General features: G+C 37.7%; 2 protein-coding genes across 2 annotated transcripts; both read right to left on the bottom strand.

The window, feature by feature from the left end:
• Positions 1-193940: 193940 nt before the first annotated feature.
• Positions 193941-196636, bottom strand: LOC131822132 (heterogeneous nuclear ribonucleoprotein A1-like; the record flags this gene model as incomplete). The annotated part of the gene is made up of 2 exons (XM_059158521.1): positions 196628-196636; positions 193941-194888 (listed from the first exon to the last, which is right to left on the bottom strand). Coding segments are annotated over exons 1-2 (957 nt in total), but the record flags the coding sequence as incomplete, so codon positions are not given.
• Positions 196637-199333: 2697 nt separating this feature from the next.
• Positions 199334-201625, bottom strand: DDX53 (DEAD-box helicase 53). The gene has a single exon (XM_059157929.1). It carries the CDS (start codon positions 201489-201491, stop codon positions 199443-199445), a length of 2049 nt encoding a protein of 682 aa, XP_059013912.1. The 5' UTR covers positions 201492-201625; the 3' UTR covers positions 199334-199442.
• Between the last annotated feature and the right edge of the window lie 86733 nt (positions 201626-288358).

The raw sequence follows: 288358 nt of genomic DNA, 5'->3' as shown, positions 1-288358 counted from the left end.
GTCTTGCTGTCTGTGTATAGAAATGCAACTGATTTCTGTGTATTGATTTTATATCCTGACACTTTTACTGAATTCCTGTATGAGTTCTAGCACTTTTGGAGTGGAGTCTTTTGGGTTTTCCACATAAAGTATCATATCATCTGCAAGGAATGAGAGTTTGACTTCTTCTTTGCTGATTCGGATGCCTTTTATTTCTTTTTGTTGTCTGATTGCTGAGGCTAGGACTTCTAGTACGATGTTGAACAGCAGTGGAGATAGTGGACATCCCTGCTGTTTTCCTGACCTTAGAGGAAAAGCTCTGTTTTTCTCCATTGAGAATGATGTTCACTGTGGGTTTTTCATAGATGGCTTTGATGATACTGAGGTATGTACCCTCCCTCTAATCCTACACTGTGAAGAGTTTTGATTAAGAAAGGATGCTGTACTTTATCAAATGATTTTTCAGCATCTATTGGAAGTATCATATGTTTCTTGTTCTTTCTTTTATTAATGTATTGTATCACATTGATTGATTTGCAGATGTTAAACTAACCTTGCAGCCCAGGAATAAATCCCACTTGGTCGTGATGAATAATCCTTTTAAGGTATTGTTGGATCCTGTTGGATAGTATCTTGGTGCAAATATTGGGATCCATGTTCATCAGGGATATTGGTCTGTAATTCTTTTTGATGGGGTCTTTCATTTTGAGATCAAGGTAGTGCTGGCCTCATAGAATGAGTTTGGAAGTTTGCCTTCTATTTCTAGTTTTTATGAACAGCTTCAGAAGAATAGGTATTAGTATTTCTTCCAGATTGTCAAATTTGGTGGTATATATTTGCTCATATGTTCTTATAATTGTTTGTATTTCTTTGGTGTTGATTGTGATCTCTCCTCTTTCATTCATGATTTTATTAATTTGGATCCTTTCTCTTTTCTTTTTGATAAGTCTGGCCAAGGGTTTATCAATCTTATTAATTCTTTAAAAGAACCAGCTCCTAGTTTTGTTTATTTGTTATACTGTTCCTTTGGTTTCTATTTCATTGATTTTTGCTCTGATCCTTATTATTCCTCTTCTCCTGCTGGGTTTAGGCTTTCTTTGCTGTTCTTTCTCCATTCTCCATTTCCTTTAGGTGTAGGGTCAGGTTATGTGCTTGAGACCTTTCTTGTTTCTTGAGAAAGTCTTGTATTGCTACTTTCCTCTCAGGACTGCCTTTGCTGTGTCCCAAAGATTTTGAACAGTTGTATTTTCATTTCCATTTGTTTCCATGAATTTTTAAAAATCTTCTTTAATTTCCAGGTTGACCTATTCATTCTTTAGTAGGATGCACTTTAGCCTCCATGTATTTGAGTTATTTCCAACTTTTCCTCCTGTGGTTGAAGTCTAGTTTCAAAGCATTGTGGTCTGAAAATATGCAGGGAATGATCCCAATCTTTCAGTACTGGTTGAGACCTGATTTGTGACCCAGGATTTGATCTGTTCTGCAGAATGTTCCCTGTGCACTAGAGAAGATGTGTATTCTGTTGCTGTGGGGTGGAATGTTCTGAATATATCTGTGATGTCCATCTGGACCAGAGTGTCATTTAAGGCCTTTATTTCCTTGTTGATCTTTTGCTTAGATGATCTGTGCATTTCAGTAAGGGAGGTGTTAAAGTCCCCTACTATTATTGTATTGTTGTTGATATGTTTCTTTGATTTTGTTATTAATTAGTTTATATAATTGGCTGCTCCCATGTTAGGGGCATAGATATTTAAAATTCTTAGATCTTCTTGTTGGACAGACCCGTTAAGTATGATATAGTGTGACCAGGTATTTACCCCAAAGATACAGATGTAGTGAAAGAAGGGCCATCTATACCCCAATGTTTATAGCAGCAATAGCCACGGTCGCCAAGCTGTGGAAAGAACCAAGATGCCCTTCAGCAGATGAATGGATAAGGAAGATGTGGTCCATATACACTATGGAGTATTATGCCTCCATCAGAAAAAATGAATACCCAACTTTTGTAGCAACATGGACGGGACTGGAAGAGATTATGCTGAGTGAAATAAGTCAAGCAGAGAGAGCCAATTATCATATGGTTTCACTTATTTGTGGAGCATAACAAATAATATGGAGGACATAGGGAGAAGGAGAGGAGAAGGGAGTTGATGGAAATTGGAAGGGGAGATGAACCATGAGAGACTATGGACTCTGAAAAACAACCTGAGGGTTTTGAAGGGGTGGGAGGTGGGAGGTTGGGGGAGCCAGGTGGTGAGTATTATGGAGGGCACGTATTGCATGGAGCACTGGGTGTGGTGCATAAACAATGAATTCTGTTACGCTGAAAAGAAATTTAAAAAAATAGTGAAGTGTAAAAAAAAAGTATGATATAGTGTCCTTCCTTGTCTTTTATTATAGTCTTTGGATTAAAATCTAATTTATCTGATATAAGGATTGCTACCCCAGCTTTTCCTTTGATGTCCATTAGCATGGTAAATTGTTTTCCACCCCATCATTTTAAATGTGGATGTGTCTTTGGGTCTAAAGTGAGTGTCTTGAAGATAGCATATTGATGGGTCTTGGTTTTTTTCATCCATTATGACACCCTGTGTCTTTTGATTGGGACATTTACCCCATTTACATTCAGGATAACTTTTGAAAGACATAAATTTAGTGGCATTATATTGCCTATAAGTTGACTGTTACTGTATGTGGTCTCTGTTCCTGTCTGGTCTGTTACTTTTAGGCTCTCTCTTTGCTTAGAGGACCCCTTTCAGTATTTCCCGTAGGGCTGGTTTGGTGTTTGCAAATTCTTTTTGTTTCTGTTTGTCCTGGAAGCTTTTTATCTCTTCTTCTATTTTTCAATGACAACCTAGCTGGATATAGTGTTGTTGGCTGCATATTTTTCTCATTTAGTGCTCTGAATATATCATGCCAGTCCTTACTCGCCTGCTAGGTCTCTGCCAATCTAATATTTCTACTGTTGCATGTTACAGATTTCATGTCTCAAGCTGCTTTCAGGATTTTCTCTTTACCACTAAGACTTGTAAGTTTTAGTATTAGATGATGGGGTGTGGACCTATTTTTATTGATTTTGAAGGGGATTCACTGTGCCTCCTAGATTTTGATGCTTGTTCCCTTTGCCATGTTAGGGGAATTCTCTGCTATAACTTGTTTCAATATACCTTCTACCGTTCTCTGTCTTTCTTCTCCTTCTGGGATCCCAATTATTCTAATGTTTCATCTTACGGCATCACTTATCTCTCGAATTCTCCCCTCTGGGTCCAGTAGTTGTTTGTCCCTCTTTTTCTCAGCTTCTTTATTCACCATCTTTTAGTCATCTATATCACTAATTTTCTCTTCTGCCTTATTTATCCTAGCAGTAAGAGTCTCCATTTTTTATTGCACTTCATTAATAGCTTTTTTTATTTCAACTTGGTTAGATTTTTGTTCTTTTATTTCTCCAGAAAAGGTTATATTTCCCCAGAAAGGGATTTTCTAATATCTTACATGCTTTTTTTTGAGCCCACCTAGGACCTTGATAATTTTCATTCTGAACTCTAGTTCTGGCACAGTACTAATTTCAGTGTTGATTAGATCCCTAGCTGTCAGTGCTGCCTCTTGTTCTTTTTTTTTGTGGTAAGTTTTTCTGCCTTGTTGTTTTATCCAGATAAGAATAGATGAATGAGAGAACAAAATACTAAAATGGAAGCAACAACCCCAGAAAAATATACACTAATGAAATCAGAAGAGACCCAAAACCAGTGGGAGAAGAAAGAGGAAAATAGAAAAAATATATATTTGACTGGTGTATAGAACAGAGTCACACATTTGATTTTGGGAGTATTTTGGTTTGTTCTTCCAAAATGTTAATGAAAAACTCATACATATACAAAAATAAGGGTAAATATGATGAACAGATGGAATATGACTATAAAAATGAAAATTAAAAAAAGATTTTAACTAAGAAATTGATAATAAGTTGGTTGAAAATAAAAGAGGAAGAATGTGATCAGGTTGGAGACTAGAACAAAGCCATGTGCTAGATCTAGGGTATATTTTGACCTATTAGAATAAATTGTATCCCCAAATTAAAAAACAAAACCTATATGTTTACAAAAAATAAGGTTAAATACAATAAGTGATAAAATATGACTATAACAATGAAAATTTAAAAAAAATTTCAAAAGGTCTTAATAAGATAAAATAGTTAAAAACGTTAAAATCGGAAAGAAGAAAAATTTAAAGAAATAGAATAAGAAAAAAGTAAAATTAAAAAAAAAATTAACTTTTCCAAAACTAAAGGATCATGGGGAAAAAAGCCATGAATTCCATGAGTTGCTTTCCACTAGCTCTGGAGTTCCGCTGTTCTCCTTGGTCAGTAAACTTGGTCTTGGCTTGATGTTCTTGCTGATCTTCTCAGGGAGGGTCCTGTTGCTGTGATTCTCAAATGTCTTTGCCAGAGGTGGAACTGTACCACCCTTGCCAGGGGCCAGGCTAAGCAATCTGCTCGGGTTCCCTCTCGGTAGCTTTTGTTCCGTGAACACTTTCCGTACAGGTTTGGAGGATGGGAATGAAGACGGCAGCCTCCCAATCTCCAGCCCCATAGGAGCTGAGAGCTCAGAGTCCCACTCCTCAGTGTGACCTCAGAAAAAAGCAGTCAGTCCCTCCCATCTTCCTGGTCTCTGGCTATACTCCGTGCTCACCTGGCCTGTGACTGAGCATTTCTATCTCTGGCGCACGGCCCCATTTGGAGTCTCCAAACCCAGCAGATTACTGCTGCATGATCCTGCACCACTGCTCCTGGAGGAGGAAGGATGGTGTCTCCTCCAATCTGCCACTTGTAGGGTCCTTGCTCAAAGAATCGTGGCCCAACTGTGCCTTGGATCATGGTTTAAAGTAATCCTGAGCTGAGATCTCACTCCTTGGCTCAGTTCACCTCTCTGATACCTGGCAGCTCTGCCTCACTCAGGCACCCCCAGTCTTTCTGTGACCCCAGGGGTCCTGAGACTATACTGTCCTCCTGAGGGCTCCACCTCCCGCTTAGCGTCTGGAGCAACATCCCTCAGTGGAGCAGACTTCTAAAAGCTCAAATTTTGTTCTCCTCTGCTCTCTCACTTGCTGGGAAATGGATTCATCTCTCCGCATGTCCTACCTTCTAGAATGTGGTTGATTTTCTGTTCCTAGAATTGCCGCTCTTCTTTTCTTCTATCGCCTGTTGATTTTGTAGGTGTTCAGAATGGTTTGATAACTATCTAGCTTAATTTCTGGGACCTGATGATATTTCAACCTCCTACTCCTCTGCCATCTTGCTCCTCCCCCCAGGATAAGCAAAATATTAAAACCAATCATGAATATAAGCTTGAGTCTCTGTCATTAGTACTCAATAAGCTGGGACCTGGTGGTACTCGGACTGAGCTTGTGTGTGCAGACAATTTTGCAATATTGGTATTTGTAGTAAGCAGATAGGTTCTGTATTTTTTTCTAACATACTCATAGAAGCTAACAGTAGAAAGACAGATTTCATGGAGGGAATGAAGATGGATTCTGATGAGTCTTGGGAGAAACTACCTCTTTAAAAAACATTTTAGTTGATAACTATTAAAAGCATGGTGTTTCATCCTCCTGTTTTGGTTATTTTGTTCTGTTGGGAGAGAGATTGTTAGACAATTTATCATTTTAAAGCTCTTACTCCTAAAAAGAACTGTTGTAAACTGTATCCTTTCTTTCCAGGAGGGGACTTACTGTATCTGCTGGGTATGTTTTTTTGCTGCCTTTTGGCATTCTTTTGGGCAATCAAAAGTCATCTGGTTTAGGTTAGGAAACAATTTTGTTGATTAATTTCTTTTTCCTCTTCCCTCCATGGCCCATCCATCTTGATGAGTACAGCCTTTCACTCAGATGCAGGCTTTCAATGGGGAGGGTTACATCATTTCAGATGATGTCAGTGTTTGCATGTGGCTGCTTTGGTTGAACTCACATTATGAACACATTAGAGATCTGCTTGAGCAAATTGAAGTAAATTTCCATATTGTCTTCTTACTCATTCTTAATTCCTTGGGGGGATTATAAGCAAGCCTGAGATCTGTACTTAGTAGCTACAGTTGTTGCAAGGGCCTTCATGATTCCCTCAGTATGTCACACTTCATGAGAGTTGGAGAAAATATGGAAAAGACTATTGACAAGTGAAAATGTGATGACAGTGATAGATTGGGGTCTGCTGGCTGATGACATCATTGTATACCTGTGGTATTTGCCTAGAGGCTGTCCTGTTGTGATGGCCTATCCTGACATGCTACCCTGTGAATGAAGATTTTCTACTCTTAATTGAGTACTGTGGTAGGATAAGAGAAAATGGCTATAACAGAGAATAAAATACAGTGCCAGGACATTCCTTTTCTACCTCATACAGGGACCTTTCATGACGTTGCTCCTCTGTTTCCCAAAACATGGTCCTCACAGGGTGCCTGGGTGGCTCTGTTGGTTAACCATCCAATTCTTGTTTTCTGCTGAGGTCAGGATCTCGCGGGTCATGAGATTGAACCCATCAGGCCCTGTGCTCAGTACAGAGTCTGCATGAGATTCTATGTCTCTGCCCCTCCCCACATTTGAATGCTCTTCTCTCATTCTTTCTTTCTTTCTCTCTCTCTCTCTCTCTCTCTCAAATAATTAGAAAAAATGGTCCTCACATATATGGTTGAAGCTCAGTTCTGGAATATCTATGTTACTGCTTGTAGGAGGGAGGAAAGAAGAAACAAAACAGTGAGAAATTGTGACATAACTACATTTACTACAAGGGAGACTGGGAAATGTGGACTTCTTTGTGGAATTGTGTGCGTGTACACGTGTGTGTGTGTGTGTGTGTGTGTGCGTTTGTGCGCATAGTATAGAACATGACCCCATTTTAGGCCCCTTGAAAGTCAAGAGAACTACAGGTATTCATACACTGAGTCCTGACAAATTGCTATTTGAGGACTGTTCCTGGTGGGGTGGTAATTCCTTGGTACTTAGGCCTTACCTCTTGTATGTGCAGAGTGGACTTCGGAGGCCAGAAAAAGCCCTCAAGCAAAGAAAGGTAGATGTCTGCAGATAGAAGTCTGCTTTCAGGAACTAATATGGATGGGATTCTGACAACATCTGATGTAAACTTATTCATAAATTGTTGGCATACCTTTATATCTTATTTTATAGCTTTATCAACTTCCAGCCATTCATGCACCAAACCTTGAACACCAAAGAAACATATGTATTCTACTCTAAAACAACTTAGACCCATGAAAATTCACGGTTTTAAAATAAAGGAGACCAATTTTATAACCAAAATTATAATTTTTAAAATCTGGGTATGTTTGCACATGTGTTATGTAACTTAGGAAGCATGCAAAATAATTGGGGTTGAGTGGTTGAGTGCTGACAGATGTAATTGTGTTATTTAGTAGGAATTTTCAAAGGATTGGACGGTAAAAACTAATATTTGTTTTTAACATTTGTTGGTTATTTTGTAAACTTTATTAAGAAACTAATTGCTGACTCATTATCTTCAAATAATAATGTAGTTTGGTAAAGCTAAAATGTCATTTAAAATTTTATTTATTTTAGCGAGTGCATGAGCATGCACCCACATGATGGGGGATTAAAGAGGGTTAGAGGGAGAGGGAGATAGAATCTCTAGTAGACGTCCCACTGAGCAAGGGGCTCCAAGGCAGAGCTTGATCCCACAACCCTGAGATCATGACCTGAGCTGAAATCAAGAGTCAGATGCTTAGCTGACTGAGCCACCCAGGCTACCTGTAAAACAGTTTTAAGCTTAGATATCTATATTAAAAATTTTTGGTGTGACCAGTTAATCCTTAAATTCTAAGAATCATAGATAATAACAGTATTTGCTCAATACCATGAATTGTATGGCCTAGTTTAAAAACTAAAATTTGCCTTGATAAATTCACCCAAGCAATGCTGTTATTAATAGCTGCTGTGTGAATGTGGCCATAAACAGTCATTGCATGGAGGCAGGAAAAAAAAGATTAAAATGTAAGGTGTTTCTATTTGAGATCATATTCTGAAAAAAGAGAAACATAAATCCATTATTAAATTCTGAGGTCAAGATGGGGAATTTTTTTTCTTGTTGTAGGATTGGAGGAAATGAACATCCTACCATCATTCCTTATCCATAAATAGCTAAAAGAAGTTAGAAAGTTTATGCACTTTCCCCACTTCAGTTCAAATTAAGAGTTCCGCCAACAGTCTAGTTGGGGGAAAAAAGCTGTTTGAAAAGTGAATTTAATTCTAGTTTCAAATAGATTGACATGCAAACCTAGCTTATTCATAGATTCCTGAAATGTACTCAACAGAACCTTTAAATAGAGCTCTTATAATACGAAGGAATTTCACCAGCGTGATACAAGGCATCTTTTAGACTAAGGCGACCTCAATACTCCCCAAGTTATGGTGTGGTCTCTTGAAATTTGAAAGACATTTATAGAAGGAGGCACTGGAATCTGACCTGGGACTGTCACCTAATCTCTAAGCAGAGATGATGCTGCTAATACTTTGCAGTTCTAATTTCCACTTCACTCTTCCTCCCCTTTTCCAATCAGCCATTCAGAGAGGAAGCAGTCATGGTAGAAGGTTTGGAAATGGGTCATTTCCAGTTTACAAAGAATTGATATCCTATACTTTAGGCGTCTGTGAAGTTGAAATGCTAGGATTCTGAATTTCCTCTGAGTCAATCTAATTTCTAGCCAAAGACTCTGACCCCTTAGGGAATTTGGTGGGTCCCAAATAACCATTTAGGAACAGAGACAACCAAGATTAGCCTATTGGCTTTATAAAAATTGTATAAAATACACATAACTTAAAAATTAACATCTTGATTATATTGAAGTATACAATTCAGTGGTATTTAGTATTTTAACAAAATTGTACAACCATCCTCTCTGTGTGGTACTTGTGCATTTTTATTACCCCAAAAGGTGACCCTGTATCTATTAAGCAGTCACTCCCCAACTCTCCCCCCGCCAACCCTTAGCAAACACCAAAGTGCTTTCTGTCTCTAAGGATTTGCGTATTCTAGACACTCCATACAAATGGAACTATGCAGTCTGTGACATTTCGTGCCTGTCTCTGTCACTTGAGCATAATGTTTTTGAGATTCATTCATTTTATAGCATGCATCAATACTTCATCCCTTTTTATGGCTGAATAATACCCCACTGGGCGTATATATCACATATTGTTGATTCATTCATCCAGTGATGGATGTTCAGGTTGTTTGCACCTTTTATTTGTTGTGAATAGTGCTGCTACTTGTACATTCATGTACAAATGTTTATTTAAGTACCTGTTTACAATTTGGGGGGTCATATAGCTTGGAGTGCAATTGTTGGCTTGTATGGTACTCTGTGTTTACATTTTTTAGGAATCATGTCTGTTGCTTTTAACTCACAGCAATGATGCAACACCTTTATTAATGGTGCCTTGCCTGGCAGTACCTTACAGTGTTTATAATTACTGTTTGTTTGTGGTAGTGGGAGTATTAAATGAAGGCGGCCTGAGTCCCACCATGCAAACATTTTGTTTAATATTCATTCTAGGTTTTACATGTGACAACATCACAGTGAGAAAGATAAAAAAAATCTTCATTTTTGAGAATTGTTCCATTGTGTACCAGGGACTAAATTTGACTGTTAACAACATAGGCTTGAAAGAACAGGTTTTTATCCTTAGAAGCAAACTTTCCTAACCCCAGAATTAATGATACTTTGAGCCTGATGATTCTCTGTTTGGGGCACTAAAGAATGTTTAACCTTGTCCTTGACAGTTACTTGCTAGATGCCAGTAAAACCACCCCCCTCAGTGTGGCTGCCAAAACATTGGTAAGTGTTAATAAATATCGTTAAATGTCTCCAGGGGTCAGGGGGTGGGTGGTGATGTAAGTGAAGTCCAAGGATGCTTTGGAGGCTCTACAATGTCATCAATATCTAGTTACCTTCTGTTTTCTTACTTTGTCATCTTTAATGCGCCGCTCTCATTAAGGTCACCTTACAGTGGAAACATGGCTGCTACAGCTCTGGCTGTATATTCCAAGCAAGAAAAGGGAACTGAGTCAGGCCTTCACTGGGAAATTTTACAACAGTCCTGCTAAAAGATTTCTGTCTCCATCTTAGTTGCCACCTTTATCTGCAGTGGAAGCTTAGGCAAACATTTTCTTGCTAGGCCTATTTCCATACCCCCAGAATAGTTGTTTTTTTTTTTTTTACCAAAGAAAAGGGGAAGAATGTATATTGAATTTCCAACTCACAATGTCAATCACAGAATGGCAGACTGATTTCTGATTGTTGAGATCTTGGGAGAAGATTGCATCCTGGTGAGGAGTGGTGGTTTCTCCTGATTGTCATAGTATCATCCTGGAAGGAGGTATATCCTAGCATAGGAAAGAAGGTAGGTTATTGTTCTTGTATATAAAGGGCTTTAAATTGGCTTAGACTCCATGACATGAAAAGGGAAGGTACAATTTTAGTGCTGTAATCCAGTTCCGTTGGACATAGGAGTGAGACCCAGGTTGGCCAATCTTCTCCCTCCATTTGTAATTGAGGATAATGGTCCCATCATTAATATCCCTGAACCTGAGGTTCAGGGGAGTTGATAGCAATCGGCAACATTTGTAGCTGTATGAGACAGAGTGGTATTGTCAAAAAGATCATCAGAACCCAATATAGCCTAACGGCCACGGGATGGGAAGGCCAGAAGCAAAGGGAGGGCTATATCTGAGTATCCTGTTCCACAGTACACAAACGGCAGGGACACTTGAGGCAAAGTCAGAAGAAGTAGGTCTGTGGCAAGTAGGGATTACCCTATTTGGAATATAAAAAGAGAAATAAAATGTTGTCACTGGTCAGTCAGTCTTGCATTATGAATTGAGTTGTGTCTGCTGAGAAGAATTTTGCAGTTGCAAACTGTGGTATCTGTGAATGTGAGGTTATTTAAAAATAGGGTCTTTGCAGAGTTAATCAAGTGAAAATGAGGCCATACTTGATTAAAGTGGGCCTTAATCCATCCAGTAGGATATGGCTCCTAAAAAGTAGAGCAAACAAAGACCCCAAGACACAGGAGAGAATGGCCTGTGAAGCAAGTGGGGCATGTGAAGCAAGTGGCAAAGACTGGAATGGTTACTCTCTAAAGCAAGGAATGCTAAGGATTATGGGCAACTATCGGAAGCTAAGACAGAGGCATGTAATTGACTAACCCTCAGAGCCTCCGAAGGGAACGTACAGTGCCAACACCTTGTTTTCAGACTTCCAGACTCTGGAACTGCGAGAATAAATTTATTGTTTTAAGCCACCCCGTTTGTGGTACTTTGTTACAGCAGCTCTAGGAAACTAACATAGCTGGGACATATGTTGGACATAGAGAAAATAACAACTTGCATTTACTTGGAATCTGTCTACTCACATTTGTCTTTTATATACCGTTTAATGTGAATCATTGTGATGGCTAGTGCAGATCCCAGCTCACTGGTTTCTCCCTAAAATAACCTAAATTACTTCAGTTGTGGGGGCTCCTACCTAATGCTTTTAAATAACAGTGTTTAATAAGCTCCTACCTCTGGGATTTTCCATGAGGTGATGAACATGAGAGCACTTTATCAATGGTAAAATACCATACTATTAGTCACAGTTGTGTTGTCAGTATTGTTCTATAATTGTGCACCTGAAAAATAAGTGGTCAGAGGAATGTCAACAAATGTAATTAGATTTTTAGCCTGTGTTATTCCAGGGACAAAGCAAATAATGGTAAGAGATGAACATCTAAACATACCTCTCAAGAAAGAGTCAGCCCTTAAAATTGCATCTTGTTATAAAATTCACCAGTTAAATAAAATGATCAGAAAAGCATCTGGAACATGAAAATACCAAACAGAGCACGCTGTAGCTTTGCTTTTCTGTGATGTTGAAAGAGTCAAAGCCTGGCATTCTTCGTGCTTGATGAAACATTTCAGAGCCACCTTAGACTACCAGCAATGCATGACCTGCCCTTTTCTGTATTGGAGAAGCCCCAAGAAGATGGGGCTTCCATCTCTCTCAGAAATAGTCTCATAAGCAAAAGCATGTTAAAGGCAAAAGACTCATAATCTAAGCCTTGGGAGAATGTTCCTATTAACTGTGTTACAAAATTTAAAAAAAAAAAAAAAAAGGAAATGAAGGATAAGCTCTAAGTTCCCAAACTTAGGCTCAGACATATTTATGCCCTGAGCTATAAAGGCTCTAGTGGCAACAGCTCTAATGATACGGTCTAATGAGTTGGAAAAAATGATGGCTTGGTGGTTGTATTGCTGAACCCTACGGCTGACAGCCCAGGCAGAGCCCTAGCCAGTGGAGTATTCCAGAAAGATCTATAAAACAGGCAGAACAGAGTCATGATGGAAGAGCTTCTTTAATGACAAAAAAAAAAAAAAAGTTTTATTTTCCATGGTTCAGTTACTTCTTAGGGGATGCCTAAATTTATCTTAACCTTTCTGGAGTCCTGTTAAAAAGGGGGGAGGGCTGGCTTGCAAATTAATTGGAAAATTCTCCTAAGAGGGTAGAGCACACATGTCAGAGACTATGCAAAGAGCTTTACATACATGATTTCAATTAACTCATAAACATCACATGATAGATTTTTTTGGCTTTATTGTGAAATACTTGACCAAAAGAATTACAGATTTGTATATGCTGTGAAATCATGACCACAACCAAGCTTATTAACACATCTATAACTTCACATAGTTACTGTTTTATTTTGTGTGTGTGTGTGTGTGTGTGTGTGTGTGTGTGTGTGTGTAGTGAGAACACTAAAGCTCTATTTAGCAAAATCAGAATATACCATACAGTGTTATTAACTACAGTCACCGTGCTGTGCATTAGATCCCCAGAACTTACTCATCTTCTAGCTAGAAGCTTGTGCCCTTTAACCAGCATCTCCCCATTTCCCCCATCCTGTTTCTCTTTTACTGATGAGAAAATAAAGGCATAAATCTTTTGAGTAAAACAAATCTATCTTCTGCTTGATTAGTTTCAGAGAGTTCACCACCTCACTTAGCAGCCTCTATACACAGACCCATAGAAATTTGAGGAGTTTTCCTTAGGTCATTTAGATGTAAGATACCCCACAACCAATGGTTTTCTACTATCCCTTTCATATCCCTTGAAGAATATAATCATTCTTCAAGTGTTGAGAGACTTTACTCATGTCTATCCTAAATACTCTGTTTTCTATGTTAAGTGTCATGTTACACTTCAACTATTCTTCAAGTGAAAAGATTTTACCATCTCACCATCCTCGCCCTACTCAACTCTGTATGACTTCTTAACTGATCAGATCCCCCCCCCACCCTTAAAATGTAGTTCTTTTAATATTGTGTAAGTCTCTGTATTGGGATGATTCTCTCCCTTGTTCTGAATGTGAGGTATTTGTCAGGGTAATTTTGAACGTTAGCTATTCAGGAAGTGAAGTCACTCTTTTGAGGGATACAGAGTTTAAATGACAGTCAACTGAGATCTTTGTGTATTTTGTATATAAGTTTCTATATTAGGTCTGCTGAAATTTTGACTTTTTCCCCCTTAAGTTTTACAATGTTAGTTTCAGCCCTGTATCCTGGTTAATTGACATCTTTATTTTTCTGTTGTCAAAAATAAAATATTCTCAGCTATATTTAATCTTCAGTATTGTCTTTAACTTTATAATAGATACTGAAGAGAATTAAATAGAATATGACTAAGAGAGTGATGTGGTCTAGATCTCGGAATGTCCCTACAGCATGTCAAGTCGTTAATCTAGAATCTTCCTATAAAACAGAGGTTCAGTCCCATCTAATAGATTATTATATAGTATACAATTTTCCATTTACTCAAAAGAATTTAATTCCAATCAAGAAAATATTTATGGGTTAGAACAGAGATTGGCAAATAACCGCCAATTTGAGCTAGTGTCCTGTTTTTGAAAATAAAGTAGGGTTGGAATATAGCCATGGTCGTTTGTTTGCATACTGTCTGTGGTTGCTTCTGTGAGTTACAAAGACAGAGTTGAGAAGTATGGCCCATAAAGACTAATATACTTATTATTTGGCCCTTTACAGGAAATGTTTGACCTCAGAAATAGAAGGACTTCATACCTGCAGTTCCGTTCTTTCTGTATAATCAGTTTTCCTAGTATTATCGATAGCATGGTCTAGTATCTTCCATCTTCAAAGAAACCTACTCCAAGCCATCTCAATTGTTCCCCATTTTTTAAAAAGATTTTATTTATTTATTTGACAGAGAGAAATTACAAGTACACTGAGAGGCAGGCAGAGAGAGAGAGAGAAGGAAGCAGGCTCCCTGCTGAGCAGAGAGCCCGATGTGGGACTCGATCCCAGGACCCTGAGATCATGACCTGAGCCGAAGGCAGCGGCTTAACCCACTGAGCCACCCAGGCGCCCCAATTGTTCCCCATTTTTAAAATTCTCCTTTATCAACTCCCTCCAAACCCAGAAAACAAAACAAAACTTGGGTTATCTCTACTTTCTCTTTTTCCTTTCCCACCTCATTCTCACTTGAACACATTCATGTATTCAGCCCCAAGTACTCTTCTGCAGTAACTTGGTTCAAATTCCCTGAGGGATGGTCACATGGCCAGCCCTGGAATGAAACATTCTCATTTCTCATCTTACTTTACCTGTCATTTATGTTCGGATGCAGTGGAGTTTCTCTTTCTTAAATCACTTTCTCTCCTTGGCCTGCAGGACATGGCTTGCCTTTGTGTTCTTTTCATCTTCCTACTTTTAAACATTGGCGTGCCCTAGGGCTCCATCCTTAGATCTCTTCTTTTCTTCATCTTCACGCACTCCCTGGGCGCTCTGACTGCGGTTCACATTTCTAAAGACTAACTCTTGAGGTGATGACTCCCACATTATGTCTTTAGACTGCATCTAGACTGAACTCCATTGCCAACCAGTCATCTGCACCTGGATGAGTAATAAGCATCTCAGACTTAACAGGTAGTAAAACAAATTTCTGATATCCCTTACCCAGTCCAACTCCTCTTATAATCCTCCTTATTGTAAATGTCATCCCCATGTGTTCATTGTTTATATCAAGTTTATGAGATTGATTGCTCTGGCTCTGAAACTCCCTATCAGTTCATGAGCAAGTCTAGTCAGTTCTAAATTTTCCAAATAAACCCTCTGATCACACTATTTCTGATCTTCTCTACTGCTGTTGCACTGATCTAAACTACCATGATCTGACATTTGAATTATTTCAATTCAACTAGTTTATTTGCTTCTACCCTTGGTCTGTCTTGTATCCCAGCCCCGTAATCTTTCCTAAACATGGAAGTTGCATTGATAATACCAAAACATAAGTCAGGTCTTGTTTGTTCTTTGCTCAGAACCCTCTAATAGCTTTCTCTTTGATTCAGAGTAAGGTCACAAATCCTTCTGAAGCCTGCAAGTCCATACCTGATGTAAGCCCCTTTCCCTTCGGTGCTCATCTCTCAGCACTCTGCTTTGGTCTTTGCTCTGTATCCATGCTGCCCTCCTTGCCAGTTTATGGACACCAAGCATGTTCCAGCAGTTACCTGTGCTGTTCTCTCTGCCTGAAACCCTTTATTCCTGGATAGTCATATGGCTTCTGTCCTCCCCTTACTCAGATTTTTGCAACATGAAGGCTTCCCATAGCACCTGTCCAGGACTCTTTATTCTCAGAGCCCGTTTTATTTTCATAGCAGTTTTTTCTACCTGACGTATTATTGGACATAAATAAGCCAAAATATTGTAAACAATGTAAATATCAAATAGTTTGAAATAAAAAGCCTTCAGTGAAGAATGTCCTCACATAAAGATAAAATGTGCAGTTCACTAGGATTATATAACAAGTCTAAATATTGTGAAATTAACAACATGGCCTCAATATAGCAAACGTGGGATGAAATTCAATGAAAATTTCACAAATGGACAAATACGAGTCTGAGTAAATGGTAAATCAAAGAGACAAAAATTGCTTACAATGGAGAATTTTTAACATCACACTAGAAGGTCTTGCTCTAATGGCCATATGTAAAAAATCTTGCACTGAACAATTATAGAATATAACCCTGCAGAATACAACTAAAATATGATCACCCACTGAGCCATAAAGCAAGCCTGACCACAATGCCCTTAAGTGGAGGATTAATAAAAGGATAGTAATTTTTAAAAACCTTTCTTATATTTCAAAAACATAAATACTCTTCTAAGTCATGAATGCATTAAAAATAGATACAAAATTTATAAATACTTCAAAATTATAAATAATAAAAGTTGAATACATTAAAATATATGGAATGTAGCTGAACAGATACTAAGAAGGAAATTTATAAACTTAAATCCTTATATTAGAAAAAGAAGAAAGGCTGAGAATCAATGAGCTTAGCATCTAAGGACAATAGAAGATTTTGAAAAGAATAATCTTACAGGGGACGCCTGGGTGGCTCAGTTGGTTAAGCAGCTGCCTTCGGCTCAGGTCATGATCCCAGCGTCCTGGGATCGAGTCCCACATCGGGCTCCTTGCTCAGTGGGGAGCCTGCTTCTCCCTCTGCCTCTGCCTGCCATTCTGTCTGCCTGTGCTCACTCTCTCCCCTTCTCTCTCTCTCTGATAAATAAATAAAAAAAAAATTTAAAAAAAAAAAAAAAAAAAAAAAAAAAAAAAAAGAATAATCTTACAGGAAGTAGAATGAAGGAATTAACACATGGATAATTGCACAATACAATGAAAGAGAAAAAACACATTAGGGATGAACAAAAAGTTCTTAGAACAGACTACTAGATACGAAACTTGAACAAAAATTGACAAAAAAGAGAAAAATCTAGAAGTCATATTGGAAATAAAAAAATTAATTGTAATACTGATTAAGTTTATTTGAACTACTTTATGCCAATAAGCTTGTTCATTTTCTGTAATACACAACTTAAATTTTACCAAACTAAGGGAGAAATTAAAAACCAGAATAGATTTGTCACTATTAAAGAGTAGATAGAAGTAGATATGAATAGGGTGGTTTTGCAAGTCTAAATACTTTCTTAATGACAGTTCTAATGGCTCTTCCTGAATTCCATTTGCATAGAGGTGATAGCAACAAAAAGTGGCTTTCTTGGGGTGTACAAAATATCCAGTTTTGAAATGAAGCTGGAGTTGGGAATCTAGGCTTTTTTCCTTTCCATGGTGGCCTCGATTATTCCATGCAGTTTTTGTCACATTTCCTTACATCATATAATCCTTGAGTTTTTTGGAGAGTGAAACCAAAATATGTAACGTTTGGTTTTTGTACTGTTCATTAATATACATTCCAAAAGAACTCTATGGGTGTGTGTGTGTGTGCATGCACGCACGTGTGCACATGTGTGCGTGTGCTTCTCTGTGAAGCAAACACTTTTAACGTGCTAAATTGAGTTCTATCCATTACCTAGATTTATTTTACTTTTTTTTTTTAAAGATTTTGTAAAGATTTTTAAAGATTTTGTAATTTCTCCTCTTAACATATAAAAGAACCAAAAGCGTGTGATTGGAAGTTGATGTGTGGTTTTTATGTAAATAGTTTATAGAAAAATTAAACATAAAAGAATTATGGTTACATTCTAATAATAATCCCATGAAAGTTAGAATGAAAGACAGTGGAATTATCATACAGAAAATCTAGGAGAAAAATTCCATTTCATTGCTCATTCAAAGTTTTCAGTTCGGTATTCACAGTTACTGGATGTTGTTGAGGAGAAAGCACTAAGACCCGTCCCTTCTCCTCCTGAGGTTCTACTGGTGAGAACAGACATATTGGCATCCAGTTGCTGATGTGTGTTGGCAAATGCAGTGTGAGCCTGAGGTTTAATGGTCACTCCTACTTGACTGAGAAGAGATCCAGATCTGTAGAGCAGTTTCACAGGCCACTGGGAAAGACCTATAGGCCTGTTTCATGCACCATAACCAACAGGACAGTGAATGCCAGTGGTGGCCCCCTTCTTACCCATGAACAATTTAGTGTCTTTTGTAAAGAATTAGGGAGCAGGGGGCACCGGGGTGACTCAGTTGGTTAAGCATCTGACTCATGATTTCAGCTCAGGTCATGATCTCAGGGTCATGAGATGGAGCCCCAAATGGAGCTTTATGATCAGTGGGGAGTCTCCTTGAGATTCTCTCCTTCCCTCTCCCTCTGCCCCTCCCCTCCACTTATAGTCACCTGCACACATTGTCTCTTTAAAATAAATAAATCTTTAAAAAAAAAAGTTAGAGAACAGAATCAAGACTGCTTGTTTTACTTGAGAGGAAGTTGGTGAGAGCAAGAGCACAGACCAACCACCTTTAATCTTCTTATTCCTGTTGCCAGAAAATGTGCAACAAATGTGAAGCTTTTACCAATTAAGCTAGCTATGTCTGTTCTCTTGGGAAGAAATGAATAAGGGATAAAAAGAGGGGTGGAATTTGGCTCTGTTGAGGCTTACAAATCTGGGAAATTCTTGGCAGAAGCTCTTTTCTGAACAGGAATATGGGATTTCTCCTATGCCACTCTCTCTCTCTCATGCATTAATTAGCTTTTGCTGTCATACCACCCAAAAATTTAGGAGCTTAAAACAATAATCTTTTTTTTTTTTTAAGAGAGAGGGGGAGAGAGGGAGGGAAGGGAGAGACAGAGGAGGAAGAGAGGAGAGGGAGAGAGAGAATTTTCAGCCTCAAGATGGGACTCAATCTCACAACCATGAGACCATGACCTGAGGAGAAATCATGAGTCAAACACTGAGCCACCCAGGAGCCCCAATAACCATCTTTTAATTCATAATTTTGTGGGTCAGCAATTTGGGCTAATCTCAACTGAGTTTGTTCATGCATTGGGGATTAACCTGTGGGTCAGCTGGGAGCTCGTTAGCTCGCTGGCTGATCTGGGGTGACCTCAGCTGGTACAGCTTGTCTCTGCTCCGTTAGGTCTCTCATCCGCCATCAGGAGAGTCCAACCTTGCTCAGATGGTGGCTGCTTTTTTTTTTTTTAAGATTTTATTTATTTATTTGACAGAGATCACAAGTAGGCAGAGAGAGAGAGAGAGGGAAGCAGGCTCCCCACTGAGCAGAGAGCCTGATGTGGGGCTCGATCCTAGGACCCTGAGATCATGACCTGAGCCAAAGGCAAAGGCTTTAACCCACTGAGCCACCCAGGTACCTCTCTTAAAAGAGGCACCCTCTCTTTTAAGAAAAGGAGCAAGGCCCAGCCTCAAAACTGGCAGTGTCATTTCTGCTACGTTCTTTTAATTTATTTTTAGTTTTTATTAACATATAATGTATTATTTGCTCCAGGGGTACAGGTCTGTGAATCATCAGTCTTACACAATTAATGGCACTCACCACAGTACATAGCTTCCCCAATGTCCATAACCCTGCCACATTCTATTAGCTAAATCCAGTCAGAGCAACAGCCTGTATTCAAAGGATAGGGAAAGAGACAACACCTTTGGTTCGTATGAGCTTCCAAACCACATTGCAAAGAGTGTGCATAAGAGGTGGAGAGGTGGTGCCATTTCTATAGGCATTCTACCCCGCCCGAACAGCTCCACTCAAACCCGGTGGAATATGCTACTACCCTAAACTCTGTCTATATTATTTTTAATTAAGGCAAGTAAATATTTATTGAGTGGTCATTATATGCTTAGGACTATGTTAGGGCCTACTAATAATCCTAAAAGACATGTATAAAATGGATTTTGCCCTTGTAGATGACATTTTTAACGCCAGTGTAAAATGGAAACATTTTATTTCTCATAGTTGACAGTAAACAAATCCGACAATGGCAGTCAATCTTCTGGAGGTTGTAAAGGTGTATCATTTCAATCACCTTTTCTGTCCTTCACCCAGGCTCACATCCTGCCAGGTAAAGCACAAGGGATTTTAAATAAACCTTATGCTATGATGAAAACATACCACTTTAAAAAGCCTGTAGAAGATTCGGTAGCCTTTCGAGATTGCCAAATGTGCCACAGAGAGAGCGAGTAAGTCATTCCCTGGGGTGAGCAAGGAATGGTATAATGACAAGAAGAAAAAACATGCCTTGGTGGTGAAATATTATTTTCCCAGTGTATGTGGCATTTGTTGGCTATAAACAATAGAAGAAACAAAATTCATTCCTTCTCATTGTGTTGGAATGCCTTGGAACGGAAGAAAAAACAGCAGCCCAGTGATTTCAAACATTTTGAATTCAGTCTGCCTTTGAAATCGGGCAACCCCTTTCATTGTGTAATTGAGGCTACTTTATCTAACCACTTGTTTTTAATGACAGCAGTAAAATATTGTGTGAGATCATAAATCTCTCTTGAGAGCATTACAGACAATATATCAGGCTTTCATAAAGGGCATAACCTTGTTCCTTCAGGGGCAAGTAAACACAATTTAATACAAGAATTAGAAAAGGAACCCACTACCATGGTGTTTATGAAAAATGAGAAAATGTAACATTTTAAAAGGCCAATACGAAGCCGAGTGCATCAATATGGCAGAAGGTGTTTGGTGAGCAGCACTGGATGTGGATTTGGGAAACCTCAGTTCGTAGCCTCGTGTCCTCACTAACTTCGAGAATGGGCTTTAGGTAAACCATAGCATCTCTCTAGGTACCATTAGAATCCATCTGTTAGTGGAGGTTGTAGCTGCAGCATTGTCCCCTCACTGGAGAGCTGTGAGGCTCAAAAAAGCGATCGTGGAAGTACTTGTACCGTGCACTGTGCATCTGTATGGCCTGATGACAGGTAGATTTTTCCAGGCAAATTTTTCTCCCGAATATAAACTTAAAATGGACCTAAAGCATCAGTTTGATTAAAAAGAAGTCAGGCTAAACTTTTAAGGAATATGAACGTTAATATAGAATACTGGGGCACCTGGTGGCTCAGTGGGTTAAAGCCTCTGCCTTCGGCTCAGGTCATGATCCCAGGGTCCTGGGATCGAGCCGCACATCGGGCTCTCTGCTCCTTGGAGAGCCTGCTTCATCCTCTCTCTCTGCCTGCCTCTCTGCCTACTTGTGATCTCTGTTCTGTCAAATAAATAAATAAAATGTTTTTTTAAAAAAGAAAACTTATAGAATACTTTATTTTTAACTTTCGTAGTAAAGTTGAAAAAGAATGACCACTGTACTGCAAAACTGTGCTCCTTTAAAGCATCATTTTTTTGAGGGGGAGAAATTTACAACTTCTTATTTTATTCTACCCTGTGGATTGTTATGCCATCCCCTTCTTGGAACTGAAATTTGGGATGATTTCTAAGTAGGTCATGATTTTTTTTTTCTGTTCCAGCAATATGCCTTCTTGAAGAGGAGAGGAAAAAAGGGTTCCTTTGTTCTTCATTTTCAGTATCATGGCCACTAGCTCAAAAAGGATGAATCCATTACCCTCTCCCCCAAATGAACTCTTTTCCAAGCTAACTTTTTTTTGAAGATTCTATTAATTTGTCAGAGCATGCTCACAGGTGCACAAGTGGGGGTGAAGAGGGGGCAGAGAGAGAGAAGCAGACTCCCCGCTGAGCAAGGAGCCCAATGTGGAGCTCCATCCCAGGACCCCAGGCTCATGACCTGAGCGAAGGCAGAGGCTTAATCGACTGAGCCACCTAGGTGTCCCCCAAATTAACTATTTTTGAAAATGCTGCCAACATTCTAGAACTCCAGGCACAAAACCTTTGGCTCACTTTGGATTCCTCCTTTCCCTCAAGTTTCCCCAAGTCTTGCTATGCCATCTCTCTTCTTTGTCTCATTCACATCAGGTCCTCTTTATTTTGGGGGAATACTGTCAGATCTATTTTTCCACATCTCAAAAACCAGCTTGCCTCTAGGGGGATTTGTACTACTCAGCACATGATAGTGCCTTCGTGTTAGCCCATGTCACACCCTGGTAACTGTTCATGAAGGTTATTTCTAAATGATACTGATTTGGAACTTGAGAATCTTTCTCAATCTCATGGAACAGTAGCCCTCTCTAGCAATTAGCATTTACATGAGAAATAATACCTATTTGTCATACTTGTTCTGCATGACAAAGTTCAAAACCCTTGGGCTGACATGGAGGATTCTCTGTAATTAACTTCTAACTTACATTTCAGAATTAACGCAACTGCTTCTTAATAAAAATATTCTCCAAGGAGACTCCTCTATTTAATGTTTACTTTCCTGATTCTATACTTTACTCTCACACTTCCTCCACATGCCACGAAACTTAACCAGTTCCATCCCATCCTCTTTACAAAACACTTGTGGGGTTTTCTTCCTAATCTGATTGCTATAGTCCTAAATCTCAAGAGTGCTGTACTGCTTTGATCGCTTAAGTTTTCACACGCATATCTTATTTTCTTACATAGTATGTAAGTAGTCACTGTAGGCCAACTGTCATAACAACTCCGGAACCTCTGAAGCTAAACTCAGTAAAGGTGGATTTCTTGTTCAAATCATAGTCTAACAAAGAAAGAGGAGGTTCTTATCAAATGTTTTGTGCATTTAGTGATTTGAAAAGTATATTTAGTTTATACAGTTGGTTAATATTAAAGAAATATTTAGATTTACAGGATTTGCATTAAAGTGCAAAAGACATATGCTTACTATAAATTTTAAAAATTATGTAAGTATAAAGAGGTGCAAAAAGAAGATTCTACTCCATCCCAAATCCTGATCCTTAGATATAATCACAAACAGTTTGACATGTACGTCTTCAGAATTTTTTCAATATTTATACAGATAGATAATGTTATAGCTAGAGACTTATTTTGAAAAGGTCATATCATTGGTTTTTTCTTACTGTCACTGTTCATTCTATATATTGTTGGCATTATTACACATGGAGCAAATTTGGTTTTAAAAACTACACAGTCCAACATAAAATTATATTTTTATTGATTCACAGTATATTTTATTGATGGAATTTGGAACAAACTTCAAATTAATGGCATTAGGACAATATACTACAGGTTTGGAAATGGGCTCATGCCATGGCCGCTATACACTCCAGATCAACTGAAGATTTAAATATTATTTAAAAAGTAAAATTACTAGAAAATAACTCAAGGGACTATTTCCAGTAATTTAGGGAAGGGGAAGGGTTTTACAAGAGTTACCTAATATACCATAGTCGAAAGAAAAAGAAGAGATCAACAGATTTAATTTCCTAAAAGTTAGAATGTTACAACTTGGAGAATCACTATACGTTAAATGAAAGGCTACATAACAGCGAAGAGTAGACTTAGAGTTTTGGATGGTATTGAGTTTATGGAACATCTAGAGGAAACATATATAAGTGATCTCTGGCATTCTCCACACATAGTGCTTTTTTAAAAAATTTATTTTTTATTTATTTTCAGCATAACAGTATTCATTGTTTTTGTACCACACCCAGTGCTCCATGCAATCCATGCCCTCTCCAATACCCACCACCTGGTTCCCCCAACTTCCCACTCCCCCACCACTTCAAACCCCTCAGATTTCCAGAGTCCGTAGTCTCTCATGGTTCACCTCCTCTTCCAATTTCCCCCAACTCCCTTCTCCTATCTCCCCATGTCCTCCATGCTATTTGTTATGCTCCACAAATAAGTGAAACCATATGATAATTGACTCTCTGCTTGACTTATTTCACTCAGCATAATCTCTTCCAGTCCCATCCATGTTGCTACAAAAGTTGGGTATTCATCCTTTCTGATGGAGGCTAATACTCCATAGTGTATATGGATCACATCTTCCTTATCCATTCATCCATTGAAGGGCATCTTGGTTCTTTCCACAGTTTGGCGACCGTGGTCATTGCTGCTATAAACATTGGGGTACATATGGCCCTTCTTTTCACGACATCTGTATCTTTGGGGTAAATACCCAGTAGTACAATTGCAGGGTCATAGGGAAGCTCTATTTTTAATTTCTTGAGGAATCTCCACACTGTTCTCCAAAGAGGCTGCACCAACTTGCATTCCCACCAACAGTGGAAGAGGGTTCCCCTTTCTCCACATCCCCTCCAACACATGTTGTTTCCTGTCTTGCTAATTTTGGCCATTCTAACTGGTGTAAGGTGATATCTCAATGTGGTTTTAATTTGAATCTCCCTTATGGCTAGTGATGATGAACATTTTTCATGTGTCTGATAGCCATTTGTATGTCTTCATTGGAGAAGTGCACACATAGTGCTTTTGAATGCTTGCAACAACTCATGGGCGGTAGCTCCCATACACCGGGCTGGCCCATTACCTCATGACCAACTGCGGACATAAGCTAGTTGCTCATGTATCATGATTTTTGAGGTTCCCATAGACCATTATACCACATCCTAAACTCTGCTCATTTTCTAGCTTAATGGTTGAAATGTAGTTATATTAGTACCAAAGATCGCTTTCATTAAATCATTCTCTGTTGTTAATACTTGGGTTGGTTGTTGTGAGTGGCTGGTGAAGACTGAGATTCTGAGTGAAGAGTACACAGGAGGAGTGAGCTCTGAAGGGAGACTAAGGCAAGTGAACAAGTAGAGGTTGATTTCAGAGAAAGTAGGCTTGCATAGTACCTGAAAGTAGGCTTGCATAGACTGGGAGAAGCTTTACAGGACATGTTGAGTGGAAGTAAGCTAAAATATTGAGGTAAGCACTAGGAGGAGATCCCCAATCTAACCTGACTGGCTTCACAGTTGTTCCTGATGGGTATTGTGTTCCTTCATCAAAGGACAGTTGTTATTTTTTTAAAGAGATAGTAGAATAAAATTCAAGTTCTCTTGAATATAAAATGAAAAGGCTTATTGGAACAAAACTTGAGAAAGGGTACCTCATTTCCTCAGCTGTGTGGTGGAATATCAATTCTGGGTGTTCGAAAGCACTGTTCATCTGAAGTGCCTGCACGCTTACAAGCCTAGTTATCAGATTCGTCCCTTTCAGGCATTTGGTCATGTATGTGATAGAGACTATTTTCAATGTTTGTTTCACAGATTTATCCCAAGCATGATTAATGTCTTGGAATTATCTGTAACTAATTATGCTACTTAGCAGTTTGAATGTCCCATCGATGTGAAATCACCGCAACTGTAATAGCATGGCACACGTCAGAATGCCTTGATTTATTATCTGTCAGCGATAAGTTTGGATTCACACCATCTGGGATGATTAGTGATTATTTACTAGCCCAGGAGGAAGCTGGTGAGAATGTCCTTTGTGTGGAAATAGATTACATTGGAGATTCACAGGACTTGCTTCGTGGCTACCCCTATGGATATGAGTATATTTTCCTCCCAGCTTGACAGACCTTTTATTTATAAAGGTGTAAGCAAACATTCTTTCTTTTGCCTCAGGGAGGAATCTTTTTTAGCCTCAGGGCGATTTGCATGTTTGCCTTTCGACTTGGACTTGACCGAACAGTGATTTATAACTCCTCCCTTGCTTCTTTCTCCATAGCCTAAATTCAGCTAAGACTTGAGGTGGTGGAAAGGACTTCCGCTTTACAGTGTGTGGAAAATAGGCGTGTGGTATGAGATCCAATGTTTTGACAGGTTTTGGTACCACTGGATTGCTTTAAAAAATAAAACACCTGGACAGTTAAGTATCTGGGAATTTGTTTGTATTGTAAAGGTGGCAGGTGTCCAGCATTTGTCTTTAAAACATGCCTCCTCCCAACCCCGTAGTTGTATTTAAATGGAAATAAGGCTTTTTTTTTTTTTTAACAATTCCCAGCATTTTTCACCAGATAATTCCTTCTAAACCTTATTTGCCAGAGAATATAATTTGATTTGCCTCACAACTCTGAAAATATTTTCTTTAGGGTTTCTGCATTAATGCTAGTCAGTTATGACAAGTTAGAGATTTTACTGGAAAGGCAAATGTTCTTTGTTCAGCAAATTATCTAAGTCTTTTTGACACCCCCCATTACTTCTTAAAGGGTAGGCACCATTTGCTTTGCAAATTCCTGTGATCTGATCTTAGAGTGCTTACAGTGTCCCGTCCAATACAACTAGCATTCTCTCGAACATGGTGGTGGTTCATTTGCTTGATGTGATGAGCAGTGTCTCAGGATCCTGCTTGAGCCCCATTTCTTTACTATTTCTTATATTAGCAGTTGACTCAAGTCTCCCAGAATGGATGATTTCATTTCTTTATAAAACTCTCCTTTTGAAAGAGCTCTCATGTTTAAAATTGTATCAGTGCAGCAGGTCTTCTTCAGTACCCAAGTTCCAACCCCTCTTCAATTAATTCAACCCCCTTCAATTAATTTAATTGAATTAAATTAATTCAATTACCTTAATCAAAAATTCCTTTTAGTCATTTTGATGGCAGTGGTTAGCAAAGAGAGGAACGACCAGCACCCCAGCAGTTAACGTTTTGTATCTCTGGAGGCTAAACACTTACATGGTGAAATGTTAAATTTTAAATAACAGAGATTTTCTTCCTTAAATGTTAGGCTTAAACACTGAAATCATCTGGAATGGGCCCCTGTCTGTGGACACTAACTTGGGGCTTTCAGATACGGAAATAAACCAAATCCCAAGGTTTGTATTGTAATTTTATCAGTCACCTTTCCTTCCCTAGCTCACTCTCATTGTTGAGTCAGTGGGTCTCTGAGCGCCTCTGCAACATGATGCAATTTGTGAGTGAAAGCTGAATGCAAACAGGAGGGTTACTGATTCTTTGTCCCTTTTTCTGTTAAACGTTGCTTAAGACCAATATGGCCTTGTTATTGCTCTAAAGATGGCACTGGTTTCTGGTGATGCGTATCTTCTACTTGTTTTGAGTTCTTGCATTATAAAGATAGGACCTGTCTGGGGATGTCCTTATGAGTTTACACTTTTCGGTTAACCTCTGGGAGCACCAGTATCTTAATGTGATGGAAGAGAATGTCCCCACTTGCAACAGGCAACCATACAAATGTAGCCTGCCATGACAGGTTGAGAGAAATCGTTATTGGGGGCCAGGTGGCAGATGGGGTCACCAGAACCTTAACACAGACTCTCATGGGCAATGTAAAGAGCTGACTACAGGGGTAGAAACTGTAACAGCACAAGGAATTTCCTCTGAAAGCTCTAAATGAAGAGGTTTCAAATGTAGGCTCCCATCTATAGGTGCTGGGAGTGAGTTGTAAAATTTTAATAGCAAGCATTTATATAAAGTTAAACTTTATGAATTACAGATCTATGAAGAGGCATAGAAAAAAGACAAGCGTCTTTTCCCAAATAGTTCACTCTGACTGGAGAGTGTCATCTACTTGGAAATCCTCTCTTGTAATCAGTTTAAATACTTTAATAATTAAAGTCCACTAGATGTGGCCCAAGATGGAATCCTATGTATTTATTATACTATATACTATATTTTGGCTTCAAAATATTTAATCCAACCATTATAAATGTGCTTTTACTATAAAAAAATATATATACATGTATAACAGAGTGAAAAGGTATAGGGTAGAGATTGCCAAAATGCAGTTGTGTGAAGGTTGTCCCATTCACTGGTTCTTTAGGAAGGAGTCAATGTATAGCAGTGTAGGCAAAGACAACTTAAAAATCTATTTTTTTTTCTGATAGGACATTAGCAATATTAGGTAAGTAAAAATATTAGATATCAGGAACACAGTATTTAATTCTACATTCCTATTTGGAACAACTTTCAAGTTCATTTTTGTTTTATTAAGATCTTGAAGGCACAAGAGCCAAATTGGGCGAGTAGGCTGTCAGATCTGATTGGAGAGACACCTTCATAAGAATCATGCTAGAAAGCATTAATTATGATCCAGCCAATTCACATTATGGGTTCTAAGAATGAAAGCACTTGATACACTCAATAATTAATTTTCTAAAATGGATTGTTTTTCTTAGATGGATGAATAATTATGTATTGAAATTATGGCAAACTGAAGGTGACATTTTTGTAGAACATTTACCCAGTTTATAGATGATCTTAATGGTGAAAAAAAAGGCATTCCAGGGGAAGGAAAGTGTCAGGAGAGGAGAGACAAGAATATTTCAACCTAGATTTTGTTGGCTACACAGCAATGCCTTGGACACTCACATGTCTTTTCTTTGTCTAGCTTTTACTTATAACAAGTGACAGATGGTGTAGATGCCTGTGATTTTTTTAAAGATGCCTGCTCAGAGCACAGTGGCTGTGGGACCCACACAACACAACATTTTATCTTTTGCTCCCTATCATTTGGGCTATGTGAGTGACAAGCCACAAAAAATTTCACTCCGCCAGGTGTATACAGCGTAAAAATGTAGTTTCTAGCACATGGAGAAAAGCAACTGTGAAGTGGGCTTCTGGGATGCTTTGTCTATTGGCTTTGGCTTCATTTCCCTGTGATGCTCTTCCCTCGGCTTCCTTCTGACTATTGATTTCTTGTGACTGAACATCACATTTGTGTATGACAAAGCAAAGGTAAAGAGGGACAAGCTTCTCTGAAAGCTCTCCCAGAAAAACGAAGAATGATTTACCTGGAGACACCCCCCCCTCCCCCCGCCAAACACAAGTCCTCTCATTAGAAATCCTATTGGCTCTCAGTGAGTCATCTAACTTGGGGGGAGGAAGGCTACATTACTTGTAGTCCTGTTAGGACTATCTCAGGACCTGGGCTGGGACAGCTCCCCCTGAGGCACATGGGCTATATATAGGGGAAAGAAGACAAATTAGGGTACCATTTGGAAGGTAGAATAAGGAATTGATGCTGAGTGGGAAAGCGACACTCTATATCACAAATTTTAATGGCACCTTTTTGCGGTCCTCTTAATGTGAAACACCCATAATATATCAACTCTTATTGGTATTAGTATTATTTATCATACTATTATGTCTTTATATATAATATATTATTTCATATTATATATATCATGATATAATATTTATTATTATTATAATGTTCTTCCTACATTCTGGACCTAATTCACTCATCTCCCAAATTTCAAAGGTACCGCTGTGTCCCATCTTCATAGGACATCACTTTTAGTTAGCAGAAAAAAAAATCATGTGACTTGAAGAGAAGATAGGATAAAAATGATAATAGCTTCAAGAATTATTGCTATTTTTTATGTATGTGGTAGTTGGACACTTAAATCTTTGTTTGCCCCAGGCTAACAGTCTTAGCTCTTCAAAGCTACACTGTACAGACAGGTGAATACGTAGGGTCAAAGTTGTAGAATATTAACATTGGAAGACAGATTCCTAGATGTGTGCCCTAAGGACTGTTTAGACATGGTAATTCCATCCCATTTGCCCCAATGATTAATAAGCTTGATGGGTTTATGCTTCAGAAGTTACATGTGTGTATGATCCATAAACGTATCTATGGATCTCTATCTAAAGCAATAGCAGTGGGGTGCCTGGGTGGCTCAGTGGGTTAAGCCGCTGCCTTCAGCTCAGGTCATGATCTCAGGGTCCTGGGATCGAGTCCCACATCGGGCTCTCTGCTCAGCAGGGAGCCTGTTTCCCTCTCTCTCTCTCTGCCTGCCTCTCCATCTACTTGTGATTTCTCTCTGTCAAATAAATAAATAAAATCTTTAAAAAAAAAATAAATAAAGCAATAGCAGTGTATGCTATTCTAAATATGTGAGGTTCCTTCTTTGATTAAGAAAACATACACATAAAACCATAACTATGTTTGAATGTCTTGAAGTCATGCAAACTCCCAAGCTTCCTAGCTAATTTGCAAAGTTATAAAAATGGATTCGGTAACACATTTATTACATTAGATGAGTTACTTTCTTTGTCATGCTACCAGTAAATTGTAAAATTTCTGAGGCTGCTTCTAGAATAACAGCATTGCTGGAGGAAGTAACTTGATTGTAGAGGATAAAAGCCTCTAAAAAGAACTCACTGAAAATATTAAGAATAATGATTACCCCTTTCCCGAAATTAAGTTTTATTTCATTTTATCTTCACTCCAACACTGTAAATAAAAACTTCCATTCTTCAGATGAGGAAATGGAAGGTCAGAGTCATTTGATTTTGTTTATCCTTGCCCGCATGGCTTGTATGTGGTGGAGCTGAACCTTATTTTCCTCTTTGTACTTCACCACAGCTGGCATCCCAAATTGATGAGAATGCTGTACAGAATCAGCTTCATTAAGTAGAATAAATGGTCCTGCAGTTGTATGATTGGAAGGCCCCCCCAATATTTCTTTTCCTTTGTTTTTAGCAGGTCTAGAAATTCCACCACTTGTTCATGTCATTGTTTTTAAGAATGCTCTCTCTTAGCATTACCAGTGCAGAGGCAAACTTATGGGACATAGTCCGTATCTGGCTACCACATTAGTGTGAATGAATTTTAGTCCCTCAGAGAGGGAGAAGTTGCACTGAGAGTATAGGAATTCTGTATAGGAGGGGAGCAAAGAAGAAAGTGAAAGCCAGATCTTAAATACCAATTTTGCTGGATACTAGCTTTCTTCCCTAATCACTTTAGTGTTGCTGGTGAGAGGAAGCAAGACTTACCGGTGGCCTGCAGTCAAATTCCTTGAATTTAAGTTTGGACTCTGCCACTTGGTAGGTGAGTGGCAGCTGGTAGGCTCAGTTCTTCCTGTCGTGTAGTATGTCCTCAAAGAGTTTATGAAGTGGTCACATGGGATAAAATGAATGAATATGTTTGGAATGCTATAAATTCCTATAAAATTTAGTTATCACTATAATTATAAAGCACAAGTTTTGTGGTGTTAGTCTAGGATTTTAAAGGCTTTCTGAAAATAAAATATCAAGTGTGGAGAAGAACACAGTTCTACTGATTTACCACAACTACAGCTGTATGCATTCTATTATATTAAGTATATGTAGACTATAAAAAGTAAAATTTTGTGTGCATCTTCCCATTTTTTTTGGGTGGGGGGTCTTTCCACAAGAACCTAGATTCTGCATTTTCAGTGCTGTCAGTCTCGTATTCATCAATTGAAAGTGTTTCCTATGAGTGGGCTTTTCGTTTTCCCTAGCCACTCTTGATAGTTAAAGCCAATAAAATCTGGGTCTCTGATTATAAACTGTAACTAACACCTCAGCCATTTTGGTAACGGAGGTAGAAATCCTCCACTGCATCTATCCACACATTACATGTGAGCACCAAGACGACAGTTCACTCTATAATGTTATTAGTCTCTGAATTAGGATAATTCATGGTTGTCCTCTAGTCTTAGCATTTTCCACAAATGCTGAGCTGACATTTATTTGGTCTTGGAATGTTGAGGATCACTCTCCCTTTTTAATGAACATAAAGTTTAGAAGGAAATAAAATGGCAGAATTGCTTCCCTGGGCAATAATAAAATACTGTCTATGATACATAAAGACACTGCCTCTGATACCCCATCAGTTTGGCATGCTTTACTTACTTTTATTCAGATAAAGTTAACAGTATTATAACATTTCAGAAAATAGAGGATTATCACCCACACTTTCCCCCCTCCCTAACACTATAACTTATTTTTATATTTGTACATGCCTTTTAAGTTTTTATCTGAATATATAAATAATTGACAAGTAACTAATCATAATATATGTTCTGTTTTTGTGACTGTGACTTCACATGGTACAATAAGCATTTTTCTATCTTGGGTCTATACTTATCATTTCTATTGCTGACATAAAATGACCACCTTAAGTATAGATAGACCAGTTTTCAATTTATTTCATTCTCTCTTACATTAATAGTACCATATTGAGAAAGTATGTACCTTGGAACATTTTCCCAGTCCAGCAAGAATGACTTAGATAATTTGAAAAGTCCTATCCAGGCTCATATGATCAAAGATACGTAATTTCAAAATGGCTCACTCAATGCAGATTGCAATTTTGAAACAGAGTGAAATTTATCTTCCTCTCAGTGGATTAATTCCATGGCATTGGACACAATACCATCTGTTCTAACTAATTAATCAGCCTTAGATTTTTTTTTAAGATTTTATTCATTCCAGAGAACATGCATGAGAGTGTATGGGGGCAGGGAGGAAGGGGCAGAGGGAGAGCGTGAATCTCAAGTGGACTCCCCACTGAGGATGGAGCACAATGCAGGGTTCAGTGTCACAACCCTGAAATCATCAGCTGAGCTGAAAGCAAGAGTCCGACGCTTAACAGACGGAGCCACCCAGGCTCCAGTCTACATCTCACCTAGAAAGGGCTACATTTTGACCTTCAAATTTGTCACTCTCCCCTTCCTCAAATGACCTATGTTTATAGTTTATTGTCACTGCCATTTCTTCAGTTGTTTGCATAACTAAATTGGAAGGAGGAATTCCTGTCTATAAGCAAGTTCTGTATGTTCAGCTCTGTAGTAGTTTCATTTCCAAACACCTTCAAAGAGATGTCAAAATCACTGAAAGACAAATGTTGCTAAAATTTCTAAAAGCCAATGTGATGACATACAGAGATTGGAGACTTATTGTACTTGAATAATACTGTCTTTGTTGCATTTCAAATACCTTATTTATTAGACAGTTTAGGGGTTTTCAAGCAATGAAGAGATAATAACCTTTTCCAATCTTTCAAAATAGATTTACATTCGCTTTTGTCCGTAGTTGGTATGCTGAGGTAGAATCCTCTAAAGTGAGTGCACATTCCAATAGTTGATGCCAGGAAGTAGAGCACATAGTGTGTCCGTGGCCAATATATTGAGTGAAGAGTGTAGGGATAGGTGTGTTGTATTAGTCAACACTGATAAGACTGGTTTAACTAGGAGATAAGAAACGTGGTAGCCCCTATGAGGTTAAAGTTGACAGGTCATTGAATGGTTACACAGGAAATCTTAGGCTATTGGAGTTATATGGAAGTGTATGTAGTTTATGTTTATGTCCATTGAGGAAATAATTCAGAATACTTAGAAGAGGGACAGATGCATGTATGCTTATGTGTGCACGCATGCACACACGCACACACACACTGAAGGAGAGATTGAGAAAAGGATGAGTCAGTGAAGTCTTGCAAACAGGAAAAAAAAAGCCACCTAGAGATAAGTAATGGTAGGCATTGTAGGTGTTCTGCTGGAACCAACAAACTTTCATAGCAATCAGAGTGGACTTTAAGCAATTAAAAAATAGTAAGATTAAATAACCTGGTAAAATACTATGCTATACCTGGTCAGAACAGCATGAGCCAAAAACTTAGGGAGAAAAAATAAGGCAAGGCAGATATCTGGAATATATATGCCAAAAAAAGTAAATTATTGAGCATGTTATAGAGTAATTTTTTACCATCTCCCAGTGCGGAAAAAAATGAAGTCTATAGCACACCCTTTTTTTGTGTCTTATTCTGATACAGTGCATACAGCATAATGTGGGTAGAAAATACCTTTCTTGTGTATAGCTTTATATGCCACAGAACTTATAGAGCATTTGGTTCAAACTGGTTTTTGAATGAGTGAATATATGAAACAGGATCTTGAGAGAAGACTGGGCGTTATGCAAGCAGAACAAGAGGATAAAAGATACTTCAGGAAGAAGTACTGGTGTGATCAAGATACAGAAGCATGAGCCAGCAAGGCTGTTAAATGGACTGCCTGGAGATTGATGTGGTTGTAGGAAAAAAAATCACGTGGTGTGGAATGGATCCTGGAGATTTTGAGAGAGCATAGAAGAAAATGAAGCCAGGTGATAAGAGGTCTTGAACCCCACCTATAGAGCTTGCTTTTTATCTTGTGGATCAGAGGGAAGGTAACATCATAAACCTATGCTTTAGAAAGATTACCGTGGTAATGCATGGAGGAAGTATTGAAGGTATCTGTTGCCTCTTGGAATTTTTCCTTTTAAGAACAAGTTTGGTAATTGAATTGGGCTGGTATGTGGTGAAGGGAATTCTGAGAGTGGATCTCTTCTTCTTTGCCCACAATGCCTTCATCAAGTAGACATTGTTGGCAGCAGTGGTTACATCTGGGACTCCTCTGAGCAAAATGACGCCTAGGAGAAAATCTTTCTCCAGCCCAGATCATTCTTCTAAGCTTTAGATCCTTTTATCCACTGTTTACTATGTATCTGCACTAGGTTGTTTAATAAGCATTTCAAGTATAAGACGTTTGAAACTAAATTCACACCTCCTTTTCCCAAACCGCCTCCTCCTTTCGATTCTCTTAGTAAATGCCACTCACACCACCATGTTGCTTAATCTCCAAATCTGGATGTCTTTGATGAATTCTTCCTATCACCTCCTCCTACTGGTCCAGGACTAATAAATATCAAATATTCCCAAATATCTCCTGATGGTATATCCTTTTTTACTATAGCCTTTTGCACAGCTTACTTGCTTGAATATTAGTGATTATTTAATATGTCTTTCCAAGTATTTGTTAGACTCCATAAAGAAAAGAACCACTTCTGTTGTGTCAGCTCTATGATTTCTAACGCCTAGTATTATAAATGGCAAATGAAAAATGCTGTGAAAACATTTATCAACTAGTGATAGACCTGCCTTTTCCAAGATTCACGTGTGTTTCTTGGGTTTAATGGTTCAGGAAAAATAGCTAAGAAACTCCAAAGCTATCCTGGGTCTTACAGGCTCTGATTTAGGGATGCCTCAGATTACTTACTTGTAGAGGTAGCAGGTCTTGGGATGCCTTCTGATTTCTTCTCTCCTGGACCGACCCTGAACTTGTCCCTTTCAGGATGGGATGTTTTGTATGTAGTTCCTACAGCAAAGCTGGTAAGTAGGAGCTCCATAGGAACATCAAACATATTTAGTGGCTGACTGATGAGCAGTTTGGCTGCTTATGGCACCACATGCAGACCTTGCCTATTCTTTAACCCTATCCAGGCTTCTCTTTTTTCCCAATCTGTCAGTCTTTTCTTTTTTAAAGATTTTATATATTTTCTTGTTTGTTTATTTGTTTAGGTAGAGTGTGTGCAAGCAGGCAGAAGGGCAGGGGGAGAAGGCACAAGAGCAGAGTTGGGGGGTCGGACAGGGAGCGAGCGAGAGAGAGGGGAAGAATTCCAAGCAAACTCCCTGCTCAGCACAGAGCCCACTCCAGGCTTGATCTCATGATCTTGAGATCATGACCTGAGCCGAAATCAAGAGTTGAAGGCTCAACCAACTGAGCCACCCAGGCACTCCCATCAGTCTTTTTTCCACCACGTTCAAATTGGACTTCATGGCACATCATTTCTTTAACTCGATTCCATTACTATATGGAACTCACTTGCCCTCCTGTTGTTTGCTGCTCCTATCTGGATAAAAAAAATCCATACTTGGATAAACTTGGTTCTTGTTTCTCTGTAAATTAATGGTAGGTTTTCTTAAAAGGAACCTCCACATTGCTTGGAAGTTTTACTCAGTTTCTCCAATCAGTTTACTCCCTCACTTTCCATAACAACCACACCAGAAGTTTGCTGCTATCCCCAAACTTTTGCCTGCCACATGTCCATTTCACCTATTGTTTACCCATACCTTGCCTTCTACTTCAGAGAAAAAGTACGTTACCAGAGTGGAACTGAATTATCTTTTCAGTTCAAAATAGAGCTACTGGTATTTGCTTTTAGCCATTTTCCCCTGTTGGATTCATGGAGAAGATATTGTCCTTATTTAAGGCTAAGACCTCCACTTGTTCTTAGGATCTTACTAAGATCCCCAATTTTCGGGAGCTTTATTTATTTTTTCAGGAGCTCTCTTGTATTTATCCCTATGTTGCATATTTGACTTTTTTCCTTCTGTAAGTTGAACACATTCCATTGACTTTTAAACTAACTCAGTTCTATCCTCTGTAATATCAGTAAACTCTTCAAAAGGTCAACAATGTATTATTTATGATATTTCTTAGTTATCATCTGAGCATACCTCTAAGAGCTTGTTTGGTAAAACTGAGTATTTTCTCCCCATTGAAACAGCCATACTTTGATTTTCAGGTTTTCATGTTAACTTCTCCTTTTAGTTACATTCCTATCTGTCTGGTTATTTTTTGTCTCATTTGCCAGCTCATCTTCACTTGCCAGTAAACGTTGAAGCTTTTCAAGATTCAGTCTTAGCCCTCCTATTCTCATTTTGTATAATATATATAAGTTCTCAACACTGGATGATTACGAAAATCATGTAGAGGGCTTTTTTTTTTTTTTTTAGTGTTGAGGTATAACTGACATACAGCATTGTGTGAGTTTAAGGTGTACAATGTGATGATTTGAAATATGCAGACATCATGGAATAACCACAATAAACTTATTAACATCTCTCAACTCACATTGTTGCAAACTATTTTTTCCTTTTGATCTGATATTTGAGATTTACTCAGAGCAACTTTAAAAATAAAAACAGTATTTTTTAGCTATAGTTGTCATGTTGTACATCATACCCCCAGAACTTATTTATCTAGTAACTGGAAGTTTGTACCTTTTGATTCCCTTTACACAATTCCTCCACCCCTACCTTGCTCCTGCCTCCTCTGGCAACCAGAAATCTGACCCCTGTTTCAACAATTTTAGTTTCTTTAGATTGCACATATAAGTGAGATCACATAGTATTTGTCTTGGTCTGACCTGTTCCACTTAGTTACAATACCCATAATGTCCATGCGTGTTGTCACAACTGGCAGGATTTCCTTCTTTTTTATGGCTGAACTGTGTTTGTGTGTGTGTGTGTGTGAGAGAGAGAGAGAGAGAGAGAGATACACCATACATATACCATATACACCACATTTTTTAATCCATTCTCCTGCCAATGGAAGCCCAGGTTGTTTATGTTTTGGCTTTGTCAATAATGCTGCACTGAACATGGGGTGAAAATAACTCTCCAGGGTAGTGGTTTCATTTCCTTTGGATATATACCCTGTAGTGGAATTGCTGGATCATAATGTAGTGTTATTTTTAAGTTTTTTTTGAGGATCCTCCGTACTGTTTTCCATATGGTTGTACCAATTTACATTCCCACCAACAGTGCACAAGGGTTCCCTGTTCTCCACATGCTCACCAGTAATTGTTTTCTCTTGTCTTTTTGATGATAGCTATTCTCACAGGTATGAGGTGATATCTCACTGTGGTTGTGATTTTTACTTCCCTAACAAGTAGTGATGTTGAGCACCACTTCGTGTACCTGTTGGCCATTTGAATGAATATATATATCTATATATATATTTTTTTTTCTTTTACTGTGTTATGTTAGTCACCACACAATACATCATTCGTTTTTGATGTTAACCATCAGGGAAATTCAGTTCAAAACCACATGAATATTTTCTTTAGAAAAATGTCTCCTCAGCTTCTTTGTCACTTTTCAAATTTGGGGTTATTTGGGGATTTTTGGTTATTGAATCATTATTAGTTCACTGTATACTTTCGATATTAACCCTTAACAGATGGATGGTTTGAAAATGATTTTTTCCTATTCCATAGGTTATCTTTTCCCTTTGTTGATGGTTTCCTTCTGCTATGCAGAAGCTTTTTAGTTTGATATGGTCCCACTTAGTATTTTGATTTAGTTGCTTATGTTTTAGGTGTCATATCCAAAAAATTATTGCCAAGACCCATGTCAGGAAGCTTTTCACCTCTGTTTTCTCTGAGGATATTTATGGCTTCAGGTTTTACATTTAAGCCTTTAATTCATTTGGAGGTAATATTTATGAGTGGTGTAAGTTGAGAGTCTAGTTGTATTCTTTTACATGTGAAAATCCAATTTTCCCAACGCTGTTTATTGAGGAGACTTATTTTTATCCATTGACTATTCTCAGCTTCCTTGTTGAATATTACCCGACAGTGTATGCATGGGTTTATTTTTCAGTTTTCAATTCTGTTCAATTGTTCTGTGTCAGTTTTTAAGCCAGTACTATATTGTTTTGATTGATGATAGCTTTGTAATATAGTTTGAAATGAGAAAGTGTGATACCTCCAGCTTTGTCCTTGTTTCTTAGGATGACTTTGGCTCTTTATAGTCTCTTGAGGCTCTACATAAACTTGAGGATTGTTTTTCCTATTTCTTTAAAAAAAATGTCATTGGGATCCTCATAGGGATTGCACTGAGTCTCTAGATAGCTTTGGGTAGTATGAACATTTTGACAATATTATTCTGATCTGTGGATATGGGATATCTTTACATTTATTTGTGTTATCTTCACTTTCTTTGCTCAGTGTATTTGAGTTTTTACTGTAGATCTTTGACCTCCTTAAGTATTATTTCTTTTTTTTTTTAAGATTTTATTTATTCATTTGATAGGCAGAGATCACAAGTAGGCAGAGAGGCAGGCAGAGAGAGAGGAGGAAGCAGGCTCCCTGCTGAGCAGAGAGCCTGATGCGGGCCTTGATCCCAGGACCCTGGGATCATGACCTGAGCCAAAGGCAGAGGCTTTAACCCACTGAGCCACCCAGGTGCCCTTTAATTATTATTTCTGATGCTGTTGTAAATCAGATTGTTTTCTGTTTTTCTTTTTCAGATAATTCACTGTTAATATAGAGACATTTATTTTTACTTTTTTTTTTTTTTTAAGATTTTAGGTAATCTCTACACCCAACTTAGGGCTCAAACTCACAACCCCCAGATCAAGAGTCGCATGCTCCACCTACTGAGCCAGCGAGGCGCCCTGAGAAATGTTTTATTTTTTATGTTGGTTTTGTATCTTGAAACTTTACCGAGTTTGCTGATTAGATTTAACCATTTTTTAGTGGAGTATTTAAGTTTTTCTATATGTAAAATCAGGTCCTCTGCAAACAGAGACTGTTTGACTTCTTTCCAGTTCCTTTTATTTCTTTTTCTTACCTGATTATCATGGCTAGGATTTCTTGTACTCTTTTGAATAGGACTGGTAAAAGTGGGCACTCTTGAACTGCTCTTGATCTTAGAGGAGAAATTCTCAACCTTCCATCTTTGTCTGTGGTGTTAGCTGTGGCTTATCATATATGACCTTTATTATACTGAGGTACATTTATTCCATACCTAATTTGTTGAGACTTTTTATTCTGAAAAGATGTGGACTTTAGTTAAATGCTTTTACTGCATCTGTTGTAATGATCATATGATGTCTTACAAAATTTGATTTGCTGGTACTGGAAATTTTTGTATTTATGTTCATCAGGAATATTGGCCTGCAATTTTCTTCTAATGTCATTACTTGGCTTTTTGTTATCAGGGAAATGTGGACATCATAGAACAAGTTTGGGAGTGTTCCCTTCTCTCAGGTTTTTTTTTGAATACTCTGAGAAGGACTGATGGTTTTTTGGTTTGTTTTATTGTGTGTATTTTTTTGTAATGTTTGATAGAATTCACTCAGTGAAGCTTTCTAGTGCTAGCCTTTTCTTTGTTGAGAGATTTTTGATTACTTACTCAGTCTCCTTACTCTTTATTGGTGTGTTCAGATTTTTTTTTTCCATGATTCAGTCTGAACATAGAGGCATACCTTGAAGATATCGTGGGTTTGGTTCCAGATACTTGAATAAAAGTGAAAATCACAACAAAGCAAGTCAAATGAATTTTTCAGTTTCCCAGTGCATATAAAAGTTAGGTTTATACTACACTGTATTCTATTAAGTGTGAAGTAGCATTATGTCCTTAAAAAAATGTGCCTACCTTAATTTAAAGACCTTTTTGCTGGGGTGCCTGTGTGGTTCAATCAGTTAAGTGTCTGACTTCAGCTAAGGTCATGATCTCAGGATCCTGGGATGGAGCTGCGCATTGGGCTCCCTGCTCAGTAGAGAGTCTGCTTGTCCCTCTCCCCCCACCATCATGCTCTCTCTCTCAAATAAATAAAATCTTTAAAAGAGTAAAGACTTTATTGCTAAAAATTCTGTCATTATCTGAGTTTGCAGTGAGTCATTATCACTGTTCACAGATTACTAAGAATTACTGAAAAGTGGGGCGCCTGGGTGGCTCAGTGGGTTAAAGCCTCTGCTTTCAGCTAGGGTCATGATCTCAAGGTTCTGGGATCGAGCCCCTCATCGGGCTCTCTGTGAAACAGGGAGCCAATCCCCGCCCCCCCCAACCCAACTGCCTCTCTGCCTACTTGTGATCTCTGTCAAATAAATAAGTAAAATCTTAAAAAAAAAAATTACCAAAAAATGTCACAGAGACACAAAGTGAGCAAATGCTGTTGGAAAAATAGTACCAATAGAGTTGTTTGATGCAGGATTGCCACAAACTTTTAATATATTAAAAATAGCTTGTCTGCAAAGCACAATAGAACAAGATATGCCTAAATATTTCTTGTAGGTTTTCCAGTTTATTGGTGTGTTGTTGTTTATAGCTGTCTCTTAGGATCACTGGTAATGTCTCCTCTTTATAATTTCACTGGTTTTGGTCTTCTCTCTTTTTTTCATGGTTTGTGTTGCTAACGTTTCGACAATTTTATTAATCTTTTCGAAAAACCAACTCTTAGTTTTGTTCATTTTTTTTTCTGTTGTTTTTCTGTCCTCTATTTCATTTTTTATGCTCCAACCTTGACTCGTGCGGAGCTGTTTAAATGCAGTAGTCCCACTACAATCAATTAATCAGAATCTCTGGGCCCAGACAGCAGCTTTTGTAAAAAAAAAAAAAAAAAAAAAAAACCACCTTCTCAGGTGATTCCAACGTACAGCCAGGATTAGGCGCTGATTTAGGTGATCTTGTCCCATCCATGGCTTTTTGGCGACCACCTGTAGGAGGATACCATGCAAACATCTCTCTAATTGAGGCCACTTCTCAGTGCTTCCCCTTATGTATTCAACTGGCTACTCGATTTCCTTTCTAGAATGTCTCAAAGAAATCTCGTACTCACCTATCTCATTCTCTTCATATGTTTTCTGTTACAGGTAGAGTTAACAGACTTGTCATTCATGTCCTAGACAAACCAAAAACAAAGGTATCTTTGTTATTGTTTATCTCCTTTTCTTTCTATATTTATTCCGCCACTGACTTGTCAGTTTCACCTATTAAATCCCCTGACTCCATTACATCTTCCTACTTTCATAACCCATATCCTAGTCTACAGCAAGCATCATCTGGCTTCAGGCCGACTACTGGTTCTCAGTTCCTAACTGGGTTCTCATTTCCAGTCTTATTCTTTCTAATTCTCTGCACTGTAGCAACAGAATTTTAAAGCAACAAGTAGCTGTTTTAAAATACACGTATCATTCCTCTGCTCAACTCAATAGATATAAAATATTTCCCTAAATGTATGCTGCTATAGGTATAAAGCAAAATCACTGTAACATGGCCATACCAGTTTAAGATTCTTTAGTTGCAAGCAATAGAACTTTACTTGGGTTAACTTAAGCAAATGGAAATTTATTAAATGAACGTTGGAGGTTCTCAGAATTGCTGGGAAGATGAGATAACTTGAAAGCAGGAAGGAAGGAGAGCTACTCTGTAGGTGTTGGGGGTGAGGAGGGAGTGAGAGGCTAAGAGATTGAAACGGCACATATTTTTTGTATTCGGAGCGCTGCGCTCTGGGTATGGCGTCCTGATTAGTTCAGTGATGAATGTATTGTACAATCCAGGGTACTTTTGAAAATGAGAGGGAACAGGAGCAGGGGCATAGCCAGGATTGTCTGAGGCAAACAAGAATCTCTAGTTAACCTAACAAATGACCACAAACCTGGCTGACATCTTTCCCCATCCTCATGAAGGACTCCGAGTCAAAACCACATAGCTAAGCTCTTTCTAAATTCCTTAGCCATATAAACTATGAAATATTGTGTGTTTATTTTTAATTCACCAGATTTTGAAGTAATTTTTTACAAAGCAATAGATACCTATAAATTTTTTGTTATGTAATGGGTGAAAAAATTTCTTCCCTACTAGAGCAATGTAGCCCTGAGGGCAGAAACTGCATTTCTTTTGCCATTTTATGACCAAAATTTTTGTGAATGAATTCAAGAATGACTGAATGCTTATAATTTTATGGTGCTAATTGCATGATGCTGGAATTGCTAACTGGTTCTCTTAGACTGACTGATACACAGTCTTTCCGAAAGTCATGAGCCTACGGGCATTTGGAAAACAGAATTTGTTAATTATGAAAAGAAAAATACCAGCCTTCCACCTGCTTATTTATCTAGTTAGATCCAGACTTTATTTTACAGAGCCATATTATTTTTTATGACCAAATAGGCAAATCAATCATATAAAACTGTCATTTTTAAACTATAAAGGTTTTGGAAAGGAAAACATTGTCATGAACAGGAAGTATGCTATGAATAATGCAATTTGAAATAATCACAGGCAAAGGGCTGGGTCCAGTTAAACTAGACAGTAATCTTCTACTTGAAAAGTTGTTTTCTAAGAATGACTTTTGCAGCTTTGTCTCCTTGATCTTCATGCGAAATTAACTTAACTGTCATCAAAATTTCATGGCCTATAAACTGAACCACTTCAGCTTTGTGTCCCCCAGATGACACATTACAGTGTGACCAGAGAAGAGAGAATAAACCATGGCAGGAATGAGAAAATGGTAGTGGGATAGCTAGGATATAAATGATAAACCATGCACGTATAGATCGTATAGAGAGAAAGAAGGCATTTGCAAATTGGCGTTCTCTTGCCAAGACTTTTTCTCTCCTGTGGGAGAAGTGGTAAGTGGAAGCAAGGAGAAAAATGCAAGACTTGATGAAGTTACTTACTCAAGACAGGTAAGCCTCCTAATGAATAGAACTAGTGTATTGGTTAGATACTGGCTGGACTCCTTAGGAAAATGTAGCAAAGTAATTTTATCATAACAAAAGAGGGAAAGCTCTGAATTAGATAAGACCACTGAATACATTAAGGAGATTTGTCTGGTTTATTTGCATTTGTCTCTCTCTTTTTTTTTTTTTTAAAGATTTTATTTATTTATTTGACAGAGAGAAATCACAAGCAGGCAGAGAGGCAGGCAGAGAGAGAGAGGAGGAAGCAGGCTCCCCGCTGAGCAGAGAGCCCGATGTGGGACTCGATCCCAGGACCCTGAGATCATGACCTGAGCCGAAGGCAGCGGCTTAACCCACTGAGCCACCCAGGCGCCCCTCCATTTGTCTCTTATAGCTGAGCAAACCAAATTTCAAAATGCAGTGAACACTTGGGTGGCATGTTGTAAGTCAGTGAAACATTGTTGGAAGAATTGGTTTCCTATACCACTGTATCTTATGGATTTGTCATTTCCTATGATGCTAACTTTGAATGAATATTCCCTTAAGAAAACTGACCACCCATACCTTGCAAGAAAATCCAGCATTCAGTCCCTCCTAAGGCCTTTCCAGACTTTATGACTTAGACTGCTAGTGTTGAATAGCATTTGTTTATGAAGAGGCATTACTTACAAGCCACTGTCCTACTGGAACAAGGCAAATTAGCTTGTTTCCCTGTTGAAAAATAAAAAAGCATTGAGCACCACAATAAACTCACAATTCCAAAACTCATAGTCACTTTGTGTTCTTCATGCCGTTCAGGCTGAGAGCTGCAAACTTATTCCACCGTGTATTAAATGACAAAACTTATGGATCGTAAAACAAATTGCCGCTTTAAAATCATTGCGTTTCAGAAAAAAAAACACATTTAAATGTCATAGAGTCCACAAATAAAACTATAACAACCTATGATGTTGCTGTATTTTTTTCAGTTAAAAAAGGCAACTACGAGTAGTTTCCTTTTTTCCAGTAAAAGTTTTTTTTTAACCTGATTTTTTTTTTAAAGACTTTGTTTATTTGAGACAGAGAGAGGAGCATACAAGCATGAGACAGGGAGAGGGAGAAGCATACTCCCCACTGAGCAGGGAGCCCAACCCACTCTGGGGCTGGATCCCAGGACAGGGACCAGAGAACCATAACCCAAGCAGAAGGCAGATGCTTAACCCACCGAGCCATCCAAGTGTCCCTCTAGGAAAAAAATTTAAACAGCATTTCTCAGAAGGGCTGCCAACTATTTGATTTATGTGAGTATTCAGTATAGAACTCTTAAATAATAAATGTTAGTCATTCTTTCCACCAGTGCCAAACAATCTGATAGAAGTTGTAGAAAGGTGTCTGCATGAATTTCACGCCTTGGCTTCTTACTATATTAAATGTTGAAATTAATTAGTGGTAGTCTCAGAGACAGAAGTGATGTTTTTCTTATATATCTCTGCATCCAGGCATGCTTTATTAGGGTTCCCTAAGACCCCGTTTGCCTTATTATATGTTAACAGTTTTTGTACTTTGGATGACTTAAACTCTGAATTTACACATGTATTTTTTTTTATTTTTTTAAAAATAAAAGCTTAAAAACAGCTTTTATTTATTCTTAAGCATCATGTTTTTTTATGCAACTGCTTGAGCCAATTGCCTTGGTCTATCCTGTGATTTTTTTTTTTTAATGGGATGGTATTGAATTGTGATTAAGTGTACAATTTTTAGAGCTGGACTACCAGGGTTTGAATCCTTCTTCTCCTATTTATTGGCTCTGAGACCTCGAGCCAGTTACTCTCTCTTTCTCTCAAGTCATGTTCAAAGGGGATAACACTGGCACCAGAGCACTGCTGTAAGGGTTAAATGTGATAATACATTAATATACTTAGAGTATCTGGTACATAGTTAAGTACATACCAAAGTTAACACATATTTATTTAGTTCATATTATTACCACTGAATTCCCCTGTTAACTACAACTACCAAGAAGGAGAAAAATACATGTTGATGAATTTCACTTTGTTTACCTCTCCATGCATCTTTTCTTGAGGAGACCCTATTGTATGCGTTACATTTTAAAATTCACATGGGAAGATAAAGAATAAAGGTAAGATGGTTACGTTGGAAAAACAGATTTGTGGAAACCATGTTTTTTTTTTAATTTGGTAAGTTTTTTTTAAATGTTTTTTCTCCTTTATGTATTATACAAACTAAAATTATTTTGCTCCTTTAAAGGAGTATTATCTCCTAAAAGGAAATATCCCAAAGTGTGAGGTCACTCAAAACAAAGCTATTTTCACTACATGTAGACATGGGTCTTGTGGATCGCTCTCTGCTTGTGTTCAGTTGGTGGTTACATGAATGTCCAAATACCACCACTTCGAAGGCTTGGGTTGCATTGGCATTTATCCTCCTCTTTTTTTTAAAGAATTCTTTTAATAAGGCTAACTCAGATCTGTGGGTTTAAAAATATTCCCCATTTCCCTTCAGAATCCTACAAGTAAAAATGAGTTAGCAAATGTTACTGTCGGTGACCTTGAGAACGTGGTGGAATGTAAATCGCTCAGTTTTCTCCAGTTTGAAGTGGGAACAAATTACAGGATACGGGGCCGTTTTTTCTGTCGCAGTCTCCTGAGGGTGTCTACTGAGGGCGGGAAATTAAAGTAGCCTTTTGTTAAATCTGTAAAGAATCCTGGTGTGGAAACCTAGGGCCATGATTGACTTTTTAATATTTCTTTCACCCCAAAGGGCTAATATTCTCACAGCATTTTAGTTTGGCATCGGCTCTCTTTGTCTCTTGTGACAGTATCTCAAGTTTTACAGCTGTGACTACATTATTAAATGAGAATGCCAAGCAGAGCGAGGCACACACCAGTCAACCAACATTGAACTCAGATGTCAAAGTTATATCAAGGCAATGAAATAAAGTCTATTTCCTGACATTCTGCCATTGGACCTGTGGTTATTTTATTATTGGATTAAATCAGATTGAATCCCTGAAACAAAATAGAGATTAAAATATTTTTATAAGTAAGAAGAATTGATTAACATACTTAGAGAAATGTAATGATTTTGGTAAAATAGTTATTTACCTAATTGAAAATCTAAATGTAGATGTGGCAGTTAATTATTTTTCCTCCATACTCCTCCCATTAGCTGATCGGCAGCCATTTTAATGTCTTTTTATTGTAAAGTGTATATTGCTGCTTTGCATATGTCTATTTTACTTCAAAAGTTATGTCAAACAGTCCAATTCACTTTTTTTCCCCTAAGCACCATATAGTTAGGAAATTTCACATCATTAAAATCTACTTTTTCAGCAAGGTTCAAGTCTTAAAGTGACATCTATGTGACATATAATCGTAGACTTCTAAGAAACCTTTTCTGCCTGAAAATATATTTCTCATCCCCAGTTATTGCCTATATTTCAAAATGTATTTTATTTTTTATTTATTTTTATTTTTTAAAAAAAGATTTTATTTATTTATTAGAGATCACAAGTAGGCAGAGAGGCAGGCGGGGGGTGGGAAGCAGGCTCCCTGCTGAGCAGAGACCCCCCCCCCCCATGAGGAACTCGATCCCAGGACCCTGAGATCATGACCTGAGCCGAAAGCAGAGGCTTAACCCACTGAGCCACCCAGGTACCCTCAAAATGTATTTTAAAAGATGAATAAATTGAATTACAGAAACATCTGTAACTTGGACAAAGTGTCACTCTGCATTTTCAAAAGGTTTTGGACTAACATCCTACCTAATACAACTGTTCTTGCTAGGCCTTTGGAGATTAATATTAAATGGCACGTCAAGGGTAGATTTGATTATCCTCCTGTGTTCAAGACACACTGTTGGTCCATGAAATGTCCCTGTCATGTCTTCTTCTTTTCCTTCCCTTTTCACCCCCAGTCCCTACTTCTGATCTCTTTTCTGAGCCATAGGCAAACCTTTGATCAGTTAAGGTGTACCCTTCATTTGTGTGTGTGCTCAAAAATGCACATCATTTGGCATGTATGGATTTTTTTAAAATTTATTTTCAGCATAACAGTATTCATTATTTTTTCACCACACCCAGTGCACCATGCAATCCATGCCCTCTATAATACCTACCACCTGGTACCCAACCTCCCACCCCCCCTGCCACTTCACACCCCTCAGATTGTTTTTCAGAGTCCATAGTATCTCATGATTCACCTCCCCTTCCAATTTCCCCCAACTCCCTTCTCCTCTCTAACTCCCCATGTCCATGTATGGATTTTTAATTAAAAAATATTGATAATGTGCTGTCAATCTCACTGGTTTTCAGCACCATAATTTTCTAATACTCTATTTATGTTACAGTTAGTAACCCTATTGCTTCAAACTGCTATGTAAGAATCATTACCAGTACTCCTCACATTTTAATCATTTCCCTGGTGATGAAACAAAGATGATCCTCAAGTCCTGGCTACATCAAACCATGTTGTCATGAATATCCTTGTACATGTCCTTTTAGAGATGGTAAGAAGATTTCTCAGGGAGACAAAGCAAGGGCTGAGAGTTCTGAGTCAAATGGTATAGGCATACTTAATTTGTCTTAACCCTGCCAGATTGTTTTCTAGAACATCTTTGCTGGTCTCCATTACCACATGACCCCTCACACTTGGAATTGTCCAGCTGTGGAATTATTTTCCAAAGATGATTGTGGCAGTATGTCACAGCCCACATGCTTCTCTAGAAAGTTCTAACTTTAACCCTATCACCATTAAGAAACCAAGTCTTGTTCTCCTCCTCTTGGATGTGGGCAGGCTTTTATGACTGTTTTGGCCACAAGAACCTGGCAAAAGTAACACAATATGACACTGGAGGTCAGATTATAAGAAGTGATTCAGCTTCTATCTTGCTCACTAATATAGTCACCTTACAGCCCTGAGCTGCCTTGTATGAGATCTGGCTTCTCTGAGACCACCATGCTGTGAGGATTCCCCAACTAGCTCACGTGATAGACTACAAGGAGCAGACTGCACAAGGAGGAAGACGTGTGGTCATCTCCTAAATTTCGCCGGCAGCAGATACCTTCTGACCTTGGGCCAAATCCTCCTAGCCACCCCCTTCCTAAATATCTGTCCCACAGATACCATGAAAAACTACAAAATGGTTGTTGCTGTTTTATGCAACTAAGTTTTGTAGTGGTTTGTTACATAGCAATAGTAACCAGAAATACCAGTTTTCTGGTTTTCGCTAATATGATGTAAATAACATGTACATTTCTGTAACTACCCATGATCACAAGCATTTTTAATATGCTCGAGTTACTTGTTTCTTCTTGAGTTAAGTACCTGTTAATTTCCTTTGCCCAGTTTTCTGCTGAAATTCCTGTTAGGAATTCCTTTTATATTCCAGAGAGAAGGCCTTGTCAGTTTCTACACATTACATATTTCTTCTCATATTCTTTCATCTCTGTGAACTTTATCATTGAATAGAATCTTTCATTTTGACAGAACACAAGTATTTTACCTTCTATATTGTGCTTTTTGGATTTTGCTTAAATCCTTGCCCATCCCAAGGTCATGAGTTTATTTTCCTACATTATATTTCATTTATAGTTTGCTTTTCATATTTAGGTGTTTGATCCTCTTAGAGTTAAAATTTTATAAGGCTTTTATGTACAAATTCTGTTTAATTTTCTTCAAAAAGAGTTTCCCAACCCTGTATACTAGCCAGTTTATCCTTGTTCTTTGATTTGTGTATGGCACCATCTTTATTGTATATTAGGGACATGGGTCTGCTATGAGTCTGTCTTCTGCTTCACAGCTCTTTTTGTTTGTTTTTGCACCAAAACCATTTTTTCTTTTTTATTACGACTTTTAGTATGCCTTAATATCTGGTAGAGCAATTCCTCTCTCTTTGGTCATCTTTTTTCAAAGTTAACTATTAATAGATCTTTAGACTTCTATGCCCATTTTAAAAGAGTTTTATCAGATTTATCAAAATAAACTCAGTTGGAAATTTTATTGGAAATGATTTGAATATAGATTAATTAGGGGGAAAGTTGGCATCTTTATAATAATCATCCCTTCAAAAGCATGGAATTTTTATGTTTTTTCATTGAGTGTTAAACATGTCCTTTATAGCAGTCTGGGCTTTTTTGGTAAACTAATTCTTAGCAAATTTTTAAAATTTGGTTCTCTTTTTAATGTTATTTTATGTTTGATTATATTTGTAGCTGGTTGCTGATACAGGAAAATTCCGTTGATAATATATTCAGTCCCCTTGCTGAGCTCTCTTAGTAGTTAAGTTTGTGATTTGGTTAGACTTTTTTTTTTATGAGGTTGATCATAAAATGCCATCATCAGCAAATGGCAGTTTTAATTATGTCTTTTAGGAGAAGGTGGGCCAAATTTCACATTTTTAAACTTGATATATTTAAAGTACATTTCAAGGAGAATGTTCAGTGTTATAGGGCTTAATGATATTCAGATAAGAGTTTTATTTAGTCAAAACTATGACATGAAGAAGGAATTATCTTTCACCTATTTTTTAGGAACACAAGATAAAGGTCACTATTGGCAGATTTCCTTTACTGGTGGACCATGGGTACTCAAAATAGCCTTTGGAACTTTCACAAGATTTTATTTAATTTCAGCATATGTTAACTGAACTCTATAATGTAGGACCCAAAAAAGTAAAAGATAAAATTTCCCTGCTCTAAGGTTGTGTCCAGAGTAAAGGGAGGGGGTTAAAGAAATAAAAAAAATGAAAACTTACATAATATTGTGAAAAATACGATAGGGTGTTACCTGATCAGGAAAGGGAGTGTCACTGCTGAACTTTTTGGCTATGTGAGGAGGGTTTTGAAGGCATATTTATAAGATGTTCAGGTGTTAGTAATCCTCCTTCTTTATCACATTTTCCTTTGGTTTGACCATGAAGGTGATAGGGAATCAGGTAATAAATCCCCCTAATTATTTCTCTGTTAATTTTCTAGATGACATTTATTAAAATTCTAAACAGCCCTTTCACGACTACAAACATACTATTGATTAATAACCTCTCATTAGGGACAGAGAAAACCTGGCTAAAGTTCATGTAAAGTTTCAAAGATTCTGCCAAGAGTTCAGATGGTTAAAGACTGCTGATTCTTAACTTCCAGATTGGAGAACACATGGAAGTAAGAGACCAAAAATAGCCAACCAAATGGTTGTGATTGAGTCAAGTGTGAATGAAAGATTGGCTTAATTTGAGTTTGTTTTGCATTATTACACCAAGTGTGCTATGATGGGAAGTTGTTACTCTTAAGAGTATGCACAAAAATAAGGTGAACTAGGTTGGCAGAATTGGTAAGATATATCCACCAATAGACGTTGAAGTCCTATATAAATAGGTGTTTGGAAGGGCACTCTCCACATGCAAACTGCACACAAAATAAAGAGCTGGGAAGAGCAGTTGTCTCCGAAGTCCACTCCAAAGTGTGCATGCCAGGTGATCAACTGAGTCTACTCAAAGCTATACCTTTTTTAAAAAGAAAAACTTTACTGATCAAAACTGTAAGGATTAGCCTTGAAGCTCTTACCTGGTTTGATAGCTAAATGGTCACATATTCCTCGCTTAGATGTGTTTCCTTTGGGGAAGTATAGGTGTTCCATGGCAAGGAAGTCTTGATACAGACTACCTCATTCCTTCCTTTCCCCAGTCTACTGTTAGGTGATATGGTTGTATGCCTTAAACTTGAGCAAAGAAGGGCATTGCTTAAAACTATGTTAAGTATGTCGCATAAAGAAGAACTCATTAGCATACTTCATATCAACTGGGAAACTCTTTAAAAATCTTGCAAATGCTTTCAGTCAATTTTTATTCATTTATTTAGTCAGCCAATAAATGTTTAATTTATATTCCAGTATTGACCTTCCAATTGGTTGGCAGTAACAACTTGCTTGCACTGAGGAAGATAGAAATATATAAAGCAAAAATTTAATAAAATCCTTTGCATAATTAGAAGATGAGATTTAAAAATGGCATCATGTTTCAATAAGCACAGCCAATAATACAATTCTTCCATTTGGAGCTATATATCATTGTGAGGTGAATTTTTCACTATGACATTTGTTAAAACCAAATATCAAAAACTACTGACCTAAAATTGATCACCAAATGTTAAACCAAGATTTTAAAAATTAGTGTTCACTGAAGTACCATGGTAGTGATAATTTTAATGAAATAGTAAATAAATAATAAAAGTATTAGTGAATGAACTATGAAATATTAAAATCTTTCACATTTATTGTAATTGCATAGATCTTCTAAAATACAAAAAGTGCTTAGATGCTATTATCCACAAAACTTAGAAATAAACATATATACATATATTTGGAATGCATGCTAGTTTTTTTAAAGCAGTTTTGTTAGACTATAAGTTCCATGAAGAAGCGGATTTTTTCCCCTTTTTTGTGCATTGATCTATTTCAAGGGTCAAGACTAAAGGTTGACAGACTGCTGCTCATAGGCCAAATCCTATCTGTTTCCTGTTCTTGTAAAAAATAAAAAAGGTTTTACTGGAACACAGCTATAATTCTTTTCTGTGTTGTCTGTGACTGCTTTCACATTATAACAGGTGACTTGAGTAGGTATGGCAGGATTATATACCTTACAATGCTGGCCATTTACTATTTAGCCCTTTATAGAAAATCTTTGATGACCACTCATCTAGAAGCATGCCTGACAAATGGTAGGTGCTCACTAAACATATGTTCAATTATCACAGAAGGTTGGAGACTAGTTTAAGACCATAGATAAGGTAGCTTCTTTAGTTCTGGCTTAACTTGCAAGATTTTTATGCCCATAGTTTATGTTTGAAATTGGCATAATTGTGAAGAGGCAGGTCCAAATTTAGTGCTTCTTCCCTTCTGCTTGTTACTTTACAGAATAATAGTTTGGCATTCCTATTTTGGCTTTCTAAGGAGGTAGCCAAGAGCTTGCATTCTACTTCTCTGGAGTATTACTTATTCATGAAGAAGTGGGATTGGAAGGAAAGCCATTCAAAATTCTCTAGAGGCAAATGTGAATGACCAAACTATTTACAAATAGACAAATGGATAAAAAGATGTGAGATACAGATATATATAAAATGGGATATTACACGGCCATAAAAAGGATACGTTTTTGCCATTTGTGACAACATGAATGGACCTACAGGGTATGATGCTAAATGAATTAAGTCAGACTAAGAAAGACAAATGCCATGTGATTTCACTTGTGGAATAAAACAAAAACCAAACAAATAATAAACAAAAAGTAAAATCAGATCTATAAGTTGATGGTTGCCAGAGGGAAGTTGGATGGGGGGGAGTAGATGGACAAAATGGGTGAAAGGGGGTAGGAGATACAGACTTTCAGTTACCAAATGAAAAGGTCATGGGAGTAAAAAGTATGGCAAAAGGAATATAGCCAATGGTACTGGGGTAGCACTGTATGGTGGTAGATGGGAGCTACACTTGTGAGCATTGAATAACTTAGAGAGTTGTTGAAATACTATGTTGTATACCTGAAACTAATGTAGCATCATGTCTCAACTACATTCCATACTAAAAAGAATTAACTTACAAAAAAATAATAAATACTGTAAAGTTTGGGGACTGACCACTCTAAATAGAAATCGTAATTGAGGGGCGCCTGGGTGGCTCAGTGGGTTGGGCCACTGCCTTCGGCTCAGGTCATGATCTCAGGGTCCTGGGATCGAGCCCCACATCGGGCTCTTTGCTCAGCGGGGAGCCTGCTTCCTCCTCTCTCTCTGCCTGCCTCTCTGCCTGCTTGTGATCTCTCCTTGTAAAATAAATAAATAAAATCTTAAAAAAAAAAAAAGAAATCGTAATTGACTTTGTATTCCTATCTACCTACACTAGTGTATGCCATGATTTTCACCATTCTATGGAAGTATTGTGTGGAATGTTAGAGGACCTAAGATCTTGATGGGGAGCCCCACTGACCATCATAAAACCTTGGATTTGACAAAGCAGAAGTTGTCATTCAATCCTGTCTTTGACTCCATGGAAACATTCAGACCTCATCTATAGAAAATGCCTCTACAGGTCTGCTTTGAGTTTCTTTCATGACTGAGAACTCATTAATTCACAACAAAGTCCTTTCTACCATTGGCAGCTCTGATTATGAGGATTTTTTCCATTGGGTTGAGCCCCAATCATAATTATAACATAATTTCATTTTCTTTGTTTAAATTCCAAACTAGTTGGATATGCTGGATATTATTTTTTTTCTTAAGATAGTTGTAGCTACTTCTGTTCTCCTTTTTTTGAGAAACTTTTTAAGAGAAATGGCATTGTTACTATTATTAGTAATTACTATTAATTATAAACTATATAGCAATTACTATTAATTGTAGTGTAAAATACAAATTTTAATATACCAAGTTATAGGATGTCCAACTCAATAGCCAGAAATTGGAGCCATTGTGATAAAAAGAAAAATGTGTAATCACTCCCTTTCTGTTTTTCAATATAATTAAAGTTTTCTCATGTACCTTAGGTATCTGATCTTGCTATTTTGCAGAATGGTGATAGAATTATAACATTGGGATATACAATATGAGTAAGAATTATATTTGAAAACTTGTATTTTTCTGCCCTACCATTTTAATGTCCTGGAAAGGAAGGTAAAATCATTTACATATTTGATGTCTGCTAAACTTGAACAGAGAGAACCCCAAGGATTGGGGGGGGTGAGTATTAAAATGATTTGACCATAAACCTAGTGGCCAAAGTTCAAAGAGGCCTGGGACCCCTCCAGAGGAGGACAGTTGAATCAATCACCCCCTTTGTAAATTAGCATTAAGAAACACCAGTGTGGGCTATTTTTACTTTGTCACATGTATTACCTGTATTTTAAAACTACTTTTTTAAACTTGCATTTTATGAGCATTGTACACAAAGATAACGTATTGACATAATCAGAAAAAAAAGCTATTTTCATTTAAGACAACAAGAACTTAGAGAACACTTACTTACAACCTTACCAGATCTGAAATAAAACAGACAATACCTAAAAATGTACAGATAAGAAAGGATGCATCAATGTTATAAAATAAAAATAACCCCTTCTATTACCTGGCTCTTACAAAAACATAGTACTGAATAAGTAGATGGGAAAATAATGAATTATTATTATTTCAAAACTACTTGTTAGGAGAAGGAAAGGTTTGTGGATGAAGTGAGAATGGAGGGAACTAGAAATATTCAAACTAGAAACATAGAAACATTTTTTTTAACTGTGGAGAATATTTTCATACACTTGTAAGACTGTCAGCTATAGCTAGTACCTTCGATTCTGCGTGTTTGATTTTGACACGTTTATGTTTCCCACTTTGAAATACTGAATCAGGTTTACTTAGGGAAGTTGACCGCCCTCCCTGCCACCATAAGTATCAAGCTTAAACCTAACTGTATAGAGGTCCCCTGTCTTGGGGAAGATAGTTTAGAGAATGATGATTCCCTTTTTTTTTTTTCCCCCTGGCAGCTCTGCATATCACTGGAAGTGCTTATGTAACCAGGTTTTTCTTGATTGACTTAAAGAAATGGAAATGGACTTAGCCTTCTTGAATGCTATTCCTGTCACAATAGCCTTTTCTGGTTGAGGGGGGGTTACCTGAGGTTAAAGTTCTGCAGGATCCCCATGTAGCAATTGGCATGGAAGAACTCATGACTTCTAGAGAGTGCTGACCACTGGTCAGTAGATACAAGGGGCTATACTGAATGCTTCTTTGATCAGAGCTAACACTGATAATTGAGGTGTTAGATTGAAGGAGATGGAGCATAGCATCAGTGAGGGAGACTTTAGCCTTCAGGAGAGCATCTAAGTTGAATATTGGTTTTTACTAAAGCATGGTTTCGTGGCACTAGATCCAAGAGAGAAAAAAGATGACTTTGGGTAAACTCCACACAGGGTATGGAATAGCAGTGAATTTTACATGGTGAGACCGTCTCCTTACTGTTTTCTTTCAATTCATCTAATTACCTCAAGGAGAAAGTCTCAGTTTGATGCTAGCGAGTCTTTATGCACCATCTTGCACTTGGTAGCTTTCATATTTAGCAAAGACAAAGCAGATTCAAATGAGAAGGCTTCAGCTGGCCAAAGAATCTAGCTACCACTTAATCTCACTGTTTGGGGGTGCCTGGGTGGTTCAGTCATTAAGCATCTGCCTTCTGCTCAGGTCATGATCCCAGGGTCTTGGGACAGAGCTCCACCTTGGGCTCTACTCTGTGGGAAGCCTCTTTTTCCCTCTCCCACTTCCCCTGCTTGTGTTCTTTCTCTCACTGTCTCTCTCTCTGTCAAATAAGTAAAAAAAAAATCTATAAAAATAATAAATTTATAAAAATAAATAAAATCTCACATTTGGTTTCAAAAACTATTTTTAAATTCCATTCTATACATCACAAATGCTACTAGATTTCTATGTATTTATTTTTTATTTTTATTAAAGTATAACATACATATATATAAATGACCAATGTGCATTTTTCTCAAGTAGAACACACTTTCACAACCAGCAGCCAAGATCTAGAAATGGAACACTACCTTGATTCTAGACATCCCCTTCTAGTCACTATTTCCATTCACCTCAAGGTTGCCACTATTCCAGCTTCTAATAGCAGACTTTATTTTGTCTATTTTAGAAATTTATGTAAAATAGAAACCTATAGTAGGTGCTCTTTTGTGTCTGGCTTATTTTGTGCAATATGATGTATGTAAAATTCATCCATATGTTTGCATGTGTGGCTTGTGGCTTTACTCACTCTATTCTGAAATATCCCTGTCTTTTCTCTACTTCCATGCAGGGAAAAACCAACTTGAACCACTCAACTGACAGCCAAAAGCCAAGGCATTAATAGTATTCTAGGAACCCCCCCCTTTTTTTTAAGATCCATTTATATTAGAGCGGGGAAAGAAGGAGCACAAGCAGGAGGGTCAGAGGGAGAATGAGAGAGAATCTCAACAGACTCTGTGCTGAGCGTGGAGTCCGATGTAGGGCTCCATTTCATGACCCTAAAATCATGACCTGAACTGAAACCAGGAGTTGAACGCTTAACTGACTGAGCCACAGATGCCCCCTTCAGGAAACTTTTATGCAGGGAGTTGTGGGTAGGGGGAAGGAGATTAGAGAGTAGGGACTCCAGGCTACCTCCATTAAGATGGGCTGTGTGTGTGCTGATAGCTAAATAAATGGGAAAATTGAGAACTGTCTTGTGTTATCATCTCCAGTTGTATGAATGACTATATAGTATGGTTTTACTTCTGATGAAAGGTAAGTAAGGAGCATGGACAGAAGTGGAAAGGCATTCCTCTTGCTGTGGATTACCTTTTGGACCTTAGCCAAGAACTGCTTGGAGACATTGCACTAATCTCTCAGGGATTCCAGAGATACTGCTCCCTTGTGAATTCTTTGTAATATCCATGCCTTTATTTTCTTTCATTCTCCTAAAGATGGGTACCCAAGAGTTTAGCACATTGTTAGTCTTGAAGGAAGATAGTATAACTTTCAGAATAATTCCTGTGGTATTGTCATTTTTTTCCTCCATGTAATTCTGCCCCATTGTTCTCTTTCCATATTCTCTTGGGACCAAAAACAAAACAAAACCAAAAAAAGAAAAAAAAAAAAAACAACGCAAAAACTCAACCACATTCCTAGAAGAATTTGCCTCAAATTTGTCTCAATTGCATTTTAGTTAAATGGAAGTAAAACCAATTTATTCAGCTAGTTCCTTCCCTGTGCACTAGCTTTGCCCCATTATTCAACAGGAAGGAGTGTTACTTAAATTGTGACAGGAATGAATTTTCCTGAAAAGTCAACGTTGGGTTCCCATGTTCATTTTTGAACTCTCAGTTGCCTTTAAGATCTTTGTGTTTTAGCCATTGTCTCCTCTTAAAGTGGTTCCTGATCTTAACATATGAAGGTACATTTGGAGGGCTGTGAAGACCTTCAATTTACCTACTGAACGTTCACAATATATCAAGCACCTATTATGTAAGAGGACCTATGCTGAATGATAGAAAAAATATTATACCTGATACTCATATTAAGACTATCTTTGAGGGTAAAGCTGGAAGGGCAAGAAAAATGGGTCAAGAGTTTTTGTTAGCTTTGCCTATTGCTTCTTGCTTCAACCAGACAAAAGGTTGGGAAGGTCTCTTCCTCACTTATAGTGAATGACCACCAATACCTCAGGGTCTGCAGGCCCAGAAATTACAGGCTTTTCACAGCAGGAATGTCCTTCTTATTGGGACTGATGTAAGAGGGAGATTCTGATACTGAGTGAGAAAAAGAGTTATAAGACCCAAACGTCCCCCCAAATTTAGAATATAGTGATACTATACGTGCCAGTTGTCCAAGGGGACAGGCAGCTAATTATAAGCTGGGTAGAGTTGTGTAGTAATTCATTATGTACACAGAACTCCTATCAACATTTGGTCCTTCAGGAAATCTAGGAGAAGCACATAAAATGATCTCCTTTTTTACAACTGAAGGAAGGTAAGTCTGCCATGTATTCATTAACTGCAGGTCTTAGGATTTTAACCACCACTAATATTCCTGTAATTCCCAGGTGCTGTTTCTTACTACTCAGCTGCCATGGCCCAGAGAAGAAATTAAAACACCATAAGTCTCATAACAGTCCTTTATGTTAAAGTACTAGAGGAAGACAGCAAAGTAGTAGTAAAAAGTTGCTGAGGGTTTTTAAAAATTTATTTTTGAAGGATTTTTAAATTTTTTTGTTTAATTTTTTTAAAAAGTGGAATCCCTGCCCAATATGGGGCTTGAACTCAAGACCCTGAAATCGAGAGTCACATGCTCTACTAACTGATCCAGCCAAGCGCTCCAAGTTTCTGTGTTTGTAGATAAAAAATAAGTTCTATCCTATGGGAGAATTCCTTGTACCTCAGAGGTCTTAGGAACAGTTCTGGAATCATGTGCATCTGAAAGAGATTTTAGTACTTTTGATTCTGCCTTGTATGACACTGAACAGTATCTGTGGCCCAGTAGAGAACAAGTTCTTAGGTTGACAAATGATTCATTTTGTATACCTCCAGTGTTCTAGGAGGTTCAATGCTCAATTAACAGTTCTTGAAATTACTTGGATATGTAGAAGTACTGTTTTTTTTAATCACTGCTATTACACAGTTAAGTGGACCAGAATTCACCTAGTGAAATCTCTTCTCTAAAACTCAACCTGTAACTAGATTTTGCTGAAATCCATTGACATTTTCAAATGATAAATTTTATTGATTGATACTTTGTCTCAAAATGGAAAAGTGAGCCAGAAACCAGTTTTAAGGCATATTTTATTAAGCAAATATATTTAAGAAAAATACCAGCTGGGTCTTAAATTAATCATGGGTGAAATAGACAAATGTCAAAGGTTGAAAGATGGAGTTGAAGCAGAGATCTTACTTCAGCAAATAAATTTTATCAAAGGAAATCCAATTAGGTTACGTATATACACTAAGACAGATGCAATGGCATGTTTTACAAAGAAAATCACATTGACAGATTGAAGGGTTTGGTAGAGTTGGTGTTTCGTACCTTTGGAGCTGATGGTCTTACAGTTACTCTTTGATAACAACAGTACTGGGTTCATAACCTAACAGAACTTTAGGGAAGTAGAGATTGATTTTTAACATGTGCCAATTACTTTAGCAGATCTTTATATGAATGTGCTGCCATGGATTTAATGTGATGGGTAATATTTTTAGGACATAACAATTTTGAAATAGCCTTTCCATTTTATTTTAGTAGTGAGGGTTATATTTTGGATAAGATTCTGTGTTTCATCTTTATAGATGAATTTTTAGTAATTTTCTCTGAAGATAAGTGTATTGAGTGGAAATTCCTAAAGAAAATACATTGTTTCCATGTCTATACCTGTATGTTAACAACATTAATTCTGAACTCTGCACTGGACGGAAATTTAGATGAATCACTATTTGCTTTTTTATTTTTTTTTTATCTGTAATTTGTTGAAAATGTGCCTAGTTTTTACGGCTCAGCTGAGAATACTCTGATGAAAAGCAAAACATTAAAGCCTATAATTAGCTATTTATATTTTTCTCCTCCTTAGCAGTGATGTCCTTTAAGTTTTCTGCTGGTTTGAAACTGGCAAAAGTACCCCAAATAATGGGGAAGACTTCGAATGTGAAGTTAAGAACAGTGGAAGTAATTGAAGCACAATCACTTGGGATTGTTTCATATTTATGCTTCGTATCTATTACAGAACAAGAACTGAGGGGGAATGCAATGCCTTCTTGGATCCTCTTTCAGCCCCTTTATTTAAGAGACCAAATAGTAACCTGACTGAATCTGTAGGTAATGGACTATAGTGGACATGGCATGGGCAATTTGAGTCCACATTTACTGTCTGCTGTTGACTAGTTGAATGACTTGGAAACTTTCTTAGTTTGGGTTGCTCCCAAAGCCGACCCTGACACATAAGTTAGAGTATGTTCTAGTTCTCTATTGCTGAAAAACAAACCTCTACAAGACTCAGTGTCTTAAAACAATGACAACATTTATTGTGATCACAAGCCTGTAATTTAGGCATGACTCAATGGGAACATCTCCTCTCTGCTCCCCTTGGCTTCTAGCTCAGCGCTACAATCACTTAAAGACTCAGTCATATGTCTGGAATGGATGTTGGCTGCTGGCTGAGAACTTAACTGGTGCTGTTGACTGGGGCACCTAATAGGGCCTTTGAACGTTGCTTCTTGGCTTCTTCACAGCTCAGTGGCTGCCTCCCAAGAGCGAGCCTTTCAAAAAGGCCAGGTAGAAGCTGCACTGACTTTCATGACCTGGTTTCCGTGGTTGTATTGGGTCTCCTCTGCCATAATCACAGGCCCTCCCGGACTGGAAAGGAAGGGGCATATATTCTGCTTCTTGATGGAGGAGTGTCAGTGTTACATTTTGAGAAAAGGGTGTAGCAGGGGATATACTGAAGTAGCTGTCTTGGGAAAATATACTCTCCTCCAGGGTACAGGGCATTTATCTGGGAGATGGTCCCAGGAAGGCCCTGCAAGGCGTGGGGAAGTGAGATAGGGAGGGAGAAAAGCCACTAAAGGATATATGGGCCAGCAGGCAGGACTGCAGCTCAGTCCCCAATCAGAACCTTAAAAAGACCATGGAACACACACTGGAATTGTCTTGCTTATTAATGGTAGGAAGGGGGGTTATTTATCCACCAACTTCTGTCCCTCATTGATGAGGGGTTGTTCTTGGGGTATGAACTCCTTAGGTCTTCAAGTCCACCTTGCAGCGTGTTAAGCATACTCCTGTAGCCAGAAAAATTCCTTGGATTGAGTGACACAAGTGCTCGTTGTAAGAATATCCACAGAACTCTAGGTGATTTCTGCTAGCAGGCCCAAGGGTGGTAGGTGAGGCATGAACAGCTTCACCTACTGAAACTCTCCCTGGTCCCCTGGAAAATAGCATTGCACTGTGAGGGTTATATTGTGACATGCATCATAAAATAGGTGATAAACTATTGCTTTTTCTACTGAAAAATTCCCATAGTGAACTTTATAGTTAACTATGGTGTTATCAGACCATATCAGACCATACTAACACTATGAGAGGGCCTATGGTAAGTAGTGGGTCATCTTTATGGTCATAAAATTATCTAAATTTGTTAAAAACTCTTTCCCTGTTCTGTGAATAATAGGAATCTTTGGTAGTTATGAGGAATAAATCCCTAACTAGAACTGAGCTGAAGTTGGGCACATTAAAAAGACAGTAAGTGCGAGATAGCCCCACGCTACTGGTTACTACTTGAGAATACGTGTATAACTTTCTGTAAGTTATTTACTCTCTTGGAGCTTGTGTTTCCTCGTCTGGCAAATGGATAAAATGATGCCTACCTAATTCATAGGGCTGTTGTGAGCAATGTATCAGATGGAATGGTATTGCCCCTGTTAGGGTATGGAGCCGACCACCCCTCAATTAGATAGAGAACACTCTTCATAATGCAAGTCACACAGCGAGGTTTATTTCCAGCTAACTGGGGTCCAAGTATCCGCCCGGCGCAGCAGGTTTCAGCAAGGACCCTGAGCACTCAAAGCCAAGTGTTTATATAGCATTTTCAAGGCACTTTCCCATAGCTACATACATATCTTGCACCCCACTTTGACAGTTTAACTTTGTTTAACCTTTTGCCATCCCGGTGTCACCGTGGTGCCATCCTGGCGGTTAAGTGAGATTTAGGTTTAGCAGAAATTTAACTTTATTTACATTTCGTTCTGCTTCAGCCTCCCTCAGTCTTATGGTGGGGAGGGCGACCTTAGGCCTTGCGGAACTGAGCCCTTTGTCTCTGGAAATTGGGCCATTGAAGAGATAGCCCTTTTTGTTGTAAATCACCAGGACATTTGCAAACCAAGTGAGACTCCTGTCCTGTAGGATTGTGATCTCTGCAAGTTAACTATTTGTTTTCTTTAACATCTGGTCCCTGTGGCGCCATTGCCTAACCTCGGTATATGATTAAGTTGTTTCTTAGGTTTTAGCTACTTTCTCTTATCTCAAGTTACATGGACCCTGTGGGCTGGTTAGGGACGCTCAGTAAAATGGCTTCCCGGCCTTCAGGATGGCCATTCTTATGCTAACCCACTCTTACAGTGCAAGGTGCCAGCTTTTGCTTTGCCAAGATGGCTGCACTTATGTCAGGGCTAGATTCGAGGTGGGTACAGCCTTGTTTTTCTCGGCCTCCACACCTGGAGCTGGTTTCTGGGACTTGTTTTTAAGTTTCCTGGGGGAGGAGAGCAGGGACAGTAAAATAGGTCCTTACACCCCCATAGGGCAACATGAAAATATACACTCAGTAAATGTCAGATGGATAAATAACTAGATAATTTATCTAGTAAGTAATATTTATAGAATGTGGTCTGTTGTGTTCATGTTCAATTTCATGGTTGCTGTCCTTGATTTTCATATTTCAGTGGGCTACAGTTGTCTTAAATGCATGTGACATCTTACAGCTAAAGGCTTTATTTAAGAGACCTGGCCTTTAATAATAGATCTAAAGGCTTAGTGGTTTAAGTGTCTGATGGTTTTAACAGTAGAAGCAGGTCTGAAAGGATGATCATGCTTCTTTTGCTGCCATAGTTACTGCTTTGCACACCTGTGTCTTTGTGTGTGTGGCGGGAAGGGGAGTATAGAGACATGCACACGTGTGTGATACCTATACTACTGTGTATTAGAGGAAGAGAGGATAAGATCAGGCAGAGGAAGAAAAAAAATCTTGGAGGTAGAATAGGGGTGAGATATGTGCTGTTGGGACATAGAACGTCAGGACTGATATCAAATTCTTTGTCCATAATTGAAGAAGTTTCATGGCGGGGGCGGGGGGGTGAGGGTTAGGCATGATAGAGACATAGAGGCTTATTAGCCCCAGGCAGTACCCACAACTCCTATTCAGTGAGATATAGACACATTTTCATTTTGAGAAACTTAGCACAGTGTAGATGCGGTTAATATTAACATAGCTATACCAATGTAAATGTGCTTTGGTGTAATTTAAACCACCCACATGGTTTTCTTTTGAAAACAAAAACATGTGACCCTCTCAAAATTCTCACCCACGCTCATTGCTTGTGCTTTGGACTCTTGTAAATTTATTTTGCAGTCTGTGAAGTAACCTCTCTGAACTCTTGGCCCTTTGAATGCCCTTAACTTTTAAGTCAAGATCACATCATTTATTGAACACAGTTTTTCACTTTCACTTGTTATTAAAAAACATACACACACAAAATTTAACTCCCTGTTTGCTTTATTTTCTCATTTTTCCTGGTAGGATAATATTTACACCAGGGATTCCCTTTGCTTGACTCAGGTACACTGTGGGGGAATGGGAGGTATTATCTCTTTTTTCATGATTTTGTAGGTCAGGAATTTAAGCAGTGTTCCACTGGATTATTCTTCTCAATGTGTTGTTGATGGAGGTCAGCTAAGGGTATTCAGCTGGTAGCTAGTCTGGTCTGGAGGGTTCAAGACAATTCTCACTTGCCTGTCATCTTGGCAAGGATATCTGGAAACATGGGCTCAGCTGGATCACTTTGCCTTTCCATACTAAGTGCCTTTTCCAATGGTCTCTCCATCACTGTAGTTCAGCTTCTTCCAAGGTGGCTCAGAGCACCACAAGACACAAGTGGGAGCTGCCAGGCCTCTTGAAGTCTAGGCCAAGAAGTAGCACAGTGTTATGTCCACCTCATTTGTTATTTGAGAAATAGAAAGAGGCCTGCTGAGAATCAAAGTTTGGGGAAGTGGTTCCCATCTCTCAATGGGAGAAATGTAAAACATGATTTTCCTCCATCTTGAATCCACTAGAGTTGAGGATTTTAGCAAACCTCACTTACAGAATCTTTGTCCTTAATTCTAAGTGTATAGTGTAAGTCTCAAAGATCCTGGAGAGATAGAGAATTACAGAAGTGAACCATATCATGCCTTAGGAAACAGAATTGAAGCCACTGTGTTAGGTCTTAAATCTCGGTTCTGCCACATGTTAGCTGTGGAACTTGGAGCAAGTTGCATAATCTTCTCATTCCTGAATTTCTTCATTTGGAAAATGGAACGGTAGTACTGACTTTATAGAGTTGAGAGAATTACATAAAGTAACACATGGCAAGAATTGAGGGATTGTACCTAGAACATGAGGGCAAGGAATGGGTTCAGGAACTAGTCTGCAGTTCACTTCTCTTGTTACCAGGGAAACATTCAAAGGAAAGCAAGGAGGCAAGTGACATGGCTTAATCTCCTTATAAACTTGCTAATAAATGATCTGGCAAATAGAGTAATGGTGTTTGCAAGGAGAAGTTGTGTCTACGGACTGCTTTTGGCAGGGTGTCTCTGGTTTAGGATTCCTTGTGGTAAACACATCTAGGATCTGTGGATTTATGGGGCATGGCTCTCTGGAAAATGTCATGGGAGCGATGTAACAATCTGGCTGTAAATGGAGATGTTTCATAACCCAAAATATTCCCTGCTGTGTGAGGTGACTGCATACCCAACTTGGAGAACTCATCTTTGAACGCAGGTCAGAGAGTGCATCTCTTATGGGGGAAGGAAGTGGCTGGGAAGCCTGTGTTCCTTATCCTGAACATTTCCCTGCTTAACCTATGCCTCTAGGTGCTTGTATCCTGGAAATTATTATAAAGCATGTTATGGATAGTATCTCTGACTCATAGGAGTCTGAATTGGTTATCTGATTCTTTGTTTTTAACTCATGTTCTATAGATGTTTAGTAAAATAATTATTAAAATGACATAAAATTTTAATTTTTGGTTTTTTTCCCCATGGAAAATGAGGGAGGAGGAGTAGTCTTAAATATTTTCTGCTTTTACTAATTTTATTTTAATGAAGTTATTGGAGGCCCCACTAGAATGTATTTACTCGAGGGCAGAGTATGTTATTTGGTGGGTACCCATGGTGTGGTGGACCATACAGTCATTGTTTGGCTGATGTGCTTTCGTTTGATCTGGGGTCTGGTTGGCATATTTCAAATGACTCAGACCAGTTGTGGTATTAAGGGATTCATCGTTGTAATTTTCTCCATCATATTATTGTCAATTACTTCAGTTAAAATTATGAACTAAGGCTTTTAATGTAGAATATGCATAAATACAACTCCTGTGTTTGCTACATTGTTGATAATTCCAAATGGTTTTTAATCCAGAAACAAGTTTTTGTTTGGTTTAGGAACTGGCATTAACATTTGCATATGGCTATGCTAGGGTTCCAAAACCCTCCACATGTCAAAGACCTACCGATTAAATGCAACCCAAGAAGAAATACCCAGCTAATCTAGATATGCAGTTTATAATTTTACAGTCATTTATAAGAAGAGTCTTGTGTGGGAGCGAGGGAACCCACCTAGGTTCTCTGCCCCATTTCTCCCCTTTCTTGCTGATGATCTTGAATTACTGATGCTGAGGGCCTCTGCAGAAGATGTATGGGATGTCTTTACTTTGTCACTGGGACCAATAAAAGGGAAAGCTAATACTGTCACAGAGGCATACATAACAAGAATATCTTACAAAAGGTATTTTAGAGATTTACCTCATTTGACCCACCAGTGAAACCAAGAGATGGAGATGGCTTGGACAAAAAAAAAAAAAAAAAAAAAAAAAAAAAAAAAAAAAAAAAAAAAAAAAAAAAAAAAAGTTGAGTTTTTTTGTTTTTTTTTTTTTTAATGAGAAAGCAAGGCTTAGGGAGATTCATAAATCCCAGGTCTCATGGTAGTGAGTGGCAGAATTGAGGTTCTTTATACCCTGAAACCATGTCAGTCTCTCACATAAAATTCAGTTCATAAATTTGCTGAATGAGTGAATAAAAATGAACCAACTTTGACTAAACGTATGTACAAGACAGAGTGGTAGATGCTTTGGGGGATGAAAAGATGATTACCGTGCTCTTTCTGTCTTTAAAGATCTTGTAAACTTGAAGATAAAGAAGGGGATTTAGTTAGAGAAAGAAGGGGATTTAGATTTAGATAATCTCAACCAAAGGCAGAATAGAGAGACATTACGCAAGTGACTTGATTTGTCCAGTTTTTAAATGATATAAATTAGAAACTCTATGTATGTAATGCTATCCCTTTGGATATGGGGGGGGGAAGGAATAATTTGTATTCTGTTTGCACAGATGCCGGCTCATCATCATAGCAATGATGCTCTTATGTCTGAAAATGAGTGGGACCATCGCTTAGTTCGCTGGTGCGTTTAAACTCATTCTAGTCCAGTATGATGAGTAGCTTCCCATTGAAATCTGGCATAAATATTTAGAGAAGGAATTGGACTAGCTGCTACTAGATATTGTTATCACTGTATGGAGACTGGGTGCTTGAACTAAGTGTGGCTTTGAAATGCGAATTTGTCCTTATTATGTAAATCAGGACTCTGAGTTCTCAGCTCTTTCTCCTGAGTACACATAAAGCTTGACTGCAAGCTCCAACGAGCTTTCACAGTCTTCTCCAGCTGTCTTGGCAACATGAATTCCCATAGAAGCCAATAGACTGTATTCTGGCTTTGCCCAGAATATTAAAGAAAAAAATAGAAAAACAAAATTGCACTTAGCGATGTTGATTAAGATAATGGGACAGAATTTGATGTGAAACAGAGTTGATTGTGAAGATGTTCTTTCTTATTAGACCCCAATTTAGTTTTATAGAGTAGAACCTTATTAGTGAACTTTAAACCTTTATTATATATCAAAGCTTGGATAATATAGTATCAATATAATAAGAGAGAAAATGGAATCTTGGAGGTTGCAGTCCAGGACAGGCGTACTTGTGGTCCCATGAGATATCCTGTCATGTGCCTTGACACTTGAGTGTTTGGCTTCCATCTGCAGAAGATGACTGCCGCAAGTTTGGTCTTAACAGCCACATTTCAGACAGCTTAAAGAAGAAAGGTATGTGATATCACTTGAATCATTGCCTTCTAAAGAGATCTTAGAAGCCACACCTAAAGACTTCTGTCTTATCTCATTGACTACTACTCTCTTTCCAAGGCTGAGAATTGAAGCCTTTTTTTTTTTTTTTTTTTTTTTTTTTTAAGTTCCACTGTGATTTATTCAGGACACACTGCAGGTCTTAAAAAGTTTAAGAGCTTTAACCTTAACATATTTTCCATTTATTTATTTATTTATTTGATAGAGAGAGACATCACAAGTAGGCAGAGAGGCAGGCAGAGAGAGAGAGAGAAGGAAGCAGGCTCTTTGCTGATCAGAGAGCCCGATGTGGGGCTAGATCCAGGACCCTGAGATCATGACCTGAGCCGAAGGCAGAGGTTTTAACCCACTGAGTCACCCAGGTGCCCCAAGCCTTAACATATTTTCAACAAACAATTTTTACCTCATAGATAAAATCTTTTTAATATAATTTTTATTGTGTTGTGTTAGTCACCATACAGTACATCATTAGTTTTTGATGCAGTGTTCCAATGTTCATGGTTTATGCACCACACCCAGTGCTCGATGCCATATGTGCCCTCCTTAATTCCCACCACCAGGATCACCCAACCTCCCACCCCTCTTCTTTCCAAAGCCATCAGTTCCTCAGAGTCCACAATCTCTCATGGTTCCTCTCCCCCTCCAATTTCCCCCAATTCACTTTTCCTCTCCTTTTCCTAATGTCCACTGTGCTATTCTTTATGTTCCACAAGTAAGTGAGGCCTTCTTCATTCTGTTATTTTTCCCTCCCTCCATCTCTCCATACCTTTCTCTCTTTCTTCCTTCCTATGTTGCTGCCATCCATAATGCAAGGTTATGAGGTAGGACAACAGTATATAGGCAGTAGGCAGTGACATTCTTTGCTACAGATAGACTTATGTTGAATAAACCATAGCTTTTTATAAACATTAGTGGGTTAAAAAAAAAGCTTACAAGTGATAAGAGAAAATGATTTCTGTAAAGTCTTTGTTTTGACTCCATTGGGACTTAATATATATATATGTGTGCTTGCCATACATCTTGGGGTGAAGGTGATTAGGAATCTTGTTTTTCTCTTTTTAAAGTCTATCTTTCTTTCCCCTACCAGTATGGTCACATGTTCTTACTACTACACCTCAGGGATTTTTTTTTTTTTTCTGTTCTATGACCAATGTCCTCCAGGAAATGAATTGCTTAGTATTACAGAGTTGTTAGTCACAAAGTACGTTCACATTTATGGTCTAATTTTTCCTACAGCAACCCTGTTATTGTGAATCTAGCTGGACAAAACTTACCCCAATTTTACATCTGAGGAAACTGACTCTCGCAGTTTTTGTGGTCTGCTCACGAGAAATGTAGCAGACCTGGGGTTTGGAATGAGTTACTCCATCTTTAAGACCACCCTTCTTTCCATGACCTCAATTTATTTTATAATTGACAGGGTTTCTAGGTGGCCTGTTCCAACTGCTTTCTTTGAACTTCCTTGGTTGTACCTATTAATTACTAAGGTCCCTCTTCTTCCCAAGAGTCTACGTTGTCTCCTAGACTATTTCATATCCTTCTGTGATTCAACTAAAGAGTGTGGTCAGCTATTACTGAACATGGATTTTTGAGGTAGACTTGGAGGGTTGGTATTCCCTTAAGAACTCTAATCTTTCAACTATTTATGTATTTTGAGACATTTATAGGGACAGAACCAAATAACAAGTCATGACTAAAAATTTTACTTGGACAAAAATGCCTGAAATTTGGGTGGACTCATGACCTATGTCAGTTCCCCTTGGCATGTACTGTGAAGATGACCATGTTTCAGAGACGTTTAGTAGGTTAATAGAATATGGTGCTTGCTGAGAAGAATAGGAAACTACTGGATTGATATCCTACCAGTGGGTAGAAATAAATCTTGCCAAGACTACTTGGAACTATCTTCCAGCTTTTTGACTCTTGCTTGTGATTAAAATACTGGCTTTAAATGACGCTTCAGAATCTAGAAGGAATATGTGGGTTGAACGTTCTTTTTCATCTGTGCTTATGTGCCTCTCACTATCACTCAGAAGTTGACTTTCACGAGGGGGCAGGGACTGAGAGATTAGAGAACACTATTCGTCATGGAAAAAACTAATAAAAAAATAATCTTCCTGAAACTCACTTGAAGTATGTTTATAGCATACTTATCCTTTTCCTAGGAGTTGATGGCGCATACTCATTTGTTTTCCTGGAATATGAATGTATAACGGACATCTTCCTCTTCATCATACTGCACATTGGGTTGTTATCTTCCTTCCAAGCTTGAAGTAGAATATGGCTATAAATACAGCTGTCTGTTTTAATGGAATAGTAATAGATCCAATGTCTCAAATCCTGCTAAAGTTAAACAAGGCATACCATTTGAGTCACATGCCTCTTTTCACACCCTGCTTTTTATGATGTAATGGCTGGAGGGTAGGAAAGAGTAGTACTGAGAGGTTTCAAATAGGGGACTGCCATTTGAAGAGCAGCAGGTTATGGTGGTAGTACTCAACAGAATGAAAATAATGCCATTTAATGATGCTCTTTTAGACATATGCATACAAATAATACAGTGGTCAAGCATTCTGTTAGACAACATATTCCTGTTTGAGTCCAAGTTACCTCTGTGAAGTTGAGCAGCTTTCAGGAGTGCAGAAATACATGATTCCGAATGCTTCCCATTCACACTGTAGACTATGTGGGTGCTGTTCTCTAGATTGGTGTATGTCATGACCCTGTATACTCATGTTTTATAAGTCCTTTAAAATACTCTGTAACTTTAGGGATTGAAGATCCTTTACACTGTTGTAAAGGCAATGATTAACTATGCTTTTTTCTTGGAAATGTAACAAAAAATAGTGTCGGTTTTTCCCCCTTCTGTTTGTTTTATTAGAAGTAGAATTGACTTATAACATTAGTTTCAGGTGTACAGCGTAGTGATTTGACAATTATATACATTACTCCCTGCTCACCATGGTAAATGTAGTCACCATCTGTCACCATACGAAGTTAATACAGCATTATTGACTATAGTCCCTATGTTGCTGTTTTCATCCTCATGAGTTCATTATTTTATAACTGACAGTGTGTACCTCCTTAAATCCTTTCACCTTCACTTTCTATATAGAAAACAATAGGAATAGGAAAAAAGAGAAAGATCTATAGTAATTTGAAGTTTTTTTTTCCTCTTCATGTTTTTGAAGAGAAGATTTTAAATGGAAATCATTTAAGTATTAGCTGTACAGTTAGATGGGAGGCACTGAAAAGCAGGTAATACCACATTCAGCACAGTTTATAAAACACAGCCAGGAGCCAAATGCTTTTTAATATTGCTCTTCAGTGTGTTCTTAAATATTTTTCATCAGCAATAGTTCAATAATCTCATTCAAGATAAAAATACTCACTTTTGTAACTCCCCCATGCCTAGCACAATGCCTCTTAAGGTTAAACACTAAGTAAATTATTTTTTTTTGTTGTTGTTTAAGCAGTAAGTGAAAATATATAAATCCACATACTGGAATTCTCTAGGTCATGTCACATTGCCAAAAATTCATCAAACTGTAGGGTATACTATTACTTCCACTCATACTATTTTTTTCCCTGGCACCTTACTATATTATTGATAAAATTGGATGTTGTAGAATAGCTTGATAGTGTGTGTTCTTAAAAATATATGTATAATTTCATTTGGAAATTTCATTTGTAATAACATTCTTTCAGTTGTGCATCCATCAATTCACTGAAAAAATAACACAAAATCTGAATCAAGAAGGATTTTATTCCCTAGTTTTCATTATACTATTGATTGAGAAAAGAGGGCCTTAGTTATTATTTTAAATCTCTCTTTTTTTAAAAGGTTATTTATTTATTTATTTGACAGAGAGAGAGAGAGAGATCACAAGTAGGCAGAGAGGCAGGCAGAGGGGGAGGGGGAAGCAGGCTCCCGCTGAGCACAGAGCCCGATACGGGACTCAGTCCCAGGTCTCTGAGATCATGACGAGCCGAGGCTTAACCCACTGAGCCACCCAGGCGCCCTATTTTCAATCTCTTAATGGCTCCATTGAATTATTTTTGTTAAGGTGCTAAAGACCTCTTTATTCTTTAGATTGCATGCCCTAGAATCAGAAATTCCTGTTATTTGTTCATTCTATAAATATGATTAAGAATAAAACATGAATTGAAGAAGACACCTCTGCAGTTTTGGAATCTGAGGCAGGAGGGAAAGTAGACTGAAACAAACTTGCAGATTGTGGTTTAGTCAGTTGTAGGAAGCTTGCAAATTGTCCTCTAAGTTTCCTTTCCTCTTCTCCCAAACTCTTTGTCATTGGTAGTCTAGAGTGTGATAATAGCTCATTTCTGTTGGCTGTGCTCTATGGATCACTGCTGAGATCACCAATGACGGAGAAGGATGGCCTCCATCAAAGCAAGTCAAAGGAACTCCCGCGAGAAAAGTCTAGGTGTCATTTCCTAGGACCAGATGGTCAGTATTGTCTTATTTACTCTTCCCCAGCAGACTGCTCTATAGGTCACCTGGCAAATGCACTTTCCTTTTTCAGGTCCTGTCTGAGTGTACTCACAACTGAGACTCTAAAAATGGCATGCCACACATAATTGCCTGTGTCAGTTGCCAATTGATTCTGTGGGTGACCAGTCAGTTTCTTTGATTAGGGTGCAGAGTAAATGTGACCAGGATTAGTGGTTGATTTCTCCTTTGTGGTTACAGATTGGATCACCATCAAGCCTGAATTGTCAGACCCGAGGATAAGTGCCATTACAATACCATATTGCTGTGTTAAAAAACAAAATTCACCCAAGTAAAACTGAGGATCTGATTGGCTTTATTAAATGACTAAGAAATGGGGGCAGTATCCTGTCTAGTAAGTAGAGAGATGCTCTGAGGAGTTGTACAAAATCAAAGGTTTTTATAGATAGGGAGGTACAGCAGGGAAGTTATTACCAAAAGAAAAGAGGATAGTTTCTGGCCTGGACATCTTTTTTTGAGGGAAAGGAATGGCATGGTTTTTATTACGAAGATCACCTGACTAGTGCTGATCAGGAAATTTCATATTGATTATTAAGAGGTCACATTTCTGGTATAAGTTGAAGCTGTAACTAATCTTAGTTTGCTGTTGTGGGGGAAAATGATTCTACTTTGTGGTAGAGAATCTGAAAGACAGCTAAAACCAATCAGGGTACTGGTTTCTAATCAATGTGATGAATTTTATGCCAGGAATAACCAAATCTAGTGGGATAGACACTAGTAACACAGCCTCTTGGAGGTCTTGGAGTATTTGTAGTATTATCAAAACAGAGATGAAGGCAGATGTCCAGTTATCATACATGGAATAATAATATGGGGACTGAGACAAGGTGAATCTCTAAGAACTCTGGACTTGATTTCAATTTCACAGTTGAACTGTCTGCCATACTTTTTGTATCTTGACACTGAAAATTGGTGTCCTTGCCCAGGAGATGGATGTGCATGTGTTTACTTCAAAGATTCTCAAACATGAACAAGCAACAGGTCATCTAAAGGTCTTGTTAAAACTCAGAGTGCTGGGCCCAACCTTCATAATTTTTGATTTAGTAGGCCTGATGTCAGGGAATTTGCATTTCTAACCTGTTTCTAATGGGTGATGCTGATAACCATGTTCAAGGGATTGTACTTTAACAATCACTGGTGTAGATAAATGCTATTTTACTGGAAGAACAAGAGAACATTCCTTTCCACTTCTGCTTCATGAAGGCAGACTAGGCCCTTATGTTTTTCTTTGCCTCTTCATGAGAGGGTAATGAAATGATGGTAAAGGAATAAGCCCCCAGATACAGAAGAGAATAAAGAAATGTATGCTGTATATAAAGAAATGTATGCTAAAATAAATAAATGTATGCTGTCCAAGAAAGAATGAAATAGGATACAGCAGGCTAGGAAATGAGAAAGGATCTGTGTCATTTTTCTCAGATAATCCTTGGAGAGCTCCAGGCTCAAAGCCAACAGCAACAAAGGAAAGTGGAAGCTGGAAGGGTAATTTAAAAAGGGGGAGGAAAAAATGAAAAAAAAAAGGGGGAGAGGAGTGTGCAGGAGGTGATTACATGAAACATGACCTACAGAATGATTGTGCAAATTGGTTCCCCACAATCTAATATCTCATCCCCACAATGCTTAGCAGGCAGAGGGCAGGTCACCCAGCATTTCACTCTCAGACAGCAATGAAAATAAGCCACAAAGACTTGAAAGACTCTGAAGGAAAATGAACAAATTATCTGGGAAGTCATAGGACTATTGTGATGGATGTTGCTATCATCATTATTGAATCTGGGGACCTTCGCAAATAAAGTTTTCCAGTTAATAAGCTCCAACTATGTAAAGGCATTGTTGATCTATGGAGAAGTCTAACAGTGTAAGATTTCCATGTAGACCAGCAAGTGGTTTTAAATATGAAAGTATAACCAAAGACTACCAGGCATGTGGCTTCTAGGCTGTTGACCCTAGAAGAAACAGAGATAGTTGTAGAAACAGAGTACCAGGAATTTCTAGTTGGTATCTTCAGAGTGATGAAAAGATGCTGACTATAGCACAAGAGCAGAAAAATATGGAAAAGAAAATTAAAGAACAGGAAAGAGCTCTTGGGGCTTAAATATATGATTGCCAGCATGTAATTTTAAATAGAAGTTTTAGAACATCAAGTTAAGGAGAGCTCTCAGAATAGAGAGAAAACACATAAAAAATAAGAGCAAATAGATAAGCAACACAAAGGATCCATCTGGGAGGACTAACATCTGGCTCATAAGAGTTCTAGAAAGATAATGGAAAATAAAAGGGAAGAAATAATCCAAGACATATAACAGGTACATTTCCTAAAGCTGAAAAAAATGCTTATCATATTGAAGGAATCCAATGAATATGGAGTAAAAGAATAGAGAAAGACAAAGATAGGCCTGTTATAAAATTTAAGGACACACCTGATAAAAGAAGATCCAAAAAGCTTTGGCAAGGAAGGACAAGAGTTTACCTGCAAAAAAGAGACTCAGGTTTGCATCTGATTTATTTTTAGTGATCTGGAAGATAAGAAACAATGGAGAGAGGGATAAAAGGGAAAAAAATTTTAAACTTAGAATGGTATGCCTTGCCAAGATGACTAAAATTAATACTATCCAAAATTGGAAGAAGGTTAGAGCGAAATAAGTTCTATAAAGATTTGGGAAGATAACTACCAGAAAAAATTAAATTCTATCACAAATCGTTTGCTTCTGGAGAGGGGGACAGACATATGTGTGTGGCAGAGGGTAAGAGGGATTGTTGTTTTTCATAATAAATTCTTTAGATTGGTTGATTGATTGATTACCAAGTACATGTATCAGTTTTCCAAAACTATAAGGGAGTAACAAAATCCAAAAGGTCTTGGTCACTGAAAGGGGACTGCAGCTTTAAGATAACATGCATGATGTACACAAGATTTTTATTATGAATTCTTCCATTAAGGAAACATTGGTTGAAATAGCTGCCTGTTGTAGAAAAATGTCTTAAGAATTACAGTGCATAACTAGCTGTTCATATCAGCACCAACAGTCCTTCTGCCACTTCTTTAAAGCATATCTGCTTAGCAATAAAGGAATCTAGGAGTCAAATTAAAAAAGGGATACTTTCTTTTCTTCCTATAATAAGTGGGCTAAAAAATTAGACTTTTGAGAACTCATGAAATGTGCAAATATAGTTGAAAAATATTCCAATGTAAAGTACTAGTAGTTAAAATGAAAGCATGGATCAAATTAGCTTTTTCATATGCCAAACTCAGGGTGTGTCTCACCAAGTGATCAAATTGTATGTACCCTGGAATACAGAGTATATTGGTCAGTAACTAGTGTGGCTTCAGAAAAAGTAAGCACTCTTAGATCTTATTATTTTATGTGACAGGGAGATGGGCTTGGCAAATGAATGGCAAAACAGTGGTAACAACTGGCTACAGGAAAACTCACAGATATGGAGGGGAATGCTCTGTACAGTAGATGACTCTGAACTGGTACCCATGTTCCTGAAAACTGCAATTCAAATAGGGGCATATTAATGTACCACCATTCCCTAGAGGAATTGTTAAGTGGAATTTTTTCATTGTAAGTGTGGAGATAAGTTGTCTGATTTCTTCATCTGTGATTTATGACAGAGTAGGGGGACATTTCTTAAAGGGGTAATAAAAAATAAGCTGAGGAGGGTGAAAATGAGCAGAAACCTTTGACAAGTCTATAGGTAATTGCATACATTGGTCAGTTCTGTCCTGAACTAATTTTCACTAATTTGACTGTGTTTATATATTTACACCTTTTATGTAGTAAAAGTTATTACACATTATATTAATATTTATATATATATTAATATTTATATATTAAATAATTACTTAAATATTAAATGAATGGCCATAATACTGGTTGAGATGGCACATGTAGGCATAAGTGTCAAAATTTAAAGTAAAATAGTTGGAGGGGAGGAAGACCACTGAAGAAAAGAAATAGACCCAGAGTGAGAGAGTGGGGAACTTCCTTCTAGATACAAGGAAATCCAGAGTTGGCATCTGGGTTTTAACAACTAACAAACCGACCCCAATATTGGGAGACAGTCTTCAGTTTTAGTATAGTTACTTGAGTGCTATGCAGTTCATTACTTTTAAAACATAAAGGGTGGGAGAACACAGGTGGGGTTCATATTTTAAAAAAATTAAGACCTATGAGGAGAGGATGAAGTAAATGAAATTGTTGAGAATAAAGGAACAAATACCTGAGGGATTTCATAATGGCCTTTGGAAATATGATGAAATTTCCATGGAGCATGGGCCTTATTTTATACTGAGGACAAAACAGTAGGAAATACTCAGGTGAGATTTAGGAAGAAGCTCTCTTATTAGTGCATAGAATGGAAGCAATTGAACTTTTGAGGTTTAAACAACATGGCAGACATCATTCCTCAGAGTAACTCAATTAAGGTAGCATTGCTCAGGAGTAAATTGGTAATTTTTAGTTTATGATTGTATAAGCGTTCTCCAGAGAACAGAGTAAAATACATACATAGGAAGCAGGGAGGAAAGGATGGATTGATTGTAAGGAAGGAAGATATGGTTATGGAGGTTGACAAGTCCCAAGATGTGGTTTGGTAAACTGAAGACCCAGAAATGTTGATAATGTAGTTCATTCTGAATGCTGCCCCACTGAAAACCCACAAAGAGATGTCTCAATGTGAGTCTGTCTGGGAGGAAGAATTTCCTGTCCCCTTCATGGTCCTTCTAGCTGCACTAAGAATCAAAGAAATTGACATGACATGGGTTAACAGAAGAAAGTCAAATTTAATAGCATACCCATGGGAAATCCACACAGACATGGAAATTCCAAAGACAGGGGAAATGAGGTATCTTTGTCAATTCTGAACTAAGTGTTCTGTGACGTCAGAGGGAAGGAATTCAATTCACAGGAAGATGTAAAAGAATAAATGTTTGATAAATAAATGGGCCATTTAGAAAGAATGGGTCACAAGGACTTCTATCAAACAGGTCTTTCTAGGTTCTTCCTTGTCTACTATACCTAGTTCATAGTATAATTTAGTTTTATCTATGGTGCTTGCTTTCTTCCTGAAGCAGTCCTTTAAATTCATTTTAGGCATTTGAGGACAGAGGCTTGTCTTAAATCTGTTGGGTTTTGATTGCTTGTAACTCAAAATAATATTCATGCCAAAGTGGCCCATCTTGGGGCAGCCTGTCTCTGGCCCTTACAAATTCAAAGGCAAGAGAGGAGCACTGTTTAGCTCCAGGCAATCAAGCAGGAGTTCCCTCTAGGTCATTGTTTTTGTTCTATTCAGGTCTCCAATTGACTAGAAGAAGACCCATCCACATTATTGATATTTCCTGGTTACTCAGATGCAAAGCTAAGAATAGCAATTGATATTTCTATTAGGGAATATTGGAAATAATTGAATTAACATGCTCATAATGCTCCATAAAAAACATTTTATGAAATATAAAGCTCAAGACAAATGTTAGTGGATATAATGAGAGAAAACTAGATCAAATTATCTTTTGGCTCAGCCTAAAGATTTTGAAGTCCTTTACAGAAACAGATTAATACAAAGAGCAAGTCAATTAAAACATTAAAAATGAACACAGAGTGATAGAGAATGATATAAAGATCGTAACATTAAATGCGAACAAGAAAGGTCAATAGCTATATTAAAATACCAAATCAAAACAAGACATAGAAAACTAATGCGTGTTTACAGAAAAAAAATAATTGGATCATGTAAGGTCTATTTTGTTAATGCAAAATATGAGATGAGTTGTTGTTCTGGTATCAGAGAAAGTAAATTCTAAAAGCAGATTATCAAAAGAAAGGACAAATTAAGGAACCCAAACCCAAATGTCGAATTCATGTACAACAACTATGATACCACAAATATCTAAAGAAACAAAACAAAAAAGAAAACCTGGCTCTTACAGGGACAGAATTCGGGTTGTCATCAGAGAGTTAGATCCTGCTCACGTTTCATTTTCCTCTTTGACTTTTTATTTGTTGGACACTGTCCTGTCACTTGACACTATATCCACCAGTCCACCTCAGTGTAATATTATACCTTCAGTCTAATCCTGGGCCTCAGGAACACAGCCCACAGTAGTTTCTAAGTTGATTATCAGAGCAGGACTAAGAAAATCAAGATTGAAACTAGAAATTACATGATTGAAAAATTCAAAAAAGAAAACTTGATCTTAGGAATGGAAACATGTATTTTAAGTTTACCTTTTTTTGTGGAAAATAATCATACATGGACACAAAGATGTTGAGATAATCTACCACATTTTAAGATAAGGAAAATTTTTAAAAATTTATAAAATAGGGCATGGCACCCACATAGAAATAGAATATTCTGTAAATAATTCCTGAATCAGGAAGGAAATGTAGTTCAATAACAGCATTAAAAAAGTGAAAATGTAACATCAATATTAATGTTTCTGCCAAAAAAGTAAATAAATTCCTTACTCACAATATGCTTATTAATAAAAAAAAATAGAAAAACTAAGACTGAAAAAGAAAGATAAACGTGAGTACAAGGGACAGTTATGCTGAAATAAAAGAGGAGAAAGCAACAACATGATTGACAAGCAGGAATTTATGATGAAAATTGACAATTTTTTAATCATTAGCCCAATTAATTGAAAATAGAAACTAATGGAGTGCCTGGGTAGCTCAGTTGGTTAGGCATCTGCCTTTGGCTCAGGTCATGATCCCAGGGTCCTGAGATTGAGTCCTGCATTGGTCTCCCTGCTTAGTGGGAAGCCTACTTCTCTCTCTCCTCCCCACTCTTATTCTTTCTCACCATCTCTATCTCTCTCTCATAAATAAAATAAAAATCTAAAAAAATAGAAACTAATAAAATCACAAAAAATTCAAAAGTAGTATACTAGTTTAATGCCACAGAAAATAACTGAAGAATTTCTCGAATATTGACCCTTAAGATAGCCACTAACTCCATAGGGTTTACATATAAGTTCTACCAAATTATTGAGGATTAATTTCCCTATTGTAGCAACTGTTTCAACATACATCAATTAAGATAAAAATAGTAACACCATTCTCTGAGATTTGAAGTAAAACTAAAGAGCAGAGAGTTGGGAGTGGAAGATGATGAATTCAGTTTTTAATTCACTGAGCTTGCCAAGCTTGATGGCCTTTTATTTGGTAAAGTATGGTGGGATATTGGCTACTGACACATTCATTTATACATGAACTTCATTTTGAAAGCTTATTTGTTTCAAGGAGTGAATATAAAATGGCCTGTATCTTCAAAATTATTATAGTATAATAAAGGAGACAAAAATTAACAGATAAAAACAATGCAAGGCTAAAAATGCTGCTGGGTTATACTGGTCTGCAACTCATAGTGAGTACTGGGGGAACCTTGCAGAGTGGAATCAGGCAGGTAAGAATTCTTCTAGTTTCCTGAAACTGGGTTCATCTCTTGGTGGGTATCAAGCCAAAAGACAAAACCATGCTGAAGAAAAGGAAAAATAAGTGTTTTACTTGCACCAAGTAAAGGAGAAGACCAGGAATATTTCCCAAAGCAGTGTCTCCTTAAAAAACAAACCTGGGGAAGTTTTCAGCAAAGGGTACATACATACTGATAAAGGGGTTTGTAGAATGGGAGATTCAGCATGGAATTGGGACGAAAGTCATCCTAAGGTGATAGATCCACATCTTGATCTAAGTCATGAGGGCTGGCAAGGGTCAGCATTATCAATTCTCTGGCTTTAGTTGGTACAATATTTGAGTGCCCAAAGAGGTTTAAATCCTGCAGTGATAACTCAAGAAGGTTTAGCAGGTCATTGTACTTTTGAACAAGCACTAGGGGGTTACACCACTGATTTTTGGTCCCTGATATGTTTAAGCTGTCTCCTGGCTTGACAATGGCTGTATGTTCTTAGGTTTCTTTTATTCCTTTGAAATTGTCATACTCTGATATCTGTTCTTTCGCATTTTCAACATATCCCAGGAAGTTCTGCAAGAAATGTGCTTTGGGCAAGTTGTGCCTGGCAGGCATAGATGGTTGGGGGGCCTGCAAAGATTTTTTTTTTTTATGTCAAGAAAGCTATGTCTTGCCTTTTTCTGGGGACCCATAATTCTTTCTGCTTACAATCTGGCTTTAGAAATGGTTTTGACATCAGTTAATTGTGAGTCTAATGTAAGTGCATGACAAAGCTATCGAACACAAGTCTGATCTAAATATCCCAGTTAGACAGTCTACTGAGGACAACATGGGACATTACAGCTGGTCTCTTTGTCCTCACTTGAGCAAATCTGGCTGTTGGAAAAGAGGTGTGGGATAGGGTTTCACCCTGGAGAGAAATGATGGTCACAGCTAACAAAATAGCCAAAATTCCCATTGTCTTAGCTTGGATTCTTCCAGAACAGACCCTTAGACAAGGCTACATGTGCAAGCAGTTTGCATGTGAGGAGAACCTAAGAGATATGGTGAGAGAACTAGGACATGGAGGGCAGCGCATAAAATGGAAGCTTGTGATCATCTGGGTTCAGACTCTGGGGTGGGGTGTGTTGAAAGACTAGGCATGGGAAACATGCTTGGGAATTGTTGGTTCCCGTGAGGGGTAGAGAAGGCTGGAGTAGTTATGCAAGGACTCTCAGCTCTCATTGGTTGAGGTTGATGGCGTGCTCTTAATTATGCCACACTTCGGGGTTGCCCTGTGGAGCAATCCCAGCAGGCTCATCCAGCTAGAAAATGCCCACAGGCAGCAATTTGCAGGGGAAGTCCCTGTCCAAGAACTCCAGGCCAGACCCTGGGGCTATAGGTTGGGCCCTGACAGCTTCTGTGAGACGTTTAAAATATCTCCAGTTATGGGTAAGGCTATTGTTCCATTTAAGAAGAGATTCCAGAAACAGGAATCATGGCAGAATCTCTGTTCTCTGAATGGTAAAGATGGTGGTGGTGGTGGGATTGATTTGGGCCACAGGCATTCATTTTAGGAACACCTCATCCCAGACTTGTGTCAGCAAGACCAGTTTCATTCTGCAGATTTCAAGGGCCTGAGTCCTCTGACACAGTGGACCATAATTTAAGGAAGGACAGAAAAACATTGATTTGCTTTTGTTTTCAGTGCCAAGTCAGTGCCTGACACTGGCCCAGACACTTAGATGTTAGTTGAACTGAATTAGTTACTGTTGTCTGGGTTAGGAGCCAGATGGGGCTAGATCCACACAAAGGAGTTGGAAAGACCCAGGATGACACTTTTTACTCCTGACTACAGGGCTAACTTGTCAACCAGATTAATAAAATATAGAAATCTTACTTGGCATTGTGTCTTGCCAGCAGTTAGCAAAATGAGTGAAAGGAGCCTTAGCAAACACCACGTGGATATCTGGAATGCTCATATCCACCAACTGCAGCTTCTCCACGTCAGGATGTTTTCCTGGTAGGACTAAGGAGGACTAACTGGGAGTGGTAAAAGCCCAGGAAATCCACTGAGTTTGGAAGTCTCTCATTTTCAGACCTCACTAGCCCTATTGCCAGAAGGCCTAGGTAACACACTTCCCTTTCTCCAATCAGCTCACTTATCTTTAAACTGCAGAGTTGCTTAAAATAAGAGTTTAGTTTAAGTTCTAGCTAGGAACTTGCATCAGTATGTTTATACAGAGGTCTGACTGAGATTGAAATGGATTCAGGTATCCCCAAAGGAGGAAGGAATCAAATTATAGACCCGTTGTCAACTCTACTCTTCCCTACCATCCAAAATTCTTCAATACAATGTTAACAGACAGAATATATGTTACTACATTAGTATAGTTTCACATTTGGATGAAGAAGTAACCATCCCAGTGAAAATTAAGCTTGGTGAGAACAAAGACTTCATTTACTGGGTTCACCAGGGCACATCTACCAGTGTTGACAACAGAACTGAACAAATAGTTATTGAATGAGTACATAAATGAACCCAGGAATTTCTGTGGCTGATAGTCCTAATTTAGGATATACTAAAAGGTTAAAAAAGAAAAAAAAAGGTCCCATTTCAGTTGACACTTAAAGATGGGTTTGAACTTCACAGGTCACTTTACAGATTTATTATTTTTTTTAAATAGACCCAGTGTAGGGGCGCCTGGGTGGCTCAGTGGGTTAAAGCCTCTGCCTTCGGCTCAGGTCATGATCCCAGCGTCCTGGGATCGAGCCCCGCGTCGGGCTCTCTGCTCAGCAGGGAGCCTGCTTCCCTTCCTCTCTCTCTGCCTGCCTCTCTGCTTACTTGTAATCTCTGTCTGTCAAATAAATAAATAAAATCTTAAAAATAAATAAATAAATAAATAGACCCAGTGTAGTACCATAAATGTATCTCTGTGATTTTCTTAACATTTTCTTGAGGTTGCATTATTGTAAGAATACAGTAAAACATATAACATGAATTATGTGTTAATCAACTATTATTAGTAAGACTTCTAGTTAGTAGTATGCGATTAGTAGTGAGGTTTTTTTTAGGGATTTTGCAGATTTTGGACTGCGGGGTCAGTGTCCCAACCCCCTCATTGTTCAAGTGTCACCCGTATTTCAGTAGATCCCCATAGAAGAAAATACTAATTTAAACTTAAAAATATGCACAGATCATACTTAAAACTAACAACATAGAAAACAAGGGACTTACCACTTGTAGAGAAAATTGCAGGATTTCTACTTGAAAGAACCCACAGAGTTGATTAGATTATTAGAGTGTTAGAAATGCTGGCCATAGCTCCTTTTAAGCAAAAGAAAAATTAAAGGTATACATATAGGAGGGATGACAACTCACTTTTTTAAAAAAGCCAGTTGTCTGCTAAGACTGCCCTAGGGTATTAACCAAAGGAATTGTGAGGAATAAACTGGTAGAGGAAAGTTGCAGGCCATAAAATGAATTCACAAGTACTTGCTTCACATTCATATATTAATGAAAGACAGCCTGAAGATGCAGAGAATAAAGTATCCTTTCACAATATCTTCAAAATGATCTGGTATTAATCTAATTCAGGACACATGGAATTTATTACAGAATAGAAGAAATTATGGGAGAATGAAAAAAAATGTACAAATAAGGTGATACATCTTAACTACAGTAGAGTGTTGCATGGCTGATTATGTTAATAGTAATAACTACATGGCTAATAATACTAATATACATTAAAAAAATAAAAATGTAATGATGTATGGTGCCCATCAGACTTAACAACATATCCAAACTTCAAAATGTATTCTAAATAGGTCAAACAACTGTCTGTTACTGAGTTAGAAAACCACTGAAGAACAGCATGGACTAGAGCTTCCTGAAACATACTCAAATCACTATGTTTATCAGGGTGGGGTAATGGAAAGATTGTGAATCAGGACAGGAATCATAATTCTTCATATATCTCTGTCATAGGTTGATGGTATAACTTCGGGCATTTGAAGTAATCTTTCTGAATTATTTCGGTCTCTTCATTTGCAGAATGGGGTATTTTTGCCTTATCACAAAGAGGTATTGATAATATATGAGATTATGACATATGAGTAGAGCATATCACAGAAAAATACTGGTTTGGGAACAACAAAATCTGGGGTATATTAACACAAAGAATGATGCAAAAACATTGAAATGACGAACATATAGATAATGTTGATCCATGGAAATGTATTCATTAATCATACAGACTAAAAAAGCATCAAAAGTTACATAAACATCAGTTAAAACTAGTAAAAGTAATTTATGTGTATATCCTAGGAAGTAACTTAGAAATTGTAGGAATAAAATGTAATCATCATAAGACTTTTTTTCTGTTAAGTCAATTGAGTTTATAAAAATGCATTTTTACCAGATAGCTCGAGGGAAACAAGGCTATTTCTTTTAATATATCCATGAAGCAATTTAAATACATATTTTTTTTAATCTAGAGAAAAGCAGTACTTAAATTTTCCTGTATTTCTCTGGAGGCCAACTATTCAATTTAGAAACTCTAATATAGAAACAAATTTGAAAACTTTAAAGGTTTTGCAAAATGCTGTGTTCTAGTGGTAAAACTTGTCTTTTTTCCTTTGCTTCAGATAAGGAAGAAATCTTAATATTTCTTTGATTAAACAGTTCAAGTGAGCATTTTCTTCCCCCCCAACAACATAGGCAGGGCTAAAAAAAACCTGCTTAAAATGTCTCTAAACTATTTTTGGATGTGAGGCAAATGGCAGAATTTACCTTTTTTTTTTTTCTTCTCGGTACCATGATAACTACTTCAGAGCCCTAATGGATTCTCCACAATCATCTCGGTGATCATTTCCATGTCTGAAGTACCATGTGTCAAAGATAATTTGGCTGGAGCTAGTCTGAAAAATTTTGATAACAAACACACTGTTTACTACAATAATATAATTTATTTAGTAGCCTATTGTTGACTTGGGCCTATTATCTGTAGATCATGTAATATGAATTTTGTACCCACATGAGGTACATAGTTCTCAAAAGTTAGATTTTCAAATAATAGTGTCATTAAAACAAAAGAGCCCTAATGGATATAATTATGTTTTGCTTAACAATGCTCATTTGCTTCTAATGCATTTGTGTGTGTGTATGCGTATGTGTATCTGTATATAGAGAAGCACCTCAGAGAACTTGGGAATACTCATTATGGGTAAAAAGGCATGTAGGTCTGGCTCTCTGATGGAATCGGAGCTCTCTGAAATTCGGAATGTACTAACAGCATAGCCATCCCTGTGGCAGGGTTAGAACACGCTGAAGAATTGTTTTGTGTTTACTTGGTGCCTTGTACTGCTCTGACTTGAGGGAGGAAAATGCCTTTGGCTGGCTACAAATGTTTGTCATCCATCTATCTGTCCCTTCCCATCAAGGAACATTTGCTGAGTCTTTTCTTTTTCTGGGCACTGAGCAAAGTACTGGGGATAACTCTAAGTATGAATGAGGAAGTAGTCCCTGCCATTGAGGAACTCACAGGTAAGTGGTGGGGCAAACCGATGATGTGAGCCTAGGATGATAGGAAGTGTTGGTGGAGGCAAGAACCAAGGGTAGAGGATCCACAGAGGAGGGAGCAAGGATGTACTGTCTCTAATTGGATCCCCATGTACACACTTGGGGACAACACCATTTTTTGTGGAGATGTGCTCTCCTTGTTCTTCGACTGATTTCACCTCCTGGGACTTCCTTGTCCCTTTGAAATACTGTCCTCACTTTGCCGTCTACCTAGACTCAGAGTTCAAAGCCCAGGTTTGATTAGATCTCTTCCTGAAGTTTCCTGTGTGCGTGAGGCTCTTGCGGTTGCGTTGCCCCTGTCAGAGAGGGCCAGGATTCTCTGTTGGTATTTCCAATGCTGGAAACTTAACTGACAAAACTAATATTCACTGATTATTGAAGTCCGGTGGGGCCCAGATATCTATTTCTACCGGAAATGAGATACTTTATTTCCATATCGCATGCATTTGGTATTGTGTGGGGATCATGAATACTGTCAATATATTTTCTCATTTGAAAACAGAAATATTATTTGACACAGTCTGTCTTTGAGTCAGAATATCAACAGTATGATCTGCTTTGTAAAATTTAGTTTTTGCCTAGGGTTCACTCCCAAGAATTTTGTAGCTCTCATCTTTTCTCAGTAAATTGGCTGAACAGCTGGAGGCAACGGTTTACATGTCACTTCTGATGAAGCATTTTCTAGTTCCTAATTGCTTAATGAATATTTTGTGGACTGAGTGGCTGAGTTTATACCATGTGAGAGGAAGAAATGAAAATATCGTAAGGAATATGTATTCGCTTCCCAGTGAATCTGTTACCTTAGCAATCCATACTCATTTCAGGAAGTTAGTACAGCATTTATTCTCTCCTGAAGCATGGACCTGCTGGCGTGTCTGATGTGGAGGACAAATGACCCACACTGAGTATCCTTCTTTGGTGCAGAATTCCCTTTACTCCTTGGAAGCCAGCCCAAGAAAAGCTTTCTGTTGCTCTGGCATTGCTCAACAATGTGAGTCTCTGGCAGTTTCATTCTTGGGAAGACTGTGACCCTGGCAACTCAGTAATGAGAGATGCCTCTGCCTTCAAATAATGATGCCAAGTGTGGTGTATTAAGGTGATGCTAGCTGCTGGAAGAGAAACCTCCAACTCTCAGCCCCTTCACACAGTCAAAATGTATTTCACATTCACAGTAGTCCCGCTCATTAGCAGGCGCTTGAACTGTGATGACTTGGATACCTGCAGTCCTTCCATCTTGGGGTTCCATCGTCTTCTGTTCTTAACTTCCAAGACCACATAGGGAAGGGGACAGGACATGGAGCATCGTGCGGGATGCTTTTGATGGGCCAAACTTGGAAGTGGCATGTGTCTCTTGTCACATTTTATTGGGTATAGATTATAGAATGGCTGTACCTACCTGCCTGTAAATAGGTAAAAGAACTAGGCAAATATAGTCTAGTCAGGTGTCTAGGAAGAAGAAATAAGTGGTCAGCTAACAGTTCCTTTTAGACATAGAGACAGTTTTCTTATTCAAGCCCAGGAAAAATCATAGACACTTTAGCTTTTACCAAGAAAACCCAAATTTAGATCTGGAGTTCTCAATCAAACAGATTGCGTTCTCCTGATCTCATGACAAGGATTAAAATTTGTCACCTGCTGGAAAGTAGCACAAGAGGCAATCCAAACTATTTTGAAAGTCAGGCTTCCAGGAAACAGACCTTGGTTGAAAGATGCAACAGGATATCCCTATCTCAGAACAGCAGTCCTGACAATTGATTCTTCACATCTTGGATCAAAAGGGAGGCTCTCAGTTAATCAGTATTCAGTCAGAGCCTCTTTTGTACTGTGGTTTCTTTTAGCTTACTGCCTCACTATCTTTGAATCATGTCGTTGCCCTCTGAGACCCTTGTAAATTTTAGTATATTGTGGTAAGTTTTTTAATTGACTATTACCAATTTTTATTTTTCTTAGTCTTGGAAACATGGTTGCTTAGTTCTGTGCATCACATATATGGAAAAAAAAATCAACAGAGCATACGTTAGCCAAAGAAGAAGCCATCAGTAGATTTTTTAAAGGCTCTAAAGTAAATACAAATGCATTTTAAAGTTGGAGGATGTTAAATGAGGGGGAAATTGCTTTATAGGCCATTGGCCAGGGCTTTCCAATTTGATTAATACCTCACATTATTATTGTAGAACAATCATTACATGGAGGCTTGATATAATGGAATTTCACTTTCTAGAAGAATGACCATGTAATTCCTATGTTCAACACAAAGTTTTATGAAACCAGGATCATTGTGTAATGTCTGGTATCAAAGCCTCTTTTCATTTTTGCCTTTAGCATTTGGAATTTGTTTTACTTTCTCAGTACTAAGATAGAAATGATTCTTCTTTGATATAAAACAAAGTCAATGTAGAAGGCACACAGGAGTTGAAGTATTTTTTAACAAAACAGAACAAATTAAAATTTTAGATAACCTGATTGCAAGTTCCCCACTTAAGTCCCTAAACTCTGATGAAAACATAACTAGGAAAAAATGGTATATAGAAAGAATATGAATAAATTATATATACATGTAGACACACCCACACATATATATGCATTCATGTGTGCATGCGTGTGTGTGCGTGTGCATGTGTGTGTGTGTGTATGAAGAGGGAGAACACTTAAGACTAGTCATGGCTTCATTTCTTCTTCCCAAATGTCTTGGAAAAAGTGACTATTTATTCAGAACCTGAGGCCAAGAAAGAAGGGGACATAATGACCCTAACCATTTTCCTTACTGAGAATATTTTTTTAGAGTAAACAAGAAGTTTCAGAAAACCCCCTGCTCAAAAATAGCCCAAGCCCTTTGGTTGGAAGATCTAGTGGATAGGCTACTTAATCACAATGTCTCTGATCCAAGCATATCTCTGATTATAGACTTCCTAAATCACATGATCTGTGGGAATTTTGATATGCTGGGTTCTTTCTTTTAGGATGGCACATATCTCTATGGAAAGTCCTAGGTAGGAGGGAGGAAAACACAGTAAAATGTAAGGATAAAAGGAGAAAGTCGAAGCACAGAATATCTGAAAATTATTTTGCTATCTCTCCTGATAATTACCTTTCCTGTGGGCTGGGAAGACAAGGGGGAGCTGCCAAGTTGGATTTGTTTGTAACTAACTAATAGCCAAGAGATGGTTGCTAGTATGTAGGGAATGGGGAATTCAAGGGAACTGATTTGAACGTGGTATCTAGAAAACTATCAGCATGGTTGGACAAGGAAAGGTGATTCCCAAAAAGCAAAGAAGAAACACATGCAACTCATAAAGAAACTTGAAGAGAGAATATTGACAGAGGGGTTGGGAAACACTGAAAAATGATTTTCCAATTTTGTGATTGTGAGTAATTCCTTCAGGGAGGAAAAGGGGGGGGGCATTTTCAGAAGCTCATGTGGATTCCCTTAAATTTTGTCTGAGTACACTTTAAAAAATTGGGTTCATTAATACATTTTCATTCTGAAATGATCCCAAACTTTCAGAGATTTTGTGCGCTTCATGCATAGAACCTTCTCTCTGGAACCCATCAGGAGTACATTGCCAGTGTGATGCTCCATACTTCTAAACACTTACTGTGTATTCCCTAAAAACAAGGACATTCTATGTATCTCCTATCAACCATCAAAATGATTAGATTAACACTACTAACACTGAGGGGTTACTACCATCTAATCCTAAGATCCCATTCAAGTTTCACCAATTGTCCCAGCAGTATCTTTATATCCAAAAGATCCAGTTGAGAAACATAGACTACATTTAATGGTCTCATTTCTCTCTTTAGTCTAATGAGCTTGGATTTAAAAGGACATTTTCTAAAAGGTAAAAGACTACATGAGCAAGGACAAATTCGTAAGATTGATTTACTCTCAAAAGGATTGTGTCAGTGAAAATAACAATCCAGATATGCAAGTACCAAAATGATTTTTAAAAACACTTTATTTTTAGAGCAGTTTTATGTTTACAGAAAATTGTGAGGAAGACACCGTGATTTCCGATAAATACGCTATCCCCGCATATGCATATCCTCTGCCATTATTGACTTCTTAATCAGCAGGGTGATACATATTTTTACCAAGGATGGACCTACATTGACACATCATAATTATCTCAAGTCCATAGTTTACCTAATAGCTCGCTCTTGGTGTTGAATATTCAGTGGATTTTTGCAAACAAAATGACATGTATCTATCATTGTAATATACAGAGTATTTTCACTGCCCTCAAAGACCTTTGTGTTCTGCTTATTCATCTCTTTCCCTACCACCCACAGACTTTTTTAAAAAAATAGTTTTGCCTTTTCTAGAATGTTACATAGTTGGAATCATGCAGTATACAGTCTTCTCAGATGGCTTCTTTCAATTACTAAATATGCATTGAAGATACCTTCATGTCTTTTAATAACTTGATAGTTCATTTATTTTTAGTACTGAATAATATTCCATTGTCTGGATGTACCATGATTTGTCCATTCACCTACTAAAAGACCTCTTGGTTGCTTTAAAGATTTGGCAATTATGAATAAAGCTGCTGTAAACATTTGGGTGCAGGTTTCTATGTGGACATAAATTTTCAGCTCCTTTGGATAAATACCAAATGCTGGGTTATATAAGAATATGTTTAGGTTTGTAAGAGCCATCTTTCAGATTGGCTGTACCATTTTGCTTTCCTACCAACAATGTATGACAGTTCCTATTGTTCCACACCCTTGCCAGCATTTGGAGGTGGGGGTGTTCCAAATTTTGGCCATTCTCATAGGTCTGTAGTAGTATCTCTGTTGTTCTATTTTGTGTTTCCCTTAGAGTCCTTTATAAGATGTGTCTTTGGAAGATATTTTCTCCCAGTCTGTGGCTTGTCTTCTCCTTCTCTAAATACTGTTTTTTTTTTTTTCACAGAGCACAAGTTTTTAATATTAATGAAGTCTGTGCTTATCAGTTATTTCTTTTATTAGTTGTGCCTTTGGTGTTATATCTGAAAACTGATGGCCATACTCAATGTAATTTAGGTTTCTTTCTCTCTCATCTTTTAGGAATTTTATAGTTTAACATTTTATATTTAAGTCTATGATACGTTTTGAATTTTTGTGAAGATTGTAAGGTCTGGTAAAGATTGATGTTTTTGCATGCGGATGTCCACTTGTTCCACCACCATTTGTTGAAGAGACCATCTTTGCTCCATTATATTGCCTCTTGTCTTTTGTCAAAGATCAGTTGATCATATTTATGTGAGTTTTTTGCAGACTCTTTATTCTATTCCATTGATCTATTTGTCCACAAAATACTTTTAGTTATCTTCTGTGCAACATGAAACAAAAAAGGACTTTGGGAAGATGATATAATGATAATCCATGATATGAAGGAAAAAGAGCTACATATCATTGCAAATTAGGGTAACATAAACTCCATTGAGGGCAAACTGAAACCTCAGATACAGGAGAAGATAATTGAAGAGTATTTGCCAATTCCAAATGAATTCATCCTGATGAATTACCTCTGGGAAACTGTCAAAATCTGCATATGCATGTATACCATTACTGTTTGCATATTTCTACTGTTTGTAGAAAAGCCAAATAAAAGTCTCAATGCTTTCTTTTAGGGGGTCTGGATGTTTTAATTTTTTATGAAATTATAACTGGCATACAGTATTCTATTAGTTGGAGATGTAACATCATATTGATTTGATATTTTTATATGTTTTGAAATGATCCCCATGATAAGGCAGGTTACCATCTGTTAGCATGTAAAGTTATTAAAATACTACTGACTATAATCCCTGTGATGTACGTTACATCCCCATGACTTACTAGGTTTGTAACTGGAAGCTCGTACCTCTTAATCTCATTCACCTATTTTGCCCCCAACCCTTCCCCTCTCTGGTAGCCAGTAGCTTGTTTCCTGTATCTTTAAGTCAGTTTCTGTTTTGTTTGTTTATTCATTTGTTTTGTTTTTTTGGATTCTACATATAAGTAAAATTATATGGTATTTATCTTTCTAATTGTTTCATTTAACACAATACCTCTCGGTCCATTCATACTCTAACCAATGGCAAGATTTCATTTTTGGGGGGCCGAGTAATATTCTGTTATGTATATATGTACCACATCTTTATTCACTTACCTATTGATGGACACTTGGGTTGCTTCCATATCTTGGCTATTATAAATAATGCTGTAGTGAATAAAGGGGTATATATACTCATTCAATTGAGTGTGGGGTTTTTGGGGGGAGGGTATACATTATAATTGCTTGATCATATGGTGTTTCTATTTTTAATTTTTGAGAAATCTCCATACTATTTTCAGTGGTAACACCAATTTACAGTCCCACTATCAGTGCACAAGGGTTCCCTTCTCTCCATATCCTCACAGACACTTGTCATTTTTTCTCCTTTTGATAGCAGTCAATCTGACAGGTGTGAGGTGATGTCTTATTGCAGTTTTGGTATGTGTTTCCCTCATATTTAGTGATGTCAAGCATCATCCCATGTGCCTATTGGCCATCTGTATGTTTTTTTGGGAAAAATTTCTATTCAAGTCTACTCTTGATCTTTGGTTGTTTGTTTTTGATAGTGAGTTGTATGAGTTCTTTATATATTTCGGTTATTAACCCCTTACTGAATGTATGATGTGCAAGTATCTTCTCCCATTCATAGGTTGCCTTTTTGTTTTGTTGATGGTTTTCTTTGCTATGCAAAAGTTATTAGCTTGATGTAATCTCATCTGTTTATTTTAGCTTTTGCTGCACTTGACTAAGGGGGCTTGTCTAAAAAACTATTTCCAAGATCAGTGTGAAAGAGCTTACTGCCTATGTTTTCTCCTAAGAGTTTTACAGTCTTGATTGTGTTGAGGTGTGTTCCTTTTATACCCACTTTGTTGAAGGTTTTTATCATTAATGGATGTTGAATTTTGTCAAATGTGTCTTCTGCATCTGTTGAAGTGATCATATGATCTTTATGCTTCATTTTGTTAATGTGGTATGTCATGTTGATTGATTTGTGGATGTTGACCATCCTAGCAATCCTGGAATAAATCCCGGTTGATCATAATGCATGATCCTTCTAATGGATTGTTGAATTCAGTTTGCTAATATCTTCTTGAGAACTTCTGCATCTATGTTCATCAGAGGTAATGACCTGTAGTTCTCATTTTTTTGAAGTGTCTTTATCTAGTTTTGGTATCAGGGTAACGTGGGCCTCGTAAAAGGATTTTGGAACTATTTCTTCTTTTCAATTCTTTTTTGGAATAATTTGAGAAGGATAAGTATTAATTCTTTACATTTTGGTTAGAATTCACCTGTGAGGCTGTCTGGTACAGGACTTCTGGTTTTCTGAGAGTTTTTTTTTAATTACTAATTCAGTTTCATTGTTTGTAATCTGTCTCTTCAGATTATCCATTTCTCCGAGATTCAGTCTTGTAAGTTTGTGTGTTTCCGGGACTTTATCCATTTCTTATAGGTTTTGCAATTTGTTGGCATCTCTTGTTCCTGGTGCTGTTCTATGATCCTTTGTATTTCTGTGATGTCAGTTGTAACTTCTTTTTCATTTATGATTTTATTTGGGCCCTCTCTCCTTTTTACTTGATGTGTCTTGCTAGAAGTTTATTGACTTTTATCTTTCCACAGAACCAGTTTTTAGTTTCCTTGATCTTTTATATTTTTTAGGTTCTATTTTATTTATTTCCACTCTGATCTTTAGTATTTTATTCCTTCTACCACCTTCAGGCTTTCCCCCCTCTTTTTCTAGTTATTTTAGGAGTATAAAACTAGATTGTTTATTGGGGATTTTTCTTGTTCCTTGAGATAGGCCTGTTTTGCTCTGAACTTCCCTCTTTGAAATGCTGTTCCTGCATCCCATTGATTTTGAAAAGTTGTGTTTCCGTTTTCATTTATCTCAAGGTATTTTTTGATTTCCTCTTGTATTACCGAGCCATTTGTTGTTCAGTAACATGTTGCTTAGTCTCCACCTGTTGGATTTTTTTTTAAGTTTCATCTTGTAATTTAATTGTTTCATTCTATTGTGGTCAGAAAAGTTGCTTGATACGATTTCAGTCTTCCTTAATTTATTGAAACTTGTTTTGTGGCTTAACATGCCATCTGTTGTGGAAAATGTTCCATGTGTGCTTGAAAAGAATGTGTAATCTGCAGTGTGGGGGTGAAATGTTCTGCATGTATCTGTTAAGTCCCTCTGGTCCAATGTGTCATTTAAAGCCAGTGTTTCCTGATTTTCTGTATGGACGATCTATCCAGTATGAAAGTGGGTGAAAACCTCAATTCTTGAATCAGCATTTACCTGAAGGAAGTTTCTGATGGAATGCTTCAGGGCTCTGTCCACATAACTCAGCTGTTTAATATGCTTGTCAAGTGTTTGTTGGACAATACACTGATTAAACTATTGTTGATTCTGGGATAAAAGATACAGTGGCTGACAAAACAAAGAACTAAAACTATTTTGACCAGATGAAATGATGGGTCAAAATAAAAAAAAATAAAATAAAAAGCATAGTCATCTGATTTTTTTTTTTTTTTACTGAAGTACAAGTGTTACTGACACACAAGTGGTGAAAACTGAAATGATCTACAATGGTTATGGATCAGATTTGGAGACATCAATGTGAACTCACATTTAGATTAATATGGATACAAAGAAATGTATTTGAAATATCTATAGATATGTGTATACACCCAGGTTATTATACACACAAAACAGTTGGCCTTTCTATTAGCTGAGCTGGCATAGAAGCTTTAATATATTGATAGAAATGAGCATATATGATGCCCAACTCTTGGTTGTTTAAAGTAACATTTTCCAGGACACATGGGTGGTTCAGTTGGTTAAGCAACTGCTTTTGGCTCAGGTCATGATCCTGGAGTCCCAGAATCAAGTCCCACATCAGGCCCTCTGCTCATCAGGGAGCTGGCTTCTCCCTCTGCCCCTCGCCCCTCTCATGCTCTCTCTCTCAAATAAATACAATCTTTAAAAAAAAAATAAAATAAAATAACATTTTCCAGTAAAAGGAACTCTGGATTTTTGGGGGAAGTGACTGATTTTAGGGTTGGAGTATGGAATATAAAGATGAGCCTAGAGTATCTTATAGTACTAGAAAGTAAAGAAGAACTAGAAAAATACCTCCCGAAAAGCACAAACAAGTAAAAACAACAACAGCAGCAAGAGTGATGGAGGATATGTCAGAAAGACACAGGGGTCACCTGAAAGAGCTCCCAATGGCCAAAGCCAAAACAATTTGAGCAACAAAATAAAAAACATTATGTTGCATTATAACCCAAAGTATAAAATAAATATCCTTGAATCCAAACTGATAGAAATAAGTGGTTGAATGAATAAATGAAGGAGGAGAGACAAATTTCAGGCATAAGAATTCCAAATTTTTGTGACAGTATTACCTGTCAAGGAGATAGAGTTTAAATCTCTACCCCTTAAGTGTGGTTTGTACATTATGATACTTTCCAAAGAAGAATGTATGAGAAGTGGGGAAAAGATCAACTTTATAATGGGTGATCCTGACAAACAGTACCTCAGCCAGCTAATCAAGGTTAACATCCCAACTGATAAGTCATACTGAAAACATGTACTCTTGACACGCCAGAATGAGAATAGCACTTTACTTCTGTGGTCCTCTTCCCAAAAACCCATCACTCAAGTTTAATCATGAGTAGAACATCAGATAAGTAAAACTGCAGATTTTCAATAGAGGGAATCATACAAAAGACCTGAATAGTATTCTTGAAAACTATAAAAATGATTTAAAAAAAGAGAGAGAATGGGGAAATTTTGTGAAACTGTCACAGTCTAGAGGAACCTAAGGAGACATGACAGCTAAATGTAAATTACTCCCCTGGATGGAATTATGGAACAGAAAAAGATAGTAAGGAAAAACTAAAGAAATTTGAAGGGAGTATGAACTTCAGTTAATACTTATGTACCGATATTGTTTCATTAGTTCTAACAAAAGTACCCTGCAAATGTAAGTTGTTAATTGGGGGAACTGGGTTTAGGGTATATGAGATCTCTCTTTATTATCTTTGCAACTTGAAATCTGGATCCATTTAAAAATAAATAACTTTAATTAAAACTCAGCTGGTTAAGCTGGTTAAGCATCTGACTCTTGATTTTGGCTCAGGTCAGGATCTCAGGGTTGAGAGATTGAACACCATCTGGGGCTCTGCACTGAGCTTGGAGACTGCTTAAAATTCTTTCTCTCCCTCTCCCCCTGCTCCACTTTTGCAGGTACATGCTCTCTTTCTCTGAAAAAATGATAAATGAAGCAATAAAACTTAAATTGAGATGAATGAAAAACCTGTATACTTGGGCTAAGACCCTATCAAAATGTTCATCCTTTCTCCCTGGTCTACTGTGGAAGTCTTCCTCTTCCCACTCTTATCTCCTTTACAAGGAGTAGCCAGAGAAATTTTTTTGTCTAAATGTAAATCAGAAATCACATCATTCTGGGCAAAACCCTACAGTAATAACTGGGATAAAAATGAAATTGATAATAGTGTTATACAAAACCTTACAGGATCTGGATGCTCATTTTGTACCACTCATCATCTCCTACCATCCTTTCCCTAAGACTCTCTTTGCTGACTACAGTGGCCTCTTGATTTTCAAATATTCTAGTTTTTCATCATAGCAGGTTTTTTGTTGTTGTTGTTGTTGTTGCCTATGAAGCTCTTTCTCAGATTTTTGCATGGCTTGTCACTTTATATATGTCATATGTTTGTTCATATACCGTCTCCTGAGAGAGGTCTTCCTGGGCACCTTTTTTTTTTTAATTTATTTATTTTCAGAAAAACAGTATTCATTATTTTTTCACCACACCCAGTGCTCCATGCAATCTGTGCCCTCTATAATACCCACCACCTGGTACCTCAACCTCCCACCCCCCGCCACTTCAAACCCCTCACATTGTTTTTCAGAGTCCATAGTCTCTCATGGTTCACTTCCCCTTCCAATTTACCCCAACTCCCTTCTCCTCTCTAACACCCCTTGTCCTCCATGATATTTGTTATGCTCCACAAATAAGTGAAACCATATGATAAATGACTCTCTCTGCTTGACTTATTTCACTCAGCATAATCTCTTCCAGTCCTGTCCATGTTGCTACAAAAGTTGGGTATTCATCCTTTCTGATGGAGGCATAATACTCTGTACTGTATATGGACCACATCTTCCTTATCCATTCGTCTGTTGAAGGGCATCTTGGTTCTTTCCACAGTTTGGCGACCGTGGCCATTGCTGCTATAAACATTGGGGTATAGATGGCCCTTCTTTTCACGACATCTGTATCTTTGGGGTAAATACCCAGGAGTGCAATTGCAGGGTCATAGGGAAGTTCTATTTTTAATTTCTTGAGGAATCTCCACACTGTTCTCCAAAGAGGCTGCACCAACTTGCATTCCCACCAACAGTGGAAGAGGGTTCCCCTTTCTCCACATCCTCTCCAACACATGTTGTTTCCTGTTTTGTTAATTTTGGCCATTCTAACTGGTGTAAGGTGATATCTCAATGTGGTTTTAATTTGAATCTCCCTGAGGGCTAATGATGATGAACATTTTTTCATGTGTCTGATAGCCATTTGTATGTCTCGATGGGAGAAGTGTCTGTTCATATCTTCTTTCCATTTTTTTGATATGTTTGCCTGTTTCGTGTGTGTTGAGTTTGAGGAGTTCATTATAGATCCTGGATATCAACCTTTTCTCTGTACTGTCATTTGCAAATATCTTCTCCCATTCCGTGGGTTTCCTCTTTGTTTTTTTGACTGTTTCCTTTGCTGTGCAGAAGCTTTTGATTTTGAAACTACTAGAACTCATACAGCAATTCAGCAACGTGGCAGGATACAAAGTCAATGTGCAGAAATCAGTGGCTTTCTTATACTCTAACAATGAAAATACAGGAAGGGAAATTAGAGAATCGATTCCATTTACTATAGCACCAAGAACCCTAAGATACCTGGGAATAAACATAATCAAAGAGGTAAAGGATCTGTACTCGAGGAACTACAGAACACTCATGAAAGAAATTGAAGAAGACACAAAAAGATGGAAGACCATTCCATGCTCTTGGATCGGAAGAATAAACATTGTTAAAATGTCTATACTGCCTAGAGCAATATATACTTTTAATGCCATTCCGATCAAAATTCCACCGGTATTCTTCAAAGAGCTGGAGCAAATAATCCTATAATTTGTATGGAATCAGAAGAGACCCCGAACCGCTAAGGAAATGTTGAAAAACAAAAATAAAGCTGGGGGCATCACGTTACCTGATTTCAAGCTTTATTACAAAGCTGTGATCACCAAGACAGCATGGTACTGGCATAAAAACAGACACAGACCAGTGGAACAGAGTAGAGAGCCCAGATATGGACCCTCAACTCTATGGTCAATTAATCTTCGACAAAACTGGACACCTTGATTTATCTTGCCCTCTTTCTCATCCCCAACCCCATTTTATTTCTTTTTTTTTTAAAGATTTTATTTATTTATTTGACAGAGAGAGATCACAAGTAGACAGAGAGGCAGGCAGAGAGAGAAAGAGAGGAGGAAGCAGGCCCCCTGCTGAGCAGAGAGCCCGATGCGGGGCTCGATCCCAGGTCCCTGAGATCATGACCTGAGCCGAAGGCAGCAGCTTAATCCACTGAGCCACCCAGGCGCCCCCCCATTTTATTTCTGAAGTAAACTCTGCACCCAGCAAGGGACTCGAACCCACAATCCTGAGATCAAGAGTTACTTGTTATGCAAAACCTTACAGGTTCTGGTTGTTCATTTCATACCACTCATCTCCTACCATCCTTCCCCTAAACCTCTCTTTGTGGCTACAGTGGCTTCTTGTTTTTCAACTGACTGAGCCAGCCAGGCACCCCATTTCTCATCCTTTTTTAACTCTTTACCTTACTTTATTTCTTGATAGTTCTTATTACTGATCATTATGATATTCTGATAATGTTTATTACTGATCATTATAATATTTATGTACTTATTCATTGTTCCCCTTTTCTTCATTAGTATGGTCTTCTTTTAAGCATTCTGATTTTTCTTTTTTTTTAAGATTTCATTTATTTGACAGACAGAGACCACAAGTAGGCAGAGAGGCAGGCAGAGAGAGAGGAAGGGAAGCAGACTCCCTGCTGAGCAGAGAGCCCAATGGAGCAGCAGGGGTTGATCCCAGGACCCTGGGGTCATGACCTGCGCTGAAGGCAGAGGCTTTAACCCACTGAGCCACCCAGGTGCTCTACGGTTTCCTTTTAAAATAGGATCAATCCTTCAATAAAACTTGTATATTCATAATATCAGGTCTTTGGCTTGTCTCCTTTGTTCTATACCTCCACTGTCTACAATAGTCTGGGTAATAAGTTAGTGAATGAATAGATTAAAAATCTTCTTTTAATTAAGTGCAAGTTCTGTGAGAGACGGTGGTGAGGTTGTCAGACATACTAACACACACTTAAATTCCATTAATACAAGAAGAATACCTAAAAAAAAAAAAAGAAAGAACAGACCCATTTTGCCATTGTTTTATCAACCTATTTCTGGGGCTATTTGTTCAACCCCAATGATCACATTTTTAGATGGTCATGTATAAATTGAATTTGTCCAAATGAGTTCCATCAATTACAATGTGTTTAGAAACCATCAATTAAAGATTAAGAGAATTGGGCATAATTGTCCTAAGGACCTAGAGACATACTGATATACTGTAGGTGTTTCGAAATGTTTTATTCATTGAAATCCTTTGGTAACTTTGATAGCCTATTCTGTGCCAGGTGCTATGTTCAGTCCTGGAAATGAAATGAGTAAACACATGGAGGAGAGAAAGATTGCTTAGGTACACACCTTTTGCTTCCTAAGAGGGTTATTGACTCCAGCTGCTGGATGTTTTATGAGAAGATTTTGATGGAAGCAATTTTTAAATAATAAATGCTCTGTTAATTGAATATTTAAAAGCTCATATGAAGTTCCCTAACACACTAGAAATACCTAAGCAGTGACTGCCTGGTTATCTTTTCTGGATCTTAGAGGGAAAATTCTTCATTAGAAAAAGGAAATACTGGGCGCCTGGGTGGCTCAGTGGGTTAAGCCGCTGCCTTCGGCTCAGGTCATGATCTCGGGGTCCTGGGATCGAGTCCCGCATCGGGCTCTCTGCTCGGCAGGGGGCCTGCTTCCCTCTCTCTCTCTCTCTGCCTGCCTCTCCATCTACTTGTGATTTCTCTCTGTCAAATAAATAAATAAATAAATCTTTAAAAAAAAAAAAAAAAGAAAAAGGAAATACTGAACAAGTTGGGATTGTTGGTTTCATGCATGTGATAACAAACTACAAAGTGGAGTAATCCTGAGATCTTACTTAGAAAATGCCCCATTTTTCCTACTTCCGCAGTCAAATGCTTAAACAATATTTTCTCTGTGTAGCCTTCTGACTGCCTCAGGTGCATGCAGTATTTCAGGAGAGAAAAGATTTAGATGAACTAATGTTAAAATTCTTTATAAGGAGGTGGAGGAAGGGGGCGCCTGGGTGGCTCAGTGGGATAAGCCGCTGCCTTCGGCTCAGGTCATGATCTCGGGGTCCTGGGATCGAGTCCCGCATCGGGCTCTCTGATCAGCAGGGAGCCTGCTTCCTCCTCTCTCTCTCTCTGCCTGCCTCTCTGCCTACTTGTGATCTCTCTCTGTCAAATAAATAAATAAAATCTTTAAAAAAAAAAAAAGGAGGTGGAGGAGGGCTGAGACTTGATATATAGTCTGGGCCCCTTGGTATGGAAATAATGAAAGATGGGGAAGAAAAAGAAAGGCCTTAAAAATACTCTGTTCCTGCTCCAGTTAGAGCTACAATCTCTCCTTCAAGTGGGAAAGGTAACTGAAAAAGATAAAAAATAAAATAAAAAATAAATAAAAAATAAGTATCCAGTCCCTTCAAACTCCACTCTCAAAAAAGATGCCCCTTAGTAGAAAATACTAAGTTATTTTTAAAAACTATTTTACAGAGTTACTTCTGAAAGATTTTTTGGGTGGTCAGGGAAGGAGATAGGGTGCACAGCTGAGCGATCTCTATGGTTAGGGGAATATGAGAGTGGAAAGAGTGCTTTTGGTGCTTTTTGTCACTATATCATTCAGGATATCAGTGGGGGAACAGGTGACCTGTCCCAAAGAGTATCTGAAGAGTTTGGATGGCTGGGTGGGTGTGGGTCTGTCTGAAATGAAGTGACTGCGTACAGAGCAGGGTGGGCAGAGTTCAGGGAAACAACAGGAGATGGTTAAGTACTTAGTGTTGGTTAGGAGCAACGATCACTTTGGACCACTAGGCCTGAAGGGGAAAGGTGGGGAAGTTGTTAGAACCAAGTGAAAAGTGTGACTCCAACCCATGGGCCCCACTGAAAGGGTCTCTGCTCATGGGTAGATGAATTTAGCTCCTACTGCACTACAGCCAACCAGGCAGAAAGTTGGGGAATAATGATTCCAAATTCTCTCTTCTCTTTTTGCTTGCCTGTTAGTGCTTCCCACTGGCCAAACTTAGCAGGAAGCCAGAGTGCAAGTGGGCCTGGTTGATACACTCCACAAAGGTCAGCATCCTGGGACACAAAGCGGTGGGAAGATGGACAGAGTGTGGATTTAGAGGGTCAAATGGAAAAGAATGAGGACGCCATTTGTCACCCTGAGAATGACCCCCATGGAAATCATAAAGCAAATCCTAGTACCTTTGTAGACAGATGAAGGTTCTAGTCATTGTACTGTGTCATCATTTCCTAGAGTGCTGTTCTTATTTGCATATATAGAAGGGTCTTACCAGTCCTAGGTCCTTGTTTCAGCCCATCAGAAGGGTAAAGAGAGACAAGGCAAATGGTTTGTGTATAATGGAATGATCAGCATGTTTTACACATCATTTCTGTTCATTTTTTTTTTTGCCATGAAATTGTTCACATTCATTTAACACATATTTATTGAATGCCTATTGCATGCCAGGATTTCTAGGCACTTGAGATATTAGGGAACAAAACAAAGATCTCTGTCTTTGTGGAGTGTGCCTTTTAGTGGAGGCAGACAAACACTAAAAAATAATAAATCATTAATTAGACTATGTAAGGAGGTGTGATAAATGCTATGAAAAGAATTAAAACTTGAACAGGGGAAGGCATAGTGGGAATGCTTGGGGAGGAAGGGTTACAATTTTAGATAAGGTTGTCAGGCCTCGTTGAGATAATGACTTTTGAGCAAAGCCTTGATAGAGGCGGCAGGGTGTTAGCCATGCAGTTACATAGGAGCTGGGCAATCTAGGCAAAGGGAAGACCTATGACACAGGACAGAAGGGCATGCCCTCAGCACACTCAAGGAACAGGAAGGAGGTACGTGTGACCAGAATGCAGTGAGTGCACAGAGGTAAGGGGAGCCCAGATCAAATGAGATTTTGTAGGGCATGGCGAGCATTTTATCTCTTACTATGAAATTTTTTAAAAGATTCTATTTATTTATTTGACAGACAGAGATCACAAGTAGGCAGAGAGGCAGGCAGAGAGAGAGAGGAGGAAGCGGGCTCCCTGAGGAGCAGAGAGCCCGATGCGGGACTTGATCCCAGGACGCTGAGATCATGACCTGAGCTAAAGGCAGAGACTTAGCCCACTGAGCCACCCAGGTGCCTCTGAAATGTGTCAATTACATGTTTTGATCAAGGGAGTGAATGATTGGACATGTTCTTATAAAATTTTGTGAGCTACCCTATTGAGAATAGACTAGGGGAGTCAAAGAGAAACAGAGAGTCATGTTAGAGGTTTCCAAAGTAATCCAAGTGAGAGATGATGGTAGCTGGAACCATACCTCTTGGGGTCTCATACCCCCTTCAGAAACCCACACTGACTTTGCATTTCACTCAGAGTAAAAAGTAACATATGGAACAGTCTGGTATGATTCTAGTTAGTGGAATCAAAGTCCAAGTAGAGTTATAATGTTGGAAGATAGTAATGTTTTGGAGGAGTCTGGTTGGAGTTGGAGCACTTAGAGTCTTTGTAGTGTACAGAGGGAAGGTAAGAGATTATAGTAATCATTTCACAGTGTATATGTATATAAAATCATCACATTGTATCCCAGAACCAATTTTTGTCAATGTCTCAATAAAGCCGGAAAATATTTTTAAAAAGATTAAACTTTTGAAGAATTCATGTTTGCTCTATTTTCCAGAAAGACCACTGAATGGACAGAGACCCTATTTTTTGAAGAAGTAGAAAGAAAAAAATAATTGAAGAAAAATACCCTACCATAATCAGTTTTTCAGAAAAAGGGTAAAGGAGGTAGGGTGGGGAGGAATTAAGCCAAAAGCAGGAAAAATAGTAAGGGCAACAGAAAGTTGTGAAATCCAAATGTGTCTCTATGTGTGTATCCCCTTTTACATAAAATGGACTACGCCTTCCAGTTAAAAGTCAGAGTAAGATCGAATTTTAAAAAAAGATCCAGGTAGATTATTTTAAGAGAATCCTGTCTAACTGAAAATCCAAAACCAAACCAAGCCAAAGCAAAATCTGAAACACCTAATCTTGAAAGTAAAACGATGGGAAAACATAGACCATCCAACCACAAGGAAACTTATACCTTTACAAATATGGGCCAAACTAGATTTTTAAGGTAAAAAGTATTACTAAATAAGCGTAAGTTCCTGACATAGTAATAGAATGGTAGGCTCAACAGGAAAATAGAGCTTATTTTTACTTGTATGTTGCTAATAGCATAGCTTCAAAAACATACAGTAATGGGTCAACAATTAACGTTCTTTTAAAGGTTTATCAATTAAGCAAAAGTGGTCTACTCCAAACTGAAGAATGTATGTTGCTTTCTCCAAAACCATATGTGTATTGGCCTCCTATTAGATTATTAAAAACATATCACCAAATATCACGAATTGATATCTTGTAGACCACCTTCTCCTATCACAGTGCAATTAAGTTGCAAAACAGATTTTTATATCAAAAGCACCTCAAATTGCTTGTGCATTAAAATAAATAATGGATATAAAATAGTACTAAATATATCAAAATTTGTGTTACGCAGCTAAAGCAGTGAGAGGGACACTTAAAATCTTAAATGGGTATAATACATGTGAAAAAGTGAAATAAATAATTTAATCCTCTAATTTAAGATGTTAGTGGAAGAATAGAGTAAGCTCAAAGAAGGAAGAAAATAAGTATAAAAACAAAATTAAATAGAAAGATACAGTGGCCAAAACCACTTACTGTGCCTTTGAAAAGAATTATAAAATTTACAAACCTCTGGCAAGACTGATGAAGAAAGAGAAGAGGGTACAAATAAGCATTAAATCAGAGATCTAGAACTGCAAATGCCAGCAAGTTTGAAAACTCAGTTGAAATGGACACGCTGCTAGAAAAATACTACCAAAAGTGGGTCAAGAAACACAATGGTCCTCTAACTGCTTAAAAAAAAAAAAAAGTTGATTCATTAAATGTAAAAACTCTTCCTGCAAAAAACCCCACAAGGCCGAGCTGATTTCCACACACTGCAGGAACTGATTAATCTTTCACAAATTCCCCCTGAGTTCCCCGACTCATTTAGTGTGGCAGAACTAGCCAGGCTCCCTGAACTAAATAAGGACTATATAAGGGGAGGATTGCAGGGCAGTGTCATTCATGAATATGGACGTGAAAACCATAAGCAAGTTATTAGCAAATGAAGCCAATAATGCATAATACTCATAATACGTCATGACTAAGTTGGGTTATTTTAGGAACGCCAGGTTGTTCCAACATTAGAAACATCTAATAATGTAATTCACTCCATTAACACATAAAAGATATAAAATGTAATCATCTCAGTACATGCAGAAGGAGATTTAATAAAATTCAATTCAGGATAGAAATCTCTGAGCAAAATAAGTATCAAAGGGAATTTCCTAACCCCATAAACGGCTCTACAAAGTGTCCGGGGCTTACTTACTCATGATGCGTAGTTGGTACAAGACTCCCTACTCACATTCCAGGTAGTGGTGGGGTGGGGGGCAGGTCTTAGGCAATCCATTTCAGGCAGGAGGTAAAAGAAAGGAGAAAGATTGTAACTGGACAAGCACAGTTACCATTCTCAGATGATTTGATTTCTGCATAGAGCATAAAAGAAACTACAGATGTATTTCAAAGTAAACAAGGCCATTTAGCAGGGTGACAACTGCACATAAATATACAGCAACAATCAGAAAATAAAGTAATGTGAAGGAAATATAGCAAATTTGAAGTTTCCAGACTTCGTGAAGGAGCACAGGTGGTTACCCTTCCCCCACACTCCCCAAATTCAGTTCTGTAGAAATCACAGAAGAGGGAGCAAGCATGGGTTCGAGTTAACTAACATAAAATCCACGGGCAAATCGTGGTGAGACTGAAGGCTGTTGGCTAGGTGACGGTAGGCTGGAGTCAGGGTCAGTAGGTGCAGTAGTGGAATGAAGGTTTGGAAAGAAGGTTTGGAAAGAAAGCTTTGAGGCGGCTTTCCTGTCTCTCCCCTCCTTTGCCTAGAGAAGACTGTGGCTTGTCCCATCTCCCTCCGCCAGCAGTCACGCATCAGCCTTGGCCTTTGTACAGAAGTATTACGGTAACATCATAGCAGTGCTAGGGGTTAAAGAACTAGTGAAAATAATTGTAACTCCCCCAGCATCTCTTGGGGAACGTCTCCACTGCTCCCTTGCCAACCCACAGGACTATAGGATTGGTCCTTCAATGTGCTGGTAGGAGAATCCTTAAGCCTGGTGGAGATGCGGCTGTGGAGGTAGGCAGAGGGAGTTTGGGGAGTGGGAGGCAGTCAGTTAACTCCCCTCTCCCTTGGAATCACTTTTATTGGACATATGTTAGATCTTTAAATGATAATTTGCCTGTCTTTTAATCCCTAATAGTGTCCATTCTATCTTATCACCTTGTCCCTTCTTTTTTCTATTTTCTCTATTAATTGTTAATGTTTGCTTAAAAATTCTTCAGTTTTAATATTCCCTATGCCTGCTACCTCTCACCTGTGGTGATTGTTTGCTATTATGTTTTATAATTTTGGATTATAAACTAATAATTAGTGGACTTGGTATCCCCATTTCCCCCATGAGAGTCCGTGATGGGTCATGGGAGCATTCCTCCAAAATAGTTTTAGTAGTTTTGCCTTTGCTTTTTCTGGGAATCCTGGAATATCACCATCCTAGGACCAATGTTTATTGCTGATTTCTCACTTTGAAGATTTCTAGCTTGTGTGGGCTGCGAAGACTTGAAGTTAAACCTTCATGAGATTTGCAGAGCAGGAGGAACATCCTCCTTCATCTTTAGTACTGGTGGTCAGACTTTTCCTTGGAGATCCTTTCAGTGATGGTGCAGTTCTTCCAGGTTCCTGGATTTCTGAGACTCCTTTTCTTTTCCTTTCTTTCTTTTTTTTTTTTTTAAGATTTTATTTATTTGACAGAGATCACAAGTAAGCAGAGAGGCAGGCAGAGAGAGGAGGAAGCAGACTCCCTGCTGAGCAGAGAGCCTGATGCAGGGCTCCATCCCAGGACCCCGGGACCACGACCTGAGCTGAAGGCAGAGGCTTCAACCCACTGAGCCACCCAGGCACCCCTCTGAGTCTCCTTTTCATCTTGCTCTTCATAAATAACGTATTACTTCCTTTTTTTTTTTTAAACAAGGACATTATAATTTAATCCTGTTAGTTACTAGAGCTAGCACCTACCACTACTTCTCTTTGTTTCTGTTTTTGATACTCAGCAAATATTTATCAAATGGTGAGTGAATTACAGTTGATACAGGTCAGGATGGGAGGCAAATGAAGCTATTTTGGGAATAGAAGTTCTCTTGGAATAATAATTCAACCAAGTGTTAAATGTTAGTTTCTTATTCACTAAACATAGGATTATCTCTGCAGTGCATTTCTTTTTGGGAGGGAGAGGTCTTGAGACAGTATCCTCAACTATATACCGGGAGTTTGAGTACCACATAGGCGTACTAAATAGAATACTCACTATGAGTTCACTAAGCAGGAAAATGGATTTTTTCTTGATAAATTCGGGGCACCTAAGCTCTTCTCAAAGAGAAAAAAAATTTTGAGTAATGAGATGACATATTTGAATTTGTCCAAGGTATAATTCAAATATAATCAATAACAATGACAGTTAAATTCAAGCAGTGTGTGTGTGTATGCAGGTGATGCAGCCCAGATTTGAATACCTTAGAATTTTGAATGCCCACCTGATAAACACACAGCTTTATACAATTTAATATCAAATAATACAGGTGAAATTTTTAATTGGTGCATTTTATTTTTCAGATATAATCTGCACATTTAATAGTATCATTATGATTAAAACTCATAGTATTTTATTCTCACTAAATATTGTATATATGTTACTTGAATGATGTTTCTCTAGTCCAACATTGCATATTATTTTATTTTTTTTTTTTTTTTTTTTTTTTATAAACATATATTTTTTATATACATATATTTTTATCCCCAGGTCTGTGAATCACCAGGTTTACACACTTCACAGCACTCACCAAATCACATACCCTCCCCAATGTCCATAATCCCACCCCCTTCTCCAGACATTTCTGCAAAGAAGACATCCAGATGGCATATTATTTTAGAACTAAAGTCTCTGTACTACATTTTAATGGTAAAAAATGTGGACTTAATCTCGATCTAAGCAGTTCTTTTCTTTTCAGCTTTTTTTTTTTTACTGTTTATCTTGAGCCCCTGTCTTTATATTATGATTCTGTTTATAAACAAATTTTATGTCACCTAAAGTTAGAACATGGAACATAGATTGTGATGCTGCAGTTACACTAAGATTAGGACTACACATGAAAAAAGTATTTATATCAATTTAAAATGGCATTTATTTGTAAAATTTTGTGCTTTATTAAATCACTAAAATTTTTAAATTTGATTTAATTGCTAGTAACACTCACAGGCATATCACAGTCTTCATGATTTATAAGGTATTTATGTCTCTAGGAAAGCAACCAGGCTAAAGTAATGTAACTCCAGCTTGTGGTGAGTCATAGATTAAATGATGTCTGGATTGGTGCCAATATATAGATTTTATCAAATTTATATCCTCCTTTCTGTTCATTTCTCAGATGAGATGGTATTAAGTCAGTAAGCAGGCTTTGCATGGCTATAGTTGTGATTCTAAATCCTATCACTAAAACTGTCCAGAATTGGTTGGAATTAACTAAATAGGGCTAGGGTAAGAACATGACTACCTAGCTACCATGGACATAGATACCTGGGTTTCATTAGTGTTCAATGGAAGGGATAAAGCTCTAGAAACCAGAAGGAATATTTAAGATGGCCTCTGGGGGGGGGGCGGTGAATGCAAATGGGGAGGTGGGGCTGAGTGTGGGGGCAGGGAGTATGCCCACTGGCTGGGAATCATTTATTTAGTAGAACAGTGGTGTGATGACTTCAAGACGATGTATTTGCAATGTCAGAATTGGAATGGCTTGTTGATAAAGTTATTTTAGCACTTGAAACTTCTTCATGGGCTTTGCTCATAAGTCTCTAAGTGATGTAAGATCTCTAAATCAGGCAGCTAGTTGTAATGGCAACTGCTGACTTTCTTCCTAAATGGGAAATAATTTTATGGGGCAGTAGTTTGCTGAGAATGTTGGTCAAGTGACATGGACTTTACTCTGTTTTCCAAGTGAGACCCCCCACCTTTTTTGCCACCACTAAAAAAGAAAAAAAAAATCTAAAAAAAATGGATGCCTTAATAATGGCTTCAGTTTGTTTCTCTGTGAACTGACGGTTCTGTGTTGGATGTTAGTTGGTTGGTTGTTGGAGAAAAGAGCAGTACGAGCATTCCCTGCTCTTTGCTGATAGTGTGACCATAAAAGCGAGCACAAGTAAGCCATCACCCTCACAGTAAGCATATTTATACCCTGTTAAAGAACTATTACAGACCACAAACTAGGAGTTGGATAACAACTTGTTGCTAAGGATCCTGGGTGCATTTCTTTCCTTTTACTGGATCAAACCTTTGGTGCTCATGAGTGAAAGGTATAAAGTAGGGATAACTACTATGAAGTAGTTAAGTCCTGCATTTCAGGGAAGGGGTCCACAATGATCTAGCTTATTCAACCACTGGTGCCTATAAACAGGATTTATTTAACCCATTTGATGTCACTGACCTATGATATTCACACCTGCCAGTATTTGTGACTTCTATAGATGATCTTGCATCTCATATTCATTCTCTAAGGAAGCAAATTAGAAATTCTTTTTTTTTTGAAATCCTTAAGAATTACCTAGACAATAGAGAAGCGAAGGTAAGAAAAAGTTCAGAAAAACTTAAGATAATCCTATAGAATAAGAACTAGAAGTCATGTGATTCTTGTTTGCAATAAGCTGCTTATAACAATGTAGTTTTTTGTAAAATTTCACACGTAGTAGATTATTTCCCTCATGAAAAATGCACTATACTTTAAAAGAGACTTTAGACAAATTTGGTATATTTTTAAAAATCTAGATGCTGATTCATTTTCTTTTAAAACTTCAAACGTTTCATCTTAGAAAACATGCTGCTCAAAGGAAATTTCGTATTTGCTCTAGCAGTTTCAAAGCAGCTTTGTGTAGGTAGGAGACAGAAAATTGAACTGCAATAAACATATGGCATTTAGCAGGTAATTGGCTTTTTACCTTTAACTGTGGCACTCTCTTCCGTATATGGTATTATATTTTATTAACCTAATTTAAAGTAGGGGTGTTCTGGGTTATCATTTACATGGATTAAAGTTCCCATCTAATGTACAAGAAACTAAGAGCATATTGACTTACATGATAGCTATTAGTCACAGTCTTTCTGGTGGTCTTTCAGCCAGAAAATAACGCTGAAGCTCTTAAAAGAAAACACACATATGGGTATTACTTGAGGAATCACTGGGCTGGTATTTAGATTTCCATTCACTCAGTGTGTGTGTGGGGGGAGCAGAGTGGGAGGGTCTAGATTCTCTGCTCACAGAGCCTTGAAGGTGGGTTGCCCTTCTCCCAGGGACCATCAGCAGCCTGCCCTTGCCCCCAGTCAGCTCCTTCAGATCGCAAGCAATTGATAGTTTGTTTTCAGAGAGGAAAGTGTTTTAACAGAAAAATTTGCAATCAAAACTGTTCCTCATGTTGAGCAAAAACAGCATTTTAAGAGTGCACAGTCATTCAAATTGAGGACTACATCCTGTAACCTTTTTCTGCTGGACTAAATTAAATATGTAACATCCCCAGGAGCAATTTCTGAGAACAGCATTCGACTTTACCTTGACTACTGAATCATTAAAACACATGTGGAAACATTCCATATTACTTTGATCTGACCCTTTGGCAGTAAATGGCCACCTCCTTGCAACTTATATTGAAGTCTATTTCTGAAAAATAATTTACTGCCACCTGGTCTGCCTTGAGGCATTTTCTTATGTGTTCAAAAACATTGACACGTGTCCCTGGATTAACATAAGATCCGTAGTTTCTTCTTTTGAATCTGCGGCTGCCAATTTCTTATTCTTTTATCTGCATGTTATTTAAGTGCTAGTGACTTAAAAATTTGAGTTCTGTGGGTTTAAAGAGGGGAATATAGGCTGTTTGCCCTTCAATTAGTGAACTTTTAAATATCCCTCCTTTATCTGATTCCTAAATCAGCAGAGTATAAAAATGGCACAGTTTTCATCAGTCCTGGCTTAAAAGAAAACTAATTGCTGATATTCTTTTCTTCCTGGAAATCTTCCTTATTGCTTAGAGACTAGTCTAAATTCCATAATTAATAAGTATTTCTAAATACACACTCCTCAAAATGAACAAAACATTCACGGATAAACTAGATCAATTATTAGAGCAATGTAATGCCATGAATGAAGTACATCTAGATTTCAGCAGAGCCTTTGGTAGAGCCTCTGATTATATCCAATATGGCCCCTCACCAAGGATTACAAAATGTTTTGGGCTTCTTGTTGTCAGTGAACAATGTCTTGTGCCCCATCTGCATTATTGAGAGTTTCATCCTCTAAGAATCTCTTGTCTCCTCCCCAATTCCTCCTTGTTCTTCTTTTCACTAGATTCTTACTGTTGTCAATTATTACAAATAAAAATAAAAACATGTATTACAAAATAAAATAAGGAGTGGTGTTGAAATATTGGATGGCTCAGGAGAAGACAGGCAGACTAAAGTATACAGAGGGCAAAAAAAAGGAAGATGAAGATAAAAGTATAAGAGATATACAGGACATGGTGAAACTTCTCACGGAGATAGATTTGGAGTCAGAAGAGGTACAATTTTATATATTTTAAAAAATATATTATTAAAAATACATTACATGAAACAAAAGCAGCTCTTTTAATATACTATTTATATTTTTAATACTTTAAGATTTTAATTTCATTTAAGAAGTGAAATTTAATTTCATTAAATTTCATTTAAGAATGAAATTTAATTTTATTTAATTTCATTTAAGGGATTTAAAAAAAATCTTTAATCAATTTTCTAAACATCACTTATTATATATTCTTCCCACAAAATATGAAATGCTACCTTTATCATATATAAAATACTATATGTTTTGGTGTTTCTGCATCTTCTGTTTCCTTGATCCTTGTGTATAATACAGCAAAGGTTGGATTTTTAGTAGGGTTTTATGTTATAATAATTGTAATAGGACAAGTCCATCCTTGTTCTTCCCTATCAAGAAATTCTTGACTTTTACTGTGCATTTATTCTCTGAACTGATTTTTTTTTTCCTTGAAAGAGAGTACACAAGACCAGGGTAGAGGGAGGGACAGAGAGAGAGGGAGTGGGGAGAGAGAGAATCTTAAGCAGGCTCCACACTCAGCATGGAGCCTGATGCAGGGCTCCATATCATGACCCCGAGATCATGACCTGAGCTGAAATCAGAAGTTGGACACTTAACTGACTGAGCCACCCTGGCATCCCTGAACTGATGTTCAAAGTCATACAGTCAGTGTAAGCATACTCTGTTGAAATTTTTATTGTAGTTGACCTTACAATTTAATTTGGGGAAAAGTGCAATTTTGAAACTGAATATTCCCATAGAGAAACATGGTGTAATTTGCTATTTACTCAATATACATTTGTATTCCTAAGTAAACTGTTATCATTCATTTCTTACCTCTTTTACGTGTTTTTGTTATGTCTCTTCCTAAGTATTGTATGTATTTTATTTGTAGGTAGAATTTAATATTCATTATATTTTTAACTGGTTATTTCTGGTATATAGGAGAGATTGTTTTTAATAACTTGTAACTTGCCACCTTACTGAATCTCTTATTTTAATTGTTTTTAGATGATTCTTTTGGAATATGTAGAAAGATAATATCATTTACAACTAATTACTATTTTGTCGGTTTGCAGTATTTAAATCTCTTTGTGCTTTTACTTATCATATGTCATTTTCTAGAACATATGAGACAATGCTGAATAGAAATGGGAAATGCTAGCCCTGAATTTTTCATAAATTCTGTCATTCATTTATTCAAAATATGTATTAAGTGCCTACTATATTCTAGTCTATAAGGTTAATGCAATGCCAATAAAAACTCCTACAATATTTTTCATATTGACCAAATGACTTAAGAGGTCATTTCAAAGAATAAATGCACAGGCCATGAGGGAAACTCACTGATCAAAACACAGAAAAATATTTACATTTACACATGCATTACCTTAAGAGAAACTTAGATTCTAGCAGAGGGAGACAGACAACAGAATTGAAAACAATGAATATAGTTTTATATATTAATAGGTGACAAGGTTATGAAGAAAACAGAATTGACTAATGCAGTAGAGTGTGGGGGCTGAAGGTGCTATTTTATACTGGGAAAAGACCTTTTGGAGGAGGTGTCATTTGAGATAACATTTATGAGAGGAAGAGGCAATCGTATGAATATCTGGTGGAAGAGCACTGTTGGAATGAGACAGAACAAGTATTTCATGTTGAGGAAGGTTCATGTACCCAGAGTGTGGTTGGTGGGTATAAAAAAGGCAGACTTTGGGGTCAAAGGGTTAGAGTATAGGTACTTGGTGCTCTTTTATCTACAAAGGGAAGCCACTAGAGAATTTTAAGCAAGGGAAAGGTACAATTTGGTCTCTGACACTGCATCAAAAACTAATGATGTATTTTATGGTGACTAACATAACATGATAAATTAAAAAAAAAATGCTCTGGCTGCTGGATGGAATGGACAATAGTGGACTGAGAGTGGAAACAGGGAGGCTAATGGGAAGGGTTTGTAATGATCCCAATGAGAAGAGTGGATCTTTTGAGTCAGGTTGTAAGCAGTGCTCATAGGGAAAAGTGGTCGGTCTCAGTGTACATTTTGGCATTAATGCCAATGGGACTTGCTGATAGATGGCTAGTTACAATTAATAAGTTGCAAGATGTTGAAAGCCAACAGCAACTGGGAGTATCAGGCACTGTTACTAGGCACTAGGAATACAGTGCTGCACAAAACCAACATGGCTTCTATTGTCATAGTGTTTATGGTCTAGTTTAATCTAATTCTGTTTCCAGTGATGCTGTTGCTGCTGCTAATTTTTTACCATTTAACATAGTGATGGGGGTGGCTGTTGGTTTTGAGAGAGAAGTTTTTAATGTTAAGCAAGTACTCTCCAATTCCTAATGTACAAGATTTTATTTTGAAATCAGGAATGCTTGTTGAATTTTATTAGATGACCTGTCAGCTTCTATCAGGCTGATCATAAATTGACTTCCAAAAGTTAAACCAATTTTGCATTTCTGAAGTAAACCAGTTTTCGTTATGGTGAATTACTTTAAAATCCTCTGATGGGTTGACTTTGTTATTAGTTGATTGAAGGTTTTGCTTCCATGCTTCCATCCTCTCATTCTCTCCGAGGATATCTGGATCCCAAGTCTTCTTGCATGAATACTATTTTACTTAAAATTTGGACCTTTCCTTGGTCAGTTTAGCCAGTTTAAAATTGTACTTGAAAAATCACCCATTTCATGAAGATTTTAAAATTTATTAGAATAAATGTAGTATTCATATAATATTGAAAATCTCCATTCTTGTGGTTAAATCATGTTTCTGACTTCTCATGTTGCATATTTGCAGTTTCTCTGTTCTCTGTCAGATTTCCCAGATGCTGACAATTTTATTGGTTCTTTAAAAGCATTAGCTCTTGGTTTTCTTTATCAGTTCTCATCCTTTTGATTTTATTTTGCTTTCTAATTAAAAAAAATTCCTTCTTTGGTCTATTTCGCTGTGATTTTTCTGAATTTTTAAATTGACTTAATTTGTTTATTTTCTCATTTTTATGTAGAAGTAAAAGACTTAAGACTTTAGTTATTGTGTGAGCTTTGCCTACATTACATATATATATATGTATATATACATACATATATATGCTTCCCAGTGTCATTAAATTGTGAACACATGAAGTTTGCATTCTCTTTTAGTTTCAGTCACTCTAGAGAATATTTACTTTGTCAAGTGGCTAGAATTCCTTGTTACTAATGCCCACTTTTTCTTTTAAGATTTTATTTATTTATTTGTCTGAGATAGATCTAAAGCATAAGCAGGGGGAGTGGCAGGCAGAGGGAGAAGCAGTCTCCCTGCTGAGCAAGGAGCCTGATGCAGGGGTTAATCCCAGGAGCCAGGGATCCCGACCTGAGCCGAGGGCACACACTTAATGGACTGAGCCACCCAGGCGTCCCACTAATACCCACTTCTATAAAAAGTTTTATAAATAAATTTATTAAGGTCCTATATGTTCTTCTTTTGGTAAATATTCCGTATTGAAAAAGAGAAAAGAAGACTATTCCTTGTTTGTAGAATCTAACATTTTTGACACTGATACTTGAGGTGAATTTCATTATTTATAGTATTTAGGGTCACTGTTCTTAATTTTTTTGCTTATTTGATTAGCCAATTTATTAGGTATATTGAAATCTTGCATATGATGATTTATTTTTAAGGCTTCCTCTTCTTTCTAATATTTTCACTTTTTTTTTTTTTAAATTTTTTATTTTTTATAAACATATATTTTTATCCCCAGGGGTACAGGTCTGTGAATCACCAGGTTTACACACTTCACAGCACTCACCAAATCACATACCCTCCCCAATGTCCATAATCCCTCCCCCTTCTCCCAAACCCCCTCCCCCCGGCAACCCTCAGTTTGTTTTGTGAGATTAAGAGTCACTTATGGTTTGTCTCCCTCCCAATCCCATCTTGTTTCATTTATTCTTCTTCTACCCACTTAAGCCTCCATGTTGCATCACCACTTCCTCATATCAGGGAGATCATATGATAGTTGTCTTTCTCTGCTTGACTTATTTCGCTAAGCATGATACGCTCTAGTTCCATCCATGTTGTTGCAAATGGCAAGATTTCATTTCTTTTGATGGCTGCATAGTATTCCATTGTGTATATATACCACATCTTCTTGATCCATTCATCTGTTGATGGACATCTAGGTTCTTTCCATAGTTTGGCTATTGTGGACATTGCTGCTATAAACATTCGGGTGCATGTGTCCCTTTGGATCACTACATTTGTATCTTTAGGGTAAATACCCAATAGTGCAATTGCTGGGTCATAGGGCAGTTCTATTTTCAACATTTTGAGGAACCTCCATGCTGTTTTCCAGAGTGGCTGCACCAGCTTGCATTCCCACCAACAGTGTAGGAGGGTTCCCCTTTCTCCGCATCCTCGCCAGCATCTGTCATTTCCTGACTTGTTGATTTTAGCCATTCTGACTGGTGTGAGGTGATATCTCATTGTGGTTTTGATTTGTATTTCCCTGATGCCGAGTGATATGGAGCACTTTTTCATGTGTCTGTTGGCCATCTGGATGTCTTCTTTGCAGAAATGTCTGTTCATGTCCTCTGCCCATTTCTTGATTGGATTATTTGTTCTTTGGATGTTGAGTTTGCTAAGTTCTTTATAGATTCTGGACACTAGTCCTTTATCTGATATGTCGTTTGCAAATATCTTCTCCCATTCTGTCAGTTGTCTTTTGATTTTGTTAACTGTTTCCTTTGCTGTGCAAAAGCTTTTGATCTTGATGAAATCTCAATATCATCAAAGCCATATATGAAAAACCCACCGCAAATATCATTCTCAATGGAGAAAAACTGAAAGCTTTTCCGCTAAGGTCAGGAACACGGCAGGGATGTCCATTATCATCACTGCTATTCAACATCGTACTAGAGGTCCTAGCCTCAGCAATCAGACAACAAAAGGAAATTAAAGGCATCCAAATCGGCAAAGAAGAAGTCAAATTATCACTCTTCGCAGATGATATGATACTATATGTGGAAAACCCAAAAGACTCCACTCCAAAACTGCTAGAACTTATACAGGAATTCAGTAAAGTGTCAGGATATAAAATCAATGCACAGAAATCAGTTGCATTTCTCTACACCAACAGCAAGACAGAAGAAAGAGATATTAAGGAGTCAATCCCATTTACAATTGCATCCAAAACCATAAGATACCTAGGAATAAACCTAACCAAAGAGACACAGAATCTATACTCAGAAAACTATAAAGTACTCATGAAAGAAATTGAGGAAGACACAAAGAAATGGAAAAATGTGCCATGCTCCTGGATTGGAAGAATAAATATTGTGAAAATGTCTATGCTACCTAAAGCAATCTACACATTTAATGCAATTCCTATCAAAGTACCATCCATCTTTTTCAAAGAAATGGAACAAATAATTCTAAAATTTATATGGAACCAGAAAAGACCTCGAATAGCCAAAGGGATATTGAAAAAGAAAGCCAACGTTGGTGGCATCACAATTCCAGACTTCAAGCTCTATTACAAAGCTGTCATCATCAAGACAGCATGGTACTGGCACAAAAACAGACACATAGATCAATGGAACAGAATAGAGAGCCCAGAAATAGACCCTCAAATCTATGGTCATCTAATCTTCGACAAAGCAGGAAAGAATGTCCAATGGAAAAAAGACAGCCTTTTCAATAAATGGTGCTGGGAAAATTGGACAGCCACATGCAGAAAAATGAAATTGGACCATTTCCTTACACCACACACAAAAATAGACTCAAAATGGATGAAGGACCTCAATGTACGAAAGGAATCCATCAAAATCCTTGAGGAGAACACGGGCAGCAACCTCTTCGACCTCTGCCGCAGCAACATCTTCCTAGGAACAACGCAAAAGGCAAGGGAAGCAAGGGAAAAAATGAACTACTGGGATTTCATCAAGATTATTTTCACTTTCTTTATCTTGAAATACTCATTTCTCTTTTTCCATTGGTCGACTACAAATGGAAAATTGTGTTTATTTCTGGTTGTCACTTTTAAGAAAAACAATCCTAAAAAATTCATAGTTAAAAATGAGTAATCAGGGGTGCCTGGGTGGCTCAGTGGGTTAAAGCCTCTGCCTTCGGCTCAGGTCATGATCTCAGGTCATGATCTCAGGGTCCTGGGATCGAGCCCCACATCAGGCTCTCTGCTCAGCAGGGATCCTGCTTCCCCCTTCCCTCTCTGCCTGCCTCTTTGCCTACTTGTGATCTCTGTCACATAAATCAATCAATCAATCAATCAATCAATCTTTTTTTAAAAAATGAGTAATCAGAGTGGTCACAGAACTCAAAGCATGTTGCTCAGTGACTAACTAGTAAAAGGAAATGGATGGATTTCATTTGGATGTCAAATGGGAATAACTATTTTTCATATGCTGTTTTGGAGCAAGGTTAAGGTTGATCTGAATAACTTCAAACACCAGAACTGCAAGATGTTTGGAGAGATAATAAGGAAGCTGATTTTGTTACGGTAGGTATAAGGACCCTCTTCTGGTAAAGCAGGTACAAATGGGATTAGAAGCTGCTGGAGACAGTAAAATTCCTGTCACTGAACTGAACCAGCAGATGCTAATGCTTACTTGCCAGGTTATTAGGGAAGAATTCAAGCCTTGGCTCAAAAGTTAAGATTAGAAGGTTGTTATCACTCTGTTTTTGAAGAGGCTTGTTGTTCATCATTATGTGTCTCTCATTTCCGCCTTCTCATATGTAAATGATTAGATATTTTAAAAGGCTCAATTTAGTGTTGCTGGTCAAATCCCTTTTGTGTCCTGTCTGTGACCTCCTGGGACCGCAAACAAGGACAGAGCATATACAGAGCTTCTCCATCCACCTGGTGTGATTGGCAGAATCTGAAAATGGCAGTTGCTCTGATTATAGAATCAAAGAATGACAGCAGTAAATGGGATTTTAAAGACCATTTAAACTCACCTCTCAGTCACACAGATCAAAGGGCTCAAAGCCATATTTCTCATTATAAAAGTCATACTCAGTTTATTTTTAATTCTGCCATTTTTCATAAAATATTGTTCTTAGTGTCTAATATATATTTTAATCCTTTAAAAGCGTTTTTCGATTAACTCAAGGATATTATGATCTATTCATATTTTTTGATACCATATTTCTTGCTTATTTTTCTCCTATGAAGTTGTTTATGATGAATCATGTCATTTAAAAAGTTTTCTCAATATGTTCAGAATTTTTTTCAATGGGAATTAATATTTCTGGGCTATTGGAACAGATGCACAGTGGTTTTCTGGTTGCATCTGCTAGTCACCCCAAAGGTATTACCAGATCAAGACTAATTTTTATGTTAATATCTCAGTTTAGAAAATCCAGCATCGCTAGGGAGAGCATATTTAAAGACTCTAAATCCATGGTGTGACATCATCTTGAAATCTCAGTATTTTCATGTGAACTTTTTTCTTTCTTAAGATTTAGAGTTAAAGGCTAAGGCAATTTTTCTTACCGTTTTCCTGAGATGGTAGATGCGGTTTTCCCTCCTGGATATGAGGGAAAAACCCTTTTTCTGAGGGTTTTGGTTTTGTTTAAAAAAAAAAAAAAGATGCCAACACCAAATTCCTGCCTTGTACCCACCTAAGCCTTTATTTATTGTCCTATTCATGGATTAAGACTGAGATGCCATATCAAGAATATATGGAAAAAAATCTTACGAATCAATAATAAAAGCTAAACATCCCAATATAAAAAAAATAGACAAAATACAGTGGACCCTTGAACAAAATAGGGGTTTGGGGTACCAACCCCCTTCCCCACTGCAGTAAAAGATCCATGCATAACTTTTTGATTTCCCCGAAACTTAACTAACAGCTGACTGTTGACTGGAAACCTTGCTGACTAACACATATTTTTGTATGTTATATGTATTATATTGTATAGTCTTAAAGAAAGATAAGAGAAAATGTTAAGAAAATGGTAGGAACAAGAAAATACATTTGCAGTAATGTACAAAAAAATCTGCATATAGGTGAAACTGTGCTGTTAATATCTGTGCTGTTCGAGAGTCACCTGTATTTGAACAGACACTTGCCCAAAGGAGATGTACAAATGGCTCAAAAATTTGGGCAAATATATGTTCAAATCAGTATTCATCACAGAGGTGCAGTTTAAAGCCACACCTACTAAAATGGGTAAAATTCAAAGGCTAATGATATCAACCATTAGTAACTATGTGGAAGAACTGGAGGTCTCACCTATTCCTGGTAAAATGTGAACTGGTATACAGCACCTTTAGGAAATAATACAGCACTTGTTAAAAAGGTAAATATACACTTGACCATACAACTCAGCTGTTCTGTTCCTTTATATTTTCCCAGGAAAGATGAAAATATATTTCCACAAAGACTTTATGAGGCTTCATAGCGTATTGATACAGAATAGCTAAAAACTGGAAACAACCCAGAGGTCTAACACCTGGCAAATGGATAGCCAAGTATTGTATATTTATTGAATGAAATATTTAAAAAAAGAGTTAACTATTGGAGGATTCTTGATTAATCAATCTAAAACATTCTAGGGCCTCTGAAAAATGATGTTGGCATTTTGATAGGGGTTGCATTAAATGTACAGAATGCTTTGGGTAATATAGCCATTTGAACAATACTTGTTCTTCCTTTTTTTAAAAAGATTTTATTTATTTATTTGACACAGAGAGAGAAACAGCGAGAGAGGGAACAGAAGCAGGGGGAGTGGGAGAGGGAGAAGCAAGGCTTCCTGCTGAGCAGGGAGCCCCATGCAGGGCTCCCAGGACCCCGGGATCATAACCTGAGCTGAAGGCAGACGCTTAACCAACTGAGCCACCCAGGCGTCCCCCCCCTTTTTTTTTTCCTCCCCTGCTTTTTAAAAATAAATATTTGTTCTTCCAATCCATGATCATGGAATGTCTTGCCATTTCTTTGTGTCATCTTCAGTTTCTTTCACCAATGTTTTATATTTTTAGAGTATAGGTCTTTCACCTCTTTGGTTCAGTTTATTCCTAGGTATCTTGTTGTTTTGCATTCAGTTGCAAATAGGATTGTTGGGTAATTTCTCTTTCTGCTCCTTCATTACTGGTGGATACAAATGCAACATTGGGCTCCTGAATGGCTCAGTGGGGTGTGGTTAAGCACCTCTCTCTCTCTCTTTCTAAAATTTCTTTTCAGTGTAACAGTATTCATTGTTTTTGCACCATACCCAGTGCTCCATGCAATACGTGCCCTCCCCACCCCTCTCTTGATTTCAGCTCAGGTGGTGATCTCAGGATTGTGAGATCAAGCCCTGCATTGGGCTCTGTGCTGGGCATGGAGCCTACTTATGATTCTCTCTCTCCTTCTGTCTTTGCTTCTTCCTGGCTCTCTAATCCTCTCTAGGAAAAAAAGAAAGAAAGAAATGCAACAGACCTCTGTACATCAATCTTTGTATCCTGCAACTTCACTGAATTTGTTTATTAGTTCTGGTAGTTTTTTGGTAGAGTCGTTCAGGTTTTCTACATACGGTATGACATCATCTGCAAATAGTGAACATTTTACTTCTTCCTTGCTGATTTGGATACCTTTGTTTTAAAAATTCTTATATTTATTTATTTTAATTTTTATTAACATATAATGTTCTTTCAGGGGTACATGTCTGTGATTCATCAGTCTTACACAATTCACAGCACTCATCATAGCACATACCTCCCCAATGTCCATCACACAGCCACCCCACCTCTCTCCCCTTCAGTAACCCTCAGTTTGAATATTGAGATTAGCCTTTTATTTATTTTTGTTGTCTGATTGCTATGGCTGGGACTTTTAATACGATGTTGAATAAAAGTGGTGAGCGGACATCCTTGTCTTGCTTCTGACCTTAGGGGAAAAGCTCTTAGTTGTTTCCCAGTAAGGATGATGGTAGCTCAGGTTTTTTGAGATATGGCTCTTATTATGTTGAGGTATATTCCCTCTAAACCTATTTTGTTGACACTTTTTATCGTGAATGGATTTTGTGCATTGTTAAATGCTTTTTCCACATCTCAAAATGATTATATGTTTTTATCCTTTCTCTTACTGCTATGACGTATCACCTTGATTGATTTGCAAATATTGAACCACTCTTGTACCCCAGGAATAAATCTCACTTTTTCATGGTGAATGATTTTTTTAATGTATTATAGGATTTGGTTTGCTAATATTTTTTCGAGAACTTTTGCCTCTCTCTTCATCTGGGATATTGGCCTGTAGTTCTCCTTTTTAGTGGTGTCTTTATGTAGTTTTGGTATCAGGGTAATGCTGGCCTGTTAGAATGAATTTGGAAGTACACTTTTGGTGGGAAAGCGAACAGGTGCAGCCTCTGTGGAAAACGGTGTAGAGGTTTCTCAAAAAGTTAAAGATAGCAATCACACTACTGGGTATTTACCCAAAGAATACAAGAACACTAATTCAAAGGGATACATGCACTCCTATGTTTATAGCAACATTATTTATAATAGCTGAGATATGGAAGCAGCTCTAGTGTCCATCAATTGAAGAATGGTTTAACCAGATGCGGTGTGTATATATACAATCAAATATTATTGAGCCTTAAAAAGAACGAAATCTTGTCATTTGCCATGACATGGATGGACCTAGAGAGTATAAAGCTAAGCAAAGTAAGTCAGTCAAAGAATGACAAGTAACATGTGATTTCACTCATATATGGAATTTATGAAACAAAACAAGCAAAGGGAAAAAATAGGGACAAAGCAAGAAAGAGAATCTTATTTAAAAAGAACAATCTGGGTGAGCCTGGTGGTGGGTATTATGGAGGGCACTTATTGCATGGAGCACCAGATGTGGGGCATAAACAATGAATTCTGGAACACCGAAAAGAAATAAATAAAAAAAAGAAACAGCCTGATGGTTATTAGAGGTGAGAGGGATGGGGGGCATGGGTGAAATAGGTGATGGGGCTTAAGGAGTGCCCTTGTCATGATGAGCACTGGGTGATTTATGGAATTCTTGAATCTTTGTATGGTACACCTGAAACTAATAAAACACTGTATGTTAACTGTAATTAAAATATAAACTTGAAAAAAATAAAACACATGCTAAGTGAAAGTCAAACACAAAAGAGTACATACTGTGTGACTCCATTTATATAATCTAGAAAAGTCAGTTAGGCTGTAGTGAAATAAGCCACTTGTGGTTGTCTAGACTGGGAAAAGGAGGGGGAATTGATTAGGGAAGGATACACAGGTACTTTTGGGGGCATTGGAAATGTTCTATACCGTGAGAGTGATGGTGGGTACATGGTATGTCCATTTCCCAAAATGTATTGAAGTGTATCAGAATATATACATTTTTGTTATATGGAAATTACATTTTAATAGATTACATTAAAACAAAAGAGACAATATCTACTTTTCTTCTCCAATATCAACAAACTCCTGGGGTGGCTGCCATTTGAACTAGTGTAGTACTTTGACTTTGAAATCCTTCTACATTTCTGGCATATAAAATTATCTTTTTTCTTTTTGTTTGCACTGGCTATGTCATTTTAGTTTTTTCAGTTTTGTTGTCGTATAATTAACATATCATGGTGCAGAAGTTTAAGGTGTGTATAGCATGCTGACTTGGTAAACTTAATATTGCAAAATGATTACCACTGCTGAATTATCCATGGATGTGTGACACATCCATCGTGTCACATAATGACTTTTTTTTTGTGGTGAGAACATTGAAGAAACTACTCTCAGAAACTTTATATGATAGTGTTGTTAATTATAATCACCTTCCTATACATTAGATCATCAGAACTTATTCATCTTATAAATGGATGTTTGTACACTTTTTAAAAAAGATTTTATTTTTTGGGGAGAGAGAAAGAACACACTAGTGTACAAGCAGCGAAGACCATCAGGCAGAGGGAGAAGTAGGCTTCCCACTGAGCAAGGAGCCAAACTCGGAACTCGATCTCAGGACTCTGGGATCATGACTGAGCTGAAGGCAGATGCTTAACCAACTGAGCCACCCAGGTGTCCCTGGAAGTTTGTACACTTTGTTCAACATCTCTCATTTCCCCCCTGCCTTCAACCCCCAACCCCTGCTAAGCAAGGTTCTACTCTCTGTTTCTCTGAATTCAGATCCTTTAGATTCCACATAAGTGAATATATTTGTCTTTCTTGTCTGACATTTTTCACTTGGCTTGATGCCCTCATGGTCCATGCAGGGTTGCAAATAGCAAGATAAGATTTCCTTCTTTTTCATAGCTGAATAACATCCCACTGTATATATATACACCACATTTTCTTTCTTTCTTTCTTTTTTTCATTTTATCTGTTAATAGAAACTGAGATTATATCCATGTCTTGGCTATTGTGTATAATGCTATGAAGAATGTGGGAGTGGAGATCAATCTTTCAAATCCTTTTTTCATTTCCAATGGTTATATACCTAGGAGTGACATTGCTAGATCATATGGTAGTCCTCTTTACCTTTAGGAGGAATCTTCATGCTGTTTTTCATACAAGCTCTACCAATTTTCATTCCCACCAATGGTGGTGTTTTCTCCATGCTCACCAAAACTTGTTACTTTTTTTTAATGGTAGCCATTCTAACATGTATAAGGTGATTTCTCACTGTGGTTTTGATTTGAATTTCCCTGATGGTTAGTGATCTTGAATATCTTTTCATGTACATGTTAATCAGTTATATCTTGTTTGAAAAAAAAAAGTCTATTCAGTTTTTCTCATTCTTAAATTGGAATATTTTGATATTAATTTGTGAGTTCCTTAACCGTTTTGATGTTAATTCTATATTAGTTAGGATTTGCAAATATTTTCTCCCATTCCATAGGTTGCCTTTTCATTTTCTTGATTGTTTCTTTTGATGTGCAGAAGCTTTATAGTTTGATGTTCAACTCATTGACTTTTGTTTTTGTTGCTTGTGCTTTTGGTGACATACAAAAAAAAAAAAAAAAAAAAAAAAAAAAACAACCACTGCCAAGACTGATATGAAGGAGCTTTCCCTCCATGTTTTATTTTAGGAGTTTTGGGTTCCAAGTTGTATGTGTAGTTCTTGATTCCATTTCAGAGTAATTTTTGTAAGTGATAGAAAATAGGAATCTGGGGCACCTGGATGGCTCATTGGCTTAATCCTCTGCCTTAAACTCAGGTCATGATCTCAGAGTCCTGGGATTGAGCCCCACATCAGGCTCTGCTCAGTGGGGAGCCTGCTTCCCCCACCCCCTTGCCTCTCTGCCTACTTGTGATCTCTCTCTGTGTAAAATAAATAAATGAAATCTTAAAAAAAAAAGAAAATAGGAATCCAATCTCATTCTTCTATATGTCGTTACCCAGTTTTCCCACAACCATTTATTGAAGAGACTGTCATTTCCCCATTGTTACTCTTTGCTCCCTTATCAAATATTAGTTGACCATGAGAGGGTTTATTTCTGGGCTCTTCATTCTGTTCCATTGGCGTGTCCATTTTCATGCCAATACCATACTGTTTTGATCACTATAACTTTGTAGTATAGTTTGAAATCAGGAGTTGTGATGGTTCCAGAGTTTTCCCTCAGTTTTGCACTATTTGCAGACTTTTGTGGTGCCATATGAATTTCAGGATTATTTTTTCCTGCTTTTGTAAAAGAAAAAAAAGCTGGAATTTTGATGGGCTTTACACTGAATCTACAGATGGCTTTGGGTAGTATGGACACTCTAACAGTATTATGCCAATCCATGGACACAGGATATCTTTCTGTTTGTACCTTCTTTAGTTTCTTTTCTCAGAGCCTTGTAGTTTTCCTTGTGCAGATCTTTTGCCTGCTTGGTTAAATTTATTCTTAAATTTTTATGGTATTTTGAATGGGAGTTTTAAAAATTTCTTTTTAAGAAGTTTTGTTGTTAATTTCTATAAATGTTTCATTTTTTGATGAGCATTTCTAGGTGTTAATGCAGGAGTAATTTCACATTATCCACACAGCTAGTTCCAGAAATTTCAGAGTCCTGTGATTTTTGTCTTTGTTAGTTTTGCTAAATGGTGAGGTTATCATGGGAATCAACTTTTATCCCAGCAAAATATCCTAGCTGATGGATATTTTATGTTGGAGGAGCACAAAGAGACCACTAATACTTTGTGCTTATTGTTTGTTGGACACTGTTCTAGATACTTTCACATCTGATGGCTAATTCTATTCTCATACCAACATTTAGACTAAGTATTATTATCTACATTTGTATGTGAGGAAATGGATTTAAATAGACTGACTTGCATTGATTCCTCCTAGCAACAAATGCAATCTGGAATACAAACAAAGCCTTCTAATTCCAAGCCCAGTTGGTTTTGTTTGAGATTGCAAATGTATCACATCCTTAATATTTATCATTCATAAAATTAAAGTATGAACATACTTATTATTGCAAAATATTCTTAAAAACATTGTCAATAATGTTGAAAAATAAAACATTGTTCATAATATTTTACTCCCTTTATATTATGGCCCTGGTAAAAAAGTCATTCAAATTGAATAGCAGTAATATGATTATCTCTTTATAAAACCTAGAATAAAATGATGGCTGTATAACTTGCTCTCATATTTGGAAAGGATTCTCATGACTCCTGTCTGAGATGAGGTTTCCCTAGCTGGGATTATGTGTGGTAGGCAACAACACAGATTTTTGACCTCAGTGGGAACATAAGAAAAAGGGCAGCTGTTGTCTGTGTCCCAGGAAAAGGGTATTTGGACATCCAGGAAAAGTCTTGAACATAACACTTTGGGTATTCAACAGCAGAGTACAATACTTAAAGTAGGTTATAAAATAGAGCCTGGAAATAACCCATGAGTCATCATACTTGGAGGGAGGGACGTTTTATGGAACACCTGCTATTAAATCCGGGGATGAGAGGGAAATTTTACAAGTTCCAAACTTTTAAAGGTAAAGATTGTGTAACCTTCATGTCCTTCCATGGCTTGATTAACAAAAAGTTTAGCACTAAATTTAGTGCTGGTACTAAAGTAACTATATCAGGCCAGTATATTTGCAAGGAGGTAAGTAGGTAGCAGATCATGGAGAATCTCATGGTAACAGACTAAGACATTAGTCTGAAGTTGAAGGTCAATCACTGTATTAATTGAAGGAATGGTATGGTAATTTGTACTTTGACAATCATTCTTTGCCATTTTGAGGGATAAATTGGAGCAGGAAGACCCAGAAAGCAGTAAGACCAATAAAAAAGGTATTGCAATTATATTTTCAAAATGATACAGACTTGACCTGTGGTATTGGTAGAGGTCATAATGGTAATCAATGGAGGATAAAAGAGAGATAAGACTCAGGGTTTTAGACTGTGTAGACTGTTTAGTAGATCTAGGCAGTATTTAAAAATATTAAGGAATGCAGGAAATAGAGTATGGATGCTCACCCAAATATAACCTAGGAGTGCATTTAAAAAGCCTTCATTTTGGTGATCCAAGCCCTCTTTCAGGAGGAGAGGAAAGCATTTCTCAAATGTTAACATGTGTATATAATAACTGAGGATCTTGATACTGTGGATTGTAACTCATTTGGTCTGCATTTCTGACATTTTCTCGAGATGGTGATGCTATTGGTCCTCAGAACTCACTTTGAGTAGAAGGTTCTAGTCATCTACTGAGCTCTGAGTGCTTAACCTTTGTTTTCATCTTCTCTGATTTTCTATTTGTTTCCTACCAGACATTGACTCTTTTCTTCTCTGGGTCCCTTTGATCAATAGCTGATTTTAAATGCCAGTTTATGGCTTCACAATGTAATTCAACTTTTCACTGTTATCTTTGGCATAAGTTAGAGATCTGGTAATTGTCACACATGTTGTAGCAGATTCTGTAAGTGTGCTGTCCATGTGTCCCTGGGCCTTGACATTGTACTGCAGACTTCTGCTTGTATTTTTATGGCTAAGGATTTTTCACACCATCTAGAGCCTATTCTATCCAACTATGTTCCTAGTAAGGTAGTGTAGGCAGACCAGGAGCCCTTGACCAATGACTGATGAGAACTGGTCTGTAACTACCTAAGCTCCCTCACCTCTCAAGTTGGATATCTCTAAGGCGTGCCCTCTTCATAGTTTTTAGAGTTCCCCTGTGGGCTTTGGATCAGTTATCCCAGTAATGATATGCTTCTAAATTCACTCTCTATTGGCTATTTTCCTTTCCCGTCTCACTTTTCTCCTCTTTTATTGATGTTTCCCTGGGTCACCTCCCAAATAATATTGCATCTTTGGAAAATATAAAGACACAGCTGGTAGTTAAAGCTGAGTACATAAATGCAGTCATCAGGAGAGAGTGTCTGGAGTAAAAGAAACAGCATCTGAAGGTGGAGGCATGGGAAATATGATATGAAGCTGTGTGTTAAATAAAATAATCTCAGAAAAGCAGCAGCCAGAAAGGTAATGAAACTTAGAGTAGTCCTACTTTGCAACCGGATTCTTTCTCCTAAGCTACAGAAATATACCCCACCACTGTTTGGCTAACTCAGCTTGAACATAAAAGGTTTTTATGAAGAAACTTGAGGGTCATTCTTGACTTCTTCCTCTCTATTACTGCTCATATTCAACACACCACTAAAACTGAAAATGGAAAGATAGTTTCTGCACCTAGAAAGTTATCAATGTCTTCAGCCAGAGCAGCTGTATTTCCGTATGTGGTATACTATTTATCAGGCTTTTGTGAAAAGCTTTGAACTGTAGAATGAAGATAACAGAAAACATGGAACTTTAAAAATATATTTTTTTATAACCTTTTTATTTTAGAGTTTTATATTTACATGAAAATTGTGAAGATATTACAGAAAATCCCCAGATGAAAATATGGAATTTTGGAAAAATCATTAGGCATGGAGGAGTTGTTTAAGAAATATTCCATGTATGAATTTTGACCCAATGAACATTCATTTTGAAGTGACCAGCATTGTGCTTTTTTTCCACATTAAAAAAAAGATTTCCTATCATGATAATTTACTTAGCAAATCTCTTTCTGTTATTTAGCAGATGATCAAAAACTGGGAATAACTTAAGCCAGGTAATTTTCCTCCCTTGGGCACTGCTAGTTATGTGACTGAGGGATATCTGTGTATATACACAGTGTGGCAAATCTTAGGCAGTGTCACAGCACCACTAAAGAACAGCACATTTTTACTTGAGGGGCCATTTGTCGATTTGAGCTATTAAAAATGTCTTATGTGGGGAGGGACTATCCGTAGTACACATCTCTCATAAACAGGGCACACGGGCTTGGGAAATTTATGCATCCTTTCTGCAGAGGTTTTTCTAGCTTTCTGATATTGAAGATTTTGGAAAGAGATCTCCCAAGTATGTATTATTAGTAGTGCAAAGTATCAAAAGTGTGCTCTTTTTCATGTATGCCTGAGGTATACATCTTAGAAATTTTATAGACACTGCTACATTTTATTCAAACTGTTTGGAGCACGTGAGTGATTAAAATGTTAGAAATATAATGAAAAGATTGTACATCATATAAAGGAAGGAAGCAACATCTTTTGAACAGTTGGAAATCTATATCTATTATGTCTAAAGTTATTTTTTTTAAAGACAAAACTAAAATTAAATAAAAACTACAATGTTCATTGAACAATTGTCTCTGTCATTTAGGTAATCTTGCCAATGAGCTCTGTAAAAGAACAACTCATGCTCTAGAGTCAGAGTTAGAGTAGATTGTTTCTTAGGGATATAATTATATCAGAGTGAGACAATTACAGATGGAATCAAAGTAATAATACCTTTTAAAGCCAATTATAAGGAAAAAAATTATTGTAGTTGACATACAATGTTACATTCGTTTTAGATGTACAACATAATGATTTGATAATTCTGAACATTCTTCAGTGCTCACCACAGTAGTGTAGTCATCAGAGAACATTAATACAATATTATGGACTATACTCTACATGTTTCTCATCTCTGTAACTTATTTTATAACTGGTAGTTTGCACTTCCTAGACCCCTTAGCTATTTCACCCCTCCCTGCACCCCTTTCCTCTCTGGCAACCACCAGCTCTCTGTATTTATAAGTCTGTTTCTATTCATTTATATGTTTGCTCATTTTTTTTTAGCATCCACACTTAAGTGAAATCATATGGTATTTGTTTTCCTCTGCCCAAATTCTTTCACTTAGCGTAATACCCTTTAGGTCCATTGGTGGTATCACAAATAACAAGTTTTCATTCTTTTTTAATGACTAAGTAATATTCCATTGTATATACACTATATGTTTTTTATCCATTCATCTATTGATGGAGATTTAGGTTGCTTCTGTATCTTGGCTCTGTAAATAATGCTGCAGTGAACATCAAAGTCCAAGTATCTTTTTGAATTAGTGTTTTTGTTTTCTTTTGGCAAATATTTAATAATAGAATTACTGGGTTGTATAATATTTTATTTTTAATTTAAGGAACCCCCATAGTGCTTTCTAGAGTGGCTATACCAATTTATGTTCCCACCAACAGAGCACAAGTGTTACCTTTTCTCCACATTCTTGCCAACACTTAAGATTCTTGTCTTTTGGACACTAGCCATTTTGACAAGTATGAGGTGATATCTCATTGTGGTTTTGATTTACCTTGCCCTGATTAGTAATGTTCAACATCTTTTCATGTGTTTGTTCATTATCTGTATTTCTTCTTTAGAAAAATGTCCATTCAGGTCCTCTGCCATTTTTTATTTGGATTATTTTGGGGGATATTTGGTGTTGTCTGCTCCAATCTTTATTATTTTCTTCTGCTAATTTTGGGCTTTGTTCTTTTTTTAGTTAACTTAGGTTTAAGTTTTGATGGCTTATTTGAGGTTTTTCTTGTTTTTTTGAGGTAGGCCTTTACAGCTATAAACATCCCTCTTAGAGCTGCTTTTGTTGGGTTTTTAAAATGATTGTGGAGTCTTGTGTTTCTGTTTTCATTTGCCTCCATGTATTTTTTTTCATTTCTTCTTTGATTTCTTTGTTGACCCACTGGTTTTTTAATAGAATGTTATTTAACTTACATGTACTTGTGTTTTTTCCAGTTTTTCAATTAGCAATAACCGCACCTTGGATAAACCTCATTGGCTACAATACCAGCACTCTGCAAAGCCTTTTTCCCCCAGTTTTTAAAAAAATGGATTTCTAGTGTCATACTGGCATGGCCAGAAAAGATGCTTGATATGTTTTCAATCTTATTAAGTTTACTGAGACTTTTTTTTAATTAGTTTCAGAGGCAGTTTAGTGATTCATCAGTTGGATATAATACCCACTGCTCATTATATCAGTGATATAATGCCCATCCTAATGCCCATTCTTTTTTTTTCCTAAGATTTTATTTATTTGACACAGAGAGAGAGATCACAAGTAGGCAGAGAGGTGGGCAGAGAGAGTTGGGGGAAGCAGGCTCCCCACTGAGCAGAGAGTCTGATGCAGGGCTTGATCCATGACCTGAACCGAAGGCAGGGGCTTAACCCACTGAGGAACCCAGGAGCCCCCTTAATGCCCATTCTTAGTGCCCATCACCTAGTTACCTCATCCCCCCATGTACTGCCCCTCCAGAAACCCTCATTTGTTTCCTATACTTAAGAGTTATACTTAGGGTTTTTCTCCCTCCTTGTTTTCACGTTATTTTTCCTTTCCTTCACCTGTGTTCATGAGTTTTGTTTCTTAAATCCCACATATGAGTGAAATCACATGATAATTGTCTTTCTCTGACTGACTGACTTAGCGTAATACCCTCTAGTTCTATCCACATCCTTCTGAATGGCATGATTTCATTCTTTTTGATAGCTGAGTAATATTCCATTGTGGATATATGCCACATCTTCTTTATTGATTCATCAGCTGATACCACATCATCTTTATTCATCTGTTGATGGACATCTGGACTCTTCACATATTTTGGCTATTGAAGACATTGCTGATATACACATTTGAGTGCATGTGTCCCCTTGAAGCATTGTGTTTGTATCCTTTGAATAAATACCTAAAAGTACAATTGCTGGATCATAGGGTAGTTCTATTTTTAACTTTTTGAGGAACTTCCTTACTGTCTTCCAGAGTGGCTGCACCAGTTTGCATGGCATCAACAGTGTCAGAGGTTTCCCTTTTCTTCATACCCTTGTCAACACATGTTGCTTCCTGACTTCTTAATTTTAACCCTTCTGAATGATGAGAGGTGGTATCTCTTTGTGGTTTTGATTTATTTTTCCCAGATTCCCAGTGATGTTGAGCATTTTTTCACGTGTCTGTTGGTCATTTGTATGTCATCTTTGGAGAAATGTCTGTTCATGTCTTTTACCCATTTTTTTGACTGGGTGATTTGGCTTTTTTCTTTGGGGAGTGTGAGTTTTGTAAGTTCTTTATAGATTTTGGATACTAGCCCTTTATCTGATAAGTGATTTGCAAATATCTTTCCCCATTCTCTAGTTGCCTTTTAGTTTGTTTGACAGTTTCCTTGGCTATTAAAAAGCTTTTTATGTTGATGAGGTCCCAATCGTGCATTTTTGCTTTTGTTTCCCTTGCCTTAGAAGACATCTAGGTCACAGAGTTTGCTGCTTCTGTTCTTCTCTAGGATTTTGATCGATTCCTGTCTCACATTTTGATATTTCATCCACTTTGAGCTTGTATTTCTGTATGGTGTAAGGAAGTGGTCCAGTTTCATTTTTCTACATGAGCCTATCCAGTTTTCCCAGCACCATTTGTTGAAGAGACTTTTTTTACATTAAATATTCTTTATGCTTTGTTGAAGATTAGTTGACCATAGAGCTGAGGGTCCATTCCTAGGTTCTCTATTCTGTTCCATTGATCTATGTGTCTGTTTTTGTGCTAGTACCATACTGTCTTGATGACTACAGCTTTGTAATAGAGCTCAAAGTCTGGCATTGTGATGCTACCAACTCTGTTTTTTTTTTTTTCAACATTCCTCTGGCTATTTGGGGTCTTTTCTGGTACATCACAAATTTTAGGATTGTTTGCTCCAGCTCTGTGAAAAATGTTATGGTATTTTGATAGGGATTGCATTGAATGTGCAGATTGCTCTAGGTAGCATAAGCACTTTAACAATATTTGTTCTTTCAATCCATGAGCATGGAATGTTTTTCCTTTTCTTAGTGTCTTCCTCAGTTTATTTCATACAGGAATTCAGCAAACTCACAGGATCTAAAATCAGTGCACAGAAATCAGTTGCATTTCTATACACTAACAATGAGGCAGAAGAAAGAGAAATCAAAGAATTGATCTCATATACAATTGCAACAAAACCCAGAAGATACCTAGGAATAAACCTAGCCAAAGAAGTAAAAGACCTATACTCTGAAAACTATAGAACACTTATAAAAGAAATTGAAGAAGAGACTTGTTTTGTGGCCTCATATGTGACTATCCTGGAGAATATTCCATGTGCACTTAAATGTGTATCTTCTATTTTTGGACAGAATGTTCTATATATACCTGTTAAGTTTATCTGGTCTAATGTATCACTGAAAGTCACTGTTCCCTTACTGATTTTCAGGGTGGGTGATCTGTTCATTGATGTACACGGGATGTTAAAGTTTCCAACATTGTCAGTTTACCCCTTTATGTCTGTCAATATTTCCTTATGTGTTTTAGTGCTCTTATGTTTGGTCCATAGGTATTTACAACTGTTATATCCTCTTGTTGGGCTGGTCCTTTGTAAATTATGAAATATGCTTCTTTGCATCTTGCTATAGCCTTTGAAAACTAGTTTTGTTTAATGTATTGTTTCCTTGGCTTTTTCTTTTTTTGCTTCCATTTGCATGGAATATCTTTTTCCATTTCTTCACTTTCAGTTATGAAGACTTTGGAATACAGATCAGATTACAGATCATCAGGAACTTAATTATATACCATATATAATGCATATGTAATATGTGTAGTATAATGGCATGACATTTAGAGTTTCTGTCTCCATGGAGTTTATGGTATCTCTTTACAAGTAAGAAAGGTTTGTTCTTTCTCAAAATTACTTTGACTTTTATTGTATTTTGTGATGCCACACAAATTTTAAGATTGTTTTTTTCTAGTCCTGTGAAAAATGCCACTGGAATTTTGACAGGAATTACATTGAATTTGTAGATCTGTTTTGGTAGAATGAACATTTTTTTATTAACATATAATGTATTATTTACCCCAGAGGTACAGGTCTGTGAATCGTTAGGCTTACACATTTCACAGCACTCACCATGACACTTACCCTCCCCAGTGTCCATAACCCAGCCATCCTATCCCTACTCCCTACCCCTCAGCAATACTTAGTTTATTTCCTGAGATTAAGAGTCTCATGGTTTGTCTCCCTCCCCAGTCCCATTTGTTTCATTTTTTCCTTCCCTACCCCTACAACCCCCCAACCTGCCTCTCAAATCCCTCATATTAGAGAGATCATATGATAATTGTCTTTCTCTGATTGACTTATTTAGCTTAGCATAACACCCTCTAGTTCTATCCATGTCATTGCAAATGGCAAGATTTAATTTCTCTTGATGGCTGCATAGTATTTCATTGTATATATATAAACCACATCTTCTTTCCATTCGTCTGTTGATGGACATCTAGGTTCTTTCCATAGTCTGGCCATTGAGGACAATGCTGCTATAAACATTCAGGTGCATGTGCCCCTTCAGATCACTACGTTTATATCTTTAGAGTAAATAGCCAGTAGTGCGATTGCTGGGTTGTAGGGTAGCTCTATTTTCAACTTTCTAAGGAACCCCCATACTGTTTTCCAGAGTGGCTACACTAGCTTGCATTCCCACCAAGAGTACAGGAGGGGTCCCCTTTCTCGGCATCCTTGCCAACATCTGTCATTTCCTGACTTGTTAATTTTAGCCATTCTGACTGGTGTGAGGTGGTATCTCACTGTAGTTTTATTTGTATTTCCCTGATGGTCAGTGATTTTGAGCACTTTTTCATGTGTTTATTGGCCATTAGGATGTCTTCTTTGCTGAAATGTCTGTTTATATCTTCTGCCCATTTCTTGATTGGATTATTTGTTCTTTGGGTGTTGAGTTTTATAAGTTCTTCATAGATTTTGGATACTAGCCCTTTATCTCATATGCCATTTGCAAATATCTTCTCCAATTCTGTCAGTTGTCTTTTGGTTTTGTTAACTATTTCTTTTGCTGTGCAGAAGCTTTTTATTTTGATGATGTCCCAATAGTTCATTTTTACCCTTTCTTCCTTTGCTTTGTTTCTAGGAAGAAGTTGCTGGGACTGAGGTCAAAGTGGTTGCTGCCTGTGTTCTTCTCAAAGATTTTGACAGATTCCTTTCTCACATTGAGGTCTTCCATCCATTTCGAGTCTATTTTTCTGTGTGGTGTAAGGAAATGGTCCAGTCTAATTCTTCTGCATGTGGCTGTCCAATTTTCTCAACACCATTTGTTGAAGAGACTGTCTTTTTTCCATTAGACATTCTTTCCTGCTTTGTTGAAGATTAGTTAACCACAGAGTTGAGGGTCCATTTCTGAGCTTTCTATTCTGTTCCCTTGATCTATATGTCTGTTTTCGTGCCAGTACCACACCATCTTGATGATTACAGCTTTGTAAAAGAGCTTGAAGTCTGGAATTGTGATGCCACCAAATTTGGTTTTCATTTGCAACATTCCTCTGGCTATTTGGGGTCTCTTCTGATTCCAGGTACCTTTTAGGATTATTTGTTTTGTTTCTTTGAAAAAAAATCGATGATATTTTGATAGGAATTGCATTAAATGTGTAGACTGCTTTATGTAGTATAGACATTTTCACAATATTTGTTCTTCCTATCCATGAGCATGGAATGTTTTCCACTTCTTTGTGTCTTCCTCAATTTCTTTCATGAGTATTTTAACGTTTTCTGAGTACAGATTCTTTGCTTCTTTGGTTAGGTTTATTCCTAGGTATCTTATGTTTTTGGGTGCAGTTGTAAATGGGATTGACACCTTAATTTCAATTTCTTCTTTCTTGCTGTCAGTGTATAGAAATGCTACTGATTTCTGTGCATTGATTTTATATCCTGCCACTTTACTGAATTCCTGTATGAGTTCTAACACTTTTGGAGTGGAGTCTTTTGGGTTTTCCACATAAAGTATCATATCATCTGCAAAGAATGAGAGTTTGAGTTCTTCTTTGCTCATTTGGATGCCTTTTATTTTTGTTGGCTTATTGCTGATGCTAGGACTTCTAGTATTATGGTAAATAGCAGTGGTGATAGTGGAGAGCACTACCATGTCCTGACCCTAGGGGAAAAATTCTCAGTTTTTCCTTATTGAGAATTATATTTGCTGTAGGTTTTTTAAATAGATGTCTTTGATGATATTGAGGTAACTACCCTCTATCTCTACACTGTGAAGAGTTTTGGTGAAGAAAGGATGCTGTACTTTGTCAAATTTTTTTGTAGCATCTACTGGAAGTATCATATGGTTCTTGTTCTTTCTTTTATTAATGTATTGTATCACAATGATTGATTTGTGGATGTTAAACAAACCTTGCAGCCCAGGAATAAATCCGCTTGGTTGTGGTAAATAATCCTTTTAATGTACTGTTGGATCCTATTGGCTAGTATTTTGGTGAGAAATTTTGCATCCGTGTTTATCAAGGATATTGGTTTGTAATTCTTTTTGATGGGGCTTCTGTTTGGTTTTGGGATCAAGGTTTATGTTGGTCTCAATGAATGAGTTTGGAAGTTTTCCTTCTATTTCTATTTTTTGGAACAGTTTCAGGAGAATAGATATTAATTCTTCTTTAAATGTTTGGTAGAATTCCCCTGGGAAGCCATCTGGCCCTGGGCTCCTGTTTGTTGGGAGATTTTTGATGAATGCTTCAATCTCTTCACTGGTATGGATCTATTCAGGTTTTCTATTTCTTCCTGGTTCAGTTGTGGTAGTTTATATGTCTCTAGGAATGGACCGATTTCTTCCAGATTGTTAAATTTGCTGGTGTATAGTTGCTTATAATATGTACTTTTAATTGTTTGTATTTCTTTGGTGTTGATTGTGATCTCTCCTCTTTCATTCATGATTTTATTAATTTGGGTCCTTTCACTTTTCTTTTTGATAAATCTGGCCAGGGGTTTATCAATCTTATTAATTCATTCAAAGAATCATCTCCTAGTTTCGTTGATGTTTTCTATGGTTCTTTTGGCTTCTATTTCTTTGATTTCTGCTCTGATCTTTATTACTTCTCTTCTGCTGGGTTTAGGCTTCCTTCGTTGTTCTTTCTCCAGTTCCTTTAGATGTAGGGTTGGGTTGTGTACTTGAGACCTTTCTAGTTTCTTGAGAAAGGCTTGTATTGCTATATACTTTCCTTTCAGGACCGCCTTTGCTATGTCCCACAGATTTTGAACTGTTGTGTTTTCATTTTCATTTGTTTCTATGAGGTTTTTTTTAATTCTTCTTTAATTTCCTTGTTGACCCATTCATTTTTTATTAGGATGAGCTTTAGCCTCCATGTATTTGAGTTCTTTCCAACTTTCCTCTTGTGGTTGAAGTCTAGTTTCAAAGCATTGTGGTCTGAAAATATGCAGGGAATGATCCCAGTGTTTTGGTACCTGTTGAGACCTGTTTTGTGACCCAGGATATGATCTATTCTGGAGAATGTTCCATGGGCACTAGAGAAGAATGTGTATTCTGTTGCTTTGGGATGGAATGTTCTGAATATATCTGTGATGTCTATATGGCCCAGTGTGTCATTTAAAGCCTTTATTTCCTTGTTGATCTTTTGCTTACATGATCTGTCCATTTCAGTGAGGTCGGTATTAAAGTTCCCTACTATTATTGTGTTATTGCTGATGTGTTTCTTTGATTTTATTATTAATTTGTTTATATAATTGGCTGCTCCCATGTTAGAGGCATAGATATTTAAAATTGTTAGGCCTTTTTGGACAGACCCATTAAGTGTGATATAGTGTCCGTCCTCATCTCTTATTGTAGTCATTGGCGTAAAATCTAATTTATCTGAAATAAGGATTGCCACCCAGCTTTCTTTTGATGTCCATTAGCATGGTAAATTGTTTTCTACCCCCTTACTTTAAATCTTTAGGTGTCTTTGGGTCTAAAATGAGTTTCTTGTAGACAGCATACCGCTGGGTCTTATTTTTTTTATGCATTCTGATACCCTTTGTCTTTAGATTGGGGCATTTAGCCCATTTACATTCAGGGTAACTTCTATTTTTTAAAAAAGATTTTATTTATTTATTTGACAGACAGAGATCACAAGTAGGCAGAGAGGCAGGCATAGAGATAGAGGGGAAAACAGGCTCCCCGTTGAGCAGAGAGCCCGATGTGGGGCTTGATCCCAGGACCCTGGGATCATGACCTGAGCCGAAGGCAGAGGCATTAACCCACTGAGCCACTCAGGCACCCCCATTCAGGGTAACTTTTAAAAGATATGAGTTTAGTGCCATTGTATTGCCTATAATGGGACTGTTAGTATACATTGTCTCTGTTCCTTTCTGGTCTGTTACTTTTAGGCTCTCTCTTTGCTTAGAGGACCCCTTTCAATATTTCCAATATTTGCTTAGAGGAGCCCTTTCAATAGAACTGGTTTTGTGATTGCAAATTCTTTTAATTTTTGTTGGTCCTAGAAGTGTTTTAATCTCTCCTTCTGTTTTCAATGACAGTCTAGCTGGTGTATTATTCTTGGCTGCATATTTTTCTTGCTTTTTGCTCTGAGTATATCCTGCCAGTTCTTTCTGACCTGTCAAGTCTCTGTGGATAGATCTGCTGCCAATCTAATATTTCTACAGACCTATGTTACAGACTTCTTGTCCTGAACTACTTTCAGGAATTTCCTTTTGTCACTGAGACTTTTAAGTTCTACTATTAGAAGATGGTGTGTGGACCTACTTTTATTGATTTTGAAGGGGGCTCCCTGTGCCTCCTGGATTTTGATGCTTGTTCCCTTTGCCATATTAGGGAAATTCTGTACCATATTTTTCTCCAATGTACCTTCTGCCCTTCTTTCTCTTTCTTCTTCTGGGATCCCAGTTATCCTAATATTGTTTCATCTTATGGTATCACTTTTCTCTCCATTTCTCCCCTTGTGGTCCAGTAGTTGTTTGTCTCTCTTTTGCTCAGCTTCTTTATTCTCCATCAGTTGTTCTTCTATATCATGAATTCTCTCTTTTGCTTTATTTATCCTAGCAATAAGAGACTTCATTTTTGATTGAACCTCATTAATAGCTTTTTTGATTTCAACTTGGTTAGATTTTAGTTCTTTTATTTTCCCAGAAAGGGGTTCTTTAATATCTTCCCTGCTTTTTTTCAGCCTAGCTAGCACCTTGATAATTATCATTCTGAACTCTAGTTCTGAGATATTACTAATGTCTGTAGGGGTTAGGTCCCCAGCTGTCAGTACAGCCTCTTGTTCTTTTTTTTTTTTTTTTTGTGGTGAGTTTTTCCACCTTGTCATTTTATCCAGATAAAAAATAGATGAATGAGAGAACAAAATACTAAAAGGGTAGCAACAACCCCAGAAAAATATACACTAATGAAATCAGAAGAGACCCAAAACTGGGAGGAGAAGAAACGAGGGAAAATATCTAGATAGATAGATAGATAGATAGATTTAGAAATAAAAACTGGTGAAGAAAGCAGAGCCATGCACTTGATTTTGGGTATATTTTGGTCTCTTAGAAGAAACTACCTTCCAATATTTTAACGAAAGAAAAAAATATATATACAAAAATAAAAAACATGATGAAGGGATGGGTTATGAATGTAAAGATAAAAATTAAAAGTTCTAAAAAAGGAATTGATCAGAATTTGGTTGAAAAAAAGAGGAAAGAATGTGATCAGGTTGGAAACTAGAACAAAACCATGTTCTAGATTAAGGGTATACTTTGATCTGTTAGAAGAAATTGTATCCCAAAATTTTAAAGAAAAACAAAACCCTACATGTACACAAAATATAAGGTTAAATACAATGAAGGGATAAAATATAACAATGAAAATTAAAAAGGATTTTTAAAAAGGTATTGATAAGATAAAATAGTTAACAAAGGTCAAAATAGGAAAGAGGAAAAATTTTTAAAAAATAGAATAAGAAAAAAAAATTAAGAAATTTAAACTTTGAAAGACCATCAGAACATGGGAAAAAAGCCATGAATTCTATGTGTTGCTTTCCCTTGCTCTGGAGTTCTGCAGTTCTCACTGATTGGTGAATTTGGTCTTGGCTGGATGTTCTTATTGATCTTCTAGGGGAGGGGCCTAGTGCAGTGATTCTCAAATATCTTTGCCTGAGGCGGAATTATATCACCTTTGCCAGAGACCAGGCTAAGCAAACCTTTCCAATTTGTTCTCGGAGCTTTTGTTCCCTGAATGCTTTCTGTACAGCTTTGGAGGGTGGGAATGAAGATGTGGCCTTCCAGTCTCCAGCCCATAGGAGCTGAGAACTCAGGGCCTCACTCTTCATGCGCCCTTAGAGAAAAGCAGTCAATCCCTCCTGTCTCCCTGGTCTCCGGCCACACTCCATGCTCACCCAGCCTGTGACTGAGCATTTCTATCTCTGGCGCATGGCCCCATTTGGAGTCTCCAGATCAGTAGATTTCCTTCTGCATGCTCCCGTGCTGCTTCTTCCAGAGGAGGGAGGAGAAAGTCTCTCTGGATCTGCCATTTGTGGCATCCCTGCTCGAAAAGCAGTGGCCCGACTATGCCTTGGATCTTGGTTTAAGGTAATCCTGTGCTGAAAGCCCAGTCCTTTGCTCCGTCTCTGTAGCCAGCTTCCCCACTCTGATACCTGGGAGCTCTGCCGCACTCAGACACCCCTGGTCTTTTTGTGTCACTGCAGGTCCTGAGACCACACTGTCCCCGTGAAGGCTCCACACGCAGCTTAGCCTCTGGAGCGATGTCCCTCAGTGGAGCAGACTTGTAAAAGTTCTGATTTTGTTCTCCACTGCTCTCTCACTTGCTGGGAGCCAGCTTAACCCTGTGGTCTATCTTCCTGTATGTTGCCTTGAATTCACTTCTCTGAATGTCCTACCTCCCAGAAAGTGACCAATATTCTGTTCCTAGAATTGCTCCTCTTCTCTTCTATCTCCTGTTGAGTTTGTAGGTGTTCAGCATGGTTTGATAACTATCTAGCTGAAGTCTTGGGACCTGATGATATTTTGGTCTCCTCCTTCTCCCCCATCTTTCTCCTCCCTCCCCCCACCCCGAATGAACATTTTAACAATATTTTTTCAATTTATGAACACAGGATGTGTTTGTGTCTTTCCTGTTTTCTTATATTACTTTTTTATAGTTTTTAGTGTATAGATCTTTTGCCTAGTTTGTTAAATTTATCCCTAAGTATTTTATTATTTTTGAGGCTTTTATAAATGGGACTTTGTTTTTTTCTGAACGACTTTTTGGATAGTTAATTATAAGTATATAGAAACACAATGGATTGTTGTTTGTTAATGTTGTATTCTACAACATTACTAAGTTTATTATTTTTTTCAGAGTTTAGCTAGTCTTTGGAGTTTTCTTTATAATCACATCATCTGCAAACAGAAAATTTTACTACTGCCTTTCTGATTTGGATGCCTATTATTATTGCATAATTCCCCTGACTAGGACTTCCAGTACTATGTTGAATAGAAGTAGCAAGAGTGGACACTTGTCTTATTTTTTATTTTTGAGTAAAAGCTTTTGGTTTTTTATCACTCAGTATGATGTTGATTGTGGGTTTTTCTTATATGGCCTTTATTATGTTGAACTGCCTTATTTCTTTATGTAACTTAAGAGTTTTTTTCACGAAAGGATGTTGAATTTTTCATACACTTTTTTTGCATCTTTTGACATGTCATGTGATTTTTATCTTTCATTTTGCTAATGGGGTATATATTACATGGTTTGATTTGCATGTGTTGAATCATCCTCAGATATGAAAGAGAAATTCCACTTGACTATGGTGAATGATCATTTACTGTACTTTTAAATTCAGATTTTTAGTATTTTGTTGAGGATTTTTGCACATATGTTCATCAGGGATATTGGCTTATAAATTTCTTTCCTTATAGTGTCCTTGTCTGGCTTTGGTAACATTGTTATACTGGCCTCATAAAACAAGTTTGGAAGGTTTCTGTTCTCTTCAGTTTTTGGAAGAATTTAAAGATTGTTATTGATTCACCTTTAAATATTTGGTAGAATTCACCAGTCAAGCCATATGTGCCTGGACTTTTATTTGTTGGGATATTTTTGATTACAGATTTCATCTCATTTTTTTTCTTAAGAAAACCAGATTAGATTGGACCAGAAAACTTGGAAATAATTCATTGAAATTGAAAATAAGTGAGAAACAAGTTCAACTGATGTAAAATTTCTAACACAAAAAAGTATCTTTGACTATAATTATTAGCTACAATTTTAATATGGCATGTTTTAGGATAGTGAATGAAAGGATAGCTCAAAGATACTTGGGTTCATATTCTATATCTCTAAGTTCTGAGTGGGGCAAATTTCTGTACTTTGCCATGTTTGGTACATTATAAAGTAGGTATTATAGTAACTGTGCCTATTTTGCAAGCTTTTTTTCAAGATTAAATGCATCGGAAAACCTGATATTAGTATTTTTTATTGGAAAAATACTAATTTATAATGATGATTTACCACTTTGGTTCTCCCATTCACTTTGCATATTCTAAGCAGTCATTGGACGTAGATTATTTTCAAATTACTGTGCAAGTGAATTATAGGTTAATCTTTATATTTCTCAACATACTTCTCATTTTACATCCACTCACTAAAAACAATATGCAGCAATTATCCACCTCTTTTTTTCCTAGTTAGGAGAATGTTCAAATGGGCAAGGTAAATTTTTTCTACCATAAATTTTAGGAGGCATTATACAAAGTGGAAGGGAAAAATTACATTGTTGATGTGCTATAGTGTTCGCATGTTAAAGCAACAGAATTTAATTTATTAGCATTCTAAAGTACAATCTTCATACTGTCATGGAAAAATGTCATCATTAGAATGTGGTCATTAAAATCTTGATAAAGTACATCAGTCTTAGAAAATAAGGTTTATAATTTTCATCTATTATATACCAAAAAGTTTCAGTTATTTCAAAATTTCACTACTTCAGTACAGGTAATAACTGGTTTTTGTTTCTACTTACCCATTTATTTTTGAACACTTAACTACATTTACTTTCTTATTTCTTTAATTTTGTTAATTGTTTCCCTTGCTGTACAGAGATTTTTATTTTGATATATTCCCAATAGTTTGTTTTTGCTTTTTCCCTCTTACCTCAGGAAAATATCTAGAAGGAAGTTGCCACATCCTTTGTCAGAAAAATTATTGCCTGTGCTCTCTTCTAGGATTTTATCATCTCACATTAGGTCTTTAATCCATTTTGAGTTGATTTTTTTGAATGGTATGAAAAAGTGGTCCAGTTTCATTCTTTTGCTTGTATCTGTCCACTTTTCCCAATACCATTTGTTGGGGACATTTTTTCCCATTTCATATTCTTGCCTTTTTTGTGGAAGATTAATTGACCATATGTATTTATGTGGGTTAATTTCTGGGCCCTATTCTGTTACATTGATCTATGTGTCTATTTTTTGTGCCAGTCCCATACTGTTTGATTATAGCTTTGCTGTATATCTTGAAATTTGGGATGGTGAAACCTCTAGTTTTGTTCTTTCTTAAGATCATTTTGTCTCTTCAGGGTCTTTTTTTGATTCTATACAAATTTTAATAAATTCTAGTTCTTTGAAAAATGCTGTTGGAATTTTCATAGGGATTTCAGTAAATCTGTACGTTGCTTTGGTAGTATGGACATTTTAACAATATTTTTTCCTCCAATCTATGAACATGAAATATCTTTCTATTTGTGTTGTTCTCAATTTCTTTCATCATTGTTCTATAGTTCTGGAGGGCTTTCATCTATTTGGTTAACTGTGTTCTTAGGTCTTTTATTCCTTTTGGTAGAATTGTAAATGGGATTGTTTTCTTAATTTCTCTTTCTGTTGCTTCATTATTGGTATATACTCATGCAACAGATTTCTGTACATTGATTTTTGTGTACTGCAACTGTACTAAATTTGTTTATCAGTTCTAGTAGTTTTTTTGTGGAATCTTTTGGGTTTTCTATAGTATCATGTCATCCGAAAATAATGAAAGTTTTTACTTCTTCCTTGCTCATTTCAATCCCTTTTATTTCTTTTTGTTGTCTAATTGCTGTGGCTAGGACTTCCAGTACTATGTTGAGTAGAGGTGATGAGAGTGACATCCTCGTCTTGTTCCTAACCCTAGGGGTAAAGTTCTCAGTGTTTCCCGATTTAGTATGATGTTTGCAGTGAGTTTTCCATTTGTGGCCTTTATTATGTTGAGGTATGCTCCCTCTAAACCTACTTTGTTGACATTTTTATTATGAATACATGTTGTAATTTGTCAAATGCTTTCCTTCATCTATTGAAAGGATCATATGGTGTTTATCATTTCTCCTGTTGATGTGCTGTATCGTGTTGATTGATTTTCAAATATTGTGCCGGTCTTGCATCCTAGGAATAAACCTTACCTGATCATGGTGAATGTTTTTTTAAATATATTGTTAGATTTGGTTAGCTAATATTTTGTTGAGGATTTTTGTATCTATGTTCATCAGAGATACTGGCCTGTAGTTCTCTCTCTCTCTTTTTTAATGGTGTCTTTATTTAGTTTTGATATCAGGGTAATGCTAGCCTCATAGAACAAATGTGGAAGTTTTCTTTAATCTTCTAATTTCTGGAATAGTTTGAGAAGAATAGGTATTAACTCTTCTTGAAGTATTTGGTAGAATTCACCTGTGACACCACCTGGTCCTGGACTTTAGTTTGTTGGGTGTCTTTTGATTACTGATTCAGTTTCACTGGTGGTGATCAGTCTACTGAAATTTTCTATTTCTTCCTGTTCAGTTTTGGAAGGTTATATATTTCTAGTAATTTATCTATTTCTTCTAGGTTGTCCTATATTGGCATGTAATTTTTTATAATACTATCATATTTCTTTGTATTTCTGTGGTGTTAGTTGTTGTTTCTGCTCTTTCATTTCTGATTTTGTTTATTTTTGTGCTCTCTCTATATCTTTTTTATGAGTCTGGCTAAAGGTTTATTAGTTTTGTTGATTTTTTTCCCCCAGAGAACCAGCTTCTGATTTCACTGGTCTTTTCTACTTTTTTAAGTTTCTATTTTATTTCTCTTCTAATCTGTATTATTTCCTTCCTTCTACTAGTTTTGGGTTTTGTTTGTTCTTTTTCTAGGTACTTTAGGTATAAGATTAGGTTGTATATTTGAGGTTTTTGTTTCTTTCTTTTTTTTTGCTTCTTGAGGTAGGTCCGTATTGCTCTAAACTTCCCTCTTAGAATCACTTTTGCTATGTCCCAAATATTATGTACCATTGTATTTTCATTAATCTCCATGTATTTTTTATTTTTATTTTTTTTGCTTTCTTGGCTGACCCATCCATTGGTTACTAGCATTATATTTAACCTTCATGTATTTGGGGCCTTTCCAAATTTTGTTGTTGTTGTTGTTGTTATTGTTATTATTTATTTATTTTTTAATTTCTTGCAGTTGCTTTCTAGTTTCATAGTGTTGTGGTTGGAAAAGATGTATGGCATGACTTTGATCTTTATGAATTTGTTGACATTTTTTCTGTAGACTACTATGTTATCCTCTCTGGCGAATGTTCCTTGTGTACTTGAAAAGAATGTGTATTCACTGTTTTAGGATGGAATGCTCCTAAAAATCTGTTACATACATCTCTTCCCGTATGTCATTCAAAGCCACTGTTCCATTTTTGATTTTCTGTTTGGATGATATCTCCATGGTTGTAAGGGTGGTGTTAAAGTCCCCTACTATTATTATATAGTGTCCTTCTTTGTCTCTTACTACAGTTTTTGATTTAAAGTCTGTTTTCTCTGATATAAATATTGCTACCCCAGCTTTCTTTTTGCTTCCATTTTCATGATAGTTGTTTCTCCATCCCCTCATTTTCAATCTGTAGGTGACTTTTTTAGGTCTTAAATGAATCTCTTGTAGGCAGTGTATGGATAAGTCATGCTTTTTTATTCATTCTTTCATTATATGTCCTTTAATTGGAGTATTTAGTCCATTTACTTTCAAAGTGATTATTGGTTGGTAAGTACTTATTGCCATTTTGTTACTTATTTTTTGGTTGTGTTTGTAGTTCTCTATTTCTTGTTCTCTTCTATCACACTTTGCTGGCTTTAGTAATGTACTTGGATTTCTTTCTCTTTATTTTTTATATATTTATTATCAGTTTTTAATTTGAGATTACCATTCATTTTCTATATAACATCTTCTACATATAACAGTCAATATTAACTTGGTGGACAGTTTAGTTTAAATATATTTTTTTTACTTTTTATTTTTTACTTTTATGTTTATGATGTCACACCTTATGTCCTTTTAATTTGTGGATCCCTTGGCTGATTTTTATACTTAATTTTATTGCTTTTGTGTTTCCTACTTTTTTTTTTTTTTTACTTCTGCCAAGGGTCTTTCCTTTACACACAAAGAGTCCCTTTTAATATTTCTTGTAGGGCTGGTTTAGTGGTGTTGAATTCCTTTAACCTTTTTTCATCCAGAAAACTCTTCTCTCTCCTTCTCTTCTTAATGATAGCCTTGCTGGATAAGGTATTCTTGGACATGGTTTTTTTTTTTTTTTCTACTCTGAATTTATCATGATACTTATATATTTTTTGGCCTACAATTTTTTTTCTGGAAACTTAGCCATTGGCCTTAGGGGGTTTATCATTTATATAACTATTTTGTTTTCTTTGGCTGCTTTTGCAATTCTTGATCACTCCTTTCTGCCATGTTTCTTGATGTGGACTTTCTTGGGTTGATTTTGTTGGGGGCTCTCTGTGCCTCCTGGATCTGGACTTCTGTTTCCTTCCTCAGACTCAGGAATTTTCAGCTATAATTTCTTCAAATAACATTTTTTGCTTCTTTACTTTCTTTTCTTTCTGGGATCTCTATAACATGAATGTTGTGATATCTGATGGTATTGCTGTGTTCCCTAAATCTCTTTTCATTTTTTTATTGTTTTTTTTTTTTTCTTTTTAGCTTGGTTGCTTTCTATTATTCTGTCCTCCAAGTCACCAATCCTTTCTTCTGCTTCTTAAAGTCTACTATTCATTCCATCTAGTATATTTTAAATTTCAGTTACTGAGCTCTTCATCTCTGATTGGTTCTTATGTTTTTGGTCTCTATATTGAGGGTCTCACTGAGGTCTTTCTCCCAAGTCCAGTGATTATCTTTATTACTATTTTTTAAAATTATTTATGAAGCGTATTGTTTATCTCCATTTTGTTTAGCTCTCTTGTGGTGATTTTGTCCTGTACTTATATTTGGGACATACTCATCTGTCTCCTCATTTTGTTTAACTCACTGTGTGTTTTTGTTTTAGGAAAATGACCTAGGTCTCCTGCTCTTGAAAGTAGTGGCCTTAAGAAGAAGTGGTCCTGTAGTGCCCTGGTGTGCTGTGTTCCCTATTCATCAGGGCCTGGTGCTTCAGAGTTGTCTCCTTTGTGTGTTGTGTGTTTCCTACTATTGTGGCTGAGTCACCTTTTCCTTCAGTCCAGTTGTCTGCAAGGCTTTCTTTACCTGTTACAGGCATAGTTTGGTCCTTGTGTTGTTACTGGGCCAATCTGGGGCTGCCTTTAGCTTGAGTTGAGTCAGACCAGGTATTTGCCAGAGATACAGTAGCATCAAACTGTAGGGTGCTTCTCCTATATTGTCCCTTGAGAAGCTTTCAGTGGTGGTTGGGGCTTGTAGTGAGACCAGATGTCTGCCCTAAGATCACTGCTGGTGCCACGGTTGGACTGGTGTGTGTGTGGTTTTCTTCCCTTCTTCTTAGGGCAGGAGTCCCTTTGGAGTGGTGCTGTCCCCTGTCATGGCTGCTTGCCCAGTGCGAGGCTTGTGGCACTGCTTTGAATGGGCTCTGGCTGAGGGGATGTTAGAGAGGGTGTATCTGCAAGGGAATGCAGGGGGCAGGGACATTCACTGTTAGCAAGTGAGGTGAAGAGTGTTCCTGCTATGCTGGTTCCCACAGATGTCTATGTATTTAGGCTGGGAGGTGGGTATAGGAAATGGTTCCTGCCAGCTCTTTTGTTCTTGGAGAAGTACTCCTACCCCAGACATCCCTGCATCTCCAGCACATGCTCTGAAATTAAAAACTAAATCTCCCTTCCACCCAGGCATTTTTCAAATTGCTGTTGCTGTGCTGTATCTCAGCAGGACTGTTTGTTGTGCTGTCTCTTTAAGGGCTATGATTTTGCCCTCCTGGCTCTCTCAAAGCCCAGCCAGCTCATATTTGAAGTTCTAATTGTTAAGCCCTACTTTGATTTTCAAAGCCAGATCTTATGGGAATTCATCTTCCCTATGTGGGTCCTCTGTGTCTGGGATGCCTGGCATGTGATCTTATCCTCTCCCCTCTTTGCACCTGCATCATCCCTCCCTGCCACAGTCTCATGGGTCCGTTTATCTCCCCACCACATCACTGGCCTTCCTACCCTCTATGATGTACCTCTTCTCTACATTTCGCTGTGGGGAGTCCATTCTGCCAGTATCCATTGCATATTCTAGACTATATACACTTATGTGGGTGTTACCTGGTTGTATCGGTGGGATGAGGTGAGCTTAGTGTCTTCCTACTCTGCTGTCTTCCCTGGAAGTCTCTGGAGTGATACCTATTTTTAAAAGTAGTTTCAGTCTTTAAAAAAAAAAAAAAGTAGCTTCAACCTTGATAATATAGCCCTGGTACAGAGATTAATCAATATGCTATTAAGTGTAGAAATTCTCAAAGATGCATCTAGGTTCTTCATTCATGTTTTATTAAACAAAATAACAGAATCATTTCCTGTAACATATAATCCATTTTTATGAAACTATAACAAACATTTCCCTTTGTAGGTAAACAAATTTAAAAATAATCATGAAAAGAAAGAAAAAAAATGGCATGTTGCAGTTTGTGAGGTGTCATACCTGAACATTACAGAAACACATTTTTCAGAGCATTTAACTTTCAAATTTTGGAAAATCACTTTGATAATTCAAATTCATTTTAAAAAGTTCATTAAAGTATTTAATGTAGAAAGCTATTTCCATGTATTCTATATAAATTATTACATAAAAACACAATTATCTTTCAGATGTTACCTTTGAACATTTATCTGCATTTCTCTAAATAACATATTATTTTTATTTTCGCCTGTTGATTTTCCAGATTTGAATATTATTGGTTGACATCCCAGGAAGGAAAATGAAGATTTAGTTTTTTTTTTCTTTCTATCCATACACATTCAGACTTGTCTGTTTCCCTATTACAGTTATACCATGGTATGTTAACACAGCTTTCATTGTTTATGTTGAACTATATAAACATTGTCCATACCTGAATTGCATAATATATTGTGAGTTTTTTTTTTAAAGATTTTATTTATTTACTTGACAGACAGAGATCACAAGTAGGCAGAGAGGCAGGCAGAGAGGGAGGAGGGAAGCAGGCTCCCCATTGAGCAGAGAGCCCGATGCGGAGCTCGATCCCAGTACCCTGGGATCATGACCCAAGCTGAAGGCAGAGGCTTTAACCCACTGAGCCATCCAGGTGCCCCTTTTGTGAGTCTTTTTTTTTCCATTTCTTGCAACATATTTTCTCCTGAAGCTAATAATTACCTTGTATTGTAATTAGTTTATTTTTTTTTGTGTACTTGTCAGTAGTTGAGCTCCTTTCCCCAATTATCTAAATCTTGCTTTAGTGCATTCAAACATATCAGGTATTTAGTTCAGTTCCAAACTGGACTAGTTACTTCCCATGACTGTGTTTCTGAGATCCAGATTTTTTGAATTGTATTTCCTCCTCTATTCTGATTTACACCCTTCATTTTGGTACAACACATGTTTTAGTAGCTAAATGAGAAAGGGAAGCCAGGAGATAACATTTGGAGATGTTGCATACTTGAGAAAGGTTTTGATAGTTTGGCTGAATATAGAAATAAAAGTTGGATATAATATTCCCCCCAAAATTTGGAGGTGTTTCTCTATTGTGTTCTAGTCTCTTGTGTTGTTGTTAAAAAGTCAGAAATTTTCAGAGTCCATAGTCTGAAAAACAACCTGAGGGTTTTGAAGCAGCACAGGGGGTGGGAGGTTGGGGGAACCAGGTGGTGGGTATTGGAGAGGGCACGGATTGCATGGAGCACTGGGTGTGGTGCAAAAACAATGAATACTGTTATGCTGAAAATAAATTAAAAAAATTAATTATTATTAAAACAATATTTGATGCAATAAGCAATAAAACAATAGACTTTTTAAAAAGCCAGAAATTGTCTATCTTTTTCTTTTTTTCTTTTTTAAAAATTTTATTTATTTATTTATTTGACACAGAGAGAGAGCTCACAAGCAGGCAGAGAGAGGGGGGAAACAGGCTCCCTGCTGAGCAGAGAGCCTGATATTGGGTTTGATCCCAGGACCCCGGGATCATGATCTGAGCTGAAGGCAGAGGCTTAACCCACTGAGCCACCCAGGCGTCCCTGATATCTTTTTTCTAAAGATTTATTTATTTGAGAGAGAGTACAGGGGGGAGGAGTAGAGGGAAAGGAAGAGAAAGAATATCAAGCAGACTCCTTGCTGAGTGCAGAGCCTCATGCAGGGCTCAATCTTATGACCCTGAAATGATGACCTGATCAGAAATGAAGAGTTGACTGCTTAACTGACTGAGCCACCTGGACACCCCAGTAGTCCAGTTTCTGGTACCTTGTATGTAACCTGCTTTCCCTCCCCCACCCTCCTAAAGTTTGTAATATATTCACTTTGTCCCAGTGTTGTTAAATTCCATGGCAGTGCTTCTTTGGTGAGGGCCTGCTTTAATGTATTATTCTGGGTAGTTGATGAGTCCTTTCAATCTGCAAATGCATCTGGAAAATGCTGAAGTTTATTTTTTGTTAGTTTTCTCTCATTTTTTCTCATCTATCTTTCTGGGACTCTTAATATTAGTCATGTTAAAGGTTGGAACTTAGGGCTTTATCCTTTACTTTCTTTTTTCTTTCATTTTTCATTTCTGTCTTTTGCTTTACATTTTAGAAATTTTTCTTCACTTGATATTCTAAATTTTTAATCTAGCCTTTCATTTTATGTTTATTCTCCAGAGATGAACCATCCAGTCTCTTGCTTAGAGCATCCAAGCTTGGCTACTCACTGGAGCTGATGGCAGAGAAATTAGCAGTTTCAACATTCTGTAAGTGAATTTTCCTTTTGCCTAAATTTCCACTATGCCTAGTGTTCCTTTATGGCCCTGTAAGTTCCATCTCCAACTTCCCCACCCTGCTCTTTTAGGAGTCTGACATCTATGGAAATTAGCACCTGGGATTTTGTTTGGCCAGTGGGAGGGAAGTGACTCTACACCCATATTACAGAAACCAGGATGGTCCTTCTGTACAAATGTTTTTCTTCCTGGAGGTTGATCTCTCCCCCTGCCCTTCCAGTCCTGCTTTTGGTAACCACTTTCTTCTCTTGCTAGCCCCAGGTACTTTCCCATACCATGGACATTAGTTTTCCTTTGCCAAATTAAAATAGATATTTGAGTCATGTGTGAAGTGAAAGTACAGGTATATTCTGCATTAAAATAATGAGATATATGTGTATGGAACTTGTAAAATATATGTTAGTAGGTATTTGGGGAGGATTTAATTCTTGACATAAAATTCCTCACAGAAAGCAATAACTTACTTGAAATGGATTTAAAATAAGATTTCTGTAATTGACATTTATTGTATGCACAACTTTATACAGTATGTCAACTGATTAAGGCAGACATGAAACGGAGAACAAAGAGGATTAGTGACAGTGGGAAGTTTTTCAAATTGAGTGTGAGGGCTGACAGATTTTGAATATTCCTATGGAAAAATTTATACTGTCTGACGATTGTAGTTTTACCATTTTGGTTTAAAAATTATACTCTTGAATCCTTAGGCAAATTCAGTGATTTTGGTTCCATGGACTGATGAGGGTGTAGTTTTATAACTGTAGGGCCTGGCTAAAATCTAATATGGGAAGCACTGGAAAAACACAGCATCTTTTACTTTTAAGGCTCTTCAATTTGTCATTACTGATTAAGGGCTATCTGGATTGGCTCTTCTGGTCATTCAAATTATCCCAAGAGCTATCTCATTACTAGGAGATTCTCCCATGAGAGGACCATCTGTTTTATTCCTATGCATTATAGACATTTCAGTTTTGCTTTTGGGTGGGACTCTTGGGGTCTATAGTGCATCACTATCAGACTGTATCTTTAGTAAAGTATTTCACAAGCCACATGTGATTTGAATCACAGAGAAAGGAATTCAAAGGAAAATTTTAGCTTAAACTTATCTGCCAAGGACATCATTTCTTAATCATTGCATGAGCCACATTTCATATAGTGATTAAATTCAAATTAACTAAAATGTTCAGTCTGTTTCAGGGCTGTTTACTAAAGCAGTTATTTTCTTAAGTAAAAGGTGTTAATAAGGAAAATCTTCATACCTACTGGCATAGAAGAAATACAGTGGCCGTTTACCTTGGAAATTTCAATGATGGTGAATTTTTTTTGGAAGATTTTATTTATTCATGAGAGACAGAGAGGCAGTGGGAGAAGTAGGCTCCACACTAAGAAGGGAGTCCAATGCAGGACTTGATCCTAGGACCCCAGGATCATGACCTGAGCCAAAGACAGACCCTTAACCATCTGAGTCATCCAGGTGTCCATGATGGTGAATCATTAAATTCATAGTGTCTACTGTAACCTTGTTACTCAAGATATGGTAAGCAGATCAGTAGCTTGGACATCACCTGGGAAATTGTTAGAATTGCAGACTCTCAGGATTTGTCCCAGACCTTCTAAATGAGAATCTACATTTGAACAAGACCCTTAGGACATTTGTGTACATGTTAAAATTTGAGAAGTGTGGCAATAAAGTATAGTTTGGTGGTCATTGGAAGCCTGAAGATGCAATTACATCTGGCTCAGGAGAATCTTATTTTCCACCGGTAATAGTGCCTTGAAAAATAGCAACCTGCAGCACAGATTTTTTTTTTTTTGCATTTTATCTGGGGTTACATGGCTTAGTTTTAACTAAAATATTAAGATGAACTAAGAAGGTATTATATGATAATATGTTAGATGATATTACAATTTTGAAAATGTGTAATTAAAATTCTGCTAAGAGCAACTTTCTAAATGGGAAAAACTTCTCCCTGTCTGATCTTCCCTCACATCAACACATCCATGTTCTATTTGTATTACTGAATTTCTTCTCTGAATAAAGCCCAGGCTATCCCCTTCTCCAGAAGGCACACAACATTACACTTAGGGGTGAGAGAATAAAACTGGTTCTTTCAAATGTCTCTAATATGAAGTGTTTGGAAGAATTAATCTAATTTGCATTGCACTTACAAACAACAAATAACACCTTTTAAACAGGCTATAGAACGATTAATTGGAAATTTTTGGAAAGAATTGTTTTTCATTACTTTGTTTCTTCTTTATTTGATATTTCTGAGCACCTAAAGTATGCTAGAGTAATGCAGCTCTATAAGGGGCAAAGTCCCCTATAGCCTGGCTGTCATATACTTCTTCCTTTGCTTCAATAAACATGTATTGGTAATCTACTGTGTACCATAATTGAGAATACAAAGACTAAATCTCCATTCTAGAGTTGCTTGCAATCTCACAGGAAGAAGGTCAAAGACACCAGTAAAATGCCATATTATAAATGCTATAATAGTGTTGGCAATACATGATAGAAAATAGAGAAAGAAGTGGCTAATTCGTTCCTGAGAATCAGAGACTGATTCATAAAAGAGGTGACTGCCATTGGCATCTTGTTAGTGTATGATTTATGATACAAATATGCACAAATGTTGGCTTGTTCTCTTGGAGAAGGTAGTTGAATGAATCTTTAAGTGGAACCAAGCCCACTACTGGCAGGTTCGATTACACTGAACATTGTCCAAAATGTAACTTGATGGACAAGATTAGAATGAAATGATGTCTGCTAACATAGTAAAACAAAAGTAAATGGCCTCATGAATGAGTCTGAATGATTAGTATTAAAATATTCCCCCCATGCTCTGAACAGCTGTAATATTTGCTGCAGTAGAGATAATAGGACATCAGTAGGATAATCATAAAGATAACAGCTGATATCTGCAGTTTATAAAGTACCTTCATACTCACTATCTCATTTAATTTTCACAATAACCACATGAGGTAGGTGTTATTTGCATTTCTTAGTTGAAAAAATTTTGTCAAAGCAAGTAGCATATCCTGAATAGGAAATCAGATATTTAAGACTCCAAGGTTAATATTCTTTCTTCTAGAACTAGAACTCTCAAATCTCAATAGAAGTCCTTATTAGGGACACCTGGGTGGCTTGGTGGGTTGAAGCCTCTGCCTTCAGCTCAGGTCGTGCTCCCGGGATCCTGGGATCGAGCCCCAAATCGGGCTCTCTGCTCAGCAGGGAGCCTGCTTCCTCCTCTCTCTCTGCCTGCTTCTCTGCCTACTTGTGATCTCTGTCTGTCAAATAAATAGATAAAATCTTAAAGAAGTCCCTATTAATTCCAGATATTATAAAGAAATTTCTTCCCTGAACTGGGGCACCTTCATTGGGAGCATTTCTGGAAGGCTGGTATTGAATGTTGGGCTTTTCCTCTACAACAGAAGCTCTTATTTCCCCTGCCAAATCCAGCACTCCTTCTTTACCCTTTGCCTTAGGATAACCAGCACACTCTGGTGATTGAAAGTGGGAGATAAAGGCATAATGGAATTGAAAATTACTCTTAAGTTTTATTTTTAATGATTTTATTTATTTATTTGACAGACAGAGATCACAAGTAGGCAGAGAGGCAGGCAGAGAGAGACGAAGCAGGCTCCTTGCTGAGCAGATAGCCTGATGTGGGGTTCGATCCCAGGACCCTGGGATCATGACCTGAGGTGAAGGCAGAGGCTTTAGCCCACTGAGCCACCCAGGTGCCCTACTCTTAAGTTTTTAACTTGAGCATGGAATGGTGGAGCCTTAAAGGAAGATGAAGAATGAACGTATACTTGGGTTTCTGGAGCAGACTGAGTCATAGTACTATGAAATTTGGGAATTTGGGCCAATTTAGGTCTTGTCTGTCATCAATAAGTGGTTGGGCATGGCACCAACTGTCTTGAGTAAGTGGCCCTCCTGGAGCTGAGAGTCCTGGGTTATGGTTGGACATTGTCCATCTCAGTTGAAGGGGGACTTGACCACTGCTTGGAACATAAGCACAATTGGAGGAGTTGGCACCAGTCAGAGAGGATGTCTCAGCCAAGAGGCTGATCAAAGCAAGGATATTGAGACAAATCAGAAAAACAAGGCTTAGAGCTAAGTCAAATGGTCTGGGCTAACATGGAAAGGTCAGGTAAAAAGAGTCAGGTCAATAATATACAGGGATCCTATTTTTTAGGCAGAACCCAGTACAAAGTGTGTGTTGAAAATAGAAAGTTCCTCCCAGATATGCCCAGCTTATGATAAAAATCACTTGCTTTTAATTTTTCTTTTTTGATGTTAGGTAAGATATTTTGAGACACTCTCGCATTTATTTCGGGCTGGGTCAGGAATCATCAAATTTAAGTCCACACATTTGGGCAAAGCTGAGGAAAATGTAATTTGTTCTGTTCAATGGGAATGGATTATTACACATATTAAAACATAATTTATGTCACATATTAGCTTACTTCAAATACAGCCCAGTGGCAAAATTCCAATCCATCAGATTTAATATAAAATTCTTTGATGGTATTTGTGGTCCCTCAAAGATGTCCAGGTCCTAATCTCTAGAACCCATGAATATGTTACCTTAAATGGCAGATGGGACTTTGAGGATAGGATTAAGGCCAAGGGTTTGGGGATAAGCAGATTATCCTGGATTATCCAGGTGGTCCCAATCTGATCTCATGAGTCCTTAGTATCTCTTGGCAGCAGGAGACTCACTCACTGAGCCATTGCTAGTTCTTAGATACAGGGATCTGTGTTTAAGGAACTGAATTCTGCTGAGAACCAAGATGACCTAAGAAACAGAAAGGAACATAGCCCAGTCAATGCCCTCATTTTAGTCTGATGAGACTGGCTTGCTATGTCTTTTGGATAAAATGTATAACCTCTTCACACTTTTTTTTCCTCTTCAGTAGAATTGAGATGGTAGTACTTTTCTCTCATAGGGTGGCTGTGAGAATTAAATGTTGAATGAGAATTAAACGATGGCTTCCAGTGGTTAATATAGAGGAAGAATTCAATAAATGGTGGTTATGATTTTTGTATTCTATAATTGCTCCTGCTGCTATCCCTATTGCTACCATAACCAAATTGAGGAAAGCAGGTGTTTTGGAAAAACATACGTAACACAATCAAGTTAAAAATCAGACACGCCTTACTATTTTGAATTTATTATGGTCTAGTATCTACTGTTTATCAGTTAACTTTGCAGCTGGTTCTGTCTGATATCTCATCCTAATGAACTTATTCAGTCTGAGCTAATTTTTAATTTCTCATTAGTCTTTAAGATAACCTATAAATGTTGTCACATCATTTTGCACAAGTTTTTAATCATGTTGACTGCTGAGTCTTGAAGTCTGTGTGGCTTAGTGCATAGACTTATGTGTATAAGTGTGATAGATGGTGCTTCCAAAGATGGCCTCAGTGGTATCTACCATCTCATACACTCTTTTGCACTGTGATCTGCCATGCTCCCCTCAAAAGGTAGAGTCTGTTTTCCCTCCAGTTGAGTTCTATCTGTCTCCATGATTTGTTAGGAATAAAATACTGCTCCAGTGATACTGTATAACATGTAAGGATGGAATTTATGAGACCTGCAGCTTCCTCATTTGCCATTTTGGAATGGACCTTTTTAGAATCCACATATCCCATGTTATGAAAAAGCTCAAGTAGTTATGTGGTGAGTCCTATCCAGAGGAGAACTAAATCCTTGAGCTGAAACCCTTGGCTGAGCAACCATTTGGCAGCCAGCTGTGTGCGTGTAGCCATTTTGAACTTTCCAGATATCCCTATGTCTTAGCCAATGTCACGTGAACTAGAAAAAAATGCCTGGTCTGTTTACAGAACTATGGAAGATAATAAATGGTTAGGAAGCTTACTATACACCAATAGATAAATGAAGTACTAAGTTCATGTGACAAATAATTTCCTTTAGAATCTCTAAATGCTCATGGCAATCTGTGGCTATAGAATTGCATAATTTTGATAGAATTAACAACACAGGTATTAAGTCACCATTTGGAATCATCTTTGTAAGTTTCAAGATCCCCTTTGAGGAAGTGGAGGCTGAAGAGAAGTGAAGAACAATAAATACGTTTCCGATACTCATCATTGAATGTGAATTAAAGTAAAATTTCCTTCTACTGATGTCAAAGATTCTGTAATTTAGTGCAGTGTATTACTTTTTCAGCTTCATGTCCTCACAACTCACCTTTTGTTTTCTTACTACCATTCCTTCATGCCTGTGGCTTTCTCTGCTTAAAAGGCCTCTCTAATGTTGAATTTCTTGATGAATACCTACTTATCATATGAAGGCTAGCTCAAATGCCACCTCCCTCAGAAATAATGATTCTCTCAGTCAAAAATTCTGTGTATGTCAGGGCACCTGGGTGGCTCAGTAGGTTAAGCCTCTGCCTTCGGTTCAGGTCATGATCTCAGGGTCCTGGGATCGGGCCCCACATTGGGCTCTCTACTCAGCGGGGAGCCTGATTCCCCCTCTCTCTCTGCCTGCCTCTCTGCCTACTTGTGATCTCTCTTTCTGTGTCAAATAAATAAATAAAATCTTTAAAAAATTCTGTGTATTCCAAAATATGGCAGAGTATCCAAATTAGTACGTAAAATTTAAAAATGGTGCCTAACTTATATTCATGAACTACAGGGATATAGATTGGTTAGCTGTCTATTGAAAATAACAAATGTATCAGTGGAGTTACACATGCATATTTCAAATTACATTATATAAGATACCAATTATTTTTTTTTAACTGCTATGTTCTGGTCTCACAGGTTTTGAACATTTTTATTCAGTCTCTACACCTTTGACATCATTGTCTGCATGATCATGAAAGTCATTACTTTTGTTCTTCGTACATGGTTTTCCAGAAGATACCCTTTTCTCCTCCACTGATATTGTTCAGGATATTCCACTCCCTGTGATACTGCTAGTAGAAACTTTAACCCACACTGCAAAAATCCCATTCATTCCTGTGTGATAAGAGCAGTTTTACTTCTTTATTTTCTCGTCTTTCCTTTAGGCATATTTTAATGATTTCCACAAATTAATCATGTATCATCATTTGCAAATGTAAGGTCACATGCCCCAGGAGTAATTACTCAATCAAGGTCAAATGTATTCACCTCTTTAAAATACTCATTATTTTAGTTGAAATTGATTGACATTTAAAACCCGTGTTTTCAACTCTGGCTTCACCCTAGAGTTACCAGAAAAATATTAACTGTGAGTAGGTCACCCTGGTGGACCCTTCTGCAGTAGTATAATCTAATTTATCTGGGATGTAACCTCAGAATTTTAGTTTTTGAAATGTCTCCCAAAGATTCTAATGTGCAACCAGAGTTGAGAATCATTAATCTAAAACTAGCCTGGAAGAATATTGGTTCTCAAAATAAGGTTCACAGACCAGCAACAATAGCATCAACTGTGTATTTGTTATAAATTCAAATGCATGAGGTCTACCCTAGGATTAAACAGAAACTAAGGGTGAGGCTCAGCAGTCTGGGCTTTGACAAGCCCTCCAGGTGATTTTGATGTACACTAGAGCTAGAAACCCCATGACTTAGGCTAATGTTGGAATAGTAATTTGTTCTCCAAACTAAGTTAATTGGTAGGATAATATGTAGCATGAAAAATTTATAAGGAATGTAATTTGGGGGGAAATGGCTTGCCTAATATGCAGACATATATAGTAACTTCTTATATAGTGCTTTAACTTCTACAGTGCTTTATCTATATATCATTTAAGCACTGGGCAGTGGGTAGACCAAAGAATTCTCGTATGAGGGATGACTAACTCTTTGTGTCTTGAAAGGACAAGCAAGTGTTCTCGACCCAGAGGTACCCACTAACTTGGGGGCTACAGAATAGGTGCATATACAGTACAGGTGTTTTGGCCCTAAAATCCTACATGTCTCATTTTAAAAAATATATTTTAGGATGATGTCATTCACTGAGATATCTTAGGGCCCAAGTAGAGGCAGGTAAGACGCAAAAAGCACAAACCTCCTTTGTAGTGCTAATTTTAAGATTTGGCCACACATGGCTTATTCAGTTATATGGATATAAGAATGCAGCGTTTCGGTGTTAATCTCAAGGCCTTAATTTAGGAATTATAAACCTTTGGTTTCCACTCTGGAAAAGGAATCAGTAATATCTTTAATATACCCTTGAGTTTCCTTCTGCTCATTTATCTCCCAGATCTATACTTCATGTTTACTCTCAGTGATACCCTTTTTCTTCTAATAATTGACTGAGATTCATGAATTCTTGACAGCATGGAGAAAAACAAAACTTTGTCTCTTTGAGAAAAGGGGCAAATAATTTTTTAAGAGAGAGAAATGAAAAGAAGCCGTTATTTTTAAAGCCAGCGGCAGATTGGGCTGGCAATAAAGGTAAGTTTATGCAGTGCTTTATGGAATTGAAAGTTTTGTCTTTACTTTCTCTGCGTGCGTACAGAACTTATTCATCTGTCCTTTCAAAACCACCAGCATTTTTTTTTAAACATGAAAAACACAACAAAAAGCCTCAAACCTTTAATTGCTCTTGAAATATGCTTTAGGAAAAATACAAGGCTGATGATGTGTACACCGAACATTCATTGCTTGTAGCACTATTAGAAGAAAACAAACACCTCGAGATGGCACCAGTTTTGATTCCATCTTTCCTTAAGGAGTGCAGGCAGGAGCAAACCCATGAGGTTGCATGAGATGTGAAGCCAATTTCTTAAAAAGGGTAAGGGAGACATAGACAGTTGTCTCCTGGGGCCCCTGGTGGCTCAGTGAGTTAAGCGTCTGCCTTTGGCTCAGGTCATGGTCCCAGGGTCCTGAGATTGAGCCCTGAGCCCCCCACAAGGGAGCCTGCTTCTCCCTCTCCTGCCCCCATCCAGCCTGTGTTCATGTGCTCACTCTCTCTCTCTTCTCTCATAGAATCTTCTTTTAAAAAGAGAAAAAAAGTTGTCTGCTATGTATCACACAACAGACTTGGTTGCTCAACACCACCCCAGTCTGCTGCTAGTTGCCTTCCTGTGCCCAATAATGGGAATATTACAGATCACATGACCCAGATTCCCTTGAAGCTAGCATTTCTCATGTGATCCAGCGTTCTTTCAAAGAGTATATGCACACTGGAGGTTAGGAAGTAAGAATCAAACACTACATGGCATGGCCCAACAGTTCTTTTGATATGCATGGTGGAGAAATAACTTGATTCTTAGGAGGCATGTGTGGAGAGGTTGGTATCGTTGGTGGAAAGTGAGGGCAGTGACAAAAACAACCTCTGGGTGTTTTCTTGGGACACTTCTATGATGTGATTGAAATTTCTCTTGGCTACATGGCTGTTGGCTATGTATCATCCAAACTTATTTGTTTGAGTGCTTTCCAAACTACTTCAAATATCTGGCCTCTACAGGTTTGAAGGAAAATTTAGCACCCAGGACAACTTCAAGTTTTTTTTTAGGAAGGGAAGGGATATTATAAACAAGGTAAATACTTTGAAAAGAATAATGTGCATTTTCTATCTGATTCTCTACATCACCCTAGACTCCCATGCTCCCTTCCAACTTCTGTGGTTCTTTACATATCCATTGCCAGTGCTTGTGTCTTATATTGAAATGAGTTTTGGAGTCTCATAAGCTGAAGTGACACCTGTGTTCCATCTCTTACTAGGTATGTGACCTTTGGTGAGTCACTGTTCCTCTCTGAGTCTACACTGTAAAACAACACCTTCCTTATTCTTATCTGTGTACCATCATGTTGGTTCTTTTAAGTGGCTTATTTAAAATAGATAGAAATCTTAATTTGTTACTTTACATCAAAACAAAGCTAATGGAACCAACTCACACATACGTATGCATGTACATACACTCACCTAACTATGTCAGTTTCCTTGGTTCTCTTTTGAGACTTCCATATATCGTGTTTGAAATCTTTAAGTCATGGCTCTTGAAAGTAGACCTGACTCTACTCCCTTTATAATCTCTATCCCTGGTTTTAGGAGAGTCCAGTGTTCACATAGTGCATTTATATTTAACCTGAAAGCTATTAAAAGGAGGTTTATGAAGGAACGGTCACAAGATTAGTGGAGAATGAAGGAATCTGATAGACCTAGGGTGTGTGTGTGTGTGTGTGTGTGTATTCACATATGCTTGAGTCTGGTTTTATTTGGTGACGTAGCAGGGCAACTCAAGCTAAGATTTCCATTTGTTTTATGTAAATTGTATATGAATATGAATGGTAAATGTAGGATTTTTTACAATATCAAAATAAGGACTGTTTTAGAAACATAATTTTTAAAAATTTCTTAATTTTATTGCTGATGTGTAGTTGACATACAGTGTTCAATTAATTTCAGGTATATGATTCAACAATTCTGTACATTACTAGGTGTCACCAAGATAGGTGTAGTTACCATCTATCACTGTAGAATGTTATTAAATATTACTGAATATATTCCCTATGCTGTACTTTTTATCCTGTGACTTACATATTTTATAACTGGAAGTTTGTACTTTTTTTTTAAGATTTTATTTATTTATTCAACAGATCACAAGTAGGCAGAGAGGCAGGCAGAGAGAGAGGAAGGGAAGCAGGCTCCCTGCTGAGCAGAAAGCCCGATATGGGGCTCGATCCCAGGACCCTGAAATCATGACCTGAGCTGAAGGCAGAGGCTTAACCTACTGAGCCATCCAGGCGCCTTGGAAGTTTGTACTTCTTAACCTCCTTCACCCATCCCCTCATTCCCTTCCCTTCTGGGAACTACTAGTTTGTTCTCTGTATTTGTGAGTTTGTTTCTTTTTTTTTTTTTGTCTGTTTTTTAGATTCCATATAGGAGTTAAATCATATGGTATTTGTTTTCCTCTGATTATTTCACTAATATTCTATTCTGTATATGTATATACCATATCTTCTTTATCCACTCACCTATTGACAGATATGTGGGTTGCTACCATATCTTGGCTATTGCAAATAGTCCTACAGTTAACATAGGGGTTCATATATATTTTCAAAATAGTATTTTTGTCTTCTTTGGATAAATACCCATTCGTGGAATTGCTAGATTTTCTGGGGACCCTCCATACTATTTTCCCAGCAGTCCATGGGGGCTACCTTTTCTTCATATCCTCACCAACACTTGCTATTTTTTATAAAAAGATCATTATTTATTCCAAAAGTGTTTTCAGATAGCAAAAAAAAATTTTATTTTTATTTTATTTTTATTTATTTGAGAGTGAATGCAAGCAGCAATTGGGAATGGCAAAGGGAGAGAGAATCTTAAGCACGTGATATATATATATATATATCACGTGCTTTTCATATATATATATAGATCTCATTCTTTTCATGGCTGAATAATATGGATAAAGAAGAATATATATATATATATCATATATCATATATGTCATTTGCAACACCATGGATGGACCTAGAGGGTATAATGCTAGTGAAATAAGTCAGAGAAAGAAAAATACCATATGATTCCACTCATGTGTGCAATTCAAGAAAGAATATAAATGAAAAAAGAAAAAGACAAAAATATAGGCTTTTAAATATAGAGAAAAAGCAGATGGTTGCGGGGGGGCGGTGGGTGAAAGAGATCAAGGGGATTAAGAGGGCACTTATTGTAATGAGCGTAGAGTAATGTATAGAGTTGTTGAATCATTATATTGTACACCTGAAACTAATATAATACTGTTTGTTATTTATACTTCAATAAAAAAAGATTTCAAATATTCCTGGAAGAAAGATGGATCATAGAAGAAACAAGAATTAGAATTACTCATTTCTTAGGTGTTTTCATTTTGAGGAGAATGGTACTAAAAGCATAACAAATAGAATGAAAATGGTGAAGAAGGAAGTAACCCAAAGTCTTTGTAAGGAATAAGACACACCTAACTGCTTTAAATCAATCTGTCTTCAGAACTAGGTAGATAGAGGATCCATCCTTCAAGGATATACAAAAATGTGTTTGTACATGATAAAGAACATATAAAATATTCTTGAGAATTTTGGGGGAAAGATGTCTGCAGTTAGAGAATACAATATTACTAGTAAGTAAACAGTAACTTTTTTTTAAAAGATTTTATTTACTTATTTTACAGAGAGATCACAAGTAGGCAGAAATCGAGGGAGAAGCAGGCTCCCTGCTGAGCAGAGAGCCCGATGTGGGGCTCTATCCCAGGACCCTGAGATCATGACCTGAGCCGAAGGCAGAGGCTTAACCCACTGGGCCACCCAGGTGCCCCAGTAAACAGTAACTTTTGTCTGTTGAAATTACGAAACCACTTGTAAATACATTGTGGTTGAGCATTTAGTGAAGAAAACCATGATTAGTAGAAAATAGCATAGGTTCACTAACAATAAGCCATGTCAGACTAATTTGGTTTCACATTTTTTAATTGTAGATGGAAAGATGAGAGAAAATTTCATAGATATAATGTATTTTGATTTAATTAATATATTTTATAAAACCATTTTATAGAATCTATTAGAGAAAACAATGGAGAAATGTATGCTGGATGATACTCCGTTAAATGGATTTATAGTTTGTCAAACAATTTGAGCTTGCTATTCCACCCCATGTATAGTCCTTCCTTCAAAACAAATAAGATGTATAATATCTTTGCCCTTGGTCTTGTCCTACTCAACATTTTAATGATATGTATAATGACATAGAAGGCATACTTATCAAATTTGCAGATGACATAAAGCTTGGAGCAATAGCTAATACGCTGAGTAACTGAATCCTAATTCAAAACAATCTTGACAGGCTGGAACTCTGGCCAAAGCTAACAAGATGAAATTTAATGGTTATAAATGTTAAGTCCTGTATTTAGGTTCAAAAAATATCAACTGTACAAATGCTGGATGAGAGGAAATTTGGCTTAGAAGCTTTCTGTGGGGAGAGAAAGTTTATTTTTTCTGCCTATAAACGCCGTTTGAGCCTCCAATCTCTATTGGTAGAAGTTCATTCATCGAAAAAATCTCTGTTACATCCCCACTATGTGCTAATTACATTATTTGTCTTATTCAATTCTTGTAATATCTCGCCAAAACAATTATATTTATCCTTACTTTATGGGTCAGAAAACTAATGAGTTTGTCCATCTGTATGCTGCTGTTAAATGTTAGAACTGCTGTTCAAATTTAGCTTTCTCTTTACAAGCTCAGCATTTCAGTATATCTTTGCTATTCAACGTATGGCCCATAGATCAGTACCTTGTTAGACATGGAGAATCTCAGGCTTCTACCCCAGACATACTGAATCAAAATTTGCATTTTAACTAGATCCTGAGGGGAAATGTCTGCATGGTAAAACTTAAGGAGCACTGCATTGTATCATACTTGCCTCAGGTTACCATTATAGAGGCAGGATGTTACTCAAAATTTTCAGAAGCTGGCTTGTTGACCATGGCTTGAGCAAGCCTCAGGGAGTAGTAGTATTTTTTCTCTCCTGTCAGTAATGACACCTGCACAGGTTAGAAAACACCTGAAAATTCTTACTCATTTCTGGATGCCAGATTTTAAAATGGAGTATTAATAAACTTGCAGGTCCAAAAGACAATTAAGTGATGGGAAATGTTAAAAACAGTTCCTCAGAAGAATTAAAGAAATCATGAATGTATAGCATTGAGAAGAATCTCAAATAAGTCAGGGTAGTTTGTTGTTGTTGTTGTTTTTTCAAGTATTTTGCAGGGTATCCTTAGGAAAAGGACTTAAAATGTCATTGGCTTGTCTCTTTTCCATTCTTTTTTTCTTATCAGATATTTATTGCACGCCTATTGTGTACATGTTATTGAACCATACGTATCATTAAATAAAAGTAGAAAAAGAGCACAGACATATTTTACCTTTATATTTTTGGTGAGCCAAGACTACACACAGGGTTGGGTAAGGAGCTTGGCATTATGATAACTGTTGTGAACAAAACAGATAGCTGTCCTAAAGGAGGTGGCAACCCACTGGTTACGTGGGTTATTTCGCTATCTGTATAGGTGATATGCACTTTAATAAACATGCCAATATTTCAGAAAATTGTCGGTGTCTCCAAGTAATAAATACTGGGACAAAGCTAGTTTAGTTTGAGGGATCAAGTGGTTAAGGAAGGCCTCTCCGAGGAGGTGATATTTGAGCTAAATCCTGAGTGACAAAATGGAGGCAGCCATGTGAAGAGCCAGTAGAAGAACATTACAGATGGAAGGAAGCATAAATGCAGAAGCTGAGTAAGAGTAAATGCAAATGAGGAAGGAGCAAGCTTGGCATGGTTTAGGTTAGACCCAAACTTAGCAATACGTGGTTGTAAGGGCCAGATGTCCAAAGGTAGATTTTGATTCATGGAGTTTGGAGGACCTTTCTACCAATGTCACCATTTAGCAATGAAATGATTAGTGAGCTCCCTGTCACTTTATGTCACAGAGCCAGTGGAGGCTAGATGATTCATCAGGGAAGAGTCAGAGCAGAATCACAAGGAAGAGATTGGAGGCCGTGTTCTCTAAGTCTTATCCACTCCAAAAGTGAAGACCCTGGTTAACTATCACTTTAAGCGTTTCTAAGAAAATGTGTTTGCTCCTTATTGTTCTAGTTCTACCTCTAAAAACCAGTTGCTATTCCAAAAAGCCTATATTACTCCTTTTCTCCTTCTGCCTACCCCCAGCCCCACTGTGTTCATTTCCCCGCTCTTATTCCCTCCTTCTACTTACCCCCTTTCATAATTGGATGCATAAATCAATCCCAGGGGAAATTATGGCTATAATTAAAACATTATATTAGCTTAATTATGAATAAATAGCTCCTCTGCAGTTATCTCAAGATTGAATGTATGCAGTGATGGCTAGAGTACCTTATTTCGCCTCTGTGTTACTCTCCGCTACGGTGGCAGACTGAAACAGTAACTGATCAGTTACCATGGTTTCCAATGGAGGCAATGTAGCATGTAATTATTGCATACAGCTATCATTACTAAATTCTGTATGGCATTTTGATGTAATTCAATAAATAATTTGAGTCATAACCCTAGAAAAAGAACTGCTTGCAGGGTAATATTTTAAGAAAAAAATTACATAAAATATTTTTTTCCATACAGCTTGCCTATCAGGGCAGTGATGTATAAAACTTGGTAGTTGGTTCTAATTGCTTTTGTCTTATCTCAAGAAAAATCGGTAAAAGGAAGTTTCAGGTGTCTTGATGGGTAAGGTACTGTTGATTTAGGTACTAAATGAAGCAAGACCCTTCATTTGGTTTTTAGCATGTATTTAGCGAATCTTATTTCTTTGGGTTTGTACATCTTTAACAATGAAATAAAAACGCCTGCTTTGTGAAACATGAAATGGAGGAGAAGGAGAGACTTTTAAACCAATCTACCATCTCCTCCCTCCCTACAGATTCCAGAGCAAGTTTCCCCAATTTGTCACTGAGCGCTAACTAATTAAGGAGTTGTCACTTTTCTGGCCTCCTCTCAGTGCTATGCACACTACAGGATATAAATGTGGGTGTGAGGGTAATTCTTCATTATGTATTCGAGGGAACTGCCAAGTGTTTGCATTTGTATTATTATCATTTGAAGATAAATCATTTCAATTTATTTTAATAAAAGGCAATCGGACATGTATCTACTTTAAGCTTCCTCATGCCAATGATAACCCTCACTGTACTGACTTTCCCAATCATTTGCTTTCTGTATTACTGTGTGAGAAAGCCAAAGTCTTAACTAAGTCACAAACTGGCACCAACACATGGAAACAGAGAAAGACTGTTGCAAATGTGTTCTTAATCTTTTTAGGAACTATGTATTCTTCTGAGGTTTTTAATTCGTCAGGAATAATCTGGAATACTTGTAGGGATCTACTCATTGACTTCTTTATCTCATATGTTCTTTTCCTTGTCTTTCTCAGCCACATGCATGATGTCATATGCTCTTTGCCATTCAACATGATGTGGGTCGATAGAGAGAAGTAGAAGAAAGCTGATATTATGCACAGTTGCTTCTCTCACGAAGTATATGGTCTGCCCGAGGGAAATGAGAAGCACACACGACATAGCATGACAGCAAAAAAAGAGACACTATAGTGTATCTGAACTATGTTTAATACATTCTCCCATTTTACCTGCCGTGCTAATTCACCTCTCTGGGCTTCTGTTCTCTAATATATCAAATGAGGATACTCAAAACTGGCTAATAGTGTACATACAGGAATTCAATCTGACAAAATATGTGAAGTTTATACTATGTGTGGTACATGGTAGATAGTTAATAGAAATAGAACCAAAAATAATGATGAAGCTCAAATATTTCACAGATATACTGTGCATTCCTTGGGTAGGAAAAGGAATTAGAGTGATTTTGGGAAGACATCACAAAGTAAGGTTTAAAATTAGACCTGAAGGGGTAGACATGTCTCTAAGTATGAAGCAAGGAAAGTCTTTCAGTTGAAGACAGTAGTATATAGAAATATGTGGGTATCTTCACAACTGATTTTTTTTCTGTCAATGTGATATTCCTTAAAAGATCATTTTAGCATTGAAGGGTGTTTTGTTTTTTACTTTATTATTTTTATTTTTTTAAAGATTTCATTTATTTACTTGACAAGGAGATCACAAGTAGGCAGAGAAGCAGGCAGAGAGAGAGGGGGAAGCAGGCTCCCCGCTGAGCAGAGAGCCTGATGCGGGGCTGGATCCCAGGATGCTGGGATCATGACCTGAGCCAAAGGCAGAGGCTTTAACCCGCTGAGCGACCCAGGTGCCCCTGTTTTGTTTTTTAAACTATATTTGCATTTTTAGTTCTGTGAGTTTGTGTTGAAATTGTATTAGGTTGTTGTCTTGTTATTTTAAGAATCAGTGAACACATTCTCTATTTCCCACCAAGTAGTAAGTGAAAATATCCTAAGGCACCAATCATAGGACTGCCAAGAAAGCAATACACAAAGGGCCAAATATAAGCAAAATATAAACAGAATATGTAAAGTGGAAGTCTTCTGCAACAGCTTTGCTTTGGCTGAATGTGTTCTCTTACATTCATCCCTTCCCCATTCCATATTTTATTCCGTTTATCCAATAGCTTCATCTTGTGCCTTGCCTGTGCTCTCCAGTCCCAGTATAGCAGTGGGATAAATGAGTATCATTAAGCCTAAATGATGACTGGCCACAAACGTGCCACCACTCAGGAAGTATGGACATTTTCAGAGTCAGGCAAGAAAGAAAAAGCAAACCCTTCGTGGTAGGCCCTGTTTTAAGTGCTAACTCAGTATTACTTAAAGTGTAGAACATTAGTGAAAACTCCAACTTTAAATATGGCAGTTAATTAAGCTAGCCATCTGTATTTAAAGCAGGGGCAATGGTTAGGTCAAATAAAAACGAATATCTAATTCAGTATGGTTTTAAGGAGCTGAGAAGGCAGTTGAATGGGCTCATCCCTTGGGAATGGACCTTCATGGATTTCATGTTGGTTGAGAGGCAGCTCTGTCTTCAAAGTCCATGGAAGTGTCTCTTTCCCGTCCTTCTCCCCATTCTATCTGCTGAGGGATGCTCTGAACAAGAGTGTTTTGCAAGTGAATGTTGCTGGTATGGCAGACCAGTGTTGAAGAAATATAGTTTGGAGATCTGCAGTAGACACTGTCATATACATCCCGTATCTCCTTTCACTGGAAGATTTGTTCTCTCAGTTGCTAGAAAGACTGCCAACAGATAGCCTCCAATTTTCAACCACTTCAAGGATTGTCACAGTTTGAGATGGCATCTTGTCTAACATCTTGGCCCTTCCTGAGGTGGCTTACAATCTTTGACTAGCAGATATGGAAGTAAAAAGGCATGGTTCTCTTGATCTACCTCAGGACCACTTTGTTGGGGTCATTCTAGCTCCAGAGCTCAATAGGGGTTTGGCTGAAGCTGCCGCTGGTTATAGGTTTTGGCTGAACCTCTGCATATTTCTGCTTCATTCCCTCCCCTTCACAAGTGTTGGTAGGAAGTGAACTCCTTAATAAATGCCCTCCATGTTAAACTTTAGCCTAGAAGGTGATTACCAGGGTGCCCAATTTGAAGTAAGATCTTTCTTTTAGGTAAAGTCAGTTTCGTGCTCTGTGTAATGTGGAACACTGGTAGGAAACACAGGAGGTCGTTGTACTGAGGTATTTGTTCTCTCAGCCTTCGGCATGACTGGGTCTGGCCTAGAGAAAATGGAAGCTGAGATGGTCCTTCAGAGTTGCTAGATGCCTTGACCACTTATCCAACGTGCTTTACAAGAGGTTTGATTTTCTAAAGGAGCCATGCCACTTAAAGGTTGGTGATGGCACCGTGTTTTCAGAAATCCTCCAAAGACACCCTGTTATTTCTAGGAGGTATAGTTAATTTTTGCTATTAGACATTATTGTCTCAAGGTTGACACATTTTTCAGTTAAACAGTTGGAAACTGAAAAGAAGATCCTAAAATTCTGATCATAAAATATGGTAGTTAAGTTTGTTTGAAGAATAAAATATGGGAGTTTATGCTGAACCTGGAAAAGTGTCTACTTAAGGAGAATTTACAGATGTTTTACAAATAAATCAAAATAGCTGAAGTTTATTCTTTTACACTGTGCTCTGCTATTGCTTTCTTTTTCTCTACCACCCACTCAGATTTGTTGATCTCTAAGAGCTGCTCATAGCATTTTTTAAATAATACATTATATTAATTTCACAGCTATACTTTAAATAGTGGCACAGCTGCAGTTGTCATTGAACAGTGTATGAAGTCACCTTGGAGTAGTAACTTATTTATTCTTACAGTGGTTGGGTTTAATTGTATGTAGGCTTTGCCTTAACTTATAAAAGGTATTTGTATAATTCTCATTAATAACTGTAATTCTAGAAGTTAAGAGTTATAATAGTTCACATTTTGATAATACCATTAATACATGTTCCTGAAGCACATTGTGAAAAAGAAATTCTAAAGGGAAGAATTGCCATTATTTAGGTTTTAAATATTTGCAGACTTTGGATAGAAGGACTCATTCTAAAGTCACTTGGCTGTAGGAAAGTGTTTCCCTTTGTTTACTTTGGTTTCTAACAATCTTGCCACCTTTAGAACATTAAAAAAAATTTCTTGGCAGTGTTGACAGGAGTTGGGTAATCTTGTATATGTTTAAAGTATTCTTGAGGTTACTGCAATATTAATATTTAAAATTATTTAATAATATTTAAAACTGCCATTGGTGTGCGGGAGCTGGTTCCCACCACCTTGATAGAGCTGATTGTGGCACATCTCTTCTTAGCACTGTGTACAGTCACATCATGATGGTAGCTTGAAATTAGCTATGGTGGGACTATTTACACTACTCTGTAAGTTAGAAATCAGCACCCCATCCTAACAGAGGCAGTCATTAAACATTTACCAGTATATCACTGTTAGCTCCTTGTACCCATTGCATTTCTCCAGAGAAGACATACAGATGGATGACATGTGAAAAGATGCTCAACCTGACTCATCATCAGAGAAATACAAATCAAAACTACAGTGACATGTCACCTCACACCTGTCAAAATGACTAAAATCAACGTTAAAGGAAATAATACATGTTGGCAAGGATGTGGAGAAAGGGGAGCCCTCTTATACTGTTGGTGGGAATGCAAACTGGTGCAACCACTCTGGAAAATGGTATGGAGGTTCCTCAGAAAGTTTAAAATAGAACTACTCCACAATCCAACAGTTACACTACTGGGAATTTACCCAAAGGTTACAAAAATACTGATTTGAAGGGGCACATGCCCCCTGATGTTTATAGCAGCATTATCAACAACAACCAAATTATGGAAAGAGCCCAAATGTGCATTGACTAATGAATGGATAAAGAAGTGGTATATATACACAGTGGAATATTACTCAGACACCAAAAAGAATGAAATCTTGCCATTTGCAATGATATGGGTAGAGCTAAAAAGTATTATGGTAAGCATAATAAGTCAGAAAGACAGATACCACATGATTTCAGTCATATGTGGAATTTAAGAAGCAAATCAGATGAACATTTGGGGATGAAAGAAAGGCAAACCATAAAAGAAACTCTAAACTACAGAGAACAAACTGAGGGTTGCTGGAGAAGAGCTGGGTGGAGGATGGTGAAATAGGTGATGGGCATTAGGACAGCACTTATTGTGATGAACACTGGGTATTGTATGTAAGTGATAAATCACTAAATTCTACATGAAACTAATTCTACACTATATGTTAAATAGCTGGAATTTAAATAAAAACTTAAAAAGAATGGGTAATAATAACATCATTTCTAAAGTTCGAAAGAGTCTGGAATCTGGAACCTTGATGAAGGCTGGATGAACTCACAAGTCTCAGTAACTTTGGAAAAGTAACTCCCTGCATCTTATCCTATGCCTCAGGCTAAACATTCTCCAACATGAATGCTACTTGGTAAGTGTTTTCTATGGCCAAGTTCATACTTCCTCTGAAAAAGAAAGCAGAAGTACTTTCCTCCGGTGATTGAAGTAACCTGCCTTCTGTGTTTGAAGGTATTGTACCTGAGGTAAATGAGTTAATTAATATGTAATGAATCTCACTAGAATTTTGATATAAATAATTTACTTAGCTTTAAGCATGTTGCTTCAAGGTGGAGCTAGAGGGTGATGAAGGAGTAGATAGCATTTGCAGAACTGAGAAAGACTGTCAACTGTTCATTCAGAAAGGTGGCCCACAGTTTGAAGGTCTTGTCTATGAAGCCAACTTCTTTGCCTCCCTCAGGGTGTGCGAAGTCTGGCATTGTCACAAGACAAATCTAAACACGTTAAACTTTGTAGGTGATAAAGCCATAGTTCAAATATAAAATAAGCTTTCCATGTATTTATGCTTGGACTTTTATACCTAGGAGGTTTATGGTAAGTGTATACTCTCTTACTGCTCCTCACTGAGCCCTTAATAGTTATTTACCTTAAAATATGTGATTAATTCTAAATAGTCTTTAAGTATTACACAGAAATTATAAATTAGGCAGTGTATTTGGTTGTAATAAGTATTCTACACAAAACAGATGAAAGCTTGGAGTAATAGAAACTAAATGGACTAATGATACACATAGAAGACTGTGAAATAATGAATAAAGGGAGCAAGATCACAGAAAAGTCCTCTGCTGAAGCCTAATTAGCTAAACAGAAAAAGTAGTTTGTCAAAGGCTAAAAATAAGCAGAAATCAGACAATTAAAAGTCAGAGAAGTTTATACTATCAGCTTGAAAGTGTCAGAAAAACAATTCTGTGTTCTAGTGCTGCAGAAAATACACTTAGCCAAGGAGGAGTTGGTAAAATCCTGACAAATCTTTTTTACTACCACTCAATTTGGGGTAAAAAAGGCTAATAAAGGGATAAAAAAGCAACACTGGGGGGTGCCTGGGTGGCTCAGTGGGTTAAGCCTCTACCTTTGGCTCAGGTCATGATCTCAGGATCCTGGGATCAAGCCCCTCATTGGACTCTCTGCTCAGCAGGAAGCCTGCTTCCCTCTCTCTCTCTCTCTGCATGCCTCTCTGCCTACTTGTGATCTTTCTCTCTCTCTCTCTCTCTCTCTCTCTGTATCAAATAAATTAAAAAATAAAAAAAAACACTGGGAAAAATCCAGAAAAAAATCTTTGTGACCACATGTGCTTAAATTCAAGGACAATAAGAATGCAAGTCTTATTTTCCAAGGAAAGCAAAGTTCAGAAAACAGTCAGAATAAACTGGGCCTTGGTATAGGATTACAGAAGGGGAGAAGCTCAAATTCCCTGACAAGTGTTTCATACCACTCAAACCAAATGGTTATTCGTTCTCAATTTCTAAAAACTGGGGCAAGGGTGGAAGGGACTCAAACTGAAGCTTAGAGGAGCAGAAAACGTCTTAAATAAGGGGTGAATGCTGTCAAGGGAAATTCACTCAAACATGTATCTAAACCAAAAGTTAAGAATGAAATACATTAAGTATGAGAGAGATGAAAGTAAGTGAAATAACTATTACAGTATAGTGCAACAAAAACAGAAAACAAAAATAGATAAATGAAAGAAGGAAAGAATGAATGAACGTAGTAAAAGCAAAACCAGAAGAACTCACTCTTGGAAAAAAAAAACAACTAAGATACAGAAGAAAATATTGTAACACTGTTTATGCTGAGGAATAATTTACAAAGAATATTAAGTAGAGAAATGGTAAGAATATAAAAGAGAATAAGATGTAAAAAATTGTATAGTGAGCAGATTGAGAACTAAGATAACACATGTTATGAGGTTACAAATGAGAAAGCTTAAAATGAGATTTTAGTATAAAAGCTGGAAAACAAAAATGTTCAGATATGTGATAGAGGAACATGTTCCAGAAATAAGGGAAAAAACCAAAAATTTAAAGGACCACACCTCAGAGCAGGAAGAATTACTTGGAGTCAGCAACACTGAGACATATTCTGGTTAACTTATTATACTTAACAGCAAGAACCCATTCATAATTATTCACATATTTAGAAAAATTGATTTGCAAGATAAAAAAATTAGGGCCTGCTCAGAATACTTCATGGTAACATTTAATGCCATGAGACAGCAGTGGGATTGCTACAGGTTCCGCTGGAGAAAAAAATGGGACCCAAGAATAATATACAGAGCCAAGCAGTTACAAAAGCAAAAATCCATAGCAGCCACTCCTAGACTAAAAAGAACTCCAGTAAGTCTTAAACCTCAAAACAGAAACTCTCAGCAATAATAACAAAGAACTAGATTAAAAATTTGAGGGGTTGTGGCTACAGAGGGAATGCTTATGGGCATTGGCTATAAAGAAGTTTAAATGGGGTAACCACCTTATTTTCCATAATGTCTGGTCACATCTAAACTCAAAGCAGGTACATTAAAATAATAATTACTCGATTCATTAAATATTTTCTAAAAATTTGTTCTTTAATATTCTTAAATTTAGCACCACTCAGTGCCAGATGAATCTTTGTTGTAGTGGCTCTCATGTACATTCTAGGTTTTAAGCAACACCCTTGGCCTTGACCCACTAGATGCCTGTAACACCCAGTTGTAACATCCAAAAATATCACCAGATACTGCCAGGTGTCCCGTAGGCTACAATATTTCTCCTATCTGAGAACCACTGCCTTAAATGAGTCTCTCAGAAGCAAGTATTTTTGTGATTAAGGAACAGTTATTATACTCAGCATTTCCGTGAGTTTCACCTTTGTTCTGTTATATCTTACTGGAATTAAGTTTAGTATTTCAGTAGCTTGTATGTTATGCGAATCCATTATTAAAGTTATTTTGGCTTTTTTTCTGTCTGTGCCTATCAATTGATCCATCATCTACCTGTTATTTATCTCTCTTTGTATCTGTTTATGAGTGCAGGAAAATAGTCTAGATATCTGGTTGATACGTTTTAGGTTAATTGCTTTTTATACTATTGCTTAATTTTTTAAGTAATGAAAGATATTTTTCAGTAAAAAAGCTGTTACTCTAAAAACAATGTACTTAACTTTACTTGATTCATATATTTATGACAAAACTATGTTAAGTACGAAAAATACACATAGACTTTAATATGTTTTACTTCATGTAATGCAACTGAATGGAATTAGAGAAAAATGTGTTAAAAGTTGGTAATACTTAAAACCTAAAAACCACAAAATGCTTTGTAGTAGGTCAGCTTAACAAATAAAAATATATATACCTATCACTGGAATTATAGTCATACACTGATAACAAGATTGTAGATAAATACTTTTTGTGGATAAATATTTATTACTTGGAAAGTTATGAATGCTATATTGAATAAAAAAGTAGATGTTTAAATGTCCCTACTATATCATGCCTAGTTTATATAAATAAAGTGTTATGTAGGTATAGAAAAAGATAAATTATCCACATAAAAGTTTTTATCTCCAGGTGATAGGGATTAGGTGGCTTTTATTTCTTTCTCCATAATATTTCTATTTTCTATATCAGAAACTTTATTACAGTAGTTTTATAAATCTATTTTTCATAATAAATATTATAAGACATTTTTAATTTCAAAATGAAGATAATATTGTGGGTATTCTTGGCTCTTAGTATTGAATAGTTACACTAAATTTCCCCTTAACTTTCTTTGCTCAAAATTGCATGATGAAAATGGACACTAGGGGGGCACCAGGGCGGCTCAGTGGGTTAAAGCCTCTGCCTTGGGCTCAGGTCATGATCCCAGGGTCCTGGGATCGAGGCCCGCATCTGGCTCTCTGCTCAGCAGGAAGCCTGCTTCTCTTCCTCTCTCTCTGCCTGCTTGTAATCTCTGTCTTCAAATAAGTAAATAAAATCTTAAAAAAAAAAAAAAGAAAATGGACACTAGGTAAGAGAAGATTTTATACTAAAGAGTTTTGGTGATTTCAGCGTTGGGCCCAAATATTGTATGAAAATCGAGTAAAACAGAACAGACCATGTGAATAACTTCTCAGGAGGAGAAGTACTATCAGAGTTGCAAGGAAGAGAAAATCAGGAAAAGATTTTCAAAACCTATATTACCATTATAGAAGGGGGACAAAGACAGCATTAATCAGAAGAGGAAGGATGGGATTGAACATGTATCACCTGTGTATTGGGCAACTATATGTAACCATTTTTCTCTTTCTTACCTTGTGGATATGTTAATGCATGTACAAAACTACTGGTGTGCAGAATCCTACAAAGAATGCAATAAAACATTTATTATTAACAACCATAGAGCCAAACCTGTGCACATCAGAGATGCATCATAGTATTTCTGGAGCATTTTTAAAACATTTATCATAAAACACTTACTTTACTAATGAATCTCATTTTTCCTTATTCCATATCCATATGTATTCCACATACACATATATGTACAACCAAATATATACAATCATATGTGTATGATCACTTGTGTAGTAATGAATGCTTTGACGTTCATAAACCATCACTCTTCAATTTAATATAAAATATAAAATAGAAAAGCTATTATAACTTTGATTATTACAAAGTGTATGTCCTTAAATCAGGATTTATGAACCTTACATAACTAAACTGAAGAACGTGGAAACTAAGAAACCTGAATTCTATACTTTATTTTATTTTATTTTTTTAAAGATTTTATTTATTTATTTAACAGACAAAGATCACAAGTAGGCAGAGAGGCAGGCAGAGAGAGGGGGGAGGAGCAGGCTCCCCGCTGAGAAGAGAGCCGGACGTGGGGCTTGATCCCAGGACTCTAGGATCATGACCTGAGCCGAAGGCAGAGGCTTTAACCTACTGAGCCACCCAGGCGCCCCTGAATTCTATACTTTAAAGTGATACTTTTATTCATGAAGTAATGAATTTCTTAATCAAAAATATTAGCATAGTTTCAAAAAAAATGGCCTAAGAAAAGTGAATGACAAAAGTAAATAGCAGATTTTATACTAGGATGCAAATATTCTGATTTGTGGTCAAGCATGTTAACCATCAAATATATGGTCTCTTTCTCAAATGCAAAATACCATGACATTTAAAAAAAAAAATTATTTTTTCAGCGTAGCAGTATTCATTATTTTTGTACCACATCCAGTGCTCCATGCAATCCGTGCCCTCTCCAATACCCACCACCTGGATCCCCCAACCTCCCACCCCCCGCCCCTTCAAAACCCTCAGATTGTTTTTCAGAGTCCATAGTCTCTCATGGTTCACCTCCCTTTCCAATTTCCCTCAACTCCCTTCTCCTCTCCATCTCCCCTTGTCTTCCATGCTATTTGTTATGCTCCACAAATAAGTGAAACCATATGATAATTGACTTTCTCTGCTTGACTTATTTCACTCAGCATAATCTCTTCCAGTCCTGTCCGTATTGCTACAGAAGTTGGCTATTCATCCCTTCTGATGGAGGCATAATACTCCATAGTGTATATACCACATCTTCCTTCTCCATTCGTCCGTTGAAGGGCATCTTAGTTCTTTCCACAGTTTGGCGACCGTGGCCATTGCTGCTATAAACATTGGGGTACAGATGGCCCTTCTTTTCACTACATCTGTATCTTTGGGGTAAATACCCAGTAGTGCAATTGCAGGGTCATAGTGAAGCTCTATTTTTAATTTCTTGAGGAATCTCCACACTGTTCTCCAAAGTGGCTGCACCAACTTGCATTCCCACCAACAGTGTAAGAGGGTTCCCCTTTCTCCACATCCTCTCCAACACATGTTGTTTCTTGTCTTGCTAATTTTGGCCATTCTAACTGGTGTAAAGTGGTATCTCAAAGTGGTTTTAGGGATGCCTGGGTGGCTCAGTTGGTTGAGCAGCTGCCTTCGGCTCAGGTCATGATCCCAACGTCCTGGGATCGAGTCCCACATCGGGCTCCTTGCTCAGCAGGGAGCCTGCTTCTCCCTCTGCCTCTGCCTGCCATTCTGTCTGCCTGTGCCTGCTCTCTCCCTCTCTCTCTCTGATAAATAAATAAAATCTTTAAAAAAAAGTGGTTTTAATTTGAATCTCCCTGATGGCTAGTGATGATGAACATTTTTTCATGTGTCTCATAGCCATTTGTATGTCTTCATTGGAGAAGTGTCTGTTCATATCTTCTGCCCATTTTTTGATATGATTGTCTGTTTTGTGTGACAGTTTTTTAAAGATGTGTGATATTTTTTAATTCTGTATCTTAATTCAGTATTGATCACCTTTGCCCTGTAACAAAATTTTTTTAAAAAATTTTTTTAGTTTTTAAAATTTTTACTGCTTCAGTAAGTAGAGATGAATACACTTAAAACATCAGAAAGACAGAAGGCATCAGCAAAGAAATAGAAAATATGAAGAGCAATTGAAAGGAAATTTTAGAATTGAAATATAAAATAATTGGTTTAATAGCAACATGAAGGTGAAAGAAGAAAGAATCCATGAATCTGTAGGTAGATGAGTAAAAGTCACCCAATTTTTGAACAGCTGAGTAAAAAAAAAAAAAAATGAACAGAGCCAGTGGACCTGTGAGATAGTAACAAAAAAAAGTCTGTATTATTTGGACCCAGAAAATAAGAGGAGTGACTTGCAGAAGAATGGCCAGAAACTTCATAGATTTTTAAAAGACATGAACCTACTACAGATTCAAGAAGTTCAGCAAACTCAAAACAAGAAAAACCCAAAGAAATCCAAACCCAGACACATCACAATCAAACTGCTGAAAACTAAAGTCAAAAAAGGAATCATGAAAACAACCAGAGAAAAACATCACATTGTTTAATGGGGAACAGTGATTCAATTGAGAGCTGATTTCTCATCAGAGACAGTAGATGAAAGGAGGAATTAAAACATTTTTCAAGTGATAAAATAGTTGTTCAGTCCAGAATTCTTTATCTAGCAAAATAATTCTTTAGCTATAAAGGTGAAAAAAGATAATTCCAGATACAGGAAAACTGAAAGAATTTGCTACTAGCAGACCTGCTGTGAAAGAATTTCTAAGAGAAGATGATCAGAAAGGAGGGAGATGATACCAGAAGGAAAGTTGAAATATCAGTAATAAAAAGAAACCTAAATAGTGAATATAATAGATAATAGATTCCAGAAAAGAAACACAAGCAGATATATTTTAAAAGAAGATAGAAAAATTTAAATGGAACACGAAAAAATGTCCAAATAATCTGAAAGAGGGCAAAAAAGAGAGGACAGAGGAATGAAACAGAGTGGGAAAAGCTAAAAACCAACTGCCTTTGTATGTGGGGACCTTAATACTCTTCTCTCAGTAATTGATAGAACTGATAAACAGAAAATCAGAAAAAAAATACAGAAGAATGTACAGTATCCTCAATAAACTGGATATTAACATTTGCAGAATATTCTACCTACCAACAGCTAAATACATATTCTCCTCAAAATGCACATGAAACATTCACCAAGATAGACTGTACCATGGGGCATACAAAACAAAACTTAACAAATTTAAAAGAATTGAAACCATAAGAAGTATGTTAGTATGTTCTATGACAATTAAAGAATTTAATTAGAAATAAATAACAGGAAAATCTTTGATCATTTGGAATTAAAACAATGCATTTCTAAGTGATCTGCAAGTCAAAAGGAAGTCTCTAGAGAAGTTAGAAAATACTTGGATTGATAATACAACCTATCTTATTTATGAACTGCAGCTGAAGCAGTACTTTGGTGGAAACCTACAGCATTTAAATACTTATAAGGGGTGCCTGGGTGGCTCAGTTGGTTAGGTCTCTGCCTTTGGCTCAGGTCATGGTCTCAGGGTCCTGGGATCGAGCCCTGCATCAGGCTCTCTGCTCAGCGGGGAGCCTGCTTCTCTCCCTCTCTCTCTGCCTGTTTCTCTGCCTGCTTGTGATCTCTGTCAAATAAATAAATAAAATCTTTTAAAACTTAATAAATACTTATAAAAGAGGAAAGTCTGAAATCAGTGACCTAAGGATTTCAGTCTTATGAAACTGGACAAAGAGAGCAAAAAAAAAAAAAAAAAAAAAAAAAAAAAGAAACCAAAGCACTGAGAAGGAAGGAAATAATAGATCTAAGGGGAAGGATCAATAAAATTACAAACAGTAGAATCAAATAAATGATACTGTAAAAAAATCAATAAAATTGTTAAACTGCACTAAGACTCACTAAAAGTAAAAGACACATATTACCAATACCAGAAATGGAAAAGTAGTTCTAATTATAGACTTGACGTACATTAAAGGATAATATACACGTGATCAAGTGGTATTTATTCTGTTTATGCAAGGATAGTTCAACATCTGCAAATCAGTAAGTTTGATACTCTATATTAGCATAAGATAAAAATCCTACATTCATCCCTGTCGAAAAAGCATTTAACAGAGTTTAACATCATTTCATAATAAAAAGCTCTAAACTAAATGTATATAGAAGTAACATATTTCAACATAATAAAGGTCATATATAAGAAGCCACAGTTAACACCATACTTAACAGTGAAAAGCGGAGAGCTTTTCCTCTAAGATGAGGAACAAGACTGTGACATCCATTGTTACTACTTTTGTTTACTAGAAGTCCTAGCCAGGGAAATTAGGCAAGAAAATGAAAAAGCCATCCAATTTCTAAAATAAGTTTTAAATTGTCTGTGTTTGGAGATGAAATGGTATTATTTATAAAACCCCCAAGACTCTACCAAAAGATTGTTAGAACTAATAAACTAATTCAGTAAAGTTTCAGGATACATGATACAAAATTGATACAAAACATCAGTTGTGTTTTTATACACCAACAATGAATTATTAAAATGAGAAATTACCAGTCCCATTTACAATAGCATCAAAAACAATAAAATAGGTATAAATTTAACCAGGGATGTGATCAAAAGATCTGTACACTGAAAACTAGAAGACAATGATGAAGGAGACTGAAGAAGAAATAAATAAAAAGATATTCCATGGTCACAGATTGGAAGAGTTAACATTGTTAAAATTTCTATGTTACCCAAAGGAATCACCAATACCTTTTTAAAAAAAGATTTTATTTATTTTATTATTTGAGAGATAGTATGAGAAGGGAAGGGTCAGGGGGAGAAGCAGACTCCCCGCTGAGCAGGGAGCCTGATGCAGGACTCAAACCTGGGACTCTAGGATCCTGACCTGGGACAAAGGCAGTCGCCCAACCAACTGAGCCACACAGCTGCCCTCAAATGCAATTCCTATTCACATTCCAAAGACTTTTTTTCACAGGGATAGAAAAAATAATCTTCAGATTTTTGTGGAACCACAAAAGACTTTGAATAGCCAAAGCAATCTTGACAAAGAAGAACAAAGCTGGAGATACCATCCATTCTGATTTCAAACTATCTTATAAAGCAATAGTAATAAAAAATGGATGCTATTTCCTAAAAACAGGCATAGATCAGTGGAACAGAATTGAAAGTGGAGAAATAAACCCATGCTTATGTAGTTAATTAATTTAGAACAAAAGAGCCAAGAGTATACAGTGGGAGAAAAGATAGGGTATTCAGTAAATGGTGTTGGGGAAACAGGATGCCCACATGCAAAAGAATCAAACTGGACCCCTATCTTACACCATACACAAAAATCAATTCAGAATGGATTAAAGAACAAAACCATAAATCTTTTAGTAGAAAATGGTAAGCTCTTAGACATTGCTCTTTTTTTTAAAAAAGATTTTATTTATTTATTTGACAGATAGAGATCACAAGTAGGCAGAGAGTCAGGCAGAGAGAGAGAGAGAGAGAGAGAGAGAGAAGGAAGCAGGCTCCCAGCTGAGCAGAGAGCTGGATGTGGGGACCCTGGGACCATGACCAGAGCTGAAGGCAGAGGCTTTAACCCACTGAGTCACCCAGGAGCCCCAGACATTGCTCTTAATAATGATTTTTTTTTTAAATTTGGCACCAGAGTATAAGCAGTCAAATCAAAACTAAAGAATTGGGACTATATCACACTAAAGATCTTTTGTACAGCAGAGTAAATCAAAAACAAAATGAAAAGGCTACCTATGAAATATTTGTAAGTCACGTATCTGATGAAGAGTCAATATCCAAAATCTCAACTGAACTACAACTCCTAGCAAAAAACAAAGTAACTCAATTTTTAAAATGGGCAAAAGACCTGAATAGGTCTTTTTTAAAAAAGATTTTATCTTTTTGCCAGAGAGATAAAGTGAGATAGCACAAGAGTGCAAGCAAGGGGAGCAGCAGGCAGAGGGAGAAACAGGCTCCCTGCCAAGGAAGGAGCCCAATGCAGAGCCTGATGTGGGAGTCGATCCCAGGACCCTGGAATCATGATCTGAGCTGAAGGCAGATGCTTAACCAATGAAGCTACCGAAGCATCCCAACCTGAACAGATATTTTTCTAAAGAAGACATGCAAATGGACAACAGGTTCAAAAAAATGTCTTCAACATTACTAGTCTCCAGGGAAATGCAAATCAAAACCACCGTGAGACATTGCCTTCACTTGTTAGCATGGCTATTATAAAAAAGACGAGACAACAGATGCTGCTTTAGGATATGGTAAAAAAAGGAGCACTTGAGTACTTCTGGTGGTAATGTAAATTGGTGCATTCACTATGGAAAACAGTATGGAGGTTCCTGAAGAAGTTAAGACTACCATATGACCCAACAATCCCACTTCTGGGCATATATCTGAAGAAAATAAAATCATTATGCTAAGTGAAATAAGCCAGACAGAAAAAAAAGACAAATACTGCATAATAGCCTTTAGATACAGAATCTTTAAAAAAGAAAAAATAGTTGAAACTCATTGAAACAGAGAGTAGAAAGCTATTACTAGGGGCTGGGGAAAAAATAGGGAGAGGTTAGTAGAAGGGTACAAACTTTTAGGTATAAAATGAGTAAGTTCTGAGTATCTAATTTATACCATGGTGACTATAGTTGGTAACACTGTTTTGTATAATTGAAATTTTCTAAGACAGTGGAACTTAAATGTTCCCACCCCCCAAAAAACGTAAATTAAAAAATAAAATACATAAAGTGATGGATGTGTTAACCTGATTATGGGAATCCTTTCAAACGTATTATATATATCAAGTTATTATGTTGTGTGCTTTACATTATCTTAGAATTTTGTCAACTATACTTCAGTAAAGCTGAAAAACAAGCAAAAGGATAACAATACTATGAGCAGTTCTCCAGACATTTCCAATAATTTAAATTAGAGAATTCTCAAACTCACAAACTATCAACATTTGTTGAAGAAGTAGATTATTTGAATAATTTCTTAACTATTGAAGAGATTGAAGTTATAGTTAAATTCTTCAAATTATACATGCCCCAATGGTTCTATTGTCAAACTCTACCAAACATTCAAGGAAGAAATAACACTAACTCTACATAATGTTCTTCAGAAAACTGAAGAGGAGAGAACATTCCCATATTCATTTTATGAGACTATCAAGACCCTGATATCAAAACCATACAAAGAAAACACAAAAAAATAAAATTGCAAAGCAATATCCATCATGACCAGAGAACTAAAACTCCACAACAAAATATTAGCAGAAAAATCCACCAACATATAAAAAGAATAATAGAGGACAATAAAGTGGGGGTGAATTTCAAGTGTGCAAGTCTGCTTTAATATTTGAAAATCAATAAAATTCCACCATATTAACAATCTAAATTAAAAAAAAATCCATTATATCAACTGACAAAATTCAACAACCATCATGAAAAAATTCCCCAGCAAATCAGAAATAGAGGGAAATGTCCTGGTAAAGGGCAGCTGCAAAACATTCAGAGATAACATTACTTGCTGATGAAAGGCTGAGCCCTTTTTCCCAAAGATCAGAAAAAAGACAAAGATGTCCATCCTCACTGTTGTTTAACACTGTACTGGTAGTTCTGGATAGTTCCCAAACAGCATGATTGTTCACGGAAAATATCCTACTATCTACAAAACTTCCTGGAACTAGTAAATGGGTTTGAGGTCACAGGATACCAGGTAAAAACACAAAAATCAATTACAGTTCTATGTACTACCAAAGAACAATGGGGAAATGAAACAATAATTTTAATAGTTGCAAAAAATGAGATGCACAAGCATAAATCTAATGAAACATGTAAAGGAAATGTCTGATGAAAACAACAAAATGCTGATCAGGGAAATCAAAGACCTAAATAACTGGAGAGATACACTGTGTCCATAGATTAGAAGATTCAATATAGAAGCAATTGCGATTTTCCCTATATTGGTCTATATATTTACCACAACCCCGTGAAAAATTCCAACAGTAATTCTTTGTATATGTATTGGTTAACTGTTGCTGTATACCAAATTATCCCAAAATGTAGTAACTTAGAGCAGTGTATGTTTATTATCTCCCAATTTGTACAAGTCAAGAATCTGGACATGGGTTATACAGCTTATCTTTTAAAAAAATCTTTATTTTTTCAGTGTTCTAAGATTTATTGTTTATGTACCACACCCAGTGCTCCATGCAATATATGGCTTCTCTTTAACTGGTCTGTCAGAGGCTGCAATTGAGGTATAGGCCTGGCTTCTTGTCATCTGAAGTCTTGACTAGGGAAGGATCCACTTCCAAGTTCATGTGATGATAGCAAGATTCTGTTCCTTATGGACTCACAGACTAAGGGCCTCAGCTCCTTTGTAGTTTTTGCTTGGAGGCTATCTTCTGTTCTTTACCATGTGGGCGTCTCCAACAAGACAACTTGTTTCCTCAACCCTGGAGAGTGAGTCACTTCACTAAGGCGGGTAACTGATTTCAGGGAAGGGTGATAGAAGGTCTTGAAAGGTAGGGTGGCCAGGTAAGGCTCTGCTGAGTGAGTGGTTTTAGAGTAATGGTCTGAGGGAGCAAAAGAAGTGACCCAAGTGTCTCCTTGCAGGAAGAAGTTTTCAGGCGCAGGGAATGGCAGGTGCAGAGGTCTGAAGTGGAAGTATGTCTGAAGGTTTAGGGCAGAGCGGGCTGAAATGACAGGAGCAGAATAAGTAACAGGGAGGGAGGAGACATGTAGAGAGGGGCAGGTAGTGAGGGCAAATTGGCTGGATGAATGGGGTCAACAAATCAATAGAAAAACTTCGATCATCTTTTATGGTGTATGTTAATGGATTTTAATTTTTTTAAGACCTTATTTATTTATTTGACAGAGAGATCACAAGTAGGCAGAGAGGCAGGCAGAGAGAGAGGAGGAAGCAGACTCCCCGCTGAGCAGAGAGCCCGATGTGGGACTTGATCCCAGGACCTTGGGATCATGATCTGAGCTGAAGGCAGAGGCTTAACCCACTGAGCTACCCAGGCGCCCAATGGTTTTTAATTTTTCACAGAGTAAATTATTTTTGTGTCTACCTTGATTTGTGTGCAGTTTTACTCTGTTAGTTGAGCTTGGTTCATATTGCAAATGGTGTCATTATTCCTTAGTTGCTCATCATCATTTTTAGCAACTCAAGTTAGTTGTTAAATTGTTTATTAGTTTTTCATTGTGGGAAAATCTTATTTTGCATCTGTGTTTCCAACACTGCCATTCTAGTTTCCGAACTCTTTGATGATTCCCCAGTTTGCTCTTCCATTGTACAGTCCTGGGCAGGACTTGAAACTGTATTAGAAATCTGACTTGAGATTATACATAATGATCAAGGTATTCTATTGGAAGTTTGAGGAACACAAAATTAAAGCCCATGTATTTTCAGTTATAAACAAAAGCCTCAGGATGCTTGGGTAGCTCAGTCTGTTAAGCATCTGCCTTCAGCTCGGTCATGATCTTAGGGTCCTGGGATTGAGCCCCACATTTGAGGTAGGGGGTTCTTGCTCAGCAAGGAGCCCACTTCTCCCTCTGCCTGTCACTACCCTTGCTTTTGCTCTCGCTCACTCTGTCTCTGACAAATAAATAAAATCTTAAAAAAAAAAAAAAGCCTGAATGTTTTTTACAAAGAGGACATTTGACCAGTTTGGAGGATAGTTAATTCTTGAATTTTTATTATCGAAATATGGTTGAAGGACAGTTAATTTTTAATTGATACTCATCTCTTGAAATTGCTACCTGGGGTAAAAGCAGCACACTGATTCTCTCATTTGAACTTCTCAGGGACAGAATATTAGTTTTTTTCTCTGCTCTCCTTGCAGACTTAATGCTGAATATTTATGATTTTTTAATACACGGAACTCCCTAAACATAGCTGAAGAAAAATCAGAATGTTAAGAGATGATCCAAATTGCAAATCTTTTTCAGATGTTTCCCAAAAAAGTTTTAGTATATGAATAATGATGTGCAATATAGAAAACCATTTATTTCACTAAGCACTAAAAGAACACATGTCATGAAGATAAAGTTATACTTTCCCATCTTCCGTAGCTGGAACAAAGTCTTGAATGAACTTATGGGCATGTCTTTCATTGCCAAGGAAGAAGGGGGAACTTATTCTTTGCAGCTGTACATACTAGACCACGAAATTGAGTAACACCACACTGGAGGGGAGAGGAAATCCTTACAGATCTATTTAGTGTATTCATCTTCCTCTCTTCAGACTGGCCCATGCTGAGTCTATGTTAGACAGATAAGAGTGTATCTTATTTTCAAATGCCTACTTCTTTTCCTAGGAAAAATTTCTCCATGGGCAGAGCATTGCCCCTGTATCAGTACATAAGCCTACCTTGGTGGCTGCTTGAGAGGGAATGTTTTCTTCTTGGGAATTCAGATCGATAAAATCAATGTGTCAAGTAGATTTTCACTAAATGACAAAAGAAAATACAGGGTTGTACATATAATTTCCTGCTAATATCATATATGTATATACGTGTGCAACATTGATTTTATACATAGAGAGATGGGTGGATTGATTTGAAGATAATGCCTCATGGAACTGTAGAGGCTTGGCAAATCCGAAATCTGATGAGATAGGCCAGTAGGCTAGAGACCCAGGAAATAGTTGCAGTTGAGTTCAAAGGAATTGGGTTGGCAGAATTCCTTCTTGCTTGAGGGTCATCGGGTCTTTGTTCTCTTAAGCCCCTCACTTAGTGGAGGAGGCCCACTCACCTTTTTATTTTTTCAGAGTCTATTGATTTAAAGAGTCAATCTGATAAAAAAAAAACACACAGAAATAAGCAGAATAATGTTTGACCAAGTATTTGGGCACTATGGCCCAGCCAAGTTGACAAACACACAATATTAACCATCGAAGGTTATTAATAATTTTCCTTAAATTTTTCATTAGCATTACTTATATTCTCATAAAAGCTATTAGATTAATTTTTCCCTCTTGTTAGTTTACTTAATAAGTCCTCAAGAGTTTTAAAAATATTTTTTAAATAAGAGCATATTGGTTAAACATTGAAAGCATATAATATAAAAGAGAGCAAAAAGAACGTCTCCAAAAATCCAGATGAGAATGCAGTAGAGAGATATTTGTGATTTACAAAGTACATTTTATGTTGATATGCTACAGATTCTAGTCCTAAATGATGCCATGAAATTATTTCTAGCCCTTTCCAAGGCTGCTGCCAGCACTAAATGTGATGATGGACACTCAAGGGAACTCTCTTGGTTGGAAATTTATTAGAATTTAACAATTACTTCTGAGGGGTACTTTTTTTTTTGTGGGACCCAGGACTGAAGTGGACCCATGTGTGATACCTGATGATAGTTTTTCAGAGAAGCCTTGAGAAAAACCAGTCTGAAGATGTTCCATAGTTAGATTCTCATCTCCTTGTGACATTTCATCATAAAAGTATCCTAGAATCAGGCCCAGGCATGGTTAGTGGCCAGTAATAGCTGCATATAAATAGTCAATTATATAGAAGGGATGATTCAAATGGCTTATCCCCAGGAGGAATAAATTTGGAGATGAGAAAAGAACAATGCCTAGATATTCTTTGTGTAAGAAATTGAGAAGTGACCCACAAAGCAATATCAAGCTGGCCTCCAGAGAGCTTACTGCTTGCTATAAATTGCCTAAAATTTAAAATGTTAATGTCTATGTTACGTTTTGGGTTTCTTCCTTCATGCAACGAATAGCTAATAGTTGCATTAATAAAGAAGGAAAGAATATTATACATTGTGGGCAAAATTGTACTGATTTTCCCTCTTATGCCAGGTTTGTATTTACTAATTCATTTATATGTGCAGACACTATTAAGATGAAATTTATGGGGGGGTTGCATTTTTTTTTCTTACCGGTCCTATGCATTTAAGAAAATCATATGAATGTAATTTATGTACAAATGGAAATAATGCAACTCGTCCTGTAGAGCAGTAGTTCTCAAAATTCAAAGTCATGTGCAGGGTTTGTTCCAACACAGATAGCTGGACCTATGAACAACATTTCTCATCCAGTAGGTTTGGGGGTGGAGTCTAAAATTCGGAATCTTAAACAGTTTCCTTGTGATTCTGGTGCTGCTGTTTCTAGGAGTATAGTTTGAGAACCAGAGCGGGGGGTTTTACACATTGAGGTTTGCAAGCTTTTGACCTTGAAGGAATTCTACCAGTGAAGAATAATAAGTTCTCCTTTTTTGAAAAAGATCTTATTGGTAGGGGAAGCAGATTTTTAGGTTATTAATGCAAGGTGGTAAATTATTATTATGCATACCATATTTAGATATGTTTTCAAATTTTCAGCTTGAAAGTTTAGATTTGATACTTTCCTGTCACCAAATAATGATGTTCTTAAAAAAAAAACTTGATGGCTGCATAGTATTGGGTTGGGGAGAAGGGGGTGGGATTATGGACATTGGGGAGGGTATGTGATTTGGTGAGTGCTGTGAAGTGTGTAAACCTGGTGATTCACAGACCTGGGGATAAAAATATATGTATATAAAAAATATATGTTTATAAAAAATAAAAAATTAAAAAAAAAAAAAAACTTGTACTACCTTCCACCCAAGACATTTGACACTTATTTATCCACAAGTAGTAACTGTTGTAAATATACCCCAACTATCTATACATATATTTTCATATCTTTTATATATAAGAAAATATATACCAAAAATATATACATATATATTTTAATAACATGTGAAGCTGTGGTTGCCTTCCCTATAGCTCCTTGTTAATAAATTATCCGCATCCCCTGGGAAATGAATAGTCCTGGGCTCTGCCCCAGATTGCCTAAATTCAAATCTGCATTTTAACAAGATTTTTTGATTCTTCATTTCCACATCAAAGTTTGGGAAGTTAAGCTCTAGGAATAATTTCTTAACAAATAAAACTGGTTCTTTCAATGCAAAAGCAGAAACTTTTTGAAGCACACAATATTGCACAACTGTGGGCAGACAGGCAAGCTGGAGATACCAGACCTAATAAGGATTATAGCTGGGAGGCAGGAAAGCTCTGAGCTGTTGACCACTCTGACTTTGTTCATGCTGAGTTTTTCTATTTGGGTAAAAGAAACCCATTAATTAAATAGCCTTGGATTCTAAACAACAGGGAGAAAAATCAATTAGAACACCTTGGAGAGTGAGATAGTATTGGAAAAATTTATTATCAGATTTGGAGCATATCTTGAGATGGAAAGTTAGATATGACCTCTCCATGTCACCAAGTAACAATGCTCAAAAAATACTCATGGGGAACCTACAGCTTTTACCCAAGCCCCTTGACACTTTTTAATGTAGAGATAGTAGCTGTCCTAAGTAGGCCTTGATTTCTTTGAGCCAAAGAAAAATGCACAAACTGGCCAGGGCAAATGAGAGATAAACAAGTTCAGCACTGTTTTTCCATCATTTGTTTTTGCCACTCTTTCTTATGTTCTGGTGGCGTCTGGATTAAATGTGGATCGTGCAATAATAGTTAATAGAAATCATACCATTTGCCTCATTGGAAATTTCATTTCAGAGTAGCTTATTTTCAAGTCCTGAGAGATTATCAAGAGTAGCTTCATAAAGCTTCTGTGCAATAAAGACATCCTCTTACTATCTCCTGACTTCTCCTGCACTCCAATAACCCTTTCTTCAACCTGTAGTTAGCTGGATCCTCTAAAAACATAAGTTATAACATGTCTTTCCTCTGCTCAATACCCTCCATGGACTTTCCATCGTACTTAGAACAAGATTCAGAATCTTTATGGTGACCTCCAAGGTTATTACCCAGGCCCTGGTCACTTCTATCACTCTTGCTCTTTTTTCTTCCCTCACATTGCCCTTGTTCTGCTCAGCTGATAGTGTGCTAGAGCCTCAGGGTCTTTGCACATACTTCCTTCAGTGTGGCTCTCTTCCTCAATTCTTCTATATTTCTGCTCCAGTTGCTTACCTGATAGGATTTTTATGGCCACACAGTGGGAAATTGTGCCCTCTATTTTTGTAATCCCCTTAAACTTTGTTTTATTAATCCTGACACAGTAGTAAATAATGTTTGCTTGTTGTTTCTCTCTGCCATCACTGGAAAAGCTGTGTCTGTTTTGCTTCTCATTTTAATTCTATGCCTGGCACATAGAAAGGGTTCAGTAAATATTTATTGACTCAGTTACATAACTCAGTCAACTCATTGTTCTGTTTAAGTACTCAAGTGATTTCTTTTTGACAGATCATAGTTCAATGAAGAATATTTGCGTCGTAGTGGGCTCTTGTTTCCCCTTCTGTTTGAGGGCAGGGCCACAGGAAGACAACTACTCTTTCTTGAGTATTGCTTCTTACATTTATTACCTCATTATTTTTATTCACAGCAATCTTGTGAAGAAGGCATTTTTGTCTCCATTTCATAAATGAGTTAATGGAGTGGAGACTTAGAGAGTTTAAATTGTTTATCCAACACATAGAGCACACACATAAAGTGTTACTCTATAGAGTAAATGACACCACAGAGAAAATGAAACATAAGGCATAGATGGCAAGAAGATGCTAGCAACCTTTATAATGGACAAAGGATTAATATGCAGAATCAATACACAACACTTACAAACCAACTAGCAAAAGATAGATGGCCCCATAGAAAATGGAGTAAGGGCTATGAACAGGCAATTTCCAAGAGTGCTAAATGGCTGATAACAGATGATGTTTTGGGCACCTGGGTGGCTCAGTTGGTTAAGTGACTGCTTTCAGCTCAGATTGTGATCCTGGAGTCCTGGGATGGAGTCCTACCTCAGGCTCCCTGGTCGGCAGGGAGTCTGCTTCTCCCACTGACCTCTCTCCTTTCATTCTCTCTCTGTCTAAAATAAATAAATAAAATCTAAAAAAAAGAGATGATATTTCACCTGACAAGTAATTAGGAAATTTCAAATTAAAACAAAATACATTTCACACTCATCAGACCAGTGAATGTTAGAAAGTGTAACAATATCAATGGTGGGGAAACAGGAATGCACCTGTTAAACTGCTGGTGGGAGTATAAATTGTTTTAACCACTTTGAAGACTTATTTGGTAATACCTAGTAATGGTGAAACTGTGCATACTTGATGACCCAGTGATTGCTCCTCTAGGTATGTATCCAGGGTGATACTCAAAATATTTAATAACCGCTATCATGGGTAGCAGCCAATCAGAATAAACATATTGCAAATGACTGGCATGGTCATACTGTTATATTTCTTTTGAATATCACTCCTGTATATGCCTTAAAGAAACTCCTACACACATGAACAGAGACATGTGTAAGAATATTCATTACAGCATTTTTTGTGATACAAAAAAAATCCTGAAAATAACTTTTCACATAATCATAGAATGGCATGCTATTCAGCAATTTAAATGAATGAACCATATCTACATAAATCGGCTTTGTTAAATTTCACTACATAATGAGAAAATTCAAAAGAATTCCTATGGTATGATACCATTTCTGTAAAATTTAAAGCACTTGAAATAATACTAGATATAGATGTTTATGGACACATGTACAAGTAGTAAACATATAAAATACACATGGGAAAGATATGCTCCAAATTCAAGAGCCTATCCCTGGAGTGCAATGAAGGGAAATAGGTTAAGGTAGGAGAAGTTAAGCCTTCCCTATCATCTTTCATTTCCTAACAAAATTAGTATGGCCGAATATTAACATTTGCTAAATTTAGGTATAGATGTCTGTTTTTTTTTTAAATTTGCATGTATGCTTCATTACTTTTTATAAAGGAAGACAAACATAAGGAATAACATGGAGGACATTAGCAGAAGGAAAGGAAAAATGAAGTGGGGTAAATTGTAGGGGAAGATGAACCATGAGAGACTGTGGACTCTGAGAAACAAAAAGGTTGTAGAGGGGAGGAGGTGTGGGGATGGGTAAGCCTGGTGGTGGGTATTAAGGAGGGCACGATTGTATGGAGCACTGGGTGTGGTACATAAACAATGAATCTTGGAACACTGAAAAAATTAAATAAAATTTAAAAACAGGAATTTAACATGGCGGCACTTATATTCTATCCATATCTCTTTGTTTTCAAAGTCAAAGAGTTTTTCATTACCAAAGTTCCAGAATAGAGACCCTTGCCCTACCTCACAGATAGAGCTTTTTCTTACCAGTACTGTCAGCAGCATGGTTAGACTCCAGTGTCATGATGGTTATTTGTTTAGTGATCATATCCCTGGGAGCCCCTGATCTATCTTAGGCCACATGATGTGATGCTTGAGGAGTACGACGGTCAAATGGTGGGATTTCTGGCAGAATGATGAATGTTTTCTTTGCACACTCCTGAGATTAATTAGGGCACAGGTGTTGGACTGAGCTGTGTATACTTGTCAGAGATCCCTATTTGAGAAGTGCTGGCATCACTATGAGCCCAGAGTGTTGTGCATGCACATTTTTCTCCTCACTGTGCCAGTGAGGATGGAGGATGGCGATATGTTGGAGGACTTCCAGCCATTTTGTGAGGTCCAGCTAGTTGCTCTTTCCCTGCCTCTTAGATTTTGCCCAGGAGCACAAGAATTTTATTTTGGTCTGGGATTTCTCCACCAGCTCATGGCTGTGGGGCTCAAGAGGCACCATTGTTTGCCATGAAAACCTGCAGATGAAGGTTTCTGAATAAAAAACAGGCCCAGATGCCAGTGAGAGAAGCCATTTGCATTGGCAATCAAAGCATGTAAAGCAAGTGGCCTGGACCATTTCTTCTTTACTTGACACAAAATTATGGTGGAGTTAGGGACTTCTGGGGTTTAGAGTAGGAATTGACAGGATGTGTATAAACCCTTGTGTGGGCTTGGGTGGGAGAAATGAGATGTTGGTCAAAGGGTACAACTTCACAGATAAATTATGAGGATCTAATGCATAGCATGGTAATTACAGTTAATAATGTATTATATACTTTAAAGTTACTAAGAAAGCGAATCTTAAATGTTCTCACCACAAAAAGAAATGGTAGTTGTGTGACATGAAGGAAGTGTGAGCTATCTTATGGTGCTGATCGTTTTGCAGCATATACATATATCAGGTCATCATGTTGTCCACCTTAAAATTATACGATGTTGTGTGTCAATTAAATCTCAATAAAGTTAGGGAAAAAACCCTTAAATCCTGGCTCTGCCATAATATCTGGTATGATTGAATATTTCAAAGACATAAAGGAGCTATATACGTGATAGCAAAAAAAATACTTGGCAAAAAAAATTTCATGAAACCATTCCTCTGACCCCACCAATTTTGCCTTTGAATCATCATTCCTTCAGTAGTTTAGTCCATATTTAACCACATAGTTTATTTACTTTCTTTTCAAGTTTCTTTGACCTCAAGGGATACTATGTACAATCTTAAGATTTATTTTTTCTGGCACATCCAATGTTGTACTCTAAGGTATTTTCTGAAGCAGCTGATGTGATTAATATTTATTCAGTTTCCTATGTGGATTACTTAAATCTCAGCATAGCAAACTGATACATTGAGATAACACATAAATAATAAATGAATGAGATATGATAATGAGTTAGATCTGTGGTAAATAAGAAAAAAAAATCTGTATTGTATATCAGAGTTACCCTAAATCAGTTTCTTTGTGGTTTAGGATGATATAAAAAGTAGATAGTGCCAAGAAATACTTTGTCTTACCTAAATCACAAGTGTAACACCGAACAGATATTTTTAGTGCTAACTGTTAATATCTAAATATGATAATGAAACTAAGTTTCATGTGAAAGTGTTCGGGGCAGATAAACGTAAATGATAAAGGTTGTCTTATTTTAGACATGAACATTTATTAATTGAACCATTTCAGATTTTGCAAAGAATAGGCTTGGGAAATTATGATATAAATATTAGTGTGAATACTGCCCTTGGAAAATGGTTATTAAAACTCATCAGAAGTAAAAAAAAAATTCATCAGAAGTAGATATTGCTCATCAGATGATCTTATCAAAGTTTGCAGAAATGGAATGGGTAATATAAGTGATAAATAATAATGGATATATGAATATCCATTGTATATTCTAGGTAGGATGAAATTTCTCCCATTTTAAAGAAATGCCTAAAATGAACTTTGGTGGTCTCTGCATGAAAACGAGAGCTGCTAGCTGGATCTATAAAATGCTAGATACACTGAAGTTTCTTTATAAGAAAACAGCTTAATGCTGTAGTCACTAAGGTCCCTTTTCTGTGAAGTTTGCCTCCCCTCTAATACAGGGATGAGGTCCTAGCAACTATGTTTTTGTTAGAGGACCCTATTACTACCAGTCCTCCCACCCACACCTTTTGGCTGGGCCATCAGTGAACACGTGATCCAAATTGCACCAATCAGATCTTCTTCTACAGAGAGATAAGCCTGGAGTCTAGCTCAGTCTAGAATATTGTTATGAACAGATGTCATGTAAATGAATCTTTGTCCCTCATCTATGGGAACAGTAAATCAAGTTTACTCTGCATATTATGTATGATGTTCGGAGTTCTAAATGACAGAGTGAGGTCTTGAGGATGTGGTGGTCTGGTGCAAGGCTGTGTGTTCTCAGCAAAACTGGCCACACACACATATGCACACGTAAGTACATATTATAGAATTTAGGGGACAGGTAAGGAGGGGACTCTTTCCCAGAAGCTGAAAGCTTCCTTTTATACTCTGATCCGTGAGAGTCACGTTGAAGTAGTTTGTTATATGGCACCTCATGGGAAGGCACTGTAATGAACAAGGGTGTGTGTCATAGGAAAGGCCTACACACAGAACAAAAACAGAAATACATACAGACCTATGACAAGGGCACATTTATTGATCCAAGAGAAAATTAAAACACTCATGTAGAACAGCATATGGGTCCTCATAGAACACAGTCCTAAAAAGCAATTAGTTCAGGCTTCAAAGGGATTTTGCTGAATATGAAAAATGGGTTCCAATTGAAATTTTAATTAGGACCCCAAAACACATCAGTACACTAACTGCTGAAAGTTCACCACAAATTGCAAGCTTTGGATGATGGGTTGGACTTTATTTAAGCTGAGTAAACATCATTGCAGGCATTTTACCCAATTGGAAGGGATTGTAGAAAACAGAAGTTTGCAGCTAGAGATGGGACCAAAAGAGTGACATTTACATGCGGTGGTAAGCAGTATTGGGCTTTTAGTATTGTGTGTGGGTTAGGTGTGAGGACATTTCAAAGACTATGGTAGTTTGGTGGACTTGAATGACACTGAACAGCTTCAGCAGAATTTGGGAAGCAAAATGGATGAGTCAGCATAGAGAGGACCAGTTCTTCCATCTTTCCACTAAATTATAGATTTTTTCCAATCAATACACTAAGAAATCCTGAATTACCATTTTTTTATTAAGGGAAGTGCACTTGGGTTACAGGAAGGGAGGGGAGAGGGAGAGAACTGTTTTGCTGACTTTCTCAATATTCTGTTAGAAAATATTTGCTCTTGACTTTTTAAAAATTGGGTTTTCAAGCTCATGTCCAAAAACAAAGATGGCCCATCAGTTCCTGTCTCCTTTTCCCCCTTCTGTCTGGAAAAAAAAAAATTAAATTCCTTGTGTCCGAGAGAAGATTCCTATTGATTTTGACTATGTATTTCAATTAGGTAGAGTTATTCACCCTGAGCCCCTCTGTGTTGTTGATTGCAAGGAATTCTGTGGTTGACTACATTTCAGATCTGTCAGAGCCAATGATGTACTCCGGGTGCAGCCAAGTGTGAATACTGTTAAAGCTATTGGTTCAGATGACCTTGATATTGGGTCTTTTCATGACTGCTGCTCAAGTTTTCTCCCCTGCTGGTTTCTCACCTCTTTCTCTAATTGATGCTGACTGTTCAAAACCTGGGGTTGTTTGATCTGTTTCCCATTTTTCGTAACATTATATCAGTTCCTATAGAATCCCGTGTTTGTAATGTCCCCATTAAATAGCCATCCAGAGGAGGGGTTTAAGTTGCTTGTCATAGTCAACTCTCATCGTAAAGTATCCCTCATTGGAGCCTTTTGGAAATAATGGAAAATTTACTGCCTCAACACAAGGTGTGTTATAACCATTTTCCCAGTGTATCAGTTAAGATGATTTAGACTGCTGGTAATATAATTAAAGACTTAAATAATAGAGACATTTATTTCATATATGAAGTTCAGAGGTAGGGGATTCCTGGGTGTATTTGCTGATCCATTGTTTATTGGCTGATAGCACCTATGAAAGGTACAGAGGAAACAGATCAGGAGTAGTAGAGACATCCTTGTGACCACAGCTCACATCTGATACCTGTGAAAGGAGGGGCAAGGGAAGAAGAATTAGGTAGCAAGAGCATTAGAATATACTGAGGCTCTGAGAAATCCAGAAGCAGCCTAACAGGGAGTTCTACTAGAAATAGTGTCCACAGAACAGTCCCATGTTGGGCAGAAATGACTGAGACCCCGTGTCCCTCTCTGCTCAGTGAGTGAATGGCTATTGAAGAGCTTGACCTCACCTCAGTTGCTGCCATGGATTGTTTACAGCCAGGGGTTGGTCAGCTTCCTGTGCTCCATGCAACTGAGCAGTAAGCTTTTTCTGTAACAGAGATCTGAGGGCCATCTCTCGAAGGCTGCCACGCCGACTTTAATTCTGCAGCACAGTGATGCCATACAGGATTCAGGTGCTTTCCACATCTATGTTCTGTCATGCCTAGCATATTGGTGGTCTTCAGATTTACTTCATCATTGTCTAAAATGACTGTTAAAACCTCATGTCTTCACACAGGTACATAAGCAGAAAGGAGAGCATATCCTTGCATGCTTGTGTTCTTAGGGAAGGAAGATCTTTCTTTAAAGCAGCCAAGCCCATTTTCCTGTCAGTCCCATAGGCCAGGTTTGAGTCTCATGTCTATGCTGAAGCTACAATGGAGAGTAGGCTATTCTTTTCTTTTTTTCCTAGCTTTTTTTTTTTTAAAGACACATTTATTCAGCGTCATGATCAGACTATTACATTTAGCAATCAACAGCATGGGTGCAAAAAAAAAATCTACATTAAAACCCTTTGTTGGAATGCTTTACACTTTCCACAGAACAGAAACTAAAATAACCTGTTATACAATTAGTCACAAATACAGTCCTCGAGTTTTTTTTCCCATACACATGAGTATTGTCTAAAACATGTCTTCTTTGTAGCAGCTAGGCCCTGCCACCACTGTGCTTGGCTGAGTTCACAAATCTGTTGTAACCTGTAGCTTCCCTGTCACTTCTCTGGCTCTCCTCTTCTGCTAAGCTTTGTTTCCTGGCAGTAATTAAAACTTCTGCCACTGCCATAGCTGCTGCTGCTGCTGCTGGAACCACCAGAGCCCCCTTGGTTTCGTGGTTTGGCGAAGTATTGGCCTCCACCACCATAAGGGCCAGAGCTTCTGCCTCCAAAATTGCCTCTTTTCATGGGCCCAAAATTTGAGGATTGATTGTTGTAATTGCCAAAATCATTATAGCTTCCGCCACCTCCAAAGTTGCTTCCATCATTACCAAATCCGTTATAGCCATCCCCACTGCCACCGTAGCCACCACCACCTCGACTGCCACCAAAGCCACCTCGACCACTGAAGTTTCCTCTGCGATCAAAGTTGTCATTCCCACCAAAACCACCTCCATGACCACCACCAAAGTTTCCAGAACCACTTCGACCTCTTTGGCTCGATGAAGCACTAGCCATCTCTTTCTTAGAGAGAGCTTTCCTTACTTCACAGTTGTGGCCATTCACAGTGTGGTATTTTTGAATGACAGTCTTGTCTACAGAATCATGGTCATCCAATGTTACAAAAGCAAAACTCCTCTTTTCACCACTGCCTCGGTCAGTCATGATCTCAATCAGTTCGATTTTCCCATACTGTTCGAAATAATCTCTTAGATGATGTTCTTCAGTGTCTTCTTTAATGCCACCAACAAAAATCTTTTTCACAGTTAAGTGGGCACCAGGTCTTTGAGAATCTTCTCTTGAGACAGCCCTCTTTGGTTCCACAACTCTTCCATCCACCTTGTGTGGCCTTGCATTCATGGCTGCATCCACCTCCTCCACAGTGGCATATGTGACAAACCCAAAGCCTCTGGAGCACTTGGTGTTCGGATCTCTCATTACCACACAGTCCGTAAGTGTTCCCCATTGCTCAAAATGGCTCCTCAGACTCTCATCAGTTGTTTCAAAGCTCAGACCTCTGATGAAGAGCTTCCGCAGCTGTTCAGGCTCTTTGGGAGACTCTGACTGAGACGTGACAGCGGTGGGAGGGGAGACTTTAATGATGCTTACTCAGCGGCGTCCACGGGCAGAAAGGAGTAATCTAATGAGCGTATCTCTTTTTCCTAGCTTTTGAACTGAACCAGGGGGTGTTGGTTATGCCAACAAATAGGAGGACGGTGGTGGGGGTGGCTGTTCAGTAGATAACCCACCAGTGTCTGCAACCCTCAATATTGCTAAGGTGGCACTTCATAATTTTATTCCCAGAAATTCAGACAATAGAGGTCATAAGTTGATTACTGAATTTATGACTTGTTACACTGGCAGGTTATTTTGTTTATTTTGCACTCCCATCCCACCCACCAGCCAGAGAGGAAAGTTCTATTACAGTCTTTCATATATATGTCTTAAATATATATTTTTATGTACATGAACATAGTAGGCGCTTGCAACTTTTCTTTTATTGTTGCCGTGGTCCACGGTTTACTAAATGTCTAAGTGAACAGATCTCCCACCATATTGTTGAGACTGATCTTTCAAAAGGACTTCTGAAAAGTCTGATCGCATTGACCGATGTTTGTAGTTCTGTCATTTTTTTTTAATTTTTAATTTTTTTAATAAACATATAATGCATGTTTATCCCCAGGGGTACAGGTCTGTGAATCGCCAGGTTTACACACTTCACAGCACTCAACATAGCACATACCCTCCCCAATGTCCATTGTAAACTTTGAATTTACTACCCACCAGTTTCTCTAGTGCTAGAAAGCTACAGGCATACTTTCCTACACTTCTCACCAGGCCTAGGGAATTTAATGAATAATTAAATGACTAATGAAATTAATCAAGAGGCATTGTAGTTGAAAGTATTCAAATTACAAGTGTCTTTACTGTTTCACCATTAAAATGAAAATATCATTGATGGCAAACTTCTCTCCTTTCCACCACTGCACTTTAAATGCTGAAAACAATGCCTATGGAACACAGTAGAAGCACAGTAAATATCCAAGCAATAGCATGGAGGACCATAGGGGAAGGGAGGGGAAATGCAAAGGGGAGAAATCAGAGAGGGAGATGAACCATGAGATACTATGGACCCCAAGAAACAATCTGGGGGTTTGAGAGGGGATGAGGGTGGGGGGAGGGGGTAACCAGGTGATGAGTATTGAGGAGGACATGTGCTATGATGGAGCACTGGGTGTTATACTTAACTAATGAATCGTCAAACACTGCATCAAGGACTAAGTATGTACTATACAGTGGCTAACTGAACAAAATTTTAAAAAAAGAACTGTAGACGTTTTTAAATGGAGGACAGCAGATAGGATCTTGGGGAAGCTGTAGCACTTGGACTGGACACAGAATGATGAGTCTCATTTGGCCTGGCAGAGAGGAAGGAGAAAGGGTTTGCCCAATGGGGGAACCAGTACCCAACAATGTGAGTAACAGCATCAGGATTGTGGTGAATTAGCATCATATAATGGGTGATGGGAGAAACAGGGCAGAAGAGGATGCAATATTTTTTGAGCACCTATTGAAAAGGAATCACTATACTAAGGATTGTACAGGCATAACTGAGGTTAGCTGAAGCCTCCTCATACTGTCTCCTGTGTCATTCATTACATGCTCAGTGATCTGCCTTCACTCTGTTCTAGTTTGGATGCAGAAATCAGTATTTCTTTGAGATTCTAAACAACCAAGAAAACCCAATTCACTCACAAAAGTTTTGCCAATTGGCGTAAATCACAGTTTCTTGACATCAATACCGTAGACATTTTGGGCTGACAAGTCCATCATTTTGGTGTTGCCCTGTGCATTATAGGATGTTTATCCCTGACTTCTACCCACTAGATGCCAGCAAGAGTCTTGCTGCCTAGGAAGGACAACCAAAAATGTCTCCAGACATTGCCAAATGTCCCCTAGGAGGCAAGTCAACTCTGAGAATCACTAATGTAGGTAATACCAAAGACAGGAAGGTTGGTGTGGGTTTTATGTTGAACAGTGCACAAGAAAAAATATCTTTTTTTCATCTTGCTGAACTCCCCCTTCTTGGTTTTTCTGCAGTTGAGTGTAAGGTGGTGTTTCGCCTCATCTATTGCAAGGTTTCTCAACTATGGCACTACTGACATTTGGGCTGCATGATTCTTTGTTTTGGGGGCCATCCTGTGCATTGTGGGATGTTTAGGAGCACCACTGGGCTCAACCCAGAAGATGCAAATAACCCTCCCCTGAGTTGTGAAAACCAAATCTGTCTCTAGACATTGTCAAACTGACCCTGATGGAGAACACTGATGCAGATTATACTGACAACAGGAAAGTTGTGGGGGTTTTATTTTGCACAACCTGTAAGATATCATTTATAAATCCTCTTTTTGGGGGGCATCTGAGTGGCTCAGTTGGTTAAGTGTCTGCCCTCTGCTCAGGTCTTGATTCCAGGGTCTTCGGACTGAGGCCCATGTTGGACTCCATGCTCTGTGGGGAGTCTGCTTCTCCCTCTTCCTCTGCCCCCCCTCTCTCTCGCTTGCCCCCCCCTCTCTCAAATAAGTAAATAAAATCTTTTTTTAAAAACCCTCTTTTCTCCTCTGAAGTCCTTTCTTCGTTACTAGGCAACTGGTTTTTGTTGTTCTGTTTTTGTTCTTTCAGGAATTGTCCATCTCAGCTCTAGCAGTTTTGGGGCAAAAAATATTGTGTTGTGTAGGGTGGTCCTATAGATTGTAAAGGTGTTCAGCAGTATCCCTGACCTCTGCCCTCTAGCTGCCAGTAGCATCTTCCCACCCTCTCCCTCAGTAATAGACCAGTGCTATCTCCGCATAATGGTTCAATGTCTGATGGAGGGAGGGCCAAAAATGCCCCAGTTGAGAACCCTTGTTGTATCTCTGCTTACATTTCTCCATACAGTGCTCTTCTTTTCAGTTTCTTCTTTGAGAAAAAATGTATGGTTCTCTCCTCTCTTTACACATTGGTGTTGTATTACATATTAGCCACTCAAAAATGATAACGATTGTTGTGAATTTTATCAAGAGATATTGAGGCCTGTATTAAGAGCCTAGAAGCCAGACTTTAACCTCAAACACCTATACCTAGAGTATTTGCCTCTTTGTTTCACTTAATTTCACTACCTTTTGTAGTCACAGCTGGGGATGCTGGGAAAAAAGATGGTTGCATTAATATTTTGTTTGCCCGAGATTGCAAGGCTTGACTAATTCTGTTTTCACAAACATTGAATTTAAGATTTAGCATCATTTGGAGGACTTCTTATAGTGTGAGAAAGTTCAGATTGCCTCTAAATAAAGCATGCAAGATAGAATTAGAAATTAGAGGAGTTAACTAAAATTGGTTCCTCTGGCAAAAGTGTCATTTGGTCGAGTTTTTAATGTTTTTCCCAGTATGTAAGATATATTTTAATTTCACATTGATTTTTCTCAATATGTATACATGAAGTTTTGGCCTTTTATAGACAAACTGAAAAATAAAATGTGACAAAAGAATATAAAGATACCCCATGAGTGACATTTCACAAATCAATAAAAATGCAGATAGCACTATTCTGGTCATTAAAAAGTATTTCATCGTTCAATTTGTTAAGTAACTATGTGATATTCTTCCTAGATCAGAAAATAAAGTGTTAAAAAAACAAAAAAAAATTTAAAAAGGAAGTGTTAGTAAAGGCAGGGTTATACAATTTTGGTTATAATATAGAGTTTAGTGGTGAAGGGGACCCCAAAATTATTTAACCACCCCAATTTCTTAGTGAAGAAAGTGATCACACATGCAGAAGGTAAGTGACCTCCCCAGAAGTTTTAACCAGTGGTAAATGATATGAGTTTTATGAGGATCTGATTTCTAGCAAGTCAGACACTATGCTCAATTAGTCACATCTATCTGAAAAAACAGAATTGTGGAATCTTTTAGAAGGTTGAGCATTTTTTTTCTAATGATTTTTTTTTTTTAAATTAGGGAATGACAGTGGAGATTTCTTTACAGATCATTGTGGCACTAACTGCTGGGGGAAAATAGAATATTTGACTAGGATAAACTTGATGAAAATTATGTTTCAAATTAATGTGACTTTTTAAAGCAAGAAAAGCACTATTGTTGTCTGTAACCAGTCTTTCAGAGGAGACGTAGATGGACATGGCAGGCTATGAAAGAAACCATACCAACATGTAAGTGGTGCCTGGGTGGCTCAGTCACTTAAGCAACTGACCCTTGATTTTTGGCTCAAGTCATCTCAGGGTTGTGACACTGAACCCTACATTGGGCTCTTCACTGGGTGTGGAACCTGCTGGGGACCCTTTTCCTCTCCCCATTTGCCTCCCCCTTTCCCTTTGTCCCCACCCCACTCTCCTCCCCCACACTCATGCACTCTTTCTGTTAAAAAAAAAAATCACCCAACACATAACATTTAATTTTTTTTCCAAATAAGCTCTTACTCTCTCATTTTTCAAATACTTTTGACTTTATTAAGGAACATAAATGATATTGAAAGTTCAGTGTTTAAGAATTGATGTCTTTAAACTGCCAGGTCTTCAACATATCTTCAGTTTTCCAGGAGCGTAACACAACTCTTCAATGTAGATATCAGTAAAATTCTCTGGGTTTTCCTGGAGATTTCAGTTTTTTTCCTGTGTCCTTTTTTTGTTTGTGCATTTTGAATCGCTCAGCCATTGTTAGGAGATCTTCAGGGACACTCTGATTTGCTCGTTTCAGAATTTTAATCAATTCAATGGCAATCTTCCAATCATTCTGAGTCATGAGGGTGACTGATACGCCTGTCCTCCCTGCTCTTCCTGTTCTTCCCACTCTGTGTACATATTCTTCAATATTGCGTGGGAAGTCGTAATTATATACGTGTGTGACATCATTAACATCAAGACCTCTGGATGCTAAATCAGTAGCAATCAGTATTTTCACTTTTCCACTTCTAAAGTCCTCCAGTGCTCGTTCACGGTCATGCTGCTCCCTGTCGCCATGCAATGATTGCACTGGTATGCCCTGGATGCTCAAATCACTTGATAAGTCATCGGCAACAAGTTTTCTGCTGACAAACACAATGACTTTGTCGTGGGGTGACAGACCCTGTAAGAATTCTTGGATAAGAGATCGTTTTTCTTCTTCTGTGGTAACAATTACATTTTGCTTCACTGTATTAACAGCAACTAGATCCAGAGTACCAACATAAACAATCATAGGTTGTTTCAGGTAAGACTGAGCAAGTCGACGAATGGTATCTGGCCAAGTTGCACTTGTCATAATAGTCTGGCGGTCTGGGCGCACATCTAATAAAATCTTCATTATCTGGTGTTCAAACCCCAGATCTAGCATTTTATCTGCTTCATCTAAGACTAAGTAGGTTATGCTTCGTAAGTTGACAAAGTTATTCATTTGCAGATCATTCAGTCGTCCAGGAGTTGCAATAATGATATCTATGCCTTTGGTAATATCTCGAATTTGTCGTTCTCTACTTCCACCGCCATATATACAAACACTTTTAAGACCTTTATATGAATATTTAGAACATTCAGCTTCCACCTGAAGAGCTAATTCTCTAGTGGGTGTAAGGACTAGCATGCCAGCCCCATTTCTTTCCTCTCTAGGTATTGGTTGATTATTGAGATGAATAAACCCAGGCATTAAATAGGACAATGTTTTGCCTGTTCCAGTTTGAGCAACTCCTATAAGATCTATTCCTTTTAGAATAATTGGCCATGCCTGTGACTGAATGGGTGTTGGCTTTTGAAAACCTGCTCGTCTAATGCTTTTCATAAGTTCAGGGTAAGGATGGAAGGCATCCTCAAATTGCCAAGTAGGGTTGGGAATGGGGCGCTTTTGGCCATCTTTCAAGTCGTCACACATTATGTCAAAGTTTTCCTTTCTCCACATATCTACTTCAGCTTCAGACAACGAGCTCGTTGCTTCAGATTCTACATAGAAGTTTTTCTTAATTGGTGGTAAATCTGCCCATTTTCTTTTTTCCCACTCTACAACTTCTGCTCTGATTTGGTCCCAGTCTATCAGTGGTTGAACCTGTTTAGCACCAGTGTTATCTGGGCGGAGCTCTTTTCCAGCAGAGGCCTGAGGTGCGGCACTATCGACGCGGGACTCTGAATGGTGGCCTCGTTCTTGTTTTTTAACAAGAGCATCTATAGTTGCTTTGGCCTTTGCTTTCATGTCCTTTGTGCCAAAAATTTTTACCTCTGCTTCACAATCACCTTTTATGATCTGTATTTTGGTACTTGTTGTAGCCTGGATATCTTTTATCTTTGATCCACCACGACCAATCACCACTCCAATCATATTGTTCTTCAATCTAAAGCAGAGAGGTGGCTCCCCGGGGCCTGAGGCTCTCACCTCTGTGTGGCCGGCGGGGCCGCTCCATCCTCTGCCACTTCTGCCCCTTCCACTGCCACCACCGCCACCGCCAACCCTGCTGCCACTGCCGCCACTGCTGCTGCCACCAATGCCGCCTCCACCGCTGCCGCCACCACCGCCACCGCCGCCGCTACCACCGCCGCTACCGCCACGGCTGCTGCCGCCGCTGCCGCCGCTGCTGCCACCCCTGCCATCCTGGCGGGCCCTGAAATCTCTTGGATTAGGCTCTGCCCTTTTCTGCTGTGGGGCCCAGGCCATTACTTGGTAGGGCGAAGGCGGTGTTGGCCTTCAGCCTACCTAGAGTGGGAAGACACGGTCGAGTCTTCCCTCCTCTCAGGCGCTTGATCAGCAGAATATGGCGCTGGTGGGTAGCTATGCAGCCGTTAAGAAGGAATTGTTCTGTGACGTAGTGGCACGGGTTTCAATGGGCTGGCCAATCACAGGACTCCGGGCTGGCGCAAGGGGGGCAGGCACCTGTGACGCAAAATTTAAAGTGACACTGTCACATGACCCGTTGCTGGCGATAGTGACCTAATAATGTGATTAAGTAGTTTGATCCCGGGTTTCCGCACCGTAAAATTACTTTTCCTTTTCCATTATAGTTATAAAAAATAATTATTACTCTGTTCTTTGGAAAGAGTTCATTAAGTCTAGCTGACCCTCGTAGGCTCACCAGCTGTTTAAATTCAGTTCCTTCCAATGTTTTGTAGAAACTAATGTTTTTTGTGATGTATTTGAAAAACATTGCTCCGGATGAATATTGATTGTCAAATGAGTTTTTTTTTTTCACTTGGTGGTTCAACAAGACTTATTCTGACAGAACATATTGCAAGTCCCCCACACTTCTTTATGAATTATACTAGGAGTTTTAAAGCATTCCCAATATATTTTAGTTCATTAACTGTTAAAAAGAGAAATTTGTTTAGTCAAATGTGGCTTTAACTTAAGAATATATGTATTTCCCTATGTTTTCATCTTTACACTGACTAATAGTATGTATTACAGAAGCTAATAATCCTAGAGGCATTGGATGTGTCAGGGTCACTTTGTTTTTCTCCTTCATTAAAGAGAGAATGAAGTTGAGACCCTGATATCCTTAAGGACTTGACAGAGTACTTTATACTGAGAGTATAAATTGAGAACCTTTTCTTAGCTTATAGACTGGGGCTCTCAATGCTCTACTGTAAAGTGACTTGTTTTTGCTCATTTTGTTTCCTGTGGGTGATACAGGAGAAGAGAAGGAGCCATGGTAATGAAATGAAATAGTCTTATACTGAGAAGTGTAGCCATGTACAAAAGCAAAGCACTTTGTGGCGGAACTCAGTGTATTCAATTATTGAGACTGAAGACTTGTGCAGGTATTATGGGTACTGAGAGAGATTATGGTTTCAGGGTCATTCCCTACCATTAGAGAAACTGATTGTCACCTAAATTAAAGGCCACCAGTGCGATATTCTTTGTTTCAAAAATCTCTGGAACAGGCTTATCTCCTTTCTGAAATGTTCCCCTTAGATATTTACCCTGTGGGTTTTGGTTTGGTACCTTAGTAACTTACTCTAAAAAAACCAGAGCACAAAAGTATAAAGTTGTCAATTAGATGCATTCTAGTGGAACAGCTGGCTAAGAGTTTCTTACAGAACAGAGGGAGACAAAAAGTGAAGGGTTGGGGTTTCTGATGAAGTATATCTGAAGATAGGTAGTGGAAGAGAGGATTGTGCTTAAGACATTCTTCACCATTTTGCTTAGGGTGGTTCCCAGTACTTGAAAGGCAACAATAAAGGAGTGAAATATTATAGACAGTAAATTGAGATAATTTTAAACCACTGTGATTTCCATAAAATTGTCCTGTAGACAAGTTAATGTTGAAGTCCTAAAGCATTCTTTTTTTTTTTTTTAAGATTTTATTTATTTATTTGGCAGAGAGAGACACAGCGAGAGAGGGAACACAAGCAGAGGGAGTGGGAGCGAGAGAAGCAGGCCTCCCGCCAAGTAAGGAACCCGATGTGGGACTTGATCCCGCGACCCTGGGACCATGACCTGAGCCAAAGGCAGACGCTTAACGACTGAGCCACCCAAGTGCCCCCCTAAAGCATTCTTATAGGTGGGACTTCCTTAGAAACAGCTCTGATCATATTTTATTTTATTTTATTTTTCACAGATTTTATTTATTTGATAGAGATCACAAGTAGGCAGAGAGGCAGGCAGAGAGAGAATGGGAAGCAGGATCCCCACTGAGCAGAGAGCTCGACTCGGGGCTTGATCCCAGGACCCTAAGATCATGACCTGAGCTGAAGGCAGAGGCTTAACCCACTGAGCCACCCAGGCACCCCTCTGATAGTATTTTAATTTAATTTTCTTTGATAATTTAGAGCAACCTAGATTTGGGGGATTCCAGTTGGCATTAATAATTATAATAACTATAGTTGATTTTACATCTGTACAGCATTTTATAGTTTATAAATACCTGTAGAAATGGTCTCTCTGGATGCTAAGCATATGGCCATGATTCTATTCTGCAGGTGCAATATGGCAAAGGTTGCTTTCATCATTAAACACATTGGTTTATTTATTCTTTGCACAGAACTTTGTAATGTAGAGTCTAAAGAAGTGGCAGAGGTATGGGGTAGTGGTCAAGAACACAAGAGCCTAAATAATTGGGTTCTGCTCTTAATTCTGTCACTTATTATCTGTGGGTCCTTGAGCTAATTTCAAGCTTCTTATGCCTTGGCTCTGCTCTCTGTGGAATGACACAGTAATACTTATGTACACAGAGATACACACAGTTACACTCCTTGGTGCATAGTAGGAAGTCTCCAAATCTCAATACACTATATTACAGAAATTGTAGATGTGTAGAGACAATTAGAGGAGTTCCCAAATGTTTGTCCAAGATTTTTCCTGATAGAATTTCCTCTGTCCACATCAAAATGAAAATGAGGGTAGTAAGAATTTGTTCATAAATCTAAATTAACTCAATTTAAACTTTTATTTATTTTTTAAAAAAGATTTATTTATTCATTTATTTGACAGACCAAGATCACAAGTAGGAAGAGAGGCAGGCAGAGAGAGAGGAAGGGAAGTAGGCTCCCCGCTGAGCAGAGAGCCCGATGCGGGACTCGATCCCAGGACTCTGGGATCATGACTTAAGCTGAAAGCAGAGGCTTTAACCCACTGAGCCACCCAGGTGCCCCCAATTTAAACTTTTAAATTCTAACATCATACTTGCTTTTGTTGGGAAAATATCCTTTAGAAAGTGAAATGAGGATCACAAATGATTTTTAAGGATCTCTACTATGTTAAAAAAAAATAGGTAAAACTAATGCCTATAACCAGATTTGATTTTGAAATGTTACTTGTATGTGAAACCCAAGAAATTGGTAGTACACATCTAGCAGAATAGCAAATAAACACAATGCAGAATGCTATTAGGTAATAAACATGATGGCAAGTCATAAAGTCTAGGAAACTAGAGAGTTGAGGCAAAGCTCTCCAAGGGATGTAGGTCTGTTCTGTCACTAGGAGGTGTGGAATTACAGATAGGAGGATATTAAAGTTTTAGGGGAATAAATCAATGTAGCTTTGGGGAGGTGATGAGGGCAGCCTGGATGACCAGGACAGAAGATTTGGGTTAAAGACAAAGAGGACATGGAGAAACATAGTTAGGGTCAGGGGAAGGGAAAAGGGAACTTTCAGGAACTGAAAAGACAATCAAAGATGTTTCAAATTACTATGGTAAAAAAATGGGAGGCGGAGGAATGAATCTAGAATGATGTTTTCTTGACGCTGTCAGTATTACAGGAAGCAGGGCTGTATGGGGAAAGCAGGATGCAATGAAGTGAAGAATGGGGGCTGGGTCTGAAATATTTTAAGTATATTGAACTGAGAGACTTGAACAGAGTGTGGCAGTGCTAATTCAAGCAAAGAACAGCTAAAATGAGCAGGGACCCAAGTAGCAACTAATATTTTTAGTACTAGTATATGGCAAACATGTAAAATGCATTGTTTCACTTTACTCATCACAGCAACTCTGTAATAGGTGTTTTCCTCCTTTTCCACGTGAAAACATTGAAAACTCCTAGCTATCACATAATATATCCAAGTTCATGCAAAGGTATGGTATAACTTAGACAAATTTAGATCCAGGTCTGATTAGCTTCAGGGCCGTTCTCCCTCCACTACAGTCCCATCTGTGGGGAAAATATGCTTGATTTAGTGCCTGATTGTAGAGATGGAATGAAAGGAGCGTTTAGTCAAAGATTACTCAAACTGACAGTTTGAGGACTCCTCAAAGAAAACAATCATGGAGCTGTTTGGCAGGGAAGTTGGAGGGGAAGTCATTTATAGGGCAAGAAGAGTTTGGTTTCAGACATGTCTACTTTGTGGAGGTTTGGGGAAATGGAACTGGAAATGTGAAGTAGGACTGGAGATTTGGGGCTCTAGTTCAGGTAAGAAGACTGGAGGGAAAATAGAATAATCAGCATAGAAAGTAGAGTTGAAACAGAGAAGGCATATTCTTCAGAGAGTAATGGAAACAGAGGGTAGTGGAAAACAGGTTTGAGAATATCTTCAGGAATCAGAGAAGCCATGTAATCAGATTATGAGAAGGAAGGACAGGGAACGAAGCGAGGAAATAAGAAAAATTCAAGAGAATAAGAAGAGAGCATTATAGTAGGAATTAAGGCAAGAGAACAGGTAAAGAAAACCTGCCAAATAATGTAAAATACGTCATGGAGGACAAGGAGTAAATGAACAACTGAAGGTGGGAGAAGGAAATTAGCAATGACTTTCAAGAAGGTTTTTATGTGCCACGGCGGAGAAACTCATATTGCTAAGGAAGCAATGGGAAGAGAGACAACTGGACCACTGGGGAGCCCAGCAGTGCTGAGGAGAGAACTTTACATCTTGTACCAAAAGCTGAAAGGCACTGTCTTTTTAAACAAGGTTTCTAGGAAACCAAGATTTCATGGGCAGTTATTGGGATTGTTCTGCTAAGGATCCAGTGGATTTCAGTAAGATTACTTACCATGAATATTGGAAGGAAATGCACTTTAATAGTCTTTCAAAATACAAGGAAGTGTAGGATGAGGGAGATAATCACAAGGAAACAAGAACCATTCATTAGCACTTTCAGAAAAGGGTCTTTCTAGAAGGAGGAATAGGGAGTACTGGGTGTTCTTTCAAGGAGACTACAGTGCTATTTATAGCTACCCATTAAACTTTTCTCTACCAAATTTGGTTTATTCTCCACAGAGTGGGGGAATGCATTATTTAGGTATATGAAGAAATGAGGTAATTGATGTAATTTAATCTCCTTTGAGCACAAATGGCAAAAAAAAAAAAAAAAAAAGAGAGAGAGAGAGAAGAAAGAAAGAAACTGTGAGTTGATTAGCACCTGCAATAAGCCCTGTTGGAGAAATTCTTGCTTACCAACCACTTCCTATGGAAATTTTAACATACTGGTATGAGTTTTAAAAATAAAAAGTTTCAATTATCCCGTGGCTCTATTTTGAGTCATTTGAAGGGCTTTGTAGGACCATTTCATTTCTGATAGCTATGATCTAGGTAAGTAGAAAGAAAAACCATTTTCTACATAATTTGCATTATATACAGAAGCCAAACAACAATCCATAAAATCATAGAACTCCTTAGAAACTGACTTGGAAAAGCATCTCTTCTAACCTTCTCATTTGCAGGTGAGATATCTAACACCTATAGCAGCTTTGTCCAATGGGGACATGGTGTGAGTCACACATACAATTTCAAATTTTCTAGTAGCCATCTTGAAAGAATAGTAAAAGGGGGAGACTTCTGACTCTGGACAAGATGCTATAGGCACATTTCTCCCTATTCCTTTTGCTTATTTATTTTATATATAACAAGACTCTGAAATCTGAAGAGAAGAAGGCAGACCAGCTAAGGATTTTGGAACTTAAGGAATGACAAAATGGTAAGTTCCCTAGATTTTTTGTTTTGTTTTGTTTTTTATTTTGCCTCCTTTGCCTCCTAGATTGGGTGCTGGAGAACCCTACAACTCAGAAACACCCACAGGCACAGCCAAAAAAAAAAAAAAGTCCCATGTAAAACCTGTTCCTTTAAGCCAAAAGACCAAGAAAGGAGCAGCCTATCAAGAAATAAATTTTTCTGATAATAATATCCCTGCTTTCTTGTTGCAGAATATAATAACGACAACAACACAGTGCACTTGCCCTGCCCCCATTAACAAAGGCTTAGTGCGGAGCCTAGATTTCCATCCATATCCATTGGTAACGAGATGCTCCTACCTTTTCTTGCTGCGGTGATGTCCAAGAAGACCAAGTCTCCAAGACTGTATTTTCAGCACTGTGCAGAGGTGATGAGATGCCCTCTCACACCTAGCATCTCTTCTCCCACCATTATTATCAATAGAAACTCTGTTGGGGAACCTGAAGTTCCACACTCACCTAGCAGTAATGTGGCATATCTTACTTAATTCACAGCATTTGTGAAATCCCAGTGGGAACATGGGCTCACAAATCTGCGTGGTAGTAAGAAGGTAGGACCCAACTTTTTCTAACATTATCATTCAGTGCAGGCTTACAAAATTGGAGATTTAAATAATACTGAAATTCTCATAGTACACAAACATGTTAGAATTAAAAATCACCCATCATATCCAGAATTAGGATGAATGAGGATGAATGAGGAAGAAGACATGAACAGATACCAACAATGAGAAGAAATGGGAAATGGAATTATCTTAAAAAGATTTAAAGCAAAACATCATTTTTTTAAAAAGCTTCAGTGAATGCTGTGAAGTGTGTAAGCCTGACAATTCACAGACCTGTACCCCTGGGGAAAATAATGCAGTATATGTTAATAAAAATAATTAATAAAAAATTAAAAAATTAAAAATAAAGGACCAATTAAAAAAAAGCTTTAGTGAGCACTTCTCAACAAACTTGAAACAAACAAGAAAAAATTTTTTAACAAAAAGTAGGAGATACAAAGAAGAACCAAATAGAAATTTTAAGACTGAAAAAAATAAATAAATAAAAATAAAAATAAATTTCATGACTGAAAAATTCAATGATCAAAATAAACTCCTTTTATGGGCTTAATGAAAGAATGGAAATGAAAGAGGAATGAAGTAGTGAACTTAAAGATAGAACATTAGGAATTACACAGTTTTAACAACAGGGAGAAAAAAGACTGAAAATAATAACAGGGCCTCAGAGGCCTGTGGACAATAATAAAAGCTCTAATACTCCTTGGAATTGCAGAAGATGAAAAAGAATACGGGTATGAACAGATACTCAACAGAATGAGGACTGAAATTTTCCAAATTTCCTGAAAAGCATAAACCTACAAATTTCCAAATATTAGTAAACCCCAAACACACTAAAGCCCAGGAAATTCATGCCAAGGCAAAGCATAGTCAAATTTATATATTCTAAAGCAATGAAAAACTCTTGAAAGCAGATAGAGAGAAATGACACATTTCCTATAGGGGGAACACCTGTTCAAATGATAGCATATTTGTCATGAAAAACCATGGAGGCCAGAAAGAGGTGGCATAATATTTTTTCACATGCTGAGAGACAAGAACAATCAACCCAGAATTTCATATGCAGAGGAAATAACTTAAGAAATGAAGAGAAGATTGAAATATTTTCAAATGAAGGAAAGCTAAGAGAATTTATTGTCAGCAGTCCTAATGTAAAATTAATGGCTGATGCACATGCTCTACATGAAAAGAGAATGATAAAAGAAGGAAAGGAAACAATAAGCAAAAATATAGGCTAAATATAATAGAGTAGCTTCAAATTTTATAAATGATGTTTGACATTTGAAGTAAAATTATGATAATGTATGATATCATTTTAAATGTATTAGGGGAGAGAGTTAAAACAAGAGTGGGAAGAGTAAAGGGACCTAAAAAGAGAAAGGGTTTCTTTACTTGACCATATTGTAAAATAATAGTACCCTAGACTGTGATAAGTTACAGATACATAATGTGATATCTGGAGGAACCACTCAAAAGCCGTACAAATACGTACACTCAAAAGCAGTACAGGTAACTTAAAAGGGAATTCTAAGAAATTTTCAGCTAACCCACAGGAAATATACACATGAAAATATGCTCAAAATTATTAGTCATAAGGGTAATGGTAATCAAATTCGCAATGAGATACTCCATACCAACTGTAACAGCTGTAATAAAAAAGACAAAGATAAGGTGGTGAGGATGTGAAGAAGAAATTGAACCCTCATACCTCTAGTAGAAATATAACAAAGTACGCTCATTTTGGAAAAAGATTTTGGCAGTTTTTCAAAATGTCAAATGTCAAGTTATCATAAAAGTAAATAAAGCTACTGTATGACCCAGCAATTCCACTTTTAGGTATCTACGAAGAGAAGTACAAACATGTTCACACAAAAATTTGTACATAGATAAAAATAGCAGTATTATTTACAGTAGTCAAAAAGTCAAAAATAACCCAAATGTCCATTACCCGAGGAATGGTTAAACAAAACATATTGTATACATATGGTGGAATACTGTTTGATAAAAAGGAACGTGATATTGGTGAATGCTAGTGTAGATGATCCTTGAAAACATCATGTGAGGTGAAAGAAGTCAGTCACAAAATTCAATTTATATGCACTGTCTAGAGTAGACAAATACATAGAAACTAGATGAAGGTTTCCGAGGGTTAAGGGTGGATGTGGGAGGTGAGGTGGACTTGGAACTGAGGTCAACTTGGAAGTGACTGTTACAGAGTCTGGTTTTGGGTGATGAAATTAATTCATGGTGATTATTTCAAAACTCTGTGAATATACAAAAAAAAAAACGATTGAATTCTTCACTCTAAATGCATGAATTGCATGCATGTGAACTGTAGCTCAATAAAGTATTAAATAATATATTGATCCATGTGAATCTTCGTTTTCTGAGCACTTTGCCCCCTTTCCTATATGTGAATTAAGCACATGTTCTAATTTTCCCCTCTGAAAGCAATACCATTGACAAATGAGAAAACTGAGGCACAAATAATATGCTGTTTTTTTTCCCCCAAGGTCCCACAGCTAACTCCTGAGCTCCACAGAGCTACCTCAAACAGATTTCCTGGCTATCCACGAGGGCGATTAACAATAGGCTGGGGAAAGATGAGGAAGGCACGAAAAGGAAACCATTTCCAATAAACATATTCAGTTGTGATAATCTGGGATAAAAGAGGCAATCCGGTATGACAGAAGTTTTTATTGCCTTCCTCAGGGGTTTCAGAACTGCTTGTAGTTGATAAAGCCATTCAGAGTAAGGATTTGGGACAAGGGCTTATACGCAGTTCTTTGCCGTGCACATTACGACTGAGGGAGATAGCAGGTGACTTAAGTCTTCAGTAAGAATCATTGTAGGGGAAGAGAAACACAAATGACGATGTTAACAACTGCTGAATCTTCTCTTTGGGAATTCATTGATATCCCTAAATGGTAGGAGTAGAAAACTGATAGAAGAAAAGGTAACAGTCTTTAAAGGTAGATTAATTTGGCATGTTGTTCTTCTGTCAGTCTTATTATAGCATTTTATGGGTGAAAAAAGATGCATTTGATGCCATTTACTCTTTTCAACATGGCCATTACTTCAGAAATATTATCACTTGATTTTTTAATTTTGGCTGAAATCGTATTTGATATAGTTTTGTTCTTATTATGGAATCTCTGTCTCAATTTGCTGAAAAAGATTGCAGCCCCAGTGAAGTATGGCAGAAAATTAATTAATGTGTGTGGCTATTTAAAGATCATTCAGGGAGAACATCAAGTGGTATTTTCTAGACTGTCTGACTTTGATCTGAATATTCTTTGCTTGCAGTGACACAGATTTCGTGGCTGGCAGCCACGAGCTAAAACCTGGAAATTTGTAAGATTTGCATGTTTCCGGTCACACAGGCTGGGGTCCTCAAGGGTGGACCAGTAGGGAGAAGCAGCAGCTGAGGGTAAAGGGGGGGATGAGGGAAACTAGTTCACCTGTTGAAGATGACCCCAAAAGACAGCTAGCCTTTCTAATATGCAATGTCCAAAAAGCATGTTTATCTCAGACGACGTCCAGTTACATGGTGGATAAAGGTGTTCTAATCCTATATGTCACTGTAATTCACACAGCTGGCAGTACACGATGTCTGGTCTAAGAAGCTATGGTGGTTCTGGGCAACTTGCCAGTCAGAGAGCCTTTGGGATTATCCAACTTTCAGGAACAAATAATTAGTGAGGTGTCAGGACAGCACACAAGCAGGCTATGATTCAGGGAGGGACTTTGTTGTTCTGGAATATGGGAGTGTTGGGCAGAAGGAAACAGGATGTTGTGGAGCCTGTTTCCATGGGGGTGGGGCTTACGGGAGGCAGAGCCCAGGAGGTACACTTGATACTATGTCGGTGACAGGAAAGCTGATTCTAGCCCCATTGCAAAGTGGGCCGGGGTTGCAAATGGAATTCGTGTCATGATTAGGCTTTGTGATGGAGCCACATTTGGTGCGTCCAGGTAGAAGTGTCTCAGAACTGTGGGCTTACACGCACTCACAGACGGATCAGCGACCATCACAGTTATGTCAGCAGTCACATGCCTTGAGATGGCATAGCATGTGAGGATGGTGAGGGGAGACTCATTGACTTTCACATCTTCTGCTTACTGTTTATATGACATACTTGGTGCCTTGGGTCCCTCTGTTATAGAGTGGGCTTAAATGATATTTATCTTCTAGGGTGATTGTAAGGGTAAGCACTTCAAGTGCATATCTGGCAAGAAAGATGGAATGTTTTCAATTCCAGCAGTTCATCATGGTGCATTGTGATAGAACGCCTTGCTACTCAGTATGGTCTGCAAACCAACAGGCTCACCTGCGAACTTGTTTAAGGAGCAGACCCTTGGGTTCCACACCAGTCCTCCTGAATCAGCAACTGCATTTTCATGAAGTGTACCAGAAAAATGCTGAGCACACAAAGATTTGAGATGACCTCTAAAATGGTTTACTTTAAGAGGTGTATCCTGCTTGTTAGCTGTTGAAAGTTGTTCAAGTTAGTTAGCTCTCTGAGTACATTTCCCCATCTGGAAAAAGAAAAAAAGTTAACATGTTAGGATTAGGAAGAGCATATGAAATAACATGTCAGAATACTTAATGGTACTCCACCAGTGTATAGACCATGCAATCTGTGATTACTAGGAGGTAGTAATAAGTAATTTTCAGGGCTTTAGATGTGGTCAACTATGGCCAGGCCTTTGGCTTTATACGTCCCTCACCATGATCCTAAAATAGATAGCAATAGAGCTTGAACTAGGTTAATTCCTTTTCCTGCCTCCCCACCTTTACTGAAGTATAATTGACTAAACTGCGCATATTTAAGGTATACAATGTGATGATTTAATACATGTATAAATTACAAAATGATTATCACAGTCAAGTTAGTTAACACATCCATCACCTCACGTAGTTAATATATACCCCAAGGTGACTGTGAATTAGAGATGACAAGCTTTTCTGTCAGGGGTAGATAGTGACCATGTTTGGCTCTGTGGGCTTCACGGTCTCTGTTGTGACTGCTCAGCTCTGTCCTTGTAGTGAGAAAGCGGCTATAGACAAGTAAGCAAATAGGCATAATCTGTTCCCCCCCCCACCAAAATGTAGAAAATAGATGGCATAGTAGATGAGATTAGAAAATAACAAAAGAGAAATTTGAGGCAGATCTTGGAGTCCATTCTGAGTCCTTTCCTTAAGGTCTTTTGGGGACCTAGGAAGGAAGCAGAGATGATCAATCATATCATTGGCCATGTGTTAGAGCTGAGAAGTACGGGCTAAAGAGAAGGGTACATCTTTGGGATGAGGTGAACATTACTTCTCATTTAACACTACGGTCATGGTGTTGGTTGTCGTTGGTCGTGGGTCTGTTCCTGGAGCAATGTTTCCTCGTTCAGTGTTGGCTTATGCTTAGAACCGCTTTAGCCCTAGTCCACTCTGTTAACAACTTGCCAAAGAGTCACAGCATAGTCCCTAGAGACCATCTGAAATAACAGAGCTCACAAAATGGTTGATTTTTCCATGGCCACACAGGAAAATCCCAGTAACCCCAGATATGAGGCTTTGGTTTCAGGGGGAACTGAGCAGCGGAGTGTATTGGCATAAACCATGTGTTTCTAGTTGGCAGGCTTGTAGGGTTTCTTGTTTTGAGCAAAGAAGGACAGGGGCATAAGCATAGACCAGAGGGCACCAGGAGGACTGACCACCCTGTAAAATCAGTGTCTTAGGTTCCAGTACTTTTCTGTTAAGAGTTGGACCACCTTCGTACCCAGAGGAATCAGGCAGTGGGTGGGGTCTTGGTAGTGGGGTCTCTGGGTTGTCATTTTTCTTTCCAGGGGAGTTGATTGAGATCGAGGCAGAGCCTGAGCGAATGGAAAGACCAGGCTCCAGCTCTTCAGGAAAGGAATCTGGCAAGGGATTTGGTGCCCCAAGCCAAGGCGGAGCAAACTCAGCGCAGGAGTTGAAGCCCAGGAATTAGGGAATGGGTACAACAGTAGGAGCCAGGGGACAGCTGCAGCTCCGGGAGGCTCCGACTACCACCATCGGGCACGTACTTGCAGAAGGAAGGTTGTAAGGCTTTTCGGTTCACCGCAGGGCTCAGGAATAGCAAGTAGGGACTGGCTGGCACGAAGTCCCAGATTCATAGACATAATTTTGAGTTTTGGTACGTGCCTGGATGCTGTTAAGTTACCGTACCGTATGCTGTTTTAAATCTCATGACCTTGCCTACTCACTCAAAGATTGCTGAGGGCATTGTTTTGTGAGAAAAAGGGAAATTCACCTGCATGCACGCTCAGTGGGCTTTCGTAGCAGTCTGATTGTTGAGAGGGTTTCCAAAAAACTAGTGGAACTATAGAAGCTGGTTACTCTTGGGATGGTGCATTAGTCATGGTTCAGTGAGGAGGCATAAACTTCTTAAGTGGTCTTAACACGAAAAATGTGCCCCTAGGCATAAAGACTTGTTAACAAGGTATAACACTGTTAACTAAGACACTAAACAGGGAAAAAGAAAACCCTGAGCCATCAGAGGAGAAGCTACAGGAAACAGCACGCACTTCTGGGGCTAGGGAGACGGAAGGAAGAGACTGGAATTCTTACTACTTATTCTTAAGACTTAGCAGTTCAGAGGAGGGTGTCCCTGGAGTTAAAGCCAGACCTCTGAGGATGGCGCCTTGTGGCGTTTCTGAGGGGAGCGTAATGAAGCTGCTTGTACAAGGGTTGAAAAATCTGCAAACCGCATTCCCCTGCTGTCACCAGACGGCACTGCCACTGCAGTGGAGAAGAGTTGGAGAAATCCTCACAGGAAGCCGACAGGAAGGAGCAAGTCCCTCCTCCTTCCTCTAGCCCTGCAGTCCCCTCTAGAGCGATCAGGGCTCCATCCAACAAAGCAGAAATGTGCTTTGCAGAGTCCCAGCCCCCACCTCACAAACCAGGCCGGGAAGAGCAGAGCAGGTGGGAGCTAAGAGACAATGAACCGGTAACCCAGAAGGCTTTTGTGCCCTTCGGGGACTAGCACTTTGGGTTCGCTCAGCCTCTCTGTCCACTGAAATGAGAAATGACTCAGGAGAACCTTCTGAGTTTCTCTATCATTCTCCCTTCCCAGCACCCACAAAAAGTGATCCACAGAGAAATCCCACGGTGGGTGCTCCCTAGGCTGTGAATTGAGTGACTGAGAAGATGCAGTTAAGGGCTCCAGAGTCGAAAAGGAGAAAGAATGCAAGGACAGAGTTGCTGGAGCAAATGTTAGATTTTGTGACAGGAAAATTAAGGGCACTGATTTCTGCTGGGCAGTTCTTTAGAATAACACACATGCTGGAATGTGTTTTACCTTTTTGTCAGAAATTAAAGGCAGCCAGACTTGGAACTCCATTTCGCACACTACTGTTCAAAGAGAGCAACCATTCTGAGATAACCATGAGGTTGTTTACATGTTAGGGTTAGGGTTAAAGCACAGAATGGAGTTGGAGCTAATTGGGAATGGCAAGATCTAGAGGATGTGAAACCACTGACGACAGACTGGGAGTTTTGTAGAGTTGTTTAATTATTCCTGTTACAACAAGTGAGGCCATTCCAAATGCTATGCAGAGAAGCAAAGGACATACAAGTGGAGTGATGGATCAGAGACCCCAGTGTGAAGACAAGAGGACGACTAACACGCTGGCGGAGGTTTTCACCTTTCTTTTTTGAGGAGCATTCAGAGTTGACCCCATATTTCCTATGTGTATTATTTATTAGTAGTGTGTATGTGGTTGATTGCATCAGTTGTTTTTATAAATCAGACATTGTTAATTGCACAGTCCATTACTGTTGACCTCGACCTTTGCTTTCTATCCCTTGAAAAGTGAGCCAACAAATTCAGAAAAATTACTTTCAATCCCAGACTGTGTGTAGAATAAATTTAGATCTGTGCGTCTCCTATGCTGTAATTATAGCTTTTCTTAATATATACTGCTTCCTCGATTCTCATTGGCTCTGGATCATGCTTTGTCTGACCACTCACTATGCATTTTCACCTCTGGCTTTATTTGCCTGACTGACCCTCATCAGATGGCAGCTGTCTGGACTGTGCTTTTTGATCTGTGACAAGAGGTAGGAAGTACATGACTATCCCAGTGGATCCCTGCCCCCGCTGAGATCAGAAGAGTGGCATTAGGCATTTCTTAAATTATCCCTCAGTAATCTCAATATAAATGAAAAGAAAGGTACTTCTGGCACCCCTGACAACTGAAGTTAAGTTATGATGCCTTGGATGATTAAACCAAGTAATAATTGCCCCCTCCAGAGCAGTATCTAAACTCTCTATATTTTTGATCTGCTGCATATCACACTCCAGTGTATCAGGAATAGGTGTAGTTGCAGGCAAAGCGGAGAAGCAAAATCCTGTAATTCTTTAGGTATTAGGGAATCCCTCTTCACCTTGTGTTTCTGTATTTTGAGAAAGCTGGGGGCATTTCTTTCTTTATTTTTTTAGGAACCACACAAGATTATTGCCAGAATTGTTAAAAGCGTAAACGATGTCAGAAGTGGGCGATGAAATTTCCAAGGGAAGCAGAGATAGCTGGGCTGGTGTCATAATTGCAAGTTAGGTCTGCCGCGGGAAGTGTCATTCCTGAAAGGAAAAACCAAAGGTTATACACCAGCAAATGGTTGGCTGGACTGGTCAGATTGCCTGGAAAGGTTAGGAATTACTGGCTTCAACCATGTCCATGGGAGAAGAATGGAAACTACAGAAGGGTATACAGATAATAAATATTTTTTATTTGATAACTTGGTGCTACAAATAAAACCTTGTGGGCAGAAATAAGGGGAGACAGGTGTCTAGAAGGGTATAATTTTCTCTGCATATTTGCCTGCTTCTTGACAACATTGGCTAATAGGTAGCAATAGGAACTAAAGCCGAGTAGATTTCTGAGGTATGCCGGGTGAGCAGAGCTCCTTTATAAAGCATCGTGGCTGGCTGCTTGAAGTCTCAAGGTCAAGACTGCTAGGATTAGGAGATGGTGCAAATCTAAGTGCCTCTCATTCAGGGAGCAGGGAACCAAATTGGATTTTCCTTTTTGTTTTAGAGAGGGACACAAGTAAAATTATGAAGATTTTGGTATTTTTTAATTTTTTAGCTACATTATATACCCCAGTGTAAGAGAAGGTTAAATCTTGCTCACTTGCTTTATGGAAAGGCAACATGCTTTGCCCCTGAAATTTCAGTATGAATTATTTACATCAGTCAACATCATGTTGACTATGTGCTTAGGCTTGTGCTAGGAAACGTTACGCTCTTGGGCTGAGGAGAACTTCTCCCCTATAAATTGTGGGGTTGTGGCCTGTTTGACATTTTGGAGTTGATGAGCTAGCTCTGAAGCTGAGTACATTGCTCAAGACCTTTGCAGTTCTTAGTTCACGCTTTCCCTAACTGGAATGAAGCATTTGAGGATCATGTACCTATTACTTTGACTTTATAAATGGAGCACATTTGGCTTAGAAGTGAGTCTAAGTTGCCTGGTGGAAAATCTATGCAGATACTGGATCAGACCACCAGAACAAAGATCTGCTGATTTTGTCTTAGTAACCACATTGGTCAATCGGTCATGGCTGCCCACAGAGTCTAACTGAGGAGGATTAGTTATTAGAGTTCTGATTGATTTGTGGTATCTCTCACATGTTGGCAAAAGGAGGCAGTGCAATGGCCCCATGTATTTGTCATTTCTGTCCTTAAAGAAAGCATCTAACAAACAGTTTGAGAAAACCCTGTCTGTTGAAGTATGGTCATATTACATCAACTTGATAAGCCTTCTTTCAGCTACCCTGCTGTGGTGGTCTCTGATGGCCATGAAAGAGCCATCGGTGTACTGAACATGAAACTGTATACGCTATGCATTGAACGCTCCTACGTGGTGCTGTAATGGCCCGATAATTTTTAACTGTGTTGCACAAGAGGTAATCAAATTTTAATGGCCAAAATATTTTAAAGGAATCAAAAAATAATGTTGCTCTGGAAATAAGTTTGTATGTGATCGTGTCAAACCATAAAATGCCTCATGGGGATTTAATATTTTCCAGGTTTTGGTTTCATTGAGACTCATAGTTGAGTGAAAAAAAATTTAAGCCCATTACATGATGAATACTGTTTAATAATTGGACCTCTGTAACATAGTGTAATACATTTATGAAAATGTGAAGGAGCATCTAGCAAAAGGGGTAGCAGAAATTTTTCTCTTAGGAGAAAATTCTCAGCAATTATTTCTCTTCATGGAGTTTTTTTGACTAATTGGAATGCATATTCTTATGAAAATAGGCCACAGTCCAGCCTGTCTCTCCCTGAGAAGGGAAAATTATTTTCCTTTGTTTAAATAGAGGCCAGATGCACAATATGTATCACATATCATATTCCTTTAATCAACAGCTCTATTCCTGGCTCAAGATTTCTTTATTTTGAGGAGTGAGTGATATCCTGAAAGCATCCACACATTCACATTAAGAAATCGAATCATTTCATGGCATCATGATTCCCTGGGGCCAGGTGGATGCTACTCCGTCTTTCCTTCAGTGTAGAGCCTCTCCGTGGAATCATCCCCCATGCTTGCCAGATCCTTCTAGCTTTGAGTCTGGAGGAGAGAACAGTGGAGACCACTTTTAGCATGACTCCTCCTACTTTTCCCATTTCAGGTAATAGCAGCTCTACTCACTGTTGCTTCCATTCACAAAGTTTTTCTTAGAGATACCTCCATGAATGAAGTTGAGGCAGTAGTTAGTGCAAAGGGCCTGAGACAACAGTGTACCTAGATGGTTATAATAGGAGGCCTTTGTGACTAAAGTGAAGAGAGTTACAGGAAGAGAGGTAGAGGTGAAGTGGAAAGGTAACTAGAGGTCTAAGCAAATGGTAAGTATACAGGGAGGTATTCCCAGTTCTTATCTAGAACAGTGTCCCCAATCTCTGTCACTTGCTGTCTCCCTCGCCCCCTTTATTTTTCTTTAGCACTGCCACTATCTGGCATGTTCTCTGTTTATTATTTGCTTACATATATCTTCACACCAGAACGTAATCTCCGTGAAAGTACGTACTTAAACTCCTTTGGAAATCGTGTTTGTATTCCCTAAACCCAAAACAGTGGCAGGCCATGGTAAGCAATCAACAAATATTTGTAAAGCGTGAACTGCCATGTTGATCTTGAAGGTCTGTTAAGGTCTTGAGATGATAACCCTTTACTACATGACAAAGCCATCCCAAATCTTAGTGACTTAGAACTACCACCATCTACCAGACGGTCACACTGGACTGGGTCAAACTCAGCATCTCTTGGGCCTTGGCCATCTGTGTGCCATGTCTGGCGTTCTGCTGGCAGTTTGGAGATGGAGAACAAGTGGAAAAGGAGCTAGGTTGGTTGGTTCAGTATGCTTCAGGCCAAAGACTCCAAGAACCAGCCCAGTTTCTAGTGACGGACAACTAGATTCCACCCGTTGGTGGGTGAAATCGTAAAGACACCTAGGTTGCAAAGGTGTAGTGATGCGAAGGGAAGATTTGGGGCCATCTTTACAATCTGCCACAGCCCTTTGTTCTTCCATGTCTAACTGGATGGCCTTTCTTTTATCGAGCCACATGCCTATTTCCAGAGCAGCCAGTGAGCTGTTTCTTCCGTTTGAGTATTGTTTAGCACAAACTCTTTATACTATTCTCTGGAAGTTTATTTCTCTCCATAAAACTGCTGGGTGTTGCCTATTGCTCTGACATGGTTTCACCCTGCATTTTATGTAGACGAATTTTGAAACATGTAAGATATTTTAGAGTCAGAAAACTGTCACGTTTAGGTGACTCTGGCATGCATTTTTCTTCATCATTTTCCTGGTTGGAACGAACTAATGCTGTTTCTGTCTACTGCACAAGCGTTTTCTCATGGTGGCATTTTTAAGCCAACACCTGGTGTACATGCTGTAAAGCTTAGTCACTCTGTTTTTCTTTTTGATAGCTTTTCTCCCTTGCCATTGGGAGAGTCATTTTCACCTCACTGTTGGCCAGCTCTTTTTTCTGTGGTACTGTGTGTCTTGTGCCACATTTATAGAAGCCTTTTACCTCACATAGCTACATACTAAAGCACACACACTAGAACATATGAAAATACACACAGAAGTGAAATTTTTTCTCTAGCAGAGGGTATGTGTGTCCCTTGCCATTTTGTGTAACTTGCCAGAAACTGCTTCTGTTGGTTTGAGGGTTCTCTCTAGCCTCTAGGGTCTAATTGCTCACTTATAGCTGGTCATTAAAAAAGTGTCATGGAATTACTCACTCCCCATCCCTAACCTTCAGTTAGTGACTGAAGGAGGCTGGTATATAAATACCCTATTGCCTTCACTCTGGGGTTAAGGGTGAGAATTTTGAGTTGCCCATTCCCGTACTGACTCCCCAGGTTTTCCAAAGGGCTCAAATTTCTTACAGGGTAAACCTGCTCACTCACATACTCTTTCTTGGGTCCCTTCCCTTCCCCTCTCATCTCTGTTTTCTTCCCACATACCCTACCTAACTTCACATCCTTAGCTCGGATTCTGCTTTTGGGGGAGCCCCAACTAAAACTTAATATGCACGGATCTTTCTAATTTTTACAGTAGTATTTCCATAGTTACAAACCCTCCTTTACTTAATCACATTTTGCCCTGATACTCTTGGGAATCCAAATCTTTTTTTTTTTTTTTAAGATTTTATTTATTTATTTGACAGAGATCACAAGTAGGCAGAGAGGCAGGCAGAGAGAGAGGAGGAAGCAGGATCCCTGCCGAGCAGAGAGCCCGATGCAGGGCTGGATCCCAGGACCCTAGGATTATGACCTGAGCTGAAGGCAGGGGCCTTAAACCACTGAGCCACCCAGGCACCCCGGGAATCCAAATCTTAAAAAGATTAGATTCTAGCAGATGAATTGCTGCTTCTCTGACACTTCCTACCTTGCCTCCAAGTACACTGTATTTGAGTAGGGGGAGAGAAGAGGATAGGTGTGACTGTCCATGTATTTGCAAGTGTGTGTGTGTGTGCACGCGTGCGTGCACGCACGTGCACAAGGGGATGTGTGTTAACACATGTCATGTGTCAATAATATGTGAAGGGGAAATGATAGTGAAGTCATTTTAAAATGATCTGAAAAATTAAAATGTTAGATGTTCACTGTTGGTGCCAACAGTTGCAAGAGTAGAAGGGTAGTAGGACTCCTTTTAATGCTTTTAACTTGCTTGGTGCTAAGGACGATTAGTAATGAAAAGGAAAGCACAGTAATGAGATCTTGTTTGTGTCATTAAATTATAAGTTGAAACATCTGTAGTAACAAGATTGAGGTTTGCTCTACAGTCTTTCCAAGTGTTGTCAGTGCAGCTTGGTAAGAACAGAGAAAATCGCTTTGTTCTCTGCATTTCCCTGTAGGGAAGTAGGATTTTGCTCTAAAATTTGCTCACACAGGTGTTTTCAGAGTGTGTGTTTGTGCAGGGGGTGGGGGTGAGGGTGAGGGGAGTGGGCAGAGGATACGTATGCATCAGAAAGCAAAGTCATCGTGCTCTCATGTTCAAATGCTTGTTTCATTCCCTATTACTCTCCTTAGCCCCCAGAATCTAATGATGGCTTACTTTGTGTGTTGCTCTTTTCCCCTATTGTTCTGGGAAGGATGAGTTGCTCTCATCTTTTTAGAGGCACCTACAGAGGACTGGAAGACACAGGAAATGGGAAAGTATTAGCAGAATAGAATCATACAGATTATTGCTTACTCTATAATTTCATCAACCCCACACTGAATAATCGAGAGTAATTGTATAAATTATCTTTGATAGTTGGTTGTATTTAGAGTTAGAAGTATCAGTATCAGGATTTTAGTCGATGTATGCTACTTATTTTTCAAATAGAAAGGTTGCAACTTAAGAATAAGACGAAAGATCAATTGCAAGAAAGCCGAGAGAAAATTCTGGTCTGATGATTCACATCATGATTTCTCAAAGTACCCATGTTTTTCACTCAAACTTCAGATGGGGTTTCTGTTTGTACATCATTCTTTTTAATAGACAATGGCGCCAAATCTTATTTGTTGGCAATATCGGAGACTAAGATGGGGCATTTGGGATGGAGAAGATTGTATAGGATGAGGAAAATCCCACTAATCCCACTTGAAGGCCATGCAGCCAGCTGGTTTGAGAGGCCTGTCTTAGATTTATAGTGCTATGGATCAGCAGCTAAAATTTCAAAATAATAGCGTGGCATTTGTGTGCCAATAACTGCCCCAACTTTATAGATTCCGTCTATTCTCTGCCACTTCTGCTAGCACGTGACAGGGGAGGAAGTGGCAGAAATGGTAACAACATGAACTGAGCTTTGCTCTTGTTCTTGCCAATGATTTATGCTGCTCAAAGATACACTGTGACCTAAATTCAAAATGTGCCCAGTGTCAATATTGGACGTTTGTTTAAAATCACTAATAATAGAACTATCAGAAGATAGAAAACTTAACATCTCTGGTTATTATAACTTCAAATAAGTGAGTGTTAGTTCTGTAGTCAAATTCATGAGAAAGCATTTTTTTTTCCTTACAGAGATTTATTTACCCTTTATGGAGATACTCTTTTACCCTTTCTGTAGTCAACTGCATTAATTTCTTCCATACTAGTAGGCCCACCTATTTTAATATCCTGAGCACACTTCCTGTTTAGTTGGGAAGAAGTGACCTGGCATTTACGTCCAATGACACACATCAGTGCAGTTCTGCTGTGAAGCTTCTTAGGGCTTTAATAGTACATGGGTTTGAGGAAGGAATGAGAAAGCAGGGACCTTGTGGGCCTGGGCCTGAGGACCTGGTAGTTCCTAAGGGGCAAATCCCCAAGGAAGTTATCAGCTCTCCTCATGATGCCTGGATATGACTCCCCACAGTGGGGGTTAACAGCTTAGAATATGACGAGGGGCTTCAGCAGGACTGGTCCCAGACCTGGCAATTCCTGTTATGAGCTGTCATTTTAAGTCCTTTAAGCTTTATTTCCTCTTATACAGAATGGGGATAATAAAAGTACTTTCCTCATAGTTTGATGTTTAAATGAGGTAGTGTGTGAACCACTACCAGGAATCTAATGGGTGTAAGTAAATGAGGGTTGATATATCATTGTTATTCTTGCTGATGAAGATATTCCAGTATGTCCAGGGTGTTAGATGGGGCACAGGAACACGGCACACAGGCAGTGTTTGGTACTCAAAGTCATCAAAGTGCAGGATAAGATGATTTTTTTTCTTTTTAAAAAAACTATGTTCAGTTAGCCACCGTATAGTACATAACTTGTCCTTGATGCAGTGATCAGCGATTCATTAGTTAACACCCAGTGCTCATCATAGCACGTGCCGTCCTCAATACCCATCACCTGGTTATCCCCTTCCTCCATATTCCTGCCCTCTGAAACCCCCAGATTGCTTTTTGGTGTCCATGGTCTCTCATGGTTCATCTCCCTCTCTGATTTCTCCCCCTTCGGGTTTCCCTCCCTCTCCCTATGATCCTCCATGCTGTTGCTTATGTTCCACATATGAATGAAACCATATGATAATTGTCTTTCTCTGCTTGACTTACTTCACTTAACATAATCCCCTCCACTTCCATCCATGTTGATGCAAATGGTGGGTATTCATTGCTTCTGGTGGCTGAATAATATTCCATTGTGTTAATGAACCACATTTTATTTATCCATAAATCTGTTGAAGGGCATCTTGGTTCCTTCCACAGTTTGGCTATTATGGACATTGCTGCTATGAACATTAGGGTTCATGTGCCCCTTCTTTTCACTACATTTGTATCTTTGGGGGTAAATATCTAATAGGGCAATTGCTGGGTTATAGGGTAGTCCTATTTTTAATGTCTTGAGGAACCTCCATACTGTTTTCCAGAGTGGCTGTCAAAATCACTTTACCAATTACAGTGAGATTCTAAATATATTATCCCATTCATTCCTCTTAACAACTCAAGAAGAGGGTAGATGAGGTAGTAACAGAGTCATCTTTACACATAGTAAGCTGAGTTTCAGTAAGAGTCTTAGTCAACTAAGAGAATAGAGCAATGTTTGGTTGTAGAGTAGCGTTATACTTAACCTCTTGTGGAACCTCTGTACTGTTTTCCAGAGTGGCTGTACCAACTTGCACTTGCACCAACAGTGTAAGAGGGTTCCCCTTTTTCCACATCCTCACCAACATTTATTGTTTGCTATTTTGTTCATTTTTGCCATTCTAACTGGTGTAAGGTAGTATCTCATTGTGGTTTTGATTTGTATTTCCCCGATGGCTGCTAGTGATGTTGAGCATTTTTTCATGTGTCTGTTAGCCATTTGTATGTATTCTTTGGAAAAGTGTCTGTTCATGTCTTCTGCCCATTTTTGGACTGGGTTATTAGTTTTTAGGTTGAGTTTGAGAAGTTCCTAATAGATCTTAGATATGAGTCCTTTATTTGTAATATTTACAAATATCTTCTCCCATTCCATAGGCTGCCTCTTAGTTTTGCTGACTGTTTGCTTTGCTGTGCAGAAGCTTTTTTATCTTGATGGGGTCTCAAAAGTTCATTTTTGCTTTTGTTTTCCTTGCTTTTGGAGATGTGTCTTGAAAGAAGTTACTGTGGCCAATGTCAAAGAGGTTACTGCCCATGTTCTCCTCTAGGATCTTGATGGATTCCTGCCTCACAGTGAGGTCTTTCATCCATTTTGAGTTTATCTTTGTGTATGGTGTAAGGGAATGGTCCAATTTCATTCTTCTATATGTATCTGGCCAATTTTCCCAGCACCACTTATTGAAGAGACTTTTTTCCATTGGATATTTTTTCCTGATTTTTCAAAGATTAGTTGACCATAGAGTTGAGGATCCATTTCTGGAATCTCTACTCTGTTCCTTTATCTAAGTGTCTGTTTTTTGTGCCAATACCATGCTGTCTTGGTGATCACAGCTTTGTAATATAGCTTGAAATCAGGCAACATGGTGTCCCTAGCTTTTTCTTTTTCAGCAGGATGAGGTGATTAATCAGGATAGGATCCAGGAACTTTGACAGAAGTTGTGGGGCACATAGACGGAGATATGTGGCAAGATGATACATCTGTCTAGGGAAGAAGGGTATACTTGGATTTCTGGAAATGAATTCAAGCTCTGGTCAAGTGGGCTGAAGTTGTTCAATACCACTATGGTACTGAGGTATAAACTTAATCCTGGAAGATGAACAAACATAGCAAGTGTGAGGGCAAGATACTGGGTACCTGGGACTCAGGTCATGTGTGCGTGTTATCGAGTCCCCAGTAGGACTAACTTCAGGACCAAATGGTGGGACTGATGTTCTTGATGCATGTGGAGTCTGTTCAGGACCTGGTGAGGGGAGTAATTCCTAGGAGAAAAACATTAATGAAGACAAGGGACTAATTTCTTGCCAAGTTGAAGGTTCATTCCCACACTCTCATCAATATTTGTGGTTATCTAAATTTACCCAAGCTCTTTCCTTGGGAAGAGGCTTGTAAATCTCTTCTTATGCCTAAGTTAGTTTTCTGGTTCCCACACCTTTGGTTTGGTTTGGCAAAAATGGATATTCTAGTTCTTTCTTCCATGTTGTATTCAGATTTTATCACTCCTTCACTGTGAAGCCCTTCAGGACAGGGAAACATCTTGATCTTTGAATCCTGAACCTGTACTCTGTGACAGACATCCTAGAGGTTCAATAAATATCTTTGGAGAGAATAGCTACATCTTCATCCTCTAGTCCTTATGTTTTAGTATGGCTCTTTGTATAGTTAGAGATGGTTATATGAAAAGATGTCATGGGTAAAAGCCATGTTATAAGCAAATCAGAATCCAAAGTTAAAATAGAACACAAATACCAAAGACTAACACATCATATTTTGGCAAGCTTCTGGAAAGGAGTTCCAGTAGCCTTTGTTACTTATCCAGTGGTGACTAATTTTATCTCATTGGGAAGGTGAAATAAATTTACCTTATCTTTTTTATTTTACATACAAACTCATTCTGGTAGCCCCTAAACACTTAAGTACTTTCCCTCCCCTTCTCATTATCTAACTTCCTATAGAGCCAAAAGCTGTTGTAAGTCAGTCCTATCACCTTCTGTGTTCTAGAAGCTCCTTAGTTCTTAATCATTTTATCTCCTGGATATGTCATTCCCTTACTTAAAAAGAGATCACAAAGTGTCCAGGATGCCTTTTGGAAACTCCAGAAATACTGGGAATCCTCTTAGTTTGAAACCTATAAATTCTCATCTATACCACTTTAATTCTAGCATTAGATAAAGAAATGGTCTCACTGTGAAGGTACTTAAACTGTGTGCTTGAGAACAGTATGCTTAATAAACTGGTGTATGGAAGCTGGTTTTGGTGCCTGGGTCTCTCTACTTGAGAACTTCCTCTGGTTCCAGAAGCAGGCTCAACTAGTGTTAGGAGCAGAACAGTATTGGTAGGGACTTAGTGCTTTCTGGGAGCCATTTACCAATGATAAAGAGTTGATGGATACACATCCAAGCTATTGCCTAGAATTCCCCAGCAGTTCTTTCTTGAGACCAGTTGCCCACAGTGCACTCTGTAGTTGCTTTTTTGCCTTCCTTACTCTATCTCCCCACTCATCTACCAGTGCTTTATGTGCTCACCTCCCAAATACACTATTTGTATTCATATCCAAGTGTATCCTTGCTTTTGAGGAACCCAAATCAAGACACTGACTAGAAATAGACATGAATAGTCAATATTAAGATGTGCCCTTAGAGATAGAAGCAGTATACCCAGGTCTTAGTATTCAGGTTGAACCCATATGCATAGCAGATAAACTGGGGCAGGATACAGAGGGCCAGTGGTTCTCCAATACCTCTATTGTCCCCACTTTGATAATTTAAATGAACATCCTTTTCTCTGAGGTTATGTATTGTATAAAATGGTGGTTACAGTACATGATATTTGGGTTTTTTCTCTCCTTTTAAAAATAAGATTACTCCACAAATGATAGGTTGACAACCATCTAATATTCCCAGCAACAAGAAATTTTCTTTTTTTAGAATTGAACCTGTCTGTGAAGATCCAAAAGTCTTGGGATACAGTTGTCATAGAAGATGCAAGACATAAAAAGTATATAGATAGATTTATGATTGCTGGCTACATGTTTGTGAGGAAATAAATTAAACCCTTTTGAGTAAAGCAAGTCATTGACCTCACAGGCTTCTTCTAAGGTCTCACAGGCTTGGAGTTGTTGTACTGTGGGGCCTGTCAGACTATAAAACTACAAATATTGTCTGGTGGCTTCTCATCTCTCCTTTTCATACTTTCTGCTTCTCCTGCCATAAACCCACACCTGTCAGTTGTTTTTATTGGACAACATACCTTTCTGAGGGCATGAAGCATCTCTTAATCATCCTTAATCTATGATATTGAGAGGAGAGATAATTTATTTAACGTGGAATAATTTTAGCATCTTAAAATCATGTGTCAGAGTCATTTGGTAGAGACTGGCTAAGTTGGTTAACAGTTCGGTGAGACACAGAGCCCAAGGTGTTAGTGCTCCAAAGTTGGTCACAGAAGAGAAGGAAACATGAGGTAGAGAATAGGTAGAGATAGGGCACAGGATGGTGGCTCAGGGGTCACCTTTGAATTAGCGCAGAGATTGGATCCCTGAAGCATTTGACTTCTATTCTTTTCTATGGTTGATGTTTCTATGAGTCCTTCAAACTTTTACACTTTGATCTGTTTAAAACTGTTTTTAAAAGAAATACATTTTAATTATTAACTGTTTGCTAAATATGAATGCATGAGAACAAGTAAACCACCAATAATTTCCATGATTTTAAATATATTTTTCCTGTTTTCTCCCTTTGGTATTTGCATATACTTTTGTGGATTTTAGTAACAGTGGTGTCACTGTTTTAAACGCAGTATTAAATAAATAATTCTTTATTAATACCTTGATTAGCTTCACATAAATCGATATTGTGATCATTTTCCCAAACCACTAGTTTCAAAAACATAATTTCTCTAATAACAAAAAACTATTTTTCTTAGCTATTTGCTGTGTGTCTGGCACTGCATTAGATGCTAAATTTATAGATGCAAACAGGACAGAGCCAACTCTGGCTCTCTTGGTGATTATGACATTAGCATGTAATCTCATAATATTGAGATTAGGGGTTGTTTTCAAAGATGTCTCATTGACTGTGCCATCATGCTTTAGGTAAGCATTGCTTGTGGCTTAGATTTCTTCATGTAAACACTAGTGCATACAAAAAGTACATCAGAGATGTTCTCAATTTTGTGCTGACCTGTTATTCTCATACTTCAGTGTGAATAGAAATAACCCCCGAAGAGAAGCCATGCTAACTTCCCGATGATAACAGTGGGCAGAAAAGACTCAATGTAGGGGAATACCTGAGGTTCTCTCTAATCTTAAAGTTATGATGGTAATACCTCCTTCCAAAATTACTGTTAAAAACAGTGGCCTTTTTGACCCAAGCCTTCCTCAATTTAAAGATTTATTTGTTTATTTTAGAGAGGGAGTGAGGGTGAGGTGGGCGAGGGGCAGTGGAAGAGGGAGAGAGAGCAATGAAGCAGACTCCATGCTCAGCATGGAGCTGACAAGGGGCTCAATTCCTTGACCCCTGAGATCATGACTTGAACTGAACCTGAGAGTTGGACACTTTACCTACTGTACAACCCAAGTTACCCAAGCCTTCCTCAGGTGATAAAGTCGGTTTGGGGTGGAGAAGTCTTTACAGATGCACTTCATTTACTATGTCAGGAAGTGTCTACATGAGGGTTTTATGGTTGTACAGATGTGTTTATTAAAATGTATTAGATTGATTACATTTTTCCAAAGTAGCAAAGGTCTTCTCAGACAAGTCGAAATCATTATCAGTACCCCAGAAACCCCTATCATCCCTATTTCCAATCATGAATCTCCCTGCCCAGATAACCATACTGTGACTTTTAACACCTTTATAGGATTTGTCCTTTTTTGTGTCTGAATTATTAGGCCCAATATTATGCTGATGAGATACTTTCATATTTTTTAGTGCAGTTTTGTTTTCTTCATTCCCACTGCTGTGTATATTTCATTGGAATGAATATACCACATTTTTTTCCCATTCTACTGTTGATGAACATTTAGGGTTGTCTTTAGTTTTTGATTTCCTAGAAATACTGCTGCAATAAATAAGCTTGTAGAATCCTGTGATATACAATATGCATGCATTTTTGTTGAGTATATACTGGGAGCAGAATTAGTCATTGTGAATGCCCATGTTAAGCTTTTGTAGATACTGTCTTCCAAAGTCATGGCATTGAGCCACACACCCACCAGCAGTGCATGGGAATGCTAATTGCTCGATGTCCTTGCCAATGCTTGATATTGAGTATACAGCTTTAGTTTTTGTTTTTAATCACAGCATTTACAGGAAATAATCAAGATTCAGAATTTTGACCAGTATCTTCTGAGAGCCTTTACTCATCTTTTTATTAATAATGTTTAATCAGAGGACATAAAACTGGGTATTTTATTAATATTCCATTCTTATTAAAGATGCAAAGAAGTTATTTCAGAAAGTAATAGTTTTTATGAGTTTGTCTTTTTTGCTGTCATCAGAACAGAATTCATGCACAATATTAGTTTTCACCCAAACTCAGTTAACAAATAGCTAATAGCAATAAACAGCTGCAATCCCTTTTTACACTTCATAAAATGATTCACCTTAGCTCTGCTAAGAAAGTCCTATGACCAAAGACAATTGAGAAATGAACTTTACTGTCTCTATCATTTATCTTTGACACAACAATAAACATATGATAGAAAATAACCAATTGCATTAAGCTAGGTCTCAAACCTACTTTTGTTTTCCTGCTCTGATATCTTTTTCTCTTTGACTCAAGTTCTTGAAGAGAGTTAAAAAAAAAAAAAAAAAAAAAGCTTCCGATGAGATTTTAAGGACCCAGTCTGTAGAGCTAGCTAGAAATCCCTACCTTGGACATAAACAGACATTTTTCCAAAGACATATAAATGGCTAACAGATGTGTGAGAAAAATACTAACATCATTCATCATCAGGGAAATACAAATCAAAACTACAATGAGATACCAAACTTATGTCTATCAGAATAGCTAAAATTAAGAACTCAGGAAACAACACATGTTGACAAGAATGTGAAGAGAGAGGACCCCTCTTACGCTGTTGGTGGGAATGCAAACTGGTGCATCCTCTCTGGAAAACAGTATGAGGTTTCTCAGAAAGGTAAAAATAGGACTACCGCCATGATCCAACAATTGCAGTACTAGGTGTTTACCCAGAGGATACAAAAATACTGATCTAAAGGGGCACATGCACTCCAGTGTTTATAGCAACAATGTCCCCAATAGCCAAACTATGGAAAGAGCCCAGGTGTCCATCAACAGATGAATGGATAAAGAAAATATGATATGTATATGCATATATACACAATGGAATATTACTCTGCCATCAAAAAGAATAGACTCTTGCCATCTACAATGATGTGGATGGAGCTAGAGTGTATGATGAAATAAGTCAGAGAAAGACAAATACCATATGATTTCACTCCTATGTGGAATTTAAGAAACAAAACAGGTGAACATAGGGAAACAGAAGGAAAAATAAGATAAAAACAGAGGCAAACCGTAAAAGACTCTTGACTATAGAAAACAAACTGGGGGTTTCTGGATGGGAGGTGATTAAGGGGATACACTAAATGGGTGATGGGCATTAAGGAGGGCGCTGGTTGTGAGGAGCCTTGGATATTGTATGAAAGTAATGAATCACTAAATTCTACTCCCAAAACTATTACTATGCTATATGTTAACTAACTTGAATTTAAATGAAATCATGGTAGAAATCCCTACCTTGGATCTGGTTAGAAGTAAAGAACCTGTGAATCTGTGCTGTAGCCAGAATTACATCTGAATCTGCATTTTAACAAGATCCCCCAGGATTCCTTGCATAGCAAAGTCTAAGAAGCAGAGTTAGCTTTGCATTTGCCACTTTGGTAAACAAAGACTCAGTCTTCATAAGTCCTCAGTTAAAAAAGATCAGGAGTCACAGTCCCACCTTTTCTCTACTAGGCCAGAACCCAGATATCTGAGGCTTTGTGGGCCACGTGGTCTGTGCCACAACTACTGAGTGCTCTCTTTAGAGAGTAAAAAGAGTCATGGACAATATCTAAACAAATTAGTGTGGCTGTGCTCCAATAAAACTTTATTTATGGACACAATTTGCATTTCAGGTGTTTTTTAAGTTTCATAAACTATCCTTTTTTATTATGATGCTTTTTCTAGTAGTCTAACCACATAAAGATCATTCTTAGCTCTTGGGAATGTTAAAAAACGGGCAGAGTGCTGTGTGTGTCTTGCTTGCCATAGCTTATTGAATCCTTCTTTGGCTTTTGATTGCTGATAAGCCTTGTGAGGGCAGAGAACTTATCCTGGTTTCACTGTTGCTTCTCTAACTGTAATGCAGAGCTTCTGCTCAAAAGTAATTCTCGGGGGCGCCTGGGTGGCTCAGTTGGTTAGGCAACTGCCTTCAGCTCAGGTCATGATCCTGGAGTCGCAGGTTCGAGTCCAGCATTGGGTTCCCTGCTCAGCGGTAAGTCTGCTTCTCCCTCTGACCCTTTCCCCTCTCATGCTCTTTCTCTCACTCTTTCTCTCTCTCAAGTAAATAAATAAAATTAAAATAAAAAGTAATTCTGGAATGAAACACTATTGCCCCTGTAAAATTATGCAGCATGGCAGAAATCCCCAGTGGAAATTTAGAGGGCTTTATTTCTTTTCTTTAGCATACAGGTATCCTATGCCTACTGTGTGTTCTGCATTGTGCAAAAGAAAATAATGTTTACTGGACCCGATGCCAGCAAAACGGGAGAGAAACTCATTAACTTGTCATTCATCTTACCACAAATGTCCTACATTCAGGACATTGGGTATTAGTGTAGTAATGCATGTGTCTATGAATAGCCACAGTTATTATCTGTCAAGCATTCTGATGAGAAAATCAGGAGCATAACTTAACAATGAAGAGGGAGATATATTTTCCCTTTTCCCAGGAGCAACCATAGAACAGCTCACATTTCTTTAGATAATGAGCAATAAATTATGCAGAAGTGCAAAATTATAAACAAATCAAATCTTACTCTGCAACAGGAGTTGCTATAGTAGTTGCTGGTAACACATGAGTTTTTAAAAATCACTCTCATTCTTAAAGTAGATAGCCGTCAATTAAAAATATTAGACATACACAAAAGAATAAAGAAGAAAATAACCAGTACAATGATCACCAAGCTTACCAGTCTTTTTCTTTTTAAAGATTTTATTTATTTATTTGACAGAGATCACAAGCAGGCAGAGAGGCAGGCAGAGAGAGAAGAAGGGAAGCAGGCTCCCTTCTGAGCAGAGAGCCTGATGTAGGACTTGATCCCAAGACCCTGGGATCATGACCTGAGCTGAAGGCAGAGGCTTTAACCCACTGAGCCACCCAGGCGCCCCAAAGCTTACCAGTCTTGACATTTAATTGCACCTTCTGTCTCTTCAGCTTCTCTGTCTACAGTTAGGACACAACAAAACTGCAAACTTTGGAGCCTAGTTTAATGGCACTATATCCTCTTTGGTTATTTATTAACTGTGACTTTGGGCAGTTACTTGGTATCTCCATCCCACAGTATTGTCATCAGCAAAAATAATAACTATCATTCCATGTGTGTGTCTGTATGCATATGTGTGTGTGTGTGTGTGTGTGTGTGTGTGTGTAATATATATTTATCTGTTCCTGTATCGACAAACATTTAGATTGCATGTCTTGGCTTATATAAATAATGCTTCAATAAACAGGGAATACAAATATCCCTTCAAGTTGGGGATTTCATTTCCTTTGGGTATATACCCAGAAGTGGAGTTGCTGGGTCCTCTGATAATTCTGTGTTTTAGTTTTTGAGGAACCTCCATACTGTTGTCCATAGTAGCTGTACGAATTTCTTTTGCCACCAGCTGTGCCACAGGGTTCCATTTTCTCCCCATCCTCACCATCCCTTGTTATCTCTTGTCTTTTTTTATAACAGCTGTTCTTTTTCTTAAGATTTTATTTATTTATTTAACACAGGGAGAGGGAGAGAGAGAGAGCGCACACGCACACAAGTAGGAAGAATGGTGGAGGCAGAGGGAGAAACATCCCCCACGCCCACCTCCAGGGGACCCTGATGTAGGGCTCCATCCCAGGACCCTGAGACCATAACCTGAGCTGAAGGCAGACGCTTAACTGATTGAGCTGCCCAGGCACCTCTATAACAGCCATTCTAACAGGCGGTTATATCTCACTGTGGTTTTGATTTGCATTTCCCTTTTGATTAGTGATGAACATCTTTTCATGTATCTGTTGTATGTTTTATTTGGGAAAATGTCTATTCAGGTCCTTGGCCCATTTAAAAAATCAGATTATATAATTTTTTGCTGTTGAGTTATAGAAGTTCCTTACATATTTTGGATATTAATTCCTTATCAGATAGATACATGGCAAGCATTTTCTCCCATTCTTTAAGTTGCTTTTTTGTTTTGCTGAGCATATCTTTTGCTGTGCAGAGGCTTTTCAGTTTGATGTAGTCCCACCTGGATTTTACTTTTGTTGTCATAACCAAAAAAATCATTACCAATACCAATGCCAAAGGGCTTGTCCCTCGCCACTTTTTTTTTTCAAGTTTATTATTTCACATCTAATATTTAAGTCTTTAATCCATTTCAAGTTTAATTTTGCAATTATTATAAGATAGGGGTCCAGTTTCATTCTTTTGTATGTGAATATCCAGTATCCACAAGTTTATTATGTTTGATGGAGTCACTGAGTTCCCTAAGTCTGTTCTCCTGTTCCACAATTCTTCTTTCTCTATTTTGTTCAGTTTCTTTATTTTCCATTGTTTTATCTTCTGTATCACTCATTTGGTCCTCTGCTGCTTCCATCCTTGAGTTCATTGCATTCAATCTGTTTCCAGTCTCACTGTATTTTTCATTTTTGACTGACTTTTTTTTTGCCTCCCTGAAATCTCCCATGCTTTTCTCAAGCCCAGAGAGTATCCTCATGACTGTTGCTTGAAATTCTCCATCAGGCATATTACTTCTATCTATTTCATTCAGATCTCTGGCTGTGGCCTTATTTTGTTCTTTGATTTGGGATGAATTCCTCTGTCTTTGCATTTTGTCTGAGTCTCTGCCTTCTTCTCCATTAGAAAAGCCTTTTATGTTTCTTGCATCTGAGAGTAATGGCTTCATGAATAGGTCATATAGTGCCTAGCGCCTGGTGTTTCAGGGTTTGTCTCTGGTGTGTGCTGTGTGCACTCTGGGGCTGTGTAATGGCCGCTCTGTCCCTAGGCCAAGTCACCTGTAGAGGCTCTCCTTGCCCGGTGTGGGCAGTGTTTGTTCCTTAGCCAGAGTGTGGTGAGTTAACTGGGTGTGCTCTGATCTGCTTGTTAAATGAGACCTGATGCTACTTCCACTAGAACCAAAGGCCTGCAGAACTCTGGTTGGGAGACATGGTGTGGGCAGGGGCTTCTACTGGTCTTCTGGGGAAGAGGCCCACTGAACTGAGACTGAGGGAAATGTGACTGGGAAAGAAAGTACCAGCAGAGCACATGTGGGACATGGTGTAAGCAGGTTAAGCAGCCAGGGTCGACACTGTGCTCTTTCCCCCAGCTCTGTGGTTATGCCGGGGGGTAGGGGAAGCAAATGGTGCCAGCCAGTTCCTTTGTTCCTGGAGAGAGCTCTCTGTGCTTGCTGCCCCCATGGAAGCACTCTGAGAAGAGCAAATAATCTCCCCCACTGTGTGCCCCAGACATTTTTCAGACCACGGTTTTCATCCTGTCTGCCTCCCAAGTTGCCTGCCCACGTTGTCTCCAAGAGCGTTGTAGTGCCCTCCAGTCAATCCCAGTCACGTCTGCTGGCTTTTAAAACTCCAAGCTTTAGGCGTGTTGTTTGGGCAAGAATCTGTGCTGGTCTTCTGGGAGAAGGTCTTGCCACACTGGGACTGAGAGAGACTTGATGGAGAAGGACAGTCACTCCAGAGTGCAGGGAGGTGGGACTTGATACAGTCGGGCTAGACATCCGGTGTCGTGGCTGAGCTGTCTTACTCAGGTGGCTCTGTGTTTATGCTGAAGGATGGGGGAGGGAAATGGCACCTGCCAGCATCCCCGTGAACGCCCCCTCTAAGTGAGGTGCTCCAAGAAGAGAGAACAGCATCCCCACTGTGTTCCCCTCAGTCATTCCCCAGGTGTCTGCTTCCTGCTACCATCTGTTCCCAGGTTGTTGTTCATCTTCTCTTTAGGAGTAGGGTAGTGTCTTCAGCCTTCAGGGTTCTATCCCAGCCAAGTTTTAAACAAACTTTAAAACTTCAGTTTTTAAACCCCACTTGTTGCAAAAACTCACAAAAATCAGCTTCTCTCTTCGCCTTTGGGCAAGTCTTCTCCTTATGTGTTCCCCTGTGGGCTCCTCTCTCTCTCTCTCTCTCTCTCTCTCTCTCTCTCTCACACACACACACACACACACACACACACACACTCTGCTTTCTCCTTCCTCTGCGAACATGATTCCCTCCCTTCCATAACACCCACAGCCCATTTCTCCCCCAAACCACATCTCCACACTTCCTACCTTCTTCGATGTGGCTTCCCCTCACCCTTTTGCTGTGGCGCTTGTTGTGTCAGTCCTCAGATTGATTTCTTGGGTATTCAGAACCATTTGATAGTTACCTACTTATCTAGAGTCAAGCCTCAGGTCTTCCTAGTGATGCTGGATTGTTAAACCCAACCATTAAGGAAGAATTCTTGAGACATTTTACAGTGCAAAAAGGTGTTTTGATTATAGCATGGGGGCAGGACCAATGGGCAGAAAGAGCTACACTTATGATTGTGAAGAGTAAGTGATTATATACTTTTAAGTTTGTGAAGGGAGATGAAGGTAGAGAAAATGTAAGTTTCTAAGGAATTTTCCTATGCTGAAGGCAGGATCTATAGGACCTTAGAGGTCTGGCTATTGTTAAGATGAGGTTGCTTTTAGTTTCTAGTAACATCAACATTAAGGCAGCTGTGAGTTCTTGAGGAATGTCACACTCTGCATGTCTCAGGTGTTTAGCGGTGGGCTGCAGGTTGTAAGGAGATTTAATTTAAGCTACATTTCTCTTGCTTTTGTTCTCCTCATCAGTACTAAGCTGCCATCTTGGCCCCCCTGTCCACAATACAATTTGTTGAAGAGAACATCTTTTTCCATTACCTATTCAGGGCTCCCTTGTCAAGTATTAGTCAACCATGTATGCGTGTCTTTATTTCCGAGCTCTTGATGTTGTTTGGGTTTGTTTTTATGCCAGTACCACAGTATTTTCATTATATAGCTCTGTAGTATAATTCAAAATCAGGAAGTGTGATGCCTCCAGTGTTCTTTCCCAAGGATTGCTTAGGCCATTCAATGTCTTTTGTCATTACATGCAAATTTTAGAATTTTTTTTCCAATTCTATAAAAAATGCTGTTGGAATCCTGATGGAGGTTGTATTGAATCTATAGATGGCTTTGGGTAGTATAGACATATTAATAATATTAATTTTCCCAAGGCATGAACATAGGATATTTTTCCATTTCCTTTCATTACTATCTTGCTGTTTTGGGTATGCAGATCTTTTACTCCCTTGGCTAAAGTATTTCTAAATACTGTTATTGATGTTATTGTAAGTGGGATTGTTTTCTTTTTTTTTCAGACAGCTTTACTGTATAGAAATGTGACTGATTTTTGTATGTGATTTTTGTATCCTGCAGCTTTACTGAATTTTTTTATTGGTTCTAACAACTTTTTTGTCAAGTCATTAGGGTTTTCTCTATATAAAGTATGTCATCAGCAAGCAGAGATTTTAACCTCTTCCTTTCCAATTTGAATAGATACTTTTAATTATTATTATTATTATTATTATTATTTTTGCCTGATGTCTCTGGCTAGGACTTTTAATATCATGCTGAATACAGATGGTGACGTGGGCTTCCCATATTGTTCTTAATTTTAGAGGAAATTGTTTTAGCCTTTTACCACTGAGTACGATATTACCTGTGAACTTGTCAAATAATGCCTTTATTACATTGAGGTATGTTTCTTCTAAACTTATTTTGTTGAGAATTTCTAATCATGAGTGAATGCTGAATTTTGTCGAATGCTTTTTCTACATATATTGAGATGATTATATGATATTTATCTTTCATGCTATTAATGTGATATATGATTCTTACTGACTTGCATGTTAAACTATTCTTGTATCCCCAAGATGAATTCCACTTGATAATGGAATATTATCCTTTTTATCTTCTGTTGAACTCAGTTTAATAATATTCTATTGAGACTGTTTGTGCCTGTATTTATGAAGGATAGTGGCCTGTAGGTCTCTTGTTTTGTTCTTACTTGGCTGTTATCAGGGTAATTGTGGTTTTGTAATATGAGTTTTGGAGTGTTCTCTCCTTTTCAGTTTTTGAAAGAGTTTGAGAATTGGTGTTTCTGACTAATAAAGATCATATAAGATAAGTTTGGAAGTGTTCTCTCCTTTATTATTTTTTGGAGGAGTTTGAGAATGATTGGTATTATAGTTCTTTAAATATTTGGTAGAATGCCCCTGTGAAACTATTTGGTTTGGTGCTTATATTTGTGGGAGTTTTTGAATTACTGGTTCTCATTACTCATTATAGGTCTGTTCAGATTATCTGTTTCTTCATAATTCATTCTTTGTAAGTTGTATGTTTTAAGGAATGTATGCATTTTTTCTAGGCTGTTCAGTCTGTTGGCATAAAATTATTCATAGTAATTTCTTATTTTCATCCTTTGTATTTCTATGGTATCAGTTGTAATGTTACCTCTTTATCTTTTTATTTGAGTCCTCTATTTTTTTCTTTATTAGTCTAGCTAAAGATTTCTCAATTTCATTTTTTTCTAAGAACCAACTCTTAATTTTTACTTTCCTATTCTCTATTTCATTTTTTTCTGTTCTAATCTTTATTATTACTTCCTTGTGTTAACTTTTGCCTTAGTTGGTTTTTTTTCTAGTTTCTTTATGTGGAATGCTAGGTTTTTGTTTGAGATTTATTTTCTTAAAATTTACGTTTATAGTATAAATTATGTTGATTTCACCGTATCCCTAAGTTTTGGCATGTTGTGTTTCCATTTTTTATTTGTCTCATGGTATTTTTTTCATTTCTTTATTGATGTCTTCTTGGTCCTATTTGTTACTCAGATTGTGTTAACCTGAGTAACATTCCACATGTTTGTGAATTTTTCCAGTTTCCCTTCTGTTTACTGATTTCTAATTTATCCCATTATACTTGGAAAAGATACTTGACATAAGTTCTGTCTTCTTAAATTTGTTGTGACTTGATTAGTGGTCTAACATAATCTGTCCTAGAAAACGTTCCATGTGTGCTTGAGAAGAATGTGTAAATTCCTGCCGTTGGATGGAATGTTCCATATATGTTTATTAGGTTTCTTTGGTTTATAGTGCTGTTCAAATCTCCTGTTTCCTTATTGATTCTCTGTTTGGATAATCTTGTCATTGTTCAGAGTGAGATGTTAAAGTCTCCAAGGATTATCATATTGCTCTTTATTTCTCCTTTTAGTTCTGTTCATATTTGCTTTTTATATCCACAATATATACGTAGATATGTATTGATATATTTCCACTAACTTTTGTACATGTATCCCTTTTCCACAGCCTGCTAAGTTTCCTTTTTAGTAAATGCTGCATTTTCATATATTTTAGGGCCCATTTTATTTTTTTAAGACTTTATTTATTTGACAGAGAGAGATCACAAGTAGGCAGAGAGGCAGGTAGAGAGAGAGGAGGAAGCAGGCTCCCCGCTGAACAGAGAGCCCGATGTGGGGTTTGATCCCAGGACCCTGGGATCATGACCTGAAGGCAGAGGCTTTAACCCCCTGAGTCACCCAGATGCCCCTAGGGCCCATTTTAAAACAAATTCTTCCATTACATTGATTGATATGTTCTTGTTCTACATACTTTAAGCAATTTATGGAATTCCTATTACTAGCTAGATACATAGTTATAATAGTTGTAGTTTTAAAGGTCTTTTTATTTTAGAGAGAATGTGTGTGAGTAGGTGGAGGGGCAGGGGAAGGGAGAGAAAGCATCGCAAGCAGACTCCCTGCTGAGTGAAGAGCCCAACCTGGGGCTCAATCACATGACCCTGAGTTCATGACTTGAACCAAGACCAAGAGTCAGATGCTCAAGGGACAGAGCCACCCAGGTGCCCATTGTAGTTTTATAATGTATTTAACATAGAGCAAGTTCTCTGCTTTTGAAAGCATTCTACCACCAAAAATTTAGCTATTTAATTACTTACTAGGATTTAATTACTTCCATTTGAGATTTATTTTGGTAATAATATAGTCTATATTGTGATTATTTATATTTACTAATTAATTTGAAGGAATTGACTTATTTTCACAATTCACCCTTTATAGGTGGATCACAGTATGTATCTCCATATTTGAAAATTTTCTTTTCTGGCTCTCTCTGGTACATATACCAAAGGTTACCTGAGGTATTTATGTATTTCATTGTTACCATCATACAGCTATTACTTTTGGATAAATACAACATTTTATATTTTCTGGGTTCTGCATTTTGTGACTTTACTAAATTTTCATTGATTTTAAGAAATTTTCAGAGTATTATCTTGAATTTTACAAGGAAATTTTTGTCTCTTCTAAACAATATGATTGTAGTTTTTCCTGTTTTATTGCATTGTACAACACTTATAGATCACTGACAAAAGTAAAAATATAATTAAAAGAGACAGTTTTATTTAAGAAAGAATGAGGTAGTTCATTGATAACTAGTTTAATGTTTTTCCTTTTAGTTTAAATGAAGCCACATTCTTCTCAATTTTGTTTAACAAGAAATAGCTCAGAAATAGATACTGAATTTTCTTAAATGCTCCTTTGGCATATATAGCTTTTCTTTTTGATTTTCTGATGTGATTTATTTTAAATACTTGTCTTACATCATAATTCATTCTAGTGAAAGTGCTGCATGTTATATTGTATAAGATTTGAAGTTGTGACTGAAATTTTCCTAGTAGTTCACAGTATCTGTGATGATTTTCCTAAATTGGATTGGGCTCTACTTTTGTGTGTGTGTGTGTTGCTTTTCTCAGTTTTAAATATGACATTCACATAATGAACTGGGTAGCTCTTTTTTTTCCCCTGTCATTAAGAACAGTTTTTGTATCTTGGGAATTATCTGTTTTTTTGAATATTTTAAAGAATGGATATCATTGTCAGATGGTGCATCTTATCAAGGGGCTGTCAGACTTGAGGAAAGAGTACGTTATTTTGTTCTTTCTTATGGATGAGAAACCTGAGGCAGAGAATGATTGAATAACTCACAATGAGTGGTGTTGGAATAAAGATTTGAAACCAAGTGATCTGGCTCCACAGTTTGGGTTCACATCCACTGCCGCACTCTGCTATAAACTTTCCACAATCTTTTTTACTGTATCCCTTACTTCTAGCTTTTCATGTTGCCTGGATTCTGGCACATTTGGCTACTGAAAGCCTTATTACTTACTCAGATTAGCATGCCTTCGTGGACTTTATGTACCTGCTATAATCGATACCTGAATGCTATGCTAATTTGCTGTGATGATTGAGACTCTTAAAGGCGCTCCCTATAACTGACTCCCTACCAGCGTGTCTCTCAGCTCCATCTTGGTTTTCTGTGTCTGTCTTCTTTCTCTCTGTAGTTCACTGGTTATCTCAGTATTCTAGATACTGATAGTGATACCGGGAAGGAGATGTAAGAACAAGAATGGGGATTCCTAGAAAAGCGCCTCCAAAGAGATTCTGACTACCGCACCACTCTGTTAGTCACTTATGAATATCGAATCTGGAGATAATTCCAGCATTCGTACATTCATCCACTTACATGTAAGCACGATAATGCTATAGTTTTGTAACCAGTTATTTGATATAAAGTCTCTGCACAAATCTTTAAGTACCCTTAAAATGTTAAACTAATAATTTGCACAGTGGTGGATGCTGGATACAGGGATTTTGTCTTACCTTCCCTTGCATTGGTACCATAGGTTCTTTCATGTAGTAGTTGCTCAGGATGTTTTTAAACCGATTTATTACCTTGCAATGCGCTTGGGTCCAAGAAATTACATCGTACCCCCTTGGATTTATTTTTCAGCATTTCTGAAGTGTTATTTCCTGTCTAGGTGGGAAAGTTCATTATAAACACAACCCTTGATTTCTGATTGAGGCCTGTTCTATACAATAAAAGGGAGAAAGTTTTCTCATTGTGGCCTCAAGGGCGAGTCTCCGGATCAGGATGATGACTCATCCTCCCAGGGTCTTCCTGCTGAAATGCTGCAAATAAATATATTCTGCAGAGGACACAGAGTGCTGTGGTGAGGATAACAGAAACCCAGCCCTGTTCGACAGGGAGGCTCTGCAGTCACAAAGCTGTCAGCTGCCGCTGAGAAACCCCTTTGAAAGAGAGAATCAGAGGATTAAGTAGTGCCCCTGGGTGTTTTGTCACTTTAAAATGGTGCAAGCATATTTGCTTAAAATCCTGAGAATTTGCTTAATTGCAGAGCCTCGAAGGTAGCATTGAAATGCAGAGATAATAAGAAAATGTCAGGGCTAGAAAGCTAAGGATCTTGGTGAAACCTGTCAACAGTGCTGGACCAAAATCGATGTTTGGCTATATGTATGCAAATAGCTTAGTTTCTGATAATGTTTGTGATTGTACAACAATTATTGGGAAGTACAAGAACAGTTAGTTTGGTGTCTCTGCTGAGATGGTAAAGTCTTAATTGGACATTTTTTCCCAGGCACGAGAACATAAGGAATAATAGGTCCTGAAAACTATATTCCTTCAACAAATATTTACTGCCTTGCTAGTATTTGTCATACCAGTGTTGTGTGTAGGATGGAGGGTGGGTATATGATTGAAAAAGAATCTGAAGGAACACACGGTCATTTGAAGAACAGCTTTGTAAGCACAGGGTGACAGAAGAACACATGAGAGACCCTTACTGGGGCGGGAGGGGACAATAGTGATCAAGGGAAAAGTGGATATTGAACTGGCTTTGGATGGACAGGCTAGAATTTTCTGGGTGAAGAAAGGTGAAATTTAAATTGATTATCTGAGAAAGCAAGCAGCCTCTGCAAAGGAACAAACTGTCAGACACCATGCTACCTTTGGGGAACGATGCATGACATTGTAGAGCAGAGATTCAGCTTAGAGGAAGGAGGGAGTGGTAAGTTTGGAGTGGGGAAAAGACAGATCATGAATGGCCATTATTAGGCTGGTTGGGTTCTCAGAATAGACCCTGAGATAAGGACTTGAAGGCCATTGGTTCATTTGGGAGGTGATGGTAGGATACACTGAGAGAGGAGAAGGAAGTAAAAGCAGGTTACTGCTGTGGGTAACTGGGGCTCAATCCACTGGCAACACTGTGTATTTCTGAGTTGGCCCGGGGATAGGACTCAGCCTTTTTAAAAAAAGGCTGAGTTACTGGGTGAGGGCTGCTCCCAAGAGAGTTAACTCCCTGGCTTTTTAGGCATACCCCTGAGGCTGAAAAGAAGCCCTCAGGCAGAGAATTACAGGCACTTGTGGTAACAAGCTGTTGTTGTCCTGTACAGAAGAAAGTTGAGTGTGGAGGGAAAGGATCTGAGTGGGACGCTTATGGCATCTATTAATAGGCCATATATGGCACGCTAAGGATTTAGACTTTTAACCAAAGGAAAATGAGGACACAGTGAATTACTTTAATCTGGGGATGAGATTTGCATTTTACAAAAAAAATGTTCTGGTATCAATAAGAAGGGATTAGAGTGACTCAAGAACAGTGTTAGAAATAGACAATTAGGATGTTTTACAGAAATTTATAGGAGAAATCATGAGCGCCTGAATATTTAATAACTGGTTAAATGTTAAACAACTGCTCTCAAAAAAAAGACTGCATATTTGTACAGTTTGCTGATTCTTATGCCATAAATACTCCCATCACAGCCGATTTAAAGTTACCAATTTGATGTCACTGAATGCTGAGTTAGGAGATTTGTACTATCAGCTCTCTAGCACACCTGGCCTAGTGTAAGTCATGGTGGTGGTATGAAGAGTAAGGAACGTATCTGAAAAAACACAGAGTATAATAATAACTGACAGAAGTGATAAGATGCAAAGAGTGATAAGATAAAAAGAGTGACACTCAGATTTTTTCCTCTCTTTAATTAGGTGATGGTGACCTCCATGGAACTAAGGAATTTCGGCTAATGGCAATACTGACAGTAGTAATAGTAGTAACAGCAGCAGTGGCAGCAGCAAGTAGAATGCCTACTGTGGGCCAGGCACTACCTCAGGTCCTTTGCACATATTACCTTACTTAATCTTAATACTAATATAATGAGAAAGTTATTGTACCTATTTTACAGATGAGGAATTGGAGTTGCAGGGAGGCTAATTCATTCACCCAAGCTCATTATGTGGCTGATTCAGAATTTCAGACCCAAGCAGCCTTGCGCAGACTCCATGCTCATACTGGCACAGTGGCAGATTGAGTAGATGGAGAGTTTAATTTGTCATGCGATGGGACGGAGTGTCTATAGGAAATGCAGCTGGAGACTTTTGCCAGAGAGTTGGCTACGTGGGTCTGAAGCATGAAGATGGATTTGAGATGAAGATAATGTGTTGGTGGATTTTTAGTATACAGGTAATTGAAGCCAAGGGAGATAATGAGATGATTCAGATTAGGTCCAAAGAATGAGAAGATGGTGATCTTTAAGGCAGGTCTTATAGAAAAGAACTCTTAGGAATTTGTTGAGAAAGAGAGTCCTGCAAAAGAAAAGGCCAAGGGCGATTTCAGGCAGGAAAAAAAAGAAAAGAAATGTTGTGACACACAGGGGAATGGAGCAGACAGTTAAGTGATATGGAACATTAAGGAGGAGGGCCTCAGAAGATTATAATTTGGATCCAGGAGGTAGGGGGTCATTCCCAGAGAAGGGACAGTGGTAAGACAGGACCTGATGGTTTGGGATGAAATGGAAAATTTGGGTGTGGGCATGGCTAGTGTGGACTAACCTAGCTAGACATTTATTTGAGAAGTCTCAATAGTCAATAATGGCTGCACATTAGAATGACCTAAGTTTTCAAGACTATTCATATCCGAATCCCACTCCCAGAAATTATGATTGATATGTTTCAGTGTACCCTGGGCATCAGGAATGTTAAAAGTTCCCCAAGGTAACTCTAACATGCAATCAGAGTTAGGACCACTGGGCTAGAGGGAGGCAGAGTCATAGTCAATCATTGAATGGGGGTGGTCCTTGACGAAAAAAAACAGAGAAGTTCCCAATAGGGATGAGGAAGTTAAGTGGGTTTCTCCCTGAGACTGGGTGCCAAATTCAGGCTGTTTGATTGAATCTTTATCAAGTTCATTGTTTATCTAAGACTTTAAGAATGCTCCCCTTAGGTGCCTAACTGGTGTCCATAATCGTGTTGCTGGAACACTGGGGGAAGTTAAAAAGGAGTGCAAGTGGGAGGGAGAAAACCAGGTCTTTTCACCTTCCACATGTTTTTGGGTCCTGGCTCCTGCTGTGGTGTTCCTTCAGAGCCTGTTCACTGGTGTTTGTTTTATTGAATATTGGGCCTTTGGCTTTTCCTAACATTCATAATCTTCCTGGTTGTCCAGCTGGGCCTGGCTCCTTGGAAACCAGTCTGTGTGGTTGTTTGGACTTTCAATATTTCCTTCTTTCCCTCTGAATATAGTTGCTGAAGAAACCTGGTCATTTTTCTCACAGGGTTTTCCATATTTGGGATTTTGCTGATTTCTTCCCTCTCCTCTATTATTATTGATCACGTTCATTTGTGCCCTTATATCTTTAAAAGGGACACACAGTGAAAGGCTTGAGCAGATTCAGGTTCCATCTTTTGGCAAGAGTTGATCAGTGGGTTTAGGTATTACCAGTCAGTCAGATCCATCCACTATCAAATTTATAACCAGGTTTTCACCTAGAGACTTCAGTAGTTATTAATCATCATTGCCTAGATTCATTGTTTCATTAGGAGTCAGAAAGTGATTATATGGTAATTTTATCACTGCTTTTAATTAATTAGCTGGAATGTTTTTATAAATGAGAACTTTTCCTCATCAATTATTTGGTTACTTTAATGTATAGTTATTTGAAAGAAAGGCAGGACAAATGCTTGATTCTGTCCCTTTAGTTGTCAGTTTCTGAGTAACGAGTGGGTTCACTTATACCTACAAAGATACCCATTGAATGTTTTTAAACTATCATATGAATTTCTGGATTGTTTTTAGCAGATTTATTGAAATTTACATTATAAACCATAAAATTAATTCCTTTTCAACATACAGTTCAGGGGCACCTAGGTGGCTCAGTCAGTTAAGCATCCCACTCTTGATTTTGGCTCAGGTCATGACCTCAGGGTTGTGAGATGGAGCCCCATGTTGGTCTCTGTACTGGGCGTGAGACCTGCTTAAGATTCTCTCCTTCTGCCCCTCCCCCTGCTCACTCTATCTCTCTGTCTCTTAAAAAAAAAAAAAAAGAACAGTGTATAGTTCATTGGTTTTTCATGTATTTACAGAATTGTGCCACCCTCACTACAATTTAATTTTAGAACATTTCCATCTCAGAAAGAAACTTTATGAACACTTGGATTTTTTTTTAAGAATGTACTTAATATGTTTCAGTACATCTTAATATAATTCTTTAGAGGCTCAAAGTATTGCATTTTTGGTCAGTAAGAGTCCTTTTGAGATTGGTTCCTATACCACGTTATTAAGAAAATGAGAGGATGGTTTTCCAAATTCATAATCAGGGGATGCTACATAGCTATGAGATTGGTTATCAATCTTGGATGCATATTAAAATCAACTGAAGAAACTTGAGACCTCTTGATGTGCAGTCCATTCCCTATACTAATTACAGTCATCTCTGTAGGTGACACGCAAGCATCAGTACTTTTAAAAAATCCCTAGCTGGGTTACACTGTACAGCCATGTTTGGGAAGCACTGAACTTTGAGGATGTGGATTAATTTACTTTCTTCCTTCCTCCATCCCACGTCCCTTCATCCTATCCAGCTTTCTGTCTCTCAGTCTTCTGTTCCGATCTTAGGCAGCTACATCAATTTTGCCCACTCAGGCTAACTACCTTAGTCATTTGACTCTTTTTAAGCTAGCACTCCTCAAATCCAAGGGATGTTTTGAAGAAAAATAGCTGGCTCAGATATGTATTACACAAAGATCACAAAGATACTTCAGTCAACAATATGAAAGAGTTAGTGATGAAGCAAGTAAAACCATTTAGAGTTTAAGTGCTTCCCCAGGACTCACAGTAACAACCTTCAAATTGCTCAGATACTCTAAATTAACCATGGTCCAGTCTCAGTCCCTATTACCATCCTTTTCAAGTTGTCTATAGCCCTGTACCCTACAGTATGACCATATTAATATCCTTCCCCCCCAATACCTTGCTGCAGAAAAGATGCCACACGCTAGACCCATAGAATTGGAATCCCTTAGGGGTTTATTAGAAATGCGGGATCTTCGGGCACCTGTGTTGCCCAGTGTGTTAAAGTGACCCACTCTTGATTTCTGCTCGGGTCATGATTTCATTGTTGTGAGATTGAGCCCCCGGTTGGCTTCCGTGCTGAGCACGGAGCCGGCTTAAGATTCTCTCTGCCAGGGTGCCTGGGTGGCTCAGTCCCTTAAGCATCTGCCTTCAGCTCAGGTCATGATCCCAGGGTCCTGGGATCAAGCCCTGCATCCAGGTCTCTGCTCAGCGGGGATCCTGCTTCCCTTCCCTCTGCTGTTCCCCCTGCTTATGCTTTTTGGCTCTCTTTCTCTCTGTCAAATAAATAAATAAAAATCTTTAAAAAAAAAAAAAAAAGAAAGTTTCTCTCTGCCCCTCCCCTGCCCTGCCCACGCATGTGGGCTTTCTCTCCCTTAAAAAATATTAAAAATAAAAAATAATTTAAAAAAATGAAATGCAGGATTTCAAGCCCCACCCACAGGCCCAACTAAATCTCATTCTTCATTTTCACAGTATCCTTCGGTTGATTCATGGGCACTTTAAAGTATGAGAACTTGGCTGTCTTTCCAGCCTTTTCTGCTCTTCCTTATGTTGTAATTTCTCTGCACATGTCAACTCTTGCCCTGTTTCTTTTGATTCGTGCTTCAGGCCTTAGTTCAAATGTTCTTGTCCTGGATTTTTGACTGATTTCCCACCTCTGAATATAAGGGTTTTTTGCTTCTTCACAGCTTCAGTATTATGTTTGTCATATCACTCTAATAAAACACTAATTTGATTCTCTTTTTAGTGACTCAGGTAAATGAGAAACTAGTACATTCAAAGCTCTTGAGTGCAATAATCATGGTTCATTCATTTCTGTATCTACCCAGCACTTTGCAAATATTAGAATTTCTATTTAAAAAACTAAAAGTAGAATAAACAAATGAGTAAGTCAGCTTACAGGATACCAGCATCTGCCATCCTCTGCTCCTTTAATCAGAAGTTACTGATATCTTCAACTGTCAAATTCAGCCTTATTTATTTTCATATATAGTCTTCACCAAGACAAACAGCCTATATTAACATCATACCCACCATGGGTTGATGTATGGAATTACTGTTGGTTTGTACTCTCTACTACATGTGTCTGGTGTGAGTTCTAAGCACTACATGCCCACCAATGTATTTCCTTTTCTCTGTTCCTACCCCCTTTTAATCTTTGTGTGTGTGCCCAGCGTGTAAAATTTAATTCATCTTTGTACTTGGTTTGAGATTCATTCTTCTATTTTTTTGGTTTAACCCAATGGCAGACTTAGTTGAACCTACCTGGATACAGATGTTACATGTGACCACTAACAGTTCTTCTGGACTCTGCAATTTACATGGTCAGACATTTTAGTCCACTAGTATGCACATGTATACATAACATGGCTACATTGCTTCCTTTAAACTTAAAATTATCCAGTTTTCCCCCCATGGCTCATGGTTGAGCTTGTTATGGAGACATATAATCCTAGAAACTCTAACATGGTTTTTGGAACATGGAGTCATGCAGATTGGTGGTTTGACCAGATGTTCCAAGAGCTGGTACATTTTGGCAGGTAGGAGAAAGTAGTAGTCTTACCAAGAGCCTTGGAGCTCTGCTGAGGTAGTTGTACTATGTTGCATTGTCCTTATATTTCTGTCTGTGCTTGCTACAATGCTATGCCTCCTTAAACCTACTCAGTATATGTGAATCTATACCTCGTTAATTTCTTAACCACAAGTATTAACACTACTAGTATATTTCTTGCTTGAATGTTCTCCTTTATCTCTGAATTATCCAAAAACGAAGGGACTTAGTTGGCTTATAGGGGCAGGGACTCAATCCTTTTCAACATGCCAGAGAGAGGGAGAAATTGTATCTTTACTACTGCTACTGCTTTTTTGTTGTCACACAGTATTGTGTGAAGCATTGTCCTGTGACATTCTTTGGGTATGTGTTCCCCTAGGATAATATGACTGCTGGTCCACTTTACTACGTAGGCTACAGTGGTAATCCAGACCTGGTCTCCAAAGCAACAGCTTTGTTGGTTTATACTCGCATGCTTAAATCTTATCTTCAAGTATCATCACTACTATGTGCTAGGGTATAAAGAAACTTCTAGTGTAAGCCATATTGCTGATGTGGATTTTGTTAACTGCTCATTTATGAGTCTAGCTATATCTGCATTCTTGGACTAGGTTTACTGTTTTTCTCTTCCTATACGCAGTAAAATCTAGTCTTTAAATCTGACCTATGACCATCATGTAATACCGTTTGCTCTTCTTGACTCAACAGCTTTTGTCCCTATTTTACTATAAACTTCAATATTGGGATCACATTTGTATATGTCTGAATTCATTTGAAAACTTTTTTAGGAATTGGTAGTGGGTTTGCTTGCTTATTAGAGAGTTGGAAATAGCTAAAATACTGATAAACGAAGTATAACCTGGCCAATCATGTGGGTGTGTCATGAAGGAAGGGTTATAATGAATCTAGTCCATTGCATCTGGATTCTAAATAAATGAAATATTTCAATTTTTCTCAAATGACTATTTTTTTCCCTTCATAATTTAAGTGATAGCCAAAGAAATGTAGGTAACAATTTTATCTTAGAAAAAATTTGTATTTATCTTGGGATAAATTAGCCTCATTAGTAACAATCTAAATTTCAACATTTCATTTCCTTTATTGGGCTCTCTGGAATGTGGAGACGAGAAAACTTGTACTTGAAAGCCATACTTGCAAAACAAAGAGGGTCAAATGCCTGCCTAGCCATATGCAACTTTGGGTCAAAATTACTTGAGATTCCATTAGAGAGTTGGTTCGTTCAGTATTTAGCTAAACATGTGTGAAATATTATAAATTCTATTTAAGGGTAGCATCTTCTGAAAGCTGGTTCCAAGAAGCTATTGGAATATATGTAGTAGAGAAAAATGTCACCTCTCTATTTAGACATGCATGTAGTATATGTATTACATGTCCAATTCTGAGTGAACTTCCAGGTGAGTTCCTTTGTTAAAACTTTTAATTTTGATGTTTTATCTTTTCTTTTTCTTTTTCTTTTCTTTTTCCTTTTCTTTCCTTTTTTCCCCCTTCTTTTCTTTTCTCTTCTTTCAGAGAGTTAGTGCATGCAAGCAAGTGAGGGAAGGGGAAGATGGAGTGGGAGAGAGAGTATCTTTTTTTTTTAATTTTTATTTTTTATAAACATATAATATATTTTTATCCCCAGGGGGTACAAGTCTGTGAATTGCCAGGTGTATACACTTCACAGCACTCACCCTAGCACATACCTTCTCAATGTCCATAGTCCATAACCCCACCCCCCTTCTCCCAACCCCCCTCCCCCAAGCAATCCTCAGTTTGTTTTGTGAGATTGAGTCACTTAAGGTTTGTCTCCCTCCTGATCCTATCTTGTTTCATTTATTCTTCTCCTACGCCCTTTACCCCCCATGTTGCGTCTCCACTTCCTCATATCAGGGAGATCATATGATAATTGTCTTTCGAGAGAGAGAATCTTAAGCAAGCTCCACACACAGCATGGAGCCTGACACAGGGCTCCATCTCATGACTCTGAGTTCATGACCTGACCTGAAATCTTGAGTCAGACCCTTAACTGACTGAGACACCCAGGAACCCTTAAGTTTGATGACTGACTTCAGACTGAAACTTTTCCACATAGAAGAATTGTTGTTACTGCTTCTCATCTAAGTGTCATTTAATTTGAGCTATTCTATTTGTTGAAAAATTGAATCTGTGCCCATGATCCAATTCTCAGGGAGAATAGCATATTCTGCCCAGTGTAGCCTTCATTACAGGGCACTGGCTAAGGAAATGAGTAAGCACTGGCTACCACCTGGTCAGTCTCTACTTAGTTTCTTTATGGTAGAAGAAGGAACAGCAAGAACATTGCTACAGTTGGGACATTTATATATTCGAGGATTATAGCTATATTTGGCGCCATTTTGTTATTTTCTCTGAAGAGTACAATAATACATATTCACTACAAATACTCAGAAAAAGCAGGAAAGTTTTTAAAAGCAGAAAAAAAGGACTTACTTATGATCCTAACACCCAGAGGTAATAATCATTTTTGGCATATCTTCCTTTTGTATTTGTTTATGTATTGCTTTATGTCAATATGTAAAAAAAGTTATAGTTTGAGCCTAAGTTGTGTCCATTGCTTGGAGTCAGATAACTGTGATAAGTTTGTGGGTGGCTCACCAGAAATGTGTTGGCATCATAGACAGAAGAATGATCTTTAAGAGAAACTCTAAAGAATCTGGCATATAAGGAATAGAAAAGATGTTCAAAATCATTAATCAGGAAAATGCAAATTGAGAAGTATAATGAGATATCATGATACATCCATTAGAATGGCCAAAATAAAAAAGTCTATCATTGGCAAGGATGTAGAAAAAATGGAACTCTTATATACTGCTATATTAATGCAGAATGGTGCAACTGCTTTGGAAAGCACTGTGATATCATGTTAAAACTTAATATATATGTACAAAATGATCAGCCATATCACTCCTAGGTATTTACTCCAATTAAATGAACACATGTAACACAAAAAATTGTACATCAATTTTTAGAATAACATTTATTGTAATTACCCCAGATTGGAAAGAACTCAAATATCCATCAACAGATGAGTAGATAAACTATATGTCTTAATCCTTTTAGGCTGCTGTATCACAACATCACTGACTGAGTGGTTTATAAACAAGAGAAATTTACTTCTCAGGATCCTGGAGGATGAAATTCCAAGACATCAGAGTGTCATCATGGTCAGGTGAGGACCCTCTTCTGGGTTGCCAACTTCCTGTTTCTTCACATGGCCTCTTTTCTAAGAACATTAATCCTATTAAGGGCTCTGACCTCATGAGCTAATTACCTACCAAAGGGCCTATATTCTAATACCATCACCTTGGGCATTAGGCTTTTAACATGTGGATTTTGGGGAGATATAGACATTCAATCTATAGCACTGTGGTATCCCTATACAATGGAACACATACATCTTGTATGAATCTAATAGTACTTAGGCTTACTGAAAGAAGCCAGAGGAAAATAAAAGACTACCAAGTGTATGATTTCATTTATATAAAAATCTAGAAAATGCAAACTAATCCTGAAAAAGTACAGGTGAGTGATACTTGGAGACAGGGGTTATAGAGAGGCAGAATGGAAGGATTAAAAAGGGACATGAGGAAACTTTTGGGGTAATTCCTGTGTTTAATATTCTTCCTTATTCTGACAGTTTCATAAATAGATACATATACTCAAATTTGTCCATTTGTACCCTTTAAATATGTGGTGTTGATTATATGTCAGTTATAGCTCACAAAAGCTGTAAAGACTTTCTTCCTTGAATGAGATTGAATCTATCAGTCATGGCTCATTGGTTGTAAATCACAGAAAATGTCTTGGTCTAAAATAAGTTAAAGGCAAGTCACTGAAAAGATAAAGAGAACTTAACTATTCGAAAGGCTGAAGGAGCCAGACCTGGAATGGAGCAGGACATAAGACAATTACAAAGGCTTAGGAATGAGACAGGAGAGGAAAATCTCATGCCTGGCACCATTTGGGTCCACATAGGGTGCGTTTTCTGTTTATTGAATAGATTCTACAATTTTCAGGCTGGGATAACAGGCTTCCACTATGATTACTCTGTTCAAGAGTAATAGTCCCTGGAGAGAGTATTCCCCTTGGCTGGGGGAAAGAGGTTGCCGCTAATCATGTAAGGAAACCAGAGTGTTAATGGAAAGAAGTAATAGTGAGTACCATAAAAATCAAATGCCCACCCTTCAAGGTTGTTTGTATTCTGTTCTAGTTACTGTTCTTTATGTGTGTGTGTGTGGGGGGGGGGAATCGATATTAAGTTATTAACAACTGAGTATAACTACATAAACACAATGTTTTAAAAATGGAAATAAATTCATGAGGAGATGGAGAGGAGAAGGGAGTTGAGGGAAATTGGAGGGGGAGGTGAACCATGAGAGACAATGGACTCTGAAAAACAATCTGAGGGTTTTGAAGGGGCAGGGGGGTGGGAGGTTGGGGGAGCCTAGTGGTGGGTATTGTGGAGGGCACATATTGCATGGAGCACTGGGTGTTGTGCATAAACAATGAATTCTGTTATACTGTAAAGAAATTAAACTTAAAAAAGAAAAAAATGGAAATAAATTAATATAGTAGTTTTTCACTGTAATAATAATATATACCCATTATAGATCATTAGGAAGATCAAAACAAAGATTCACTACAAAGAGGCAACCACTCTTAAAATGCATTAATTTTTTGACATAGGTCAGGGTTTTTTAATGAATAAAAACATTCCCTTATTTTTAAATTAATCTTCACAAACAATTATACAGAGAAATAATTGGACATAAAATTCCAATTATGTCCTTTAAACTCATTGCTTCCCACATTTTAGCTGCTGGGAACACCACTTGTCATACCACCAACTTGTACTGTATAACATGTTTAAAGTCAACTGATTTGACATCAACCCAACTTTTTTAAAAAAATTAATACTATTTGTTTAGAGCAATTTTAGGTTCACAGAAAAATTAAGGGAAGGTACAGAGAACTTTTGTACACCTCCTACTCCCACACATGCATAACCCATTTTAAACATCCTTCATCAGAGTGGTACACCTGTTATAATTGAAGAACCTACACTGACATATCATAATGACCAGAAGTCCATAGTCTGCATTAAAGTTCATTCTTGATGTTATATGGTTTTAGACAAATTTATATCCAGTCACTAGTAAATTGATGGATAACAAATCATTTCTAAACTTGGTACCTTAAGCCAACAACAAATCACTCTATTATTTCTCATGTGGGTAAGGAACTGAGGAAGAGATTGGTTGAATGGTTCTGGCTCTGGTCTCTCATGTATTTGCAGTTATATGGGGCTTGGGTGGTCTTAGACTTCTCAGGAATGTCTCTCTTCATGTAGTCTCAAGCTTCTCTGTATGGTTTCTGTTTATGGCTTAGTCTGGGTTTCCTTATAGCATGGCGACCTCATGATGGTTGAAGGCTTCAAGAGAGACTCTTCTGGGTATTAAGTCTGAAGCTTCATTGCCTTCTGTGACTTAGACTCAGTGTCATTCTGACCTCATTCTAGTGGTTATAAGCAAGTCCCATGTCCACCCAAATTCAAGGAGCTGAGATAGATAACCCTGTGAGAAAATGCCACATAAAAATTGCTCTTGTTTTTCCTCAATAATTTTAATGTTTTACAGCCCATAAGGGCAAAACACTCTTCCTAATAATGGACTTAAATGTATTTATTTGCCACAGCTCTCTATAACCAACCAACTTGAAATTGGTTGTACTTACTTCCCTGTCCTGAAATGGTTGAGTCACATGTAGAGGTTTTGGTATGTTACCACTTTTGTTTTCACACTGTTGCTGCCACATAATTTGATACCTATTCTGTGCATCGCGTAAGCCTTTTTTGCTCAGCTAGCAAATAGTTCTGAGTTCCTAACATTACTACTCAAGAATTCCTAAATCATTTTCCTGATCATTGCATTGCGTTGCTACCACTTACTATGGCTTCTGTGTTTTGGTTCATTGTCTCTAGACTTATTATTTTACATTTATCTACATTAAACCATATTCTCAGTTTATTCGTTCTTTCACTGTGAGGGATACCAATCCATCTGAATCATGCCATTGTGTTTTTCCTATGTGCTGTATATATAACCATATAAAACCAATAAAAATCTATGTACCTTAGAGGAAGTTATGAATATTTTATTGGTTATGCTTCAGGGTCATACTAACAACTCAACACAGGTCAAGGCAGTGTTCAAGATACCAGGCCACTGAGCAGAACTTCCAGGATGGAATGAAGCCAGTATTTACCAGGGGAAAGCTCTGATAAAATCTGGTTCACTCTATAAATTTGTACTACATTCACTGGTGGCCTAAGGCTCATAATTTCAGAACTCTGTTTTTATCTTTGTTTAAATACCCCTGTTATAGTCCTCTTTAAAAATACTTCACTGAAAAGGAATGTAATCCATTCAAAAGTATACTGCATATGTCAGAAAGCCAATTAGCTTGGGTTACTGTTAAGTTGCTTAGAAATTAAATAAAGAGGGGCACCTGGGTGGTTCAGTTGTTAATCATCTGCCTTCAACTCAGGTCATGATCCCAGAGCCCCAGGATCATGCCCTGTGTCAGGCTCCCTGCTCAATGGGAAGCCTGCTTCTCCCTCTCCCACTCCCCCTGCTTGTGTTCCTTCTCTCCTTGTGTCTCTCTCTGTCAAATAAATAAATACAATCTTTAAAAAATTTAATAAACACATTTAATAAAAATTAAGTTCTACTGATCTCTAATTTCATTCTTGCAAAACATGTTCGTGGCCTCTTATGTGCCAGGGAGTTAACTGGAGTAAAATAAAAACTAGAGAGATCTTTATTCAAGAAATTGCAGTTTGTGAAGGAAAAATTCAGTAACATATCATTACAGTTCACATCTATTTGTAACATCTTTAAATGCTACCATGGAGAACTGCAGATATACAGCACAGGAAATGAATAATAGTAATGAGAAAGTTTATGAAAGGTTGAAAAGACAACTGGGTTTAAGAGACTGCTGTGTACCGAGCTGTGTTCTTGTTTGACTTATGAGACATCGTGGAATATGGAAGAATCACATATACGCAGGGAAGATAAAGTTTGTTACTTTCATGGTCCTTCCTCCTCTGGCACAACTTAAAGAAGTGATATGAACACCTACAGGACTCCTGAGGAATTAGAGGGTGATCAGAAGGACTTTCTAAAGCTTAGTGAGGGTAGTGTGACGTTCCTATTGATGGGTCAGGCAGAAGAAATCTGCAAGAGAACTTGAGGTGATGGTTCTAAAGAGTAGTGTATTAGTTAAGTAGACAAAAGCAGACAGTCACTGTGTTTCAAAAGATGCATAGGCTTTCAGGAGGGTGTGTGTATGTAGTTGTGTATATAAGGACTCAGAAAAAATAATCTCTGTGATGCTGCTTTGAAAGAGAATAAGGAGAACTTGAATACAATATTAATGCTATATTTTATTCATTTACTGTGATAAAATCTTAACATCATTGAATGGAAGAGAATATTGTGATTTCTGAAGGGTCCCTTTGGAAAATGCAAGTGATAGCACAAGTCTGTTTTCTTCAAGTGATAATTAATTATCCATGGCAAAGGAAGTATTAAAGCAAAAAAAAAAAAAAAAATCCCTTTCCTGAAGGAGCTGGCTATGACATGGGAGACAGTCAGTAATAAGCACAAGGAAGAGTAAGTGATCAATGTGAGCTCATTGGGTAATTTTTCTCTCCCTTTGCTTTGAACGGCCATAGCATTTATCATATGTTATGCCTAATTTAGCACTTAATAACATAGTTTCTCAGTGTCCTCTAATTGTTTGATAAATGAAACAACCAGACTGTTTCCCCAACCAGACTGTTGTCTCCCTGAGGGCAGGGACTTTGTTCTCATTTTGTCCCCTCTCTTCTCATACCAGTGCCTAGTGAAGTGATTAGTAGGCAGCTATTAAGTGTCCTGTGAATGCACACTTACTGATGATCGAAGGGATTGTACTTCACTTTGCTTTTCTGGAGAATGAAAAGTTAAACTTCATGATTTCTAAGGTCTTTTCCAGCCCTGAGGATCTTTAATTAAGATTTCAATCTGCTTGTACTTGACTGGATGGAACAAACCTACCATTAACATCCAGGTCAGATATTTGTATTACGCACATATCTGATATTTTTCTGAATTGGGAAACCAGCATATTATTTTTTTTCTCCTATCCATAAAATCATTTCAACAAATAAACAATACTGTGTGCCAGGTATTTTTGGAGATGCTGAAGAGTTACTGTTGAGCAATGTAAACATGGTTCTCACCTTCCCAAAGCCTGTAGATAATTAACAAAGAATAGAGGAAGACAGTTAACAATAGCCAAAGTGTGAGGAAAGCTCTGCTGGGAGGAAGGACGCGGTTATGGGGGCACCTATCTGAGCACTCAGCCCTGTCCCTTGGGCTTTTGGAAATCTTTTTTTTTTTTTATCATGAAAAAACTGCATTTATATTTAGCCAGCTGGACTCAGTTTAGATGATCCCAATTTTGTTGGCAACATCCAAAGCATCATAGTCAGGGGCCAGCTGAATGTATGCCGCCTTCTCTTCATCAGGCCTGATTAAGGTGTTGACCTTGGCTACATCAATGTCCTAGAGCTTCTTCACAGCCTGTTTGATCTGGTGCTTGTTGGCCTTGACATCCACAATGAACACAAGTGTGTTGTTGTCTTCTATTTTCTTTATGGCTGACTCAGTAGTCAGGGGGAACTTGATGATGGCATAGTAGTCAAGCTTGTTTCTCCTGGGGGTGCTCTTTCGAGGGTATTTGGGCTGCTTTCGGAGACACAGAGTCTTGGGTCATCAGAACGCAGGTGATGTGCGGATCTTCTTTTTTTGTGACTGTGGACGCCTTTCAGCACCTCTTTCTTGGCCTTCAAAGCCTTTGCTATGGCTTCGGCTTTGGGAGGGACAGGGCGCCATCTTCGTAAAAGCGGGCTTCTGGAAGTCTTGCTTGCTATTAATACTAGGTCTGAGATGATATGAAGGATTAGAATGGGGCAAATGATTGAGGCATAGAAGCAGAAGGACAACTTGCAAAAAAATCTTGAAGTGGATCTGAAGAGCCTGAATATTGAAGGAATTTCAGTGAGGCCTGGAGTGAGGTTTTGAAAGGGAGAAGAGGTGAGACATGGGACAGAGATCGGCCAAAAGTCAGATCTTTGAAGAACATTAGAATTTCTGTTAAGGAGTATGGTAGCCACTAGAGGATAAGAGAGATGATGTGATCAGATGTGTGTGTGTGTGTGTGTGTGTGTGTGTATACACACACATATATATACCATACTTCAGTGTGTTTTATGTTCCAGCCACTGAAATCTAATATATATTTCTGATACAAGATTATTTTATGTCTATAAGATTATCTTATATCTATAAGATTATCTGTATCAGACTTAAACATAAAATGGTGACTTTTACTTGGTTATAGGTAACAGATGTTCCTAACCAATTCAACAGATCACTGTTTTTTTTTTTTTTTTAAGAGATGGACCTTCACTGTTTAAAGTAGCATCCATGTAAATTGAAAAAAGTTAGTGCCACTAATTATTTTTGTAATTAATTTGCTGATATCTTCAATGTATTTTCTTTTGAAACAGTGGCTGATGAGTAAAACTATTCAGTGCCGAATTAACAGGAAAGAGTGGCTGAGTCCATGGTGGAAAGAGCATAGATTTTGGATTTGGGTGGATACTAACATGCTAGCTCCTTAATTGTTAACAGTGAGAGTTTGAGTGACTCATGTGTTTAATTCTCTCTTTTACAGAATGGAGACAATAAATCAGGGGTTTTGTAAGGATTAAAATGACTTTTGGGGGGTGTCTGGGTGGCTCAGTCATTAAGTGTCTGCCTTCGGCTTGGGTCATGATCCCAGAGTCCTGGGATTGAGCCCCGCATTGGGCTCCTTGCTCTGGGGGAGGCTTCCTTCTCCTTCTTCCACACCTCTGCTTGTGTTCCCTCTCTTGCTGTGGCTCTCTCTGTCAAATAAATAAATAAAATCTTAAAAAAAAATAAAATAACTTTTTGTAACATATCTAGCAAATGTTTGCAGACACAGTATAGGCTCAATAAATATTAGTTCGTTTTCTTCCCAGAGGCTCTTCTCTCTTTAGTAGAAAATGGAAACTATTTGGGATTTCTCTTCATATTAAAAACTCAGTATGACCTCCCTCATGACAAACATCATGGTTACTAGGAATTAAGGAAGGGAGTATGAATTAGCACTTACCATCAAACTAAGATAAACTTTTTCTTCTCCAGTTCCTAGCTTTCCCTCACAAGACAAAGAATTGGTTCTGCTTTTGGCTCAATGTCTTTGGAGGAGGATTTTGTACATGTCCCAGATTAATTAGACAAACAGGAGAATTAAGAGGAGGCATAGACGTGCCCTGTGAGAATGTTTTTGTAGTTTCACTGTACCTTTTATTCAGGTCAAGTTTATAGAAGCTACATTTTAATTCAAATGATGTTACCTATACCAATTTCACATAAAACACTTTATGGGCAGTATGTAATTTTGTATAAAAAAGTAAGTATAGGGCACCTGGGTGGCTCAGTGGGTTAAGCCACTGCCTTCGTTCAGGTCATGATCTCAGGGTCCTGGGATCGAGTCTCACATCAGGCTCTCTGCTTAGCAGGGAGCCTGCTTCCCTCTCTCTCTCTCTGCCTGCCTCTCCGTCTACTTGTCTACTTGTGATCTCTCTCTCTGTCAAATAAGTAAATAAATAAATCTTTAAAAAAAAGTAAGTATAATACCAGATAGAAATTGAAAAGCATGAATCAGCAAATATTTATTGAGAAATTGCTATATTAATAATAACATTATAAGTAATACTTGTATGTTAGAAACACTTAAATAGCTTTTACATTTTTTTATCCTCACCATGAGAGTAATATTTGCCTTTTAGAAACAAATATGTAAACAGCTTAATATTTATTGGTATTCACTGAGTGCTTCATATGTGCCTGCCTCTGTACTATGTTCTTTGCATTAGCTCATTTAATCCATATGTCAATCCTAGGAGATGATTATTGCAATAATTTCCATTTTATATATGAGGAAACTGAACCATTGGGGTGTAAAGTAACTTGTCCAAAGACACTCAACTAATAAATACAGTATTTGGAATTGTAACCCAGGCAGTTTGGTCCTAGCGCTCATACTCATTATCTCTCTGCCAAATTGCCTCTATATGCGTTACTAGATGCCATGTGTAGTTCGCATTGCCAGTTGCTATCTGCCAGATATATTTTTTTTGCTTTTAATTATTTTTTAAAATTTATTTACAACATAACAGTATTCATTATTTTTTGCACCACACCCAGTGCTCCATGCAATCTGTGCATTTTTTAAAAGATTTTTTTTTTATTTATTTGACAGAGAGAGACACAGTGAGAAAGAGGACACAAGCAGGGGGAGTGGGAGAGGGAGAAGCAGGCTTCCCACTGAGCAGGTAGCCCGATGTGGGGCTTGACCCCATGACCCTGGGATCATGACCTGAGCCTAAGGCAAACAACGACTGAGCCACCCATGTGCCCTAGATATATATATATATATATATATATATATATATATATATATATATATATATTTATATATTATATATTTATATATTTATATATTTATGTTGTGTTAGTCACCATACAGTACGTCATCAGTTTTTGATGTAGTGTTCCGTGATTCACTGTTTGGTGTATCACCCAGGGCTCCATGAAATATGTGCCCTCCTTAATACCCATCACAGAGCTAACCCATTCCCCCACCCCCTCCCCTCTAAAAGCTTCAGTTTGATTCCTGGAAAACAAAGAGAATATATCAACCACAGGAAGAACACATGATCTAATTCAGTGACAAACCTGCTGACAAGGAATTATGATACTACCTAATAATTACTAATATAGTGTTTATTTCTCCAGGTCCTGGGAGGTGAAGGCTAGAGAACAGTCAGGGTGAAAGATAGAGCAATGCAGTTGAGTAATATACTGTCTGTTACCTAAACCAGAGTTTGGAAAATGGTGGCCCCAGTTTTCTTTGACCTTCCATTTTCTTTTAATTAAATTAGTTGCCAACATTTAAAAATTAGACTTGTAAAATTCCAGATTTTTAGATTCTCCTGAAAAACTGGGATATCTGGTAGAATATACTGGGAGAATAGTACACCATGACAAAACTCACCCTGAGTACGTGCTTAAACAGGGCAAGTGCCCCCTCTATTAGCTACAGGAGCCAGCAAGCATTCTTTACTCATTCATTTGACTTATTAGTCCCTGTTAATAGATCATTTGCAGCCTGCTTTTTCTAAGGGTGAGAGGTTTCTCAGAGGTTCATAATTTACCAGTGTATGTGTTATTCTCCCTGATTCTTAAAGAATCAAAGTAGCTCTAGCCTGATCACCCACAATCAGAGACAGACTTCACATTGAGCTGATGAAGGTTAAGCTTTTGGACTCATACCTCGTTTGCCCCCTAAGGCTCTGGGAGAGGTTCTAGCAATATGTTCACATGATCATATGTTTTGGAAAATTTTGCCAAAGTCAGGTATGTGAACTGCGGTGGGTTAATGCTGTCAATTTGGAGTTCCTTTCCTGTACATTCCCTCTTGTCAGGGGTGTTGGAGTGGCTGTGGGCATTCAAAATAAATATTCTCTTCTAAATAATTATAAATTTTTGCATTCATTTAAGCTTTCTTTTTTCTTAAAGAGGGCCCCTACATTGTAAAAGCTTCATATCTCTCTGCATAGGATGCTTCTTTCTTACCTCCAAAGACAGTGGTGGGCCCAGGTCAGCTTGTATGCTTGCCAGAGCTCATGTTACATTACCATGAATTTTGTGAGCAGGTCGTAAACACAACCAATAAGAATAAATTATATAAATTTACAATGGTATCATAGAAAATAAATAAAGCTCATCAGTTCCTAATTATTATTTTTTTTTAAAAGTTTTATTTATTTATTTGACAGAGAGAGATCACAGGTAGGCAGAGAGGCAGGCAGAGAGTGAGAGGAAGAAGCAGGCTCCCCGCTGAACAGAGAGCCCGATGTGGGACTCGATCCCAGGACCCTGAGATCATGACCTGAGCCGAAGGCAGCGGCTTAACCCACTGAGCCACCCAGGCGCCCAGTTCCTAATTATTTTACTATATTTTGCTATTATCTGTGCTTTTTTATTGTGTTATGTTAGTCACTATACAGTACATCATTAGTTTTTTTTTTTTTTGAAGGTTTTTTTTTTTTAAGATTTTATTTATTTATTTGACAGAGAGAGATCACAAGTAGGCAAAGAGGCAGGCAGGGAGGGAGAGAGAGAGAGAGAGGAAAGTAGGCTTCCTGCTGAGCAGAAAGCCTGATACGGGACTCGATCCCAGGACCCTGAGATCATGACCTGAGCTGAAGGCAGCGGTTTAACCCACTGAGCCACCCAGGCACCCACATCATTAGTTTTTGATGTGGTGTTCCATGATTCATTGTTTGTGTATAACACCCAGTGCTCCATGCAATACATGCCCTCCTTAATACCGATCACTGGGCTCACCCATCCCCTCACCTCTGTTATCTATACTATTGAAGTTATTTAAGTCTATTTTATTCATGCGCCAGAGATATTATATAATGGGGTGACTGTACATCTCTCCCTAGCTCTGTGTTCAGTGATGTAATATTAATAACTTGAAATTAATCATAGTAAGAATATTTGCACTGTAGAAATAGGCTAACTGGGGGCGCCTGGGTGGCTCAGTGGGTTAAAGCCTCTGCTTTCGGCTCGGGTCATGATCCCAGAGTCCTGGTATCAAGCCCCACATCGGGCTCTCTGCTCCGCAGGGAGCCTGCTTCCCTTCCTCTCTCTCTGCCTGCCTCTCTGCCTACTTGTGATCTCTCTCTGTCAAATAAATAAATAAAATCTTTAAAAAAAAGAAATAGGAAAACTGCAAGTCAAGTCTTTTTGTTTTTTTGGTTTTTGTTTTTTGTCTTTTTCCAGGAGAGTCAATTTTTACATGTTTACCAGCATACCACTTTCTGGTGGTTGGCTACATATTGGTATGAAGCCTGTGGTGTTGCTGGCACCATGTTCCCTGGGGCAAGCAGCCCGAGTTCCAAGAACACAGATCAAGCTATTGAAATGGCTTGTGGATGCCCCCTCTGCATGTGGGTGGTTTTCTTCCCTTGTCATAAAGGCAGAATCCAAGGATCTGCTTCCCCAGAAGAAAACTTCTGTTTTTAAATAAAGATATTTTCTATGTGGAGAAATGTACCTAATTTTCTCTAAGAGGGAGGTAGTATTATACGGGACAATACTTTGGAAAATAGAGTAACCCCCTGCCCCCCCCCAAAAAAGTTTCTGAACATGATTAGAAACTTCTACAGTAGAAAACAAATAAATAAGATTGGCAACAAGGTGGTGGGTGACAGTTGACTTTATTGAGTTTTGAATGTGGTAGGCATCGTGCTAAGCATGTTACACATACTTGATGTCATTTGATCCTTAGAATAAAAAACCCTCTGATGTTGATATTATTTTGTTCATTTTACAAAAGAAACCCAAGGCTTAGAGATACTGAGCAAGTAGCCAAGACACTAGCCAGTAAAATGTTAAAGTGAGGATAGGATTTATAACCTTGATTAGTCTGGCTTTGCACCACAACCAACTCTTAAATATGATGCTGTGGAGCCTGTGCAGAAAGTCTATCAGAGATGACACACGAGCATTTTTCAAACAAACAAACAAAATAATTAGTGACTCATAGAAAATAAGCTCTGATACCTTTAATTCCCACATATTCAAACTCTTGTAGAAATAGTAAAAGTGTTATTACTTACCGATTTGGATGCCTTTTATTTCTTTTTCTTGTTGGATTCCTGTTAGCTAGGACTTCCAATATTGTATTGAATAGAAGTGGTGAGAGTAGACATCCTTGCCTCATTCCTGATCATAGTGGAAAAACTCTCAGTTTTTCACCATTGAGTATAATGTTTGCTGTGGGTTTTCATCTATGGATTCTATTATGTTGAGGTATATCCCTCTAGATCTACTTTTTTGAGGTTTTTTTTTATCATGAGTGGATGTTATATCCCATCAAATGCTATTTCTGAAGTGATTATAGTTTTTTCCTTTCTCTTGTTGATATGATGTATCACATCAATTGATTTGCAAATATTGAACTGTCCTTGTATCCAAAGAATAAATCGAACTTGATCATGGTGAATGGTTTTTTTTTTTTAATATAATGTTGGATTTGATTTGCAAATATATTTTTGAGGATTTTTGCATCTATGTTCATCAGATGTATTAGCTGGTAGTTCTCTTTTTTGTGGTGTCTTTATCTGGTTTTAGTAAATTTTCCTTTTCTATTTTTTGGAACAGTTTTAGAAGAGTGGGTATTAAGTCTTCTTTAAGTGTGTGCTGGAATTCACCTGTGAAGCCATTTTGTTCTAGACTGTTCTTTGTTGGAAGGTTTTTTATTACTGACTGAATTTCATTCCTGGTAATCAGTCTGTTCAAATTTTCTGTTTCTTTCTGCTTCAATTTTTATAGATTGTATGTTTCTAAGAATTTATCAATTTCTTTTAGGTTGTCCAGTTTGTTGGCATATAATTTTTAATACTATTATAATCCTTTATTTTTCTGTGGCACTGGTTATTATTTCTCTTGCATTTCTGATTTTGTTTGAGTCCCCCCTCCCCCTTTTCTCTTTCAATGATTCCGGCTAAAGGTTTAACAATTTTGGTGATCTTTTTCAAAGAACCATCTCCTGGTTTCATCAATCTATTGTTCTATTGTTTTTTAGTTTCTATTTTGCTTATGTTCTAATCCTTATTATTTCCTTCTTTTTTACAGGTTTTGGATTTTGTTTGTCTTCTTCTTCTAGGTCCTTTACGTGTAAGATTAGGTTGTTTATGTTTGATTTTTATTGTTAATTGAGATAGGCCTGTATTACTATAAAAATCCCCTGTAGAAAACTTGTGCTGTATCCCAAGGATTTGGGACTATTGTGTTTTCATTTTCATTTGTCTCCATTTATTTTTTATTTCCTCTTTGATTTCTTGGGTGACTCATTAATTGTTTAGTGGCATGTCATTTAACCTCCATGTATTTGTGTTCTTTCCAGATATTTCTTATGGTTGACTGCTAGTTTCATAGTGCTGTGGTCAGAAAAGATGCATGGTATGATTTCATTCTTTTCGAATTTGTTGAGACTTCATTTGTATCCTAACATATTATCTGTTCTGGAGACTGTTCCCTGTGTACTCGAAGAGAATGTGTATTCTGCTGTGTTAGGATGGAATGTTCTGAATATATCTGTTAGATCCATCTGGTCCAATGTATTGTTCAGAGCCACTATTTGGTTTTTGATTTTCTGTTTGGGTGATCTAGTCATTGATGTAAGTGGGGTATTAAAGTCCCCTACTATTATTGTATTATTGTCAATTACTTCCTTTATGCTTGTTATTAGCTACTTTATACATTTGGGTGTTCCCATGTTGGGTGCATGAATATTTATAGTCATTATATCTTCATGTTGGATTGCCCCTATTATTATTATTATATAGTGTTCATCTTTGTCTCTTGCTACAGTCTTTGTTCTAAAGTCTATTTTGTCCAATATAAGTACTGCTACCCCAGCTTTCTTTTTTTTTCCATTTTCATGGTAAGCGCTTTTCCATCCCTCATGTTTAATTTGTATGTGTCTTTAGGTCTAAAATGAGTGTCTGGAAGACAGCGTATAGATGGGTCTTGTTTTTCTGTACATTCTGTCATCTTTTGTCTTTTGATCGTTTAGTCCATTTACAGTCACACTAATTTTTGATAGGTTAAGTACTCACTGCCATTTTGTTATGTACTTTTGGGCTGTTTCTGAAGTCATCCCTTCCTTCTCTTGCTCTCTTTTCTGATGATTTGTTGGCTTTCTTTAGTGATGTTATCTGGGTTCCTTACTCTTTATTTTTTTCTTATCTATTACCAGTTTTGATTTGTGGTTACTATTTATATATAACATCTTAGGCACATGGCAGTCTTTTTTTTTTTTTTAAAGATTTTATTTATTTATTTGACAGAGAGAGAGAGAGAGAGAGATCACAAGTACACAGAGAGGCAGGCAGAGAGAGAGGGGGAAGCAGACTCCCTGCTGAGCAGAGAGACTGATGTGGGTTTTGATCCCAGGACCCTGAGATCATGACCTGAGCTGAAGGCAGAGGCTTAACCCACTGAACCACCCAGGGGCCCCATGGCAGTCTTTATTAAGTTGATGGTCCCTTATATTTAAGCCCACTCTTTACTTCTCTCCCTTACTACGGTTTAGGTATATGGTGTTATAATTTGCATCCTTTCATTTTGTGAATCCCTTGACTGATTTTTATAGATACACTTAATTTTACTGCTTTAGTGCTTCCTACTTTTCTTACTCCTGCTTATGGCCTTTCCATTCTACTCAAAGAGTTACTATTTAACATTTTTTTTCTAGGGCTCGTTTAGTGGTGATAAATTCTTTTAACTTTTGTTTGTCTGGGAAACTGTCTTTCACTCAGTTCTAAATGAAAGCCTTTCTAGATAGAGTATTTTTGGTTGCAGATTTTTTTTTTTCTTTTAACACTTTGAATATATCATGGCATTCTCTTCTGGCGTCCAAAGTTTCTGCTGAAAAAATCAGCTCATAGCCTTATAGCATTTCCCTTGTATGGAACAATTTTCATTTTCTTGCTGCTTTTAAAATTCTCACTTCTACTTTTTGCCATTTTAATTATTTGAGTCTTGGTGTGGACCTCCTTGGGTTGATTTTTTGGGGTGTTTTCTGTGCCTCCTGGATCTGGATTTTTGTTTCCTTCCCCAGACTCAGTAAGTCTTCAGCTATTTTCTCTTTATATGTATTTTCTGCACCCTTTTCTCTCTCTTCTCCTTGTGGGATCCCTATAATGTAAATGTTATGATACTTATAGGTTGCTGACTTCCCTCACTTGCTGAGTTCCCTTATTCTATTTTCATTTATTATTATTTTTTCTCTCTCTCCTTTTTAGCTTGATTGCTTTTCATTGCTCTGTCCTGCCAGTCACTGATCTGTTCTGCTGCTGCTTCTAGTCTACCACTTAATCCATCTACCATATTTTTAATCTCAGTTATTGAGTTCTTCATCTCTGGTTGGTTCTTCTTTATGTTTTCAGTGTCTTTGTTGAGGGTCTCATTGAGATCCTGTACTCTTTTTTCAAGTCCAGTGAGTATGTTTATGACCATTACTTTAAGTTCTTTGTCAGGCATATTACTTATCTCCATTTGATTGACTTCTTTTGCTGTGATTATGTCGTGTTCTTTCATTTTGTACATGTTTTTCTCTTTCCTCACTTTGTCTAACTCTGTGTCTGCTTCTGTGTGTTCAAAAATTCAGCTACATCTTCCGCTCTTGAAAGTAGTTGCCTTCTTAAGAAGAGGTCTTATAGTGCCCTGTAGCACAGTGTCCCCTATTCATCAGAACCTGGCACTTCAGGGATCTATTGTGGCTAAGCTGCTTTTGCCATTCGTCTTGTCATCTACAAGTCTTGTCATCTCGTTGCCTGTTGAGGGCAGGATTTGATCCCTGTGTTGTTAGTGGTCCAGTATAGGGGCCCCTTGTACTTGAATTGAGTCAAACCAGGCACTTGCCAGAGATTCAGCAGAACCAAACTACAAGGTTCTTTCCCTATGTTGCCCCCTAATAAGTTTTCATTGGTCAGAGAGGTCTGCAGTCAGACCATATGTCGGCCGCCAGCCTACTGCTGGGGCTTCAGGTGGACTGATGTGTATGGTTATCTTTCCCTCTCCTTGGGGCAGGAGTTACTTTGCAGTGGTGTTGGTCACTTTTCTGCTATCAATATAAGATAGAAATTTAACTAGCACCAAGAGGGACAGATTATATAGCCAAAGTAAAACCACATATCTTCCAGATTGTAAATACCTAAATAAATAGGGAAAAATAAATAAAATGGTAAGACTTTTAGAAAAGACACTGACAAAATAGATGAAAGATGTTGTCTCCCTGAAGACTTAGAGAAGAGCAGAAATGAAAATTATTTATTACAGGAATTAAGAGTTTATAAAAATGTATTTGAGCACCTTTAAACTGTTTTCAAGCTCTGTTTTTATAGATTCCCATAATTCTTTTAGACATTCTCTAGTGTTTCAGCAAAGATAGCTTGAACATGAAGATGAAAATACATGTATGGCATCATTCAAAGAAAGTTATGGCATCAAATATAAGGCAGAAATTTAGATATTGGTGAAAAGCTCATTAACACGTGATATTGCTGTTGTTATTGAAGAAAATCTGGGTAAAATGAGCAGTCTGATACAAAGTAGACATAGAACCAATGTCTGGTAATAAAGTCTGGAGAAAAATACGAAATATACTTGAATCAGTTTAAATGCTGATATTATGTGAAATTTTACAATTTAACTTAGAATATGATAGTTATAAATAATAACTATGATATTTATGATAGTTATAAATAATAAATAATCTCCAGTTTGCCTGTTTTTTTTGCAAGCTATGGTCTCTGCAAGAAATATTATCATTTTTTAAAACATTTGATAAATACTCAGTAAAAAAAATTGAGGTGTTCCAATTTTCTTTTAAAGAATTTATTTATTTATTTGACAGACAGAGATCACAAGTAGGCAGAGAGGCAGGCAGAGAGAGAGGAGGAAGCAGGCTCCCTGCCAAGCAGAGAGCCCGATGTGGGACTCGATCCCAGGACCCTGGGATCATGATCTGAGCCGAAGGCAGAGGCTTAACCCACTGAGCCACCCAGGCGCCCCAAGGTGTTCCAATTTTTTTTAACCACCATCACATAAGGTGAAATATGTCTAGTTATATCTCTACTGCTAAAGGAAAAACAGTGACAAGAAAAATAGTAGAAAGAGTGGTTCTTATAAAAGTAGCTTAAAAGTGTCAAATACTCGTTATATGTTGTGATGACAAATACTAAGATGCTGGCATCTTTCAAAATAGTATTGGTTAGTGTCATAAATATCATTTGATGTTAGTATACTCTCTGTAGTTTTCAAACTAGAAACAGGTTTATTCTGAGTACATGAGTAACACAAGCTCACTGAAATAAAAAAACAACGAAAATAGAGAAAAATAAGGAAGCCAAACTATTACTCAGATGATACTTTTGCTTATGTTTTGGCATCTGTAATTCCAGACATTTTCTAAGCATGTTTTCCCAAACACTGAAAAACATATCATAATTGGCCTTCTCCACAACAGATGATTAGATTATAATTTCCAATGGCTACATAATATTTCATTGATTGCTTTATGCCATAATTTAATCCTATATTGATGATTCCATTTTTTCCATTTTCTGTATAATAGAAATAAATTGCCATGAATATGCTTATGCACACAGTCTTTAATAGTTATTTTACTGTACTTTAGGAGAAATGACTAAATGAAATTGCCAGCTGAGGGGGTCTTAAAAGGATTTTTTATTCTAATAATAATTATTTTAGTATTTGAATATATGTATAATCATTTCTAGAGAAGTGAAAGGCAACAACTGAACCAAAATCCCAATGCCCAGATTCAAAATTTTAACACCGAGTTTGATTCCTGATCTCTAATATCTTTGTATCTACATAGATTAGATGGATAGATACATGTAGGAAGATAAAAAGAGGGGCAGAGAATATAGATATAGATAGATATAGATATAGATATGAATCAGAGAGCAGATGAGAATGAGTCAAAAGAGGAAAAGAATAAATAAGCACAGACAACAAGGTGCGATGAGGGACTTCAGAGGATCAGCAAATAGCTTTGGACGGATGTCAGCAAGGAATAAAGGGCAGAAAGGAAAAGTGGGTATGAAAATTAGGGAGTTCTGGGGATAAAAATATATGTTTATGAAAAATAAAAAATTAAAAAAAAAAGAAAATTAGGGAGTTAATTGAAGAACAACTGAAGCTTCTTTACCTACCAGTCTTCCACATTTGCATGCATGCACGCGTGCGCGCGCGCACACACACACACACACACACACACACACACACACAATGAAGGACAAATTGGGAATGATTTAAGTTACCTAACTAGCATACATAATTTATTTAGGGGGTAATGAGTTGAACACATTCTTTGTGACAAGGGTTAGTGTTTGATATAATGAAAAGTAGTTGCTGGGAAAGGGAGATAGACTCTGTTAAAAAAATTAACTGAGTAAATTTGAAGATCTAATTGGCTTTATTAAATACATTGGGCAGCATCCCATATAGCAAGTTAGAGGGAAGCTCTGAGAAGTTGTAAAAAATGAAAGGTTTTATTATTTTTTTTAAGGGTTGTGGGGCAAGAAACTTATCTGTAAAGGCAAAGGATTGTTCCAGGTAAAATTGCTTTTCTTTACTGGGGAGAGAAGGGAATCTTACCATGCAGATTAGATCTTCTTTGAGGTATAGAGAGGGATGTTTTGGCTGACTCATTTGGCTGATTGGAAAATAGCTAACTGACTAGTTAAAACTACATTTTTGGGGAAGATTGAAACTGCAATTATCCCTGGTTTGGGACACAATTTTGGGCTTGTGGTTTCTTTGAATAGAATTAAAATTTTGGAAGGCTTTTCTAATGAAATAGATCAAAATGTTTGAGGCTTTCTTTGTACATGTTGTTGACCTTAAGTCCTTTTCAATTCTAGCACATGGAAGTTCCCAAGACTGATGTTGGTGTCTCTTTCTAATATCTCAAAGTAAAGGCAGACAGTTGATAGGTCCTATCTAGATGCATACAGAGTTCCAAGTCAGAATTTCTACTAAAGATTCATAATATACACAGTAATATTAGGTTATAAACTTTTCTATTATAAAACGTCATTTTCATATTTTGTTTTGCTTTCAATGCTGTTACTGTAAAAATTAAGTTGCAAATTATTTTTAATTCTAATTTTTCTGGTTCATTATTCCAAAATCCTTTATTAATGGTATTTCTTTATATTTCTCACTCATGGTGAACTGAAGTTATTTGCATTTTCTTCTTCTGTCTTTGAGACAAGATATTAACATACTTCACTTTCCCTACTCATTTGCATCCTCTTGGTCTTTATTTAAAACATGTTCAGTGCTAGATTATTTTATATATATATATATATATATATATACACATACATATACATATATACACACACACATATTGCATGTGTGTGTATACACATACACACACACACGTATATATATATATATATGTAATTAAAATACACTTTTACATTAAAGTTGTTTTCAGGGGCACTTGGGTGGCTCAGTCTGTTGAGCGTCTGACTTTTGATTTTGACTTAGGTCAGGATCTCTGGGTTGTGGGATGGAACCCTGTATTGGGCTCTGTGCTCAGTGCAAAGTCTGCTTGAGATTCTCTCTCACCTCCTCCCTCTGCCCCTCCACCTGCTTTCTCCTCTCTAAAATAACAAAAGTAAAATAAAATCTTTTAAAAAAATATTTTCATATAAGAGATATTTGACTTTTTCTTTTAAAGATTTTATTTGACAAAGAGAGACCACTAGTAGGCAGAGTGGCAGGAGGGGGGAGAGGGAGAAACAGGCTCTCTGCTGAGCAGGGCGCCCAATGCAGGACTCGATCCCAGGACCCTGGGATCATGACCTGAGCCGAAGGCAACTGCTTAACTGGCTAAGCCATCCAGGCACCCCAGAGATGTTTGACTTTTAAGTTCTAATCTATAACCCCATTTTAAAGAGGTATTTCTACATTTCTACATTAGTGGGCTTTAATGTTCATTTTCAAATGCTTTATTCTCTGTTCTCTTTTTGAAATTTTATTTTTTATTAATTTTCATGAGTTAGAAAAATATCAGTATTTTCTTCAGAAATTGTACAAAATATTCCTTGTCATCTGCCCTCAAATACCTACAAACGTCGTTCTGATGCCCTTATCCATTGGTCAGCACTTAGTTGGCTACAAAATTTGAAGTTATAATTTTTTCTATAAAATTTCCTAGTAATTGCTTCTTTGCCTTTTAACTTTTGGTATAGCAGGTATGTATGAGGCTAGCCTGATATTTCTCGTTATCTGTGACCATTTTTAAACATATTTGTGAGGTATTTAAGAATATCTCATTATGTATAATACTCAAAAGATAAATAAGCAGTCTAAAATTACATTGGTAACAAGTATACAGTAGTACAGCACATACTGGCTTCATCCAGTAATAATCATTTTAAAATAAACTTCAAGTCTGTTTGTTTCTCTTATAGCAACTGTGTACAGGGCTACTTTAGAATGGTTCATGAGGTGGTTGTAACTTCTTGCTGAAGAGCAAAATGTTTTCATTTGCGTCAGACTCTAGATTTCCTCTATATCTGATTAAATGTTCAGGAAGGAAATCATTCTATAATGTACTTTATCAGTCTAAAGGTTTTTAATGGACAGTTTTGTGAAGTCTGCACAGTCTCTTTTATGTTAGAACATCTAAAAAGGTTAATTAAAAATTGCTACTTTAATTACTACTCCCAACTCCTTTAAAATTATGGGCTTGGCTCTGTTGTAAAAGGAGATACGGCATGTGAAAGTGCTTTGTAAACAGAGGTAGTGGGTGTGAAGTCATGGGACATAGATGGACTTTTGATACCAAATAGTTTGGATCGATAACCAAGGACTGGGAAAGAGATACATACAAGCTGATACCTTTGTTGTTTCTTTTAAAAATAGAGACAATGAAAGTACCTACTTGATATAATTTTTATGATAATTAGATGAGAATGTATATGAAGCAATTTCACAGCGTCTGGCATAAAGTAGATTTTTGATAAAAGTTCCATCTCATAAAGGAACAAACATCCTACTAGTTACTACTATGTTAAAAAGATTAATAAATAAATGGAGAAGAACAGCATTTCCTATAGAAATTGATTCCATCCAGGCATTTTTCCTACAAAAGCCACTGTTACTATGGAGGAAAGTAGCTTGTCCAACCCAGGAAGACATTTACCAAAATACCTGCTCTTGAGTGAAATGGTAGAAAAGACAAGTTGTGTCAGCCAAGAGGACTGTCAACCAGGCACTTCCATTTAAGTGGTGATTATTGATTATGTTCTGATTCTAGACATTTGTTGGTGCCCATTCTAAATCCTTAATGGCCAGACTGGGCTCTGTTAAGCTCTGAAGACTGATAGGAAATGGCTATGTGATTCTTGAGTGTGAGAGAGCAGCCAGGTTGGATGGAGAGTACCTTTAACCTGTGGAATGTGGGAGTGTAGGAATTGATTGCTTGACAGTAACAGTTTTGGTGGACTTGTAAAAGCAAAGACAGATGGACAGATGAATCAAGGTCTTTCTCCTCATTCCTTTCTAATAGCTTAGATTAGGAAGAAGAAAACTTGTCAATGGTTGCATGACCCTATATGAGTAAATACTCTCAGCCCAATCTGCAGATTGCTTTTTGGTGGTCTCATGTCTCATACCAAGTAGACTTTCTCAAGGGTTTATGAAATTTAGATATGAAAAATAGAATTATTGGTATTAAATGTATTTAAGATTTTATTTATTTATTGGGGGGGGAGAGCAAGCGAGCAAACATGAGTGGGGAGAGGGGCCGAGGGAGATGAAAAAGCAGACTCCCCACTGAGCAGGGACCCTGACTCAGAGCTAGATCCCAGGACCCAAGGATCATGACCCGAGCCAAAGGCAAATGCTTAACCAACTGAGCCATCCAGGAGCCCTGGTACTAAATGTTTTTAAAACCTCATTTTACTGCAGTTCTTGAGTATGCAGCATGATTGCTGAGATGTCATGTCCAAGTATAAATTAAATTGTGCAAAAACAAACCTTAAAACTAAATCGCATAAATCCTATATTATTTAGCAAAACATAGTAACTCTGGGATATGTATATTTTACCAAGTGATTTATATGTCCTTTGTAACTAAAGATTCTGCAATCTTAAAATGTTTTACTGTTTCTTTGTACAACAAAGTAAAAAAAAACAAGAAAAACTCTGTTACTATGGAGTTGACTTGTTTCTGTGGGTATATTAAGGAAAATTTGGGTATATTCCCTAAGCTCTTAGGGCCAATGTTCAGCAACATTTGCAGCAGCTAAAAATAGTCCACATTTCCTTAAATCTGAAAGACTACAAATAATTAAATCTGAGAAACAAAATAATCATGAAGGAGTCATCAGTTAACATGACCACTAGAGTCTTTCATTATAGGAATAAGCCCAACTTTTGGCAGCAATTTAGGCTGTTAAGCTTGACATTTTCCTAATTTATCATATTGTTTGTGATCACATTAATTTGATGGGGTTCTGACATCTTGTCCAGGTTTTTAGAGTATTTATGATGATCCGTTTTTATTAGTCAAAAAATTCCACTAATTATTTTGCAGAATCTGTCTATTCATGCCTGTTTTGTCTTGGCATCAAGGAAGATGATCAGCAGAGTTTGCTCAGCTGTTCAATTACTGATCCCATGTTTCTGAATCTATTTAATCCAATTGTCAAAATTCAGCTTTAACTATAAATCACTGCTGTCAGGACTCCCTTTAAAAGCCCCTTGTGGATACTGTTACTCATTCTTCATGTCCTTGACTGTGCCTCTTAGATCAATGGCTAAGCCTTGGTCAGGAAAACAACAGCTATTTTAGGTATTTCTAACAAGAATTGGTTTAACGTTAGGAATTAACAGCTCACACAACCACTGAAGCCTTGGGGAACAAAAGTCAGAAGGGTGGATTTCAGGAAATCTACCATCTGCTGATGCTCATGTTCCTAGATGCAGCTGCCAGAGAAAAATAATGCTCTCTTTGCCTTGTGCCATCCAAATCTCTTGCAGGTGCCTTTCATTGGCTTGATCTAGCTGAAACTCTGCTGGTAATGGAGACTGAGAAATGTAGTTCCCTTTTATGCCCTTTCATAAAGGGGAGAGTTATAGATGGGTGGGAATGACTCCTAAAACCAACAAACAATATCTGGTTTACGAGTGTATCAATAATATTTTTGCCTAATCATTTAAAATATATTTGAAAAGTAAATCCCATGTTTATCAAATCTGACAGCATCAGAAATGCTGATTTTTATATCTCTTTTGTTAATCTTTCAGTCCTATAATGCATTAAGCAAATTTATATTATATATCCACTAAACCCCAAATCTCCCATCTTAGTGGGTCTAATTTTGTACTTTGATGATTTTCTCAGTTCTTTCTCATAGTTTGCCTATCTTACTCATGTACTTAGTGATTTTCTTCTTATTGTGACCTCATGTTTCTTGGAACTTTAGTGACTCTAATTATAGTGTTTTGTTCCAGTGAGCGTTTATGTGTGCTTCTGCCAAGAACCCAGGGACACTCATCCCAGGATCACGTAATCTAATTTTTCATCTTAAGATTTTTGGGGGCCATTGAGATAGTGTGAATTTAGACTCCAGAGAAAGTGGTTAAGCATTTGAGGATTTCGTTTGTCCCTGCTATTCTGTGCAAAGTGGCTAAGCAGACATGATCCCTACCAGTTTTTACTAGGTTACCCACTGATGATGTATCCCTGAAGGAACTGTACTTATATGTGGGATCTTTGATCTGAATCCCCATCTTTATTGGATCCCAGGCTTTACTTCCTGTTACTATGCATGTGGTCATTAAAACTCAAACTTTTAAAGTATTGTCTAAGGGAGCTTGCTATGTTGGACTTGTAGTCTATGTTTTGTGTAATTTTTTTTCTTTTAGGCTTTTATTTATTTTTTTGAGTTTTTAGGTTTATTTGGGGGAGACAGCATGCACATGCATGAGCCATATGGGGAAGGGCAGGGAGGAGGTAGGGGCAGGGAGCAGAGGAAGAGAGAGGGGCAGATTCCTCCCTGAGCCGGCCTGAGACCTGAGCCAACGGAATGTGCTTAACTGACTGAAACACCCAGGTATCCCTCTTCTATGCTTTTATTATTTAATTTTTAAATTTAAATTCAATTTAATTAACACATAGTGTAGTATTAGTTTCAGAGGTAGAATTTAGTGATTCTTCAGTTGCTTATAATACCCAGTGCTCATTCCATCAAGTGGGCTACATCACCGAGTTACCCTAGCCCCCATCCACTTCCCCTCCAGCAACCCTCAATTTGTTTTCTATAGTTAAGAGTCTCTTACGGTTTATCTCCCTCTGTTTCTATCTCATTTTATTTTTCCTTCCCTTCCCATATGCTCATCAGTTTTGTTTCTTAAATTCCACATATGAGCAAAATCATATATTTGTCCTTTTCTGACTGACTTATTTCACTTACCATAATACCCTCTGGTTCCATCCACATTGGTGCAAATGGCAAGATTTCATTCTTTTATGCTCTTAATATAGAATTCTACTGAATTTTGTCCTTCCACCTTTTTTTAAACAATATTTTCTTGTTATGTAGCTCATTTTCATTTTATTAAGACTCAAGTTTCATGTATCTGAATAAATATCGTGTTGTCTGAAAGGCCTTTCTTCACTCCATATTATAAAATAAGATGCCTTTTCTTCATTTTCTCTTTGTTTTACATTTATTCACTTTATCATACTTAAACCATCCTTATCTTGTTAATATTTTTTGTTTCTTTGCTTATGGTATTCATTTTCCAGCTTACCATATTAAGTTCTATGAGTGCAGGAACACTTTCTGACTTGTTCCCCCTTATACTCATAGTGCCCATCTGAATGGTGACTTCACATCACTTATATGTGTTCAGATCCCCTAGAATCCCTTCTACAATTTCTGTGTGCCTATCACCAAACTACCCTGTGCTTTACTTTTTTTTTTTTTTTTTTTTTTTTTGAGAGACTGGTAGGGGTGGATGGAGAAGGAGAATCTTTTTTTTTTTTTTTAAACATTTTATTTATTTATTTGAGAGAGAGAGAGAGAGAGAGGAGAAGGTCAGAGGGAGAAGCAGACTCCCCATGGAGCTGGGAGCCTGATGTGGGACTCCATTCCTGGACTCCGAGATCATGACCTGAGGTGAAGGCAGTCGTCCAACCCACTGAGTCACCCAGGCAGCCCCAGATGGAGAGAGAGAATCTTAAGCAGGCTGCACACCCAGTGCAGAGCCTGACTTAGGGCTCCATGGCACAACCCTGAGATCATGACCTGAGCCAAAATCAAGAGTTGGATGGCCAACCACCTGAGCCACCTAGGTGCTCCCTCTTGTGCTTTGCTTTTAACACATGCATTGTCTAAACCCTTTGGCTACTGGAACTGCTTTGCTTATGCACACAGAGAGCTGGAATAGCCTGGGAGTTTACATAGCCACTCTGGGGTAGACTTCAGCCGAAGACTGTGAGAATATTGGAAATGCAACTTAAACTTCATGCTGAAGCTTGGTACCTACTTGAATTCTTCCTTTTCCATCTCTTCCTTATTCTACTCCCTCACTAGTCTTCTCTAAGAGTGCTTTCTTAAAAAATCACTTGCAGGGGCGCCTGGGTGGCTCAGTCTGTTAAGCATCTGCCTTTAGCTCAGGTTATGGTCCCTGGGTCCTGGGATCAGATCATGACATTGGCTCCCTGATCTGTGGGGAACCTGCTTCCCCCCTGCCCTGTTTCCCCTTGCTTTGCTCTCCCTCTCTGTCAAGTAAATAAGCAGAATCTTGAAAAAAAATTATTTGCGAGGAATTCTCATTCCAGAGCCTGTTAGGTCTGCCAACCTAAAACTGCTCAATAAATATTTATTGGATGAATAGATAAATACCTCTCTACACTTAAAGCCTTGCAACCTTCCTGTCAGACTGTTGTGCTAGCTCATATTTTATCTTCTGTTTTAAAGATTATTTTTATCGGATTTTGTTAAAGTAAAAAATAATTCATTATATAGTATACTTAATTTGCAATTTTTTTGTTTGTTTGTTTCTCAAGTCTCAAACACTATTATAGAAAACTCTTAAGTCTTGGGCTGTGGGGCTTGTTAGCTTGTTAGCTAATGAAAACTGAATGATAAACATTGGTCTGTGCCATTAATGCCATTTAATAGGGTTGACCAATTATCATCTATTGCTCTCTGCATTCACCTGGTTGCCATCCAAAATCCACCTTTGTGGTCTAAATCAGAAGGCATTTGTATATTTAAAGCTCCTACTTGAATTCCTCAATGCTAACAGTTATTTCACATTGTTACTAAAACTAGAAAGGATCTCTGCTCCCTGAGTAGTGTTGGATGAGGTATATGAAAGTAGGAGAGAGTACATTGATTTCTTGATAAATTCACGGAATCTGTGCTTTACCACTTACTATGTATGACCCACTTCTCTCCCTGAAGAGAAAACAGTTTTGATTCATTATCACAATTTAGTGTTCAGGTTATTGTAAATACTTTGTCCATTCCTTGGTTTCCCTCTATTCCAATCACCCATACTTAGTGCTTACATAGTTATCTTCTTCTTTTTTTTTTTTTAAAGATTTTTTTTTATTTATTTGTCAGAGAGAGAGAGAGAGAGAGAGAGCGTGAACACAGGCAGACAGAATGGCAGGCAGAGGCAGAGGGAGAAGCAGACTCCCTGCCGAGCAAGGAGCCCGATGTGGGACTCGATTGCAGGACGCCGGGATCATGACCTGAGCCGAAGGCAGCTAGCTGCCCAACCAACTGAGCCACCCAGGCGGCCCCATAGTTATCTTCTTTAAATAAAGTCCTATCACTTCCTCCTATTAAAGCTTGTTAGATCTAAATTAATTTATAGGAAAAAATCCATATTTCTTGTCTTAGTTTGCAAGCCACTTTTAAAACAATTTCCCAAGCCACTTCTTTAGCCCTATTTTCTCCCTCTCTAACGTGTATTCTAATCTCCACTTGAATTAAACTTAGACCATTTCCTGGTTATGCTTTGCTCTTTTGACTCCATTGCTTTGTACATGCTGTTTCATCTGCCTAGAAAGTGATTCACTAGCTTTATTACTTAGAATAATCTTTATCATGGCCCAAGTTTTAGTTCAAATATGTCTTCAATAACATTATACCCACCCTGTATTTTCTTCGCACATAACATAATTAGTTCATCCCCTTCAGCTAAGCCCGGTAGCACACTCTATCCACGCTCCATCTAACCATCTGCGGATGCTGTGCTTTTCACTCAAATGCTCCTTTAGGACCGAGTGACTTCCCCTTGTTGTAGAGAACGCTGCCACTGATCATCATCGGCTGTCAGCTATCCTTGGAAATCCCCCTGACCTGCAAAGAGCTGCCTCCACCAAACGCTTGCCCCTTTCTCAGGGGTGGAGTGAATTACATGACTTGTTAGCCCTGGGATTATGAAGATTCTTTTGTCCCAATTTAGGACCACTCTGAAAGGCCATTTTATCTTCAGGCCTACCCACTAGTTCAGCTGAGGACATTATTGAGACTGTACGGCAAACTGGCCATTTCATCGTCAAATATCATTTTCGTCCCTTCCTCTTTAGGTGTTGATCTAGAGAGCCCTCCCTAATAGAACTCCTGAATAATTAAGCTTCTGAGAGTCTTCATTCCATGGAAACTATCCTGAAATATCACTATTATGATATATGAAAATTTTTTTCCAGTTGCTTTTCTCCATTTAACTGTGAACCTCTTGAGGATGGTATGTGATGCCCATTTTTATTTCCTAGACATTTAGCATAGACCCTGACAAATAGTAGATGATCATAAATATTTCCTAAATAAATGGATGAAAGGATATTTTAAAAATTTTGACTAGTTGGATAAGAAAATAAATTTTATCTCTTTTTCTCCTTATCATTTCTTTGAGTTTATATGCTATCATTAACTTTTTTATGCTGAATATTAGTTTAGTTTTATAGCAGTGTCTATAATATATCACAATGAATGTGCTTTCCCCTTAAATATAACTAACTAGATAAGATTGAATTTATTTAACCAAGATTAAAATAAATGGTCCACATAGGAATAGAATTTCAAAATCCATATGAACAAATAAGCCAATTTTTTCCTTCAAGAATAAAATCTGCAAGTGATTAAGTGATTTTCTAAAGTTAGGCTTATTATTTGTGTCTGAAGTTAGGCTTATATTTATACAAAAGACATTTGCATAAACTAATGATACAGATGACTTGAATTATTTAGAAAGGCTTATTCTTTCTGTAAGTTACAAATTTCCATTAGAACTTTTTGAAGGCTACACTGACAATTTTTATTCTACACTTGAAAGGGCCACTACTTTTATGCACACTCAAAATATGTATGAGAGTATATAAATTTTTCCCTATTGAGAGAGATATATTTTAGAGAGGGAATGTTATAAAAAGGGTATCAAGTTAGGACTCAGATGGCATAAATTTGGCCATTTCTTTTAGTTCTTGTTTTCTTTTCTGAAAAATAAATGTGCTCACACAGATTTACTCACTTTGTGCCAGGGTTTCTCACTTCAACACTATTGAAATTTGGGACTGGATAATTTTTTTGGTAGGAAAGGGTATTGTCTGACATTCAGCAGTATTCCTGGGTTGTGACAACAAAAATGTCTTCGGACATTGCTAAGTATCTGCTGGGGGATAAATCAACCCCAGCTGAGGGCCACTTCTCCTTGATTAAAGTGATCTGTCTTTCAACCTTAAGTCAACTGGAGCTATTCTTTCTAAAGTCATCAGTAAAATTTCATTTGCTATGTTAACACACTTTCTTAGGCTTTTTAAAAATCTTAATACTTTTGATTGATCTCAATATCTCTAAAAAGTTTCTCTTGTGATAATTACTTATGGGGGACTATGATTCTGAAAAATAAATTTGGTTTAGCTTATGAATTGGGAACATCCTTATAGATTAACGCTATGTTTTCTTCCCCTGGGAGAAGTAGCAAGGATCATGTTATATTCAGGTTGCAACATGGGGGCTTAAGTGGGTAGGAGAAGAATCAATGAAACAAGATGGGATTGGGAGGGAGACAAACCATAAGTGACTCTTAATCTCACAAAACAAACTGAGGGTTGCTGGGGGGAGGGGGTTTGGGAGAAGGGGGTGGGATTATGGACATTGGGGAGGGTATGTGCTTTGGTGAGTGCTGTGAAGTGTGTAAACCTGGTGATTCACAGACCTGTATCCCTGGGGATAAAAATATATGTTTATAAAAAAATTAAAAAAAAATAAAATAAAATGTGAGTATTTGGTATATATGAAATGTACCCTTGATCAGACATAACTTTGTACACATCAGAACAATGTGTCGATAGACATGTTTTATCTTTTTCTTTATAAGTAAGCCACATACTGTCTTACTAAACAAGAGAACATAGATGATTTTAAAAAATAGAAACTTGGGGCATCTGGGTGGCTCTGTGGGTTGAGCCTCTGCCTTTGGCTCAGGTCGTGGTCTTGCGGTCCTGGGATCGAGCCCAATGTTGGGCTCTCTGCTCAGCGGGGAGCCTGCTTCCCCCCCTCTTTCTGCCTGCCTCTCTGCCTAGTTGTGATCTCTCTCTCTCTCTCTCTTTCTGTTAAATAAATAAATAAATAAAATCTTTAAAAGAAATAAAAACTTGTCTTAGTTTCCTATTGCTGCTATAACAAAATACTACAAGTTAGGAAACATATTCATAGGTGTCAGGAATTAGGACATGGACATCTTTGGGGAACCATTATTCAGCTTACCACAATGCCCCATTTCCTTGTTTCAAATAATATAAAAGTCTGTGACTGACTACATTCATCCCACTTTGTGACCAAAACAGGGAGAACAGGAGAGGGACCAATGGGACCACTTATGTGATTTTATTTTTTGTTATCATTTCAGTCAAGCGTAAATTATCTTTATACTCTGTTCACTCTTAGATTTTGATAACTACCTTGGTAGCTGGTTTATGCTATGAAATTGGCTATGTTTGTATATATACATCTCCACGCATGGATTATTTACAAATATGTGTGTGAGAGAGTGTGATGTGTGTTCCATGTATTTTAGTTGCTCCTTTAATTCATTGGTCCTTAATATTCATCCAGTGTCAAACTTACATAAACTTACCTGTTTGTGTTGCACACAGCACTTTTCAGTTAGCCTAAAAGCTATTTTTAACACTTTGTTCTGTAAAGTCATTTAATCTCTAAGTACTTTTTTAAAAATTATAATTTCTCAAACTTCTGTTCAAGTCTACAGTCTTCTTATCACTTTTACATGAACTATTAAAGTCATCTACAAGACCCTTTATCTAACATCTCATCTCTCCTGTTCTTCTGCATACTGTCTTACTGGATTAACATATATAACATCCTAGTTGACCCATCACTACTATTAATCCCTTGTCCAAATTCCAAAACCTTGAATTTGAAACTCTCCAAAATTCAGTTACAACTTTCTTTTCTAATTACTGCCTTATGTCAATATAAGTCCTTGCTTCAAGGGATGTGCTGCACTCACTATCCACTAAATGAATTCTTTATGCTACTGAGGTAAAGAGTCAGATTGTTAAATCAGTCTCTCTAGAACTATGGATTTTACCTTTTCTAATAACTCTAAGGGCACAGGCAACAGCTACATACAGGTAAAGTATGGAGAAGTCTGACACTGCCAATGCAACTCCCAGGTTCTTGCTTTCTATATAAGTGTGTGCCCTGAATCAGATTTTACAAATAATTTGCCTAAGTAATACATGGGGGTTGTCAGTTACGCAAATGGAGTTCTTTTAGTCATAAACTCCTCCGCTATATGCTATGATAATTACATAGCTAACAGTGACATTTTACAGTATGCTATGCCTCATAAAGAAAAGAAATCTAGATTTTTTTTCCTATAAGCCACTTAGACCAGGTATAACCTGGTAAAATCATTCTAAAGAAAATAACTCCCCATTATTTTTTCATTAGTAAATACCACCATAAAGTCAAGTGTTATAAGGAGATTTTTACGTGGACCCTGTACTTTTTTTTTCTTTCAATAATGGTCCTAGACCAGCTACTCACCATGTCCTTTGCATCTACCACCCCTAAAACTTATTCTCTCTGTCTACAAAATACTTCTGCCAATTCTCCTACCTATAAAACTCCAACTTCAGTCCCGTGTGCTCTATGATGGCCCCAATTTATTCTAGTTCCTGGTAATTTCTTGGAAATTTGTATTACTACTGTACTTGTTAGCTTCACCCTGTCATCTGGCATTTATATTGGAAACATTATAAAATTAGTTAATTTAATCAACAGAAAACCCCGTAAGAATATTTTCATTCTTACCATGCAAAATTATTAAGACATTGGAAGTCCAAGCAACTTGTTTAAGATCACAAAAGTTGAGGAGCTGATATTCAAACCTCATTCTGCGTTACACTTAGCATTAAATTTCTTTTAGGCCAAAAATACAAAATGGGTGGAATTTGTTTCTAAAGCCTACCCCTGTGCCCTGCCATCAATAATGCTAATTATTTTAAAGGTATTCACTGATAGATCCTTAGAACATGGCTCCAGCCAGAGATGTTAACATTTAAAATTTGAGTGATTAAAAAAATCCTTTTGTTTTTGACTCTTTTTCATGCTACATAGCTGGACAATAGAAATGCACAGTATATTACTCAGACTCTGCCTTCCTTCTTCACACTTCTTCCCCCTTGCCTCTCTCCTATCACCAAATGGGGAACAAAAAGAGTTCAATACTTTGGTTTTTTAAAACCTTGCCTAAGATGTGTTTTTACTTTAATTAAGTTATTAAACAACAACACCATGCCGAATGTGATTGGAATTCCCCATTCTTTCCCATCTTTTTCTGTGTACCACCCAATACTGCAAAGGATAAGAATGACAAACCACATTTCCCAGAGTCCCTTGCTGCTAGGATTTTAAATATGAATTAGCTCATCTTCGACTAGATTAACTCATAAGAGATTTAGAATACAGATTTCAGGCAGAGGCCAAATTCCAGATGCTGTTTCTGGTGGCCTGCAAAGGTTATGAAACCAGGATAGTGTCTAGAAAAATTTGTGGCAGTTAAAATTAGGGTTTCAGATTGAATTAACCAACTTTGTAGGTATCCAACAGCAGTTATCCAGGGCAGGGTCCTAATCCTTGGATCACATCTATGGTAGCATGTTTTTAAACCTAAGAGTTTCAGTGATGGCTCCTGATTCCTGTTCCTACAGGGCTTCCAGTGATTTCATAACCTAAGTTTCTGATTTAAATCTTTCCTTTCTTAAAATAACTCAAATGATTTGTGTTTCCTGCTAGGAATCTTGACTTATACAAACACAAATTATAAATACTTTGTGGCAGAAGTTTTTTTTCCCCTGTCATCCCTGAAGTTTAGATGGTAAATCTTACATCACTGAATTATTTATACTGAATAACTGCAACCACCTAGTTATAAATTATTAGTATTACCAAAGACGGTATTAAATAGTCTTTCTTTAAATCATGAGCTAAAAAGTGTTGTTGCCATCTAGCTTTTTCAGTGCTGAAGCTTGTTCTAAGAAGAGAGCCCTGTGATGTTTTTATCTTCATTCCCTCTTTTAACATCATTTTTTGCTGGCATCAGACTGAAGTGAGTGGGGAAGCAGGCTTCAGAGTCAAAAAATCAGAGGTCAGGTGACAGGTTTGAAGTCTGTAGCTCAGCTCCTAACTATTTTGTGCCCTCAATTCCTCATTCTGAGGCTGTTTTTGTTTCTGAATAATAAGGACACCAATAATCTCTACCATGAAGCACAGAATCCTATGTGAACCTAAGGCTCTGGTCACTGGTTAACCTGGCATATGAGTTCTAAACACTTCTGAGATTTACAGTTATTTATATTCAGTCAGTTTCATGTGGCTACAGATATTTGGGCAATATATTGTTTCCATCTGATCTTCTGAGATACTAGATTTGAGTTCCACTCTTCCATGATTTGAATGTAAGACAGATCAAAGTTTGTTTCACAGCATCTACTAATGAAAGACAAAAGCCACATTTGAATAGGGCTTGCCTGTCATTTGAAAGTCATTTGGGGTCCCACCTATCAGTATTAATCTGAAGCGCCATTTTGTTTTGAAAAAGGAAGCATCTGGTAATTAATTATTGACTAAACTATGGTTTCTGCCAAGTTTGTCTGGATAGGTATGTTTTAACTTGTCCTAGAATAAAAAGCATCAATATGGAGTCAGACTGAAGAAACTTTCCTAACTAGAATTGTCAGTATAGAGTCAGCTTTTGAATGGGCTAGGTAATTTATTGGTTAAGAACATGGGCTCTGGAATCAGGCTGCCTGAGTTGGTACTCAAGTACCACAATGTTTTAGCTTGTTATCTTGGACCAGTAACTTAACCTTTCTGTGATTAAGTTTGTTCATTGGTAAAATGCAGATAAAAATGGTACTTATCTCTCATAGGGTGGTTTTAAAGATTTATTGAACGAGTGTGAAAAACTTAGAACATGCTTTAGCACACAGTGAATGTGAAGTATTTTGTTAAAACTTCACAGTTGTTGGGCGCCTGGGTGGCTCAGTTGGTTGGGCGACTGCCTTTGGCTCAGGTCATGATGCATGATCAAGTCCAGCATCAGGGAGCCCTGAGGAGAGTCTGCTTCTTCCTCTGACATTCTCCCCTCTCATGCTCTCTCTCCTTCTCTCTCTCTGCCTCTCAAATAAATAAATAAAATTTTTTAAAAAAAGACTTAACTTGTTACCACTCTTTTGTTAAGAAACACTTGCATTCTGTTTTTCTGTACCACAGCCTCTCTGGTGGCTAAGAGTGAGCCCTCTATAATCTACTTTTTTTTTAAACTTCTCATGAGCTTGCTGAAGTGCTTTCAGCTGTAATTCTTCTCTGATTAATGAATTCTGTACATTTGTTTCCCACATATACATACTTCTTTCCTCTTGGCCATTTGTTTGATCAGCTGTGTTAATTCTTCATAAAATATCCGCTAACTTAAAAGTAACACATCTTTCTAAGTATTTCAAATTTCACTACTCATTGGAAAATTTAGATAATTTTATAAAAATATACTTTACCTAAAAAAGAATCCTATGTGTCAGTCTCCTTCTCATTGTAGGTTCCACTTCAGTTGGACAAATTAGTCTACCAGTAGTCTGCTGCAGGCTTCCTCTCATGGACCTTGGAATAAGTGCAGTTCAGACTGAGAAAGCATTAGGCCATTCCTCCAGTTACCTAATGGGAGAGAAAAGAAAAGGCTCATAATGGTTCTCACACATCTAGGAGGGGGTTGAGGTGACCAAAAAACAACTGATTCTAGGCATTCTCAGTACTCTGGTGACACTTTTGGAATCTAATCCTTTCTACCATTGAGAAGTTAGGGGTTTATCTACCTATCTACTTGAGTCTGTCAGCTTTCTAGAACACTGGAAGGACAAAACCCTCTATCCTGGCTTCTGATCAGAGCCTGATATTCTGCCTTTGCAAAAATAGCTTTATTTCCCAGAACTGAGTCCTTGGTTCCACATCTTTTTATCTTTGAAAAATCTCCCTAGATGGGAACCTTCCTTTTCAAGATCTGCTGCTATTGTATCTCATATCATGCCATTAGCCCATTCTCTCAGATTATGCCACGTATTTGATTGCAGCATCTGAAATGATACTAGATTCTGAGTCCAGTGAGCTGCATTAAGTGTTGGGTCTCAGATTTTGCTTCAGCTTAATTTCAGTTAAGACTTCTTTATATTCTGCTTCAGATCAGTGTTATTCATTACTTTGGAGCTACTGTTTTTGTCAAAGAGTTGCCTGCATTCCACCTAATTTATCCCCTCTACTTTGATGCTTTGTTCCTACTAGCATGCTATGTGCCTGCAGAACTATCCTGGAGCTCTACTGTAAACCCTCCACAGACACTGTATTCTTAGTATCTTCATATAGCCTTTGGCTTTGTAAAAATGTGGCTGACTTAGACAAAACTTAACATTTAAGAGATCTGAATTTGATTCAATAAAGCCTAGCTCAGTAACCTCTGAAATACTGGAACAGCTGAAGTTAACAGAATCCCTGTTTGTTTCCACCAATATAAACAAGGTTTTCCTATTAGAATGACTGGAATGAAAACAAAAATAAATTCCTCATATAATTTTATATATAGCATCTTGTACTATTTTCAAAGGATTACTTTAAAACTTAGCCATTGGGGCGCCTGGGTGGCTCAGTGGGTTAAGCCTCTGATCATGGTCTCAGGGTCCTGGGATCGAGCCCCCATCAGGCTCTCTGCTCAGCGGGTAGTCTGCTTCCCCCACTCCCTCTGCCTCCCTCTCTGCCTACTTGTGATCTCTCTCTCTCTGTCAAATAAATAAATAAACAAAATCTTAAAAAAAAACTTAGTCGTCACAGTAATCTAGAAATGTGGATCATTTTATATAATAAACTGTATTAGGTAGTATTTGATATTATCTAAGTACTTTGCAATAATTTCTTTGAATAGTTATTTCTCATGATGATCAGAATGATCAAAATGATCACAATGATACAGAAAATTACTATCATATCATCTTCCCTCTGTTTTCTTTTGGGAGAAGTAAAAAACAGGCAGTCAAATGTTTCCAAGTGAGTCAGTGGCAAAATGGGATTTGAAATCCCAGCGTCTATGTCCCTGATCAGTTATTATTTCTACCCAGATAACTCTACTGGTTCTCTATTTATTGTTTAGTCTGTCGTTTCTTCAACAAAATCCAATTAAATTGTTAATTGTTTTATGTCCCTTCTCTCATACTAATTATTTCTTTTTTGTTTACATAATTTTATCCTGGGCATTAGACAAAAACTTGTCTAGGAGCAGAAGGATGCATTAAATTATTTCTTTATGCCTAACTCTTTGATCCCAGCAAAACTATATTCGAGAATATGTATAGTGATCACAAGCTAGATGATCAAGACTTTCTTCTCCACAATTATTTGTGTGTGTGTGTGTGTGTATGTATAATTTTGAAATATTAAGTGATTTTTATGGCAGTGTGACTCATAGTAAAAAGACTTTTTAAAAAGACCTTTGGATTGGGGCGCCTGGGTGGCTCAGGAGGTTAAGCCTCTGCCTTGGGCTCAGGTCATGATCTCAGGGTCCTGGGATTGAGCCCCACATCGGGCTCTCTGCTCAGCGGGGAGCCTGCTTCTCCCCTTTCTCTGCCTGCCTCTCTGCCTACTTGTGATCTGTCAGTCAAATAAATAAATAAAATATTGGAAAAAAAGACCTTTGGATTAAAGTTCTATCTCTGTGCCATACCAGCTTTGTGACCTTGAACAGCAGTTTATTCTTTTCAGCCTGCATTCCTTTTCTATAAAGTAGAGATAATATTTACCTGATAAACTAATATGAATATAAATGGAAAAACCATGTTGAAAGTACTCAGGTACCATATAGGCAGTTCACAAACATTAGTTTCCATCAGTTTTGTCTTCTATTTGCTTGTATATACCCAGACTATCAGTATGGGACTCATTACTCATGATAGGTGGCCAGCAGATTTTGCTCAGTGACAAAATATTTGCATAATCAGCAAGAACAAACTTTATTACAGAGTCATCTTTAACAAAATTGATTTCTTTGCAGCAAATATTTATAGTTATTGAACAAGTATGTCTCTTTTCATTTTAAAGGCTCAAATAAGAATTTTATTGACTTGGTCACTTGCAGATAATGAATGTCCCAAATGTGCACAAAACTACTTGTTATTAAGAAGAGATATTTCAAACATGTTTTTAGAGGGCATTCTGAAAAAAAAAAAAAAAGTCATTTTATAATTTATCCCTTATGATCCAGTTCATTAAAAAAAAAAAAAAAAACAACCACTAGGCATTCAACAGAAGGAATTTAATCTAAAGAATTGAATATATAGGTGTTGGAGGGCTAAAAGAGCCAAAACAGTAATTGTGAGAAGCCTCTATCACCTCTGAGTCTGAGACTATAAAAGAGAAGAGATTGAGGTAACCAGGACCTAGGATCTAGGAGGAGGGGTTGGCTCAATTGGTATTCACACTTAGGTTATCACCTAGCTGTTATCTCAGAGCAGGGATTCTACATAGTTGGAGCTCAGATCTCTGAGGGGGTAGGAATATCTGGCAGCTTCTGGTACTTTTGAGTAGGCACAATGAGGCTGGGTCTATGTATGCCAAAAAGAAATTAAACTGAAAGGAACTGTTGATGCTGGGGTGTGAACCAAAAAAGACGGTCCTTACCCCTACTTTCCAGTCTCTCTCAAGTGTCCTTTGTTAGTTGAATCTAACAGGAAGCCAGTTGGCAGAGAGTATGGAAAATATACTTTTCAGAGTTGTAGCCTGAGCAAAGTAGAATACAAAAGGATATATTTGTAGCTAAGAGAATAAAGAGGTAAGTAACTGCTATGTGTAACTAAAATAACAGTAACTACAAATTCCTTTGGGTTTCAGATAACATTTCTGAAGTTTATCCAAATCCATCAGAATACCATGATTAATTTGCATTCTTTGTATGAATTGAGACTTTTGATAATGACAAGAAGTGGCTTGTTAGATAATT

Source organism: Mustela lutreola, chromosome X (assembly GCF_030435805.1).
Source record: "Mustela lutreola isolate mMusLut2 chromosome X, mMusLut2.pri, whole genome shotgun sequence".
Lineage (NCBI taxonomy): Eukaryota > Metazoa > Chordata > Mammalia > Carnivora > Mustelidae > Mustela > Mustela lutreola.
Note: the sequence above shows the minus strand (reverse complement) of the source record. Positions and strands in the feature narration are given on the sequence as shown.

Coding starts and splice junctions, on each gene's coding strand:
- DDX53 (XM_059157929.1), bottom strand. CDS start 201,491: ATGGCCTGGGCCCCACAGCAGAAAAGGGCAGAGCCTAATCCAAGAGAT.